Genomic DNA, 219,794 nt, shown 5'->3' with positions numbered 1-219,794 from the left:
GACTTTAAAAAGATTTAACTTAGTTTAACAAAAGTCTGTTTAGTACTTATTGACCATGAGGAAACTCAGATGATTTTTTTAAAAGATAAAGATTTAATAAGTTGATAAATCACTTAATAAAATATAGACAATAAAATATAGATTCTGACACAGAATATTAGTTTCAATTCTATTCTAAATAGCAAGGCATGTAAGAATAGATAACTACAATTCATTTAGTATTTTAAAAGCAATTTTAATTAGAAATTACATCCTACATACAGGTGTTATTCCAAGAAGTTTCATTCCGTTGGCTAGGACTGAGCGGGCAGCTCTGAAAAGATGAAGTCTGGCCTACAAAATAAATTCAAGAATGATTCAAGGTCACTTCAGTAACAGGCTAACTGTAAGTGAATAGATAAAATTGCTTTTAGAAGTAATTCTAACTTTTTTCTAATTTAAAGTAGAACAGTATCTCCAAGTGCCCTAGGGTTTCCTGTAGGCAAAGGAAGACAAATTCCTAGAATTTGTTATAGTAAGACTGGTACCCAAGGGTTGCGGAGTGGGAGTAACAGTAACACCATAAAGTATAGCTTCAGATAAGCGGAACTAATAACCCTATCACTTGATGTAGGAAAAGGTGTTTCATGGTCCAGTATGTTGGAAAGTAACATTGATTGTTACAGCCCAATTCTAATTATTACCTTGAGTGTATAAGTACACTGCTGTAGTTGAACAACAGGATGCTATTTTAGAAACATTTACAAGACTGACTCAGTAATAAGTCTGAGGATGCTAGAGATTACATTACACAGCAAAACTCAACATAACATACCCCAGCCACTTCAGGAGGACTGCTTTTTATGTGTAGTGTTTTGTGTGCCACCGCTGCAAGATGACTGAAACAGGAAAAGAATAATCATGATTAGGACCAGCTAATTTCCTGTGTAACATATAAGCTTGATATCTAATCTTACTCCCTCAACTTAGAGAAATCAAAGCCGAGAGCCACTAAAGGATATTTCCAAAGTTGGGAAGTTGAGGCTGAATTCACTGCTTTTCAATAACTGGCAAAGTGAAAAACACTAAACTCCGGTTTTAGATTTTTGGTCCTGGTTCTACTAATACCAGGTGGTATTATGATTACAGTTTCATTGTTCTTAAGATTATGATTTTATTGTTAGTTTTACAAGTATAGGGGATTCTTTTCTAATAATTAGTTTTCCCTTATTTAGGCATCCCTCAAGATGAAATGTATAACATGGTCTGGCCTGTCTCCTTCTGTACTGGGAGGAGGTGGGGTAAGACTAGTTATCAATCCACTCTGCATACACTGGCCACTCTTCTTTAAAATATTTTTTCTGTTTAGGTTATGGCAGCAAGAAGAACAGTGCCAGAAAAATGATGCTTATGACATTAGTTTCAATGATTAAATGACATTTAATAAGACTTTCTGGCTTCTTCATCTCTACATGTCTAAGTGGAAATTAAAGGAAAAAAAATCTATAAATCTGGGGAAGAAAGGTAAAAAGCATATTCAAGAAAAAAGTCCCAATAAATCTCTGATTTCAGTAAATCTTGAGTAAAAGCAAATACTTCCTTTCTTAAATAGCTTTATGAGAAGATACAACTGTTGCTATAAAACTCAACCTCTATTCAAACTTTCTAAAACAGCCACCGTGAAATTTCTATCCAAGTGTCATCTACTCGCTTTCCAATTCATTCTCTACCCTCTATCAGACAGACTTTTCTGTGCCTCTGCTTAAAACCTTTTTATGGACCCCACTGCCCTGAAAATAAGTCAGAATGCCTTAGTACACAACATACTCATTCTCCCAGAATTTCTTTTAATGTATCATGTTCTTGCTCAACTCTGGGCTTTTCTCTCCTTCTCTGCCCCCTTGCTTCTCCTGACTAACATCTACTCCTCTCCTCTGAGAAGCCTTCTCTGAGCCCTCAAGGCTGGGCTAAGTGCCCTAACATTGCCCCTCATGTCCAATCTATCCTAACACGTGCTGTACTGTGACCACCCATGATGTACCTATAGGTTCCCGTTCACTAGACTCCAGTGACCAGACCTTCAGTCACTGGATGAATGAATGAATGAATGAACATTAACTGCTAATTTGCAAAGATGAAGCAAGAATTCCTGTAACTTAAAGCATATAATTTTTTAGGCCAATGGATTTGTCTATAGGAGACCTTTAGATGAAAGAAAGGTCCTTTGTCATATCAGATGTCTTTTAATACCCCCAAATAGCAAGTTTATAACATACCTTAGAGTTAGAAGGTAACTGACAATGTGCCTGGGTTGAAGGTCTTGGGCTGACCTATAAAGCACCTCATCGAACCTAAAAGAAATATGACAGGAGTGGTTGGCAGGGGAAGGCTGGGTGCATATTACACTAAGCTAAGATCTACGATGTAAGGTTGACTTGATATCATTAATGGTAGAAGATATATGAAAAAAGACCTTGCGTAAATTTGAAGGTAAAGGCACATCTTTCTTTCTTACAAGTTCCTTGATGGCAGGTACTTTCTAAATCACCTTGAGATCCCATAGGCCTAGCCCAAAGCAAGGACTCAAATCATGGCTGTTAAATGTACGAAGCCTCTAGCCATGCTTAGGAACATAATCTAGCAAACAAGAGTCTACTCACTGCCAAGAAAACCAGGTTGGCTTATTTTTCCTCACAAATTAGCCAAATGTTAGTAAACTAACCCCTCATCCCAGGAAAGAACCACTGACCACTGTGTGGCAATCAGAGAAACAGGGCTTGTTGTTAACCCTCCATATCCCTTCCAGATATTCATCAGTCTCTCCTGACAAGTCTGGCTTCACGGATAATGCTCATGAGAGCTCAGAAGTATGGTCTCTTGCCCAGTGTATTTGAAGCTGAACTGAAACCAAGAGGCAAATGAAGGGCTTATGGTCTCAGGGATGGTGCACAAAGGCAGGGATCTTCCTTCACTTATCACAGAGGGTGAGAGGATGATCGTTTCTACACTAAAAGGTTATGCTTTTACCAGGCTTTACGTTCTCACACCATGACCTAAAGGGTGTTAGACACCTGGGCTAATTCAATGGTGATAATATTTTTTAAGCCCAAGGATTAGCCGTGAGCATGCCCTCTGTCTGCTCCCAAAGGGCAGGCAATCACTTTTTGGTCACACCTTTGGAAAAGCGCTGTCTAGAGTCACTGGCCTGTTGATTCCAGTGGTCAGCAAACTACAACAGTCATTTCATGGAGCAGAAGCAGACTTGATAATGTTAGGAAACTGTACCTGAGAAGATGCTGGAGAATGGAAACAGACTGTGGCTCTTGTAAGCAAGCAGTGTTGAAGTCATTTAGATAACCGCATCCAAAAGTCTCTTCCAAACTGTTATCACAAGTTTAAACACAACAAAGGATTAAACAACTCATCCTAGGACTCAGTTGCAAGTGATGAACATCACCTCATAACGCACAGTCTTGCTTTCCTTAATATAGTCCTAGACTCGGAAGCTACCATCATTTGACCCAATGCCTCAGTTTTTCCTAAATCTGTTTCTTCATCTGAAAACAGAGTATACTCTTTGGCAGGGTTATTCTGAGTACTAAATAAGGTAATATACATAAAAGCATTCCATTTCATAGGTGTGCAATACATAAATGTTTAAAAAACCCCACAAGATCCAAACATAATAAGAGGTCCACTGTACTTCAACTAGTTTTGAATGTGAGATGTCGGAGAAGCCCAGAAAACAGGGCCTTTGGTCTCGGAATCACTCCATCCAGACCCCACCCTGGGAAGGACAGAGCAGCCCAGTGTTTCCCTGCAGGCCCTTCTCACCTGTGGAGGCGGGCGTGTGTGTACTGCAGGAAGACTCCCGTGTCCCCGCGACTCTGGAAAACACGATCCCAGCTGAACTGATAGTCAGATAACAGGAAACCTCTGAAGTCCTAAAATGACAGAGGAAATCTTCAGCGCTGGGACTTGTCCTAGTACCAAATAAAAGGCTCTCCCGGGAAGCAGTCTTCACAGACCTGAATGATGAGGGCTGCGAGCCCCACCCTCTCTGCTGTCTCCTGGGGGTTCTCCAGCTCTCTGGTAGCTAAAATAGACAAAGGCAGCTCCTTTAACCTTGCATGAAACTGTACAGAATCCGGGACTAAAGTGGAGATAAAACCTGACAAAACCATATGCTGACAGCATCAAGAATAAACAGGTGTACAGCAGGCAATTAACTGTCCTAATGTGGGCTGATTTAACTTTGATAATGATGTTTTCAAGCCTTTGGTAAAAGGGAAGAAACACGAATTTATTTTTCTTACAAACATCCCTTGTAAGACATTAGATAGAGCTGGTACTTATTTTTCCAAAGGTGAAGGTTAAACAAAGCCATAAGGACTTGGGACTTGCTTCTGATTATGGAACACAGGAACTCTGTGCAGGCACTCCAACCGTGGAGTGACAACGCTGAAGCTGCCCAGGAAAAGAGGCTCAGGGTGTATCGATTCCCATTACTAAACTGAGTAACAGCCCAGCAGCAAGTCTAGAAGTGCTGGCACCTTGAATTAGCAAAGCTATTTGTGCCAAGGTTTATGAAAGTTCAATGGAGGGATGGTCATAATACATCACACTGCACAGGAGTCCAGCAAAACATAAAAGTGCACGTAAGTTATGCCTGTAACAACAAAAAAATGAATTCACTCTTAATAGAAGCCATGTTCTGTAGCATCCTCAATCGAATCTCATTTAGAACATCTTCCAGAAAAGTAACGTCTCCTCTTCGCGTCTTCATTCCCTGCACTATCCCAAAGGGCACGTGCTGGCACCTAAAATGGAGCAGGCACTTAGTTCACTGAAAAGGAGCTGGTGATCAAAGAATATAACAATACCCTTATAGAGAATAGTCTTAACTTCAACTCTCATAGAGAGGTTTTAAAAAATTAATAAATTGAAATATGCTGTGACGTATGCCACAGAAGATGTTAAACACACAGCTTCATTTCAAATCACTAGCATATGATTAAATTACTAGTTGCCTTTATGAGAAAAAGGAGATGGGAATTAAGAATTTTGAAAATCAAGCCACTGAGAGATGTCTAATAAAACCATTTATTAAATGTTTAAACATTATTAAATGTTTATAAGAAATTAATACAACCAGGACAAAAATTAGCACAAAGAACAAATCTGTTTTTTCTAACATCTAACACTAACATCTTGAAACAAAGAAGTGAAGTTTGAATGAAAATCTTTAACAATTTGCTACATTTTTGGACATGGCTGACCTAGCAAAACTTTAATCTTGAGCAGGCAATTAAGAACATCCAGACAGTACGGTACCTTTCTGCCCAGTCATATCCCATGATCTGCAGCATTTGGAACACTTGCTGAAAATGCTTTTTTTGCCCTTTATCTGTCTTGAGAAAAAAATGTATTTAAAATAAAAGAACACTGATAAGTTAATCTACAATAGGTTGGACATAAATCAAATTAAAATGTTTGAGTTTTGACAGACCAGAGTCACTGTCAGTGGATATGTTTTAAGTAAGCACACAAAGCGGATGCCACCAGAAGAAGGTCTAAGGTGAGTCCTCTAAAAGAGAAGGAAGTAAGAGCTGCAGCACTCCACTGAGTCAGGAGGGAATATGAAATTTAACCTTCTGAGTATTCTATCTAAATTCCTCCTCTCTCAGCTGTCATGACCTTTATCTCCAAGAAGGCCAAAGCTAAGCTCTAAAAAGATATTTAATAGCAACTTTTTTTTTCCTTCCGGGAAAGGGAGGTTGCACACAGAAAGAAAGGAAGGGAAGAGGAGACTAGAATATTACTCAGCATAAAAGGAACAAACTATTGACACATGCAATAGTTTGGGTGGATCTCAAGGGCATTCATTATGCTGAGTGAAAACAGCCAACCTCAAAATGTTACCTAATGTGGTTCCATTTATATAACATTCTCAAAGTGACAAAACGGTATGATGGAGAACAGAGCAGTGGTTGCCAGTGGTTAGGGTTGGAGGAACTCATGATTATTAAGTGGTTGCTATAAGAGAGGTTGTTTTGTGATGGAACAGTTTTGTATTCTGAATGTGGTGATGGTTACATGAATCTACACGTGATAAAATTTCATACCCCCCTCCACCGTGCCCATACACAAGCATGTGTAAAAACTGGTGAAATTTAACTAAGGTCTCTACCAATGTTAGTTTCCTGGTATAGACAAAGTATCATGGTTATGTAAGCTTTTATCTTTGGAGAAGACTGAAGGCTGCATGGAAACTCTACCATTTTGAAACTTCTGTGAGTCCTAAAATATTTAAAATAGAAAGTTATTTAAAAAAAACGCATTATAGTGACATGTACATATTTGTTACACATAACCATTCATTTGGGTAATTTTTGTTTTTTTTTTACTATGAAGCAATGTGAACTTTTTAATTTTTAAGTTTTTTTTTTTTAAACAGTGTTTGCCACCATACATACACTTAACATTGAATCCTTTCTATAGTTTGAGAAAATTATTTTTGCCTAGTTTTTCAACAAGGCATTCAATTTCTATCTTTGCAGTTTTCATGAAGTAGGGATCATAACCTTTTGTTCTTTATTGTGATTACTTACCACATAAATCATTTTATCAAAATTATACTTGTCCATTCGATCTATAGCAGCTGCAAGATCTCTGGAAAAAAACGGCCATAGATTAAGAGTTACTAAGCAGATCTGGGTAATAATTTGTTCTACCTATTTAATAGTAATGAGGCTTTTCTCATTAAGAACTACTGTTATTCCAAGCCTCAGGTATAGTACCCATGCTTATATAATCCCAGTACCATACTTTGATACAAAGTAGTAATAACAAAAACAGCTTTGGGAAAAGAATTATGAAAGTGCTGTGAAAAGATCAAAAATAAATAAAAGCTCCGGGACAAGTAGTAATAATAACTAAATAGCTCTAGGCAAGGTGTTTATAGGTAAATGTTTTATGATTTGTTAACTAAGCCTCTACTGGAAAGAATTACCTTCCTGTCACTTTTCTGCAATATACTTTCTTAAAGAACATATTTAAAACATAGGTGATATAGTATCTTCTAGCTACTCTTCCAACGTCTTGGATCATTCGAAAGCAATACTTTCTAAAGCATTTAAAAAGACCATAAATTCCTTTGACAAAAATTCCACTTACCTCTTATCTCTGGTTAAGGACAAAATACCCAGTTTGCACACAGTACAGAATATTTAAAAACAAACCATAAACTATAAAATTTTAAGTGAAAAATTTTAGGTGAAAATTATTTAAATATTGAATTTTAAAATTAGAGCTAATTAACTTGTGGAGAATATAGTTAATAACTATGTAATATCTTTGTATGGTGACATATCATAACTAGTCTCACCATGGTGATCATTTTGAATATATAGAAATACCAAATCACTATGTTGTGTAACAGGAACTAACGTAGTGTTGTAGGTCAATTATAATTCAAAACCAAACAAACTCATAGAAAAAGAGATAGGATTTGTAGAATTTCAGAGGCAAGGGATAGAGAGAGGGGGAATTGGATGAAGGTGGTCAAAAGGTACAAACTCCCAGTTATAAGATAAATAAGTACTAGGGATGTAAAGTACAAAATGATAAATAGAATTAACACTGCTGTATGTTATATATGAAAGTTAATGTTAAGAGAGTAAACCCTAAGAGTTCTCATCACAAGAAAAATTTTTTTCTATTTCTTTAGTTTTGTTATCTATATGAAACTATGGATGTTCACTAAACTTATTGTGATAATCATTTCGTGACGTATGTAAGTCAAATCATTATACACCTTACACAGTGCTGTATGTCAATTATATCTCAATAAAACTGCAAGAAAAAAAAATTAAAGCTATTTTTGCTTAACAATGCATGACACTGGGAGGATTTTGAGGATTTTTAAAGTTCCTAGATCTTTTGAAATGTTGGGGATCATCAAAATGTCATTGGTACCTACTTCAGGATCCTGATATAACAGAGCAAACGCCCCCTGCATTGTAAGCGTGGAGTCTTAACCCCTGGACCACCAGGGAAGTCCCCAGAGCATGTGTTCTGAATGGAGGCAAAAACTGTCTCGTGAGGGACAAAAAAATCTCACTCTATTTATGTATAAAGCACATATATGCATACAATACATACAGACACATCTGTGGTGTTAAAATTTCATGAGGATGGGCAAGTATAAAAAATATGGCTAAAAAGGCTCCTGAGAAGGGTTATAATTTAAAAAAAGGCTGTAAAACACTGATACAGATTATCCCAAAAACAAAGTCACAAATATACACCCCCATTATATTTTTTGATTTGAGCCAAGCACAAAACAAAGAAAAACTTTTTGATCCAAAGAAAAAGAGATGAATATAAGAAAAAGTCCTAGGTTGAGTTTGTAGAACCTGAATTTGAAAGCCAGAGAGGGCTTCCCTGGTGGTACAGTGGTTAAGAATCTGCCTGCCAATGCAGGGGATACGGATTCGAGCCCTGGCCCGGGAAGATCCTACGTGCCTCAGAGCAACTAAGCCCATGTGCCACAACTACTGAGCCTGACTCTAGAGCCTGTGAGCCACAACTACTGAGCCCTTGTGTCACAACTACTGAAGCCTGCACTCTAGAGCCCGCGAGCCACAACTACCGAGCCTGTGCTCTAGAGCCTGTGAGCCACAACTACTGAAGCCTGCGTGCCTCAAGCCCGTGCTCCACAACAGGAGAAGCCACCGCAATGAGAAGCCCACACACCGCAACGAAGAGTAGTGCCCACTCGCCGCAACTAGAGAAAGCCCGCGCGCAGCAATGAAGACCCAACACAGCCAAAAATAAATATAAATAAAATAAATAAATTAAAAAATAAAAAGCTGGAAGAAATGCCAGGTCATTTAGTTCAGGTCTCTCTTTTCACAAAGTAGGGAACCATGGCCCAGAGAGGTTAAGTGATGGTCATGGTCTCAGAACAAAAATTCAGGTCTCCAGCCTCACCCTGTGCTCGTCAGTATCCTCCTGCATTTTTCTTTGTCTGTTATAACAACTCCCTTAATTTACAACCACACACATAGCTGTATTCTATAAGGAACCCATTGAAAGGACAAACAACTACAGTTAGAGCAAGGTGAAAAATCAAACATTTCAACAAGTGGCAAAAAGATGATTCTCCCAAAGAAAAAAGGGAAAGTATAGACATTCAGGTAAATAAACAGAAAAATCTGGACCTAATGATAGCCCCCAAAAAGATACCAGATAAGGATAGTTAATAAGGATAGTTATAGAGTCTTTATGACATGGAGCCTCTATTCTGAGCAGACACATTTCTTTATTTGAGTATAGTTGACTTACAATATTGTGTTAGTTTCAGTGATTCAGTATTTTTGCAGATTATATTCCACTATAGTTTATTACAAGATAATGAGTTTAATTCCCTGTTGCTTACATGAGTAAACACATTTCTTATAACCACTACTCAAAGGTTTATTTAATCTGTCCAGCAATAATTAGCTGGCACAAAAAAAATTTTCTACTGTATATTTTTTTGTATCTAGAAAAAGAAATGTACCTCTTAAATATACAGGGTCTTCTCATTTCCTAACTCCAATTGTATGGAATTGATAAAGAGAAATGCCAAAAAGTAACAGAAAATAAGAATGATTTTTCTAAGGGACAGTAAGAGAGGCAGATGGTTGTTTAAAGTTGTTTGGGAAAAAATGATGGTAGTTAACAACAACAACAAAATATCATTAACTATGCTACAAAAGTGGTTTGTGATCCAACATAAAATTCTAGCCCGGGAGACACTAGAACCTTTTGCTAGCAGTGCTTGAGTATGGCCATGTTTGCCTGTGTGGCTTTTTTATGGTCCGGTCTTCTCCTTCCTATTAGCTTTGTCCCAGAAGTAAGTGTGCTTGATAAACCCAGTTCTTACTGATGAACAGAGACTGCTCCTTTCCACAGGGGTTGGTCATGGAGACAGATGAAAAAATATAAGCGGCATGGCCTACATCTCCCTCGGTCTATTTTACCACAGTCTGAATGAGGACTGGTACTTATATGCACATAAGATGATCTTTACAGAGTGAGGATACCACTGAGGCAACATGAGTACCTTTTAGTATACATTTTCTGTCAATATGCAATTATAAAATATTTATAGTTGGCTATGAGGTACTTCAGTTTTATAGTTTGTAGAACAATGTATTCACCTGTGGAAATCCTATGATGTTTAACTAACTGTAATCAGTTTTTCAGTTACTCTTCCGATGATATTAAACCTTTCCAGAAACTATAAATGGCCATAAATAGAAATCCAATAAAAATATTTTGAGCGATGAGAACAAAAGATTTTAGAAATCAGGATTTGGTAACAGTTTTGAGAATAAAATGATTGTCTTAGCATTAATCCTAGAACAAAGAATGTGAAGTCATGCATTCTAATGATGAGGGTCACACAAGACACACACCTGGTTGCATAGAGAGACGTCCCATCACTTCGCATTACAGTACAAATTGAGGAGGCGTCACCATTCCCTGACAGATCCACTACAGCTGTGCCTTTTCTAGAAATGCAAAAAGGTAACTCTGAAACAACATAATGAATTAAAACCATTAATAGTATAGTATCTATAACATTATCTTTGGCAAACCAGAAGCTATTTTTATTATTAAGCAGCAATAACTGGTGTAACCAACAATGAAGAAAAATAAGAAGGAATCTGACCTGGAATGAATCTATTAAGAGTAGGTATTTTGTAATTAATATTTACTTATCTTTTTAAATTCTGTACTCTGGATGAAGTACTTAAAGTCTTTAACATAACTAGTTGAAAAATGAGATATCAACTTCAGTTTAACCATGAAACATCATGTTCTTCTAATCCAAGTTACTGTAACACTCAATATTGGGATAATTTTTAACATGCAAGAAAGTACCCTTGAGTAATAAAACCATAGAATTTTGTTACTGCCTTTCCTGCCTGATGAAAAATTAGAATCTGTATATGGTGATCTAAAAATTTTCCTTAAGGACATTACTGAGGATGTTGTGAGCCACATTCTCCATGTCTTTCTTATAAGGATGACGAGCTCTTTGTTACTATGAAAAATGGCACATTTTTAAAAATTTTTATTGGACTATGGTTGCTTTACAATGTTGTGTTAGCCTCCACTGCACAACAAAATGAATCAGCCATACACATGCAGATCTCCCCTCCCTTTTGGACTCCCTCCCATTTAGGTAGAGTTCCCTATGCTATACAGTACGTTCCCATCGGTTGTCTACTTTATACATAGCATCAATAATGTATATGTGTCAATCTCAGTCCCCCAATTCCTCCCTCCCCACCCCTTCCCGCCGTGGTATCCATACATTTGTTCTCTTCATCTGTGTCTCTGTTTATACTTTGCAAATAAGATCATCTATACCATTTTTCTAGATTCCACATATATACATTATACGATATTTCCTTTTCTCTTTCTGACTTACTTCACTCTGTATGACACTCTCTAGGTCTGTCCACATCTCTACAAATGACCCCATTTCATTCCTTTTTATGGCTGAGTAATATTCCATTGTATATATGTACCATGTCTTCTTTATCCATTCCTCTGTCTATGGACATTTAGGTTGCTTCCATGTCCTGGTTATTGTAAATAGTGCTGCAATGAACATTGTGGTACATGACTCTTTTTGAATTATGGTTTTCTCAGGGTACATGCCCAGTAGTGGGATTGCTGGGTCATATGGTAGTTCTATTTTTAGTTTTTTAAGGAACCTCCATACTGTTTTCCATAGTGGCTGTATCAATTTACATTCCCACCAACAGTTTATGAGGGTTTGCCTTTCTCCACACCCTCTCCAGCATTTATTGTTTGTAGATTTTTTGATGATGGTCATTCTGATCGGTGTCAGGTGATACGTCGTTGTACTTTTGATTTGCATTTCTCTAATAATTAGTGATGTTGAGAATCTTTTCATGTGTTTGCTGGCCATCTGGAAAAATGGCATTTCTAAGCAACTGGTTTGCTTCTGTGTTACACGTGGCTAGGCTCCTATGAATGGTGCCATTTCTGTTTGGCTGACAGGAAGCTCAAAGCTAAATTAGAAATCTACCTTAAGCAAAGAAGCAGAATCCCAGTGTGTGTTACACGATGTACTAATATCATCCCTGACGTCCTATTATTTTTTCTGCCCTGCTTCTTGATTTCCTCGTTTTACTCTTTCAAAAGCTTAGGGTTGTAGTATACCTTTTTTTTAAAACTTATTTAAGACCTTTATTAACAGGTGCTTGCAGTTTGTTGACTTTTTGAAAAAATCAAGCTGTAAACTTTTATTATAAATTAAAAATGAGGTTCTTAAAAATCTCAACTCGACCAGATATGAAACAATTTAAAAACCTTTAAAGGTGTATTGAGAAAATCCAGTTTTTTTTTTTTTTTTTTAAAAAAAACACGTTTGTCATTACCAAAAGAGACGTCTTTAGGTAAAAATAATAAAACCCCCATGCTGCATAGATAACGCAGATAGTTCTGGTTATCCGGTCAACAGGCAAAAAGCAAGCACTTTAGTCTTTAGCTCCAATCTTCTGTTCATTTCTTATTGCTGGAATTTCATATTCATTTCTTCTTGCTGGATGACGAAACCGGATGATGGTAGAGATGGTAAGCCGGCATTTACTCAGCCCCGGCCTGCTCAGTCTCAGGAGCGGACGAATTCTCAGCTGGTGGATCGGCTGCTTTTGTCTCTTTACCATTTTGTGGTTTAGGGTTTTCTGGGCGCCTGCGCCTGTAATTGAAGTTGCGGCGGTAGCGACGTTGAGGTGGCTGCCGACCTGACCTTGGGTCTCATCTCCTTGATTTTCCTTATCTTCTTCACTGCCGTCCCCTCTGCGCTGTCTTTGGCGAGGAGGGCCCCTGCAGAATGGTGGTCTATAACCCCGATACACGTTCTGTCTCACTGGTCTACTTTGTTCTCCTGCACCCTGGATGTCAGCACCCTCCATCACCTCTCCCTGCACAGGACGGTGGACCGCTGTGGTCGACGCCCATAGGCTCTCCGCACGACCATAGGCTCTCGGCACGCAGTAAGGTGGGCGCCTGCGCCTGCGGTAGGGCCGGCGCTGTCGGGCCTGGCCTTCGGGGGCACTCTCGGATCCCTCCGTCTTTTCCCCCCCTCTCGCTGTTCCGGTAATTCTGCTGGAGGTGGCGTGGAGGACCCCTGCAACGCGGAGAGCGGCTGTGATGGTTACGGGCTGGTGCACGTGTACCGCCTTGCGCTGGACCCCCAGGGCCTGCAACGTCTGCTGCTCCGCACCCTCTTCTCCTTCAGTGACATGGAGCTCCGCAGCCTCTCCATCCCCTACGCCGCGAAGGCACTTCCCGGGTGCTTCTTCTTTACGGCAGTCCGGTGTACACGTACATCTTCGTTGGTGTCGTTCCTGTTGCTGAAGCCATATCTGTTTCTTACACTGAACCATTCTATGTTCCCAGAACCTTCGCTGCGATGAGCTTCTTGTCCCCGCCAGCAGGCGCCGCCGACGTGAGGCTGCCCGGGCCACCGTCCCCTGCGCTGCTGCGCGTCGTGCCGGGCTCGGTGTCGGCAGCGCTGAGGGCGGCGGCCGGGTCTCGACCGCGCTGCTCACGGCTGCGGCTCCTCCCGGGCTGTGATGGCAACCAGGCCAGCGGTGGCGGTGAGGCTGCTCGGGGCTCTCTGGGGGCCGCTCTCCGCTCCCGCTACCCATCGAACTCAGTACACCTGTTTTTATAAACTCCTTTAAATCCTTTTGGAACAGGATGGAATCTTTTTAAAAAGGCAGGGTTGAGTACAAAGAGGTCTATTTCCCTCTTCCAGTTACACCATTATCAGCTTGTGTGACCTTAGGCAGGTTACTTATACTTTCTGTGCTTGTTTCCTCATATGTAACGACAAGATAATATTCTTTCTCCCAAGCTTACCAGGATTTTGCTACGGCAGCAAGAGACAGCATGTGGGAAAGTACTCTGAAGAGCAAAAAGCACTGTAAAAAATGCCAGGAAGGCTGCACACGACCTTCTGCTGTCCCTACTGAGAGAAAACATCAATACCAACTTCAAAGCAGAATGAATAACTTTCTAAAGAATAGTAACCTGATCATACATTGTTTTCTGTAGGAGTCCTTTACTGTCCAGCAACTTTAAGACTTCTTGAGATTTTTCACGATAAAATGATTCTCCTGAATAGTCATCAAAGTGTACTCCTAGACGCTAAAAGGATTTGGAAACAAAAGAAAAAAAAGTTACGCATGTGTCCTATTATCTTACCCTAAGACAAAATACGATGTTCTACAGTCTGTCAGACAGATGGGGAAAATAAGAATGAAATCAAGTCACTCCGTGACTCAAACCTTCCTAACGGCTCCCCCACATGGTCAAGCCCTCACAGTGGTACTGTGCTGTCCAACATGGGAGTTGCTAGACACAAATGGCTATTCAAATTCAAATTAAGGAAAATTGAAGATTTACTTTCTCAGTTACGCTACTCACACTTCAAGTGCTCAATGGCCACATGTGGCTAGAGGCTACCATATTGGACAGCAGAGATCCAGAACGTTTCCACTGCAGCAGGAAGCTACACTGGACAGCCCTGGAAAATGTCCTACATCCCGCCCCACTCTACAACCTCTTCAACCTCCTCTCTTACTTTTCTTCATCTTGCTTCCTTACTCCAGCCATGTGGGATCTTTGCTGAAACTCTCTTCAGACAGCACACCTGATCCCACCCCCTCCCCTGCTTCACTTTTCTCCATACATCATCACCACCTAACAGACTGTATATGTTCTTGTTGAATTTGCACTGCCTTGAATTTGTTTAATCTGCTGTGTCCATGCTGGAGTGTAAAGTCCATGAGAAAAGAACTTATATCTCTTTTATTCACTGTTGTATTTCTCCCACCCCCAACATGTTTTTAGACAAACAAATTTATAGCCGTCACATATTATGCCTAAGGAAGCAAAAGAAGAAAAAATGATTAAGAAAAAGTGAAGGAATGATAGAAGAGAGAAAAGCCAAACTGAAATGAAGTATCAGGATGTCACTTCACATTCAGCCTGTGAAGTTCACAGGCTTTATTTTGTAGCTCTAACTTTCAGCCCAAAGAACAATATCTGAGTCCCAATTATCAACTCAGTGACAAATGACAAATCTGTTCTTAAAATATAAGCTTCAGAAGCAACCTTCCTACCCAGGAGTACCCGTCAAGAGCTGCACCACATGACAGGAGAGCTGGAGAGTGGGCGGGCACCTTGTAAATCCGAATGTACTCTTCTATGCTCAAGTCCCGAAATTTCTGCCAGAGTGCAAGTGCTTGCGTGTCGCCCAGTTCCAATCGCTGGAAGAAGTCATGTGCTGATTTTGCTACATTTTTATCGTCTGCTGCTTCTTTATTAACTTGTACATAAACCTAAAGGCACAATAGTACATTAAATGAAGTACATTACTAGTCACTGTTATCTCCAAAAAGGAAAAGAAGAAAACAAAACAATCTGGAGAATTCTCATTTAAAGGTTATACAAGTGCACTCGTCACAGAGTGTAACCTTTTTTTCTTTTCTTTTTTTTTTGCCATGGACCCTTACCTTAGTGAGCCCTAATAACCCCTTCTCAAAATGCATAAAGTAAAATACATAGGATTATAAAGGAAATAATTACATTGAAATACAATTATTCAAATTTTTAAAAATACTTGTGATAGAGTAACAGAGGAAGTGCTAAATTTCTGACTGAGGTTACTGAAAATAATATGTAATTTTTTCTTTTCATCCAAGTTCATAGACCCTTGGGTTAAGAATGCCTGGTTAGGGACTTCCCTGGTGCCGCAGTGGTTAAGAATCCACCTGCCAATGCAGGGGACACGGGTTCGAGCCCTGGTCCGGGAAGACCCCACATGCCATGGAGCAACTAAGCCTGTGCGCCACAACTACTAAGCCTGTCCTCTAGAGCCCACGAGCCACAACTACTGAGCCTGCGTGCCTAGAGCCTGTGCTCCGCAACAAGAGAAGCCACCGTGATGATAAGTCCGCGCACCCAACGAAGAGTAGCCCCCACTCGCTGCAACTAGAGAAAGCCTGTGCACGGCAACGACGACCCAACACAGCCAAAAATAAGTAAATAAATAAATTTAAAAAAAATAGGGACTTCCCTGGTGGTCCAGCAGTTAAGACTCTGCACTTCCACGGTAGGGAGTGCAGGTTCGATCCCTGGTCTGGGAACTAAGATCCGACATGCTGCACACCGCAGCCAAAAAAAAGAATGCCTGGTTTAGACTAAGCTAGCATTACTTCTAAAAAAAAAAAAAAAGTGAAATTATTGCTGCAACTTCTCTGAGAAAAGATTGAAGCTAGTAGAATGGTTCAATCTGGAAAAGAAAAGGCCACAGGGTGATTCAGCCGTTGTTTTAATGAAAAAAATTTTAAACTGTTCTCTAAATCTGCAAAGACCAGAAAAAAACAGGTGATTTAGGAAGACCTTTGGGATAGTTAGCTTAGTTATACTCCGACTTGGGTTCCTGAGAACCGTGTGGAGCACGCACTCCTGGAGTGCTTTTGCACCATCCGTCCTGGCTGGCTGAGTTCTGCCCCAACCCAATGAGAAGAGTGCAGTTGGATGGCTTGTTAAGGGCTCTTCCAGTTCTAGGATTCTGTGTTCACAGAATCATTTTCCAGTCTCTAAAATGCAAGGTTAATAAATGACATAAAAATATCAACACTACAGCTCAAGTAATACTGAAGTTATGCAATATGGACTATAAAGATTTTACTTACAAGTTGTAACTCACTTCCAGGGTGAAGCACGAACAATAAATTTACTATCCTCCTATCCAGAAAGCTATTAAAGTAGCATGAAAGTAATAAAAATTGGCAAATAAACTACCAAAAAATATGAGGCCTCTAAACTCTTACAGTAATATCAAAATATCATGGCAGCAGCATTTGGGTAGAAAAAGTGATTTTATTGCTGGAGAATACTTTAGGACAACCATAATGTGGCTTATACTCACTAGATACTACCAACAAAAGGGACAGGGCATTAAACAACTATCTCAAGCTAAAAATGTCTCACCTTTCATAGATGGCTCATGTTAATTATTGGAATGGCAGAAGTAAATAAATCAGTACTCCTAAATAAAGGTTAAAACTACCTAATCTTTTTTTTCCCCCTCTTTAAAGCATATTGTGCAGAAAAGAGTTAATATAGCAGGCCTGGAAACTGTTATCCTTAAAATGTGTTGTTTGCAAGGTTAGCCCTTGGCTGGCCTCTGGGAACTTGAATTTTGAGAATGTTCCCACCAACCTAACTGATAAGAGTGGCTCATGGTGCCTAAACTGTTCATGCAAACAATATGGTTTATGCCAAACACCTCCTTTCCTTCTGGGAGTTTGGAATTTTACTACATGCTACACAGGGGGTGCCTACATATCAACCTCCAATCGAACCTACCAGTCAGCTTCCCTGGCAGACAACATTTCACACACGCTGTCACAATTTGTTGTATGAGGAATTAAATGCATCCTGGGTGACTCCACTAGGAAAGGACTTTTGGAAGCTTGGGCCTGGTTTCCTCTGGACTTCCCCCCATGTGCCTTTTCCCTTTGCTGGTTTTGTTTTGCATTCTTTTGCTGTAATAAATCATAGCTGTGAGTACAATTATACGTTGAGTCCTGTGAGTCCTAGTGAATCCCTAACCTGGGGGTGATCTTGGGAGACCTGACACACATATCATAAAAAATTAATTTCTACATGGTCCTATGAATAAGTCAGTTAGAAAACAGAGAAAGAAGATTTTTGGTAAGGCATAGGAAAACAGAGTCACTGTAAGATAATAATCGGCAGACTTCCTGACCTTTGAATGACCTATCCATTGACAACTGTGTAACAGTCCAGCCTACAGGAGTAAAGATATATATGTGTCTACAAATGGCTTGTGATTCAAAGTTAATCTCTCCCCCCTTCCCCCATCTCTCTCTTCTCGTCTCTCTCCATCTCTCTCTCTCTCACATACACATGTGTGTGTACATGTGTGTATTCGATTTCTAAGCAAATATACAAAAAATATCCTTATTTTCAGAAGAGGAAAGGTATTAGTTTTTTAAAAAATTTTGGACCCTAAACTCAAATAGCCAAACATTCAGAAATCTAATAAGCATTCAAAATATTGATAAGAATATTTTTAGAAAAAAAAAATCACCAGAATCTTTTCCCTTTCTTAAAATTTAAAATAGAAATAATTAAAACATAACAAAAAGCCCTTCCTAATTCTTGAAGAACCCTGGCATTTCAGCAATTTGTAGTGATAAACCAAACATTACTGAAAATCAACTGATACTATCAAACAATAGAAGAGCCTTAATTAGCACTTAAGAATCTGCTTGTAAATGCACTATATAAAACTAATTGTTAACATTCATCAACGTTTTAGAAAAGAAATGCGTTTTCCTTCACAAAGTAAATTTTATACTCTGCATTTCTGACACTATAGACAGTTTTTAATCTACAGTTACCATGAACACTCTACCCTTAGAAAGTATGCATTCTGAAGACAGCTCCCTTTTGGGGTTAGATCCAGACTCAAAGGGAATAAAAAGGAAATTTTAAATTTGGATATGATAAATAAGAGAGTGTGGCTGAAGAAAAGTGTTTTTGAGGATGGAAACACAATTTTTCTTTTTAGTTACTAGAATGCAAAAGCCAGCTGTATTTCTGTTAGAGAGTAAGCTAAATGTCTGAGACTTAACTGAAATGAATATTAATCCTTCCTTTTCACTATTTCTAGATGTTGGGATTGCCAAAAAACATGACATTTTATTTCTAATTTAATTGATTAATTATAATCAGCTCTCGGGATGATCTGCCCAAATGTAAAGAAATAAGTGTGAAAAATTAAAGTAGTAGAAAATGCTCTCACTCCCTCTTATTCTTATTAAATTTGATTCTAGAATACCATTAGCCACATAGGCACAGCTGAATTTCTTGGTGCAGGGCTCTAACCCCATCCCTGGTTATTTCTGTCTTTAAAACTGAGAGTAACTGCTAAGGATGGTTAGCGTAACTTGGACACTAAAGACCCTTTTATCTGAATATTTATTTGCCCTCTATCTTAGAATGCATTTAATTTTGATCTCATTTTTAAGAAAATAACATGTATCAAATTCATGATTATAATTCAAACAAGCTCATTTTTAGTTTCATGTTTCATGTATTGATCAGAAATTTCTCTGGTTGAGACCGATTCCTGATGTTAAATGAAATATTAAAGAAATTCAAATTAATGTAATTATAATTTAATACATCAATACATCAAACAGCTAATAAAGTCAAAACTTCCTAGGTAAAAAAATAACTCATTTGAAGTAATTATTAATTACCAAATTTCTCATTAGTACATCATTATCAGCATATAAACAGCATTTTACCATCCCTTCATCTTCTTTTAATGTTTGGAATCTCCTATTTTTATCCTCTGTACATACACAATAACATCCATGATATCTTACACCTTTATCCAAGGGTGATAATTACTAACTTGTAGATCACCATGCACCCGTGCCTAATAAATACTTTCCTCATGCTGAAAGAAGTGTTTTTCATACATTTCAATAGGGTGAGATAATGACTGAGCTCTTAACATGTATTCTGGCCTTGCTCGGTATTTCCATCCTTGCTCTAAGAACACTCAGAGGGCAATGGGACACTGTAGTGCTGTCCCAGGGGAGTAGGGGTGAGGCAGAAAGGCACGTGGCTTTGCGGAAGATGGCCAAGAGCAATGGTGAAGCGGAGAAGCTGCAGGCAGAGAGGAAAGGAGAGCTGCCTAGACTGAGGAGGAGCTGAGGGAAACACTCCCGGGAGCAGGAGAAGCTGAGCAGCCCCTCAGGTGGCAGCAGGCCCTCAGAGGGCAACGGTTCACAGTGTCCCTACACAGGGAGGCTGGTCTCTGGGCCTGTGGAACTGGGCCACAGCAAGACCTCCAGGTGAAGTCTGTCAAACAAGCAGAGCTGTGTGCCTCTATGGCATCATGTAGGCTTGGGTACTGGCCTGTGAGTCAAGACCAATGTGGACTGAAGCCAAGAAAAGGCCTCCATGGCCACCCTGGGATGCACATAAGAGCCTCTGTGTGACCTGGGAGGTGGGAAATCCCTAACATTGACTTAAGCTGAGTCCCACTGCTCTCGAAAGTGATGGCTGTGTTCCAATCTAGGTTTAGAATTTAAAAGCTATTTCTTGTAGGTAAGTGTTATAATGAGTAAAATCCACACCAACCATAACAGTCATTTTTCCTGAAAAAAGTAAAGTGACCTAAACCAACAAATAACTTTTGAATTCAATTCTTTAAAAAATAAGAATTTTTAACTGCATAAATAATCCTATATATGTCTAGAATCAATTTAGTCTTGAATTACTTTAAGTTTGAGAAGTTGTTTTGAGATTCGAAAGCCAGAAAACACACGGTCTCTTGACGAATGAACACTTCCTCCACATTTTAAAAAACGGGAGCAAGTAAACATTATCACTCATCAGGTTGGTGCTTTGGTCCTGTCCTATTTTCTTTTTATTACTTCTTTTTTTTTTTTTTGCTACTGATATAGGGAAACTCATGGTGAAGTCTGTTATCTAATATTACCTAGTAATACATCATCTCTGACTTTCTATGTCTTTTTTATTAAACACCCATCACTGTGATTACCTCAAATCCTTTCAGAAAGGGGCAGGGTAAAAATAATGAAATACTATAGGGGTCATTTTGAAACTTTAAAAATGCCAGTGCTACGGTACAGGACTAATGCATATTTTATTGGCATGATATTTACCTCTTATGGCAGGCTGCTCATATTTCAGAGGAATTCTATAGTTCACAAAATCCAAATTAATATGCAACACCAATAAGTCAAGTTCTAAAACCTTCTAGGGCAAAAAAAACCCCAAAACAAAAAACCAAAAGCAGAAAAAGCAGCTGGGTTATACGTTCTTAAAGGCACAGTGTTATCAAGGTCCATTCAAGTAGTTTAAATCTAGGAGGAACCCTGAGAAATTACTTTTAAAAATTATTAAAACAGATATGAGTAAATGATGACTCCCATATGCCCATGATTTAGATTTAACACTAACTTATCATAAGAAATTACTTTTAGATACAAGTGGAAAGCCTTTTTGATAAGTATTCCAAAACTTACTACAAATGTTTTCTTTGAATCAACAGTGTGAATTTTAACAGCAAATATATTATTTAACTCATCGGCCGATTCAGGGGGGAGGAACTATTAAAAACCACTTCCCGTTTTGTGACAACAAATTAGAACAACTAAAGGAAAGGTTTCAAATGTTGGCTAACAAAAGTCCTAGGTCTATGCACAGCATGGCCAGATGTCCTGGGAAAAGAATGACTACAGGTACAGAGAAACACCAGTAATAAAGCAAAGCACAAACGTGGAAATGCAGTAGAGAAACGACTGTAGTTGTAAATATTTTCATCACAGAAAAGAAATGTTAAAACTATCATATAATATCATTTCTAATCTGGCCAAGAAACCAGAACTGGGGGGATACTGATCATGGTGCAATTTAGAGGGATGTAGGCCACGAAATCTGCTCCTGGATGGCCGAAGCCAAATTCAAAACAAATACGCCAGAAGGTTGAAACTGCCAAAACTAAACTACTAATTGTGCCCTTGGTACAGCAACTCAAGGACGAAAGAAAGGAAAATGCTTTGTAAGTAATTACAAGCAGTGGAAATGAATGGCTCAGAAAGGCATTCCATAATGCCAGCGGGGGGCGGTGCAGTGCAGTGCACAGAACACTCCGGAGCCAAACTGCCTGTGTTGGAACCTTGGGTCTGGCCCTTGGGTTCTTCATCAGTAAACTACATAATAAAATAAGTTAGATTTTTGACCAATGATAAATAGGGTGTCCTACGATAGTTAGCCCTTCCTTGGAACTATACAATAGGTTTCTTTATGCCACAACTTAAATGGAAGAGGCAAATTCATTCAAGCATTTACTGCAAGGCACAGTGTGTGAGGCTGCAGATAAAAGATCAGGAAGACAGGTCCTTCCTCTCAAAGAGCTCCAAGTATAACTCGAGAAGGAAAAGAATGGGTTCGACCAAGGTTCAGGTTTTCTGTTTAGGAACAGGGTAAAATCATTTATTAATATTTGCTTAACGCTCCAAAAAAAAAAAAAGGGAAAAAATTCCTCATTTATACTAAACGTTGTTGTTGAAAGTAATCTACAGTGACAGCTGTAATTTTAAAATGCACCTGGGTCTCCAAAAATTAGCACAAAGATAAAACAACCTAGAGGCTGCCACTTTAGGCTCTGCATTTTCTCCATCCTGCAAAGGAAGGAGGAAGAGAGCAGATAAGTACTCTTAATGGATTTCTATCTTCTATTACAAACAGCAAGGTGGGTGTATTTGACTTGCTCTCTTTTGTCTATAAATACTGCTCCCCTATGAAGCTACTAGGCAAAAGAACACTGAATGAAAGCAACAACACTGTGCCTTGAGTTTCCAGTTATTCATAAAAGTACCCCCTGCCCTTGTTCCTTCCTTTTGTGTGTCCATCAATTAACAACCTCTAACAGAGACGTCTGGTCTCCCACTTCTTATGAGTCTCAAGAGGCACGACACTGTATTAAACTGCATAGAAAGAAACATATGTTTAGGTTTCTATGGAGTTTAAGAACAAATTTTACTAAAATATTTAAAACATTATGGGCAAGAAAGATTTACAATTTACAGGATTAAATTAAAAACTTCTGAGGTTGGGTGGGTGAAAGATGAGAGTGGTAACTCTCATATGTCAAACTGTACTCTAAATTCTTAAAAATGTTCTCTCAACGGCAGAAGGTCTCCAAGTGGGTATTTGTATTTCCTGCACCGTGGGTTGTCTCTGGGGCCTGGATCTGATGAAAGGTTCACTAACCTCGTGGTAAAAAATACTTACGATTATTCAAAGTTTTAAAAAATAATACAGTAAAAATTCCAGGCAGTAAGGTGGCAGGCTTTATAGACAACCATAAAGAATTATTAATTTTTAAACTCTTGACTATCAATAAAACTCTTAATGGGAAAGAGAGAAAAAAAAAATCTTTTGGTTAATAGTATAAATCAAAATGTAGGCATTTACAGTGAGAGTGAAGGCAAAGACTTAGGAGGAAATCACAAACCTTTAAAGGTCTTTAAGAATCAGAACGTGTTTTGTTAATTTAGCTATTGATACAAAGCCAGCTGCAGGAGAAAAATAATTCAACAAAAAGGAAAATGATGAAGTGCTCTCTGTGGCTCTGGCTAGAGAAGTAAAACGTTGATTGGCAAGTGCTCTTCCTCATACACATCCTTAGTCCGATCCCTGGTATGTCACCAGCGTGGCTGACATAGTATCTGTGTTCCTTCTTGTCAGGCCCAGAAACAGCAGAGATAACAACTGGGACAATGAAAAGGAAACACATCCCTTGAGATTAATTGGACAGGAAGGGCTTTATTAATGAACTCCAGGAAGGACTGAGGACAGAAAAGCAGAGTATCCAACGGACTAAATGAGGTAGAACAGAAAGAAGTTCACATTGGGCAAAAGGCAGGAAAAGGAGCTTAAAGAAAAATGAAAAAAGGGCACACAAATTCAGAGAAACACATGTGCTTTCCCCCACATCAGAACAAGAGCAAAAAAGTATACACTCATGTCTTCTCAAGGCTAAATGAATTATACTTATTAACATGAAGAAAACTGCAGTACATAACTAATAAAAACTGAAAGAGTTCTATGCTGAATATGTTATTCTGTGTGTTTATGCTAAGAAGTTTCTATACCTGGAGAAATACTGTCCCAAATCAACTAAAATACTAGTAAAAGAAACACCTGGATTCGAAAATGAAAGGAACTCCCTAGTAAAGTATAAGCAACATTTTCAATTGTTTTGGGTCCTTGTTTTAAGGAACAGTTTTTTTTTTTTTTTTTTAAACCTCTGGGATTAAAAATATGTTACGAAGCTGCACTGTACTCTGAAAAAAAAAGCTGAAGCATTTTCGAACATTGTTTCTTGCCAACTTACTTCAAAGAGATGCTGTAAAGGATTGGACTGGAGTTTTTCTTCATAGCCAAACAGCTGGAAGCCAGTTCCCAAAAGACCTAGCACAGTAATCCATAAATGAAAAAATTATACAATCGAACAGTAGAGAACAGTCATGGCAGGGAACAGGTATAGTTCTATAAAAAGATTAACCTCTCATAATTATGCATCCTGAAAATATTGCAAAACACACACTATCACGTTCTGCTACCCCATAAACTGACACAAGTCAAATTCAATATATTGAATCATAAATTCAATATATTGAAGAGCTCACTGAAATTAATTCCACAGAAACCAAAAGACTATGAGCTCATCCAAGGCAGAGCCTGGGACTAATTTATCTTTATGCTAACGGTGCCCAAAACCTCTCTACAAGACATTAATAAAACAAGCATTTATTGAGCAGCTACTCTGTGGAAGGACATCGTGATGCCAGGCACTAGACACTCAAAATTTGTGAAAAGAAACTGATGGAAAGTGTTTTCAAAACTAACTTTTTAAACTTGTAGGTGTGAAAATAAAACAAGGTAGGATTAGCTTAGTGTTACAATATTCTTAAATAACTGAAGATAAAACTTGAAACAGCCCTGATTACTTCTCCCATTCAAGGTGACCGGGTGACATAATGCTTTGATCTGGCTGATCTGCTTTGATTTGTCTTTTATTTGCCAATTTTTTTTCTTTTAGTCTTTGATGATAAGTTCAGGGAAGGTATTAATTTCAACCTTTTTTTAAAAAATAATTGAGGTTTGTAAACTACAATGAAAATCCTTAGTATGGACTGTGAATATTTATACTCTTAAGATATTTTGCTAAAAGATGACCACAATTTTGGATCAAAAGGATAGATGCAGCCTGGGCCTAGAGTAATTACAGGTAGTGCAATTACTTTAAAAGCTAATCTGTTTCTACAACTATATCAGTTACCTAGCTTCAGATCTAAAGGAGCAATTGCCACTGGGCCTTGCTGATGTACATTCTTCTATGTAGGCTCAGCAGAAAGTGGGATGTTACTAAACACGGGGTAGACAATCTTTGGGGCTTAGACAGGAACTAGAAGGATGACTAAAACATATACCAGCACTATTCACTTTCAAGCAAAAGCAAATGGGATTATGATTCAGGGTCTTGGGAGTAGGGTGTGGAAAGAGTGTTCTGAAAAACAGAAATAGGACAAGTAAAGGCCAATTCCATTTAATATTCAACCTAATACATTTTCAAAAACTAATTCTGTACTTAGGAACTGTCTGCCAACTTTTAATAGGGGATAGGTGAACAGCCAAAATTAAAACTCTTCAACAATGATGGTTATAATGGAAATGTCGACAGATCATTAACCATAGTAGTCCTTTAGAAAAAAACCACTACAATAAAATCCTGCAGCTAAAATGTAATGAATATCATAATCACATATTTGCTAATGGCTGTGAAATGCCTGAATCGGCCAAACTGATATAAAGTGGATGCCATCTATTAAATCTGACTGTTCAGCCTAGAGTCCAAACCTCTCAGTACCCACTGTGAACTGCAGGTGGGTTTATAAAATGCAGGGCATGTTTTCTGTTCCTCCACAGTGAATAGTAAGGGCACTGTTAGGTTCAAGTTGTACCCTTTTTAGGGTCTAAAAAGGATTCTGATTAACTGAAAGGATAATATTCATAAGAGAAGGTCATGATAAACCTGTCTTTCGGAAACTGATTTCATTTCACTAGATATGGAACATAACAGTATCAGTGAACTTCAGAACTGGCACTTTACAGAAGCTTTAAAATGTTACACAGCCTTTCTTTTGGAGTAGTATTGTGAAATACTTCCCAAGACAGATTCATTCATCATTCTGAGTGCCTCTTAAGTGCCAAGCACTATGGATACAAAAATAAGTAAGACACAGCCCATGCTTTCATGGAACATTTCCCCTAGCAGAGGAGAGAAGCACACAGAAGAATACAGTAAGAGAGAAGCCTATTTGAGTAGAGCTGGGTACTAGGAACTTGGTGATGTGAGAAAGTGGGCAAGGGTGTGTCTGGCTGTCAGAGAACACTTTTCAGAGGTGACACTAGGGCTGAATCTTAAAATGCACCTGGTAGTTGCCAGAGATTTTAATAAAAAGTTCGCATTTCACATGCTACCAGTCCTTCACTACCATAGCAACTTCATTTATCTTGTCCTTCCACACCTTGATTACTGCAGTATATGAGCTAGGAATGGTTCTGAGTAAACTCATGACATTAGAGATAATCTGTGGCACTGAACTGTTTGGGTCTCACTCTTCTCTTTCTCTCTTTTCTTTTTGACCCTCACCCTCACCGCCCCCCTCCGCCACTTGTACAATTTAAGGGGAAGCCAAAGTATCCCAGTTTGTTCTTCCTTTATGCCACTGGCCCAGGGTACGACATTTCATGTAGGATGGACCAGGGAGGCTGGACTTCACTAGTTTTAAAAATGGCAGGGCTGTGGTTGAGAAGGGTGTATACCTAGGCTTACTTTTTCCCTAATACTTACTTCTACATTTAACTAACAAATGTAAGCTACTTTTCTTTAATAAAACCAAAAAAGTCTGTATTTATCAGGTCTCGTTCTGATTGTATGAAGCTTCCTCCCCGAAAACTTACTTGTATGGTGAGAATTACTCTAATAAGTAATATACAAGATTTATGCAAAAGAGCCATTAGGGGAAAAAAACAGGTAGGAGGCACTACTTCATCCAATGGAATTCTGCCTGTATTCTGTCCAGGTGACTAAGTAATGAGATATTAAAAGAAATTAAACTTAATGATATGAAAAATAAAACCTCAGATTTACTTACCAAATTGCATGCCCCAATCTCCAAGATAATTTATTCTTATTACTTGATGTCCTAAAGCTTCTTTGAGATTTGCTATAAAGTTTCCTAGTAAATCAATAAAATACACAGTTTCTCATTATCCATTTTGGTATAAGAACCATGTGCTTCTCTAATATCAAAGCATAACACTGAAAATTCTTTTGGCAAAATTTACTAACAATTTCTTTTTACTAAAACATTCATTATTGTGTTTTCATCTACGTTATGGAAAGGGAGTAAGGAATTATTTTGGAGGAGGTAGTTATTCTAAAGACTCTCACAATTTTCAACATTAATGGGGGTTAGGAACACATGTTCAAGTAATTGCGATTCCAAGTCAATTCCAAGGACAGAAAATAACAGAATCTCAGTAGTTAACAGGAAATATGTAATTTGGCTATGTCCTAAAGAACCTAGCCATACTGATTTTTCTTTTTCTAGGTAGCCCATTCCACCTTCTTTCAATCATGAAGTCCATCCTCTCATGCTGCTCCCTAACTAACAGCACATAGCAGTCCAAGGCCTCCACCTTCCTGTACTGCTGATGCTGGTTTGACATTTGACCTCTATTCCACTCTCCTTCTAGTGTGCCCTCACATACTGCAGAGGCTGGAAAGCTAAAAATAACACTCCTCAGAATCTCTGGCAGTTAGGGTTCCAGAAGTCATTTAGGTTTGGGCAATTTGATACACTTTGTACGTGATCTAGAAGGTAGAAATGAGGTGGAAAGGGAGCTACCTTTATTTTTTCTGACAAGCACAGTAGTGGAGGCTTTGTTTTTTAGTGGCATCACTACTAGAGGTCCTAGTGTCCTGTCATCTGACCTCCAAGGGAAGTGAAAGATAGGGTATAGGTGGCCTCTTTTGCTAGTCTGAATTCTAGAAGGCATGGCAGGAGTAGTGGCAGTTTCCTGACTGTGGCAGTGGCAGTGATCGCAGAAAAGGCAGAAGCTCCCTTGATGATCAAGCTCTGTGGTATACTTTTGTGAGTCATCTATGTCAGCTTAATCCAAAGCTTCTTCAGCACTCCCAACAACTTTGCAAACTATTCAATATCCCATAGTAAATTCCTTCCTGCTTTTACTAGAGTGGATCTAGTTTTCTGCAAATAACCCCTCGCCAATATGCATAGCTGACAAAGTACTGCAGCTACTTCTCCAGTTTCCCTACTTCTAGACTTTCCCAAGGTATATGGTCTCAGCAACAGGACTCACCTTTTGCAGCTGGTACTCAGACTATATTCCTATTTTTTCTTAGCACCTTAGTATCTTATAAGTCCAACTAAATGTCTGAACCTAGGCTTTTGGAATTAGACTGCCTAATTTCAAATCCTGGCTGCAATACTTACTAGCTGTGTGACTTCGGGAAAGTTACTTTTGGTATCTGAGTTTCCTCATCTATAATCGCAGTACTTAATAAACAGGGCTATTGTGAAACTAGTTGAGATAACACATGAAAACACTTAACATGGTAAGTTTCAATAATTATCTCTTCCTGATTCAAATATTTCCCTTAACAACTGTCAAACAACTATCATGTTCAACCCTATGCTTTTGACTTACTCATGTAAGACAACAGCTTTTCTTACACATTGTATTTCTTATATTCTTTTTCATCAAGTCCTGTCATTTCCTCTCTTAAAATGCTGCTTGAGAACTTTGTAACAATGAGAGCTGACTAGTGCGGTAACAATCTATGCCACAAATACTGATTTCTCCAAGTCTTTAAAGTATTCCAGTACAGAATAAATGACTTTCTTGTAAGCATGCAAAAGACAGATTTCTATACTGGAAGACAGATTACATGAGATAAACTCCAAAATCCCTTCCAATTCTAATATTATACAATTCTAACTGCAGTTTTAAGATTGGGCTGCTACACAATGTCATGCTTTAAGTAAATGGAAACCATAAGCCTATTATACACTGAAGCATTACAGCCATGAAGTACACTATAGTAATCTCTCTTTATTAGGATAGTCTTGTTTCAATTTTCAGTCTTGAAAACTCCAGTTAGTACTCACATGACTGAGACTGAGTTTCTTTTATAAAACAAATATGAACAAAAAAATTGGGAGGATGACTATCAATCCCATATAACTATTTTCATTTTGGCATCTTTCAGTCCTTCTTCATATGCATACGTATTTTTAACAAGTTAAAATCAAAACATACATACCAGTTAAACCTGGTTTCTGAGTTAATCTTTTGGTTTTGAAACAAATTCTTTTTGCCATTTCTAAACCAATTTTTTCCATTTTTTTGGTCATATTTAATTAGCATTAAGCTCATATAAATTTCAACTTCTTTGTTTTTTGTCCTTTTGTTACTTAAGCCTTAAACCATTAGACTGTATTACCAAATACAGCCCCGAAAGGCATGCTCAGTATTTTCTGTGAAACTAATGACACTTACCTATGATGGTAGAACGCAAATGTCCAACATGAAATTTTTTGGCAACATTAGGTGAACTGCAAGATAATTGCAAAAGTTTATTTTTTCTCTTCTAAGAACAAGGGTTCTAAAATGAACTAGGTTATAGCTCCATAGTTTAATACAATTGTGGACTACAGCCTTTGGTAATTTAGGGCAAAGATAGTTAAAGATTAGACATTTAGAGCAAAGATAAATTAGATCTCAGAAAGAACTGTCCTTAGTGAAATTGATCCTGTGACTCTTTTTTTTAAAGATAGTAGTCATCTTTTCTTTTTTAAATTTATTTATTTATTTTTGGCTGTGTTGGGTCTTCGTTTCTGTGCGAGGGCTTTCTCTAGTTGCGGCAAGTGGGGGCCACCCTTCATCGCGGTGCGCGGGCCTCTCACTATCGCGGCCTCTCTTGTTGCAGAGCACAGGCTCCAGACACAGAGGCTCAGCAGTTGTGGCTCACGGGCCCAGCTGCTATGCGGCATGTGGGATCTTCCCAGACCAGGGCTCGAACCCGTGTCCCCTGCATTGGCAGGCGGATTCTCAACCACTGCACCACCAGGGAAGCCCGATCCTGTGACTCTTGAGGTAGTCACATAACATACACAGAAGTGGCACACTTAGGAAGCAGATACATTTGAGGACTGATAAAAAGATGAGGAAATTCAGACATATGTTTTGATACAAACAATGTACATTATTAGAAATTAAGTTTAGTGCACTACTTCTCAATTCTTTAACTTCTTAAAAATTATTGGGGAACCCAAAGAAATTTTGCTTATATGAGTAATGTCTATCAATATTTATTGTATCAGAAATGAAAACAAAAATATAGAAATATTTATATATAAAGCTTCCCAGGATAACCAGAAATAGGATTTACCACTCCAAATTCTCAAGCAACACATTTATTACTCTTGGTGGTTGAGACGGTGTAATCAATAATTTAACAATAGCAAATGCTTCTAGAGCACACTCACTATCTGACAGGCACAGTGTGACACACTTTACATGCATTAATTCACTTAATGCTCAGAAGAGCTGTGATGTAAGGTACTCTCATCTTTTGTGATGAGGGACTTGAGATACAAAAAGGAAAAAAGATAATGAAGCAAATTTGGCAGTATCTTGAGGACTCTTGAACCTGGGTGATGAGCCTATGGGACTTAACATACCTTTCCTCTATTTTGTGTATGTTTGAAAATTTCCTAAGTTTTTCAATATTAAAAAAAGATATATTAGAGAGAAAAAGTAAATGCTTCATTTTTGTTTACAAGGTACTTTTTATCAAATTGCTGTGAATCATAGATAGCCTAAGAGAAAATGTTTCCTTAAATATGGAAAACTAAAATGTTAAAAAATTCAGCAGTGTTTCAAATAAAAAAGTCATATTATAAAAAAAAAAAAAAAAAAAAAAAAAAAAAAAAAAAAAAAAAGATATATTAACTAGTACACAGCTGGTTAAAATTGGTAAAGGGACTTCCCACAGGGGTTAAGAAACCGCCTGCCAATTCAGGGGACACGGATTCGAGTCCTGGTCCAGGAAGACCCCACATGCCACGGAGCAACTAAGCCCGTGCGCCGCAACTACTGAGCCTGAGCTCTAGAGGCCGCGCGCCACAACTACTGAAGCCGAGGCGCCTACAGCCCGTGCTCCGCAACAAGAGAAGCCACCGCAATGAGAAGCCTGCGCACTGCAACGAAGAGTAGCTCCCACTGGCCGCAACTAGAGAAAGCCCGTGTGCAGCGAAGAAGACCCAATGCACCAGAAATAAAATAAATAAATAAATTTATATTAAAAAAAAAAAAGTGGTAAAAACATAGCTTAATTTTGGTCTGTCTCCAAAGCATTGTTATCAATATTTACCCTTTTAAGGGTATTACAATTTAAAAACTTGATCCTACAGATACCTGTGCACAATTGTGAAGTCATGAAACTATGAGGATATTCATTTAATCATTATTTAGAAAGAAAGCAAATGTTCTTCAATAGGGTTAAAACAACCAGGAAACAAGAAAGATATATACAACACTGGTTTTACGAAACTAAACAACAGGACAGTGAAGGACTGTGATCCCTATAAGGAACGTCAGCCAACAGGGTGACCCTTAGGACTGCCTTACTAGCAAATTTGTGAGATGTTGCTAAAGCAGAACAATCTATACCATTAAATGTTTATATTAGAAAAGAAGAAAGGTTTCAAATCAATGACCTAAAGCTCTCCTGTAAGAAACTAGAAAGGGAGGCTCAAACCAAATCCAAAGTAAGCAGAATAAAAGAGAGTAATACAGATGAAGGTTAAAAAAAAAAAATGACAGAGAAACTGTTATATCTCCTAATCGTAGTGGTGGTGATGAGACCTGGACATCTTTGACAAAACTCATCAAATTACATGTTGAAATATGGTGAACTGTATTGTACTGTATGTAATTATACCTCAATAAAGCTGATTAAAAAAAAAAATCTCCAGACAACAGAATACTATGAAATAATAAAAATAAGCCAGCCCTGGATGTACTGATATTAAAGGAATGTAAGCTACATTGTTTAATGAAAAAAGCAAGAAGAACAGCAAATAATGTGTGTGATCTGTTTACAAATGCACAGAATATCTCTAGGTGGGTAACCAAGAAACTGGTATTGGTGAATGCCCATATGGAGAGAACTGAGAAACTAGATTAGGGAGTACACATCCTTCTCACTGAATACCCTTTTGTAATCTTTGAATTTTTAAAAACTAGGTATTTATATTATCTAATAATAAAAAAGCTTTCACATAGCTTTTGCATTGTTTTAAAAAAGTGAGTATAGTTGATTTACATTATATAAGTTCCAGGCATACAACAGTGAATCACAACTTTTAAAGATTATACTCCATTTATAGTTATTATAAAATGTTGGCTATAGTCCCTGTGCTGTACAATATATCCTTGTAGCTTATTTTATACATAGTAGTTTGTATGTCTACCTCTACCTTGCCCCTCCCTACTTCCCTCTCCCCACTGGTAACCACAAGTTTGTGCTCTATATCTGTGAGTCTGTTACTTTTTTGTTATATTCATTAGTCTATTTTTTAGGTTCCACATATAAATAATAACATACAGTATTTGTCTTTTTCGTCTGACTTATTTCACTTAGCACAATGCCCTCCAAGTCCATCCATGTTGCTGTAAATGGCAAAATTTCATTCTTTTTTATGGCTGAGTACTATTCCATTGTGTGTGTGTGTGTGTCTGCACGCACACGTGTGTCTTCTTTATCCAGTCATCTGTTGATAATACTTAGGCTGCTTCCATATCTTGCCTACTGTAAATAACACTGCTATGAACATTGGGGTGCATGTATCTTTTTGAATTAGTGTTTTCATTTTCTTCAGATGTATACCCAGGAGTGATATTGCTGGACCATATGGTAGCTCCATTTTTAGTTTTTTGAGGAACCTCCATACTGTTTTCCACAGTGGCTGCATAAATTTACGTTCTCACCAACAGTGCACGAGGTTTCCCTTTTCTCACATTTTTGCCAACATTTGTTATTTGTGGTCTTTTTGATGATACCCATTCTGAGGTGTGAGGTGATATCTCATTGTGGTTTTGATTTGCATTTCTCTGATGATTAGCCATGTTGAGCATCTTATTTTTTTTTTTTTAATAAATTTAAATATTTATTTATGGCTGCACTGGGTCTTTGTTGCTGTGCACGGGCTTTCTCTAGTTGCGGCAAGTGGGGGCTACTCTTAATTGCTGTGCGCGGGCTTCTCATTGTGGTGGCTTCTCTTGTTGCAGAGCATGGGCTCTGGGTGCACGGGCTTCAGTAGTTGTGGCTCTCAGGCTCAGTAGCTGTGGCTCACGGGCTCTAGAGCGCAGGCTCAGTAGTTGTGGCGCACAGGCTTAGTTGCTCCGTGGCATGAGGGATCTTCCAGGACCAGGGCTCGAACCCATGTCCCCTAAACTGGCAGGCAGTTCTTAACTGCTGTGCCATCAGGGAAGTCCCCCATGTTGAGCATCTTTTCATATGCCTGTTGGCCACAGCTTTTGTACTTTTTCTTTAGAATTAGAAGAACTGAGTCTATCTAGGGCTTCACAAAACCTCCCTTGAAATCATCAATTTGCCATTCTCTGGCACCACATTCCTGCTCAGAAGGGAATACAATGATATGGAAAATACAAATTCAATTCCTTTGGCAATCAAAGTAACTACTATGAATACAATTTGGACACTTTACTGAAAATTAAAAAAAAATTCTTTCATGTAATTTCCTCAATCTTGTAAGAAAAGAGATAATATTACTCTTATTTTCCATACAAGAAAAGAGACTAGAGAGATAAACTGTCCCATCTAAGATGACTGAATCAGTTACTAAGTGAAAACTGGTACCCTGATCTCCTGGACTTCCATATTACCAGAGGTCCTCAAGTTGTTTTGTTAGAACACTTCACACTGGGGAACAGCAGGGAGTGGGGAAGACTGTGTTGACGAAAGAAGAGGAAAGGCTACCACTGCTGGCTGTGCTCCTGCAGATTTGATTGGAACAAAATAGGAAAGGCTGACTCTGCAGAGAGGAGAGAGGCAACAGTAGTTAGCTTCAATTCTTACTCTACCTACCAGGTAGAGCCCAAGCCCAGGGGGGACAGTCATCTACGCTGGCACTTTATCACACTGCTCCTGGATCAGACAAAATATAGGGAAACCAACCATATATCAATATATCAGGGAGGCAGGAAAGGTTAAGGATACAGGATTCAGAATCAGCTCTGTGACTATGAGCAAGTTCCTTGACCTATCATCACCATCATCATCTCAATTTAAGGGGTAAGTTTCTTGAACACAGTGATTCTATCTCTTGCTTTGAGGGGAAAGTTGCCTGGTATATTAAAGAAACTCTGTAGTTAAAGAAATTCTCTCCTCCCACCTCTCTCATTTTCAGGACAAATTCAATAATAATGTTTTCTATCAATTTTTACCCTCTCCTCTACCTGTTTGTCTCTACTTTGAAACCACAATGATAAGCACCACAGCAACTGGAAAACTTCTAAGGGAGAAAGCAGCTATGGTCCCACAGCAATGCCAGATGGAAAATAACAGAGAGCAAAGATGGCTGCTGGGAAATGGACTCTGCTTTCATCAGCATTCAGATGCTCATTTAACTTCCAGCCTTCCTTAACTGCTTTAGAAAAAAGTTGAGAGAGGCAAATCTATAAGCAAATAAACTGCCATTCAAAAAGCCTATAGACTACAACTCAAATAGAACATGTTATTTTTAGACATAAGCATAAACAAAAAAGAGCATTATATGGGAAACACAAACTTTGGAGAAAAGCCAAAGAATCAGTGAGTAAGAAAGACTAAGGTCTTGGTATTCTGAGCTTGGCTGGGGAGAAGGGATGGTGAAGGGGAAGTGAACGTTGAGAAGAAGGCGTTAAAAGTGAGCACTGGTGGCAACTTTTCATGTTTTTGTGTTTCAAGAAACTTGTGATGGCACTATTTCAAGGGTGAATGGGTAGTAAGATATTATTCTTCTTTCCTACTGATTTTCCTTTGCTGTTGGTTAGGTAAGAGCAAGGAGTGTACAAGTACTGAAGTACCTCCCCAGAGAAGGGTATGTGTCCTGCATCACTGTAAAGACATGAATGAAAAGAATTAAAGGTGGTTACTATCCTGGAGCCCTGAGCACCTTTGTAAAGAGGTCTGGCTATTCTGCTGGAGAATGCAGAGAGAGAGATGCCTGGCCAGCCCTCAGGTGAGATGCCAGACAAGTAAATGAGCCACCCGGATTTCTAGCCCTAGTATAATGTCTAGATGACCAGAGTTGCATAAGTGACCACAGGCAAGTAAAATAATCATTAGGCTATGTCCTCCCTGTTTTCCTGGTCTACAGAGTCATGAATGTTAAAGTGGTTGTTGTTTTAAGACACTAATCAGGAGTGTGGCAAACTTTTTCTTAAAGAGCCAGATAGTAAATATTTTAGGCCATCTGGTCTCTATCTCAATTATTCAACTCTACTGTACTCAACTGCCATTAGAGTATGAAAGTAGCCACTGTGACAATATGTAAATGAATGTGCAAGCCTGTATTCCAATAAAACTTTATTTACAAAAACATGGCAGGCTGGATTTTGCCCATGGGCTAAAGTTTGCCAATCCCTGTATCAAGTTTTGTAGTGGCTTGTTATGCAAGAGATGACTGAAATGATGGCAACTTTCCTTGGGAGATGGCCTTAGTGTAGTTCCTCTCTGGGGTGAGGATGACTGCAGAAGTCCCTCTCTGTTCTTTTGATGCAACAACGTTTACACTAAACTTTAAATATCTTGATTGGAGCACACCGGTAGCGTAAGATTTATTCATAACATATATCTGCTCCATAAAAAGGTTAGCTTACTCAACAATCAGTCCTTATCATAAACAGATGAGTTTACCCAGTCTTAGAGGGCCTGCTTTTTCTAAGAACATGACTGAGTGGCAGAGACAGTACAAATGTGGAATCCATGAAACCCATTCACCTCTGATTACTCCAGGTACTAATCATAACTAAGTTTAACTAAGTTATCATCATAAATTATAATAATGAGTTAGAAAACATGAAATATTTGCCATGTCAATTTTTAAAAATCTTCCACAAAAACATATACTTAAGACAAAGGCTCTAGAAAGTTCTATCTTTCTAAGCGGGAAAACAGCTCATCGAAGCTCTTCCTTGGCTTTTAGGAAGGCAAATACAATATCTCTAATAATGTTCAAGAGCTGTCATCCTGTCAGCTGTACCCTGAAAGTGATCCCTTTTCTTTTTTGGTTACCTAAGAACAATTCATAGATTAGATGGTTTTATTGATGGCATATAAGAAAGTTATCATGAAGACTATTTAGAGGCACATTAAAATGTCAGGCTATTTCTCTGGTAATTTTAAATAATACGCATTACATGTAATGGACCTTGTGATGTTGGATTTGAACTGGTAACATCAGTAAAAATTGAGTTCCAGTAGTAATAAGCACTCCTACAGCCCAGAACTTGGCTTCTAAATACCTTCCTCACAAAAAGGAACCAGGACTTCTTGGGGGAAATGGACAATTCCAGGTCTGAGTAAGACTGGAACATCTTATGCCAAAAAGAAACGTACAGCAAGGCTTAAGGGGACATGCAAAGAGAATAAAGGAGCCTAATCTGGGATAATTTGAGTATAAAAACCAGTAATTTAAAAACAATCTTTTCCATGATCCAGCAATCCCACTTCTGGGTATATATCTAAAGGAAACAAATTATCTTGAAGAGAAATCTGTACTCTCATGTTCACTGCAGCATTATTCACAACAGCCAAGGTATGGAAACAACCTAGGTGTCCATCAGTAGATGAATGGATAAAGAAAATGTGGTATGTATACATAATGGAATATTATTCAGCCTTAAAAATGAAGGAAATTCTGTCATTTGCAACAACATGGATGAAACTGTAGGGCATTATGCTAAGTAAAATGAGCCAGACAGAGAAAGACAAATACTGCATGGTATCACTTATATGTGGGATCTAAAGACTAAAAAGTCAAACTCCCAGAAACAGAGACTGGAGAAGTGGTTTTCAGGGGCTGGAGGCTGGGGGAAATAGGGAGAGGTTGGTAAAAGGGTACAAACTTTCAGCTATAAGACAAGTAAGTTCTGAGGACCTAATGTATAACATGTTGACTATGGTTGATAACACTGTATTGTATAACTGAAATTTGCTAAGCGAGTAGAACAAATGTTCTCACACACATACACAAAAAAAGTAAATATGTGAGGTGATAGATATATTTACTAATTCAAAGGGGGAAATCCTCTCACAATGTACACATATATCAAATCATCATGCTGTACACTTTATCTTACAATTTTATTTGTCAATTCTGCCTCAATAAAGCTAAAAATATATATACATATATTACAAACACAACAAAGCTTGTTCTCTGATAATCACATTACTCTGAAATTCTTAATATGATAGTAACCATTATCTGTGCTTTAGGAGTCTACTAAAAGGAAGAACTAGATCTTCCAAAAAAAAAAACCAAAAAACCACAAAATGGTTAATACATAATTAAAAAAGAAAAACATAATAATCACTAGGTACTTTGATTAAAGTCCAAAATTTTTATTCATGGTTCAATGATCAACTCACTGTGATTTTAAGGAAATAATATAATCCAGCTGATTTTTAATTTTTCCATGTGTAATTCTGTGAGATACCAGATGATAACAGTAAAACACTCACCTGCCCAGCCAGTTGATTAACCAACACGTATGATGGGTAGGCACTCACCTGAATTCAACCACGATCTTCTTCTGGGGAAGGCCAGAAAACAGTTCACTTTTTAATCCATATTTTGAGCCATCTTCAATCACTTCTTGTAGTACTGTCTGAAAAGTAAAAGGTATGGGATTTAATGAAGAAAAAATTTGCAATTTTCTTAATTACTTTGTTACTGAGAACTAACTATTGCTAATTTGCTCATTCTAATTTATGGAACTGAGAATTTTATAGTATTGTTAGCAGTACCACCTTCTTCTATCGCTAATGCTAGTCAGAGCAGTCATAACACAGGTTAACATCTACGGGGCCTCTGTGCCCTTTTATACATCATGTCTATTCATCCTTATAGTAGCCAATGATGTAGATACTTTACAGATGAAGAAACTGAAGTTTAGAGAGGTAATTGCCAAAAGTCCCACAGCAAATAGAAACAACAAAACCAGAAGCAGCATCTAATATTTATCAAATGCATATTACGTGCCAGGCACTGTACTAAACATTTTATATGTATTATATGGTTCACAAAATTCGTACTTTATTTTTTGCTAACAGTGATGATGCATTTATTCATGTATTTACTTTTTACTGTAGGATTTTGAAATTACTGATAGATTTTTATTTACTCATACTGATTTTTGCTTCACACACAGTATTTGAAGTCCTAAAAATGTAGTTTATGATATGAAGTATTCTACTATCATAAGAGCTGGTTAAGACAGTCACTTTGGGACTTCCCTGGTGGCACAGTGGTTAAGAATCCACCTGCCAGTTCAGGGGACATGGGTTTGATCCCTGGTCCAGGAAGATCCCACATACTGCGCAGCAACTAAGCCCGTGCGCCACAACTACTGAGCCCGTGCGCCTGGAGCCCATGCTCCGCAACAAGAGAAGCCACTACAATGAGAAGCTCACGCACTGCAACAACGCAACTAGAGAAAGCCTGCATACAGCAACGAAGACCCAACGCAACCAAATACATAAATAAATAATTAAAAAAAAAAAAGACAGTCACTTAATGGAAAGGGCAGAGAAGGTAGTAGGAGGCAACAAAGCAACACTTTTAAGAAGCATCTATAGAGTGCCAGGCTCAAGTCTAGATGCTTCTTTCTTATCTTTAAGCCTCACAACCTTAAAATGGGCAAAACTTCCCATTTAATAGATGCAAGAACTAAGTGTGTATTTGCCCAGGGACAAAGAGAAAATAATATTCTCTTCACTGACACTGTGCATTAGGGCATAAAGAGAAAGGACTAATATACAGACATTAAGTACAATAGTGCCTGTCCTATATGACGGACTCATTAAATGTTTGTTACTCCAAGAACATGGGTCACAAGAAGATTGCAAGTGGGAAGGTAAATGTGAGAGGCAATTCATACTCAGATTATTCAAAGGTTAAGGCCTACCCATCCTTTTGACTTTCTATCCCTTTTTATGTTACAGATGGTAGACTCCACAAAAGGTAATAGCAGTAAGTTAGAATTCTCTTTAACAAATGACCCTTGGTTCACTGATTTCGCTGGCATAAACAAAAAAAGGCAACTTTAATAAAAGACTATCTTACATGCTCCACTTCCAAACCATTCACTGACAATTCGACCTACCTGCTAACTAGCTAGCTTTTTTCTCTACCATTTCACTGCAAGTGCTCTCAAAATCAGTATTCTAAATGCCAAACCCAATTGAACACTTAAATTGTATTTAATACATTATTTTTATGAATACATTCTTTTCATAAAATTAAAAAATTAAACAAATTAAGATAAGGCTAAAGTCTAGAGTCCCTTTTGTTCATCTTCCCTAATCCTGGTCCCTTCCTGCTTTCCCCCGGAGTAACTACTTTTCAAGCATCATTTTAGCTGATTACTACTCCCTTCTCCTTGCAACTACCCTGCTTCCTTGGTTGTAGTGACATCATTCTACTGAATTTTGCTTTCCTTTATTTCCTTTGCAGACCCGTCTTCCACTGCCTGCCCCCACTCCCTACCCTGTGCTCCTTTCTTGCTTCTAGCTCCTTACTTTAGGCTTCTCCTAGGTGTAAAGTACTAAGACTTTACTACTTACCTACCAGAATCTTGTGCTAGAATGATATAGTCAACTCAGGATTGAACATCTCTCTCAGGCACTTCAAACAGAATATACTCCTCTTCCTTCAACGTTCTTCATTTCCACGAATTTCACTCTGAACCCCCCAGCTAACCAAGTCAGAAACCTAGGAGGAGTTCCTAAGATCTACCCTTTTCCCTCAACCTCCAGAACCAATCACCTGTTACTCACCGAGCCCTGCTCATGCTATCTCCTAAATATTATAATTTTCCCCTCTGCCCTGGTTTAGACCGTCACCATCTGTCAGCTACACCACTACGAAAACAACTACAACAAAACAATAGCACCTATCTTCTTATATAATATACATATTTAATCAGGTCTATGTTCTGTTTAAAGCCTTCAATGATTCCCTACCACTTAAGAGATTTTATCAGTTTCTGGTTTTTTACTTTACATGCGTATCATTTTTACTTTTAATTTCGAGGAAATTGATTTGTTGAAAGGCACTTTGTAATATCCATAAAAATCACAAGTTAGAAGTGTTAGTTTTTTTTGATGATATATAACTATTAAAATGAAATAAATTTCATAAGTGTAAGAAATACCAAAAAATCATGTGTGCCACCTGTAGTACACATAACACACCACGGAAAATAATGACAGAGGAAAGAGCTGAAACTCTTAGCATGTAAGGACCTTCATACTGTGTAATTTCATATCCTCCCCCATGCCATCCTATGTGCAAATCATACTCAATCACCTCCTGATTTCCAGACAATGCCATGTTTTTGACTGTACTCTGTCCCAAACTGTCCCCTCTGCCTGGAATGTCTGCCCTTGTATCTCCCAAGTATATTCTTTATCTTCATCCCAATTCAAGGTTACCTCCTGTCTCCTTGAGATAGATTTACTATGAGGGAGTGGGGAAAAAAAAATTTACGTATATCTTTCTTTACACTAGGATTGCATCTTATACATGCCCTCATTATATAATTCGTCCCACTGTCTACCCATCACACATTACACTGTGATATTTTTTATGCTTTGCTTTTTTAGATCATAAGCTCCTTGAGGACAAGATACATGCCATTTTGTCTTTAGATTTCAGTAATACAGTCCCTGGCAAATAATAAGAAGGAAGTTTATTGAATTAGTGGGCACAAAGAAGAATGTCAGTGAGCTAGTAAAGTTCTCTGATATTTTAATAGAGTAAGTTAGAGGCCCATCTATTCACCAGTATGTATGTTTAAAGGTAAGCGGTACTCAGTAATGTAAATGTAGGTACATAAAGAATGTATAACCAGAAATTAAATCTTTCAAAGGTTTCACTTTTTGGAATGCTTTAGCAAATTAACGAATATTCCAATTGGCAGGTGCTTTCTGTTTATCCACCACCATTATATTTTCTGTGGATGATTTTGTCACTTTATCTAATTCTTTATTGGTCAATATATATATTTTTAATTTATTTTATATATTTATCTTTGGCTGCGTTGGGTCTTCATTGCTGTGCGTGGGCTTTCTCTAGTTGTGGCGAGCGGGGGCTACTCTTTGTTGCGGTGCACGGGCTTCTCATTGCGGTAGCTTCTCTTGTTGCGGAGCACAGGCTCTAGGTCATGTGGGCTTCAGTAGTTGCAGGACACAGGCTCAGTAGTTGTGGCTCACAGGCTCTAGAGCATAGGCTCAGTAGTTGTGGTGCATGGGCTTAGCTGCTCCACGGCATGTGGGATCTTCTGGGACCAGGGCTCGAACCCGTGTCCCCTGCATTGGCAGGCGGATTCTTAACCACTGCACCACCAGGGAAGTCCCTGGTCAGCATTTCTTGACGGCTCTCAAAAGAACTTCTAAGGAAGCTACCACTACTTGATTGGTCAGTTCCTTAGTCAATAGTTGAAAAGTGCTTAATCATTCATTCCTTCCATGTGTTCAGCTAATTGGCACTACCCATGACTTGAATGCATCCACTGCCTATTGACATAAACTCAATTAGTGAAATAATGAGCAGAGTTAGAGCCACTTAAATCAGTCTCTCTCTTTCTTTTTTTCCCCTTAAGTTTTGGTAGAGCATGCACAGTTGAATTTGGCAAATAAAAATGAATGTGTGCATGCGAAATAAAAAATTGTATTATCCACTGTGTATTTCTAAGGCACACCTAAAAAACAGGATTTTGTTTGCCTTTTTCCTATTTGGTTAAACTCATATATTCTCTTTTTTTTCTCCCCATAAACTGAATTAACTATTATTCAAAGTTAGTTTCTCCTGAAAGTCATCTATAGACTACTCCAGGTAGAAGTTTGGTACCAAAGTGACAGTTCTTCACAATGATAAGTTCTTCTAGCTTTGAAAAATGTATTATCCAGTCTCAGAGATTGGGCAGTTCCTACTACATTTAATTTCACATTTTAGCCTCCTACCTTTGATGATGATTTATATGAAGACATTATAAGCTATTATTAGTGATCCAAACCTAAGCTAACATTTAATCATCTCTGGTGCTGCCAGTGCTAGTAATTCAACTGCAATGCATGAACAGATATATTTTATGCAAGGCTAAGTTTGTACATGTGGAAACAACGATAAATTCATAATTCTCTGCTTGAGGAGTAAGTTTTGGACATAGATCATTGGCTCCATGTGAATCTCAGTAACTTTAACATGGAAAAAAAAAGTTTTATAATGGTCCTAAGAAGGGTTGAATTTTCTTGATAGGATCTGAAAACTTCAGACATGCAAATGAACATTGTTTAAGGCCTGAAAATAATGGAGCCAGGTGTAGAAGAAATTAGGCTTTGAGCAGATAAGAATTATTATTAAAAAATTATAACACAGGTACATTCAATACTCCTTTTTTCAGACTATGGGTGTTCACTGCTCTAGGATGTATCTTTACTGTGACACTGAGCAGGCTACTGTAAGCAATCTGCTTGTTCCTTTAAAGAAAGTCACACTAATATCCAGATCCTCAAAGCTACAAGGAAGGGAGGGTTTCCATGTGAGAAACAGTAGCTGGACCTCAAAGCCCTAACTCTTTCCCTCTGTTGTCAATTGAGAAGGACTTGGGAATATATTTAATAAGTGAGCTAGTGGGCATCCTTAAACAGATAAAATCTCCTAGTTAATTAATTGTAATAAAGCATGAAAATTCATGGCCATTGAAAATTTAAATTATTAACTATGCCTTGCCTCGAAATATAAACTATATTTCTTTCAGCTAAGCTGGCTGTAAAGGCAAACTCCATCTACTGTAGCACATTTTCCCATAGTAAAATTGCCTATCAAATGGCCTAAAGTTTGGAAGGCATGTTGGCAAGTTCCATTTCTCCTTCCATAAACACTGAGGCAGCAACTGGAAGAAAGAGTCACTTATTTAAAAATGGTACATTAGATTCACTGGTTTGCTAAGTTGACACGAAATGTTATCAAGAGCCCAACAAGTTGTAGACACTTTTTAAAAAGCTCAAAACAAATTTTTCTTGTCCTTGTGACAGATTTTGGTTTAACAAGTTTGTCTTGAAGTAACAGTGAAAAAAAGGTAAAAGAAAAAAGTTCAAAGATCTAGAGACAAGCATGAAACACTAACTCTCCTTCAGAAGAATTATAGGGCTGATGGGTAAATGTCTGTAAACTATATAACCTTGGGAAGAAACTATATTATTAGAAATTTTGGTTTTACAGTTATTTTCAATTCAAGACCATAGCATATACTAAGTCTGACCAATCCAACACTGGTGTGTATTTCTTTTTTTAAATTAATAGACCAAACCATGCATTATGATAAATTTTAAAGTTCAACTGAGATAAAACTCAACAAATGGTCTCATATCCAGGATGACTTGTCCTCCATGGGCTCACTCAAGGGAGACCCAATTCCTCTATGAGGTTTCCCCAACTCCCTCAGGTCATCCAGATTTTACCATCTCTGATGTTTCTAATGCTTATTGTATCAATCACTTTTTAAAAAAAATTTTGTTTTATTAAGAGAACTGTCTTATGGTTTCTCTTATATAAATTTTATGCTTCCAACAGATTATAGGCTACCAGAGAGTGAAACCAGCAGTACCTTTCTTGTATTCAATATGGAGTCCATTAATTCATTTAACCATAGTTATCTCGCACCTACTGCATGCCTGGCACTGCGATAGGAACCGGGGATGTGAGAAAAACAGATGCTATAAGCCCCAGTGGAAATTAGAGTTTAAAGAGCAATAGGCATTAATCAAATTGGGAATTCCCTGGCGGTCCAGTGGTTAGAGTTCTGCACTTCCACTGCAGGGGGCACAGGTTCGATCCTTGGTCAGGGAATTAAGATCCTGCTTGCTGCGTGGCACAGTCAGAAAAAAAAAAAAAAAAAAAAGAATAAATAAAATAAATAAAAAATTAATTAAAAAATAAAGTTATAGAAAAAAGATGTAAAATAGCAACTACAATAAGTTTTGCAAAGGAGACATATACAGTGTTATGAGCGTATATGAATGAAGGGGTAAGAAAGGCACTGCTAGGGAACATCAAGATCTGTAGGATAAGCAGATTTAACTCGGGGTGGCACTCCAGGCAGAGGGATCAGAATGTGCAAAGATTCTGAGGCAAGAGGAGGCACAATAAGTTTTAAGAACTGGAGGGAAACCACTGTAGCTGAAGCAGAGGGAATGAGTGAAGGTGCAACAGCTGCAACATAACCCATTCTTACCTTTGTTAATAGTTCTCTGTTTATTTTGAAATTTACAGTCCCTGGACCAGTGCTGATTTCACTCACCACCGTGTCACATTTTAGCTGAAAAGATAACAAATCAAGTAAAACAGGCATGTTATGAAATAGGCTTAATGAGCTTTGTAGTTCTAACCCTATCGGATTGGCTCCCAAGGGCAGCAGGTGGGTCCTCTCTCACAGTCATCGTGTCTGGACCTCGGCCTTAGCCCGTCTCCCCAGTTCCATCATTCTTTTGCATTTACATGTTTTCTTCTTTTCCAGGCTAGAATGCTACTCTCTATTCAAAATCTCTCTCTTCCTCTTTCCCATTCTCTCACTTCAAATTCTCTTTCTAACGTGGAAAAAAGGGAGCATCACTTTACCCCCACCCTATGTACCCTGACCTGCAATGAATTCTTTTTATTTCATCCGTCTTGCATGAGAGTGACAGAACATGACATTCTGTCAAGGCATCCGCTAGAACAACTCACACCCACACATAAAATGTAAATAATTTAAATGCTCGGTCTTCAATGGATACGCTTTACATTTTTAACCAACTAGATGTTCAAAGCACCTGAGATACCCATGAATCTTGAAGAAATACCTGCTGTCACTGAGGAGCCACTAGCCTTTATTTCTGAGAACTCACAGGAGGAGGAGGAAATAAATCTTATAATTAGGATAATTTTATTCCTGGTATACTTCCTGATAAAAATCTGGGGTAATTTCTGTGGTCAAATAAACATTTACTTAGCTACCAAAGCTCCTTTATCATAGTCATTCTTTAAACATTTTTTTCTATGAAAGTGACTTTCATTGTTTGGACTCTTCAGTGTGCCCATGCCCTCCTCTGTGTCACATGTAATAACCTTATTTTAAAAAAAAACTTCCCCCCAAACCTGCTTTTCTAAAGGTATCACACTAACAATTTAGACGTGGTCATTCACCACAATCCTTTCAATTCCTCTTTTAGATACGGAACCCATCAGAGAAATTAGAAATGGAAGAGGTTTGTTAAATCACCTAACCACTTCTTCTCCGCAATCATGATTCTATTTACATCTAATCATTTCTTCTCATATTTTAACGTTCATCTTCCCAGAAACTTATTTTAAAAATTGCAACCCACTGCTCTAATTTATCAAGCTTGTTCTACTAAATTCAGAAGTCCATCCAGCTTCAATCTGTAAATTTAATTAACACTTCAGTCTTCCTGTAAGTAGTTAATCAAAAAATTGAATAATGTCAGCTCAAGAGGAATGTTTTATACCTAATTTCAAAAACCATCTTAACCTTACAGTATGCAGCTAAAATAAATTTAAATTATACTTTTCAAGGTGCCTTGAACAAAAATGCTATTAAATTCATTATTATGGCTGAGATAGCCTGCAGAGATAGCTTGTAGAGTAGTTTTTTCTTTGAAATACTACATTTATTATAATGTCAAAAAGAGATAATAGTGCTAAAGTACCTTCTCTGCCAGTCTCATGGCTTGAAGTTGAATATCTGGTCTTGAATGGCCATTGTTGTGTTCCAATAGAGAATCCACAGAAAGCTGAAAGTCAGCTACTTCTCTAAAGACAGACATTGAAACAGGAAAAGGCTGTTACCTTAAAAACATTACTAGTGTAACAAACAAACAAATGAAAAAGACTAATTAGTCTGTGTTCTCTACATTGACACAATTTTATCAGAAGGAATTACACTTTCAAAATATAAAGCAATCAGAAATATCATCACCTTGTATTGATTTAGAACTTTATCTTGCATCACCTTACAAAACTCTTCCTCTTCCATTACCTAGTTGTAGCTTTATGGTATCTCTGTGGGAGAGGCAGAGCAACCACCTTATTTGATAGATGTGAAAAATGATGTCCGGCAAGTTCAATGTCTCCCCTAAAAATCCTCCTGCAACTAATAAGCAGACTCAGTAAAAAGCTCAAGTCTCTTGACTGCTTCTATCAGTACAAATCTTCTTCCACTATTCCACATGCTTCCTTCATTCAAGTCCCTTCATTGACCTTCAAGTGACCAACGCACAATTTTTAAAAAATGTTGTAATCTGAGTTTCAACATGAGAGGAAGAATATTCTTCTTAACACTGAGTAGTTCCTTAAGGAGATAGACAGTGCTGTTCTTTTCATTGGGTTGGTGATGAAACAATGCAAAAACAAAGAAACCAAGAAAGAAACACAAAGCAACCGATTAGTGAAAACAATCATTTGCTTCAGAAGAGCAGTTATCTCTAGGAAAGGATGGTAGGGAGTGGAATCAAAGAAGTATATACAGGTGGCTTCAATGGTATCTGTAATGTGTGATTTCTGAAAACAAAAATTTGGAAAAAAATTAAGACCTGACATTCAAAAGTGAGCATGAGTGTTCATTGTATTATTCGCTATAAATTTTCTGTAGCTTGAAATCTTCTAGGTGTAAAAATAATTTTAATTAATATACAAACATCCACATAATTACCAACACTGAACATCCTCTGATGTTTAATAATGAAGTAGAGAATGAGACTTTATGGGCAGGATAAGTGGGTTGAACCATTATCTGTCTAGCCCATCTGTAATGCAAAATAGAAGAGCACAAATCACTTCCTTCTTACCACTCTTGAAATTCAGGCACATGTCTAAAAAATTCTGTGTGGCTTCTGATCACATTAAAGAATCTAGTCAATAATGACCATTAAGAATTTTCCTGAGCCTTGATAAGTGACCAGGGCAGCAGAGTAGGAAGACCCTGAGCTTCCTTCCTTCCACATGCACACCAAAATTGCAGCGATTTACAGAGCAACTATCCATGAAATCCACCTGAAGACTAGGAGAAATTATCTCCTACTGCTAAGGTAGGAACCACAATGAGACTAGTAAGAGGGGCAGAGATGTGGTAGAGTCAAGACCCACAAACTGGAGGATAATTACAATTACAGAGGTTTTCTCCAAGGAGCAAAGCCCCACACTGGGCTCCCCAGCCTGGGGGTCTACACTGGGAAGATGAGCCTGTAGCATGTTGGTTTTGAAAGCCGGTGGGGCTTACTTTCAGGAGAGCCAGAGGACTGTGGGAAATATAAACTCCACTCTTAAAGGGTGCACACAAAATTTCACAAGCTCTAAGACCAGGGCAAAAGCATAACTCGAAAGGAGCATGAGTCAGACCCACTTGCAGGTCTTGGAGAGCCTCCCAAAGAGCAGGAGGCAAATGGAGCTCACCCTGGGGACAGAGACGCTGACAGCAGCCAATTTAGGGAGCTCATCCCATGAGGACGCTGGTGCAGGTACGCGCCATTTTGAAACCCTCCCTCTAGCTTATTAGTGCTGGGACCCAGCTTCATGCACCAGCCAGTCCTCACCACCCCTGGGATACCCCAGGCAGGGACCTGGCCCCACCCAGCAGTGGGCTGACACTAGCCCAGGGATCCCCAAGCTGCCAGAGGTGGTCATAGGACCCTCTTTACCCACTGGGGTGGACACTAGCCCTGGGACTCCCTGGGCCCTGCAGCAAGAGACACAGCTTCGCCCACTAGTGGGCCAGCATTAGACTCTGGATCCACTGGGACACATCCCCACCCAACAGAACGCTGACATCACCTCCAGGATAGCTTGGGCACCTCAGCCAGCCATGTCAGGATATGACCACACTCACCAGTGGGCCATCACCAGCCCTGTCAAGAATCGACCCTGCCCACCAGGAGGCCACCACCAGCCCCGGGACCACCCAACGCCATGGCCCTATCCATCAGCAAGCTAACACTAGCTCTGGGACTCTGAGCCCTGCAGCCAGCCACCCCAGGACTTAGCTCCCCACCAGAGGGCCAGCACTAGCCCCAGGACCCCCTGCAGCTCTGTAGCCAGTCGCCTTCTGAACCAGCCCTGCCCACCTGCTGGCCTGCACCAGGCCCTGGACTCCCCTGGCAACACAGCCAGCCACACCAGGACCCAGCCCTCCTGACCAGCCTGTCAGCACCAATAATTGGACACATCAGGCCAAGCAGCTAGCTGGGCAGGGACACAGCCCCACCAGCTGAAGGTCAGATGTTTCAGGATCTCCAGAGCTGCCAGCTGCCCTGGGACTTGGCCCTGCCCACCAGTGAGCAGGCACTAGCCCTGGAACCTACTGGGCCTTGGCCCAGCCCCAGTGGGCTGACACTGACACTGGGACCACTAGGGCCTCGCAGCTACAGATGCCAGGACCTGGCTCTGCCCACCAATGGGCCAGCACTAGCCCTAGGACCCATTGGGGCTCCGAAGCCAGTTGTCTAGCGACCGGGTCCTAGCCATCTATTGGTTGGTACCAGGACCAGGACTCCCCTGGCCATGAACTCCACTGCACCAGGATCTGGCCCCACCTACCAGTGACTGGCAGCCTTCACACAAGGCAGGGCCTGGCAACCCACTGTCCTACCCACAAAAGAGCCAGGCCTACTTGCATGCCCAGAGTAGTCAGCCTGCCACAATAGAAAGACCCAAAAAGCCCACACAGGGGACACCTCTAAAGCATATGACTCTAGTGACCAGAGGGGAGCGTGCTGCTAGGACCCACATGAAGTTTTCTACATAAGGTCACTTGTCTAGAATAGGAAATGTAACCAACCTACCAAATACACAGAAATAAAAACATAATTAGACAAAATGAGGTCTCAGAGAAATACATTCCAAATGAAGGAACAAGATAAAACCCCAGAAGAAGAACTGAGTTAAGAGGCGATAAGCAATCTACCCAATAAAGAGTTTAAGGTAATGATCACAAAGATGCTTGGGAGAATGGATGAACAGAGGGAGAAGTTTTAAACAAATAGAAGATATAAAGTAGAATCAAACAGAGCTAAAGCATACAACAACTGAAATAAAAATACACTACAAGAAATTAATAGGAGATTAGATGATACAGAGGACGGATCAGTGAATTGGAAGAGCAGTGGAAATTACTACTCTGTGGGCTGAAAAGGAGGGAGTGGATGATATATTTACAGCAACAAAACGGAAAAAAAAACCTACAACCAAGAATACTGTATCTAACAAGGCTTTCATTCAGATTTGAAGGAGAGATCAAAAGTTTTACAGACAAGCAAAAGCTAAGAGTTCAGCACCATGAAACTAGCTTTAAAAGAAATGTTAATGGGATGGAAGAATATTGTTAAAATGACCATACTACCCAAGGCAATCTACAGATTCAGTGCAATCCTTATCAAAATATCAATGGCATTTTCCATAGAAAAAGAATAATTCTAAAACTTGTATGGAAACACAAAAGACCCAGAATAGCCAAAATAATCTTAAGAACAACAAAGCTGAAGTATAACACTCCCTGATTTCAAACTATGCTACAAATCTACAGTAATCAAAACAGTATAGTACTGGCACAAAAAGAGACATATAGGGACTCCCCTGGTGGCGCAATGGTTAAGAATCCACCTGCCAATGCAGGGGACACGGGTTCAAGCCCTGGTCGGGGAAGATCCCACATGCTGTGGAGCAACTAAGCCTGTGCACCACAACTATTGAGCCTGTGCTCTAGAGCCTGCGAGCCACAACTACTGAAGCCCATGTGCCTAGAGCCCATGCTCCGCAACAAGAGAAGCCACCACAATGAGAAGCCTGTGCACCACAACGAAGAGTAGCCCCCACTCGCCGCAACCAGAGAAAGCATGTGCAGCAACGAAGACCCAACGCAACCAAAAATAAATAAATAAAAAACAAACAAAAAAACCAGACATATAGATCAATGGAACAGAATAGAGAGCCCAGAAATAAACCAACATTTATATGGGCAACTCATCTACAACAAAGGAGGAAAGAATATACAATCGAGAAAAGACAGCCTCTTCAATAAATGGTGCTGGGAAACTGGACATTTACATGCAAAAGAATCAAACTGTATTACTCTCTCACACCATGCACAAAAAAGAAATTCAAAATGGATTAAGGACTTAAACGTAAGACCTGAAACAATAAAACCTGTAGAGGAAAACATAGGCAGTACATTCTTTGACACTGGTCTTAATAATATTTCTTTTGCATATGTCTCCTCAGGCAAGGAAGGCAAAGCAAAAATAAACCAATGGGACCTAATCAATCTAAAAAGCTATTGCACAGCAAAGGAAACTATCACCAAAATGCAAATCACCTACTGAATGGGAGAAGATATTTGCAAACAATATATCCAACAATGGGTCAATATCCAAAATATACAAAGAAATCATACAACTCAACATCAAATAAACAAACAACCCAATTAAAAAATGGGCAGGGTTCCAGGATTGACATTTTTCCAAAGAAGACATACAGATGGCCAACAGGCACATGAAAAGTTGCTCAACATCACTAACCCTCAGGCAAATGCAGATCAAAATCACAATGAGGTATCATTCCTACCTGTCAGAATTGCTATTACCAAAAAGACAACAAACAATAAGTGTTGGCAAGGATGTGGAGAAAATGGAACCCTTATGCACTGTTGCTGGGAATGTAAATTGGTGCTGCTACTATGTAAAATAGTATGCAGATTCCTCAAAAAATTAAAACTAAGCTACCATACAGTCTATGAATTCCAAGTCTGGGTATTTATCCAAAGAAAATGGAAACACTAATTTGAAAAGATATGTATACCCCTATGTTCACTGCAGCATTATTTACTATAGCCAAGATACAGAAGGAACTTCAGTGCCCATCAATAGATGAGCAAATAAAGAAGATGTGGTATGTGTGTGTGTGTGCACACACACACACGCACCACACACTGGAATATTATTCAGCCATAAAAAGAATGCAATCTTGCCATTTGCAGCAACATGGATGGACCTAGATGGTATTCTACTAAGTGAAATAAGTCAGACAGAGAAAGACAAATACTATATGATTTCACTTAATTGCAGACTCTAAAAAACAAAACAGATGAACAAACATAACCAAACAGAAACAGAATCATAGATACAGAGAACAAACAGGTGGTTGCCAGAGGGGAAGGGTGTAGGGGGAAGAGAGAAATAGGTGAGGAAGATTAAAAGGTACAAACTTTCAGTTACAAAATAAATCAGTCACAGGTATGAAATGTACAGTGTGGGGAATACAGTCAATAATTACGCAATGCCGTTGCATGGTGACCAATGACAACTAGACTTAACATGATCATTCTGAAATGTACAGAAATCACTATGTTGTAGAACATGAACAGTGTTGTAGGTCAATTATACTTCAAAAACAAACAAACAAGCAAACAAACTAACAGACTCCTAGAAAAAGAGATCAGATTTGTGGCTACCACAGGTGGGGGTTAGGGGAAGGGGTAATTAGATGAAGGTAGTCAAAAGGTACAAACTTCCAGTTATAAGATAAATAAGTACTAGGGATATAATGTACAACATGACAAAGATAATTAACACTTGTATGTTAAGAGAGTAAATCCTGAGAGTTTTTATCACAAGGAAAAAAATTTTTTTCTCTACTTCTTTAATGTTGTCTATAGGGGATGATGGATGTTCACTAAACTTACTGCGGTCATCATTTCATGACAATATGTACGCCAAATCACTATGCTGTACATCTTAAACTCATACAGTGCTGTATGTCAATCATATCTCAATAAAACTGGGGAGGGGGGAAGGATTCTCCTGCGCCTTAATCCATTATCCAGCAGCCTAGTGTGGATTACACTTATCAACCCAAACTCATCTACTGACATTTGAGGTGTAACCGAAGACCCAAATTCAACTATTAATCAGTGTCTGTGTGCTCTTGGGCATGTTGCTTAATTTCTTTTGTAGCACAGTAAAATGGTGATGATAATGGCGCCTACTTAAGTTCTGGTAAAATAATCCTAGTTCTGATGTTAAATAAAAATGTTAATACAGCCCCAAGCCATGGGGAATTATTCTGTCTGTAGTTCTTCACTTACTGGATTGGTTGGCAAACCATTCTGTTTCTTTTCTAAGACTATTCTCTAATGATTACATAACAATTTAATTTTCTAAAGATTAACTTTAATTGTGGAAACTCATATAAGGTTTGAATATATTTATTCTTACCAAAGAACTCTGTTTAGTCAAGTATTTGTGCCAATAATGTGGGAAACTGAAGAAATTAGTCTAACAAAATGGGAATAACACAAAGATTTTAAAAAATAAAAACCATATAAAGTTAAAATAAGAGCTATAACAGCAATATTAATTGAAAATAAAGATTTGAATGTACCAAAGATTAAATAATGATTTGACATATAGCTAAGATGCTTTCTTTTTTTTTGAAATTGAAGTATAGTTGATTTACAATGTTGTGTTAATTTTTGCTGTACAGCAAATTGATTTTGTTACACATACATACATATATACATACATTCTTTCTGATATTCTTTTCCACTATGGTTTATCTCAGGATATTGAATATACTTCCCTGTGTGGGATACTTTATAAAAGGTTTAATATGACCATAAACCTACAGGATGGCTCTCAAACATCCAGGAAAACCCAAACAGGTCACATGATTTTCTACAGATGGTTTAAAAAGTTAAGAGTACGAAGTATCCAAAATTTTATTTGAGACATAAATAATAAACTAATTCAATTTAAAAATTCTCAATAAAATCAAATATTTTCAAGTAGTTCAGTGGTATAAGGACAAATTTAAAAAATCATCCTTTTAGGCCAATAATAATGATTAACACCAATTTATTAAACTAAGAATATTTAAAACACAAATTCTGAATTCGGTGCTGGGTTATTTGCTAGTATGAAAGGACCCATAGAGAAGTAAATGCTTCAGGGAGGTGAGGGTAATCAACCAGACTTGATCCCAGTGTTCCCTTTTGGGAGATTTTAATTATACACCCACCAGAAACTTTTGCTTTGTCTATTTAGTGAAGTAATTTTTTAAAAATTGAAGTACTGTATAGTTGATTTACAATATTGTGTTAGTTGCAGGTGTGCAGCAAAGTGATTCAGTTACACACACACACACAAATGTGTGTGTGTGTGTATATATATTCTTTTTCAGATTCTTTTCCACTATAGGTTATTACAAGATATTGAATATAGTTCCCGGTGCTATACAGTAAGTCCTTGTTGTTATCTATTTTATATATAGTAGTGTGTATCTGTTGATCCCAAACTCCTAATTTATCCCTCCCTCCCCCGCTTCCCCTTTGGTAATCATAAGCTTGTTTTCTGTGTCTGTGAGTGTTTGTTTTGTAAATAAGTTCATTTGCATCATTTTTTTAGATTCCACATATAAATGATATCATTTGATATTTGCCTTTCTCTGTCTGACTTACTTCACTTACTATGGTAATCTCTAGGTCCATCCATGTTGCTGCAAATGGCAATATTTCATTCTTTTTTATGGCCGAGTAATATTCTATTATGCACGTGTGCACACACGCACACACACACACACCATCTTCTTTATCCATTCCTCTGCTGATGGACACTTAGGTTGCCTCCGTGTCTTGGCTACTGCAAACAGTGCTGCTATGAACATTGGGGGGCATGTATCTTTTCGAATTACAGTTTTTGTCTTTTCCGGATATATGCCCAGGAGTGGAATTGAGTTTTTTTTTTTTTTTTTTTTTTTAACAAATCTCCATACTGTTTTCCACAGTAGCTTTACCAATTTACATTCCCACCAACAATGTAGGAGGGTTCCCTTTTCTCCACATCCTGGAGAGGCAATTCTTGAATGTGAACTATGTGAAAAGTCAGAACTGAAACAATCTAAATGTCCATCAACAGGGCAGCGTTAAGAGTAAGCCATTGTTGGGCTTCCCTGGTGGCGCAGTGGTTGAGAATCCGCCTGCCAATGCAGGGGACACGGGTTCGAGCCCTGGTCTGGGAAGATCCCACATGACGCAGAGCGGCTGGGCCCGTGAGCCACAATTGCTGAGCCTGCGCGTCTGGAGCCTGTGCTCCGCAACAAGAGAGGCCGCGATAGCGAGAGGCCCGCGCACCGCGATGAAGAGTGGCCCCCCTGCCACAACTGGAGAAAGCCCTCGCGCAGAAACGAAGACCCAACACAGCCATAAATAAAATAAATTAAAAAAAAAAAAAAAAAAAAGATGGCTAGCAGGACATCAGAGCCGTTTTTAAAAAAAAAAAAAAAAAAGAGTAAGCCATTGTTAAAAAGTGGTATTTTCAAAGAAATGATGCCAAGAGAAAGGGTTCCAAATCATACATACAGTTGTTTTATAGCTATGACTTTTTTAAGGCTGAAAGACATATTCAAAGAGAAAAGATAAAAGATATACCAAATTGCTAACATCAGTTGTCTTACTGTATGTAGTAAGAGTATTGGGGAGTTTTTCTTCTTATTCTTCTGTATTTTCCTGAATTTCCTTAAGGTTATGTTTTGCTTTCGTGACAGAAAAACTAATTAAAAAAAAATCCCTTTAAAATGACATAACATCTAGACTATGAAAAGCAGCTGTCAAAATAGTCCACTGTGAAGCAGGAGAGTGGGTAGGGGTGTAGACAACACAAAACTGGCTATGTGCTAATGATCTTGAGTGATGGGCACATAGCAGCTCACTAAACTATACCCTCTACTTTCATATCGTTTATAATTAAAAAAATAAGTTTAAAAAGCAATAGCTACTTCCCCACTACTTCTGAGAAGTTGTTGTGGTTTCAGACTGAAATCCATAGATCTGAGTAGTACTGGCTGGTAACAAAGTTACTAATTCTGTCTACTACAAGCAGTATTAAACAGGAATTTCACCACAGTTGAAAATACAGCTGGGACTTCCCTGGCAGTCCAGTGGCTAAGACTCTGCACATCCACTGCAGGGGGTGTGGCTTCAATTCCTGGTCAGGGAACTAAGATTCTGCATGTCGTGGCCAAAAAAAAAAAAAAAAAATTCAGCTGACTCTTAAACAACCGGGGGGAGTTAGGGGCACTGACCATCTGAGCAGTTGAAAATCCCAGTGTAATTTTACAGTCAGCCTTCCAAATCCACGGTTCTGTATCCACGGTTCAACCAACCATGGATCATGTAGTACCATAGTTCAGGCTAGCTGAAAAAATCCATGTATAACTGGACCCATGCAGTTTAAACCCATGTTGTTCAAGGGACAACTGTATAACTGAATTAGGAGACCTGAGCAAATGGATTCATATCACATTAAATAAACCAAATTAACAAAAATAAAATTTCTTAATTCTCCTGGCATGTTATAGCGTTTTAGAATCAAGTTAGAAATATAGAACAGTTAGGCTTTTGACTTCCCTGGTGGTGCAGTTAGTTAAGAATCCACCTGCCAATGCAGGGGACACGGGTTCGATCCCTGGTCCGGGAAGATTCCACGTGCCGTGGAGCAATTAAGCCATTGCGCCACAACTACTGAGCCTGGGCTCTAGAGCCCGCGAGCCACAACTACTGAAGCTCACATGCCTAGAGCCCGTGCTCTGCAACAAGAGAAGCCACCGCAATGAGAAGCCCGCGCACTGCAACGAAGAGTAGCCCCTGCTCACCACAAGCAGAGAAAGCCTGCGTGCAGCAATGAAGACCCAACACAGCCAAAAAAAAACCACCAAAAAACAAGAACAGTCAGGCTTTGTTTTAGTACTCTAAAGAATAACTGGGTTTATGAAGGCAAAGCTAGGGATTTCCTTTGTTGTAAACAAATTTAATATGCAGAATTTTAGACTGGTAGCCTAGAAAAATTGAGGTCCTCCCCAATATTTATTTTCTATAAACCAAAGTCCTGGTATTTCAGATAGTTAAAGTGGAGCTACCCAAAGGAACTGCAAGCAGGTAAAGAAAATCTTATTCAAAAGAGGGGCCAAGACAACAGGCGCATGGAAAGATGCTCAGCATCACTAATTATTAGGAAAATGCAAATCAAACCAATAATGAGATATCCCCTCACAAAAAGGTGAGAAATAAGTGTTGGCAAGGATGTGGAGAAAAGGGAACCCTCATATACTGTTGGTGGGAATGTAAATTGGTGCAGCCACTATGGAGATTCCGCAAAAAGTTAATAGAACCACCACATAATCCAGCTATCCTACTTCTGGGTATTTATCAAAAGAATATGAAAGCACTAATTTGAAAAGATAAAAGCACCCCTATGTTTACTGCAGCATTATTTACAATAGCCAACGCATGGAAACAACCTAAGTGTCCATAAATGAATAGATAAAGATGTGGTACATATATACAATGGAATACTACTTAGCCATAAAAAAGAAATAATGCCATTTGCAGCAACATGGATGGACCTAGAGATTATCATACTAAGTGAAAGTAAGTCAGACAGAGAAAGACAGCTATTGTATGATAGTGCTTATATGTGGAATCTAAAAAAAGGGTACAAATGAACTTATCTACAAAACAGAAATGGAGTTACAGATGTAGAGAACAAACTTATGGTTACCAGGGGTAAGGTGGGGGAGGGATAAGATTGGGATTGACATATACACACTACTATATATAAAATAGGTAACTAATAAGGACCTACTGTATAGCACAGGGAACTCTACTCAATACTCTGTAATGGCCTATATGGGAAAAGAATCTAAAAAAAGAGGGGATATATGTTTACGTATAACAGATTCACTTTGCTGTACATCTGAAACTAACACAACACTGTAAATTAACTGTACTCCAATAAAAAATTTTAAAAAAGGAGATGTGGTATATATATAAACAATGGAATACTACTCAGCCATAGAAAAAGATGAGATCTTGCCATCTGGGACAATGTGGTTGGACCTCGAGGGTATTACGCTAAATGAAATAAGTCAGACAAAGAAAGACAAATACCGTATGATTTCACTCATATGTGGAGTATAAGAAATAAAAACAAAGTAAGTGAACAAACCAAACATGCAGCTACAGAGACAGAGTGGTGGTTACCAGAGGGGAAGGGGTGGTGCGGCAGGGGGGTGGGTGAAATGGGTGAAGGGGATCAATTGTATGATGACACATGGAAACTGAAGTTTTGGTGGTGAGCACGCTATACTATTTAGAGAATGCTGTGCGCATGAAATTTATATAATGTTATAAGCCAATGTTACTTCAATTAAGAAAAAAAAAGAAACAAAAAGATGGGCCAATACAGTTCAGCTTATTAAAGGTCTTTGAAACATAAAATAAAAACTGAGACATTCCATTATGCAAAATGTCCTTTACAGATTTTATGAAATAGGTAACTGGTTTGCATCATTACATCAATTTACATATAATTATATGGCCCATCTTTTGGTCAGTGGTTGCCTCTGTTCTTGGAACTCAGTATAGATGAAGCTGTAGCAGGCCATTTTAAGATGCTCTCTTTTACAAGGACATACGTAGCCTTTCTCTTTCTTTTCCACTTATCTCTTTGTCCTATTCTGGGAAAAAGAACATTCATTCTACTCAATCTTAAAATCCTGACAAAGTTAAGGGGACAAAATACAAGGACATAATGGTATAATGATAATGGTATCATTATATCATAATGGTACAATGATACCTTAAGCTTAGGGCTTAAATGCTTACTATGTAGCTAATTTCTTGTCATTATTAATTAACTGAGAGGGTATTTTATCCAAGTATTAAAGTTTTCTAGCCAACTCGTAAACAGGTATCAATGAGAATGACCAAACTCACAAAAGATATCTCTCTGAATCCAAGAAGCAACTATAGGTTGTATGTAGTCCTAACCAGTAATTCTCTATCACTGGGGGGCCTCGAATGGAAACAAGCAAAAAACCAAAACCTGCAAAAAAAATCTAGCAGGTAAATATGGTACAATAGTATTCAAGTATTAGATAGGTGGAAAATCTCTAAGATCCCTTCAAAAACTGATTTTCTAACTACAATCTTAGTTCTTTTATTTGCTGTTACAGAATTAAATTTGAACTTCGTTCCAAATTTTTCTTAAAGACTGCCATAATTATAGTTATTAGAATAAACATCAAGACAGCATGAGAATACAAATATAATCTGCCATGTCAGTATGTAAAATACAGATTTTAATTTTATTATTTAAATCCATGGGAATAATAGGTTAAATCATATATTAAGGTTAATTTCAAGGACTATTCCATAAATTGAAGAGTAACTTTTTTTGTATACTGACAAAGCCAGTAACATTCTAGATCATTACAAATATATTATACTTAACTCTTTTCTGGAAATTGGAACTGCAGATATTGACTTGATCAAGTATTCTGGAGGAAGATCCAACACTCTTGAAAGCTAAAAATCAAAAAGAACAAACAGCACAAGATTGTTAATATATTTGTTCCAGATTCAATAGAATGCTACTCAACAATTGAAAAAAAATATTGAGACACAACACAAATGAGCTACAAATGCACTATGCAATGTGACAAAAGCCAGACTCAAAAGGCTATATAATGTATGATTCAGTTTATTTGACATTCCGGAAAACCAAAAACTGTAAGGATAAAGATTAGATCAGTGGTTGCCAGGGGTTGAGGATGAGAAAAGGGTTTGACCATAAATTGCCAAATAGAACTGTTTACCAAAAAGGATGAATTTTATATTTATAAATTTTAAAATAGATTTTAAAAACTTTTTATTTACTTATTTATCTATTTTTTACAAAAAGAGAAGGGATGAACTGCTGGGACCAAAGATAATTTGCTTTTTAATTCATTCATAAAATCTTTTTGTGTTAGGCACTGTTTTAGGAGTTGGGGATACAGCAGTGAATAAAAGAAACAAAAATCTCATGCTATTTAAATAAACAAGCAAACAAATACATAATGGGGGGAAAATCTGACCCCCAGGCTCTATCAAAAGTTTACTCACTTGTTTGTTTGTTTATTTACTTATTTATGGCTGCGTTGGGTCTTCGTTGCTGCGCGCAGGCTTTCTCTAGTTGCAGTGAGCAGGGGCTACTCCTTGTTGCGGTGCGCGGGCTTCTCACTGAGGTGACTTTGTTGCGGAGCATGGGCTCTAGGCGTGCGGGCTTCAGTAGTTGTGGCATGTAGGCTCAGTAGTTGTGACTCTCAGGCTTAGCTGCTCTGCGGCATGTGGGATCTTCCCGGACCAGGGCTCGAACCCGTGTCCCCTGCATTGGCAGGCGGATTCTTAACCACTGCGCCAACAGGGAAGTCCCTACTCACTTGTATTTTTGAAAAGCTCACTGAATGATTGTAATGCACAGTCATAGTTGTGAACTATTGCCTTCATCAGGAACTCAAATTATGCCTAATTTTTCTTTGAAACAATCCTATGACTTTCATACTATTATAGCCTTCATTTCATGAATGATGAAACTGAAGTACAGAGAATTTATGTAACTTGCTTAGGTGGAAAAGCTGGGATGTAAACACAAGCTATCTATAACCAGAACCTACCTTCAACCCCTATGTCATATCAATACCCTTTCAACAAGAAATGCATGAAAACTAAACAGTGAAAATAGCAGTACAGCCATAATGAATTTAAAACTGTCTCATCTTTCTTGCCCACTTCCTCAATCCTTACGCAGCCTCTGCAATGGACAAGTCATGGCTCATGAGAGAGAAGGGAAAGGGAGTAATGGGGTAAATAGGAAAAGTAAAGAATGTAAGAAGCAATCTTAATCTTCCTCAGAGGGGTCTGTAAGTGTTCAAAAGGAAAGGAATAAAACTAAAGTCACTATCTCCATTATTAGTAATAATATTTACCCTATTATCAAAAGAAATTGTTTGTTGAATTTCATTAACGTAAAAAAAAGGTCAAAACTTGCAGACCAGGAGCTGTCATTTACCTTTAAGATACTCTATATATTTCTGCTGATCAAGTATGTGTTGATTCTTAAATTTAAATCTCAGAGTACAGTCTTTATTCTTAAATTCTAGCCTTTAGGAACTGAATTACTGTATCCTTTACAAAAAAGCCTTTTTTTCCTTAAGATACTTTCCCAGAAGTGGATAAATACTTCCAAAGCACTTACAGAATAAAGGCTGTAACTGTTCATGTTTATATTACAAAATGTTCCTGCCAAAACAGATACATCAGTAATAAAGATTCTATTATAATTTCTCTTAAAAAAAATTCAAATTCCAGTTCCACTTTTACTGTCTATGAGCCCTTGGGAAAGTCATTTTACATCAACAAGCTTAAGCTTTCACATCTGAAAAATGGGGATAATAAATCTATTAATAATAAACTAGGGCTCTTGTGAGGACTAACAAAATTGTGTCATGTAATAAGCACGTAATAAATATTATTTCCTTCTTCCTTTAAAAGGTTTTATTTTGGGAGACTTCCCTGGCGGTCCTGTGGTTAAGACTCTGCATTTCCATTGCAGGGGGCATGGGTCAGGGAAATAAGATCCCGCATTTTGGACATAATGTCTTTCAAACTTACCCATAACCTTCTCCTATAAGACCTTCTGCCTATCTTAGATATAACTAAACTCTGCTGGAAAAAAAAAAAAAAAAAAGAATGTTGTTCACCATCCAGTTATACATGGATTAAGTCGTTAGCCACTGCAGTTTCTGACCGATAATGAACCCTGAGAAGAGTTCAGGACCAAAAACAGGATGAGGCACACTGTACTGTGGAAAAACAGGCCCCTTAGATAGTTCTATGTACATCTCAGGAAGAATTTTAATAAAACCAGATTCTTGCATCTTCCCATATCTAGAAAAGCACCAAAATCATTAACAGAGATATCCGTCCCTTGTGACTAGCTGTCATCTTTTACTGAGACGTAAGCTTGACTGCACATAATCCCCAGCCAACAATCATGATTAAACTGGCTCCTCCCCCTACCTCTTCGGAGTTTACTCAGAGCTACTGAGTGGCTGTCTCCCAGGATATAGTCATCAGTAAGGTCCCTCAATAAAGCTGAAACTGACAACTCACACCTCTTACACTGTGCATTGTTCATTCAACATAGGCCAATTTTTTAATCTTTATCTCACAAATAAGTTGTGAACTTTGGAATGTAAACATATTACCTAGGACCAACACAAAACATTCTCTGATACAAACTAAAAACTACTTAAAGTTTATTTCTTCTACCATACCTCATTTGCTCCAAAAGAGCTCTGAGGGGGCTTAAACCATAAAAATAAAATGGAGGTATAAAATTGTGCCAGCAAACTCAAGCTAAAGATAATCAGACTTCTTGGCAACCAAGGTGCAAAGGGAATCTACACAGCACTTTTTACCTCGTAAGAGATCCAGCAAGTCAGTAGGAACAAAGTTTTCCTAAAAGTAAATTCTAAGACCAAGTTATATACACATGAAGATGCGTAGACCAAAATAGAAAATACCTTCAATAGTAATTTTACAAAGGCACAGAAACATTCTTATATGATGTAAATTTAAAAAACCAAGAAGAAAGGGAGTGGGGGATAAAGGAGGAATGGGGAGTAACTGTTTAATAAGGACAGTTTCAGTTTTGCAAGATGAAAAGAGTTCTGGAGATGGTTGGTGGTGATGGTTGCATAACAATGTGAATGTACTTAATGCCACTGAACTGTACATTTTAAAATGGTTAAGATAGTAAACTTTATATTAGAGAAATACAAATCAAAAATAAAATGAGGTACCATCTCACACTGGTCAGAATGGCTATCATTAAAAACTCTACAAAACTCTAACAAATCCTGGAGAGGATGTGAAGAAAAGGGAAACTTCCTACACTGTTGGTGGGAATGTAAGTTGGTACAGCCACTATGAAGAACAGTGTAGAGGTTCCTCAGAAAACTAAAAATAGAACTACCATATGATCCAGCAATCCCCCTCCTGGGCATATATCCGGAAAAGATGAAAAGCCTAATTTGAAAAGATACATGCATCCCAATGTTCACTGCAGCACTAATCACATAGCCAAGACATGGAAGCAACCTAAAAGTCCATCGACAGATCAAGGGATAAAGAAGATGTTACATATATTCAAGGGGATACTATTCAGGCATAAAAAAGAACGAAATAATGCCATTTGCAGCAACATGTATGCAACTAGAGATTATCATACTAAGTGAGTAAGTCAAAAAGAGAAAGACAAATACCATATGATATCACTTATATGTGGAATCTAAAAACATGACACAAATGAACCTATCTACGAAACAGAAACAGACTCACGGACATAGAGAATAGAGTTGTGGTTGCCAAGGGGGAGAGGTTTGGGGAGGGATGGAGTGGGAGGCTGGGTTTAGCAGATGTAAGCTATTATATATGGAATGGATAAACAACAAGGTCCTACTGTATAGCACAGGGAACTATATTCAGTATCCTGTGATAAACCATAATGGAAAAGAATACAGAAAAAGTATATATATGTATACATGAATCACTTTGCTGTATAGCAGAAATTAACAGAACATCATAAATCAACTATACTTCAATAAGACAACAAACCATAAAAAAAGATGTTAAATTTTATGTTATGTGTATTTTCCCACAATTAAAAACAAAACCCAGAAAGACTTTGGGATTAAGTAGTGGAAACAAGTCTTCTTTACATAATCTCCCATTTCCTACCCATTATCAAAGTAAAATGAAAAGGAAGGAAGAAAGGAGAGGAGAAAGAAAGGAAGGTAGGTCATAGGCTGGTTGGTTCTCCAGCAAAAAATACACATGATAGGCAAAGCCCAAAGTTATAAACTTCAAAAGTGGTAACCAAGCAAAGATACATCAGATTCTGAGAAGAAATGGGGCAGCCCTGTTTGGCAAGGCTCCTAAGCTGAATTAACAATTCTCATTAATACCCAAATCTGGAGAGAAAACACTGAATGAATTCCATTATTTTTTTCATCTATGCCTGAGAGATGCTACAGAACTGCAGGAAAGAATGAGTAAAAGAGAGAAGTGATTTCCAGCACAAGTGAAGCTTCTAGGGCAGAATCTGAGGGCCTCCCCAATGGAAACACAATACATTCCCCAATTACAGGGAGTAAATCCTGATATTGTGCTGCATGGGCAGGAAGAATCAGAGGAGGAACTTTTATAGGAAGATGGAAAGATATCAGAACTAGCTAGCAAAAATATGCCAAGTCAGAATTCAGGAGTAACATGTACAGGTCACCACGACCTCCTGGAGAGACAAAAGAGGAGTGGAAAGCTGCAGAGTTTATATTTTTGTAATCAAAAAAGTGAGGTGAGCCAAGAACAATTCTGAAATGGAGAGTGAAGAAGTCACCCACACAATGCGGAAGCAAATATAAAGTCCTGGCAGAGCTGTCAAGCACTGGTAAATGAAAAATAGGCATGAAAAACAGACAAACAAACTGAAAAAGAGAGAGAGATACGGAGAGGGGGGGCAGGGACTGAAAGAAAAAGACAGTATGAAAGGAATGTGGCATACAGGACATCAAAGAACTCTAGAAGAAAAATATAACAATACATTCTTCATAAGGGCTTTCAGATTTGTGAATAAGCAAGAACTGAAAGATGGAAAAACAACAGAGTGAGATAAAAAAGGAGTCTAAAGATTAAATAAATTGATGATCAAACATTTATTATAGAACTATTAATTAAGAAACACAAAGAGTGTACTCAGAATTGAAAATAAAAGTATAACATATAAGGGCTAAGATAATCAGATAATACAGATTTTAAAAAACATAAAGAGATCAAAGATAAATAAAACTGGGTACAAGATAATCCAACTTTAGGATAACTGGTGTCCCTAAAATACAAAAAGCAGCACCAAAGAAGCAAGCAGACAGGAAGACAGGTACATTGGTTCTCCAGCAGCATTAAGGACAGAGACAAAGCACAAAGCCACACTCTTCAAAAAGTGATATCAAGAAAAGATACAAAAGATTCTCAAGCAGAACGGAGCACCCTTATTTAGCAGGGCTCCTACCTTAGTCTTATTTCCCAGAAGCCATAAAGATGAATGAATAAAACCCAAGAAAAATAAAAGTATTCACAGATATATATCTTGGATCCCCAAAAGCAGGGCCTGGGAAAAGGACTGTGCGCAGGTAGGTAGTTTATCTGGGAAGTGATTGCTAAGGGCAGAAGTGATATACTGGGGAGAGTGAGAGAGGAGAAAAAGTAAATACAAGATTGTGCTATCAAGTTCACTGCTATAGGCAATAGGGGCTTAATTTCTGTCTTACTTTTCAAGAGGCATACACAATGTATATCAAAAGTGTCTATCCAAAAATAGGGAGCAGGAGCTTCTATCCCCCAGTGACTGAGGGGTGTCCTTGAGGGTGTTCACTCCACCACACTTGAGCCAAATATGGGTTGGTAGCAGGCTTTTTGACAGCATGAAGTGCTGTTAACAGTAAGTGGATGGAAGCACATGTGAAACTGTTCACTTAAGTGGCAGCTAGAACCAGGTGTGACCAAGGTGATAGGAGATTGGGCATAATAGCCAATAAAAGGGAAATCCTCCCTGAAATTAAGAACGAAATCTAAATTGTATATTACTGCAATGGCACACCACTCAGCAGTAAAATGAAAGAACTGGACCTCTGTGCACCATTATGGATAAATCTTTTTTAAAATTTGAAGGAAACAAACAAAACCCCAAGTTGCAGAAGGATAATTACAGTTTGATTACTACTTATATAAAATTTAGTAACTTGCAAAAGAATACTATTTAGGGATACATTCCTAGGTAGTAAGTCACATGCACAGGCATGATAAACAAAACCTCATATGTGAGGAAAGAGAGTTTGCATCCAGGGATGGGTACCCAGGAGATTTTAATAGTGTTTGTAATAGTTTATTGCTCAAGCAGGGTGAAGGGTACATGGATACTAACAGTATTCTTCTCCATGATTAAATATTTCCTAAAAAAAAAAAAAAAAAAAAAAAAAGAAACAAATGGAATCTATAGATCAAAATAAATGACTATGTCAGGAAAACATAATACAGAAAATTCAACACTGAGACACATCCTGGTCAAGTCACTAAATTTCAAAAATAAAGCACCCAATCAAGAAAACTCCAGAGATGAAATAAATGTACTTTACTTTGTAGCCATGTTACCTAATCACAAAGATCATGATCTGGTTAAAGTAAATAATTTAGCAATGATATTGTATAGGGCAAAATTCATCTACTGGAGAAGCTGCAAACTGATTTGTTTAATTTCACTTGCTCAGTTCTTTTCTTAATTTGAGTTAGTTGCCACCATATGAAAATTGGAAAAAAATTAAAATAACATTAGATTGTTATATGACATTTGCATCTGTAGTATCAGACTTCGGAAAATCAAAAATCAGAACTAAACAATCTGGTGTTATTGCTTTATTTCTAAAAGGAAGATTTTTAATATTATTTCTAAATTTATTATTTTCATATTATTTCTAAGCATGCTAATTTTCTAGTTATCAACCCTCCTTTTGATATGTCTAGGACTATTTTATCTGAGTCATAATTTCTTAAAAAAACAAAAGTAAAGTTAAAAAAAAAAACCCCTTCTTGAAAAATCTACTTATAAAGAAATCCAGACAATTAAGCCATGTATCAGGAAAAGGATTGGTGGTAAGCAATGTATCCAATTCAAAATAAAGTGAATAAGAGATAAGTCATGCAAATACCATTAATAAACAGACTAAGTGTTACAAACTTTGAGAAAGTTACTGAAACAAATTAGGAAAGGTAGAGGAAAGTTATACCAACTATAAGAGTGCTAATGTTCTCTTCTTTCATGGCAAGGGTTGATACTGCCTAAATCTGAAACATCAAGATTTTTAAAAATTTATAATTAACATACATTATATTAGTTTCAGGTGTACAACACAGTGATGCATGAAATGATCACCAAAATAAGTGCAGTTACCATACAAAGTTACAGTATTATTGACTATATTCCTTATGTGTATGTTACATCCTGTAACTTAACATATTTTACAGCTGTAAGTTTGTACCTCTTAATTCCCTTTACCTATTTTGTCCAACCCCCTACCCGCTCCCCTCTGGTAAAAACCAGTCTGCTCTCTGTATCTATGAGTCTCTGAAACATCAAGATTTATAAAAATAAGCTCCAAATTGTGCTGTTCTTCATAATCTCTTAACTGTAGAGGACTCGTTTAGGAAACTGATCAATAATTCTTTGAATTGCACTTTGGATTCTTTTTCTTTTGTTATATTCAAGCTAAACTGTGTTTAATACTTTTTACTTAAAACTGCATTTAGGTTATGAGTACGTGAGGAATCACAATAGTATTATACTTTTAGCAGTTGCACATTTTCCATTGTAAAACTTAAAAAAATAAAAGCTTGTTACAATACAGTCCAATTTTTATAAAACGCCTATCTATTCTGTGTTCCCATCTTCGTTCTTTTTTCTGCCTGTATATCTGCAAAGAAATGTATCTAAAATAGAGGTCAATCAATGTTAGTGATGGTAACTTTATTTTTTAAATTCTTTGCACCTTTTTGTATTGTAATTCTTTACAATAAGCAGGTATTATTTTTGCAAAAATGAGAAAGATTTTTTTCTTTACCAAAGCACAACTTTATAAAAGTATCTACTGTTAAGGAATTCCTACTGAAAATTAAGCAGTATGGTTCAGATATATAGCTTTCTGTTTATTTAACTTCATGTGGGTCTATTGGGCTGCACCCTGCAGGCCTGCAAGCCTTGTTGGATGCCCAGCCTGGAGACCGAAGAAAGAGCCCACACACAGCTACAGAGACACTACTGATTTATCGGATAGAGGATCTTACACGTCTGAAGCAAAAGGTCCTGGAGCAACACCCCACTGTGTATGGTTGACGGCAGACAGGACATGGCAGCCATCTTCGCTACTTGGGAGAGGAGGAGGCTACCATTTATAGGGGGAATTGACGTCAGGTTGGCTCAACAGTTACCAGAAAAACCAGCAGCTGAGGCAGGGGGCAATCAAGTAGGCGGTTACTGATTAAGCCCTATAATTAAGAGGATTGGGTAGTTATGTGAGTGAAGCAGGGACTGGTCAGCAGGGAATATACAGACAGCAAGGGAACAGCCATCTTGAATGGCCTGATCATACAGGTGCTAAAGCTTTCACCTAGGGTAATGGATAATAATAACGTCCCCAACACCAGAACGCCTCTGAGGTGGTGGTGGTGTGGAGAGGGGCTTCAAAATACCCCATCCTCAGAACTCTAACAGATAATATAATGACTAATGAATACTGCATGCATACAATACAAACACAATTCTAAGTACCCTATTTATATTAATTCATTGAACCTTAATGACAAGCCTATAAGGAGCTAAATAATTTTCCACATTTTACAGATGAAGTACAGTGAACTTACACACCTATCAGAGAAGCTGGATTTAAACCCACGTGTCTTCTGTTCTTAATCACTATACCAGTGGTTCTCACATTTTGCTGCACATGGGAATGACCCAGGGATCTTTAGAAAACACCGATGTCTGGCTTCCACATGCAAATATGCTGTCTAATTAATACAGGGTATGACCTGGGCAACAGATGTTAAAAAGTTCTGGGGGTTGACTCTAATGTGAGGTAGAGCGTGGGGACCACTGAGCTACACCTTTCTGCTTCCTGGTCGTCCTTGGCTAGTGGTTATCAAGCCCGGATGAACACCAAAATCCCGATAAGGTTGCGAACTTCAAGGCCCCCACCCAACCCCAGCCCAAGGGGCCTGGGCTTAGGTATTTTTTTCAATGCTTCTCAGGTGATTCCAGTCTCAAGTAGACAAAGCTTGAGAAGCACTGCAGAGGGAGACACCAGCTGCCTTCCACTTTAACAATCAGTGCCCAAACTAGTGAGGGATTTTAATTAATTCGAGGAGTACCTTTCAAATGGGGTGGGCGCACACACACACACAAAGAAACAAAGAAAAAGGAACCACTGTCAAATGTCAGAGAGCGTGGTTTTTAATTCACCTACAGTCTCACAGGTTCAGAACTATTCTGGAAATAATAGGACTTGTCTCTGAGGTTGAACTTAGTGTTTTCTCTGGTGAAAATGTGACCTATGAGTTTCCTTAGCTACAGATTTCGTTTTTCCCCTTTAGGTAAAGGTGTTTCTCCTGGCGACAGGTGAAACAAGAGCCTATCGATAACTATCTACCTGAGGCCTCAGATTAGTGAAGGAAAATATTTTTACAGAATGTGCTAAAAGTTTACTCAGTTGAAAATAAAAATAATAAAAGAAGACTAAGGCTCAAAACTTTAGAGCTAAAAACAGAGGAATAAAATCCACAAAACAGGGGACTTCCCTGGTGGTGCACTGGTTAAGAATCTGCCTGCCAACAATGCAGAGGACACAGTTCAATCCCTGGTCCAGGGAGATCCCACATGCCGTGGAGCAACTAAGCCCGTGCACCACAACTACTGAGCCTGCGCTCTAGAGCCCACAAGCCACAACTACCGAGCCTGCATGCCACAACTAACGAAGCCCACGTGCCTAGAGCCCGTGGCTCCGCAACAAGAGAAGCCACCGCAATGAGAAGCCCACGCACCGCAAGGAAGAGTAGCCCCCGCTCGCTGCAACTAGAGAAAGCCCACGCAGTCAAAAATAAATAAATAAAATTTATATTAAAAAAAAACCCCACAAAACATTAGTCACAGTCCTTGAGAAATAAACTGAATAACTTCCAACTGAATGAAGAGGAAATCTGAGGTTGAAAGCAGAAGCACTTCTTAAAGGGAGTATCAAAAGTGAAAATATACATATGCCAGATCTGGGTTGGGAACCTAAGACCAGAGATTCTCATGTATAATATAATAATGACTAATATGTATTGAGTGCTCACAATGTACCAGGTACAATTCTAAGCCTTGGATTTGACAACCTGAAGTCAAAGATTCTAATGTAATAGAATCTTTGGCTCCTAGGGTAGCCAGCATGAGAGAGCCATTAATTAATCAGCTTGTGGGCAGTTCTCAACCATTTCTTCCCCTGGCACACAGGCACACATAAGTCTTATGCTTAGTACTCAGGTACTGAACACAAAGCCAAAAAATATCCTATCAGTCTGGCTCTAGATAGGCTCTAAATTCATTTAGGAGCTAAGCTTGCCAGGTTCAAGATCAAAATCTCCAATAACCACATAAAAACCCTAATTTTGCAGATGAAAAAGAGATCCTTATGCTTTAGCAACCAAACATGTAGGTGGCAGAACTGATATCTTATGAAAATTAGTTCTGTATTTTATAACACAGTCTACAAGGCAATTAGTTTTAAAATTCTTGAAAGATTATCACTCTTTTAGATCTTAAATTACTTAATCTGTCAATTACCCCTGGTTATTCCTCAGTTCTGACTCTCTAATATAACCAGGTCAGCTGTGGATGTTTGCCACCAAGAGCCAATGCACGAGTACTCCCACATCTGCAGAGATATTCTTCAGGTCTGAATTAGCTCAAAGACTCAAGCAGTAAGCAAACGAGGTATCACCGGAAACTTCAGGGTTCAGAAAAGAACTTCCCAAATGATTTGATGGGCAAGTCATTCGCAATTATTTATAATGAAAGAAATTTAGCATGGCTCTTACAGAACTTGTGGTTTGAAGCAGAACTGAATGCTAGTGGGCCTGTGAGAATAGGTTAGAAGCAAAGCACACACCTAGATAATTCAGTCAGTTACTGTAGCTCATCTGAACGTGGATGAGTAATCTTCCCAACGTAACCAGTTCTAAGCTGAAATATTTATATTGGGAAGATATTTCAGCTTAGGACTGGATGACAACAACTGGACAAGTTTAACTGCTCCTTGAAGTCACACCAGAGATCTGACAACAAAACTCCTCAGCAGTCAAGGAGACCTCTCCTCTATTCACAGTTAGCAGTGTTATCTCCTCTATCAAGTTATGTAGATATAAATTAATAAGGAGGGGAACTTAAGGCCCTTAAAATGTAACAATTACATAACAACGAAATGCAGTTTGTGAGCTTATGCTGGAAAAAAAGGCTATTGAAAAACATCAACAAAACTAGAATGGATTGTAAACTAGATAAAAGTGAATCAGTGTGACTACCCAAAGCAATCTACAGTTTCAGGGCAATCCCTATCAAACTACCAATGACATTTTTCACAGAACTAGAACAAAAAATTGCACAATTTGTATGGAAACACAAAAGACCCCGAATAGCCAAAGCAATCTTGAGAAAGAAAAACACTGGAGGAATCAGACTCCTGGACTTCAGACTATACTACAAAGCTACAGTAATCAAGACAATATGGTACTGGCACAAAAACAGAAATAGAGATCAATGGAACAGGATAGAAAGCCCAGAGATAAACCCACACACATATGGTCACCTTATCTTTGATAAAGGAGGCAAGAGTATACAATGGAGAAAAGACAGCCTCTTCAATAAGTGGTGCTGGGAAAACTGGACAGCTACATGTAAAAGAATGAAATTAGAACGCTCCCTAACACCATACACAAAAATAAACTCAAAATGGATTAAAGACCTACATGTAAGGCCAGACACTATAAAATTCTTAGAGGAAAACATAGGAAGAACACTCTATGACATAAATCACAGCAAGATCCTTTTTGACCCACCTCTTAGAGAAATGGAAATAAAAACAAAAATAAACAAATGGGACCTAATGAAACTTAAAAACTTTTGCACAAGACGGGAATAAAGACACAGACCTACTAAAGAATGGACTTGAGGATATGGGGAGGGGGTGGGGTGAGATGTGACAGGGTAAGAGAGTGTCATGGACATATATACACTACCAAATGTAAAATAGATAGCTAGTGGGAAGCAGCCACATAGCACAGGGAGATCAGCTCGGTGCTTTGTGACCACCTAGAGGGGTGGGATGGGGAGGGTGGGAGGGAGGGAGATGCAAGAGGGAAGAGATATGGGAACATATTGTATGTGTATAACTGATTCACTTTGTTATAAAGCAGAAGCTAACACACCAAAAAAAAAAAAAAAAAAACTTTTGCACAGCAAAGGAAACCGTAAACAAGACAGAAAGACAACCCTCAGAATGGGAGAAAATATTTGCAAATGAAGCAACTGACAAAGGATTAATCTCCAAAATTTACAAGCAGCTCATGCAGCTCAATATCAAAAAAACAAACAACCCAATCCAAAAATGGGCAGAAGACCTAAACAGACATTTCTCCAAAGAAGATATACAGATTGCCAACAAACACATGAAAAGATGCTCAACATCACTAATCATTAGAGAAGTGCAAATCAAAACTACATTGAGGTATCACCTCACACCAGTCAGAATGGCCATCATCAAAAAATCTACAAACAATAAATGCTGGAGAGGGTGTGGAGAAAAGGGAACCCTCTTGCACTGTTGGTGGGAATGTAAATTGATACAGCCACTATGGAGAACAGTATGGAGGTTCCTTATAAAACTAAAAATAGAACTACCATATGACCCAGCAATCCCACTACTGAGCATATACCCTGAGAAAACCATAATTCAAAAAGAGTCACGTACCACAATGTTCATTGCAGCACTATTTACAATAGCCAGGACATGGAAACAACCTAAGTGTCCATCGACAGATGAATGGATAAAGAAGATGTGGCATATATATACAATGGAATGTTACTCAGCCATAAAAAGAAACGAAATTGAGTTATTTGTAGTGAGGTGGATGGACCTAGAGTCTGTCATACAGAGTGAAGTAAGTCAGAAAGAGAAAAATAAATACCGTATGCTAACACATATATATAGAATCTAAAAAAAAAAAAAAAAGGTTCTGATGAACCTAGGGGCAGGACAGGAATAAAGACACAGACGTAGAGAATGGACTTGAGGACGGGGGGGAGCGGGGGGGAGAGGGTAAGCTAGGAAGAAGTGAGAGAGTAGCACTGACATATATATGCTACCAAATGTAAAATAGCTAGCTAGGAGGAAGCAGCTGCATAGCACAGGGAGATCAGCTCGGTGCTCTGCGACCACCTAGAGGGGTGGGATAAGGAGGGTGGGAGGGAGACACAAGAGGGAGGGGATATGGGGATATACGTATGCATATAGCTGATTCACTTTGTTATACAGCAGCAACTAACACAACACTATAAAGCAATTATACTCCAATAAAGATGTTAAAAAGAAAAGACAAACAAAAAGTGTATCAGTGTGATATGAATGTAGTAGCTGTATTGTGGTTATATAACGTAAGCCTTGTTCTTAGGAAGTAAACAATTAGGCATTAGTAGGTTACGGAGCATGATTTATGAAACCCACCCTCAAGTGATACAGGAAAACAGATTATACAGATATAGAGAGAAAGATGAAGCAAATGTGGTAAAATGTTAATCGGTGAATCTGGATAAGGGTATATGGAGTTCCTCTGTACTACTCTCATGACTTTTCTCTAAGTTTGAAAATACTTCAAAATTAAAAGGAATTAAAATCAACCAGCTGAATTTATTCTAAGCTTAACATCAAAACCTAAATGAAAAGGAAGTGAGACAGGGAAACAAATCTACACTCTGTCATTATGTTTTTGAGCCAGAGATAGTGCTGAACATTTTACAAAAGTCATTCTACAGAATCCAAAGAATTTCGATTTTGAGTCAGACAGTTGGGTTGGTTAATCACTGAACTCCACAATTTTGTAGCTCTGTGACTTTAGATTCTTTTCATCTTCTTGAGTCTCAGGGTCCTCCTCTGTAAAATGGAGATAATGCTACCAAGAGCACAAGATGATTGAGATGATTAAGTGAGATGATAATATCAAGTACTGCACACCTTATCTGCATAGCACTGTGCTAAGGGTTGGGAGAGAAATCTCTATGGGACTCTTAAGTTTCTGCATGTCTTGTAAGCAAAGCCCAAACTGCTCTTTGTTCTGGACTATGTTTCCAAGGAGGTTTATATAACAAACAGCTTTGTGAGACAGAAATAGTGTCCCACATCAGAACAAAGGGGAACATGCCTGCTGCCATTATAAAGGTCTCAGGGTCCTCTCCTATATAACACACACACTGCCTGTGCAGGTATCATCTGACCCTCTTCACCGTGCCCTGTGGGAAGAAGAGGAGCTTGGGGAACCCACACAAGAAAACGTTGATACTCTGGCTACTACTTTTTCTGGGAATAATAAAATAATAAAAGCCTTTTATTTCGCCCAGGGCTCTCATATTTTCTGCCACCATCCATGAACTATGGTTGACTAACTTATAGGATAAAATCACAAACCCCTCACAGTTCTTAACACTAAGCACTTTCTGTTAATATTACCTCATTAAACCTGATCAATAGCCCTGTAAAGTTCAGCATAATGCTGCATGGTACAAGTAAGGTATTCCACAAATAGTTACTATTTTTTTTTTAATCAGTCATCAATTTTATACGTATCACTGTATACATGTCAATCCCAATCGTCCAATAGTTACTATTATCTTCTTCAGTATCATCATCATCATTAATCCTTGCAATAATCCTGTAAATGAGAAATCAATACCATTATCTGATAGCTGATGGGTTAATTAAAAGCTGCCAAGAGTAAGTCAGTCACATTCGTGAAGGGGCTGGAATTTGAATTCTTTCCACCATGTCATCTCACAGCTTTAAAATTATGAACTCATTTGGTGAAGCTGCAAGCTTTATATTATATCCCAACAGCTATGTTTCAGGCACTTCGCTGATCTGGGGAAATAACAGTGAATAAAATATGCTCTCTGTCTTCGTGAAGCTTATAGAGGAAATATACACCAAAACAAGTAACACAAGACCAAATAATCGTTAACTCTTATAAGTGTTATGGCAGAAGCAAACAAGGGACTGAGATAGAGGATAACTGGAGGACACAGTTTCCAAACTATAGGTTGTCAGTTGGGAAGAAATTCAGTGAGTCCCAACCAGCATTTTTTGGAAAAATGAAGCAGCACAGAATAGAAAAGAATGCACACACATTATAAAGTACTGTTCTGTGAAACTTCCATCTGGCATAGGAAGTCACGGTATAAAATCATTTCCTTTAGGCACAGGGAATAATCTATGCAATGGAAATGTAATGGCAATGGAAAGAACTTGCTATGTTGGAAAACCAGAAAATTAGTGTGGCTACCATCCTACAGAAAGAAGGGATAGAGTGGCATGAATTGAGGTTGGAAAGAAAGATGTTAAGGTTCTGGCAGTGAGTTTGTGTAGTTTTAAACAGATAAGTGATATGATCTGATTTACATTCTAGAAGTCACTTTTGTTGCTATAAGGAGAATGGATTGGAGAGAGGGCAAGAAAGGAAACAGAAAGACCCATCAGAATGCTGGTGTTAGCAGCTGATGTAGGTGATAATGGTAGCTTGGCTTGGGGTGTGGGAATGAAGAGACAGCAGAGATGGAAAAGAGTGGATGAATTCAAGGTGTTACTCTGAAGACAGAATCAGTAGAACTTGCTGAAGTGAGCATCAGAGGTATACTCTAAACAGTCAGTCATACCCAAATATTGTGGTTCCATGCACATGCCATGCTCTACCATGTCAGTGTCTATGCACATGCTCTTCTTGAAATACCCTATCCCCACCAAGCTCTCACTCTACTCACTCAGTACACTTCCACACATCCTCTCCTCAGGATTGAGCCCCAACATAGCCTTCTCTGACACTAAGAAGCTGTCTTCTCCATATTCCCTTAGCACTTCACAAACGCTTCTAACATAGTGGTTACAGACTGCATTGCAATTACCTGTTTATACAGCTGTTTCTCAAGTTACTCTGGAGCCATGCCAGGGCAGAAACTATATTCCATTCACTTTCAACCTGGGGACTGATAGTGCTTAGAAAACTTTAGACTCAAAGAACCAGAGAAATGGCAACATAAAAAAATCCCAGCTTTGTCACTGGTTTTGAAGATGGAAAAATGAGGCCGTGAGCCAGTGTAGGAGTGGCCAAGATGACTGAGTAGGAAGACACTGACCTCACCTCCTCCCAGGGGCACACCAAAATTACAACTATTTACAGAGCAACTAGTGATGACAAAGACCCAAAGACTAGCAGAAAATGTCTTCTTACAATTAAAGACATAAAAAAGGAACCACAACTAGATGGGTCGGAGGGGTGGAGAACAGTATAGGCAAGACCCATACCCCGAGATGGGCAACCCACAAAAGGGAGGAAAATTACAACAGCAGAGGTTCTCCCAAAGGAGCCAGGGGTCTGAGCCCCACATCAGGCTCCCCAGCCTGGAGGTCCTACACAAGGAAGACAAGTTCTCAGAACATTTGGCTTTGAAGGGTAGTGGGGCTTACTTTCAGGAGAGCCAGAGGGCTATAGCAAACAGACTCCGCTCTTAAAGGGCACACACAAAATCTCATACACTCTGAGACCTGGCAGAAGCAGTAATTTGAAAGGAGCAAGAATAAATAAATAAGCTGATGTCAAACTAAAAAACTTTTGCACAGCAAAGGAAACTACCAACAAAATGAAAAAGCCCACCTACTGAACGAGAGAAGATACTTGCAAATGATACATCTGACAAGGGGTTAACATCCAAAATATACAAAGAACTAATCAAACTCAACATCAAAAAAAAAAAACAAACAAACCCCCAAGCCCCAAAAAACAAAAAAACCCAACAACCCAATTAAAAAATGGGTAGAGGACCTGAACAGACATTTTCCCAAGATATACAGATGGCCAACTGGCACATGAAAAGATGCTCAACATCACTAATCATCAGGCACATGCAGATCAAAACAACGAGATATCAATTCACACCTGTCAGAATGGCTATTATCAAAAGACAACAAATAAAAAGTGTCGGTGAGGATGTGGATAAAAGGGAACACTTGTGCACTAATGTTGGGAATGTAAATTGGTGAAGCCACCATGTAAAATAGTTTGGAGATTTCTCAAAAAGTTAAAAATAGAACTACCATACAACCTATGAATTCCACTTCTAGGTATATATCCAAAGAAAATAAAAACACTAATTCAGAAAGACATATGCACCCCTGTGTTCATTATAGCATTATTTACTATAGTCAAGGTATGGAAGCAATGTCAGTGCCCATCAATAGATGCATGGATAAAGAAGATGTGGTGTAGGTATACCATGGACTAATATTCAGCTATAAAAAAAAAAAAAAGGAGTCTTACCATCAGTGACAACATGGATGGATCTAGAGGATATTATGCTATGTAACATAAGTCACACAGAGAAAGGGAAATACAAATGAACAACCATAACCAAACAGGAACAGAGTTATAGCTACAAAGAACAATTGGTTGCTGGTGGGGAAGTGCTGGAGGGAGGAGAGAAATAGGTGAAGGAGATTAAAAAAAAACTGTAGATTCATTAATCAAAATTTGCTGAATAAATGTACCCTTTCGTGTAATACATTCCTTCACTCCTAAACTAGGTAAGGACCCTCATTCACAGAGGTATGTATTACACAATTTTTATTTTATTTATTTTTATCCTTGTTTCAGATCATCTCTTTTTTTAATTAATTAATTAATTTTGGGGGCTGAGTTGGGTCTTCATTGCTGTGCACGGGCTTTCTCTAGTTGCGGTGAGCGGGGGCTACTCTTTGTTGCTGTGCGCAGGCTTCTCATTGCGGTGGCTTCTCTTGTTGTGGCGCACGGGCTCTAGGTGTGTGGGCTTCGGTAGTTGTGGCATGCGGGCTCAGCAGTTGTGGCTCGCAGGCTCTAGAGTGCAAGCTCAGCAGTTGTGGTGCACAGGTCTAGTTGCTCTGTGGCATGTGGGATCTTCCCGGACCAGGGATCGAACCTGTGTCCCCTGCATTGGCAGGTGGATTCCTAACCACTGTACCACCACGGAAGTCCCAGATCATCTCTTGATGACCTTTTGTTTGGGGAAATATACATTTACTTGGTTTATGTTGTCAGACAACTCTATTACATTCTGTTTAATGATCAGATCGTGCTCCTTGCCTTCACAAACTAAACAGCATAGTGTATAAGAAGGAGCCGATTTTGAAGTTAGATCTCTGTTCATAAACCAACTCTTCAATTTATTGACCAGGAGATGTGGGTAGCTTATTTAATCTCTCTAGATCTCAATTTGCTCAACTGTATCATAAGGTTAATACTTCTCTGTTTTAGGGTTGTCCCAGGGCTTAAATGTGAAAGTGAGGTAATTAGCACAAATATACTCAATACATATTAATTCCTGTTTCTCCAACTTGCTTTCTTTACAAGGAAGAATATAGCCTTTGCAAAACTAAACACAAATTGTTTCTGGTCATGGCACTATCTTCACCTAAGGGCTTTGAATGGAAACCACCTCACACACACAAAGCTTGGACACTGAGGTCTAAAACTACCTACGCTGGACATAGTTTACTGTCCACATTAACATGACTTTATTATTTCTTTGTCTTAATTAGCATAATTTTACTCTTCTGGGAGACTCCTGCCCAAATAGCTAGATTGTTCACTACAGGAACTTTCTGAAAAATCTATCAATTCTGCAATATAAAGAAAGCATCAACAGTTTATGTCCTAAGAGTCCTTGCTCTTTCCATCAATCTTTTTTTCTTTTTGGCACCGTGCGGCATGTGGGATCTCAGTTCCCCGACCAGGGATCGAACCCGTGCCCTCTGCAGTGGAAGCGAGGAGTCCTAACCACTGGACCTCCAGGGAATTCCCCCATCAATCTTAAAACTGTTAAGATCAGTATCCAATCCTCCTCAAGCCATCTCCTCCACTTCCCTGTCCTCTCACCCTCTGCCACTGAAAGACCAGCCTTAAACCATACTTCAAATGCCTTCCCAGTGAGAGACACTACCAAAGCTCTGTTGTGTTAGCCCAGTAAGCCATGAACCCAGCTTTTTCTTATCAAATGGTCCATTGGTGATACTTGGGAAGCTGGCACTGGACAGGGCAGTACTGTTGCAGCAAAAGCAGAAATGAAGTTTTCCCTCTCCTGAGAACAAGGAAAATAAAGGGAACAGTGAACAGGCTAGAGAAGAAACATAACCTGGCCTGAAAGAGTTAATCATTCCTAGTTTTTTTTTGTTTTTTTTTTTAACTGTTACTAATCTGTAGTGTCTGTAACTAGATTTGTACTTCACAAAGCTAACCCATTACTCTTTAACACTATGTGAATTACATCCTGGACTCCCTTGTAGCAAATCACCCTTGTAGCATTTGCATTTCAGAAAAGAGGTCACAGGCCGATAACCCACAGACAAACGGACCCAATTACGGGGCTGCCTGATGCCAGCTGTGACTATTTTGAAATAATGCAGGAAGAAGAAGAATGCAGGACCTTGACTACTTTGATCCTTATCTTACACCCCCGGACTGCTGCGAGCCCCACATATAAAATCTTCTCCGATTCCCGAAGGAGAGGGGGACAAAGTTCTTGAGGCGCTAGCCTGCTGTGTTTTCCCTTCTGCCTGGCAGAAAAATAAAGCCATCTCTCTCTTCCTCCAAAATCTGTCTCCGTATTTCTGTTCGGTGTCGGCGCACAGGGGAGCCGATATTTCGGCAACAGTACATCTCCAAGCATAAAGTCAAGACAGAGGGATTTCCAGAAATACTGTAAAAATGAACTAAATTAAATATATATTATATGCCAGACAAAGTATGTCCACTAATGTGTCCATTAAAAGGAAATGGGTTTGTCAAAACTACAACAGAAAGTTTTGTTGAAAAACTGCATAGTTGGCGGACGCGTTTTAAAAATTATTTCTGATGAAATCTAATGTTCCAGTGTTTTATTCCCATCCTCATTACAGAGCTGTTCAAATACTGAAACCGAGTCCCTCTGCCAAGTTTATGATTAACCTCTCTATCCAAAACGTTATTCCCTTTCTTGTCTAACACCTGTTCGCCTCAAGACTGAGGAGGAGTATCAAAGAAAAGGGGGAACTGAAACCGAGCAGGACCCTGCGGGGCCCTCCTAGGTACAAAAGACTTTGTTTCCTTGTTTCTTATTTGTAGGAAAAAGGCTTAGCCCCCTAGACCTTCCCCGAGTTCCAAAGGGCAGATTCAAACAGTTACTCATCAGAAAAGTGAGGGCAGACAGAAACAAAGGAAAAGCAGTAAAACAACAGAGCAGCGAAAAAGCGGAATCCTAGTACCCCCTCAGGGGATACACATAACAGTATACTGTATCTTGGAGTTCTTCTACTGGAACTAAGGCCCCAACCCAGGTGGAGGATGGTAACTAGTAGCTAAGAACCCAGTCTGGTCAGAACCTAGGGAATGAGATGTTGATCTTTTCTGACCCAGGTGACTTCTACTAAAGCCTGTACTCTCAACCCCTGCCCCAATTCTATATTGAATTCACCTCTGCTCAAGCCCCTTCATGAATATGCACATACCTTGAGCTTAAAACTTCCCCAATTTTGCAACCTGGGGAGATACTGCTTCGGGAAATATCCCCCCTCGCCCGTCCCCCTCCCCTTCTCCTTACTTGCTGCAAGTAATAAATCCTTCCTTCTCCAGGTCTTTGGTTTGGTTGTGTCTTTTGCCCCCATGCTCACCAAGAGGCAAACCCAGTTCTCCGGTAACAATATGCCTCAGAATCAAGAAAAACAGGGTCTCATGTTATCTTTGGAGTTACCAAAAATAATGCTAGGACAGGCAGCGAAAATGACTGGAAGAGAAATGACCAGTTTTTAAACTAGATCCTTTCAAATGAAAATTCAGATCCATCATCAACTTCACTAAGCGTATGGAGCACTAATTTCTAAAGGGTCTAATCATGCATGGCCCACTGACTTGCCACCCAGGTAAAGCACACTGAGCTGCCAGGCGGTAAGCCGTGAGAGACGCAACATGTGCCTCTCAAGGTTTACTTTTCACCCTGAGAAACTGATCTGGGCCGCAAGCTCGACTCTCGACTGGGTTTGCCTCGGCGGCTCAAGCAGCTCCAAAGAAGGGGAAGGAGGCAGCAGAAATAAAAACAGGGTATCCGCGGAACCCGCCCTCCCGATGACTGGGGACTGGCCCGTAGCGGAGTTCGGGGGGCGGGGGCCCTCTTTATGCCAGTTCCCGGGCCCGTACCTGACAGGCGATAGACCTGCGGAAGCCGCACGCCATGTCTGTCTCCACGAAGCCGGTCCCAGCTGGATGGTGTTGCGCTTCGCCCCGCCCTCCTCTGCACGCCCCGCCTCCGCGCGCCGGAAGCCCGCCCCGGAAGGTGCTGCCAGCCAATCAAGGAGCCGCGTGGCCCACAACTAACCTCTGCCCCGTTGCCGCGAGGGAGCGCGGGAAATCCCGGGTGCAGCTGGAATTTCGCAGGTGGTGAGGACCATGGCCACCTCTTCGGTGTCCAAGGTATGTGGGGGCGGGCGCCCACTGGGACTCCACAGCTACCTCATTCCCTTGTGAAGAAGGGATGAAGCGGAGGTTACGTAGACCTCGTTGTACCGGCTCGAGGGGAGGAGATGGCGGGCCGAGCTGAGGCGTCTTGGCTCCACGTCCAGTGGAGGCCAGCTTTGCTTGGGGAGCGAAAACGCCGATCTGCCTTAGTGTTCTTTCTGCCTCGGAGGAACTTTAAGTTCTGGTTTGTGGAGGTCGGATGCCCCGAGGATGTGTCCCAGTCTCCCCTCCTTTTTCCTTCTCATGTATATTTATTGTGAGCCAAAGGCTCTGTTAGGTACCGAGATACAAGTGGTAAACAAAATAAAAACAGATATTTCCATCATTACCGAAAATTCTATTAGACAGTGCTGTTACAGACCAAGTAAAGTAAGACCTTTAGTAATATTAGGAGTACGGCCGGAAGCCCCTGAAAGTTAAGCTATCTGATAAAGCTGAGAATGCAGATAAGTTGCAAAGACATTTGTCCCGGTGTTGAAACAGTAAATTAATGAAGAAGGCTGTACCATGGATTTAGTTTTAATTTTGATTAAAATTACATTAAAATAAAATGATGAGACTCAGTGCCTTCCAAGACTACATATCCAGGAGGAACTACGAGCCATAGGATTTAAGCGTATTGAAGACTGACCGACTGTGATGTTAGGTGCAAATGCCAGAAGAGCTTAACTGCTAGTATTTTTTTATGAGGGTTGGTACTGTTTTTGTTTTGTCCTGGTTATAAAGTTCCATAGGTTTTCAGTGGTCTGTCCCTTAATCCTTTTTGTTGCATAAGCCTTTCTTATTTTTGTGTATCTTGCAGAATTGTGAGAGGTTTGTTTTTTTGTTTTTGTTTTTTTCAGGAAAACATTTATGACAACAGAAATGCTTGTATTGAGATGATGATGGAGACCTTACATAAATAAGAATCTTTAAGGATTATTTCATTGGTTCATGGAACTGTCAGCTTACTATTTTTTCCCCTGTCTAAACTTTCCTTGTCATATTTTTTGGCTCTTGGTTCTCCTCCTAATTTCTTCCATCTCCAACACCATCACTTGATCAGTAGTGAAAAGTGGATAACGATATTACTCCCGCTGCCATACATCGGGATCCATTCCCAGCACTCTTCATGTCTCACTCCTTCATAGCTCCTCTTGATGCTCCTGAATTACAGGTGGCTATAGAAAGGAGGCAGTGACAAGCTTGTCATGGCACCAAATGATTTTTCTAAAAAAATTTCTGTGTTTTAAGTAGTTCCATTAGTTGCAGATACAAGAATGTAAGGCACAATTCTTATTTTGGACCCTGTAATCCAAATGACCAGTTTATATTTGTACAGCAGTCTTTAGGTCTATCCTGAGATGACTTTTTCTAGCTATATTTCTTTCATTCTTTCATTTTCCATAGAAATGGGAATCTAAGAAGCTGTCCACGATGTATGGCTTTAGAATTGGTAGAACAAATGTGGGGCCAGCAGCTTATGGCCTGTGTATCACTAATCAAATAATAACATGAGACTAAATGTAGTTAGGAAATTACCAGAAAAATTATTTGGCAAGCATTGGTCCATTATGTATACTGATTGCCTAATGTATGTGTTAACACTATCCTAAACATTGGGGAAACAATTATGAATTAAATGCGGTCTGTACTCTGAAGGTGCTTACAAGCTACTTGGGGAGGGACTTCCCTGGTGGTCCAGTGGTTAAGACTCCACGCTTCCACTGCAGGGGGCACGGGTTTGATCCCTGGTCGGGCAACTAAGATCCCGCATGTGCCACACACACACAAAAAAGATGATAAAATATATATATGTGTGTGTATATATATATATATATATGTATAAAACAACTACTTGGGGAGACAGCTCCATAAATAACTATCATACATAGTAAGAGTGACTTAAAACAAAGCGAAATAAAGATATTCAAGTACTGTGAGATATTAGGGGAAAGAATAATTCTGACTAGAGAATTAGAGAAGGTTTCCCAAAGCAGGTGAATTTGAGTTGAACTTTAATGGACAAATGAATAAGAATTTATCTGATGAAGAAAGGTATGTAAGGTGAGTCAGTAGCCAGAACTGTCTGTGTCCTGTCAAGGTTCTAGATACTTGGAATTTAATTTAATAATAAATACTTCTTTTGAGATGAGAGGGCATCAGTATTTTTAATCATCTTGATTTTCATCTAATGTATAGTACTAATGTTCTTTCTTCACTAGGTTTCATAAAAATGGAACCTTTCTGGGTTTAAATTTCATCAGCTTTTATTTTCTTTGTCTGTCTCTTAGATTAGGTCCCAAAGAGCAAAATCAAAGATGAGCTTCCCATGGGAAGGAGGAGAAAGAAGTGGTTAGTCCCCTTGTTGTTTGAGAATTTTCCTTCTGTAATTCAGGTTGAAGAAAGATGATTTCTTAGCACTTTAAAGAAATGCCTTAAAAAGAAAAAAATCTGCTTATCCATAAAATACTAGGTTAATCAGATATGTCTGCTTCTTGGCTGCTTTGACTTTATGCTTTTTTTCTGTCTTTCTTTTTTATAGGGTTGTTTTGTGTTTAAGCCAAACTTCAAGAAGAGAAAGATCTCTGTGCCAATAGGTAAGATGTCTTAATATCAGATTTGTTAGTTTTCCTCCCCCAAGTCTTGAACTAACCTCTTACTGAATTAGTAATTCTCCCCTAAGCTTGCTTTACTTACCATGTTGTTATAGCAGTTATATTCCAAGGCATAGGACAAAGCGATAAGGGGCACTCCCCAGGGCTCTAATCTAAAAGGGAATCCAAATGTACCATCAAAAGGCAATTCGAAATTTCCTTCAAAGGGTATGTCACCATTCTTTAAAAGAGATTGTCTTAAAAATCTCAGTGATTTCTTGGGATGAGGTAGGGAGTATTGACTGCAGAAGGGCAGAGGGACCTTTTGTTTTTTTGGCTGCGTTGGATCTTAGTTGAGGCATGCGGGATCTTTGGTGTGCGAGATCTTCGTTGTGGCGCACGGGCTTCTCTCTCGTTGTGGCGTGTGGGTTTTCTCTCTAGTTGTGGCGCGTGGGCTCCGGAGTGTGTGGGCTCTGTAGTTTGTGGCATGCGGGCTCTCATTGAGGTGTGCAGGCTCAGTAGTTGTGGCGCGTGGGCTTAGTTGCTCCATGGCATGTGGGAATCTTAGTTCCCCGACCAGGGATTGAACCCGTGTCCCCTGCATTGGAAGGCAGATTCTTTACCACTGGACCACCAGGGAAGTCCCAAGAGGGACTTTTGGAGTGATGGGAATGTTCTCTGGACAGAGGATGGTTATGTGAGTGTATACCTTTGTTAGGACATATCAAACTGTTAAAATGGGCATATTTTATATTTGTAAGTTATATTGCAATAAAATTAAATTATTTATAAAAAATATTGTCTTCACGTTCTTTACTTATCTCCAGATATCTGTTTAGTGATCAAGTTAAGAAGACTTGACTACTTCAAACAAATCAAGATGTTATTATCAGTCAGAAAATGTTTATTGTACTGGTTCTCAATGGGGCCTGCAGATTAGAATCACTTGGGGAACTTTTTAAAAAAAAACTTGTTTTTTTTTTTTTTTTGATGTAATTGTAGATTCACATGCAGTTGTAAGAAAGAGTGTAGAGAGTTCCCTTGAACCCTCACCCAGTTATCCCCAGTGGTAATGTATTGCATGACTATAGTACAGTATCACAACCAGCAAACTGACAGTGGGACAATCCATCGACCTTATTCCGATTTCAACTTGGAGAGTTTCTTAAGAACACGAATGCCCAAACCGCAGCCCAGACCAACTGAATCAGTATCTTTGGGAATGGGACCCAGGTGTTGGTATTTTTTAAAAGCTCCTCTCAGGCATGTTGAGTATTTACACTCACTATTCAGCACTGTGAAGATTAATTCGGATGGAAAAATTATGATGTGCAATTAAGCATATTCATTCACACTCATTTTTAAATTTTGAATTAAAAAAGAAAAACTGGACTATACTATTGTTTGACTAAGGAAATAAACAGCTCCAATATATAGAATTGGATTTTTCTGGGCTTCCCTGGTGGCACAGTGGTTGAGAATCTGCCTGCTACTGCAGGGGACATGGGTTCGAGCCCTGGTCTGGGAAGATCCCACATACCAAGGAGTAACTAGGCCCGTGAGCCACAAATTACTGAGCCTGTGCGTCTGGAGCCTGTGCTCTGCAACAAGAGAGGCCGCGACAGTGAGAGGCCAGCGCACCGCGATGAAGAGTGGCCCCCGCTTGCCGCAACTAGAGAAAGCCCTCGCACAGAAACGAAGACCCAACACAGCCAAAAAAAAATAAATAAATAAATTTAAATTGTTTAAAAAAAAAAAAAAAAAAGAATTGGATTTTTCTAAATCATCTCATGATGTAGACCTTTAAGTTGTTAATTCTTCAGTTTGAGACCAGCTAGGTAAAGTACCTGTGCTCAGGGAGCAAATAATAAAATAATGGTCCATATTGAGGGCAATAGAGGGTAGAAAGTATGACTTAAAATAAGAATGCAGTTTCTCATTAACAGGAGAATAAACAGTGGTGTTGAACTTTACACTCATAGATTTAGTCTCAAAAAAACCTGAAGCTTTCTATATTCCTTGCCCTCCTCACCTCCCCAAATAAAAAGTGACAGTGATGGACTTGGAAATAGTGAACGAAGAAGAGCTACATTATAAATTATTTTGTTTTTAAGTGATTGACTTATCAACATATTTCTTTAATGTTGGAGATTGCTAAACTTAACTAGAAATAGTTCATTTTCAGAGAAAAATTCAAGACTTGTTCCCCTGTTATCCATGAAGGATACATAGCATGAAATGACATATGATATCATGAGCAATGTCATTATAACTAATAAAAGCACTAACATTTATTGAGTGTTTTTTATGTGCCAGACAATTTTAAGCACTTTATATGTGTTAAGCTATGAAGAAAGTAGTATTATTATCTCCATTAAAGTATATCAGGATATTCAGATGTAGAAAGAACTTTCTCAGTGATAGTGCTAGCAGGTGGCAGAGCTGGGATTTGAAACCAAGCTGTCTGATCCCAGAGCCTAAGGTCTAACCACTACCTAATACTGTTTCTCATAATACAAGGCAAGTTTTTGCTTAGAACTTTTTGTATTGAATTTCAGCTATAATTTATTAAGATTTGTGAGTCAATGACAATTAGAAAGAAAGTTCCTTAACATGGAAGAGAATTTCTGTTCCAAACTATCAGTTAACAAAACTTGTTGGGAGGATACTAGCAGCATCTCAGTGAAATCAGGAAAAAATGTGTACTTTCACAATTATTATTTAATACCATGAAAGTTCTAGCTGTTGCAATAAAATACCTAGCAGTAAACAACAAAAAATATGAAGGAAAGTAGAAAACTATAAGGCATGTAAACTATTTGATTAAAAAAAGAGAATTGTAGTGTTTTGGGATGTGAATTTTTTGAAACGTATTTAAAAATGTCATTTCTCCCCAAATCAATCTACAGATTTTATTTTATCCAGTCAAACACCAGGGTAATTAATTTTGAGAAGTGACAAAATTAATTTGGCAGAATGTCTTAAATTTTTTTTTTTTAATTATTTAATTTATTTATTTATTTATTTAGGGCTGTGTTGGGTCTTCGCTGCTGCGCACGGGCTTTCTCTAGTTGCAGCGAGCGGGGGCTACTCTTCGTTGTGGTGCGCGGGCTTCTCATTGCACTGGCTCCTCTTGTTGCGGAGCACAGGCTCTAGGCGCGTGGGCTTCAGTAGTTGTGGCACGCGGGCTCAGCAGTTGTGGCTCGCAGGCTCTAGAGCGCAGGCTCAGCTGTGGCGCATGGGCTTAGTTGCTCTGCGGCATGTGGGATCTTCCCGGACCAGGGCTCGAACCTATGTCTCCTGCATTGGCAGGCGGATTCTTAACTGCTGTGCCATCAGGGAAGCCCTTAAATTTTTTTGAAAGAGAAAAATGTTTGGTGGAGCTGGGAGGAAGCTCTGGATCTGTTTGATGTTAGAATGCACTTCAAAGCTCTAACAGTTACAGGAGTTCAGGACTGCCATGGGAGTAGAACTGGATTCAGTAGAACAAAAGAAGTTCAAAAACAGTTTCAAGTGCATATGTAAGTATTCAGACAATAAGGGCATCTGATATGGGTGGGAGAAAGGGTGGGTTATTCAATAAGTGCACCTCTTTCAAACTGAAAGTTATAACCCAAGTGTGAGTCATGAAATCAGTTTAGTGGATCTTGATAGTTTTAAAAAACAGAAGAGAAAACATTTGCTGTCACATGATAATGAGAAGTATTGTTTTATGGGGTTTCTGTTTTTGTTTTTCTTAGATTCATGTGTATTGGATTATGATGTAAAATGTGTTCCTTAATACGGATCATGGTTTAAAAAGTTTGAAAACGGACTTCCCTGGTGGCGCAGTGGTTGAGACTGTGCCTGCCAATGCAGGGGACATGGGTTCGAGCCCTGGTCTGGGAACATCCCACATGCCACGGAGCAACTGGGCCCGTGAGCTACAACTACTGAGCCTGCGCGTCTGGAGCCTGTGCTCTGCAACAAGAGAGGCCGCGATAGTGAGAGGCCCGCGCACCGCGATGAAGAGTGGCCCCCGCTCGCCGTAACTAGAGAAAGCCCTTGCACAGAAACGAAGACCCAACACAGCCATAAATAAATAAATAAATAAAAATTTAAAAAAAAAGTTTGAAAACCATTGCAATAAATAGTGTGTTGATAAATGGCTAATCATTTAGAGGAAGCCATTCAAGAATGATATAAAATACAGACTAAATAAAAGGCTGCACTAAACTATTTCAGCTAAACAAAGAATAAGAATAGTAGTAATAAGAATCATTTAATAAAGGAGAGTTAAAAGCAAATATGTGAAGCAAAGTATACAGAGCCTTAGCATAAGAGCAAATAATGAAAATACGTTAATATTAAATGTATATACCTCAAACCAAAACCATTAAATAAAAACTGTTAGAAGTTCAAAAGTAAATGATAGAAATACAATCGAAAAATTAAAAAGATTTTCAAACTTACAGATACCATTAATATAGTAAAAATATAAGATATATAAATAAAATTAAATATAAAGGATATTGAATGTTACCTATCCCCAAATATATATATTTTTGATACTTGTAAAAAAAATTCAACCCCATCACTTACTTTGCACAGAGATTTTCTAACTATTATTATGTAAAAAAGAAACTGACTTATTTCCTTCTGTGTTTTTAGAGGACTATTTTAATAAAGGGAAAAATGAGTCTGAGGACAGTAAGCTTCGCTTTGAAACTTACCAGTTGATATGGCAGCAGATGAAATCTGAAACTGAGGTGAATACTTTTTTTTAATAGCTTAACATTTCTTTAATATCATAAATCTAATATTCCTTCCCATTTTCTTCTACCAGTTTATAAGAGTGTTGATGAAATATATGTAATCTTGGTTAAGCGTAATCTGTATACCCTAAAAAAAAAAAACAAACCCTTATGTTTCAAGTATTAAGCATAGCTTCAGGTATTGCAACATATGTTTATAATTATCGCTGCTAATGCACAGGCCCTTTACATGTCCTCACAGCTTTCAAATGGTGGCACTCCTTTAATTATCCATTCAGTTACACAAGTAAGAAATCAAGCTATTTGTAAACCACTTCATTCCCTCATCCTCATATTCAGTTACCATGTTCTTTATATTTCAGCCCTGAAAAGTTTCTCCACTGTAGCAGATTTGTAGATGTAGGGCCAACATTTTGAGGGAACTTGTTTTGTTCGACCAACACAGGATTGTGTTTCCTGTTTTTTTAATGCCTTTGGAGTGTTACGCACTTTCCAGTTTGTTTCTGCTTCCCACCACTCTCTACTGCTTTACACCTGGTGGCTTTGCTCCTTCATGTATTCCTTGGAAAGCTTGAAGCAATTTGGGTTTGTGATTTCTAGTTTAGGAAACCTAAATGGTCATAATAGATTGTCATGGTCTCCTCTTAACTGATGTCCCTGCCTCTGATGTCACACCCTTCTGGTCTGTCATTAGTCCCTATGCCACCATTGGCCACATCCCATCAGGCAGATCCAGGCTACAGGGGTTTTCCAGCCCCACTACCAGTACAGCCCTTCCAGTCCCCTCTTAATCTGGTCTTCACAGTGCTGCCAGATGAACCCTTCTTAACCTTGATTTAATCATGCCTCTGCTCCAAATCCCTTTAATGCTTCTCCCCACAGTACAAAATCTAAACCCTTTAACATCAAATATATATTTCCTTGGTATAGTCCCTTGAGTATTTGTCCAGCCTCATTCCTGGCCACTTCTCATGTTCTTATTCTTAGCTATATCTGTGGTTCCCCAGGTGTTTTGTGCTTTCTTCCTTGATTGCCTCCTCCACTCCCCATTCCTTCTTAACTTTCTTTCGTCCACCATCACCTCCTGCATCACTTGCTCTAATTCTTTTGCTCAAATATATCACCTGCTCAGCTTAAGGTGGATGATCCTACTCTTTGTTCCTATATTATCATAGCACTCTGTGCAATGTATTTCAATTTAATTCTAAGTGTTCTAGCTCAATTTTTTCACTTTTTTTAGGGAACAGACTCTTTCATTTGTAAGGTGGTTAGTAAGTGTTTGTTGAATGAATAAATTAGATTCTTTCAGGAGGGAATTCAAAGCACTGTTCACTGGAGATTTAAGGAAAAACAATTTTTAATTTCATCTATCTTATAATTATTTTACATGTGATCTTTGGAATTGAAATCATGACAGTTTTCTTTCCCAAACTTGGAAGGATGTATCAGATTACTGCTAAAAATAATTCATAAAGTTTTGTGGTTTTTTTGTAGCGACTACAAGAGGAATTAAATAAAAACCTGTTTGACAGTCTAATTGAATTTCTGCAGAAGTCTCATTCTGGGTTCCAGAAGAATTCAAGAGACTGGGGCTGTCAAATAAAACTCAGAGAAATTCCAACTGCTGCTCTTGTTCTAGGTACATATGTGTCTGTTTGTTTTTTGTAATAGTGGTTTTGTTGTTGAGAATAGTGGGAAATACCTGTTCTGATAAACTTGTTTTGTCTTTTTCATTTACAGAATTAAACCAATTAAAGTTTGCATACTTCCAAAACCAATAAAATTTCCTTATACTGACCATACATCTGTAAATTAAAAGAAATTGATCTAGGGTTAGTTAGTACCCTCCTCACTTTTTTGTCAGAAAAATGAAGGGGAAATACAGTTGTGTTACTCTTTCTTCCTTAGTTATTTGAATCTGAGATTTGAATTCAGTAATAAAGAAACTACCAGTATGTTGATAGATACGATTTTTATACTTTATCATATCTTCAATGAAATTACTCTATGACCTTAATTTATTTCCCTGTGCTTATTTTTTCAATCTTGGATTGTTTTGTAATGTTGTATTAATATTAATGGTGTGAAGGGGGTTTGGATGAACTATATATAAGTTGCTTTCAGATTGCAGATTGTAAACTTTTTAGGTACTTAAGTATCCATCATTAATATCCCATTTTAATCAAACATCTGGATTGCACGATAATGGAAAAAATTTCTTTGGAATATTAGCAAATTTTCTTCATTCCTTCTGAAAGGAAAGTTGGATTTATTTGGATTCCAAACATACTCTTCATTGTATTTCCAATTTGTTGTTTATTCAAGGTTTTTATACTAGTGAGCTCTGAGATAAGAAATTAATTCTGTTGTTTAATACTGCCTCTAATACTGTTCATTACCTAAATCTTACTCCTGATATTCAGGGCAATACTTCTCAAACCTTAATGACCTACAGATACCTACAGATAACCTCCAGGGGATCTTAGTAAACACAGATTTTCGTTAATAGGTCTAGGGTGGGGCTGGAAACTGCATTTCTAACAGGCTTCCAGGTAATGCCCATATTGCCAATCCCAGTATCCCTCTGAGTAACAAGACTCCAGGGAATGATTTTTATAATGCTGTGGACCAGCTTTTCAGTGCAGCCTGCCACTTAATTTCAAATCCCTTCCATTTATGGATGAGAAACTGAGGCCCAGTGATGGCTGGCTTGTACTGTTGGGTGCTTTGTTTCTCTCCCGCCAGGTTACAGCAATTGGAAGTAGAGTGGGGGAAACACAGTCAAGAGGGAGGATTGTTGTGAGATAACTGTTTAAATCCCTTCTCTGCCTGCTGTCATAAGGAGAAAAGAAGCTAATGGAAATCATAAGTTTCAAAGTCAGTGGTCTGAGGAGAACATTTTTCCAGTTGAAGACATTGTTGATTATCTTGTTTTCAATAGACAAATACATTGTTTTAAGGAACATAGTGTTAAATAGCTAATAAAGTCTGTCAGTGAAAGACAAGAGAAGCCAGTGTTTTATTAAACTCCCAAATTTGTTCAGTGATGCAGTACAGTATTACATTCCTAGACCGTAATGCATGCTAAATACCATTTTGATATCTGTACTCAAAGAATACTTATACAGTTACACAGTTATACATTTTCTGTTTTCAAAAAGGTATATATGTCCATTTTAAAATAGCCGGCCTGCATTTTTATTTGTCTCCTAGAAAAAAAATTTGCTTACTGGTGGTCTGGATGATTCTGAACCTTTTCTTTTCCTTCCAAGCACTTGAAGTTTTTTTTTTTGTTGAATATTTGAATTTTATTTTATTTTTTTATACAGCAGGTTCTTATTAGTTATCCATTTTATACATATTAGTGTATATATGTCAATCCCAATCTCCCAATTCATCACACCACCACCCCCTCCCTACCACTTTCTCCCCTTGGTGTCCATATGTTTGTTCTCTACATCTGTGTCTCTTATTTCTGCCCTGCAAACTGGTTCATCTGTCCCATTTTTCTAGGTTCCACATATATGCGTTAAAATACGACATTCCAAGCAGTTGAAGTTTTATAGTACCAAGTCTCAAGCAGTTTCAAGATGTCTGCCGCTGGCACCAAAGCAGTTTCTAAGCACCAAAGCACTTTCTAGAAGTCACAGACTGTGACATTAGGGAAGGTATCAGTGAATAGAATTTTTTCCAAAGTAGTGGGGAAATTTCCACTCAACTCTGATACCTGCATGCAGAGCACTAAAACTGGTTTGTGGAAATGAGAACCAGGGATTCAGTAAATACTTAAAGGACTTAAAGTTTTAATTTGTTTTTAGACTCTTCCCCTAGTATACACTTACCTTTTGTATTTACTACTAAGATCATTAATAGAATTGATATTAATGATTGGATTCTCCTCAGTTGTTAAGTCAGGGTCACAGTAAGGCCCTTGTTTTTGAATGATTATTTTAAAGTGCTCTTTATGAATTTGAAATTGCTTTTAAAATGTTTTCAAGGGTCAACTACACATCCCCAGTAGTTTTTTTAAAGAAAATTTGTGCTAAATACCTTTTCTGATAAGTATAGTGCGTGCCTCTATATGTATCTGTTTTTAATAGAGAGCTCTTCATTTATGCAGTATGTTTTCTTAGTTTCTATTATTAATCATGTTTTTAAAATATTTTATGAATTCACTTGACATGTTAAATAGCTTTTCTTGTTGTTAAATTATTAATGATAAAAATGATGGTGTAATATTGATTTATTATCCCATAGGTGTGAATGTAACAGATCATGATTTAACATTCAGAAGTCTAACAGAAGTCCTTCAGAATAATGTTACTCCATATGTAGTTTCATTGCAAGCTAAAGATTGTCCAGGTGAAGTATAAATGCTATAACAACCTTGATGAGATGTTACATATCTCTTCCGTCCTTCCGTCTCTCTAGCTTTCTTTATCCTTTTTTATTTGCGGGAGGAGCATGGCACTACATTTTTGGCAGGACGAGGTTTAGTGCCTCCGGCGTAATCTTGACTATTGTAGGACTCTGTGCCGCTTTAGTTTATTCTGGCCCCACCCCTACCAATCAGCTTCACCTACAGTAACAGTCCAGGCACTCACAAGATATGTTCCTGAACCCAGTAAAATTTTAATAAGTTGGAAGGTTTGGGACAGGGAGTTGAGAATTGAGGACTGAGGAGCTCTTATTTAGCCCAACAGAGAAGAGACTACATACATAGGCTCATATATACAGCCTCAAATCATCTTATTATCCCACTTTGAAAGGCCACCGTGGTAAAAAACAGTCCATTGCCAGAGTTAATCTTGGGTATCTGGAGCCATTAAATCATAAAGGATGTGGACAGTAATAGAGTAAAATGTGCTTAGATTTGGGCTGATACAAGGGCTTTAAGTGCTTATATTTATGTTCATATTCATAAACAGTTTGGAATTAAGTAAAAGCCCTTAGGGCATCTTTAAAAATGACTATAAGGAAGAGTTGTAATCAGTAGAATAACTTATGTAAATAACACTGTTGATCTCTTCTTAGGGGTCTTAAAAACCTTTTGCTGTCCAGTGTAATTTAAATACATATTATTCCTAATATAATTTACAGTTTTCATGCTTGCACATTTGCTTAGGTAACACTTTTATTACAGACAATAAACATAAACTTTGGCCTAGTGTTAGTCTGAATTAATGAAATTAAAATATTAGGGAGAGGATACTAATGAACCTCAATAGTTAATATGTTAAATGTTACGTTAGGTTAAGTGTAGAAAAACACATTCTACCCAAATAGTGTAATATATTGATCAAGAAGTTTCAGGTGTTTTAGATGTGTTTTAAGGGGACATGCTTTCTTATGTTTTATATTCTGCAGATATGAAACATTTTTTGCAAAAGCTGGCCTCACAGTTGATGGACTGCAACGTAGACATCCAATCCAAAGAGAAAGAAAGTGTTCAGGTCACCCAGAAAAAGATATATTATTCAATGGATTCTCTTTCCACTTGGTATATGAATGTCACACAGGTAAATGTAAACTGACAATTTTTTGCCAGGAAATTGGCATATGATTGAAGAGGTCTGGAATTATAGTAAACATAGTACTGTTTTGTTCTAATAAGGATATGTTTATGCAGCACTAGCTGTTAATTTAATAGAAGCTACTTATTTTTCCTAAGGCTACTAGAATTTAGAAATTTTCTTTTATCAGTATGTAGCCTAATTCCTGGGAGGTGTTTAGGTTCTTAAAAGGCCATTTTATTTGTGGGAGAATGTCATCTAATGACAAAACAGCATCAGGAATTTGTTCTGCTGCAGATTCTATCTCTGTGACAATGTCTTTGTCTTTAATATATTATCTTTTAGGTTCAGTATTTACTTTTGTGCAGTAGAACCATGCTTTCAGTACCCACTGTTGACTTAGTTTGATGAGGAATGGTCATACACACACACACACACACACACACACACACACACACACACATATAATATATATGTAAATCTCCTTTGTTCCATGTTTAGAATTCTTGAGGAATAAATGCTCTGTAAGTAAAGTATGTTTAACAAGCAGATACATAAATAGAAGTCTCATTCTACCATGACAGTCTCTGGTGAAACTAAATAACCTAGATGATTCATGGATAACTGCACCATAAAACCACAGCCTTAGTTTATGATGCTGTGTAGCCAGATAGTATGGGAAAAGTTACTGTGGTGACATTTTCTGCAGAACGTATTTGCTGAAGTCATCATAAGTGAAGTTTATTTTGCTTTATATAGGGATTAAACTGGGTCTAATGCTTACCATAATATCTTAATTTAATCCACAGTTTTAGATTTTTCTAGAAATCAAATACTGCCTGCAATTTAGATCAGAAATCTTTAAAAGATTGGGATTGGATCAGATGACATTTAAGATGCTTTTCAACTTGAAATTTCGTAATAGTAGAGCAGCATGTAGTGTTATTCATTACAGTTTTTAATTAAAAATACTGGTTCTCACTCTAAAGCAAAGCAAAATATAACATTGTACTAACAGAAAATCAATTTTGTAGAAAATACTCTCTTCTCCCCATGCTTTTCCTGTCATTTTCTCAGATAGCAGAAAAATATAAATATTTCATATGAGTTATAGATTTTACTGAACTTTTTTCTTCTTGGTTATTATTCCCATGTCAGACACAGAAAGATTCTGCTAATAACTGTTGGAATGAATTTCTCTTTATCATGTGGGAGAAATAAAAGAAACAATGTTACTGTGAAATATGATGGAAGATATATCAACTTGTGGCATTATAACATTGTTTGGGTAGTAAAGTTTACTTTTAACTTCTTTCCACAATGGCTTAAAAGAAGACCGACCCAAAAATACCGAGAAAAAAGAGGACGCCTTCTAGCCAATGGCAGTCTCCTCCTGTTGTGCTTATCTTAAAGGATATGGAAAGCTTCACCACAAAAGTACTCCAAGACTTTATAATTATCAGCAGGTAGATGGCATATCTTCTGGCTTTTTTCTCAAAATTCTTCTTATTAAGAAAACATACAACTTTAATCAAAAAGCAACCTTTTGCAGAGAAAATGAGTAGCAGTTTAACCCTCATTTTAATACTAGTGGATTGAAACCAGGATGATTTCAAATTCCTTATAAAATTGAATGTTTGAACACCTCCTGTACGATTTTCATTTGCTTTTTGATCCAAAAATGAGAATCAGAAGTTAACCAGTTTTTAATTAGAACGATAAGGCAGTATAAAGTGTAGTTTCTCTCACCAAAGTTGTCTGTTTCTTACTTGCCCACTAGATGGATAAACTACTCCAGGTTGAGATACTTTTGTCATGTCTTATTTTCTGATACCTGTCCACCCTTAGAAGCTCTGAGTTACATATGGCTCTACTGAGCAAGAATGTTTTTTTAAATAACATTATTTTATATGGTATTTCTTTTTATTTATTTATTTATTTATTTATTTTTGGCTGCGTTGGGTCTTCGTTGCTGCGCACGGGCTTTCTCTAGTTGCGGTGAGCAGGGGCTGCTCTTCGTTGTGGTGCGCGGGCTTCTCATTGCGGTGGCTTGTTGCGGAGCATGGGCTCTAGGCGCACGGGCTTCAGTAGTTGTGGCACGCGGGCTCAGTAGTTGTGGCTCACAGGCTCTAGAGCGCAGGCTCAGTAGTTGTGGCGCACGGGTTCAGTTGCTCCGCGGCATGTGGGATCTTCCCGGACCAGGGATCGAACCCGTGTCCTCTGCGTTAGCAGGCGGATTCTTAACCACTGCGCCACCAGGGAAGTCCTATATGGTATTTCTAATGAGAAACTACTTTTATGATCTTATTGGATCTTCAAGGCAATCCTGTGAGACTTGGAATTGAAGTAAATAACCCTATTTTTTATAAATTTTATTTATTTATTTATTTATTTTTAGCTGTGTTGGGTCTCCGTTGCAGTGCATGGGCTTCTCATTGCGGTGGCTTCTGTTTTTGCGGAGCACGGGCTCTAGGTGCGCAGGCTTCAGTAGTTGCAGCACGCGGGCTCGGTAGTTGTGGCTCATGGGCTCTAGAGTACAGGCTCGGTAGTTGTGGCTCACGGACTTAGTTGCTCCACGGCATGTGGGATCTTCCCAGGCCAGGGATCGAACCCGTGTCCCCTGCGTTGGCAGGCAGATTCTCAACCAGTATGCCACCAGGGAAGCCCTAAATAACCCTATTAAAAAACCCCGTGACATGCTTTTCCCATGGTACATTTTTTACAATATAAATTAATTTGGTTTCTTCTGTATGTTAACTTGCTTAATAGTTACGGCTACATTTGCCTAAAGCTGTATTGTGTGATAATCTACTAATAATAATTCCTACTTTGATACTCTTTTTTTCCCCATTTGAAACTAAGATTTCCAGATCCTAAGACTTTTCTTAATGCTAACACTGAACTGATTAACATGCTGAAAAAAATGCACAATACAGAATAGTGACAGAAAAGCTGTGCTTTTTTGGAACGCAGACTTGTGACTACTTTTACCATCAAAAGTAAGAAAGAAGAACTTAAACAGTAAGATAGTTCAAATACTTCAGTACTATGAAAGTAGAACTGCATACAGCTAGAATACTGAAAAGCAATAGCTAATAGGAGGGAACAAGCAAAATTATCAGCTACGATACAGAGGGCTCTGACCTATAATAGCCCTCAGGGATATTGATGTTTTACTCTGTGGAAGTCATTTATGTTCATATTGGTAATGCTAAGAATAAATCATGTTCAATAAGTTTGAGTTAAGACTGTGGGGAAAGAATGTAATATTTTTTTAATGATGTCCATTAAAAATATCTTACCTATTTGTAAGAAAAGTTTTCTAAAGCTTAGCTGTTATGGTGGGGTGACATAGTGTCTGTTAGAAATGTACATAAATAGAATAAGTTACTTTGAAAATTAGTGAGCTTCATGTTACTGAACTCTTAAAGCATAGTCTAGATGTCTGACTGTGAGGAAGACTGTAGGTACGGCTCAAACTTTGGGCGAGAGGATGAATAGCATCTAATGCCTTTTCTAACACTTGATTTTGTATAACCTTAGAGGGAAGCACTTGATCTCTCTGGACCACTATGTTCTTATTGCTAAAATGAGAGGATCTATTAATAGATTGATTTCAGAGCTAGAATGTCTGGGAAATAACCATTTCTGTGTTACTGTAACAGAAGAAAATGAGTGACCTAAAAATTTTTATTATTTAGTATGATCTTCCTTAGCAGTGTCTTGTAAAGTAGGCCTTAAAATAAAGGTGGTCTTATTTTAAACTATGGTGTATTGAAATATATTTGCTAAAGACATTCCACTTTTGCATCTTCCTTTGAAAACTAGTCAGCATCTACATGAATTTCCACTAATACTCATTTTTGGAATCGCCACGTCTCCTATTGTCGTCCATCGGTTGCTTCCTCATGCAGTATCATCTCTATTGTGTATAGAACTATTCCAGTCTTTGTCTTGCAAGGAGCACCTGACTACAGTACTTGATAAGGTAAAAAGAAAAAATTTTACCAGTGAAATAGGATGAAAAGAAAACTGCCATGGACAGTTTATAAATATAAATGTTAGTGATAAATTTCTCAGTATGATATTGTATATATTCCTTCACATATTTTACTATTTTTATTTAATCATTTTCTCATGTATAGTATTGCCTCTTCACTTAAAATATAAGCTTTATGAAAAGAACGATCATATCTTTCTATATCTACCTACCTATTTATCTATCAACCAGTCATTACTCAATAGAAACTTAAAGGTTTTTAAGATAAATTTTTACAGAATTTAATGACTTCCTAGTAACAATAACAATGTTTTCACACTTACATTTTATATTAAATGATTTGAAGTTTTTCATGGACTCTTTCCTGTCATGCTGCTCGTGACAAAAAGTAAATACCAACGCCTTCCCAGACCTTACCTCTATGTTTCTACGTAAGTGGAAATACTGTTCTTTAGTATTGACCTTCCGTGAACTGTTGCTAAACTCACCTCCTTGAAGATGTCCTTTGTGCTGCTGTGTAAGGTAAACTAACGACCACCTTCCATTTATTTAGTAACCACTTCTGCATTTTTTTCCCTTAAAGGTGGTAGCCACTGACTTTAGGGAAATTTTTTCCAGCTACAGTACTTAAAGTTGCTAGGTTGTTTCCAAATTCCGTTGGCCTTCTATCACTCTGTTTCTGTTTGAAAAGCCTAGTATGACTTTTTGTTTTCAGATGTAAAATCTTCAGTGTAGGCCATTGAAAATTAGCTGAATAATGCAAATTCACCTATTTAATATTTTTTAAATAGACACCTGTTAATTTGGGTTTCTCATTCAACAGTACATAATGTGTTGTTACTCTTCGTTAATGTGCATCAATATGGATGAAAAAGAAATCTAATAACAAGAATTGCCAAAGCCTACGGCTTCTTCAGTGGCTTCTGTTGGGAGAAAAGCGTTTATATAGATGATATTTTTTAATAGAATTTTTTAAAATTAGGAATTGAATGAAGGATGATGGACATCTGTGATTCTGAAGATATAGTATGAATAGCTTCTTTAGTTGTTGTTACTGTTGTATAAGTTTATTTAAAATTTTGGTTGATATCTGACCTAAAAAAATCTAGCTACTAGTATAGCTTTCATAGGTACTGTGTTTTGGTGTCATTCGTTGCCTCATTATTTATGCTTGATGTTTATGAAGAGGGACGACTAACCAGGAATATGTCCTGCCTCCCTTTTCTCTTTCAGCTACTTCTTACAACTCAATTTCCATTTAAACTAAGTGAAAAAGTGTTGCAGGTTCTGACCAACATCTTTTTGTATCATGATTTCTCAATCCAAAACTTTATAAAAGGACTTCAGGTAAGAAGACACTAATGGGTTTGAAAATTCACAAGCTGATTCTAAATAATTTGCATGTTATTTCAGACTGACTTTTTAGTGTGATAATGGGCATTTTAAATGGCAAAATCTGAATAAGTAAGTTCAAGTTATATTATTCTAGATTCTATGATTCCTTTGTTACCTTGCAGCAAAATGTAGAGAATACGTTAATTAGAACATCAAAAATGGAAAAAGACCTCTCCATTCCAGTGATTCTTAACCATTTGGGGGTGAGGAGGAAGGGACCTTTATTTTTGAGAATCTGATGAATGCTAATGGGCTTTCTACCTAGGAAATGCTATATATAAGGGGTCAGCAAACTTTTTCTCTAAAGGGCTAGATATTAAATATTTTTGGCTTTGCATGCTACATGTGGTCTCTGTTGAATGTCTTGTTCTTTTTTTAAAATAACCCTCTATAAAGGTATAAAAATAATTTGTAGTTCCTGGGCCATACAAAAATAGGCTATGGGCTCTAGTTTGCTGTGCCCTGCACATATGTGTGTGTGTTCATTTATATTTATTCCTATATATTGTGAATGAATTTTCGCTAAAGTTTCATAAATTTCAAGAAGAAAATTCATAAACTTAGCTTCATAACACCTAATCTAAAAAAGGACTCCATTCTCCAGTTGTTTCAAAGTTGATAGTATTTCCTTCTTTCGGCAACAACCTAAAATACCTTAGCAAAGTATAGTCGTGAACACATGCCGGTTTTCAGGTTCATGAAAACCTATGTATTAGTAACCTTCAGTACAAAAGTGCAATATGATAATACCTCATGTTTGTGTAGTGCCTTGAAGATTATAAATTATTTCTCATACGTGTTCTTCCTCTACATTAAAAACTATAGTATTTTATTACATAAGAGTATTAGCTCTTATGGCTAATATGTGTCGTTTTTTTCAACTTAGACTTTTTAAAAAGAGTATTTTAAAGCAAGAAAATATTATTTACCTTAGCAATATGTGAAATTAAATGAAATTGAGATGTAACTTTCTAATTTATTTCTCATTCATTTCATTTTACTCATTTTATTTGCTCATGAGTGTTTATCACGGGTCTACTGTAAGTCAAGCACTAAGCTGAGCCCTGGAGATACAGAGGACAAAGAAATCTCTGTCTTCAAATTGCTTATTTAGTGAAGCAGGCAGAAGAGTAGAATGGCAGTTACAGTTCTGAGTAGTCAGTGCTGTTAAAGAAACATGCCCGGGGTTCCATAGGAGAACGGAAGTGTATCCTAAGGAACAGGAGCTAGCTGGGTCAAAATTGGAAAGGCCACAGTAGAGGGAGAGAGCTCTGTTAGAGGGCTACTGCAGTTACCTAGATAAGATACAACAAGGGCGAAACAGGTAGTGATAGTGGGACTAGGGAGAAGGAAACAGATTTGAAGATGAGATAGAATCTTGGTACTCGGTGGATGATAGGGTGTGTAAGAGAGGAGCATCTTACAGACACACAGGTTCTAGCTTGGCAGATAGTTTGGAGGTTGGTACCCTTTATTAAGTGTACATGTTAAAATAAAGAGCCAGTTTGTCAGAAAAGGATGAGTTTCTTTTTATGTATGGTAAATTTAGGGCATGTGGGATATAAAGATTTGGTACCCAGGAGAAAGATCTGGACTAGAAATATTTAGGATTTATCATTAAAAGGTGGTGGTTGAAGCTGTGTAATGAGGATGAAGTCACCTAGAGGAGTGAGGAAAGGACCAAGAGTAGAGCCCTAAGGCAAGCTGACTGTATGAGTGAGCAATAGAAAAGGAGACTAAAAACAATAAGGAAAACCAACAGAAGGGAGAGATCACTGAAGTTAAGGGAAAAGAAAATATAAACTGTAGGCTCAAATACCATTGAGAAAGTCAGTGAAGAAAAGCATATTAACCAGATTACTTAATCTTTCTGTTTCTCAGTTTTCTCATCTGTAAAATGAAGGGATCTGATTAGATGACTTTATAGGTTCCTGATAATTTTTTTATGCTAGGCATTTTACTAAGTATTAACATTGCTTCATTAATATGTATTATTCTCAGTTTTGCACTTGGAGAAACAGGCTTAGGTTAAGTAGCTTGGCCAAGGTCACACAGCTAATGAGTGGCAGAGTCTTTAGACCCCATTTGTCTAGTTTTCCTAATCATCAGTGGGAAATATGTGTAAGTTTTTACTTCTGTAGAAGATGCAGTAGGGCATATAATCATTCGGTATATGTTTGAGTCCTTCCCTTATTAGGTGGATGTGTTAACCAACTTGTTAATTGACCCAAATATTGGGAACACACTTGGACCAAATAGTTAGGTATTACTGGGTTCTTGTCCTATCTATAGCTCTACTGTAACTCATGTGACTTAGTCCCATTCCTCCTCCCCAGCAAGTCAGTTATCGTGTTTGGTTTTTACTTTTCTCATGTTTAAAAAGTAGTGTTAACATTGGAATAAATATTATCACATTAATATAATTGGAAATATATAAGTAAGAAATAAGATCATGTTGATATGTGCAAAAATACTTTAGCACTTGGCATGAACAGTTGCTTTCTATTTTGTACTTGTTTCTAAGTTAGGCTGGCCCTTTGCCTTATAGCCTTATTTTGGAGGATGGACTATTTTGGACTATTTTGGAGGATTTCCTCTTGCCTTGGATATCTGGTCTTCAGCTCTACAGGTTCAGAAATTCATTATCAGTTTACCCAGGAAGGATCAAGCTCAAATACCTTAAGACTGATATATAAGCTAGCATATTAATTTATTAATTTGTGATGCGGAATGCTATTTTCCAGGGACCAGGATGTGTTTTGTCCACTATCTAGGGAACTGTCTCTTTGGTACAAGGTATCTGGAAAAACCAAACTGGTCATGAGAAGCTTGCTTAGATTCAGAGCTTTTAACATGTGGATAGTCTTGTAAAATATATCTTATAAGTTATGGTAGGATCTGGAAAATCAATCACCCTTGTACTGCAGAGACCACAGCATTCTAGACTGGAATACATGTATCTACCAGATACTGTACCATCTTTTCCTCCATGAAATAAAACTGAATTTAAAAAGATACATTTTCTTTGGACGTCCCTCTTTTTTCATATTGTTTTTTATGAGTAGGCAAAATTTCTGCTATTGTAGCATTTTTATTTATTTAGCAGACCAGTTTTTACACTGATTCTAGATTGGTATTTTCTTATGAGTATTTGAGCATCCGTTAGGCTATTAGGTCACACCGCAGTCACATCCCCACGACATTTACTGTTACTGTAAGTGAGTTGCTCCTGCAGATAGCTAAGTTATTTATATTAGTTTCTTTTAGTTTCTACTTCAGACATTACAATTTTCTGACCTTGTTGACAAAATTGGAGTCTTAAAATATTCAAAGTATATAGCCATTTGTGCATTATTTGCATTGCTATTGTGACATTATTAAATATATTAGTGCCATAAATATTTTTGCTGTTTAAAAAAAAACCTTAAAATTGAGCAAACATAGGGCAAAAGAGTTACTGTTAAAATACAGCAAATATATTTAATTTTAACATTTCTTTCAGCTTTCTCTATTAGAACATTTCTATTCCCAGCCCCTCAGTGTTCTGTGCTGTAATCTCCCAGAAGCCAAGAGAAGAATAAATTTTTTATCAGATAATCAATGTGAAAACATCCGACGTCTTCCATCGTTTAGGAGGTAAAAAGAGAAGTACATATTTAACACATCTTATAAAAGAGTTTGGGGCAAAATAAGGGATCTCAGACCCAGTTATTTTTGTAGTGGGTAGAGGGAAAAATAACTTCTTTGTTTAGAGCAAAATAAAACACTTTTGTTTTTAATTGAGACATTTCTTTGTTGGATTTGAACACTTGGCATAAAGAAAAATATTTTTACAAGGGGACATAATTTGCAGGTTCTCCGGAGTTACGTTTTATAAATAACATTTCCTATTTCTGGAGTTTATGGCTTTTGTTTATTATTAGACCCCTAGACTGTGAAATGCAGCTGATTTAAGGAGTTAAAAATTACCGTAAACCATGACTGTCATCTTGAACTTACGTTTGAGAAGAAATAAAAGAATGTGGCCACCAATCTACGTAGTTCTTTTTTTCCATATACTATTCAAATATTTAGAATTCTAATTTTCTCTTTTTGTGTATGGGATGGTAAAAATTTTAGGTACGTGGAAAAGCAAGCTTCAGAAAAGCAAGTTGCACTGTTGACCAATGAGAGATTTTTGAAGGTAGGAATATGGATATATTCGTTTCAGTGTTATTCTCTTTTTTCTTCATGGAAAAGAACACGCACATAAAATTTATTGAGTTAATTTTATTTAAAAAAATTTGTACATCCTAATATGCTTTGCACAATGAAGTATTGGATCTTGATAATTGTATAGGAATGTGACTATTAAAGGTGACACAAAACTTCAGTTCTAAAAGGAAGACTTTTTTCTTTAATCAAGTAATAAAACTGGAACATGAGGTTTCTCCTGTGGTCTGTTTTGAAAACACTTGCAGATTTCAGCTTTCTTTCCACACAGCAGTTTTGGAATCTGTAGGCGGTCTCATTTTAGTGTTCTTGTAAAGGCTGTCATAAATAAAAACACATAGAAGCCATGCAGCTTAGAGACCCACTGCTAAGTGGGTATTGATTTGATTTGAAAAAAATGTCATTACATATTGATAATATAGTGCCAGGAAAGAAGTAATGAGCTTAGAAAATGATGAGTTAGCCATACAACATAGGGAATATCAAAAGAGGGAGTTTTTTTTTTCTTTCTAAAATAAATAATACTTGGACATGATACATGATTCAAAAGGCAAAGTTAATATACAGTGAAAAGACTCCGTTCCACCTTTGTTCTCCAACTACCCACTTACCCTCCCTGGATTCAGCCAGTGTTACTAGTTTCTTACGTATTATTCTAGAGATATTCTCTACAAGTAATTATATATATTTTGGGGATTTACTCCTCTGTCTTACAGAAGGTAAGTATATATACTATTCTGTACCTTGTTTTGTTTTGCACTTAATCTTGGAAGTCATTTTATATCAGTACTAAAGAGTGGCATTGTATTATTATTTTTTTAGATTACCTTTTTTTGTTGTGGTATAGTTGATATACAATATTGTATAAGTTTCAGGTGTACACCATACAGTGATTCACAATTTTTAAAGGCTATACTCCGTTTATAGTTATTATAAAATATTGGCTGTATTCCCTGTGTTGTACAATATATCCTTGTAGCTTATTTATTTTATACATAGTAGTTTGTACCTCTTAATCCCCTACCCCTGTCCTGCCCCTACCCCCTACCCTTACCCTACTGGTAACCGTATCTGTGAGTCTGTTTCTTTTTTGTTATATTCACGAGTTTGTTTTATTTTTTAGATTCTACATGTAAGTGATATCATACAGTATTTGTCTTTGTCAGACATATTTCACTCAGCATAATACCCTCCAAGTCGATCCATGTTGTTGCAAGTGGTAAAATTTCATTCTTTCTTATGGCTGAGTAGTATTCCCACTGTATATATATTCACCACATCTTCTTTATCCAGTCATCTGTTGATGGACACTTAGGTGCCAATATATTGGCAATTGTAAATAATGCTGCTATGAACATTGGGTGCATGTATCTTTTCAAATTAGTGTTTTTGGGTTTTTCCGATATATATCCAGGAGTGGAATTGCTGGGTCATCTGGTAGTTCTATTTTTAGTTTTTTGAGAACCCTCCATACTGCTTTCCACAGTGGCTGCACCAATTTACATTCCCACCAGCAGTGTACGAGAGGGTTAGCTTTTCTCCACATCCTTGCCAACATTTGTTATTTGTGTTCTTTTTGATGATAGACGTTCTGATAGGTGTGAGGTGATATCTCATTGTGGTTTTGATTTTCATTTTCTGGATGATTAGCAATGTTGAGCGTCTTTGCATGTACCTGTTGGCTACCTGCATTTCCTCTTTGGAAAAGTGTCTATTCAGTTCTGCCCATTTTTTAAGTTGTTTGTTTTTTGAAGTTGAGTTATGTGAGCTGTTTATATATGCTGGATATTAATCCCTTATCAATAATATAATTTGCAAATATTTACTCCCATTCAGTAAGTTGTCTTTTAATTTTGTTGATGGTTTCCTTTGCTGTGCAAAAGATTTTAAGTTTAATTAGGTCCCATTTGTTTATTTTTGCTTTTGTTTCCTTTGCCTTAGGAGACAGATCCAAACAAATATTGCTGTGAATTGTCAGAGTGTTCTGCCTACGTTTTCTTCTAGGCGTTTTATGGGTTTCAGTCTTACATTTAGGTCTTTAATCCATTTTGAGTTTATTTTTGTATGTGGTGTTATAGAATGTTCTAATTTTATTCTTTTACATGTAGTTGTAAGAGTGGCATCATATTTTATTGAATGAATTTACCTTCATTTATTTAACAAGTCCCTTACAATTAGAATGCATAATGTCACACTTATTTTCATACTCTTTATAACTTTTTAAGGAAAAAGTTATTAGAAAATTGTAATAAAATTAAGATGAGATTGAAGTTAAGCCCTAGTGCTCTGTGGGTTTTACTGATACAAACTATTTTCAAATTTTGAATAAAAGAGTATTAGTTCCTAGTGGGCATGTGTTCTATATAGGTAAATACTAATTTACCTCCTTTTTTTTCTTTTTAATAAATTTATTTATTTTTGGCTGCATTGGGTCTTCATTGCTGCATGCAATGAATTATGACATACATAATTACAGTGGGGAATGGCTTTTTTTAAACGTTATTTCTGAGGCAGAATCCACACTGAGCCATAATATGTAATCACTTCTAGATTGGGTTTAATAATCATTTTAATAATCTTTGTAATCTTTTCAGAGCAGTATAGGAAGTCTTCAAACCCTAATATAGGTTATTTCAGTAGAGAAGAAACTTAAGAACCAGTGGGAAAGGATGTGTACATGTTTATTGAGTTTTTCAAGATTAGGTAGATTAGCTCTGTGCTGAGTCAGCTAGTTGCCAAGTGCATTTCCTGCTAGAACTTTCTGTCAAGAGTATTTTCAGAAGCCAGGAATAGATTTTTTTAAAAATTATTTTATTTATTTATTTTTGGCTGTGTTGGGTCTTCATTGCTGTGCAGGCTTTCTCTAGTTGCGGTGAGCGGGGGCTACTCTTCGTTGGGTGCATGGGCTTCTCATTGCGGTGGCTTCTCGTCACAGAGCATGGGCTCTAGGCGCGCGGGCTTCAGTAGTTGTGGTGCGCGGGCTTCAGTAGTTGTGGCGCGTGGGCTCTAGAGCGCAGGCTCAGTAGTTGTGGCGCACGGGCTTAGTTGCTCCGTGTCATGTGGGATCTTCTTGGAACAGGGCTCGAACTCGTGTCCCCTGCATTGGCAGGCAGATTCTTAACCACTGTGCCACCAGGGAGGTCCTAAGGAGTAGATTTTTAAAGAGTACCTTTAACCGTTGAGATAACAAAGGGAGAGAATGTCTAGGCTGGTCTGTTACAGAAATAGCCTGACATTTAGCTTTGCTTTTCAGTAACTTTTTGTGTATTTTCTAAGCATTAATTTATACTGTGCTTGTACTTGTTGCACTTATCAGCCCTGTTTGTTATTATCCTTGCTGTATTCATTTTGGGATCGCATATTTAATCATTTAGAGGCATATTTTCTTGAGACTTACATAGTAAGAAATATGAAGGAGCACAAAGATTTGTACCCTTAACCTGAAAAAGTCGTCTGCAGGCTACCTGGTAAATTCAAAAGACAGAAGATATCTGTGAAAAAAATTAATCAGTATGTCTGTTGATTTTTCTGGTTTAGAGCAAAAGTATCTTTGACTATTTTATTCTTATAATGCTTTTCTTTTTCTCTTTTTATAGTTTTGTTTTAAAATACATGATAATTTTATGTGTATTTTTCTACAATAAAAAAAATTTTTAAAACTCCATATGATAATCAATAATATGGTACTGCATGACACAGGGGAAGATCCTGATCTTGACCTCAGAAATCTTGCGTTTGAACTCTAGCTGCTCATCAGTGATGTATACTTAAGGAAATCACTTACCCTATTTAAGCCTCAATTTCCTTAGCTCTGAAATTGGATGATAATTTCTTAGTATGGTTTCCTCATAGGATTAGTGATAATCAAAGTCTGTTCAGCAAGTGAGAGTGAGTTAAAAACAAATAAAACAATAAAACTTATAAATGTAAATCATATTGTTACTATATATTTTTCACTGATAAAAATTAAGATCAATATAAATATACTGTTTTATATATTCTATAACATACATACTATATATAATACTCTGTTATACAGTCATATAGATTATATAGTTATATAGACTTACCTACTGTTAGAATTGATCATTTTGTGCCCATTTTCTACATTCAGATTTCTAAGACATAGACCTCATAGTGTTATTGAGAGAAATTTATACTCTTTATATCAAGATTGTTTCTGCCCTAAAAGTCTGGTTTGCTTTCTACTCTGATAAACTAAACGAGTGATTCTCAGACCTTAGCATACATCAGAATCACTTGGAGGACTTGTTAAAACAGAGATATCTGGGCTCCATCCCCAGAGTTTCTGATTTTGTAGTCCTGTGCTGGGCCCTAGGAATTTGCATTTCTAGCAAGGTCCCAGATAATGCTGATGCTGCTGGTCTGGTGACCATTCTTTAAGAACCACTGAATTAGACTGACTCCCTAGAAGGAAACATTATTTATTGTTTCCCTTACCCTGTTTTCTTAAGTGTAGAAGTAAGCTACTAAATTCCAACCTAAACAAATGATTCATCTCAATTATCTTCTGACTGGAATCAAGATGTAAAAAAAAAAACCAAAAAAGACAAAAAAAAACTTCAACTCCCTTAAAATTATGGACCCTTAGTTTCATAGATACTGCTTCAAAATTGTGTACCAGCTTTGTATTTCGTAAACTTAAGGAATGAATTTTTTAAATGTACTTGTAAGTTTAAAAATTTAGCTAACCCAATCATGTACATTTGTAGAAGATTCACTAAGAAGTTCAAACTAAGATGGGACCTTAGAATCTTTACTCTTTCATCATACAGCTGATGAAAGAGTAAAGATTCTGTGCATTTTCTCATTTCTGAGTAGTCTGTCCTTGAACAGTTGTACAGTGCAGCTGGGTACAATGGCCAGAACATGTACTCTGATAATCAACAATCAAGTTCTTCTAAGTTTAAGCAGAATAAGGTTGCTCAAGCTCCCATTAATTCAAACTTCAGATAACTCAGTAGCTTTCAAAGCCTGTAATAGAAGTTTAACCAAATAATCTTTAAAGTTCCTTTTGGCTCTAGAATGCTAAGATTGTATTTACTTGTTCATTAAACAGATTAATAATATTTTTTTCTGACTGCTTAAATCATTTAGATTCCTCATTAACATTTCATTTTAGTGCGTAAGTTTAATTGAAATTAAATTTGGTAAAATATTATGGTAAACAGCTGTAGGTTTTAAGTGAAATAGGAATAGTGACTAGATATATTTTTACCATGTTTTTGCCCCATAGTATTGCTTTAGTAATCAAGCTTTCTTTTTTTTTAACTTAAATCTTTAATTTATGAAACTATATTTCATGAGAAATTGAGCTGTCAAAAGTGCCTTAAACAGGACTTTCAAATTCACCATAATTACAGAGATACAATTTTTACTCTTGGCTTGTGCCTGAAATTTTGTTTCAAGTCAGGTATTAAGGAGAGCTTTGAAGAAGATTTTGGCGTCATATCACATTTGCGTAACTGTTATCATTATCCTATAATAAAAAAACCCCTAGTTCTTGAAATACTGGAAAGATTTTTTTTTTTGGCTGTGCCAGGTCTTAGTTGCAGCATGTGGGATCTTTTAGTTGTGGCATGTGGGATCTAGTTCCCTGACCAGGGGTGAGCCTGGGCCCCCTGCATTGGGACCGTGGAGTCTTAACCACTGGGCCACCAGGCAAGTCCCTGGAAAGATTTTTAATAGTGAAAAATTCTCTTCCTTTCCATGAGCAACTGTTTTGGGTGGGGGGGAGAATATTAACAGCTTTTCCCAATTAGTGGTTTTTATGCGTTGTCCGAATACCATATCTAAGATTAGGCCCATTTTAATCTTGTGCTCTCTACACCGACCACATTCTATATTACTAGTAGTGATTTGCTATTCATGTTGGTCCGGTCTTGCCAAGAAATTACATTATCCTCAGTGTATTTAATGAGTGACTAATTCCAAGTACTTCATCTAAGAAAATCAATTTATGTATTTTTATTCAAATCTTACTTAAAACTATGTTGCATGTTCTCAGCCCTTAAAGGGTTAAACTTCATGGTATGTAGAAAACTTAGATTCAGTCTCTTGCAGGTGACAGTTGAAGTTTTATTATTCTGACTTTTAATGTTTCATGCCACTATGCCTATGTGCCCAACTAGATTTTAACTCCATTGAGACTGGGAAGTAAGAGAACGTCTTAGAGTTGTAATATATTACTATTATGAAGATAATCTGATTCAGCATGCTGATTTTACAAGTGAGGAACTGCAGCCAAGAGAAAGGAAGTGAAATATCTGAAATCACAGAGCAAGTTAGTGGTAGGGCAAGGACTTCTGGTCACCATTTAGTTATGCTTATCATGAGCTTGTTGCAGACCTGCCTTTCACCTTTGCCCATGCCTCTTCTTTCTGTTTCTTTTGGCAGAACCAAAGGGCAGAAGGAAGGGGGAAATCTATTAGAAAGAATAATAAAAGGAAAAGAGAAGGAAAAAAGAAAACCACTGCAAACAAACTACTACCAAACGTGATCAAACAAGCTAGGCATTATTAGCCTGGTAGTGTCTGAGGAATTGACACTTTAAATCCAAACCCTTCATCACGTGCTTCTGATGTAAATGCCGGGGTAGGAGTAAGGAGGACAAAAGCCTGAGACAGATGAGAGGACTGGCACTCACGCCACTCAAGAGCTGGGAGAAAATGGTGGTTTGCTGTTCTCTAGGTAGCTGCCATGTGATCGGGGAAACACTGTCAGCCAAAATTTCTCTCTAATGAGAAAAATAACACTGAGTTCTGTCAAGATGATAAATAAGAAAATGCTGTGTTCTTGGACAGCTGATGCGTTTTCATCCAAAAATTCAATGTTTGTTTTACCAGCTTTTAATGATCTGAAAGGAATAAATTGCAGAAATTTAGTCACTTTTACATACTTTCGTGTAATCTTCTTGAGATCACTCTTCACCCCATGCATACAATTCTAGACACGAAAGTGATAATAAATACTGTGGAAATAAGAAAAATAAATGCAGAAACTAAGCATCATGGCAAATGTAATTCTACTCAAGTTTTCTTTACCTATATATATATTTAAGTTTTACACAGTCATTGGCTTCTCCAAAAAAAAGTAACTAGATCAGTAATGATAGAGGCCTTGTCATATAAGTAAACAATACGTGAATGATTTTTGAATGAATGACAGAATTGATGTGATTGGAGATGGCTGATTTAAAAGGGTGTATTACACGTTGACTGGCAACTGACAGCTTGCTATAAATGTGATTTTTTAGGTCCACAGTGGTTTTTGTTTTTAATCTGAGGCAACATTTACAAATTGAGGTATTTTACATCATAAATTCAGACTTCTGTCTTCTTTTGAAAAATTATTTAAGTCTGGCCCACAGCCAGCAAGACAAAAGCGGTTGCTTTTATTTAGGAGAGAGACTGTGTTGGCCTCCATTCATTCCTGCACTTCCTCATTCAACAAGTATTTTTTGAGTGACTGCTGTATGCCAGGTATTAATCTAGTAAAGGACTGAACAAAACAGTCAAAACCCTCTGCCTTCGTGGAGCTTATCTGTTACCAAGATGAGTAGGTAAAATATCTATGTTAGTGACAATTGCTAAGGTGAAAACAGTTAAAGAAAGGGAATATGGACGGTGTGCATAGGGAGTGGGATTGAAATTTTAAATAAGAGCCTCACCAAGAAGGTGACTTTTTAATAAAGAGGAAGTTGTAGAGCTTGCCATGCAGGAATCTGTAGGAAGAGAGTTCCAAGCAGAGCAACAGTAAGTGGAAAAGACCTGAGGTTGGAGCATGTCTGGAGCGTTTGAGGACGAGCAAGGAGGTTGTTTCTGCTCTGTTTTTCTTTTTTTTTATTTATTTATTTATTTTTATTTTTTTTTTAATTTATGGCTGTGTTGGGTCTTCGTTTCTGTGCGAGGGCTTCCTCTAGTTGTGGCAAGCGGGGGCCACTCTTCATTGCGGCGCGGTGCGCGGGCCTCTCACTATCGCGGCCTCTCTTGTTGCGGAGCACAGGCTCCAGACGCGCAGGCTCAGTCGTTGTGGCTCACGGGCCTAGTTGCTCCGCGGCATGTGGGATCTTCCCAGACCAGGGCTCGAACCTGTGTCCCCTGCAATGGCAGGCAGATTCTCAACCACTGCGCCACCAGGGAAGCCCTGCTCTGTTTTTCTTACAGCACACTGTTCCTGTATCTGTTTCAAAGATCAGTAGAGACCAAGAGGGCTTCATGTTTCAAGAACAGAAGAAAACATATCTCTTTGGGAAATAATAAATATTTCTAGACAGTGTATCTCTGTTGAAAAGGACCATCCTAAACACAATTATGAAATAAAACAGTGGCAGCTATGACTAGGGTACAGAAAGGATGCTGAGGAAAAGTTTAATGCATGGAAAACAGGAGTACTGTTTGAACAGGCTTTGCTTTTGCATGAGCATAGTGTGATGCTGCTGTAATGTGTTTATTAAGTGGGAAATTTTCTCATACATCAAAACCAGACTTAAGTTTATGAAAAAGTGTTCCTAAAGTGCATTAGGATTGTTGCCCTGCATAGATAAAGGCATTTGCAGATAGGTATCTCAGTAAGACAAAGAACTTAGAGAACAGGTTACGTGAAAAAGTTAAATTAGTCATTTGTGATGTTTTCTGCTGCAGCTGATAAGCACACAGATATAAATAACAGTGGAATCTTTCTTATATGGAGATTAGGTTCTAAAGTCAGCACATAAAGCAAAGATTTGGGATGGTCAAAATTACTCTTGAAAATCTCTTAGAAAGATATCACAGATCTTCTCTCAGTTAAGTTCCACGTAGCCGGTTTTATTTCCAATGTTGGAACCAGAACCCCATTTCCTCACATGAAATAGTCTGCCATGTTATAGGAACAAAACCAAACAAAATGTTTTTTAAATGCTAGCATTCCACTTAGCACGGGGATGTGATCCACAGTGGGAAGTGTGAAGAGACCAAGACCATCTGGGAGAAAACATGTTCGTATCCCTCCTCTCACACTTATTCCAGGGCATATAGTTCCTTGAGCGTGTAACATTGCCCATACCATGTCAAGTATTTCTTTTCTCTCCACATACAAGTAAATTCAGTGAAGATGGCATTCATTTCTACTGTATCACCTAGTTATATGTATTTACAGTTACTCCACAAAGCAAAAGTAATAGGTAGTGCATGAAGCAGCAAGAAGTATGATTATTATTCAATAATAGATTCCTTTTTCTCCAGAATATTGCCCCTGTTTAAAAGCTGTTTAATCACACATCAAGGCAAACAGTTAGTGGCTTTATGCAGTCTCTGTCATAGCTTACAGTGAAAATAGAATTAAAGTATACCTTGCCAGTGGTGGTTAAAATACCCTTTGTTATGATAGGAGACCTAGATTTTTGTACTTCCAACTAACTCAGATACTGGTGGGAAAACATTTTGATACTAAAAGCTTTTCTTTCATTTGCCCTATGCTTTCAGGTAATGGACCATAGATTGCTGACCAAGGAATTGATTTCTGAGTTAGAGTTTAGGAAAATATATCAGATTTGTTGGTTTATATATGTTGGATTTGCTTGAATTTATTGATATCTGAGGTATTATTTTCTGCATGGTTGACCACTGAAAATAATGGGTATCTGCAAGATATTACTGAAAAAAAAGACAGCTCAGTAGTTAAAGTCCTTTATTTGACTTCTCATTGGAGAAAAAAATTTGAAGACCATGCCACAGATCATAATCCTCTTAAGAAAATGTTACAGAAATAAGCAGTGATAAAAGTATTTGAGGACTGAAAAATGCTTGACAGGATGTAGTGTTTTAAAATCGTTTCTAAACCATTTCAGAAGGTTCTAGAAAACATAATCACTTCCAACCACCCCCCCCCGCCCCCAAGAAAAACCTTTTGAAACTGATTTGTGAGCTTAGTCATCCCATAGGTTTCTTAAGACACTATCTCCCATATCATACTTGTTGGATTCTAAATTATAAAGCTTGTTGGCTTCACATTCCTCTTTTTCACTTTTTTTTCCCCTTAGTTGGTAAAGTGACTAAACCAGTATTGGAGATTCCCAGAAAAAAACAGGGGTTTACACCTGCAGTATTTCTTCTACAGTCTCTCCTTCTTCCCTTTCAAACACAACTTTACCAGGACTTTAAGAAAAGCATACATACATCTTAAGCGGAACCTCAGCAACCGTTAATTACACTGGTAGTGGGCGCTCTGGTGATCTCCTCACCCTTCTGATGCCAGTGAGGTAGAGGGTGATGGGCATACCTTGCTGTGGTACACACCAGGTGACTAGCATGGGCAGGCATCCAGCGGGCGCTCTTTTGCACACTTGTATTTTGGGGAGCCAAGTTATTGTGGCAGTGCTGTAGATAGGAGGAAATTAAATTACAATATTAATTTCGGTGTGTGTGAAATATTGCCAGACTTGACACTAAATACAAAATATCCAGCCTTTATCCTAGATTTTGTGTGCATTAAAAATTCTCAGAATTAAGGTTAATTTGTAATTCTGAACCTTTTCTCATCAGTTTTCTGGAAATTTTATATATATATATATATATATATATATATATATATATATATATATATATATATATATATACCCATGAATTAGATTTTAGTATTTTATTCTTTTAATTGCTGGCTTACATATTTGTAATGTATTCTATGATTTTTTTTTTTTTAGGAGGAAACACAGTCATTACTAGAAAACCTGCATGTTTACCATACAAATTACTTCCTGGTTTTGAGATGTCTTCATCAGTTCACCTCTTCTCTTCCCAAGTACCCACTGGGTCGACAGGTAACCAGAACTTACTCATTTGGAATCTACGAAGTAGGAATATTAGTGGTTTTTTGCTTTGAGTTTGGTAGCATTCAGGCATCAGAATTTGAAATGGATCCAAATCTTGCAGTGAGTATGCAATCTAAATCCATTCCAGCTGTACACTTTACTCGTTATTGAAACAGTATTTTTTGTCTGATGGCCACAACTAGAAACAGCCACATGAATCCAAGTGGTGTTGCTTTCTCTCCAATGTACATGTGCTAAGGCATTTAAACTTTTTTTCTTTAACATTTCTTTGTCACTTATACTGAGAGAGCTGATCCTCTGCTTTAGTGAAATGGAAAAAGGAATCTGTTTGAGACCATTTAATGGTTAACCTTGCATTACACCCAGAGCTAAAGGGAGGCAGTTTAAGAATTTGCTCCTTGCAAAATTATGCTCTGCTGGCCTTCGTGTCATAGCATAAACCTGTGAACCACCTGTCAAGTGAATGCAATGGAAGAATTCTGTATTCCTAAATCTATGCATCCTTAACTCAAAGGTTTAGAGAACAAATATAAATACATAAGAATGACTTGTTTGTAAGACATTTTCTGCCATTAAACCTTTTTAGTAATCACATCATCATTTTAATAATTTTCTTATTGCAAAGTGACCGGTGATATCAGCCAATCCCAATATGGTTTCATTTTGCTTTCATGTGAATGGTGTTTTATGTAAATGCCTGATCCATGTGATATATGCCAAGTCTGTTGTCATCTACAGAAAGTGGCTGTTTTTAATAACATTATTTTTTTTGGCTTGACCATTTATGATTTTTCCAAACGTAGTGTGCAAACTTAGGAGATCACTTTTGATTCCTCACAAGTGTGCTATTCACTTCCAGATCAGAGAGCTGTACTGCACGTGTTTAGAAAAGAACATACTGGATTCAGAGGAGTATGCATCGGCTTTGCAGCTGCTGAGGTAGTTTGTTTTTTTCCTTTTTTGTCTGCTCTAAGCCTGCCAATAAGTAACACCTGCCTCCAGAACTCTGCCTGCCAAGGAGTTTCATAAGTAGCCATGTTGTAGCTAATATTTGTATATGTCTTGAATTTATGTTGGTAGCTTATAGTGTTTTTAATGTAGCAACCATCCATTTCTTTGCTGGTTTTACCTTGTTTTTGAACTTCTGATTTTTTAAGTAAAATGCGTGTTTCTTTAGTGAAATATTGACACGACACAGGGAGAACTTAGGTATGGATCATTTCCATCCAGCCAGCTTGCTGTCATGGTAGGGAAGGTGGTCATGGAAAGCAAGCTCACATGGCCCTGACCTGGCTGGGCAGAGGAGCAGCATCACTGGGTGAAGTGCATCCTGTGAAGGAGGCCACGGCTGACCTTGATGAGGAGCAGCTACCAGTGGGCAGTGGCCCTGATGCCTTCTCCCACCTGAGCTGGCTCTATCCACATTCATTTAATATTGGCTAAGTCATAAATTATTTGTCTAATATTGTATGAATAAATAAGGTATCTTGGTGTTATCAGATATCAAAGATCACTTATTATCCCTGACAGATTTACCTTTTAAAGTTATAATTATTTGTTTTCCTTGGCTTTACTTCTTATATGTATGGTGACTTCTTAGTCTTTCATAAAAATAATGACCACTTGGATAGTGAGAAAAGGGAAATCAAGTGGAGTTAAGTTTCTGAACACAGTCTTATAATTTTCTTCAGTGGATATCAATGCTTATATGAAAATATCATAAAGAAGTCTGAGAACTGAATATTTATTAAGTCTTGGCTTCCCCTGGGCCCACAAGAAAAGAACAGATGGGCACAGTAGGAGGAAAATTCACATTAAAAGCACTTTAAGTCCGGAGACTTAATAATACAAATGTTAGTAATCTAGCAGGTGCAGCTTAAGATAGGAAACTAATTTTATGCTATCTGGAAAAATAACTCCTCATGGAAACTAGATTGCCACTGAAAAGCTATGTTTTATTTCATTTTTTTAAATGCCAATAACAGATTTCTATGTATTTATATACTTCAACTAGAATGTTTCTGAGACTTCTTTTGTTTTCTATTCAAGTCAACATACTTATCTCAAACACCCAGTTGATTCTTGCTGGGTTTCCTCTTTAACCTTCGTGATTAGTAATTGCCTTCCTTTTCCAGTTGGGTATTTCCAAATTTGTAGATTTCTTTGTCAGGGAGGGACTTGTTCTTCTCCTTCTGCATCTCCCTGGCACTGGCAATCTTGGGGTTCAAGTCAGGGGTCAAGAATGCCAGTTCCAAATTAGGGTAAGGTAATGTGAGCAATAATAGTAATGGTATGCACTGTTGAACAGTAGTAACCAGGGTTTATGAAGGCTTGCTGTGTGCCACGCTGTGTTGGGCACTTTCAGTGCATTTTCCTGAGTAGTACTGAGTCTAATACTCAGTGCACATTTGTGGCAGACACTGTTAGCCACACTTTACAGCTGAGGAACCTGAAGCATAGATAGGGTTTAAGTGATTTGCCTGAGATCTCATAGTTGTTGATGGAACTAGGATTCTAATCCAGGTCTGACTTCAAAGCTGTCATACTTTCCACTGTACTTTGCTAAGCTCTAAAATAGGGATGTGGGGATCTGAGTAAAGCAGAAACAATGAACAGAAAGCAAAGTTTCAGTCATTTTGCTAAGCTGAGGTCAGAAACATAGGAATATTAAAAACACTAAGGATCAAATATACAATAGCTGCTACAGCAAGGGCAGGCAAGAGTCTGGGAACTACAAGAGAGAAAGGAATCTGGCAACCTCCAAACTGGAATTCTTCTTTTCCCCTTTGTACAGATTAGATGTGGAGAAAAAGTCAGGGACACTCATCAGTTTAGGCATTCTAAGTAGGAAACATCTGAAATTTAGGAAACCAGACATTCTTGTCATCTGTCGTCAAATAATTGAAGTCATAAGAGAAAATAAGGTTAAAATGATCATTGAATGTTACTTTGGAAAGAAAAACTAAGGTACTGTTAGAAACGTAGTCTAATAACATTTCTAATTTGAACTTTTTGTTAAGTACTTTAATAGCAATATTTCTCTTGAAGAATCCATTTTATCTGGAAACTGACATGTTTAAATAACCATAGATCTACTTGTTGAAATATTTTTTGACCATTAAAAAGTACTTAATTCCTATCATTTGTGTGGAACCACAAAAGACCCTGAAGAACCAAAACAGTTTCGAGGAAGAACACAGGTGGAGGCATCATGCTTCCTGATTTCAGACTACATTACAGAGCTATAGTAATCAAAACAGTATGATATTGGCATGAAAACAGACACATAGATGAATGGAACAGAATAGAGGACCCAGAAGTAAACCCATGTTTACATGGGCAATTAATTTATGACACAGGAGCCAAGAATATACAATGGGGAAAGGACAGTCTTCAATAAATGGTGTTGGGAAAACTGGACCACTATATTCCACCATACATAAAAATCAACTCAAAATGGATTAAAGACTTGAACACAGAGTTGAAATCATAAAACTAGAAGAAAACATAAGTGGTAAGCTCCTTGACATTGGTCTTGGCAGTGGTTTTTTGGCTTTGACACCAAAAGCAAAGGCAAAAAAGCAAAAGTAAACAAGTGGGACTACATCAAACTAAAAAGCTTCTGCACAGTTAAGGAAACCATCAACAAAATGAAAAGGCATCCTACAGAATGGGAGAAAATATTTGTAAATCATATATCTGATGAGGGGTTAATATCTAAATTATATAGCGAACTCATGCAACACAATAGAAAAAAAAATCTGATGAAAAAATGAGCAGAGGATATGAATAGACATTTCTCCAAAGAGGACATACAGATGGCCAACAGGTACATGAAAAGGTGCTAAACATCATTAATCATCAAGGAAATGCAAATCAAAACCACAATAAGATATTGCCTGTTAGAATGGCTATCATCAAAAAGACAAGAAATAACAAGTGTTGGATTTCCCTGGTGGCGCAGTGGTTAAGAATCTGCCTGCCAATGCAGGGGGCACGGGTTCAAGCCCTGGTCCGGGAAGATCCCACATGCCGCGGAGCAACTAAGCCCGTGCACCACAGCTACTGAGCCTGCGCTCTAGGGTGTGCGAGCCACAGCTACTGAGCCCACGTGCTGCAACTACTGAAGCCCGCGTGCCTAGAGCCCAAGCTCCGAAACGAGAAGCTACTGCAGTGAAAAGCCCATGCACCACAACGAAGAGAAGCCCTCACTCGCCACAACTAGAGAAAGCCCGTGCGCAGCAACGAAGACCCAACAACGAAGACCCAACACAGGCAAAAATAAATAAATAAATAAATTTATTTAAAACAAACAAAAAAACAAGTGTTGATGAGGGTGTGGAGAAAAGGGAACCCTTGTACCCAGTTGGTCAGAATGTAAATTGGTGCAGCCACTATGGAAGACAGTGTGGAGGTTCCTCAAAAAATTAAAAATAGAGCTACTTTATGACCCGGCAATCCCACTTCGGGGTATTTATCAGAAGGAAACAAAAGCACTAACTCAAAAGGATATCTGTACCCCTGTGTTTATTACAACATTGTTTACAATAGCCAACACATGGAATCAACCTAAGTGTCCATCAGTGGGTGAATGGATAAGGAAGATGTGTGTGTGTGTGTGTGTGTGTGTGTGTGTATGTGTGTGTGTATTATTCAGAAATAAAAAGAAGGAAATCCTGCCATAACACCGAACTCATAGACACAGAGGACAGATTGGTGGTTGCCAGAGGTGGGGGGGTTGCAAAATTGGTGGTGGTCAAAAGGTACAGACTTCCAGTTGTAAAATAAAGAAACCCTGGGAATGTAATGTACAGCAGGGTGACTATAGTCAATAATATTGTATCGTGTATTTGAGAGTTGCTAAGAAAGTAGATCTTAAAAGTTCTCATCAAAAGAAAAAAAATTGTAACTACATGAGTTGACAGGTGTTAACTAGACTTATTGTGGAGATCATTTCACAAAATATACATATATTGAATTGTATACCAGTAACTAATGTGTTATATGTCAATTATATCTCAATTAAGAAATACTTACAAGGAACTTGTAATAATGTTGAAAAATGTCAAGTATTCATGAGTGGAAAAAGACCTATAGAATTTTATATCACAGTTATTTTAAAATGTAGGCAGCAGACACTGATGTGTGGAGAGCATGCATTTTTTTTTTTAACTTTTTTTTTTTTTTGGCTGTGTCAGGTCTTCATTGCGGCATGCGGGCTCTTTCTGTTGCGGCATGCGGGCTTCTCTCTAGCTGTGGTGTGCGGGTTTTCTCTCTCTACTTGTGGCACATGGGTTCCAGGGTACTTGGGCTCTGTAGTTGTGGCGTGTGGGTTCCAGAGCGTGTGGGCTTTGTAGTTTGCCTCACGCAGGCTCTCTAGTTGAGGCACGTGGGCTCAGTAGTTGTGGCGTGTGGGCTCAGTTGCACCATGGCATGAGAGCATGCATTTATAATATGTCATAATCTGACATGAGTACAATGGTTCTGCATGTCTTCCATAACCTTTCCTCTCTCAGTCAACTCTTGGAGCATGAAGACCACATTCTTTTACAGGATATGAGTTGGTTAATTTTCACTCAACTGTGTGTCTTTAAATAAGGGTATGTTTAAGTTAAAACACCATTTGGGAACAGAAAGTGGTAAAAATTATGCTAACTGAGCATTGAGCTGGGTGAGTGGCTTTTCCTGGTCAGGTATGAAAGACATTAAGAGGAAGAATTTACCTTTCTATTGGAGAAAATTTCTAGACAGCCACCTAAAAATCCAACACTAGACAAAGAATTTTTAAAATTCGAAAAAACATGCTTCAGTAATAAGGTTTTATGGGTTGACATAAATCATAAAGTCCTCAACTTATAGGCCCATGAGAGCTCAGCTGGACTGAAGCACACTGCCCTCTGCCAGCAGTACCAGTGGAGCGCCACAGCAATGGTTCTTAGATTGGGGGTAATGAAAAGTCTGCCCCTCTTCTTAGGAGAACTAACTGTGCCCCCCACCCCGTCAACTGAAAATCCCTCATCTAGAGTTATCCCATTGTTTTTCCCCAATAAGGAAACCAAAGCCAGAACCGTTGAGTGACTTTTCTGCAGTTGGCAGAGCTGGAATTTAAATCCGAATCTTCAAAGTTCAGTCAGTTTTTCAGCCCTATTCCAATTATTCGAGAGGTAGTATAATAAGAAATTTATATGGGTTTTTGGCCAGTAGTCCATGATGAGAGCGTACCCAAAATTTTAAAATGGGGCAGCAGAGCAAGCTTCTGTGGCCTCACACCCCCTCCCCTCTGGACACTAGTCATCTTGGCACAGTGTGCAGGCATGTACATGAAAGGAGCCACAGTGTCTAGTCTGCTTATCCCAAGTGCAACCTTATGAGCTTGCCATAGAAACACATTTGTAAATTGAAGTTGAGTGATAGCTGAGGGAATTTACTTTAGGCTGAAAGAGATTATTCTAATTTCTGAATAAGGCTTTTGAGTTAAACAGTAATATATTAGCAGGTCAGCTCAGCTTTCATTGAGTTAAAAAAACATGACTCAAGTAATAATATTAACATTTGATCACTTTAGCTTAGTTCAAAGAAGCTAGAGATTTAGAGTCTAAATAATGCATTGTTTCCTGACTTTGCAGATCAAATTTTGATGATATTTAAAGATCTTGTTATGAAAAATGATGCAGCTCCACAGTATATGAGGTGCTTCCTAAATAGCAATAATCTAACTTTTGATGATCAAGATTTATCCATGCGGAAGCTATATGAGACTGCACCACTAAAATATGATTTCTTTTAGAACAGGGATTGCTAATCCTGAATTTGCATCATATCAGGCCCTCCACAATTTTTTGTGTGCTGGTGGTAAAATCAAACAGCTGAATTGTTGAAGCTCATTTTAAAGCAGAAGATGCTGAGTGGCACTGTTTTTGGAGTAATGGTTTTCAGACTTTAGTGTACATAAGAATCAGTTGAGGTATTAAACATGTAGATTTCTACCCTCCCCCCAAAGATTCTGAATCTGACTGCTGGGCACTTGGGTGTGGTGGTCAGCAGGAATCTGCATTTAAGAAGCACTTCAGCACATTTGGACAGGTGGTCCAGGGACCACACTTTGAGAAACGCTGTTGTAGACAATAAAGGGGAATAAAAATGGAGTACAAAAAATTGAGGGAAAAAAATGAAGCCATCAAAGAAAAAGAAACTGATGGCTTTAGGCAGTTGATCTCAAATTAGTTCCAAAACTAGACTAAGGTATTCCACTGCTAATAGTGAACAATGGTTTTTATCTCAATAAACAGAAACAAGATCTGCATTTGTATTTTGTTTTTCTTTATTAAAAATTTAGTGTGTACTGCCACTTTTCTGCTAGTAAAATGAACAGGTAGCTAAGAAATATTAATTTAAAAAAATCAGAAATTGCTGATCAAACTGAGTTTGACAACTTTATTTCTTCTGAACTCAGGGTTGTACTTTTGTAGTACATCAATAAAATAGGTATATATTTTATGTTGCTAAAGTTGTCTCTAACCATATGGTAGAGTTAACTTGATTCATTTTGACGTACTGAAAAGAACATGGTGTTCCACAAAGGGCCCCGTGACTTCCAGGTGCTCCCCTACATGAGCCAATTTGAAAATAGAGAAATTATTCTTCACATTAGGTCATGAAATTATTTTTCAGTGCATGGCCATTGCCTTGTTCATCCATTAAAAAAATGTTTTTTTAATACTTGGTATGTGGAGTCACTGACTGATGACAAAGATGACACAGTGTGGGTCCTTACCCACACTGAATTTTGGCCAAGTGGGAGATTAAGGTGGATAAGTAGACAGGCAGGTAGAATACAGAGTAATAAGTGCTGTGCTGGGTGAGGTCTAGGGCACTAAGGAACTAATAGACTGGACAATTAACCTCTGTTTGGGAGGTCGAGCAGTTTCTTGGAGGAAGTGGTGTCTAATATGAAATATCAAGGTTAAAAGGAATTATGCATATTTTTGGTTTCTGTTTCACTTGTTAGGATCATATGTGATTACTTTGTTGTATTGTCTTGGAAGAAGACAATCTCTGAATGTTTTTTTTGTAAGCCTTTTTGTTTTGCTTTCTTCTAGTCTTTATTGATATATTTGCAGGTTTGAGTCTTTGAATATTTGAATATTTTTTGAAGCTGTTTTATACTGGTAGTATCTGTTTAGAACTTGAGAACTCATTATTCGGAAGATCTTTGCATTAGCCGTGGATTGGCCAGTTTCTCCTTCTAGCCCGTTCTCAATCAGACGTTTATATAATCAGTACTTAACCAGAAATTGTTGCCTTTCTGCATGATGAAGCAGAACACGCATTGCCCTGCAGGATGATTGCTTTTAAATGGTTGCTAAATGATTCTCTTTCTGTCTTAGTTAAGGAAACTTTTTTTAAAAATAACAACCTATAAAGCTTTCAACACATGAAGTATCACAGTCTGTTTTGAACCATTTATGCAAAAGTGATATAATCACTTAATCAAGTTGGTTAAAGGTAAATAGCTTTTTCAGCATTAATGAGACGTGTCTTAGATGCGTTTGTTTTTCCTTTCTCTTTAAAGTAGTCCAGTGTGCTGGCTTTCAAACTTTTAGACTTTGATACAGTTTGTTCTCTGTATCTGCAGGTTCCACATCCATGGATTCAACCAATCATAGATTGAAAATATTAAAAAAAAAAAAAAATTCCAAGAAGTTCTAAAAAGCAGAAAAAAAAGCGTGTGAATTTGCTACGCACTGGCAACTATTTACATAGTATTTATATTGTATTTGCAATTATGTGCATAGCATTTACACTGTATTAGATATTATAAGTAATCTAGAGATGATTTAAAGTATCTGGGAGGATATGCATAGGTTATGTGCAAATATTATGCCATTTAATATAAGGGACTTGAGCATCCTCGGATATTTGTATCTTCAGGGGTCCTGGAACCGATCCCGCATAGATACCGAGGGACAACTGTATTTACTTTTCAATTTTATTCTACTTCTTTTAAAGTAAATGCTAGATGGAATCCACCAAAATTTGAAAACATTGTCACACTATCTCCAGTTTCTCTCCTCTCATTCTCTCTTTAGCTGATTTGGTTTTTCCACTCTAGCAGTATACTTCGATCAAGGTCACCAGTGACCCTCATGTTGCTAAATGTTTCTAATGATCAATTCTGTCTTCATTTGCATTAACCTATTATCAGCATCTAACACAGTTCATCACTGCTTCCTTAATGACTTCTAGGGCCTAGAGTCTCTTGGTTTTCCTCTTACCTCAGTGCACGCTCCTCCCCCTCAGTCTTCTTTGGTAATTTCTCTTCTCCCTGACATCCTAACATTACAGTGCCCCAGGGCTTAATCAAGAGCCCACACTTTTCTCCTGAGTGCCAGACTCTTATGTCCATCTACCTGTTTACACCTCAACTTGGATATCTGATACACAGCTCATGGTTAACATGTTCAAAATTGAATGCCTGATCTTCCCCTGAATCCTAGAATCTTCCTGCAGTCTCCCTATCCTTCCAATTGTTCAAAGCCAAAAACTTGGGTTCTGCCTTCAAAATATTTCAAGAACCAAACCTCTTCTTGCCACCTTCCCTCACTGGTACCACCATTGTCCAAGGCACCGTCACCTCTCATCTGGATTATTGCCATCACCTCCTAACTGGCTTCCTTGCTTCCACGTATGCTCCCTTACAGGTTTTTCTCAAAATAGCAGTCAAAATAATCCTTTTAAAATATGTCAGATAATGTCACTCCTTTGCTCAAAACTCCCGTTTTCACTCAGGGTAAAACCACCGTCTATACAATGACCATACATGATCTAGCCCTTCATTCCTTCTCTCTGATTTCATTGCCTACCACTCGGTCTCGACTTCCACTTATGTAACCTCAGCCTCCTTGTTTTTTTTGAATAGGCCAGACATACACCCACCGTAGGGCCTTTGCATGCATTGTTTTCTCTCAGGAAAAGCTCTTCTCCTACATTCTTATATGGCTCTCTTACCTCCTTCACATGTTTGATCAAATGTCATCTTCTCAATGAGGCCTAATAACTTTTAAAATTGAAACCTACCTGCCCTCAAACCCTCCCCTCTAACTGCTCAATATTTTTCCATAATACCAATTTTTAACATATATATAGTAATATAAGATAGTGTTTGTTATCTCTGCACCACCCCCCAGCCCAGCTAGAATGTCAGTTTCATGAGGACAGGGTTTTTTGATTCACTGAGGTGTATCTTAAATGCCCAGAACCATGCCTGGTATTAGTAAGTATTCAGTAGATGTTTATTGAATGACTGACTGAATGAATGAATGAATGGTTTCTTGACTAAATAATGGTTGAAACCCATTTTGAAAACCCAATTTGAAAAATGCTGGTCTGGTGGCTAGACTCAATCCTAATTTTCTTTTTTTTGGCTGCATTCAGTCTTCGTTGCTGCTCATGGGCTTTCTCTAGTTGAGGCGAGTGGGGGCTACTCTTCCTTGCGGTGCGTGGGCTTCTCATTGCGGTGGCTTCTCTTGTTGTGGAGCACGGGCTCTAGGCATGCAGGCTCCACCAGTTGTGGCACATGGGCTCAGTAGTTGCAGCTCGCGGGCTCTAGAGCGCAGGCTTCGCAGCATGTGGGATCTTCCCGGGCCAGGGCTCGAACCCGTGTCCCCTCCATTGGCAGGTGGATTCTTAACCACTGTGCCACCAGGAAAGTCCCTCAATCCTTAATTTTCTATTTGGGCTGCTATATGTAACAGACTTTGGGGGGATAAAGTTAATTTTTATTTTTTAGTCATTTTTAGTTAATTTTGTTCAATTAGGTGTGGTTTGTCCAAAGTGCTTGCTGGAGTCACTCTAACAGTAATCTAAATGAAAACATAACAGTACTTTTCTGACATTACCCCTTGTGTTATATAACTTTGAAAGCTAGTCATCCACTGTTGGCAGTTTGTACTTCAAGATTTTTTTTTTCAGGCACAAACATATATTAAATCATACTATACAGTGTTCCACAATTTGCATTTTTTTTGTTTTCTGGATTTGTCTGATTGATTTTTGTCATGGTAGTTATTTGTTTTGCTCCTAATATTCTACCATGGACATTGTGTCTTGAGATGCACTATAAGATCATTGGTAAGAGCACGGGTGCCCAGCCAGACTGGGTTCAAATCCCAGCTTTGCCAACCAGACTCTGGGCAAGTTACTTGAGTCTTTTGTGCCTCTGTTTTCTCATCTCTTAACATGGGAATAATAATAGTATCTCATCATACAGTGTTGTGGAGATCAAATGACGCCTGGTATACATACCTGTGTGTAGAAATATTAGCTGTCATCACTTGTATTACTTCATTATTTATCCCCACCATGTAGTATCCCTTGTTTTGAAAGTGTAACACTTTATTTAATTAGTCCCTTGTTTGATATATGTTTAGGTTGTTTCTAATTCTCTGTTGTTACAAACAGTAATCACCGAGGGTGAGTTTGTGTTTGCACGTTAGTATATTTATTTCCACAAAATAAATACATAGACTTTCTGAGTCTAAAATATAAACACTATTGTACACTTGCACCAACAATGTATCAATATTTATTTCCCTGTACTCTTGCTGATGCGCTGGATGTTATCAGACTTAAATAGTTTTCTTTCTTTCTTCTAGTAGTTCTTGATTGATGGACTGGTTCTTTCCCCTCCCCAACATTTTTATTCTTTCTGAAATATATTGAGGTAATGATCTGTTTTTTTCAAACTAGTTATTTCCAATACTCCACGTCTTTTCCCCACTGATTTGAAGTGGTACCTTTGTGTCATGTACCAAATTCTCATATGTACCTTGATCTCTTTCTAGACTCTTATTTCCTTCTATCGTCCTGTCTATTCCTATACAAAGTAAAATCTGATTTTAATCACTGTAGCGTATACCTTTTGATATATTAATAGTCCCACTCACTACATACACTCAAGTATACACACTTTGTTCCTCTGTTTTAGGAACAATTATTTTTCCAGATTAATTTCAGAGTGATTTTTTTGGGGCTTTTAAAAAATGCCCACTGGAATTTTGTTTCAAAAAGTGTTAAATTTTGGATTAATTTGGAGTGAATTTATATCTTTACAGTATTGAGAGTTAGAACTTAAAATGTCTATTCAGGGCTTTCATTTTTTTGCTATGTCTTACACGTTTGTCATAATATTCTATAGTTTTTGTTGCCATTTTGAACATGCTCTTTTTTCCATAGTTTAATGTTAAGATATTGATTACATGTAAATGTAAGGTATTGACGTGTGTGTACATGTACACACACATATGTATTTGCCTTATATGTACCCACCCTTTTACACTCTTTAATACTTCTGTAGCTTTCTTAGACTTCCTAACCTTACCGTTGTATCCTGTGCAAAATAATAAATTTCATCTCCCTTTCTGATGTTTGTACCACTTGCTTCTTTTTTCTTGTTGTAGAATAGATTCTAGAATGATGCTGAATAATAGTGATGATAGCAGGCATCTGTGTTAGTTCTTTGTGTAAATATATATAATTTAATTGAAAATTTTTAATTAATGACTTTATTGGGTTGTTCACATTATTTGCCCTAATCAGCCTTACTTCAAGTCTTGCTTTATATTAAACCTGAGAGTACTTGGGAACGTATATGGTCTTTTGTTACTCTGGAAACAATAAGAACATAGTCTTTGGCTAAGAATAAAAAGAGTAATAACTGTCTGAATCCCTGGAAGTTTATACCTGAGATGAAAGAGCTACCCCTTCCAATCAAATGCCACATTAAACATTATGACTAGTAAAGTTAGATTTCAAAATTATATGACATGATGCCATTTTCTATTGCATCCTGAAAATGAATAATAGGCTGGGCTTTGCCCTCCTCACTATTCAATTCTGTAAGCTGCAAAGAGATGTGAGGTGTGGCTGCCTGTGGCCTGGGGAGCTGGTCCTCAGGGGGCTGCTCTTGCGGGTTAGACCTCCTCTGGCGTTTCCTCAGCCTCTGCCCTTACAGCAAGCCAGTGCCCGGGATACCTTGGAGCCTGGAAATGCTGATCTAGGCTGAGTAGGGCTAAAGTTCGGGTATGACAGATTGTTCAACCGTATGTGACTTTGAGTTAACTCTCTTCTCTTAATAGTTTGACTCCATCTGGGCAATAGAAAGCCAGAAATTTTAAATAATCTCAAATGTAATCAAGAATTAAATGTGTTGGCTTGGTTGTCTTTGACCTGTTTGTTAGCTGCCTTTCATTCACAGATAAAGATTACACTTTGGATAATTATTTCATTGTTGTAGAAAGAGGAAGAGAAGATTTTATATTCTTAAAACTAGGGAAGAGTTTACGTTTTGTCCACCCCTGCCAGTTTCTATATTTATTGGTTGTATGAGTGTTTTCTTCGTTTGTTTTTGTTCTGGGTTTTTTTTTGTTTTTTTTTTTTTGGTTTGGGTTTAAATTTTAGTTGAAGTAACCAGCTTAATTTTGAGGTAATCATAGTCTACTTAGCTTCATTTTTTTTCCCTGAGTAATAATAGTATTTTCCCCAAATTTTTTACTATGAAAAATGTCAAACATAAGATAGTTTTCTTACAGAATGACCCATATTCTGGGTTTGGCTGATTGTTTTCTTTCATGATTAATGTAAGAACTTTTAATCATTGTACTTTCATCTGTTACTGAATATGATCTTAGGGGAGAGATCCTATAAGTAATGACCCTGAAAACAGGATCTTAAATTTAGAATATCTGTGTTCATTCTCCATGTCTAACAAAGATTTCCTCTGTGGCCTTGAAGGAATTACACAATCATTCTACCTATGCTATGTAGAACAAGCAGAATTGCCTACTAGTTTTAAAGTTCAGTGGATTTACTGATTGGTGTTAACAAAGCCCATAGAAGACATAAAGCCTAGCTAAAATAATAAAGAAATCACTGATAATACTTTTTTGGTCATTTCAAACAAGGTTTCATTTAGCATGAGTGTTATATCCTCAGCAGACGTTTCTTGTCTCTTATTTACCTTTAGATCTGAAGGAAAGGGAAACTAACCTTAAATGCCTGCTGTGTGGTAAGCACTGTGCTAGAGTCTTCATTCAAATGCATCTTCTTATTGAATTCTTAAGCTTCCATCTGCCTTGTGAAATAGGTCAGTTCCTATTTCCATTTTACAGGCAAGGAAGCCAAAGATCAAAGATGTTTAGTGAAGTGTTCTATATTACAAACATAGTAAGTGCCAGAGCCAGGCCATGAACCCAGATTGTAAACTTTCCAAGTTGAGCTTTATCATGAGAACTCTTCTGAATACTTCTGAATATCACATACATTGAGGAAAGTCTCCCCCAAAAAAGTTGGTAGCTACCAATGAAGCATTTTACACCATCTTCTTCTGACCAGAAACATTTAAAATGTAGACAGTGTTTTTTAAGTATATGAATTTTCCAGTTATATTACATCTCCTGTCACTGATTCTGTTCTAGGATGTTGGCAAAGGATGAACTGATGGCCATGCTTCAGAAATGTTTCAAGGTTTTTAAGTCCCCTTCTGAAAAGCAGCTTGGCAACACAGCAAAGAGAATAGAGGAGTTCCTGGCCCAGTTTCAGAGCCTCGATGGTGAGAATATAATAGCTGGCCAATTCTACTGGCTATGACAGTCATTTAACTATAAAATAACATGGAAAACCCCACGTTCTGATGTGTTGAGAGATGAAGAGGTAACGTAGTTTGTGATCAGTCAGTATACCAAGCCTCAGAATAGCACAACGTGACAACCACAACTAAGCCAAATGGTTCTCTTCCAGATTTGGTTTAAACAATGAAAACTATCAAATGGGCAGGAAAAAAATTTCTTTCTCCAGATGGACAGTTTTGAGGACTTACCTTAGGGGAGAAAACAAAAAGGGCAGCAAAAAGAAATCAAAAAGATTGGAGAGAGTAGCAGGGCATCATAATTAAGGACTCCTTTTAGATGTTTTTCTTAAGCATTTCATCAGGTTCTTTATAGATTTCAAAAACACTGCATAAATTATTTGTAAGCCTGAAAATTAATAGCTGTGAACTGCTTTCACAGCAGTGAGGCTCATTGGTATGCTGATTACCAAAATATGCATGAGGTTTGCTTTAATCAGGTTTACAAAGCTTGAATCTTTCAGTCCTCAATGAACTGCGGCAGCCTGGCATTCCTCAGTGCTGGAGGGCACAGTTTCCTTTACCTTGCATGACCTGCACAGGATTCGTTATGTTTGTGGAACGCTGGGTGCCCGCTTGTGCACAGGTAGCCTGTTCAGCACTCTCATGCTCCAGGACTTCTTTGGTCTGAGGGGGCTCCGTGGATTGATACTGATGTTTAACTTTTCATGGGCTCATCCCTTGCTCTGTTTCTAGCACCAACGTATAGTATTCTTTCAGTAAAACAAGCAAAATGACTGTGCACTTCTTAATTTCCCCTATTTAGGGAAATTTTTAATGGGGTCTGGGGAAAAGAGGCAACTTGGTGTATAAGCACACGGATCGAACCATGGCATGGTGAAAACATTGCACTTGGAATGTCCGTATCAATCTTTTCTGTGTTTGGCAAGTGTCCCTTTGTCTTTAAATCCTTTGGATTTAGGAAACTACTTTTGCTGAACCCCTCCCTCTCTCTCCATAGCTGCAGCACTAGGCCCCATGAGTGCTGAGCCAGTGCAAGATGAAAGAGCCAGCCTGCTTGACTGGAGGGGCATAAGCGTGAGGAAGTGCCACCCCATGGTACCAGGGGCTCCCTCCAGATCACGTGCAGGCATTATTGCTCTGTGGTGCATTTGCAGGACAAGTGAGCCGAACCATTTTCAAATCATAAACATTTTAAAGGGCTGGAAATTGGTATCATAGAGATTATTGAGTCCAGCTGCAACAGAAACTAAAGCCCAGGAAGAGGAAGGAGCTTGCCTGAGATCTCATAGCTAGCTAGGGTAGTACCCAGCCTGGAGCCCACCTCTTTTTAATCACCAGCTCATTGTTTTTTTCTCACCGATTCACAGTCGCCACCTAATTAGGGTCACTGGGACAGTGAGGGGCCGCCCTTAAGGATATAAACAGGGTAAAAGACTTAGAAGAATATAAGATAAATTAGGTAAATTTCAATCTTTTACAAAATCGGACTCAGGGATTTTTGTAAAATGAAACTGCAGATATTATAATAATTTTAATTAGATTTCATGTAACATAAGCTAGTGAACAAATCCTGTGATGTGCTAATATTAAATAAAGGAACGCAGCTTTTAGAAATGGGAAGGTTGGTAATTAAGATGATTAACAGTCTGAAGAATAAAGAATTTTGTAAGTTGAAGCAAAACCAGTGTCTTGAATAAATGTACTTTTCTATTTTCAAAAGTGGCACATTATTAATAATAAAGTGAAATTAACCCCACCCTCCCATATTGGACAAGCATACAGTTTGACTGTATGCTATCTCTAGTTCCTTGACAGTTATTACACATTACAGTTTAGGTTTAAAATTACATTTGGAGGGTTAAGTAGGTCAGAGTGTCATATCAGATTTATTTTTAAGGCTCTGCTACATGTTAATGAAATGGGACAGAGAATTTATTAGATATTTTAACCTTAAATCATATCTTTCTTTAACCAAGATTTATCAATAGCTAAAAAGAAATTTATTCTTCGAGAACAAGGCAGATTCTCCGGCTGCATCTTCCTGTCTTAGGTTTGGCCAAATAAGCCATGTGAGTGTGAGGTTCCTAAAACCTGCCCTGCGCCAGGGAGAGGCTGTTAGAACCTCATGTTCTCTGGAAACACAACTACACCTTTTACCAGATACGTTTTTCTGTTTCCTTTGCTAAAGAACCATGATGCAGTTTGTATTTCAGTAAATTATTTCAAAACTTTTATGCACTACCCACTTCAGACTTAAATAGCATGTCAAATATAGTGAACGGGAAGATCCAGGCCAAGTTTACCAGGGTGTAGGTTTGTATTGTTTACATCAATCATGGCATAATCAAAGGGCCATAATTTAAGTTTGTTCGTTTTTTAAAAGCTATTTATAACAGCACAAAGATTTGGAGATTTTTTTTTCTGTTGGTTTGAGGGGATTTGTGTGTATTTTGTTTTGTTCTCACTGTTGGTCACATTTTTAAAATTCAGTAGTTGGTTTCTTTGAAGACCTCTCTGCAGCATAACTTATGTAATATTTATTGACCTTCAGCTTCTGGAAGAAATCATTTATGTGATGGAACCTTGATCCCCTGCCACATTAAAAAAAAAAAAAATAGATGAAATTTTATTTCCCTTGGAGTAGTAGAAATGTTTGTTCTCTTAAATGGATTTACCCAAGCTGCTGTATGTTGGTTTTGTATTAAAAGCAGAAGCCAAAGAAGAAGAAGATACTTCTGAGTCACAGTCAAAGGGACTTCAGAAGACAGACCTCTATCATCTTCAGAAGGTCAGATCACTTCCTTATCCTTCCAGCCACATCCCTTGATGCTCCTGTGTGCTCTAGATTAGCTCTGCCTGTATGTTTTTGTTTTCATTTTTAAACCACAACTAGGAACAAAGCAGACTTTGTAACTCACTTATAAATTGAACATCCTGTTTATTCCACTGCTATCCTCATTCTCCGTGTAGAAGTCGGTGGAAACTGTTCCGATAGCCTCAGAGAGAAAGAGAATTAACTAGTAATAAGGGAAAATGGGAACCTGGTTGCAAAAAGGAATCTGATGATTTATCTGATGTATTTGTTTGTCAGTTTGATCAAATTGAGAGGTTCAGAAGAGACTCTTTAGTTTTAGATACTTTTCTTGATTTTTTTAAAGAAATGCATATTGAGTATAGAGCGGAAATTGAGCCACAGTGTGTCTAGTATAGCCTTTTTCAGATAGTTCTAACTTTAGCAGACTTTGTAACTCACAAAGGATCTTGGTTGTCAAAGTAAAGAACCTTCTGTAAACCATGATACCAAGTTATGATAAACGTAGAATAAAATATCAATCTAAGCAAAACAAAGCATGTGGAATCTATTCTGTTAGCATGGCAAAGAGCAAGCGTTTTCTCTTCTTCTTGGAAGTCCTTTTCTCAAATGAATTAATGGGTTGTGGCTCGGGAGCACTCTGCCCTATAACTTAGTAACGACGTAAACTGCCCTTCTCCTCTTTCCCTGAAAAGTCACTTGGTATTTTTTGAAGCAAAATATCTAGGAGGAGAGATTCTTCCCAGTCCTGAAAAATAAGAGATAAACACAACCCCTTTTGATCTGGTTCTTTCTCTGTACATTCTGTCGTATGGAAAGGGCATCAGCTGCCTCTGCCTGAGCAACAGAGCTGCCCTCTGAGGGGCTTTCTGTCTCAGAATCACCAGAAAAGGTATGTTCTTCCATCCATAGTCATTACTGGAAATGAAGGAGTTAAGAAGAACAAGTAAGAGGCAGACCAAGTTTGAAGTCCTCAGAGAACAACTTGTGAGCTTCATCGACAGTCTGGTGAGGTGAGTCCGTTGTTGCTCTCCAGAGCTAAAAATCAGGCTATTTGCCCAAATCGCACTGGTGTGACAGCTGTCCGCAGCCAGTCCGGGACACTTCTGGATTAGGCTTTTTGCTCCCCGAGGCCCTCCGTCCAGCACAGACTTGTAACTTCTATTCCTTTCCCATCCTTATTAAGGTGGCTCAGCAGATGGCTTGGTTCTTTCTTTTACTGCCAGTTCAAGAACGCAGGTTTAAATTTGATCTAGTTCTTTAGGCCTGGGCGGGGGTGGGGATGGAAACAGAACAGGAAACAGAAAAGTGAGTGTTTTCCCCCTAGTAGCAGAGTGTTTGCATTACACTTAATCCTTGCTCTGTCTTTGCTCAGAGTATGCTGGATCTGGGCCAAACCCAGAAAACAGCCCAGCCCAGCTGTAATACCCTATTTTATCCTGAGTGAAGGGTTTCTAATTCTGAGGGATACCAGTGCAACTCAGGATCATGGCAGCACAGACGCATGGTGAGCAGGGCACTCAGAGTCAGTCTAGAAGTCCACCAGTCCTACCTGTATTTTAAGGTGATTGCTTTCTTGGGAAACCCAGATCATTCTGATATTTGGATTTCCCAAAAGCCAGCTCTGTGTAGCTCTTTAAAATCACATACCTAACCTGCAGGTGGGACATGCCATATAGGAAAAAAATGAGAGGTCTGAAAAATAAAATGATTTAATAGTTAAATAGGGAAAAAACTGTTCTTTGTCATTGCTTATTCTGTTTTTTAATGGCAGTTGAAACTCAGCAGCAGGCTAGGCACTGACTAGAATCAAGTACTAAAAAAAAAAAGCAGCTCAGTTATTGAAGACAAAGAGTGGTTTTCTGATAAATTGCCTGTCCTTCTTGAAAATGAGGAGTTCCATTTTCCAGGACAGTTTTGGGGCAGAGTCATTTTTCCTGGTCGCTGGGGGAGAAATTACTGATGTCAGGACAGGGGTTGAAACAGTCAACCAAGTATGATAAGAAGAAGGTTAAAGTGAGAGAAATGGGTCACATAAAAGTGACCTACTGGCTAGAAATGACCTTGGAAAACTCAGAGAATTAACCTTGCCCTACTGGGCCTTCCTGTTCTTGTAGTTTCTAGCCTCAAGTTCCTGGTTTTTCCCTTTTACCAAGTTGTGACCATTGTAGTTGCTAAAAATGATTTTACAGTGTAATTTGGCATAATTTATAGGTCAAATGTCATGTTCCTTTCTGCATTCCCACAAATCCCAAATTGTAGGCTCTGAAACCAACCAACCATTTCCCTTTTATGATCTTTGACCTAATATGCCTGACTTTTCACCTTCCTGAGCAGTTATTGCAATAAAGCTGGGTGGGCATGATTGAAATGCGTTGTATTGTGAAATCACAAAAATTTCCATGCCAGGATTTACTATCTTTACCAAGATTGAGTATCCCATCAGGGAAAAGATTATGACTGTAGCATGTTAGAGCTAAATGGGACCTGAGGAATCATGTGGCAGCTAAAGCCCAGAGAGAGGCTATGACTTTTGGAAAGTCACATAGTTAGTCCCAGTCTGCTGACATCTTTCAGAAGGCCCGCTCTCTCTCCCCGCACTGTCCCCAAAGACCACACCACAGATGTCTGAACAGAGCTTGGAGTTCTGGAGAAAAGAAGTCCTTGAAAGATAACTATAAGCAACCGACTCCAGGAAGTAGAGTTCCCCGTACACCATGAGCAGCTCTTGCTGAAACTACTGAGAAATGAGAATAAGTTGCCACTTTCTAAGTTACTGTTTTCACCAAAATACAAGCTTCAACTTTGTAGCCCTTGTGGATACTAAGTGGTCCTACCAGCTCCCCCAGACCACCGGCTCTTCTGCTTGTGGACTCCGCTCTGAGTCTAAACTGAGCATCATGCAGAGCTCCGGTGCCAGACTCACTGCTGATGTCCGCGCCAGCCTCCAGATTTGGAGTTGGATAAAAATTCTAATATATGATGATGTTTTGTCAGTATTTTTCAACTAACATAGCCCAGTGGAAACAAAATACAGGTAAGTATTTAGACTCTGGAGGTTCTTTGAGGATATCTAACAAGGACTTTTACCTTGAGAATTATGTGAATCTCTGAAAATTAAATAAAGATGTTAAAAAGGGAGAGGAGGACAAATATGAGACAAAACTTTTTCTGAAACTGACTCTTATCTGGTTGCCTTGTTAGATTTCCAGTCCTTATTACAGAGCAAGGACTGCAATGTGATCTTTTAATGACCATTATGTATAATGATTGGGGAGAAAACAGCCTGAGGTTGGGATAGGAAAAGTTTATGCTCAGAAATTACAAATGGGTAGCCGGCCATCCAGGGAGGCGGCTGGCATCACAGAAACCATTCCTGAGACTACAGCTAAATAGCTTAATCTCGAGTCAGATGTTAGCAGTACTTGAGGTATAGAATGCTGGTTCTTAGGGCCAAGTCAGAATCATAATGCTCTTTGCACACGGGCTTTATTCCAATGACTCTGAAGAAGGATCAGCATCTGGAAGCTAAATGAGCAGGGGGCCAGGAGCTCTTGAGGCGGGCAGGACGGAGATGGTGGGGAGTGAGGGACACGGCTCATGCCCTCTCTGCGTCCTCTCTTCCTCAGAGCCAGACCACACGGGTGGAGCAGGTGTGGGGGGATTTTTCTCGGCCCTGGTATCCTCTCCAGGAGGGAAGAAAGCCAGGACACCAGGAAGCAGAGTAATTTCCCCAGTGGCTGGGCTGAGGGAGCTGCTTGGTTCTGCCTGCACGGGTGGGAAAGGGAGCTGATACAAATCTGTCATGTGACCAAAATACTTTAGGCCCAGGACTAACTAAGCCCCAGAAATCTTTATGAAGGCATGTGCGTTAACTGCTTTAATCAAGTTAGTGACTTATTAATCTGTCTTTGGGTTATGGGTGCCAGAGCTTCTCCCTTCCAGTTTGCTACCCTCTAGGCCACCCAGGAACCACGGCCGTCACGGCTCATACCAGCTGATAGGCTCATTATAAAGCATTTTTAATGCTTTATTTTTTAAGTTCAGATTTCATTAAAATTGGTTTATTATCTAGCTCATAAATAAGACAGAAGAATCCCAAGTTACAGTGGTATTTTTTTAATAATTGAAATTTTAATGATAAATGATTTCCTTGTTTTTAATATTCTGAAGCTGAAATTTAGCCTTTTCTGCCTATAAAGTAAGGAGGAAGTCTAACACATAAAAAACTTTACCTATATTACTTCTATGAGAGAGATTTCTGTGATCAAAAAAGAATTTCCTGAACTCTTAATTCCAGGTCTGAGGCCTGTGTCTGACACTGCCAGGAGTTGAATGTTTGCTATGATAAGGACTATGGATACCTCTGTTTCCTAAGTAATTTAAGAAAGTATTCATTTATACTTTAAGAAATTCTACCTTAAATATTTTGAGCAAAGTGGGAAGCAGGCACATAGCATAGGAATATCGGCTCGGTGCTTTGTCACCACCTGGAGGGGTGGGATAGGGAGGTTGGGAGGGAGACGCAAGAGGGAAGAGATATGGGGACATATGTATACGTATAGCTGATTCACTTTGTATTAAAGCAGAAACTAACACACCATTGTAAAACAATTATACTCCAATAAAGACGTTTAAAAAAAAAAAAGATTTTGAGCAGAAATGTAATTTATATACATTTGTTCCTAGAAATCTAAATCAGAACTAAAATACAGTTTCTTGTACACCAGAGAGTCAAAGTTTTAAACAATATTACATGGAGAGGTAGAATTCTGAGTGCAGCTGCACTGGATTTGATATTTGGTTGGTTTTGGCTATTGTTGCTCAGTCCTCTACAGAGGACTGACAAAAGTGGTTTATTGAAAATAGACCTGTGCTTACCTAAAAGCTGATACCTGACTTTGGTGGTTTCAGAGAATACCTCGTGCTTCCAGAGACACAGCCTCTGCATGAGGTGCTGTACTTCAGTGCTGCCCACACCCTTCGCCAGCGCCTGAACGCCGCCCCGCGGATCGCCCTCCATACCGCGCTCAACAACCCGTATCATTACCTCAAGGTAAGAAGTGGTCCTTTCTCTATTTAGTTCACACTCCAGGCTTTATGTATCACAAAAATATTGTAAATTTGCAGTTCTAATGAGTAGGGAACTAGCGGCTCAGGGTTGCACCTCTTTCAGATATTTTTAAAAATTCTTTAGATTTTTAGAGGGCTTTTTCTAAGCCAATGAACTAACACTGCCAACTTTTGATCATGCGTAATTGTCTTCTCCTTCATGTGATAAAACCAGATCGTAGGCACTAGGACTTGAGAATAATGCTACTACTCTTGAAAATAAAGGAAAGGTTTCTTACAGACATAACAGCAGATAATAGGTCAAACCATATGGCCCAGTGAAATTACTTAAAAGATCCAAATGATTGTTTCTGATGCAAGAAAAAAAAAAAAAAAAAAAAGGAATTTAATCTTGGATTTTAAACCAAAGAAAGATCTGCTCTGAGATTATCTCCAGAGCTGAGTATAGAGGACAGCCAGCAATATGCCAGGGATAAAACTGCTAAACTCCAGACACATTTGCCAGTTCCAAGTTGTTCTTTAAACGGAGAGTTCAAGACAGTTCAGAATTTTTAAAACTAACTTTCTTATGACCAGGTAACGTGATCATTTTAAACAGCTCAGTAAGCTATATTTCAGTTATATACAAAGTAATTTCTTGATAATTTGCTAAGTTAATATTAAATTGTTAATTTGTTAATAAGTTATCAACTCAGTTAAACACCTAGAAATCTTGCAACAGAGGATACTTAAGAAGTGACTCCATAAAACCTATGAAGAGAGTTCCGATGTATTGGTTTCCTGTCCAAAATGGCACACAAACATGCTAAGCCTTACAAGAGAATACTGAGTAGGAAGATGTAAATCAGTGATTTTTCAATGATGGTGGTAGTGGGGTACTTGAATAATTTCATATTTAAGGCACAAAATATCAATTATTTTTATTATATAAACCACAAATTAAAACTCTTTACATAATCTTTTTGGCTAGTAGTAAGTCACAGAAGAGAACTGGTGCGATTTCAGCAGTTTGGGGAAGGATATAATTCCCATGTGTATGTTTGAGAGAGATTTTGTTTCTTAATAAGAACCATCATTTTCACATAGGTTGAAAAAACACTGATGGTTTTGTAGAGGTTAGGATCTGCAGTGTTGACAGTAGTCTTCTTTGAGAGATAACTTATATCCCTGGTAGTGGTGTGTTGGTATTTATTAATACAGTATAGTAATTGCTAGAATTCATGTAATTACAAATGTTGGAAGTGGCATTTTATTGAAAATCCACAAAATTCCATAAGCTTTTATGGAAACCAGAAATGCATTAAAGTCTCAATAATGAATAATGTATGATTAAAATGAAAAAAATTAATAATTTATGATGAAAATGAAGAATATGCTTGTCTTCTGATCCTGGCTGTATTCATCTAGTGATTAGGAGCTAGAGGGATTTTGACCAAGACCTCATCCTAAACAACCAGCTAACTATTGGAGAGTAGGTGCAACTCACAAAATAAAGGAAACCAAAGACTCCACTTATTGGCTTACTAAGTTCAGGTTAGCAGGTTAATTAATGTCTGATTTTGTTCCTCATCATTTCTGAAAGGTAGTTATCTTAGTTTACTGTTATTTTTAGAATGAAGCACTGAGAAGTGAAGAAGGTTGTATTCCAAATGTCGCCCCAGACATCTGCATAGCATATAAACTGCACCTGGAGTGCAGCAGGCTAATCAACCTTGTGGACTGGTCGGAGGTAGGTCAGGGGGAAAGAGCAAGCTGTCTATGTGTCTAACCATCCATGACAACTTTCCTGGAATGTTTTTGTACTTTTGGTACTTTGAAACTCATCTCTTATTTTTTCAGTGCCCTGTCTTTGGTTTGGAAAGCATTATAAATCACCTGGCAAGTTTCTCCAGAAAAGCAGCTAAATGCTCAACAGTCCCACACAAACCCCTGCACTCTGATCCCACACCTTCAACCAAGCCAATTCTGCATCCATGCCAGGTCAAAATAAGTACCTTTTAGTATGTTTAGCAAAAGCTGAACAGTTTAGGTCAGTTCCGTTATTCCACAGAATAAAGAAGTACATTATTAACTAGCATTTCCCTTATTGCGTAAAAGAAAAGAAAATATTGGAATAACTACACAAAAGTTAACTCTGTTAAAGGCCCTATTTGACAAATGTCACCATTTAAAAATATGCATAATTGGCTGCTTCCAAGAAAAATAGGCATTTTCCTGGGAGATGGAGGTTGGAGTAGAGGATACAGGGCATCCTTTGCTTTTCAACTTTGAATAGTTTTGCTTCCTGTTTTTCTCTGCACATTTCTTAGTTCTCTGAAATATAAGATTATTCAGAAACCATTCCATTATCTTTTAATTTTTTTTTTCTTATGCAGAGAGCACAATACTTTATTTATTTTTAATAGATCTTTATTGGAGCGTAATTGCTTCACAGTACTGTGTTAGTTTCTGTTGTACAACAAAGTGAATCAGCTATACGTATACATATATCCCCATATCTCCTCTCTCTTGTGTCTCCCTCCCACCCTCCCTATCCCACCCCTCTAGGTGGTCACAGAGCACAGAGCTGATCTCCCTGTGCTATGCGGCTGCTTCCCACTAGCTATCTTACATTTGGTAGCGTATATATGTCCATGCCACTCTCTCACTTCGTCCCAGCTTACCCTTCCCCATCCCCGTGTCCTCAAGTCTATTCTCTACATCTGTGTCTTTATTCCTGTCCTGCCGCTAGGTTCTTCAGAACCATTGTTTTTTTTTTAGATTCCATATATACGTGTTAGCATATGGTATTTGTTTTCCTCTTTCTGACTTCACTCTGTGTGACAGACTCTAGGTCCACCCACCTCACTACAAATAACTCAATTTCGTTTCTTTTTATGGCTGAGTAATATTCCATTGTATATATATGCCACATCTTCTTTATCCATTCATCTGTCGATGGACACTTAGGTTGCTTCCATGTCCTGGCTATGGTAAATAGTGCTGCAGTGAACATTGTGGTACGAGACTCTTTTTGAATTATGGTTTTCTCAGGGTATATGCCCAGTAGTGGGATTGCTGGGTCGTATGGTAGTTCTATTTTTAGTTTTTTAAGGAACCTCCATACTGTTCTCCATTGTGGCTGTATCAATTTACATTCCCACCAACAGTGCAAGAGGGTTCCCTTTTCTCCACACCCTCTCCAGCATTTATTGTTTGTAGATTTTTTGATGATGGCCATTCTGACTGGTGTGAGGTGATACCTCATTGTAGTTTTGATTTGCATTTCTCTAATAATTAGTGATGTTGAGCATCTTTTCATGTGCCTCTTGGCCATCTGTATGTCTTCTTTGGTGAAATGTCTATTTAGGTCTTCCACCCATTTTTTAATTGGATTGTTTGTTTTTTTGATATTGAGCTCCATGAGCTGTTTGTATATTTTGGAGATTAATCCTTTGTCTGTTGTTTCATTTGCAAATATTTTCTCCCATTCTGAGGGTTGTCTTTTTGTCTTGTTTATGGTTTCCTTTTCTGTGCAAAAGCTTTTAAGTTTCATTAGGTCCCATTTGTTTATTTTTGTTTTTATTTCCATTACTCTAGGAGGTGGGTCAAAAAAGACCTTGCTGTGGTTTATGTCAAAGAGTGTTTTTCCTATATTTTCCTCTAAGAGTTTTATAGTGTCTGGTCTTACATTTAGGTCTTTAATCCATTTGGAGTTTATTTTTGTGTATGGTGTTAGGGAGTGTTCTAATTTCATTCTTTTACATGTAGCTGTCCAGTTTTCCTAGCACCACTTATTGAAGAGGCTGTCTTCAGCCTCTTGTATGTTCTTGCCTCCTTTGTCGTAAATTAGGTGACCATATGTGGGTGGGTTTACCTCTGGGCTTTCTATCCTGTACCATTGATCTATATTTCTGTTTTTGTGTACTTATTTATAGTGATCATCAATGTAGTTTTGAGACTCTGAAATTTGGTATAATTTTTAAAAATGTATCAACTACCAGCAGCAGCAGTGCTTGACCTGGCTTAAATACAGAGCCATCAAGTGCAATAAAAGATGTTTGGCAGTGGCAGAGATTTTTATCCTCTTTTGTCCTATCTCTCAAAAGGCCTTTGCAACAGTTGTGACAGCTGCTGAAAAAATGGATGCAAATTCTGTAACCTCAGAAGAAAGGAATGAAATTATCCAGTATCCTTTAAAATCAATTCTACAGTGTGCAAGTAAGCATACAGAATAGTTTATAGTTTCTCCAGATCTATATTAGAGATTTAACCATACCATCCCAGAGTAACTTGTTTCTAAATACTTATTCCAAATTTAAAATGGCCCAAATCTAAACTATTTGGTCTAAAAACTTATATAAAGGTCATGTTCCAAAATTCACCAAAAATGGTCATTATTGAATTCTCTATTTTTCTGAGGTTATTAATATACTTTAAGAAGTTGGCAGGGAAGCAGTTTTCATACTCTGTGAAAAATGAGAACCAGACAAGTGTTACACACTTTTCCATTCGTGTCTTATTGACAGTAGAGTCTAATTACATTTAATGTTTTCCAGTTAGGGTTTTAGTTTAATTTAGTAGTATGTATTCAGTTTACTAAATAATGTTTTAACATTGAGATTTTAACTCTTTTTTGTCAGAAGTACACGGTGAATTTCCTTAGCTATAGCCTCCAGTGCTCGGTTTATTAGAGCTGTTTCTGAACTAGAACTTTTAGGATTTATAAAGCCTACCAAACAGAAGACTGACCATGTGGCAAGGCTAACATGGGGAGGCTGCTAGAAAGCAAATGAGTGAAGCCAGAAAGATAGCATTTAGCTTAAGAAAAAGGAGACCAATCATATTTACACACCGGTAGAGGAAGATTGCTTGGGAAGAAGAATAATGTGTAATCCCTGTGTGATGTTTAAACAGAAAAGTAGACTGTTAATCCCTATCAGGAATGTATCAAAGCACCTTTGGAGTACTTTAGAATCCAACAAGTAACATGCTAACATTGCAAGTAGAACCTCTCTCAGAGTATCACCGCAATTTTCAGTCATTAAGAAATTACGAATAAATTGTTCTTGAACATACATAATGTATAAATGTAGTAAATTCCTTTGTCTAGGAGTATCTATTAATATGCATTTGATTTAATAGTACTTATTCCTGCTCCCCCAGTTTCTTGCACTGGCATTCCTCACTTTAGTAAATTATGTAATAAGATGAACATTCTAGAGGTTTCTCCTAGTGACTACAGAGGTTCTAAAACTGCCTCTGCTGCCCCATTTCCTTTAGTCTTACAACTTAAAATTAAGTCCCAAGTTGTTTGGCTTTATGCTTAAAGGCAGTAAATATTCTACTTAAGGATGACCCGTCATGGAGTCTTAGAGCCTCTAAGGCCTTTACAAATCACATCAACCTTTTAAGACTCAGGTGAAATGACATCTGAATCTCTTCCATGACAAGAACTCATCAAGACAATGAAACAAAGAGACCTCAAGTTCATTATTTAATATTCTATTTCCAAGAGAATTCTGGGATGTGTCTTTAAGTATACTCACTAACATACCAAAATTACCATGCAAATATGACCAGGAGAAAAAAAGTCCAAATTCAGTGAAGACTGTTTTAGTTGCAAACCTTAGAACTGTGTACTTGCAGGTCTTTTTGTGTGTGTGTGCTTTGAGGACAAATTTAATGTATAACTGTTTTAAAATTTAATATAAACAAACTTAATATATAACTTAAACTTCATTAATTCTGGAGTGTAAAGGAGGTATTTTGAGTATAAAGGGCATCTTAGCCCTCTGGCAACAGGGTGGGCCGAGATGACATTAATGGATAAATGCTCCGTTCCCCACTTCCCGCTCCAAAAACTAAAAGTGCTAGATGAAATATACTCCAAAACAAATTGTCAGAATGTTGCCAGGGTTAAAAAGAAAGGTAAATCCCAAGGTACCAGAAATAATTGCAAGCCAGAGCAGAAAGTGTCTAGCCCTACAAAGCTTTGAGACAATTACCAGAGTAGCATTAGTTCAGATAGATTAAAAGTCTTATTGTCTTCATCTAAAAGATGCCAGGATTTCTTATTCAGCAGAATTTAAAAACATGTACATATGCACAAAGGGCTGTCAACTTGGAAAGTAAGGAATTTATGATATGTAAACACAAACACCACCACCAATAAGGAAGAAACTGGACAAATAAGAGGCTTTTGACACCTTGGAATCCATGTGTTAAAGGCAGAGCCTCTGTCTTCTAGGGGTCCCTGAATGAGGGCATGGAGCAGAGCCTCTGCCAGTGCTCATGATCAGAGCAGAGAATAGATTTCTACCGTGTGAAGTTTTCCACGATTTATCTTAACAGCAGCTAGGTCACTGTTTTTTCTCAATATTCTCTAGCCATTCCCCTCCAATCAGAGGTGCCCTCGATCATGTGTTTCATTTTTGACTATGGTTGGTAAAATCTAGGGAAAGAATGTGTGAATGATTTTAAGGATTTTCCACCTATTGTCTAAGTGAGGCAATCAGCAATACTCCATGTCTGATTAACGTGAAGACACCGTCAGTATCTACAATGCAATTTCCTCAGCTTTCAAATGGTGCAGATGAGCGTCAGATAAAATTGTGTTTAGAAACCATTCCTTTTGACAAAATGCTTACACTGTAAGGTACAGAGGAACTGGCCTCACACAGACCCAGCAGATTTACGTCAGTCTGAGGCACTTGAGGGCTCTGAGCCCTGCTTCCTTTTTCTTTTGCTAGGCACTTAGTTGAATTCAGCTTATCTAAATGCATGTCAGGCACTGAACCACTTTGATTTTTCTTACTATCTACTTAAAGATTAGGTAAGGGAGTAGCAGGACGGAAACTGTTTTGTAAATATTCAAAAAGCTGTAAAATTGAAACGTGAAGCTCATTTGTGGTAGCCATTAATGGAGCACAAAACCCTCAAGCCAGCCTATAAAGTGTCAGCTTAATTATGTCCATTCCTTAATACTGTAAAAACTTACAAATGGGATATTCTGATGCGCTAAATCTTGCATTTAACGAAATACTAATCTGAAATGTTTGAAAATTTCAAACTGTTGAAGTAGTTTGAAATTTTTTCACAAAGTATTTATTGAGCGCATACCATGTGCCAGGCACTGTTGCGGGCACTTGTGATACTTCAGTGAGCACAGATCTTTGCCCTCATGCCATTCTAGCAAAGGGAGTACAACGATTAATTATATAGTATATTACAGAAAAAACAAAACAAAAAAAAACAAACAGCAAAAAGAAGCAGGACATCATGCTGCAATTTTAAACAGTGGTCAGAACAGGCCTGAGATGATGTTTGAATAAAAAGATTTAGCCATGAAGTTTTATGGAAGAAGTGCATCGTACACAGAGAACAGCAATAACAGAGGTCCTAAGGGCAGTATGCAAGCTGCACTGGAGGAACAGCAAAGGTGGCCAGTGTGGGACACGCAGTGAGCAAGAGGGAAACTCAAAACTGAGTGGGGTGGGGTGGAGGGCAGGTAAGTTACGGCCCTGTAGACCACTGTAAAGTCCTTAACGTCTATAGGTGGGAAGCCATCTAGGTAAGACTTAGACCTTTAAGGGATCACTGACTGCTATGAGAATAGACTGGAATAGGTGAGGAGACGCAAATAAGGCAAAACAAAGACCAACTTGGAGGTCACTGAAATCATCCAAGCAAGACACAAATGTCAATGAGAGTAATAGTAGATGGTGAGATTTTAGATGGATCCAAGATCGGGTGAAGGATGTGAGGAATTCAGGGCTGTTTTTTGGCTGAGAAACTTCTGAATGGAGATGCCATTAGCTGAGGAGAAGTTTAAGAGGCAAAAACAAGGAGTTTGGTTTTGGACGGACGTCTTCAGACCTCTCATTATATATCCAGGTGGAAAGGTCACACAGGGATGCGAATATAACCATCTTTAGGATTAGATGAGATCACCAAAGTGAGTATGAGCAGAGGGGGCAAGGAGCCCAAGGTCAAACTCTGGTTATGTTTTAAAGTTCAGAGACAGGAAGACTGGGCCAGCAGCCAGTAATGGGAGGAGAATCAGGCAAGTGTGGTTAGTACCTTGCAAGCCAACTGAACAAAGTGTTTTAAGGTCAAATGTTGATTAGATTTAGCAATGTGGAATATAGGTGACTGAGTGGTTGAATAGTGAAGACTAAGCCTGGTAGCCATCACCTACCAGATGACCTAACAAGTGTCTAAACTTATCACTAGTCCATACTTATCACACAGCGCCATACTTTGTGTGATACACTGCAGAGATCATAGCATCCTCTTATACAAAAGGTTTAACCTGAAACTAATAAATGCTTTAGACCTAACTTCCAGTTTACAGTAAGTGCAAAGGGATAGAAAAGTTTAAATTAATGACATTGATTAATTAATGACAAAGAAACATTCAACAAAACAGGCCTAGTTGTTCCAGAAAGTCAGAATCTTGATTGAATCCTGCTTTAGCGAGAAAGCTGCAAAAGACATTTTGAGGACAAATGGGAAAATCTGAATATGGACTAGATGTTAAATTAGGGAAGCATTACTTGAAGTGGGATAATGTTACTGAAGTTATGTAGGAGAAACCCCTTGTTCTTAGATGCATCATGTATACGTTCTTTGAAGCAGTTAAAAATATAAAGCAAATAAAATAAAAATACAAAGCATATAAAGCAAATATGGCAAAATAATTGTTCCCTTTAAGTGGATCGTTGGACCAATCTTTCAGCTTTTATGTTTTGATTTTTTTTCCTAATAAAAAAATTTGGTGACAAAAGGAGGGGGGGAGGAGAAGATTGGAAATTTAGAAAATTTTTGAGTTCTGCTTTTAAAGGTTATAGAACAGAAAAATAGGTAACAGCTAGAGAGGGATTATAAGATCAAAAGACTTAACAGCATGTTTATTATCCTTATGGGAATGATCTAGTACAGAGAAAGGAAATGGAGGCAGGAGAGGACTGCTGGCCCTGTCTTTGAATGAGCTAATGCTCCTCACCTAGGGCAGAGGCAGGAGCAGAGAATTGCTGGAGCCCTACCAATGAGTAGACAAGGACAAGCTCATTAGGTGCTTGAGCAGGATATTCACTTATTAACACCGATTACTGTAATAATTGTGAAGTAAGGGAGTAAAGAGAACCCTAACAAGGCAAATATTGTATAGTCATTTCCAACCCTAGCTGCTTGGATCAGCGGGGGAGCATATTTAAACAGATTCCAAGTCTTCCCTCCCCACTTCTTTAGTCTTCTAAAGCAGTCTCTGTGGGTAGAACCTGGGAAAGCACCCCAGTTAATACTGCTCATGCAATCAGTGTCTCATTTGGAAACCATTTTCTGTAGGGATATAAGGTCTTGCCATAGGCCAAAGATAGCTTTGATATTTTTAAACCTAGAATCTTTATTTTTTTCAGATTGCCTGTGCCTGTTTTTCCTAATACAAACTATACCTGGTGATGTGCCTTGTTAATAGTGACTTACTGAACACATTACAGTAACCTGAGTACAGCAGCACACCAGCACTGCCTTTTACTGTAAAAGAATAAGATGACTGTTAGCACACTAAATTCTGTACTTACTTACTTACTAGAAGCAGTTTCAGGGCTCTTTGGGAACTCAAAGTGCGGCTGGTGATTTGCACTAATCACCACCTACTGGGTCCATCTAAATCTTGGATTAACTAAGTCCAAGAAGTTACCCGCATTTTTTATTTTCTGAAATTACCTCACACACTACTTAAAATCAGTAAGGAGCCTATGAGCTAGGACATTTTGCTAAGGTGGACAGCAGAAACTTGGCTGTGGAGGAAATTTTTTTCTTGATCAAAGCTGAATCTAGAATGAAAACATATTACTTGTGGCTCCATTCAGATTGCCAGCACTGATTTCCTTTTAGCATATCTTGCCCTCTAAATATAAAAACCAGCTCTTTTATAAATTTAAATCTACATAAAAATTCACACATGCTTATTATATAAAAGAATGTTCGTCATTTTGGGGTGAGAAGGGATAAAGCATGTTTACAGTTGCTCTGCCCTCCTCCTCCACGTCTTAACTTACTGCTTGCATTCTAAAATGCTGTCCCACTATACCAGCGGTTCTCGGCTGGGGACTGTTTTCTTCCCCCACCCCGGACATCTGTCAGTATCTGGAGGCACATTTTTTTGGTTGTCACAACTGGGGGAGGGTGCTATTGGCATCTAGTGGTTGAGGCCAGAAATGCTGCTGAACCTCCTACAACACACAAGTCTCCCCACAACAAAGAACCAATCTGGCCCAAATTGTCAGCAATGCTGAGGTTGAGAATGAGTCCATTAAAACCAAGTAGAATTATCCACCCTACTTAAGGTCACCCTGCACTATACCAATGTTTCTCAGGCACTTAATGGGCATATGAATTACCTGGGGATCTTGTGAAAGCCCTATACCACTTTTTGGCCTTGTTTTAAAGAAAGAATTGGTGAAATACAATCACTAAAGTTAAAAAGGGGAAAAAATTCTTTTTGTGTATTCCACTAATTAGGTCAATTATAAATGTTTATGTCCCAGTATATTTATGACCTAATTAGTAGAAACATGTTAATAGAATTTAACAAAAGAATTCACTTAAGTATTTTTGCTCACTTCATTATAGGAAAGCTGTGTTTGGAAAGCATGTATGGAAAGGGAATTAGATGTGCTGAATTATGCTTTCATATAATGTCCTTTAAAAAAGGTAAAAATTCTTGGGCTTCCCTGGTGGCGCAGTGGTTGAGAGTCTGCCTGCCAGTGCAGGGGACACGGGTTCGAGCCCTGGTCTGGGAAGATCCCACATGCCACGGAGCAACTAGGCCCGTGAGCCACAGCTGCTGAGCCTGCGCGTCTGGAGCTTGTGCTCCGCAACAAGACAGGCCGCGATAGTGAGAGGCCCGCGCATCGCGATGAAGAGTGGCCCCTGCTTGCCGCAACTAGAGAAAGCCCTCGCACAGAAACGAAGACCCAACACAGCCATAAATAAATTAAAAAATAAATAAAAAGTAAAAATTCTACAGTTGTTAAAACTGACCTATATTATTTAACCTATCATGCAGTCAGAAGAGAAACACTTTGGAGTCAGAACTCAGTTTGTGAAAATAGCACTCAAATCTTAGATTATTTGGTATGTGAAAAGACTGATTTTGAAATCTTATTAACTTCACTGATCCCTGGACAATGCTTACATTTAAAACACTGGCTTTATTCAAATACTACCCATCTGTACATTAAAAACAAGCAGATTAGAAGTAAATGTTTTATTCTTCCAACTAAATTCCAGTACTACAAGGGCAGTAAAACAATGATACACTGGGAAAAAAATGCAGCCATAAACATTTGTTAAAAAGACTGATAGAATAAATAAAAACTACCCAAAAAGGGTGGGGGGGAATCATATAAACCCATTCTGAAACCCCAAGAAGTCCTGGAGTACAGAAATGCCCTCCTCCTTCACTATTTCACAGGAAGCACTGAAGGCTATTTGCTTAATAATGTCCTGGGATTACACTCTACATTATTAATAACTGGTTACAGCTTGGTTGTAGTGCACAATTAAAATCACACTAACTTCATCTGAATTGTCATTCTACAGTTTTATTTACACAACCAGTGAAGGGCATGTTCTTAGAATACCAGCTTTAATCCTTTCCAAACATTAATATAAGAAGCCAAATTGTAATGATACAGCAAATGAGGCCACTGGCATTAATACAGGTAGCAAAGGTCCACATCCGGGTGGTACTGACATCAAGGAAATTTCCAAAACCGGTTGCTGCCTAGGAGTGGTTGCCACTGATGAAAGCTTGAAACAACCTGTATTCACAGGGGGTGTTGGCATTGCTGCATGTCATAACTGGGACCTCTTGCAACAACTCAACAAGGAACAAGGCAGCCCACAAATGCAGAAAACATGATTCATGAAACATCTAAAGGGAGAAAAAAGGAAAATTAGTGCTAAGTTCAGGTCAAAATTTAAACACATGCCAAATCTTCATCCCTAATGTATTTGCCCCTAGGTATTTAAGTAACCAAAAGTAAGCCTTAGTAAAGTTTTGCTGCCTATTTCTCTCCAAACTTTTTCTCCATGATTTTCTGTTAAAGTCTCTTCTTGGGTATGAAGATAATTATAATAAACTATAATTATAACAAACGTCTTGTCCATAAAAGACTGTCTTGTTTTTGGTTTAAAGATGAAATACTTACAACTAGCAGGCTGTTCTCCATATCGTCGCATTATTTGATCATGCGTGAACTTCACAAATGCATCATATTGTTCTATAAATAAAGATAAACATCAATTACATGATTTGCAAAAATGCCCTCTTCTCTAATATATTAGAGCTACACAAACTGAAAAGTCCAATATATATAGTGAGACAATTCTAAGCTGGCACTTAATCAGACACAAAACCTCAGTAATAATAGCTTATCAAATGGAAAGAGCATGGAGCTTAGGAAACCTACATTTGTTCAAATCACACAACCTCACATATAGGCTGGGTGGGGCTTATTTCTTAACCTATTAAATTTAAAGGGCTTGAAATAAAAAGATATCTTTCTCCTCTGAAAGTTATTATAAGTGGTCTGTGAATGGCAACTTACTGCAATGAGGGGAAACAGGACAACAAAAGCGTAGCAAAATATATGATACATCCATACATCCAAAATATATGATACATCCACCTGTAACCTAATCAGGTGCCACAGAAAAAAGATGTTACATAACTAAGCAAATTCTCTTACCTATATTAGCACCTTGACTGATTTAACTCCTTAATCAAGAAGTTTACAATATCAATATCCAGTAAAAATCTGTGGCTTAAAAATCCGGGGGGAAATTCTGATTAAGTTACCATACATAATATATTTACTACACTTAAATTACCAAATTTTATGGGAAAAAAATAGTTTTTGGGATAATTTAAAGAAGACCGCAGCAGCTTGATACTCTAAAATTAGGTACACAGTGCCAGTTAGATTACTTAAAGTGTCCAGAACTGATGGCAAAATTATCATGAAAGATACAAAGTCAAAAAACCCACAACCAAATTGAGCTAAGTAAACAGCCAAAGCACAGGGTATACCAAAAGAAAAATCTAGTTCCCTAATACTGCTGCTGATCTCCATGGCTAACATACTACTTCTTAAGGTCACTAAGGAGGACCGTGAGCTACAGGTAAGTTCATTTCCTTTCTTGAATTGAAATTCTCTGGTTCTTAGAAAATACCCTGTACCCGTGTATAGAAAGGGTAATTTAACTGATGTGAAGTGTATGTGGGAAAGAATGCATTTCTTAGGATGAGTTTCTGGGAGACTCTAAAACTCATCTCATACCTGCAAGTTTTGTGTTCAATATTTCTTCATACTCTTCTCGAACTTTCTCTTCACGCTCTTTCAATAAACGTTCACAGATCATCCCAACCTGCCGTAGAGTGAATAAGGGCTGTTCTTTTTTTAATGGTGAGGAGGTTGCTGATGGAGTCCCTATGTACAACATGAACAACAACAAAAACCGCACCAGATTTAGAGCCGTCACAGAAAGCATCATCTAACTGAGGAGGTTTCACTTGGATATTTTCAATGCCCATATATCAATAAAAGCATTTTTCTATCAGTTTTTAGCACAGCATCTCCTTAGTCTTAAAACAGGTTTAATCCTATCAGCTTATGGCTTTGGAAGAACACAGCAAGATGTATGCCATCAAATATAAGGGGGAAAAAAGTGTGAAGATGAGTGGAGACAATGTGACAAGATACAAAACTTAATTTTTTGTTTTTAAATTAATGATATTAGCTAGAAGAGACTTTATAAAAAGAAATACTGAGAATATATCCCTAATATTCAACATTAAATTTCACGGTTCAGCATCCTTAAATATTATTAATGTAGCAGCCACTTAGTAGATAGATTTCTTCAGAATGCATTCCTCTTAAAAGTATTACTTAAGGCACTTTGATTTTCCAAAAACATTCCTCTTTTCTTGAAAAGAACATCTAAAATTAATCTTTGCGAACTCAGGATTATGATAGTCATCCACGGTAACACTGCTGCAAGTATTCTAGACACATATAAATACACACATTTGCTATCAATTGTTTGTCCTGTTTATCTGCCCCAATTCCTCTTTTCACTTGCTCCTTATAACTTGCATGGCTGGGACCAGTATGTCCAAAAAAAAAAAAAATGTTTTTTTGTGCTGTGTCTACCAACAAGCTGTAACAGAATACCAGAATCCTTGTATTCTGGTATATAAGAATAAAGTATACCAGCTTCAGTCCACAGCTACTAAAAAGTAAGGCTCTATCTTTATTCACTTTCAAATTCGCAGCTTTGTTAGTTGAGACTGCCAGTTCACTGATCTTGTAAGAAGTAACGTGATGAATTATGATGGGCTGGGTTCCCGCTGAGGGTAGAGTCTTGTCTTACCCTCACCTCCCCTTACCAAGTTTCACCCACTTATACCTGGCCCACCAAATTGGCAGTTCTGAACAATTTCATGTTTCCTTATCTAATTTTATTTGACTGTTTTATAGCCTGTGAATGTTTGTTTTCTTATTCTGCCTGGTTTTCCTATCCCTGCTGGGAGGGAAGGGAAGGCAAGGCAAGCAGGCAACTACTGTCACACAAAAAACTATTTTTGCTGAGAACTTTACTAAAGTAAGAACCATTTTTGATGGCTCTTCTTTAGTAAGAAGTTTTACTTTCCCTTCACTTCAAACAGCCCTGAGTTTTACATCTTAAATTTTAAAAAGTGTATTTGCAAACTATTCTCTCCAACAAGAGGCAGGGAAAAAACCGATATAGGATCAAAATTATCAACCTTTAGGGACTATCCTAAAACAAAAGTATGTGAGGGTATATGTTCAGGGACATTTTTGTAAATACTGTAATAGCAGAAATTCTATCTATCATTATTAAATAATTATGGGAAATCCATAAAATGGCATCGTATTCAGCCATGGCAAGGTACATCTATACCTAATAGAGAAACATGTGGCAATATCTTTTTTTTTTTTTTTTAAATGGAGGCTACAAATCATAGCATTTATGGGGAAGTCCACTTAGGAGATACTATATACAGGTGGTTGCCTTTGAGTCATGAGAATCCAGGTGGCTATTACTTACTTTTTTACCATATTTTTAAGAGATCATGAATAATTCGTATAAATGTTTTTTTTTTTAATCAAGGGGAGAAATAGGAGCTTGATGACTGAAGGCAACTTGTATTACTTTTTCCCATAATAAGTGAAAGGAAATGTTACTTAGTAAGTCTGTTATTACCTGGTGAAGCTGGTCCGCTGAGGAGAAATGCCTGTGGCTGTGCATCAGAAGTACAACATGGATCTGTCTGTTGGAAACTAGTTTCTAAATGTCTTCTCTTCTGCATGCGCTTATACTCTTGTTTTATGTTGTACAGAATTTGTTCTAAAAGAAAAAAGTCAAAATTTGGCAAAATATAAACTTTCAAGTTAAAAAAAAATAGGTTGGGTTCTACCAAAAATATTCTCTTCAAATAATATCTAGAAAACTTATGTTCTGGGAGGAATTAGTTTCAGCATAATGGGGACACTCATTCAGAAATAGCACATACACACCACCTGGAATCCAGCTATTCTACAACACCATTCTTTCTCAGCACTGACTAGTAAAAAATAAGGTTTTCATTCAACGTAAAGATAAGGGAGTCTGTGAACTGAAACACGTATTTAACTCAGATTCTGAAGAGTACCAAACTCAAAGGTCATTTATTCACCACACACATAACTATTAAACTAACAGGTTTTTCTAAGACCATAAATAATTAGAAGCAGGAAGGACTATGTAAATACAGTCACACACCAGTGAGAAGTGACAGTAGCAGGTCAGCAAAATGACAGAGTAGATGTGAACTAAAAAATCATCATACATTAAGTGGCCATAGCCATTAATATTAAGCTCAACAGAATTGATGAATATTACAGCATTAGCAGCAAAGTACTGTTCTGAATCTTTGGGGTAAAAACCCATGTAAAGTGATTGGTACGTAACAGATACTCAATTAAGAACCACTACACCACAGGTGCCATTATCTTCAACCAAACCAGGAATAAAAAAGTATAAGGAACATATCCTTTAGGCCAGTATGATACATTTTAGAAGATTTCTAATTCAAAATAGTTATCATTTAGCCTCTCCAGAAAATCCCTCCCTGAGGTTTCCACTCCCCTCCAAACACTTTCTCACCACCACCATAGTTCCTAAATTAATAGGTTATCCACATGAAAACTACATCCCAAGAAGTTTATTAATCCCAATCCAAAACAGAAATAACAGGCAATAAAATGTTTCATAAATATAATGGAGTATAATTTTAACAATTCAATGATGCAATTTCAAAATGAACTGAAACTCAATTGAAGGCTAAAAATTTATGTAAGATGAAAACAATCCTTTTTAAAAAATTTAATACTAGAGGTTTTTTTTTGTTTTTGTTTTTCAGGTATATACTTCTCATCTCTCTTTTCACTTTATTTCCCAGTAAGGACTTTTAGGGCTTTTGAGAGATAAGACTGAGGGGACATCAATCAGTCCCGTAAGAATTTAGATTCTGCCAGTTTCATTATTGTATTGATAATTAGAAATCAATTAAAAAATAAAAACAAGCTGCAAAAGATATATCCAGTGAAGATTCCATTTATGTAAATGTTGTGTGTAAACAAATCTGTTTACATACACATGAATGCGAACTCACACACTGGAATAACTAACCTCAGGATGGTTGTGTGAATGTATTTAATATTTTTCAGAATGTTAACATTTGTTTATATTAAACATGGTCATGTTCACTCCTTTTCCATTTATGTGAAATTGTTTATAATTTAAAAACAAAGTTACCAGTGTGAAATAAAAGGCTGTCTATTGAACAGTTAAGCACCTTGATAGAAACAGGCTTCCTAAGATTCACAGGTGACCAATAAAACTAGTGCAACATTCTATACCAACCAGGTCAGGCACACATATCCTCATTTTTCTTAAATAACAACTCTTTCAGTAGCGATATTCTAAAAGGTTTCTAAAGTAATGATGTTTCGATCTCATAGCAAGCTTCACTCATTTATCATTTTATGTTCAAAGCTACCATCATCCTCATCAAAAGTGTCATTCAAAGCATCCTAAAGTTTATTCACAACCAAAGAGTTCAAATATACTAGCACAAAGTAACTTAATCTTAACCTCTTTTGTGTGACTTATTCTTTGATCACCACACAGATTATTCTTCCTTTTGCTTCACAAAATCAAAGTACAACTAAGATGTACCAAAAGAACAGTTGTAACAGACTCAATTTGTTCATTTGAAAGTCTCAAACAAGATCTAGCCTAGGATTAACATAACGTAGCTTTATAAAATCGCCATACCATCTAATACTTAATAAGAGACATCATTACAAGCACAGGAACTGTAAGGCATAACTTACAAATGAATTCACCAATTTAAATGTAGTTTGATGAGTTCTGACAAGTGCATACATAGTCCTGGAACCACCACAACCACAATAATGAACTTTATCACCCCCCAAAAGTTCTCTCATATTCCTATTCACCACCTTTACCAACACCACTGCTACTTATCCGCTGTCATTATAGTTTTGTCTTTTCTAAAAGAGTGTAGATTTTTGCCTTCTTTCACTTAGCAAAATGCTTTTGAGATTCATACATGATGTTGCATCAAACCGTAATTCCTTTTTATTAATTAGTATTCCATTGTGTATACATCACAACTTAACTGTTCTCCTTTTAGTGGACATTTGGATTGTTTCCAATTGGGGGCTATTATGAATATTCAAGTACAAGTCTATAGGTGGACAAATTTTCATTTCTCTTAAGTAAATACCTAGGAGTGGAACTGGATGGCCTGATTATATGGTAAGTGCATAGCTCTACTTTGTAAGAAACTGCCAAACCATTTTCCAGAGTAACTGTACATTTTGCATTCCCACCAGCAATGTATGAGTTCCAGCTTCTCCACATCTTTGCCAACACTTGATTACTGTCAGAGCTGAAGAATTTCGAATGCTACTGCACTGCTTTTTATATCTATTATGATACAACTATGTCATCTAAGCCTCACTGTGCCCTCAGATGCCCTAATACTGGTAACATGTGATCAACAACGTTATGAAGTGAATGGTCCAATTTAACGTGACCAAAACCCTCAATGTTCAAAGCAGCAAAAAGCTAACTACAAGCTTCAAGTTCACGTTATCTTGGTTCAGAGGTATATGCAGTTTTGAAGCTAATAACCAAGAAATCTCCCCAAATTCAATATTCCACAATTCACATTTTAAGCTCAACTTACATATTTGGCCAACTTTAGTTGCTTCCATGCCAGGTGGATAAAGGCCTTCCAGACATCAATAAAGTACCTATGTCTACTTAGTCTTAAACTACTTAAATCTAGCCATCTCTTATCAAACTAGAATGTGACATTTTATTCCAAGTACACGTAACTTCTGACATGGTGTTGCCAAAAAAATTTACCAGTCCATTAAAGAAAGTCAAATAAAGCTTCACTAACATTATCAGTTTTAATCATGCAGACTTCATATTTGGCTTATGAAGCAAAGATTAAATTTGCAGCAAATCACTTGGAGCAAAATATGGAGTTATTTTCACGACAATCTATACTACAAATGGTTGTGGTATATCCCTTTTCAAAATCCTTAAAACTACATCACCCTTGTACTATAAGGTCAATCCCTGAACAACATGGGGATTTGGGGTGCAGACTCTTCCGCAGTTGAAAATCCACATTAACTTGTAGTTGGCCCCTGTATCCAAGAGTACGGTTCCTCCACGTCGGCGGGGTTCCACATCCTTGGATTTAACCACCTTTGGATGGTGAAGTACTATAGTATTTACTATTGACCTGTCAGTTCAAGCCCACACTGTTCAAAGGTTAACTGTAAAATACTTGTAAGAGTTTCTTGCACTGTACTAGGTTAAGTGCAGGTCAGAATTAGCAAATTTATGACTAATGACATTTGCATTCTCAAATCAGTAAATACCATTGAGAATGCTAATAAAATTCTCCTCCGTAATAGGCAGACTGTCAGTGAGCCAGCACTTATTCCTTTGGAATATTAAAAAATACATATAAACAAAAAAACCTAGGTAAATGTGAAAAGAAAAGAAAGGCCTGGCCTGAGGCAATAAAGCCTGTTTACTCATCTTTGTTGCCAATGATTACTTGAAAAACCCTGGTCACAAAGAACAAGGTCAACAATATAAGCAGGGAAAAGTTGATGGGATAAAAAAAATAACTGAGTTGATAATGGTAAGAGAAACAGCATCAAGATGGGACTGAGAGCAAAGGGAAAATGGAATTAAAAGCAACCAGAAATGTGTTTAAAGGAGAACCACAAAATGGGGGGTGGGGGTGAGGGTTTGTCAAGTATCTCTCTAGAGTCCATAACCATAAGATGTCTAAAACTTGGTGATATGTGAAACTAAACTTTTTGCTCCAGACTTGTATGGATGGACTTCCTGTTTTCCTACTGACATAATTACTAGATCAAACAGTAAGGCTTCGTTAACAGTTTTAAGTTTAGTTGTGTAAAACCCCTTTATTATCACCTAATATGCTAATTTCTCTATGGAGTACCTTTGAAAACAAACAAGGTAAAAGCCTGCTAAGGCAGGGGACACGGGTTCAAGCCCTGGTCTGGGAAGATCCCACATGCCGCGGAGCAACTAGGCCCGTGAGCCACAACTACTGAGCCTGCGCGTCTGGAGCCGGTGCCCCGCAGCAGGAGGGGCCGCGATAGTGAGAGGCCCGCGCACCGCGATGAAGAGTGGCCCCCACTTGCCGCAACTAGAGAAAGCCCTCGCGCGAAACGAAGACCCAACACAGCCAGAAATAAAAAATAAATATAAAAAAATAAATGATCGCTTCTGTGAAAGTTGCTTCGTATTTAAAAAAAAAAAAAAAAACAAGGTAAAAGTTCATCCAGACAGATTTAACTCAAACAATGGGATTAAAAATGAAATATATCTTGAAAGCCTGTCAGTGCTAGGGAGGAACACAAATAAAATGAAAAATCTGTACACAATTAAGTACAGAAAACCTGCAGTAGCCATTAAGACCTAAAACGGAAACTGTTCCAAATAAAATAACAGACCAAATCTAGAGCTCAGAACTACACAGACATTGCCATGTCTACTTTATAAATTAAAACACAGAATTCAGAGTTGCTATGGAGACCCATCTTTGTAATTCAGCTATTCTCCCAGATCATCTGATCAGAAACTAACACAGTTCTTATGGACTCCTTGAGGGAAACTTAAGGACAATGTTCTTATCCAGCCAAGAGCTATCTAACTAAAAAGAATGAGCTGATGCCATTTTAAATTTACTTCAAAATTATTGCTATGTCAAAGGAACCTGGAACCAAATTTTTAACACAAGATTGTTAAGTTGTATCTACAGTTTTAACTTCTATTTGGATTACCATGAATCCTAGTAAGCATAATATAGCTACACACAATTATATAAACACTAGGATATTGGCTACAGTATTTTAAAAGCAACTGGCTGAGATTCTAAATTTACATTACATAATATTTTACTGTATAAGAGGCATTCATTTATCTCCTACAAGAGGAGAAATAACTATAATTACCTACAGGTCAAATTCTATTATTTCACTGGAACTACAGTAGCCAATGATTACTTACTTGAAATAAATGGCTCAATTTATTAAAATCCTTCAGGTTGAAGTATAAATTACAAAATAACTGCGCAGTGGGAGTCACTAATGCAAGGAGTCCAACAACGCTCAATCAGCAGGTAGCTCCTCCCTGATATCCAAGAAGTTTCATACCTCTATATTTTATATTACACTAGATTCTAAAGGGATATATGTTAACCATGCTGCTTTTGTTGTTTACTTCTTTACTATCTGCAAATGTCTTCTCAAATAGCTTACAAGCTAGGAAAACACCAAGTAATAAGAACAAAAAAAAAGAAGTAAATGGTGAAGAGAAGGGGGAAACTGAACCATCCAAAATCCAAAACCCAAATATGCAAGCTACAGAAAACATTCAGTGCCAAGGCAAGTTTCAGCTTCTATTCCAATTAACCATGGGCCATCAAAACAAGGTAAGGTTTGGAAGGACAGAGAGCAGACTCCTTGAGGAGGACTGTAGGGCAGCACAATCAAGCTAAAGAACAAACCCTAACACACATTAGGACACCCAAAACACACATATGCACATAAATATCGAGATATAGCACACCTGGAAACCAGTGGCTGCAAACTGATGATTTAGGAGCTAAATGGAACCCAAAGACATGTCTGGCCTGAATACTTTCTTTTTAAAACAATGTGGCCAACATTTAAAAGTTGGGTGATTTTACATTAAAAGTCAGATTTTTGGCTACTGCTGTTGGGGGGGAGTGGTGAGGAGGTATTGGACTATGTGGCAAAATTCAGCTGAAGAGCGGCTGCTACCTTTTGGGCTTAAGTTCTCAAGTGCTTCTAAAGCTTTGCACACGCAAACCACCTGGGGATTTTGTTAAAATGAAGAATATGAGGGACGGAGACTGAGTTAGGCATTTCTATTGAGTTTCCAGGTGATACTGCAGGCCAGGAGCAAGATTGGAATTCACAAGTCCTCACCTCATTCACTCATTTTTATTACTTGCCTGAACTATGGGCATTTAAATTTCTATCCCCTGCTTAAAATAGTAACTCCTCTACTGTGGCAATTAAAAAAAAAAGTGCTTGGTTTATGTATTATTGGACATGCCACGAAATGGAGGGGAAGAGAAGGAAAGCAGAGATTATTACAAGTACCAAAATATTAAGGATGATCTAATTCATTTTGCCACTCTCACCTGGATGGCTTTTGTCGTTCGGAGACAGACATACCACTCCCCCAAGCAGGAAAATATTCTGTAAATATTCTGTAAATCAATTTAAACTTGGACCTACTTAAAGAGATTCATTACATGACAGTAACATACATATATTGATTCATTTATATGAATTTTATATTCATTATGTGATTGAAAGTAGACAAATGCATTTGCTTTTCCACTCTGTCTGCTTTAAAAAGAGCAAGTAAGACTGTCTCTCACGCCAGAAGACACTGATTGGAAACCTACAGACATCTTTTGTTTATCCCATGTATTTTGTAACTTAGTTGTGAATACTTAAAAGTCAACAGATTTCGAGAAAATTCTGACTTCTGGGCAAAGAAAGCCTTCTGGGAAGGTATGACAATAAAAAGTCTAAACTTCCCATGGCTGGACCTGAGAGGAACGGCCTGAACTAAAGATATAAATTAGAAAGTCACCTGTAGGAAGTCAGGAGCATGCATGTGATCACTCAGGGAGCTATTAAGCTAGACAGGAATGGAGCTGAACCTAGAACTAAAGAACTCCTAAGTTTATGGCCAGATGAAGACAAAAAGCAGCTTGAGAAGCAGCTGGAGAAGTGGAAGAAAACAGTGCTATCGCAGAAGGTTAAAATACAAAAGGTATTTCAAAAAGAAGGGAGTGTCAGCAGTGCGAATGCTGTAATAAGAAAGGTCAAACAAGATGAGGATTGATTGTGTGCCATGCAAGTCATCAGTGGCTTGACAAGAGCTGTCTGAGATACAAATATACTAGGAGTAAGTTGAGAGCCAAAGAAATGGAAGCAAGTAGACTACCTGAAAGCTCTTTGAATTTGGTTTTGAAGTGGAGAAATCTGGATGACTGCTGGAGGAAAATGAGGATGCTTCATTTACTTTATAATGAGAAGCCTGACCATATTTAAAGCCAAAAGCAAAGATCTGGTTGAGAGATAAAAATCAGAGGATAAGGTTCCTTTGGAGAGAAGTGGGATCCTTCCCTCACTATCTCATTTAATCTTCCTCAATGATACAAAAAAAACATAGGCACAAACATTGGTAGTGTTGGTACTGGGAAAAATGAAGAAGCTACCATTTGATGGCCTCTATTTTTTCTGTGAAGTAAAAGGCATGGTTATTCACTGAAAAATGGCACGACTGATGGACAATGTAAAAAGTCCTGTTTGAAGTTGCCCTACTGTAACTATCTCCAGCACTCAGGGACAAGAAATGCTCTTAATTCTCACAACATCCCTAGGAGGCAGATACTACTATAATCACGTGCGTAATTTTACAGATGAGGAAAATGAGGCTTTGCTTCAATGTCTTCTGAAAGGTCATACAGCTGAAAGAAGGTAAACCCAAGCCTGATCTCAGGACCTAACCTCTTAACATCTACTACCCTCTCCAGTATTAGTACACCTAGCCAATATTCCGCTAAGTACCTGAAATTAAAATGTATCACAATGAGGAGAGCGAATTCTTAAAAAGCAGGATGTCAGTTAGAATAGAGGGATCCACTGCCATGTATTATATTAATACTTCATACACTGAAACGTCAAACTCTATGACTGTTAAGAAGGTAGTGACCAAAATGGAGCATAATTCTCATTTACCTAGAGCCCTGCAATTGCAATCACTGGCTGTTAACAAAATAATTATAAGAAATTTTCATGTTATATCCGGGTACTTATAAAAAGGATGCTTCAAGTGTCTCTAAACAGCCCCTGCTGAGGACAGGCATCTATAACTAACCAGAATGTTTTATTGGTGTTTCCAAAGTTAGGAATCACTCTAAATTGGTAGGTCGGCATTACCACACACACAGGACTGATTACAAGACCAGCTTCTGATAATGTACTATTTCACCTTGGGCCATGGATCAGGTTCCCCTGTTCTGTCACAACCACCTAAAACCTCCTACACTTTTAACCAATTATACTGCTTAGACAAGTTTTTCTTCCAGAGAATTATGTATCAGCACTAGGAACAAGGCAATCTTCTGTAACAAAAGGCAAAGTTCAAGGAAAGTAATGTTTGAAAAGTTGGCTTTCTGCAATCCTTCAAATTCTACTCCACATTCTATTCTTCAATTGCTACATCAGTTCAATGATACTATTTTTTTTTTTTTAAAGAAACAAAAGAAAGAAAATCAACTCTTCCAGGTCCCTCCCTCCAAACTTCCTCCCTTTAGTTTGATCTTTAGACGGAGTTTTCTAAGAATTAACATTAATGGAAATGAAGATAAATGCTAATAAACCAAAGTCAGAATGCACACCACAGACTAGAACACTTTCAGAAACAGCCAATACATAAACTTCAATAGTAAAAGTGTGACTTAATTAAGTAAACCAATTTCAATGCTTAGGCTGCCAAAGGTGAAAATAATGCTAATGTGGACAACTGTCCACAAAGAATTAAAATAGGTATTTTGATAAAGCATAAAGTTTATGGTATTTTTATTCAAGTTTAGCTGGCTTTAAAAAGTTATCAGCAGTGGCAGCTCTGTCAGTCCCTGGACAGACTTTGTCTTTTCTTTGCCTAACCAGCATAGAATCTGGAACTCAAACTTATGAGGTTCATAAAAGCTTGAACAAGTGACTTCTAGAGGAAGTATTTAGATTTTTTAATAATGCTGAGAAAATCCAGATACATGAATAGATGTAGAAATTAAAAACTAAGTCAAACTCAAAGGTTGTATTACTGAAAAAAATCACAGTAATAAAAGGTCACATTTTAATAAAATCAGAATGTTGCAAAGCATTTATACTTCAGGATGATCTGCCTATGACATTTGTGACAGATAAAAATTAATGACTTACGATTTGTAAAGGGAGGAAGAAAGTTATACTCCAAGACAAACTACAAGCATATTCTGAGCTGTTTTTCTAGCGTTGGAAAGATAAAAACCACTACCACTACCCAAAAAAACCTATCATCACAAGAAAGATTACACAATCTGGCATAATGCAAAATTTTGATCAAAAGGCTGAAAATAAATATCAAAGCTGACAACTTGACATACAGTAGATTTTTAATTTACCTGCAAGCATTCTCTCCCTGCTCAATTATAACTGCAGTATCTTCTCATGCAAAAAAAATTGTTTTAACTTAAATCATTCAATCCCTTTAGAAATGAAAGCTCAGAACTTCATATTACAAAATATTTTCTCCTAAAAATCACATAAAATCTTTAAAAATGTAATTCTTCGAACCAGCAAATCTCTGAAAATGGTAAAATCCTTGTAAATGGGCTATTTCAAATACTGAAACGCACATAACCATGTTTATCACTGTCCAGAAAGATGAGGGAATACTGAGAAGTAGACTTCAAGCACCTCAAAAAAGTATTGTTCAAAGTCTTAAACTAAATAAATGCTGTATTTCTTGTTACTACTCATTTGTTTGAGTCACAATTAAAAAAATATACATGTTGTCACATATTGTGGCTTTGTCACAAAACAATCTAAAAAGAAAAAGTGGTACAGAAGGAGGAGTAGAAATGAAATTGTATTTTTTTCCTTAAACTTCCGAGTCTCTAAGAACCTTGGGAGATGCCAAGGCTTGATTAATTCAACAAATACATTCAATTAATATTTTAAAACTTTATTTGTGGTAAGACATTAACTAAGAGGGAAAGGATGGCAGATAAGAATACCTCTGGGGTTATTTTCAAACTCTACAAGTCCCATCTATCCCCTCAAAATCCAGGGGACATTCCTTTTAACTAACGGTCTTTGCTACAAGACTGCCACTGATGCATCACATTTCTCAGGTGTTTAGAAAGTTGTAAAACATTGGTAAGCTGAGTTCTAGAATCCTTATGCTCAGCAGTAAAATTGAAGACGAATCTCTTAAACTAGATTCATTTGTGAAAACCTCTTTACCATCTGCAGATGGTTCATATAGGCTTGAACAAGTATTCCACCCTTGTAGGTAGTCTTCTCAAAGGCAAGAAATTCACTGTGGTTTCACATATGCATAGAGAACAACATTCTGTGAGTCAACAGTACTAGCACAGTGTTAATGCAAAGACTGCAAGGACCATTAAGTTGCTGGTTAATTCACTTATGAGTACTTGAAAAGACCCAACCCCAGTACCATTCATTATCTTGTTTCATGAACCAACTATCCAAGAGGTCCAAACTTAACCTATGCTATCATTACTGCATTCTTCTTTAAATGGAAGATGAATCAAAGGTTTCTTTTCAAAGAGGAAAAATAACACAAAACTGGGCAATTCCAATGAATCTCTTATTCTCAACCTTTCAAAACAAAAGCATTTCTATCACTGTCTTCCTGGGTCTATCTAAACACATAGGAAAGACCTATCTGAATAATACCCAATATATTCTCTTTCCTATAAAGCCCTTCAAGAAAACTGAAAAAATTTATTATTCTCCTTTACATCTTAGTGTACGTCTCTGTAGCAACCATGGTGGCTAGGAGCATTTTCACCTAAAGAGAGCTAACAACCCTGTCCTCTGATCTAGCCATGTTTACCCAATGTGTTTCTGTGTTCAAGATAGGCTTTCATTTTCCTACTTTCAAAACAAAACAGCTCAATAATGAATACAACTGCATGCTGCTTTTAATGGCTATAAATGTACATGATTATTAAATGCATAAGTCATACAACTATTAAATAAATACAGCTACATATGCAGTCCTAAATAAAATATCAGGTTTAAAGTACAAAGACCATTAAAAACAGTTTATTTGCCAAATCCACTGAGAAACTAGAAGCAACTTAACAGCTGTCTAAATAACCACAAAATATTAAAACCACTTCTGGCTCAATATAAATGACATCTGAAATGAAATGTTGCCTCCTCCAACAGACATCTCATTTGTTTGTGTAGAACCATTTATACTTCATTTAAGCCAGCTGGTGTCTCCATTTGCAGGCATGTATCAATGTCCACAAAACAATCTAAGTTCCTGTAAACCCTTCCCCATTCACAAGCTGCAATTTCCATTCTTGATGGCAAGTTTCCAGCAAATACAATGAGTTTTTACAAAGGAATTTAACTCTTCATCCAACTCAATTCCTAAGGCAGACTAGAGCAATGGTAACAAGTCAAACAATGTATATAAAGGTGCCTAGCAAACTCACAAATAGGTTGAGTCCATAGAGGGATCACTTCACTCAACCACTCATTCATTCACTACACAATTATCAATAACAATGTCTTGGATTTGACTGACAAGTATAATATTTTGGTTTTATTAAAATAATTTTGTTCTTGGGAATGTCACGATAATCTTTTGGCTAAATGATAATATTCTGAGATGTTTCAAAAACCAATCGACAAGGATAGAACACTCTGAATCTGTTTTCAACTAACTTGCCAGGATGAGTACTAATGAAGCTAGGAGAGGCATTCATTTTCCCAACCACAGCCAATGGTTCCCCTCCCACACACCTTCAGTTATCATTCACTTTTCCTTTTCCACATTCAGGGGTTATTACAGACCTCACTGCTGACACCCTCAACCAGGGTTGGGCAAACTTTTTCTGAAAAGGACCAGACAGTAAATATCTGAGCTTTGGGAAAATACAGTCTCTGTCACAATTACTCGACCCCGCTATTGTAGCCTGCAAGGGACATGGACAATACTTTAAAAAAAAAAAAAAAAGAATGAGCATGGCTGTGTTCCAATAAAATTTATTTGCCAGCTCTTTCATTTTTCCTGGTATTAAGTTGCACTAGTTTGAAAAATATTGATTTAAATAACAGTCATCAAGTCAAACTTTGGAATAACCTTCCTGGGATGACTAAAACAAAAACAAAAACAAAAAACAAAGCTAGGGTTTAAAACAGATGTCCTAGTTCCTGAAACTACTAGTAAAGCCTCAACATGACTTCAACTACATATCAGAAAACACTATATACATATCCAGAAAACACTATATACATATCCAGAGAACAATGATAAAATCATGATAAATTGTGCACATGCTCTGAAAAATAATTCACTTCAGTAGTCTAGTTGTATATTGTTTAAATTATATTTGAACTCACAGAAGTGAAAACAAAGAGCTTCCATAGAGCCCCAGTCAATCTCAATTTGGTAAGTTGCTTTCCGTTCCCAATCCCAGCTACTTATTTCTGCTAAGGACACATGGGCATTCACTCTTGTAAAAGTTTAGGAATCACCACTTTTAAAATAGGAATCTAAAAATTAGGTATTTGAGGAAATTATTTCCAAGTTAGATGACATGAAAACTGGGAAGCTCTTTGATACCTGCACGACACTGCAGCTCCCATTATGACACCATGATTACAAGAACCATTACAGGAGCATGCCCAAAACTGGCCATGTAAACACAAGGCTAAATTAAATTACATGTAAAGTGTCATTCAAAATCATAGTTAAAAAGGTAAATTCTAGCAATTCAAAAGTTATGCAATTTTAACTGCTTTTCTCTAGCTGAAATAGCTAAAAAAAACTTTTCACAGACTCAATAAATATCAGGGTGTGGTTTTAGAGTTAGGATATGATCAAACTTCAAGTAGATGTCAAAAACACCTTGAAAAACAAAACAGCAATATTTTGGAAAATGTGAATTTGAATCAGCAGGCTTAAACGATTCCAATAATTCCAGTCATTTTACTATTATAGTCCACTTAACTGAAATGTAAGATAATGTGCAGCCAACTGCATTAGCCAATACTTCAAATACATCAATGAAATGACAAATTTGCAAAGGATCACAATTCTTTCTGAATTAATTCCCTTTAAAGTGAGAACAAATATAGCCCCTAGCTGACCTACCTTATATGCTCAAGACTATTTTAGCATTTAGATATACTTTAACTCCCAAACCTAACAATGTATTAATTCACACCCCCCCCCATGAAATTTACTGCTGGTTAGCTAGAGCTATTTTTAAGTGGCCTTATGAAGTACAGACTCCACAGTATCATTTCAACTTTCAATGACAGCATTTCACTAAAAAGACAAACTCTAAAAATAATGTTAACCACCAGGAGCTCATTCTTGACACTGTTTCAATAGCAAAAAATGGTAGCCTAGGCATTTGAGGTTCTCCCCATATATTTGGGGAAGGATATTTTAAAAATCTGACCTGAAAAAAAACCAAAACTAAGTCAATTCCAGATGGAAGTTACCAAATGCAGGTAAATACTGCCCACAGATTTTTTTTTTAAGCTAACGATAAAGAAACATGTAAATCAAATTATGAAAAGGCTTTGTCTACAGATCATGTTATTACCAAAGGCTCACACACACGAAACCTTTGCTGGCTACACACACAAAGGAAACATTTACACTACCAGTCCACAAAAACCTATCTTAAGACTGTGCCAGGAGCACACAAGGACTTTTAAAGTACAGAAAAAAATGGACACACACATGCAGTACAAAGCAGCCAAAAGGCAGTTCCCCACAGTCACTTTCAGGAAATGTCTCAAGATGAAAAGCAAAAATAGTCTGAAGTCCCTTGGAATCTTGGGTTGATTTATTATTCCCAAGGCCTGGGCTTTTTCGCCCAACAGAGTTTGTCGGGCAGAAATAAAGCACTTCCAACTAAAAGCAACTACTCAGCCCCGATTTTCAATACAATTTGCTTTTCATTAAAAGTTCGAGTTTCTCAAGGTCTAGACGTATAGTGCGATCAGATTACGGCACTCGGGAAGAGCAGTTTCTTTGTTGTTGACCCTGCTAGGGAAACAGGTCTTGACTCAGCCCAAGTGGCGTTCTTGTGGGTGATTAATGACAGGCCTAGATCTCGCCCCAGTGACATCCCTCCCCACCCCCTCCGTACTAAAATCAGCCAAGTCTGAAAGGGAGGAGGGGCTGCCGCCTCGCCTCCAACCACCCAGTCCCAGACTTGATAGGTGCAACCAATCGATGCCGGGGAGACAGCCACCGAGAGTCGGGTGAACGCGTGACCCTTCGCTTGCCTAGATTTCCGTGTAGCACCCTCTCTGATCATTTCCGCTTGGGCTCTCCAAACTACGGAAACGCTCAATTCTGGTCCCTCGGCGCAAAGAAAAGGACCTTCCTCTTCCCCACAATACCCGGCGAGGCACGGCCCCTACCCCCCCGCTCCCGACTCCCCCCCCCCAAGCCGTTCCCATTGTGTCTCCGAGGCTGGAGGAGCTCGTGAATAGGACTGTGGTCGTGGTCGCCCGAGGGCTCCGCTAAGCCCGGGGGCCGGTCCGGCAGTCCAGTCCCTCGGACGCGGCCCGGGCACCCGACCCCCGTCCTCTCGCCCCCTCCCCCCACAGCGGCCGCGGGGCCGAGTCCCACCTGTGGTGAGGCGGGAGGAGACGTCGCCGAAGGGAGATGGCTCCATTCGGAGATACTTCTGCGGCGAGGCGGCGGCGGCCGAGAAGGAGGCGGCGGTGGCCGCGGCGGCCGACAACGGGGAGGCGGCGGCCGAGGTGGGCGCCGACAATGGCGCACATCGCCTCCGCTTCGGGGACGCCGGGCTCAGCAGCGGGTCGAAATCCAGAGTCCGTTTCAGAGTGGCTCCGCACGCCATGGCTGGGGCGCCGGGCTCGTGTTGGGTCGGGGAGGGGAGGACGAGGGAAGGGGGGGCAGAGCGGGGCCCCGAAAAGAGCCTAACCGACCGGCTCAAGAGCGGAAAGGCGGGTGGCGAAGCGCCGGCAAGGGGAGCAGAGCCGCCGCCGCCGCTGCTGCCTCCGCGGCAGGGGCAGTGGCCCGGGCCGGCCGGGGCGAGGGCGGGAGGGGCGGTGGCGGCGGCTCACGCCAGCCGCGTCGGGGGTGGGGGGGGCTCTTCCGCCTCCTCAGGCGCGGCTCCCCCGGGAGAGGCTCCGGCCGCCCCCGCCGTCCGTTCGGGCTTTGCGCCGCGCCTGAGGCGCTCCTGCGCGGAGACCGGCTCCCTCAGAAGTCGAAACCAGCCCCGTGAGGTGTGAGGCTGCAACGCGGCTCCTAAGACGCCCGAGCAGCGTCAGAAGCTAGAGAGCGTCGGTCGATGCGGCGGGATTGAGAGGTGGCGGTGGCGGCGGCGGCGGCAGGAGCGCCACCGAACACGTCCAGCCGCTTCCCCCTCCACTGTACGACTCTTCCACCCGCCGCCGGCCCCAATATGGCGTCAATAACAACGCCGCCGATTCAAATCCTGCGGCCTCAGGGCGCGTGCGCCTGGGCTGCTGGCCACCCTCGTGGTGCATTCTTGGGAGTTGTAGTTTTTCACTGTCGGGAGGAATCGGCGTGAAAAGCGGTTAGGGAGGAGTCACGGAAACTACGACTCCCGTCATTCAAGGCGCGCGATTCCGAGTTCCGGATTGGAATTTAAATCCCTCTACACAGCTTGTGTAAAAGGAAGAGAGCGAAAGAGAAAAAAGAAAAGGCTCAGAGAGAGTGGGAGAAAAGAAAGCCAACCAGTGGGGAAAGCAGGCTCAAAAAAAATCTTTAAAATTCAGGACATAGTTGTCCTGGTACCGCTCCCACAGTGATTTAACAACCGGGAAATAGAAAACTAAGCCAACCTAGCAGTTCAAGACTGACTAATTTCGGTAATAAGAGTGCCAAAAACAAAACCTGTCTCAACGACGGGCTAGGAAATGATAAGATTTTGGAACCTATTTAGGACTGCAAGAGAGAACAACAGTAATAGTATCAGGTTACAGGAACCTTGATTGAACTCCGTGCTTTGCCCTTCCCAGGAAGCTGCTTGCATCCACCTACTAAACTCTGCAAAGCAAGGTTTACCCTGTAAATGAATAGGATTTGAACGACGTACAGAACCAGATAGTTTTGCTTTGGATAAAAAGTTGGTGAGATCAGAAATTGCACTATCTCTGTTGAGTATTGGTGTATATCTTGTGAACGGTAAAAATTAAATCCAAAGACACGATGAAATGTCTGGAGAGTAGATATTGGACCCATTTTGTAAGCAGAGAAAAAAAGTTTTTTTCTAAAAGTTATACTTCTAATCAGGTACCTATAATAAAAATCAAATACAGGATTAATAAAGTGATTTATGTGAAAAACTGTCATTGGTCCTTTGCCTACGGAAGCTATCACCAGTCCAATACAAAACTAGTTATCTATGTGAATGCCATATTATCAAATGATCATGAGTATCAAATATTGGCTTTCAATGCTTATTTATTCCTGTCATTTATTCAATAACTAAAAGATGTACTATTTTGTACCATTTTGTCTATTATTCTTCACACCATTTTTGGACAGTAGTTTAATATATTCTTGTTTTATAGAACTGTTCAACTCTTCAAAGATCAGCAGTGCTGATCACACTGCCTGTGTCAACAACTAAGTTGTGCTAATTTTAACATATTATACTGTTCAGAAAGTATCTTTGGAAAAAGATCAGCATTTAATGAAACAGCAGGTGAACTATGACACCTAATAGGTAAATTTTTACTAAATTCTGAACACTCCATGAAATCTATGATATGGTGAAAATAACAGACCATACATATTTTATGTAAATGAGTAGGAAAAGCTAGGTTGACCAATGGAAAACAAGCAACAAAGCATTTATATTCCTGGTAAATATTTTCTGAAATTAAGATTTAACCTTAAATTATAGAGCTTACTTTGGAAAAGGAATGTTATGAGTCGAATTGTGTCTCCTCAAAATTTATATGTTGAAGTGCTAATCTCAGGTATCTCAGAATATGACCATATTTGGAAATAGGATCACTTCAGATGTAATTAGTTAAGATCAGGTCATACTGGAATAGGGTGGGCCCCTAATCCAATATGACTGGTATCCTTACAAAAAGGGGAAATTTGGACACAGATGGGTAGAACACCATGTGCACATGAAGGCAGAAACGTAGGTGATGCATCTACAAACCAAAGAAAGCCAAAGATTGCCAGCAAGCCATCAGAAGCTAGGAGAGAGGCACGGAACAGACCCTTCTTCACAGTCTTCAGAAGGAACTAACCCTGCTGATATCTTGATCTCAGTGTTCTAGTCTCCAGACAGTGAGACAATAAAATTCTATTGTTTAAGCCACCCAGTTTGTGATACTCTGATATTAGGAAATTAATAAAGGGGTGGTGGTTATTTGAGTTACACCCAGTTGCCTGGAAAATGAGGAAAGAGTTGTGTGTAAATGTGGCAGGAGATAGCTGGTAAACTTGACATTCTAGTCATAGTAACTGCCCTTGCAGTCATCGCTGCACTGCATATCTGCAAAAGGCTCTCTGTTATGATTAAACAGTGACAGGGCTGGGGCAGCCTTCCTTTCTACCAGTGGCTCAGGAGCCTGCTAAGAAGCTTACAGGAACAAGAGGAACACTCTCCAATTCACCTCTGTGTCTTCGCCCAGGTTCTCTTCCATACTTGTTGCCTGACTACTTTAAGACTCAACCTTCCTGGAACATGTCAAGGCTGAATTTGTTTTATAGATTCACAGAAAAAGAGACACCTATCTGCATATCTTCATCATTACCCTTCCCACATTGTAATACTGTAATTCTCTGCTCATGACTCTGCCTCTGCCACCACTGTATTAGCTCCTTGCCAATAGTCTAGTACCTTGCACACTTCAACGAATACCCATTGAATGTTTCTCAAACATTTTTCAATCACCCTATTCTCCCAGTAGTCCACAATATACTTGTCCCTTGAGATAGATACCTACTAAAATATAACAGCAACCCTTTTAGGGTAGAAGAAAACTGTTGAAGGAAAAAAAAAACCCTAAAAAAATTTCTTAGACTAAAATTAAAAATAAAAATAATACTTGAAAGGCCATAAATCTTAACATCACCTTAAGTCTTCACAAGTTTAGAAATGAATTTTTATTCACTTCTAGAGGCAAGGAGAACTATATTTAACACATTAATAAGTTGAATCAGGCCACATGAATCTAAATATATAGTACAGCTAAAGGCTCCAGTGACCCACACAGGCCAGAATTGCTCTTGTTGGGACTAAAAGGCCTATAACAAGTTTTAAAGGCTTGAAATATTTAGAATAGTTTTGTGACAATCCAGCAAGTATTTTCTGATTTGTACAATCTCTGAAGAAAATCAAACTGCTTTACTAAGATGCTGGTCTTTGCTTGGTATTAGACTTTTCTAACACCTCCCAAAATATTCCCCAGGATCTGATTCTGATGAGTCATTCTTTGACTAAAGCCATTAAAAGTATACATCACTGGATGACACAAAAATCTCATCATCTTGAGCCTGAAGATCGTCTTTGTACCATAAATCATTTTCAAACAATTTTTCTGATGTCAAATAAAGGTAAATGCAAATATGCAAGGTGGGGAGAGGTGTTTGCTGACTTTGCATGTTGAGTTTGAGTAATCGGTAGGTTCAGCATTAAGAATAGCCATTCTAATTCAGGAGTCACTTCAAATCTATATTCAGAGCAAGCATTGCTGAGGGCAAAAAAAAAAAAAAGTTTAATCATTGTGTAAATGAGCGCAGTAGGGAAGAATAGACATTGTAATTCCTTCCACATAACATGTTGCAGGCTTGCTGGAGTCTCTGATAAGCACTGTATCTGGAATACTAGATACTATTTTTCATTGGCCCTTTTGAACTTTGGTTTCATTATTTTACTTGTGGTCATTATTTTGAGTTGATTGGATAGACCATAGAGTCATCAAAACCATTTATCTGTGCATGATTTCTAGAGGTCACCTAGTCTAGTCCCCAGCCTCGAGGTATGGTTACCAGTGAACCACTCAAGCCAAATCAGTGTCTATCTGACTCTTTCTAAAGAATTTTCAGAAACAGCATCCAAAATCCTGTTGTGCAGGCAACTGCAAATTCTCTTATATTTAGCTTTAACCTCCTCTCCATCAGAGGCTGATTTCGACTTGTATAGTACTCTTTAAAGAACAATGCACTCTAGGAAATAAGCATGATTCACTTATCCTGAGGGACTTGGAGAGAAACCACAGGATAGTCTCTGGACAGTCAAAATAATTTTTTATGAAGGCCTTTTCAAAAAAATTTGCATACTTTTCTCAAGTATGTGCCCTCAAGGACCTGTATCCTTACAGAAACTGTTTACTCTTTACAGAGAAGCCAACCATGTTTAGGGATCTTATTTCTCAGCCCAAACCAATTAGAAGAATCAAGAAGAGGGAAAAGGGAATTGAAGATGCTATATATATGCTGACTACAACAACCAATACAATCATTGGCGAGCAAAGAAAGAGACTGTAAAAAATAACTACAGAATTCAAAAAGCACAACAGCCTTGAACCACTGAAGTGTCAGGACAATCAGCCCAATGACACCTGAGGCATTACTGTATTATTACATCACCATATAATAAGGGTAGGGTTGCCAGATTAACAAATAAAAATATAAGATCCCAGTTCAATTTGAATTTTATAAACAAGGAATAATTTGTTAGTACAAGTATGTCTCAAACATTGCCTGTGTTTATCTGAAATTCAAGTTTTACTGGGTATCCAGTATTTTTATCTGGCAACCCTAAATAAGACAGGGACCCCAAAGTCATAAGCAAACTGTGCTTAGTATATAGCTCAAAAACTGTGTAACTAATACGATATTAGAAAACTTTTCATCAATAGTATTTAAGATTAAGAAAATCAAAACTTTCAGTTGTCTGGAAAGTTAATTAATGTGATATACTTTGAACCATGCATGTTCTATTCTTTGCAGAGTGCCAGGCATAAAATAAAGACTTAACATTGGATGAGGAGTGAAAAGCTTAACACACCATCTCCCCATTGGAGAGCCCTGAAGGTTGTCCCTAGCCCCACCTGATTGTATAGTTTTAGAGTTCCTTCACACCTTCTCCTGCAGGTGTCAGTTCTGTTGTCTTGCTTGAGTCCAAGCCTGACTCAGAGGTGGTGTCACTGTCCGTGTCGGGCTCCCGTGCCCTCTTGTGCCTGTTTTCCTGGGCTTCCGTGATGCCACTGTGAACCTTCCCTGATGTGGCTTTTCAAGAGAATGAGATGATGCCTACACTTCCCTGATATTTTGGGCTTCCTCGGCAAGCCCATTGATATACGGGGCAGTCAGGTGTGTGGTGTAAAGGAAATGAAGAAACAGGCCCCACTCTTCCTCCCAGGAGCAGCTTTTCCAACCCCACACACTGATAACAAGCATCAATCTGGGACCAATGATTGGTCACTTGCAGCCCTCCTGGCCTACATCAAGGGCTTCACTGGATGCCCAAGAAACTGCTAGATTTCATCTGAAAGTTGTGTCCCACAGTTAGTTATTCTTTGTGGTCTGATTAGTCCAAGAAATCATCCCCATGTGAAAGGAGATAGTCTGCACTCTTATCAGGATTTGCCCCTGAGCAGTGGAACACGGAGTGGGTCTGTGGGAACCAGATGAACAAGACATGGTTCCCACCCTTGAAGAAGCTTACTTCCTACTTTATATGATTGTCTGAAGATACTTTTACAAGAATCCCCTTTATCATAATTATTTGAAAAATAAAATATAATTTTATGGAAATAATGTCATCTCAGTGATCATCTGAAAATTAAAAGCCCATACATCCCAAAACGGTGCCTAGCACATAGTAAACCCTTAGTGAGTGATGGCTGTTTTCATCGTGCTAAGTCAAACTACAAAATTTCCCCAAGCTGGAAGTAGTGAAAGAATATAGAGTATTTTCTTGTCCATTATTCTGCACAGAGGCCAATCACAGCTGCTGGGGTCTAGTTTCTGAGACAACCTCTCCCCTCTCCTCCATCCCCTGCCACTAGGAAGGAACTAGACAAGATCTAGTTTCCAAATTGGTGTTGTTGAGTTACAGGGTGTACCTCACTTTAATCTCACTTAGAAACGTGAGTTAGAGCCTAGGTTGGCAATATTTGGAGGAATAAAAGTATTATTTACAGGGATCCCACGATCCCTTGGCCCAGGTGCTTTCTCAGTTCATCCTAAATAAAAATTCAAGGCAGTAGTGTTAATCCCATTTTACTCTTGAACCTGTGGCTCATGCCTAAGGTCACACTGTCTTAAATGGGTCAGAGCTGGGACCATCACCCAAGTGTGTGTGAGATCCCAAAGGTGTGTTCTTGTACTCCACACTGTTGACTTGGGCAGTGAAGAAACCTGGAGAGAAAGAGATGGATTAATTTAAATTTTACAAAGCATCATAATGGAAATAAGTAGCAAGTGGTCAATCAAAAAAAAGTGTTCTTTTTAAAAACAGTGTGAGCATATGTTCCAGAAGACACAGAAGAATGTATCCTATGACTGCTTCACTGTGTTTTGTTTCCCCATGGAATCTGATCCTTGAGTACCAAGCTTTGAGATGATTGATTGTTGTGGTATCATGTTTCTGTTCTAAGGCAATTGTGAGACCCCAGGGAGTATTATGGAATCACGTGTGGCCTACATGACTTATTTTCCTTTCCTAAGAAGATCTTTCATCGTGTCTCCAAAACAGCTAGCTACAGATCCCTAAAAATCATTCCTAAATAATATTAACCACATCTTCTACTTCATTTGCTAAGAAGCAGCTAAATAGAAGTTCAGGTTCCTTTCATTCCTCTTGGTTGCTTGCTGCTTAAAATGTGGCCCAAGGATGAGAAGTTTTGGCGTCACCTGGGCACACACCTGGAGCTACTACTGCATGAAAATCTGCATTTTAACAAGCTCCCCCAGGTGATTCATGGGCACATTAAATTTGAGAAGCTCTGCTCTAGTTCACTTAGCTTCTCCCTGGCAGGTGTGCTATAAAACACTATGCCATGGTCCTCAGGTGTGTGCCGGACCCTCCATGAAGCCACAGTGAAACTAAGATAAATAAGACATGGCCCCTGTGATAGAGAGAAAGCAGAATAAAAGAAGGGGGTCCAGGCAATCTAAAAATGCTCACCTGGATCAATGAAAATTCCTAGATCTAAGTGTCTTTCTGCTCTGTGAAAGAATGGAGTTCAGAATGGCTTTCAATGGAGATAACACACTTGAAGGCTGTGGTTGCTTTTCAAGAGATTATAATCCAGGAAAGTAGTAAGAAGAAAAGCAAAAGGTGCATACATCTCCCATGCGGCTAAACTGTTCCTTCTGTCCTCAGTAACCAGCCCTCTACAGCACTCCAGCAGAGATGTAAGACTGCTAAGCTTCTTAGAATCTACTCACTTAAACGTTTATTGAGTGATTTCCATACGCCCATCTCAGTGCCAGCTGCTCCAGTTACAGGTGAAAACTATGTGATCCCAACACTCATGGAGCTCATAGGTGTGTGTAGACAATTATTACCCAAGTCTGTGACTGTGAACGAAGGCTGTGGCTTGCAGTTTGAGAGGAAAGGACTAATTCTGTTCCAGTTTTCTTTCCTCTGTACATTTGATAACATTACTTTCATGGCCTGAGCGTTCCCCTCAAGCATTTTTTAGCACCTGAGATGCAAGTGTATGAGTAGGAGACAGCTACTTTCTTCAGGAGTGGAAATGGTCTTGATAAAAAACTGAAGCATCATCTATCATCCAACAATATTTCTCCTAAAATTAGGTAACTCATCATTCTAGCGCTGTGTTTCCTATCAGTGCTACTCAAAGTGTGGTCTGTGGGTTTGTTCCCAGCCACAACAAGATAAGCATAGAAATCGACAATGATGGCTTAGAAACTTCTAGAGCAATTCGACATTGTCACAACATGCAAGGGCATCACCAGAGGACCAGTCTCGTCGAACAGGGTGCTATAGATTGGATGTTTGTCCCCCCTCACCACACACACAAAATTCAAATGTTAAAACCTAATTCCCAGTGTGACGGTATTTGGAGGTGAGGCCTTTGGGACGTGGTTAGGTCATGAGGGTGGAGCCCTCATGAACGGGATTAGTGCTGTTATAAAAGAGACGTAGAGAGCTCCCTTGCCTCTCCCACCATGTGAGGACCCAGAGAGAAGGCAGTGTCTATGAAATAGAAGCAAACCCTCTACTGGTGCCTTGATCTTGGACTTCCCGGCCTCCAGAACTGTAAGAAATAAATGTTTGTTGTTGTTAAGCCTCCCAGCTTATGGTATTTTGTTATAGCAGCCTGAACAAACTAAGATACAGGGTATAGTTCAGGCATTGAACTGGAATGTCTGAGTCACATGTGACACAACTTCTTACTAGCCATCCCAATACATCCATGATATCTTAAGGTTAATTTGTCAACTGTAACCCCAAAGTGTATAAAATCCAGAATTCATCTTGTTCACTTGTTTAGCAAAGATAATTTAAATTTAACTATAACTTTAAGAGATCAGTTTTGGAACTGACTACTGATGAAGGATTGAAAATGAATGTTGAATATACAACATCATGTGCTTCATTTTAGATAAAAGTAGAAGATGAATATCCAGAGCTTGCAGAAATGGCTTTAAATTCTCTTTTTCCTTTCTCATCTACCTACCTCTGTGAGACTGGTTTCTCTACTATGAATGTTATTAAAACAAACATAGAAACTGTTTAGATATACACCATCCCCTCTTTGTAGCGCTTTCATCTATTTAGCCTAGATTAGATAAATTAACAAGCAAAAAGCAAGCTCACCTATCACATGAAAAACTTTAAATAATAATATACAAAATGTTTGTTTCAAGTACGCATATCAGCATTTAACGTGGAGAATTGCTGTTTCCCTCCTAACTTTTTGTTTCATCACAAATGTGGAATGACAAGAAAGTACCGAAGCAAAGCTATTAATTGCCTGTATTCAGGCTTTCAATGAACAGCGGACACATTTCTGCAGTTTACTTTTTCCTATGCATTGTTCTCTGATTATTGAAATATATGTCTATTGAATCTTATAAAATATATGGGCTTGTATTTTATATCTTCTCTTTTTTATTTCCTTTTTCTAATAATTCTTTTTTTGTTCTATATCCAAACGTATTGGTCCACCTGGATTGCAGGGGAAAATCTGGTCCTTCATTTCAGAGAGTTTGAGAAAAACTTCTCTATAGTAACCTGCATGTTAATGATTACTGTCAAACCCAACTCATGAAAAAGAAAGAACGCTATTAACCCGTATATATATAGTGTTGGCTACCTGCCAGGCATGTCCCATGTGCTTTACAAGTATTAACTCATGTGCTCTTACGTTATGAATTAGGTACTATTGTATCATTGTATTACTGTTGAGAATACTGAGGCACAGAGATGTTGAGTCCCTTGCTCAAGGTCACACAGCTCTAAAGCAGGGCCTAGTTCCAGAGTCTGAGCTCTAATCCACAGAAGAGATGTAACACAGGTGTCGTAGTCATAGCCCTCCACCAAATAACTATGAGCTTACGTGAATCATTTAACTCATGAGGGAAAGGAAAAGGGAGAATTAGAAAAGATAACAAAAGCTGCAATGGAGAGTACTTCCCAGGTGCCAGGCATTGAGCTAAGTGCTTTCCATGCATGATCACAGTGTCTCCTGAGGGTGAGGTGCTGTAGGAAATGGTTTAGGTAGTAGGGGAGATGACTTAGTGGTGTATGGGCAAGGCAGAAATCAAACTGCATCACATGATGAGAAAGCCATTCTTTCTTCAAGCCTCTGACTCCTTCTGCCCACATCTGGTCGAGTCTCTTTGGTGCAGGTCTTAAATGACTTTCTTACATTGGCTTATTTCCTTTTGTTCCAAAAGGAGAGCAGGCCGGAGCTGAACAATTTCTCTGTCAACAAGATCACTTTTTATTTTCACTGCACCTTCGATTTAGGGCAAGTAGTTCCCTGTTTATGATAAGGACATAAAATTTCCTTTCAAAATGTATTTAAGTTTCAAACAGGAGCTATAGAAAAATACAAAGAGGATAATAATATAGTTCTTACATGGACTTGGAAAAAAATATGATGAATGAAGTTTGGAAAATACTTTGTTATCTTTCAACAACCTGGTAAGGTAGGTATGATTGTTCTCCATTCATAGGTAGGAGACCTGAGGTTTGGAAAAGTTCAGAAACCTTCCAAAGGCTACTCTGTAGGAAGGTGAGGAGTTGGCATTCAAACCTGGAAGTGTCTGCCTCCCAAACTGCCTCTTTTACATGGCAATCATGCTGGTTTCCTCAAGGACTGTCACTCAGAGCCCTCTGATTGTCCTTCGTGTCTAAATCAGCAGTTCTCACTGCGTGCGCCTTTCTGGTAGTCCTCCAGAAAGGTCCTCCTCTGGGTACTTTCATCGTAATCCTATGATGTTGTTCATCTCTTTCACTCTTGTTTGCTCATGAGTGTATAGGGAAGTTTTCCAGAGGCTACATGACATGTGCTATCACGACACACTGAATGCAGAAGCAGATATGAGAATCTGGCTGCCTTCAGTTAAACCAGAAATTAAAAAGGTTGACGAAAAAGTAAATAATGCCATTCTTCTCATGGAATCTTTTTCATTTGTTGGCTTGTTTTAGAAAATACGGTTATTTTTAAAAATGTGATTTATGTTGACATGTGATGGGTTTATTGTTATTTTTAAGTAAATAAATTTTACACATTTATCCATCTTAATTTTGAGTACATTAAACATCAATATGTGTAGCCATAGAAACAAGTTCTTTGGGGTCATCAAGAGTTGTATAAAGGAGTCTTAAGATGGAAAATATGTGATGGGATAATATTTTTTAATATTAATGGAACTTTTTTCTCCCAATATTTCCACCCTTCCTTTCCTCCCCTTTCCCTTTAAATAGGTAGCCCCTGTGATTCACTGCTTCAGGGGAGGGACATTACCGAATGGAAAGCAGAAATAGGGTCTAGCTTTTGTGTTTCCCAAAAGCCTAAACCTAATAGGGAAGTTATGCTCGGTGCTTTGAAATAGGAATAGCAAAATACAGCAAGCAGGGCTTCCCTGGTGGTGCAGTAGGTAAGAATCCGCCTGCCAATGCAGGGGACATGGGTTCGAGCCCTGGCCCGGGAAGATCCCACATGCCGCGGAGCAACTAAGCCCATGCACCACCACTACTGAGCCTGCGCTCTAGAGGCCGGGAGCCACAACTACTGAGCCTGCATGCCACAGCTACTGAAGTCCGCGTGCCTAGAGCCCGTGCTCCGCAACAAGAGAAGCCACTGCAATGAGAAGCCCACGCACCGCAACGAAGACCCAAAGCAGCCAAAAAAAAAAAAAAAAAAAAAAATACAGCAAGTGCCACCGAGAAAAAATATAGCAATGTTGAGAAAGGGCAGTTTTCCCAGGGCTAGAAAAATATTTCTCACCTCTTGAGGGTGGGTGTGGGGAGGAACAAAGACAGAAGAGAGATTAGGAGAACAGAAAGGAGAAGACTGGGCTGAAGGGGCCAGGAAGGCAGAAACTAGGCACTGCTCAGCCACAGTGGAGCATCTTCCATTGTCCTGGAGCCACGTGGGACCTGGGAAGTGTCACTGCCTGAATCCAGTGTCTTTGAGAGCCAGCTCCCCCCCCTCCACCCCCATGACGGTCCGCAGGAGTGACACATTCTGATTCACCCAACCTGGTCACCCACACCCTGAAAACATCCCTGGAACATCAGAAGCCCAAGGGGGGGGCGTGGTTGGGGCCCTGGCTGCCTGGAGGGGTAGTGGTTGTGGGGATGAGAGGTAACAGCTCTGGACCCTGTAATTGGAAGTTCAGATTGGAATCAGCTGCAGATCGCCCTGAGCTGGGGGAGCAGTTTTTACAAATATTAGGAGCATCACACATACCTGTTGGCAGATAAGCAAATAAGGGACCGTGTGGTATTCTAGCAGAAGCTGCAAACCGATTGCAGTGTCCTCGGGTTCAGCCCACAGGTAAGTATTCTTGGTCCAGTACAGGGCATCTGCTTGGTTGGTTGGCTGGTTTTCATTAGATGCTCTTGGGAGGAGCCCATGAGCCATCCAGGGCCCACTGTCCTTTCTCCCAGCCAGCCCCTGCACCCATCCACATTCCCTGCCTGGCCCCGAGGACACCTGACGTTTCTGAGCCCTGCAATACAGAGTGGGTGATCTATAGTAGGACTCCCCAAGATGAAACCCTGAAACTACACAGAATCATGAGCCTCTGCATTTTTCTGAGGAGAGCGTCTTAGCTTTCATCAGCTCCACAGAGGATTCTCTGACACCTGTGTTGGAATCCTGGTCGCTGTTCACTGGCTGTGTGACCTTGAGCATGTCACTTAACCTGTCTGTGCCTCCGTTTCCTCATCTGTGAAATGGGGTGTTAATAGTATCTAACTCAGGGCTGATGTGAGGATAAATGAGCTAATACTACATATAAAGCGTTTGGAATGGCAAACCCTTCAGAGCTGTTGGCTGTCATTATTACAGGGGAGGTAGACCATGGGGGCGGGGGGGTAGGGGGTAGAAATCCTGTGTCAGAGAGGCCAGCCTAGAGCAGAGAGGTGATTGAGGGCACCTTTGGTGACCCCAGCCCATCTTCAGGATGTAGCCTGTGCAGCCCTCAGAACCCATTCATTCAGCAGACAGTCCAGCACACTGGAAACCAACAAGTCTTCTCCGCACGTGACCAAAAAGGCTGCTGGCAGCTGGAATATGTGTGCCTCTTGTCCTGGGAAAGATAAGTATCTGCAGGTGGCAGTCAGAGGGGCCCGGAGCCACGATCTCGGAGACCACGGTTCTGCCCTGGAGACCAATGCCGCTTTAGTTCTAGGCCCGAGACACCACGCTGGGCAGCCCAGGGAGCAGAAAGCATAACAGCGTCCGTCAGCAACTGGAATCCTGCTCCACCACTTTCTAGCTGAGTGATCTTGAGCAACTTACTGTAAACCTCCCTAAGCCATAGTTTCCTCTTTTGAGAAATTGAGCAATAATAGATCCACTTTGCCAATTCAATGACGTAACATAAGCAAGACACTTAGCAAGTACATAGCAAGTGCTCAGGAAATGGAGCCATGGCTCTGGCAAGGTGTACAGTACTGAGGCAGGGCTCACGGGGGTCCAGGGGTCTAATCGGATGGGACTCCTTGAGGAACAAATCAAAAGACCACTACAGCGAAGACATATTTGACCCATTTGGGGGTCATTTTTTGCTTCAGCTTCTCTTTAAGCTTGGGCATTTCTTAGGGCTCCTTTGGGCTTCTTAGGAACCATGAAAGGGGGAAATGAAGATGAGAATATTCTTTCAAAATTAACTCCTCCCCCCACCCAATATTCCCATGGTGAAGAATTTGTGGCACTGTTATATTCACAGAAGTCCATTCCAACCAGCTTAAGAAGACAGAGCTTTCTCACAGGCTTGGAGGACAGGAAGTCCTCAAGGCCACAGGCCCTCACCTCTGCTTCCAGGGAATGCCTGCTTCTTTCCTTTCTCTCTGCAGGTCTGCTTTCTCTTCTTGACGATGTGACCAGAATGGCTGACCCAGCCCAGCTTTGCCTCATTTTGTAGTTTAAATGCAGCAGATTAGATGTTCCCTGTTCTGAAATCCAAGTTCCCAGGAGAGGAAATTTCTTGGCCAGCTCCTGTAACATACTTGGACCTGCTGCTGTCAACCAAAAGTATGTATATATGGGGTGGGAGGGGGAGGAAACAGGAGTGGTACAGACACACAGGTTCAACCAGTTCATAAAAGAAGAAGATCAAATGGCTAAGGAACACCCACCTGAAAAGATACTCATCTTTGCTAAAATTCAAAGAAATGCAGATTAGCCAATAATGTGAAGTGCTCATTTTTTTCTTTTTGGACATCACATTGGCAATAATGAAAAATAAAGATAATTGCAGGAAACTTGTTAAAAGTATAAATGATATGACTTTTCTGGTTTGTTATTGAGCATTAGGTTGTCATATTTTAAATGTACATAAGATTTCACCCAGAACTTTTAGTTGTAGGAAATTATCCTAAAGAAATAATTAAAACATGCAAAGGCATATATGTATATAGATGTTTATTGCAATACTTTTAATATTTAAGAAAAACTTAGAGGATCATAGACACCCTTCAGTGGAGGGTAAAGATTATGGTACAAAGGAATACTACTGAGAGGCCATTATAAAAGATGAGATAGATTCATATGTAAGATGTACACGACAAGCTATTTAAAGTAAAAAAAAAAAGCAAACCACGAAAAAGAGTAAATAATGTGATTCCATTTTTGTCAAACATGCAGTATATAGTACATACTGTACATACTATCTTAGAAATATTTATGCATACACTCTATATGTATTTGCCTGTGTATATGCATATACATAATATATAACAATTACACAGCATATGTTGTATAACAGTTACATATTGTATATACACACATTTATAGATATCTGTAAGGATAGATATAAAACTAATAATTTTGGCCATCCCTGGGAATAAATAGAATTATGGAAAGTTTTCACTTCTTGCTTTCTCCATTTTTATATTATTGAACTTTTTAAAAACAAGGTTGAATTATTTTTATAACTGGATGAAAAAAACTAGTAAGAGATTCCATTTCTGGGGGAAAAGAGAGTACAGATTTTATATATAAAAGAGAAACATTTGCTATTTTAAAATTAAAGGACAACAAAAATCCATTTTCCCAGTGGCAGATAGGCATAGGAGGTGGCAAGAGCTTTCTAGGGTGGAAAGGAGAAAAGTCAGTTTCTCCTGGTACCACAGAGTACATTAGGGCTGTCCTACTGGAAGAATCTGGCTAACCCACAACCCAAAGGGCCTTCCCCCTTCTGCTGTAGATGAATGAATGAACTTAACTGAATTGAACACTTCAGCTCAAATCTAGAGATAATATGTTTATATAATTACATATGAAAAGAGGAGGCAGGTAGTAGATGATGAGAGTTGAGGTATGCAGCCAAGTGAGGGGTTGGATATAGAAAGAGCTAGAAGCCAACCTGGGAAAAGTGAAGGTGGCCTGGTTCAATTCCAGAGATGGGTTTGTGTGGGTGCTTGGGGCCTTTTTAAAGGAAATGGAATAGGTGGGGGAATTGAAACTCTCACTGGGATTATTATTATTTTTTAAGTGTTTCCCTTCGTAGCCTTCCTTTCTTGATAGAAACATGCTAAATATTAAAAAATCCCCCCAAAAAAGAAAAAAATCAATAAAAGGTCCCATTGTGCAGAGGGGGGAGGGATAAATTAGAAGTTTGGAATTAATATATATACACTATTATATTAAAATAAATAACCAACAAGGACCTACTGTATAGTACAGGGAACTATACTCAATATCTTGTAATAACCTGTTATGGAGAGAATATAAAAAAAGAATATATATATATATATATATATATATATATATATACACATATATATATCTGAATCACTTTGCTGTACACCAGAAACTAATACAACATTGTAAGTCAACTATATTTCAATAAAAAAATTTTTTTAATCCAACAGAAAAAATAAACAAAAATAAAAGAGTCCATTGTAATTTCTTTTAATACCATAGTGGATTTCAATGGGGGAATAAATTAATCTTGCTGTGTAGGTCACTTTACAAGAATGCCTCAGGTTCACACAGGAGAGTTGTATTAATTTGGCATAGATAGAAAGCAATTTCAATTAGCACAGTCTTTTGTCTTTGCAGTAGGCAGTTCACCAATAAGACATTTTAGAGCATTGTTCACCAACAACATTAGAAGTGAGTGAATTTCACCATATTACTTTTTCAGACCTCTAACACCTTGGCAGGCAGACTCTTGTAGAATAAGACCTGTTTCTCCTTTTCTTTTAGAATTCCACTCTAAGCAAGAAACATTTGCTTAATGCCTACCTAGGGACTTCAACATTGCTAGTGCATATAATGGCCTTCCAAAAATGTTTACGGTAATGGGAATTTGGGGGATAATATACCACTGGCCATACTGCCAAGACAGCTATTTGAATGATTGTTCATATAAAACCTGCCAAATCGCTGATATTAGCATTTGTCATTCCTTGCATTATGAGATTCTGAAGATGAAAATAATAACTGGAGACAGACAGCAAGAACTGGCAGGTCATCTTGCTCAGCTCCCTCAGGTTAGATAGGAGGAAATGAGTCTCTGAGAGAGCAGGGTGTTGTCTAGTTTCATGACTAAGAATTGGCAGAGATTTTTTTGTTGTTGTTCCGAATCCTATGCTCTTTTTTATTATCACTTGGCATGCTGCTCTCAGACCCAAGTCTGTCTCAGAAATGCCAAACATTCTCTTCTCCCTACCCACATTGCACCTTGGAGACTCTGCCCCACTCATCACCCTGGGAGGGTTACACTACCTACCATGTGACTGTGCCCCACCAGTCTCAGTGACTGACCCAGGGATAGATATCTGACCTCAGCTGGACTGAGCAGATACCCTCCCAAGAATTTGGAATAGGGATAGAGAGGCTGAGTCATTGAGCTGTGCAGAGCCAAGCTGCAAGGTCATGGCCAGCTGGTCTGTCACAGCAGCCACAAACCTCATACTAGTGAGTGAGGGGAAGCTGAGAAATCATGAGTCAGCAGAAAAAGTCCATCTGCAGAAGGATGGAGCAGATGTCCCAAGACAAACAGAGACACCATGTACCTGCAAAGGTAGAGGAGAGACAGAGGGAGAAAAAAAATCTGCATAATCCCCTTTTGGTCCCATAATGCCCAGCTTTATCTCCTGCACTGTTATTGTAACCCTGTAATAAACTCTGCCTTTCAGTCAATCCTCTTTTGATTTGAGCTAAGGGGAATTCTGTTCTTTGCATCTAAATTTTTCCTAAGACACTCCAATTCATAGTGAATAAATTTTTGGGTGAAAAGACTGCTCTGTTTTTTATGAAGATTATGGAAATTGAAGTCTTATCTCAAAACCCACAACAGAATGATTGGTTTTCTGCATTCTCTTCCCTAATTATCCAGACCCTGGAGACCAAGCTTTCCAGGTGAATAATTTCCAGAATTTCTGATGGGAGTTAGCCCAACTTTGGGTCTTCCCTCAAAGTATGCTAGAGTTATTCTGTCCAGAGATAGAGATCTTACTGGGGTAGCTGCCACTTTGGGAATATATGCCAGGACTTCCTAGAGTATTTCCATTGATAGTTTCTAAGGCTTGAGCTTGCTTTCTCATAAAAGCTCTGTTCCTTTGGATGTACTTGTGGCTTAACATTGACCCAGCTGGGAGGTGGCCATATCCATGAGAAGTTCAGGTACTATTCCTGTGTTCATTTCAAATAATGGAAAGAGCCTTTTGAAAAATTCTACTTACTCTTCTAAAATTCTTAGAACTAATCTAAGTATAAAATTATGGAGAAATGATTGAGTAAATTAGGGTTCATCAGCTGATGGACTACTATACAGATATTTAAAACAGGGTAACTACCAAGATTAAACACCATGGAAAGATATTTATGATACACCATGGAAAGATATTTATGATTCAGCAAATAAGGGAAAAGAGCAGAATCCAAAGTTATAAGTATTGACCATGTGAAAATAGGTTCACGAAAAAGACATGTTTCTTGATAGTTCTCAGCAAGGTAATTGAGATGGCCCCAGCCAATCTCTAGATCTTGGTATGCAGGATAAAAATCTATTGGGCATCTGCCTTAGATGATTTTGGATGAGTCTTAGGAAAATGGAACAATTAGGGGATTTCTCAGCAGTACCACTGCCAGTTTTCCCTGGGCACTTATATCAGTGTTTATTTGAATGACTTCAATGAGGGTATTTTACTTACCCTAACTCAGAGGCTCATGATTTGAGAGATCGACAGAGGATTCAACATATTATAGTCTTATTTTGCAGAAATTATTGGGTGGGATTTTTCTGTGAGTAAATGGGGCAGTAGAAATCTCTGCTTACCACTACTTTCCACCCCGACTTTGCCATTTGGCATCTGTCCACCTGTCTTTATTTTAACTATCCCAGCTTATGGTTCATAAAAGATCATAAAGCAATATTATGCCCACAGATTGAGCCCCGCAAATAGCATTCACAAATCTCTCCTCTAGAAAATATTACCAAAAATGCCTCAGAATTCTATACTTACAAAATTCCCTTTGCTTTTTTGGTCTGTGTTATGATTTGGGGGGGAAACGGTTTTGCTCTTGTATAGTGAATTCCTATAACCTTTTCCAAATTCATCAAAGGGTAAAGAAAGGAAAGACTGGTGCATGTGAGGAGGAACATCCAGCCATGTTCCGAGGGAAAGATTTCACCAGCTGCCAAAGTGGCCCAAAAGAATTTAAAGGGAAGAGACATTCCAAGGAAGGCATAAGCCCTCTAGTTGAATTCATGCTAAAGATGCGCTCTAGTGAGATCTGACTGTTGAAAAAGTATCTTAGGGTCTCAGTATTCCTCTTACTTCTAGCTGAATCCTAGAGAAGAAAGGAGGCTTATTTTGAGGATGTGGTAGGAAGGAAGGCAAGCTACATGAGAAGGGATAGCAGGAGATGTAGGGAGAAACTTTACTCAAGATGTACGTGGGGATAGTTTGACTTCCAAGGAGAAGTGATTCTTTCATCAGTGCCTGTTTCCATCACTGCAATGCAGTATCTACCCTCTCATAATTTCTGACAGCCAATATTTCCAAACATCTGCAGGGATATATACAAATACTCATTTAAAATATTGAACCATGCATAAATTAAACATCATGTTTTAATGTATATGAAATATAGTAACATTTTAGCAGTGGTTATATTGAAAGTGTAGAGTGAAAAAGAGAGGTAATGAGGGAAGAAGATACTGAATACATCCAATTATTTTTGTAGGGTATAAAACGTCTCATAGCACATGTATGGTTAACCTGAAACCTTAAAGCATGTTAATTATAAAGCTCAAGTAGTTCTGAGATAAGATATGATTTTGGTTTAGTCCATAAAATAAACTTTGAGTCTGGGAGCCAAGAAAGGATTTTCTCAGATATTGTGTTTTCTTTTTCATTTTTCTTATTTTTATCAAAAAAGTATAAGGATAAAGTACAAAATGTATGAAAGATGAGAACTTTCTTTTGTCTTTCTGATGACAGAAAGGTGAGTCATTTGCTCAACCACCAGCCCAGAAATTTTCTCTCATGCATCGTCGAACAAAAAGCCTCAGCCGGGCACCCCTCCAGCTGGTAAGAGGATCTCTGAGTCGCATGATGCAAAGGGGAGGGGCTGAACCTGCAGCCCTCCGTCTCCCCTCCCTCTGGTTTCTGGCAGCCTTTCTGCACACAGATCATCCTCTACCATGATTCTGCACGCAAGTTTCCAGTGCTATTCCCCTCGGCCCACTCCCATTTGGGTCAGAACCCTGAGCCTCTGTAGAGATGCAAAAGCAGGCAGGTCTGCCTCAGCCTCACTATGACACAAAGGAATACGACCTTTAGGTTTCCCTGGGAATGGTTCGTGTGGTTGGCTGAGCCTCAAGATCAAGGTCATCAGTGTGATTCCTGGAAAGAGATGCAGAGTCGTTGTCTCTAGTCTGGGCCAGGTGCCTCGAATCCTAAAATTTTAGGATAGGCAGTGTATGCTGTGGTTCTTGAGAAGGACCAGGCAGGTGAGGAAGTTTGCAATGATGCATGTCAACACTTCCACTAGGGAGACATGTGAAGGCGTGTGTCCTTAGCTGTGTCACCTAGCTTAGCTGGGTCACCTGAACAAAAGCAGTTCAGCAGCACGAGTATTAGAAATCAGACAAGGCCCAGGGCAGGACAGCCCATGCTCCTCTCCAGGAGTCCAGTCCCAGTCACTTTTCCTTGCAGAGGGGGCAGGAAAGTCCTCTCTACTGTGAATTTCCATCGTGATAACTACACATTTGGAAAGGAATTCAGATGAAGGAAACTCTGCGGCTTCCTTGGTGAAGTAAACCAGTATGGGCCAGAAAAAGGTAAGTAGCCAGTGTCAGAGTAGGAACCCTACTTCCTGTCTCCTCTCCTGAATCATCGTGTAATGAGCTTCTGATATGCAGAAAGCCCTGAAGAAATGCAGCAGAGAAGGAAGTGAATAAGCCAACTGCATTGCCTCCAAGCCCAAGGAACACCCTGCTTTGGGGATAAAATTGCAACTCTCATGCCAACAGTTCAGGCAAGGGCACCTACACAAATAATGCTTGGAATTCAATGGAAGAACAGCCCAAAGAGATCTTGTAGTCATTTTTTTGTATTGCCCTCTAAGATTGCCCTTTTGCTTGGTTTGTTTGCTTGCTTGGTTTTGCTCAGGTGATGAGAGGAGGGAATAAATTACCCACTTTCTGGTTCTGAGTAGCATCTGTTTAGATGACACAGAGGGACGTCATCCAGGTAAAAGAGGGTGTGGAACCCTGCTACCTCACACCTCCTTCCTGAGTAAATGAAAAGCCAAGGGCTACCATAGAAAGTAATTTTTGTCCAGCTCTTGGGGGGAGGGAAGTATTTTCACACTCAGAATGTCACACTCCAAATTTTAACCTAGAGCTGTTTCCTGCTCTTACTCATAAAGTGATTCACAAGGTTTTGGTAGCTTTAGCGTCTTCAGAATGGAGGAACCAGCAGGCCAGTGGCCACCTGATGGAATTACACAACATGGCTTATTTTGGAGGAAAGGGAAGTCAGGGTGAGGATCATTTATTTCATCAGCCTCGTGATCACAAAAGTTATCCAGGCTAAAAACAGTCTTTAACCACTCTGCCATTTATACTTCTCCCCCTAGCTTCCAAATTCTCATACTTAAATTCTCTTCTTGTGAAAACTACTTTTGACTTAAAAATTCTTCCGTCTGTCCTTACTTTTCTATCACTTTTTCTCCTCATTTAATCCTTTCCATTATCCAATAATAGAAATAGGAGAGCATAAGGAGTTGAGGAGGTTTCCTAACTCAACCTCAAACCAAGTAGTAAGAAGAAAAATGGAAGACGCTCTTACCCCAGTTTCTTGGCTGTAATTAAGAAACCAGCCTGTGGCCAAATCCAATCAGTTAAATGAAGAAAGCTGTAGGTTGGCCATGTGCAGTTACCACCAGACTGAGGTCATGATGACACTAGTATGGAGGTTTGACAAAGGAGACCCAAAGATCAAGAATTTCAGGATCTGATTTTTAAAAATTCTTTTTAATTAAAAAAATTTAAAAAATTTTTTTCAGGATCTGACAGTAAGCCCTAGGAAGACACTTGATCTGGTGAAATAGCTAATGCTTAGGAGGTTACTGTGTGCTGAGCACTGTTCCAATCACTTTATGCATGTTAACTTATTCCATGCTCTCAATAAGGCTACCAGGTATTTACCATTATTATCCCCATTTTGCAAATGAAGGAAACGGAGGCACAAAATGGTGCCTGTGGTGGATGTGGAGAGGCACTGTCCTTCGAAGGATTTTCTCCCTGGCTGCCTTCACCTGTCAGTGCCTTTAGGCTCTGCCTCAGCTATTTGGCCTGAGGTCATAACCTTCCCAGGGCAGCCTGCATTGGACAGAGGGACAAAGTATAAAGACCCAGCCATTGCCCCAAGAATTATCCCAAGATGGAACAATTCTGATGGGTAATAGTCACAACAGAGCTCCCTGCTTGGTTGGTAGAAGATTTTATGAGCCTGTATCACATTTTAACTTCCGCCTCAACAAGGGTGACTAGCCATCCCAGTTTGCCCAGGACTGTCCTGGTTTTAGCACGGAAAGTTCTGTGTGCCAAGAAGCTCTCATACCAGGCAAACCAGATGGTTGGTTGCTTCGGACCAATCCTGCTTCCTTCCCCTTCCTTCTAAATATATTGATCCCTAATAATGATTTTGCACCGCAAACTCCACCTCAGTGTCTGCTTCCTGAGAAACCCACATGAACAGTGACCTGATCACATCACAGGCAACGGACCTTCCGGCATCAGACTGTGTGTTCCTAATCTCCAAGCTTCTGGAGATTATAAAAGTTGTTCTGGTAACTTGAATGGTGTACTCAACAGAGAACAGAGGAAGATTCTCCAGGCTCCATACAGCCCAGGTGAAATACTTCTCAACAAGAATGAAAGTAGTTCATGTTCTTCAATATGCCAGGCAATGAGCTCAAAGTGCTTTGTCTGTGAAGGAGGTACCTATCAATATCCTTATTTTACAAATGAAAAAGCTGAGGCTTAGAGAATTTACTTGCCCTAGGATTTTAACCTAAGCACTCTGCTTCTAAATTAGAAGTTTAGATAAACCTGAGTAGCTTAGCATTATAGAATGGAGAGAATTTTTTTGGAGTAGAGGTATAGAGTGGGTTCAGTGAAGAGTCTACATTAAAAAAAAAAAAAAGACCCAGAAACATGGCAAGAGGTTACAATCCAAGTTATTAAAAAAGCTGAAAGGGTTTAAGAACAGGGATGTTAAATATTCAGATGTAAGTTGTTTATGTTGCAGTGAAGTAAACCTCTGTCGCTCTCTTCATCTTCTCGAACTTTCCCAAATCTTCAGTGAAGTTTAGCACAGAAGAATCACACATTCAGTATGTGTGTAAACCACAAAGGGGCTGCCTGAGCAGAGAACAGGGACTAGTAGAGGCAAGAAATCAGAGATAGAGGGGCCATGAGGCAGCCCTCTCCAAATTCCTCTCATCCCCACCTGCCACCAGGCCTGGAGGAATTTGCAGAAATATTCAGGAGGTTATTAGATTTTCCACAGGCCTGGAAAGAGATTTGAGTCTAATTTGTTTATATCTTTAGGGCTAGGGAGATTCCAGATGACAGCTGAGATGCACATGCATGACAAGAGGTTTATGAAGATAAATCAAAATGATAAAGGCAGCTATCTGGGAGAGGCAAGTAAGAAACTCAGTAATTTGTATTTTCTTTTTGGTGCTTTTTCTGGATTTTCAAGATTCCTGCAATAAATTCGTGTTAATTCTGTAATCTGAGAAAAGAGCAATAAATGATCAGTGTCTATTTCTCCTGTGTTCCTATATAGACTCTTCTGTCTCTTGGGTGTGCCTAGTCTCTAAAAAGAAACAGATGAAACAAACACACAAAAAAACCACGCCACTGATGCATGCAGAGGTATTTCATATAGTTACAGAAATAGAGTCTACATATTGTGTGAGGCCTCATAACCTTCGTGTGAGAGCATCCAAAATGTTTTAGGTCAATATCATGGGTCTAGGAAGAGAGGGTCTTTAAGATTTTAAGCCCTACAGTCATTAAAAAAAAAAAGGAGAGTTATGATTGTGACGTATTTCAATGTCATTGCTCAAGCAAGTGACCAACATTCAGACCAAGAACAGAAACAAAATTAAAAACAAGTTTCCTTGCTTCTTTTGAATAACACAGGTGGTAGTAAAGAATGAAACGGATAATTAAAACATAAGTGTTTTGTTCCCCTATTCATCAGAAGGGTTTAATAGAAAAAACAAAGGCACGGTTTAGTATTTGGAAATAGTTTAAATACTCTGGGGTGCAGAGGGATGCAAGATCCAGGATGTCATATCTTGGACATATCATCTTTGACTTGCTAATTTCCACACGTGGGCAGAGAGTGGTTGAAAAATGAATACTCTTTGTTTTTTTAGAAAATGAAGAGATCCTGAGCAAATGCATGGGAATTTTAAAGTGTATTTATAAAGAGAGAGGAGATTCTGTAAGCCTTTAGATCCATGTCCTTTTTTTTTTTTTTGCTTGTGACGCATGGCTTGAGGGATCTTAGTTCCCCAACCAGGGATTGAACCTATGCCCTTGGCAGTGAGAGTGCAGAGTCCTAACCACTGGACCACCAGGGAATTCCCAAGATCCATGTCCTCTTGACTGACAAGTCAAAATGTATTTTCTCTCATCCATGACATCAAAGCCTGAACCTGACCATCAAGCTTTGCTTTCTTCTGCTGAGATGGTACTTATTGCCCAGTAGCTGCTTCTGTTTCTACTCCTGAGTCACTGGGCAAGATTTACTTCTAGGGTCCAACTTATAAACAAACATATCTAAATTTCATATTGATTTTAAGATTTCTCTACTGCTAGTAAGGACTTGAGAATTGTGAGGATATAAATGTTATCACTTATAGTCAACTCTAGAACTGAAAGAACTTTCAAGTAAACTAACCAGATGCATGTGACATCCATTTACAGTAATGACAGCAATAAAGTTAGTGAGTAAGATATGAAATTAAAAGGAAAAGTTTGTGACTAGGTGATATACTGTTTTAAAGTTTTTGTATGATGTTAAAAAACTTGTTTCTCTGGTTTAGATCCTGGTTTAGAAGCTAGCTGTAAAAGACATTTGGGGATAATTGGGGGAAAATTTGAACATGGACTGCATGTTAGGTGATATTAAGGAATTAATCTTAATTTTATTCAGTGAGATAATCTTATATTCGCTCTGAAGGAAAATGTTCTAACTTTTTAGTGATGTGTGCTGAAATATTTGTAGGTAGGATGTCACTATGTCTCTAATTTGCTTTAAAAACTTCAACATAAAAAGTAAAGTGAGTTAGAAAAAATTAAAATTTGTTTCCTGCTCTCTGTTTACATTTTTATTCATGATTTTTTCTTCTCAAGACATCTCTCCTTCTTGTATTCTTATTTGTTTATGGTTATTATTTTTATTATAAAAGTAAGATAACAATATTATAAAAATTGAAAAATTCATAATCCCACCTGCCCATCCCAAATATCATTAGGAGGTGTATTTTCTTTCAATTCTTTCCCAAATTATATTGTGTTTTTTACTTTGATCAGAGTGTGTGTATGATTCAGTCTCCTATGTTTTTGCCCTTAACATTGTATCTTGGGTCTTGTTTCTTGGAAATTGTCTTAAATTTCCAAACATATATCCTTTCAGTGCTACTAAAGGACAAGGTATTTTTTAACTTCCCTACAACCCATGCCTGTCCCTACTGTCTGTCTCCTGGCCAGTCAAGCCCAGGTGGCCATTTGCTGAACATATGTGGGTTGCCTCATGGCCAGTGCGACACAGCTGGAATGGACACAGAAGTGAGTCATTGCACGAGGAAGTCTGGGCTCCTCCCTCACACCCCACACATAGCAGAGAGGTAGCCTTCAGGTCTCCTGCAAAACGGGGAAAAGTCTGTTGCATATTTGCATGGGGCCAAAGGACGACTCCACAGATGACGCCAGTTATAAGGGGGAAAACAGAGCTTTACAATGGTGAAATCTGGGGTCACCACTCAAACCCTGTGACCAACTTCAGCATCACCAGTTGGGGCACACTAGACATTATGTACCTCTTGATATGGTGCAATAAGTAGTACACGTCTTTATCTGTGAAGTAGTGCTGCCAAAAGGCTTACATCTCATGAAAACTTCTGTATCTGCATTTCAGTTTACAGGAAATCCAGGGGATTAGAAAAAACACGTTAAGTGATACCACGAGGAAACAATCACACAAATCTAGAAGTTTGGACATCGTACAAAACAACTGGCCCAGACTTCTCAACAAGCCAAAGTCATGTAAAGAAAGAAGGAGGGGGAAAGGGGTCTGTTTTATATTAAAAGAGACTTGAAATCCATAACAGCAAAATGCAATGTGTGTTCCTTGTTTGGATCCTGATTTGAATAAACCAGATATAAAAGAAAGTTGGGGGCTTCCCTGGTGGCGCAGTGGTTGAGAATCTGCCTGCCAATGCAGGGGACACGGGTTCGAGCCCTGGTCTGGGAAGATCCCACATGCCGCGGAGCAACTGGGCCCGTGAGCCACAACTACTGAGCCTGCGCGTCTGGAGCCTGTGCTCCGCAACAAGAGAGGCCGCGACAGTGAGAGGCCCGCGCACCGCGATGAAGAGTGGCCCCCGCTCGCCGCAACTAGAGAAAGCCCTCGCACAGAAACGAAGACCCAACACAGCCATAAATAAATAAATTAATTAATTAAAAAAAAAAAAAAAAAGAAAGTTGGGGGAAAGCTGGGTATTAGACGGTAATAGAAATTATTGAAAATTTGTTAAATTTGTTACATAGGAGAATGTTTTTATTTACTGGAGATTGTATGTTCATTGTACTATTCTTTTTTCTTTTCAATATATTTATTAAGTATAGTTGATTTATAATATTGTGTTAGTTTCAGGTGTACAGCATAGAGATTCATTTTTGTTTGTTTGTTTGCTTTTGGCAAATTATATTCCACTATAGGTTATTACAAAATATTGGGTGTAGTTCCCTGTATTATAAAATAAATCCTTGTTGCTTATCTATTTCATATATAGCAGTTTGTATCTGTCAATCCCATACTCCTAATTTGTCCCTCCTCCCCTCATCTTTGGTAACCATAATTTTTTCTCTATGAGTCTGTTTCTGTATTGTATATACATTCATTTGTATTATTTTTAGATTCTACACATAAATGATATCATATAGTATTTGTCTATCTTATTTCAGTAAGCATAATAGTCTCTAGGTCCATCCATGTTGCTGCAAATGGCAATATTTCATTCTTCTTATGGCTGAGTAATATTCCATTATAATATATATACCACATATTCTTAAGCCAGTCATCTGTTGATGTGTACTTGAGCTGCTTCCGTGTCCTGGCTATTGTAGATAATGCTGCTATGAACACTGGGTACATGTATCTTTTTGAATTAGAGTTTTTACCCAGGAGTGGAATTACTGGATCATATGGTAGTTCTGTTTTTAGCTTTTTAAGGAAACTCCATACTGTTTCCCATAGTGGCTGTACCTTTTCCATGTATTTTAAATATTTCATCATTAAAAAGGTCTTCTGCGAATGGAGTGGAGGCAGGGGAAGGGTTATTCTTTCACTAGGAGCGGGATGGGGTGTTTCTATTATTTTCTGTTATAATAAATGAGTTACTGTTCAAGACATGAGAGATGAGATAATCAAATAATATAAAGTTACACAAAATTAAACAGACTGTATTTTGTGTTGTAGAGTTTAATTTCATTTGCTTCTCTCTGAGATGGGGATAACACAGGCAAACAGTCTTAAAATAGGAATACCTAATATGAAGTCTCTACTGCACAGGAGGAGAGAGAAGATAACTGTAATACATATTTATTCAGGACCTACCACGTGCTGGGCACCATGCCGAGTGTTGGAGATACTAGAGAGAGGCCAGTGTGGGGCTTCCCTGGTGGCGCAGTGGTTGAGAATCCGCCTCCCAATGCAGGGGACACGGGTTCGAGCCCTGGTCCGGGAAGAGCCCACATGCCGCGGAGCAACTAAGCCCGTGTGCCACAACTACTGAGCCTGTGCTCTAGAACCCGCGAGCCACAACTACTGAAGCCCGCGTGCCTAGAGCCCGTGCTCCGCAACAAGAGAAGCCAGCACAATGAGGAGCCCGTGCACCGCAACAAAGAGTAGCCCCTGCTCGTCGCAACTAGAGAAAGCCCGGGCACAGTGAGGAAGACCCAACGCAGCCAAAAATAAATAAATAAATTTAAAAAAAAAAAGGCCAGTGTGGTCCCTGCCACAGTGGAATGTACTCTCTGGAGGGGAAGACAGACAAAAACATGCAAACAGACAAACAACATAACAGGAGCAATTCCTCTCGTGGGGGAAACGAACAAGGGCTGCAAAAGAGAACAACAAGGGTGATGGTCAGGAAAGGGGTCTCCTGGAGGCACACTCAGGCTGAGTCCTATGAGACGATGACTCAGTCAGAGAACGGGGAAGAGGAGCGTAATCTAGGTGGAGGGACCTGTGTGTGCAAAGGCCCTCATGGAGGAAAGGAACGGAAGAAAACCAGTGTGACGTAGACGTGGTGAGCAAAGGGCACTGTGGTGAGCTGGAGAAATGGCTTTTAGACCACGGCAAGGACTTTAGATTTTTTTCCTAAGTGTGATGGGAAGCCATATTCAATAGTATTCCTGTATTTAAAAATATCTCATTTTGCAGAAGATTTAAGGAAATTGCTAACACACTAAAAGCTTAGGAACCACATGTTCCATACTCCAGCCACACTCAGTATAACCACTCACTATAACACTTTCAGTTCTTCTAATTGGATGCCTCCCACCTGCCAGTATGGCCAACTGATACTCATTTGGTGCATTAGGAATCTATTGCTGGATAACAACTTACCCCAAAATGTAGTGACTTCAACCAGTAATGAATATGTATTATCTCACAGTTTCTGGGTCAGGAGTTCAAGAGTGGCTTAGCTGTCTGATCTGGTTTGGGGGTGTCTCATGCAGTTTCAGTCAAGATGTTGGCTGAAGTCATTGGACATCTTTGTTGGGACTGGAGGAGCCACTGCCAAGATGGCGCCCTCACACTGCTGTTGTCAGGAGGCCTGGCTTTCCTGCCATGTGGTCCTCTTCATAAGCCTGCATGAGCATCCCCATGACATGGCAGCTGACTCCTCTCAAGTGAGTGATCCAAGTAAGAGAGTAAGGAGGAAATCACAGTGCTCTTGATATCCTAGTCTTGGAAGCAACACACACTGTCACTTCTGCCTCCTTAAGAGATGAGTCATTAGGTCCAGCCCACACTCAAGGGGAGGGGAATTAAGTCCCACCTCTTGAAAGGAGGTGTCTCCAAAAATTTGTGGACATATTTTAAAACCACCACATTCAGTGACAACTCAAGTGTCATCCTCTGTGTGAAGCCTGCCTTGATTTTCCTGAGCAGAGCTGGTCCCTCTCTTCTCTCAGTTTTCAGAGCATTTCATTTCTGTCTCTTAGAGCTCTAGCCTTGTTTATGGAAATCTGTTTAACAAGTCTATCTTTCTCACTAGCCTGGAAGCTCCGTCAGGCCAAGGGAACATGTCTTCTTGATCATCTGCATCCTCAATATGCTAATTAATGAAATTTTCAGACCATCCCAGGACACTACCATCCACCACTCCTGAGACAGGGTTTTTAAAAGACTCCTTCATACTTGGTGTTTTTCTTGCCTCTCTTTTCTCTTGATTTACTCTTTGTATTATATTTAGACATATCCTCTCTACTAGATGATAAACTCCAAAAATAAGACTTAGTCATCTCTCTTTTTAAATTCCTCATGGCACCACAGGCATTGCTCTGTATTATAATAATAAATGTCTTTTTAAAAGAATTAAACAAGAGAGGGCCCTGTACAGTTAAAAACTCTTTCCAGCTTCTTTGGTAATTGGAATATCTCCGGACTACCCCAGGTCTATGTAAACTCTAGAAAAGAAAAATGCCTTCAGTTCATAATGCATGAAACATTCTGTTGCAGAAGAACTCTGAAGCACAAGTGCTCTTCTGTTCTGTTCGCTTCCTTATCGTTTGGGAGAATCAAGATCTAACACTGTGAGGCTCTCCTTAGCATTCAGCGGAAAGAAAGTGAGATCTTTTTATCTTCTCTCCAAACATGAAAAGCCATATTCCCTCCCATAGTTACAAAGTATCATACTGTCCTTGGTCTAGTTTATAGAATGTTATCAATTCAGGTAGGCAGTTTTATCTAGATTAAGTTAGAAGCCCAGATGGCCTTGGTTCTGATGATTAGGAATCTTGTGACATCCCGAGAAGTCTTCTGGGACAGATTTCTTTGTGTTTAGAAGAAATGGTTGGACCACCTCTGAGCCTGTGACAGGCCCAGGCTGGGGGCAGCGGGAGAAGAGGGGAGAAGAGGTGAACAGAGGATGGAACATGCCCTGCCCCTCTGCCCTGCTTCTCCTTGACAGGGAAGTTCTTTCTCATGGTTCCTCATTAAAGAATCAAGATTACTGCACATTAAAACTAAAGAAAAATTAATGGAAGAGCCTTCAGCAAAATAGTCAGTGCAGCATATTAAAGGGTCACTTTCTTCTCAAAAGGAAAAAGTAAATGCATATCATTTCTTTTCTGTCTCTGACCTGTAAAGACAGAACGGCCTTGATAGGACAAAAGTGCCTGCTTTTACGGGACTCTCCTATTTCTCAAAAGATGATCTTGGATAAGATGTAAGCCCAAAGCATGTTATACGGCACACAACAGATTCTCAGACAGTGGTGACCGCGCTGATGGTTATAATGCTGATGCTGGTTGGGTTCTCTGATACTGTGACAACTAAGCTGTCATAAAATTTCTGGACAGTTTCTCCAGCAGGAGGGAAAATAGGTCCTGAAGGAAGAGTCAGAGAATCTGAACTTCACTGGGTGGAATTTATTTGGCCTTGACACATTCACATTTGGCATGTCTCAGTTAAACAGCACAGTAAACTTGAAAGAATGAACTAGGCTTTTAAAGATGTTTGAAAGAAGTGCATCCTGGGAAACCTCTCCTCCCCAGGGGAGCATGGCAGGAGGCCTCTTGAGGAAGAAACACCTCCACCCTTCTTAAGGAGGATAGAAGATAGAGGGTGTTTGTTTCACAGAGGAGTTGACAGCCAAATTACTGTTTTCTTTGTTAAACCGATTTCTGAAACATGTTACTACCTTGCCTGACTGTTGCCTGAAAGGGTGGAGGGGCAGAGAATAAAACTGCAAATTGCTGGTTAGTTAACCAATATTTGAGTTTTGACAAATCCCGAATTCATGCTAAAGTTATATTTAATTTCAAATTTAACGTGAAATCTGGAAAATCTAAAATCTCAGTGACAAGGAATCAAAGATAAATGTGTTTAAAATTCAATGCAGAAAGATTAGGAGTTTAAAAAGAAAATCATTTCAGTTAATACACAGTCTCCCCTTTGGTTCTCTTTTCTAAGTCAACTGAAAATGTTTAATCACGTGCCTTTAATTAAAGTTCTGTACCCATGGAGAAGCACAAAGCGGAGTTTGTTTCACTTAGACAAGAGTATCTAATGGTCCGTTGCTAGAAAATTGATATTTAATAACATACATTTCTAACAGAGACTCCCATTTTGTTTCACGTTGTGGAAAAACTTAACCTTGCTGAGGGGAAAATAACCTTAAACATCACTTCCTTTTTTTTTTTTTTTTTGTCTTTTAGTTTTTATCTCATTCACAATAATTATTATTGGTGTATTAACTTAGCTTGAGCATATTAAACATAATTGTCTGGGTGGGATAAGCACCCTGAGATTTATTTGCGAAGAAGCACCGACTAATTTCACCAACCACCCCCAGACCAACCAGGAGAATTCACATAGGCACCGTGTGACTTACCAGATGCTGCACTAGGAATACAGAGGAGAGAAGAGGACTGTGTCCTGGGAGAAGGCAGGCTGGGCTGGCTGCCAGGACCCTCCGTTCTAGACCACCCCTGCTGGGAAAAATCAGTGTAAACCAGGGCAGGCCATTACCCCCTATGGTCTCCATTTCCTTCTCTAGACCTTGAGTGGGTTGACTAGATGGCTCATAAGATGAAGCTAATTTGTAATGTCTTGCACATCTGTACATGGCAAGGTTCCATGATGTCCAATGTGATGTAGAGCACGGGGGCGAGTCTGGGAGCAAGTCCAGGGCAAGACAATCTTGGCTCAGAGTGACTCTCAGGTGAGTGAGTCACTGCCCCATTCTTCATCGATTAAATGTGGATGATTATGAGCCCCATGACACAGGACTGTTGTGAGTCCTGAATGTGGTAATGCACCTAAAGCCCTTAGAATAGAGTCTGGTGTAAATGGCAGCTGACATTTGGTTTAAAAAATACTTCCCTTTCCAGATGGGTTCAGTGTTTTCGCCTGGTCACCACCCCCAACTGTCTGGAGTGTCCATATGTCCTCTGTGAATATTTCGTGACTTTTATTATTCCCGTGGAAGTGTTTGATGGATGTTCTGCATGACTATTAGAGCTCTAATTTTCAAGCTGTGAAAAAAAAAAAAGTGAAACTTATTAGGGAAAAATGCCTTAAGCTTTAAATACCGCTAATGTTCTTTGGTTTTAATCTCATGTACAGTGACTGCTGTTTAATGCCTCTGCATGGCATTAAGTACCAGGATCTGAAGATTAAGTATCAGGATCTCAAGGGCAGTATTAGAAACGCTGCTCCCACGGTTTTTACAAGTCATTAGACCTTGACTAGACCCCAACTCAAAGGCATTTATTCATGCACTCATTCACTCACTCACAAGCTTTTATTGAGCACTTACTATGTGTCAGTCACTGGACCAGAGAAATAATACACAGTTTCTCCTTTAGAAGAGCTGAGAGCCTATGGGGAAGACAAATGAACAAATTTATAAATTACCAAGTGGTAAGTACTGTTTCAAGAACATGAACAAAATGCTGTCAGAGCCCAGAGGACCAAGCAACTGATTGTGGCTGGAGGAGTCAAGAAGTGACAACCGAGCAAGGAAAGCCTTTGTGCGTGATTGTGCGTGTGTTTGTCTGTCTGAGCGTTACAGGGAGGGGCAGACCAAAGGCATTGTGAAAGGGGTTCAGGGCCTTTGGGAGGCACAATCTACATCTCTGGGAAATAATTAGCTTCTTTTTAAAGTGGTAGGAGAGAGATAGGGAACAAACTCATATAAAATCCCAGCTACTTCCAGGGCTGAGAGCATTTATATCAGGTATCCTGATGGCAAAGGGAATAGCACTATGGATACTTAAGTGTTAAATCTGGAACTCAAAAGCAGGTGCATAATGATTTTGAGAATCCCCCCCCGAAACAACCTGGTATAGCCACAAAGGAGCTAAATTTATTCTAAAATGTATGTAGTATGGAATGCATCCACAATTCCCCAAAAGCCTTTTTTTTGAGGCAGGCTTGTGAGTGAGGAAAGAATATAGATGTTAGAATACAAAAGATAAATGGAAGGATTTTAGAATCTCACAAAATCAGTACAATGAACATTCATATACCTACCAGCTAGATTCAACCATCATTAACAATTTTCCTCTTCACCATATTTGAGTCACGTATAGATATGTCTGTGTGTGTGTGTATACGTATTTTGGAATCACTTTAAAGAAAATTACCAACATCAAGATATTTTATACTGAAATACTCTGCACACATGCACACGTGTCCCCCAAATAAGGACATTTTCCTACTTACCCGAACACCAGCATCACATCTAACAGAATAAATTACCTAATTTCTAATACTGAACCAGTATTTATTTTCCCCTGGTTGTCCCCAATGATCTTTTATAGCTCTTTTTTTTTAAACAAGACAAATATTTGTTTTTAATGGGTGGCATAAGATTTTTGGACTCCTTGGAGAGACATGGACAAGTCTAATTTCTACTTTAAACTGTATTTTGCACTCTGCCAGATTTCTCTGAAGCCTGAAATATCACTTAGGCTTGTGTAAGTATACATAAATGCTCAAGTGAAATGGAATTAATCTGCCAAGGAAAGCTAAAGAAAAGAGCTGGGATTTAGAAAACTGTGACATTCTAAGAATCTCGGCCCTTCAGGCTGAGTCTCTCCAAAAGATTGATCTGCTTTTTCCTAACAGAGAGCCCTTGAGAGATTAAATTGATGGTAGAGCAAAAATGCTAACAGACGATACTCAACTTTTCTTCTTGACACACCACGGTGAACTTGGGTATTTTAGTCAGATGTTAGGAAAATTTTTAAAAGTGAAGCAAGAACCTTCTGACTGCGTTTCAAAATCATCTTTTCACACCTCTCCTCATCATCTCACGCCACCCAGGATTCAATCAGTGCTGCCACAAGGCCTGCCAGGCTCTGTGCCCCAGACGCAAGATATCCTCCAAGGTGTGTGGTCTGAAGATGCTCTGACTCACGGCACAATGAAAAATGTTCATTTCTACCAGGAGAACTGAAGCTACGGTTGGAGGGAGAAGACCTCATTACAGTATAAGAAAAGGATTTGGGACCCAAGTGTGGACACGGGGGTTGGGGAGAGTGTAGGGTGTGATGAATTGGGAGATTGGGATTGACATATGTGCACTGCCCTGTGTAAAATAGATAGCTAGTGGGAACATGCTGTGTAGCGCAGGGAGCTCAGCTCGGTGCTCTGTGGTGACCTAGATGGGTGGGATGAGGGGTGGGTGGGAGGGAGGGGATATATGTATACATAGAGCTGATTCACTTCAGTGTGCAGTAGAATCTAACACAACATTGTAAAGCAACTATACCCCAATTAAAAAAAAAAAAAAGAATTTGGGACCAAAGGATATACATTTAAAACGTTTTGAAATGATCTCCAATTTACAGAAATGTTATAAGTACAGTACAAAGAATTTTGTTTCAGAACTATAAGAGAGTAATCCCCTAATACTTTATTCTCTTACGTAACCTCAATACAGCTACCAAAATTAGGGAATTAACCCTAATACGTTACGACCATCTAACACTCAGATCCCATACAAGTTTCACCAAATTCCTTTATAGCAGAAAAAGTTCAGTTTGGAATCCCACGTTGCCTTTAGTTGCCATGTCCCTGTAATCTCCAATCTGGAAGGATCCCTCAGTCTCCACTTGACTTTTGTGATCTTAAAAAATTTGAGAACTCTACACCAGTTGTTTTGTAGAATGTCCCTCAGTTTGGTTTTGTCAGGTGTTTCCTCATGATTAGATTAAGATTACAGGAATATTACAGGAGTAATGATGTGGTCTTCTCATTGCATCCCATTGGGTGGCACGATTTTGACTTGTCCCATTAGTGATAATAGTCACTCTGATATTTTGATTAAGGTGTTACCTGCCCAGTTGCTTTGATGTAAAGCTACTCTTTTCCCTTTTGTAACTATTTAGTATTTTGTGAGGCGGTATTTTGTAATGATGTAAAAGTCCCGATCCTAATCAAACTCTAAATTCATTCATTTATTAATTTATGTCCTTAAGGCTTGTGTTTCCATTTTAGTCATCTTATAATCTGTTACTATCATTATTTATTCTGATGCTCAGATTTTCCTGGATTTGTCCAACGGCAGTCCCTTCAAGCTGACTGCTGTGTCCTTTTGACAAAGCCCCACCATTCGAGCACTTCCTTCTTTCTGAAACAATTTATGTTCCAAATTTACCTGTACTTTCCAGGCTCCAGCCCTGAATCAGCCATTTCTCCAGGAGCCTTTGTTCCTTTTAGTGGAGAATGGTATTTATAAGCTAGGCGTGCTCCTTGTTACTGGGGATCTGTTCCCAGGCTCTCTCACTGGACAGAACTAACCAATATACATGTGAACTACTTTCCTATTGCTGCTATAACAAATTAGCACACACATAGTAGCTTAAGACAACACAGATTTATTATCTTACAGCTCTGGAGGTCAGAAGTCCTAAAATCAAGGTGTCAGCAGAGCTATATTCCTTCTGGACGCTCTAGAAGAGTATTCATTTCCTTGCCTTTCCAGCTTCTAGAAGAAGCTCCCTGCATTCCTTAGCTTGTGGCCTCTTCCTCACAAATGTCAAATGGCCAGCAGCACAGCATCTTCAAATCTCTCTCTCTTTCTCTCCTACCTCTGCTTCTGTCATCACATCTCTGACCGACCCTCCTGCCTTCCAATATAATCACAAGGACCATTGTGATTATATTGGGCCCACCCAGATAACCCAGGATAATCTTCCCGTCTCAGGATATTTAACTTAATAATATCTGCAAAGTCCCTTTTGCCCTGTAAGGTAACACATTCACAGGTTTGGGGCATTAAGATGTAGACATCTGGGGAGTCCATTATTCTACCTTCCACAGTATGTAGGTGGGTATAAACACATTTATTTCTGTATCTATATAAATATATTGGAAACCATGAGTTCACCTGGATCCCTTCGATTCCGATCTCACAACTCCAGAGTTCATTCCTCTGTTTCAATATTTGCAACTCTCTTCACCAACAGTAAGAAACCTGGCTCCCCTTGTCCCTAATAAGTCACTCATTGGATTTATCACCTCTGTGTAACCAGTCTCTTATTTCACTTCCGTCCCCTTACCCCTGGAGGAATGTCCTCCCGCTCTGCCTGCACTCTGATATGTTACATTTGGCTGCCCTTCCCCGGGGACGCCCTCCTCACCCGACGTGGACTCTGCCACCCCAAGCCGGCCTGCCCCCCCCGCCGGAGCATCCTCAGCAGCCCCCCTATGGGGACACCCTTCTCGCCCTACTGGGGTTCCAGCAGTCACCTCTGACCACCTCTTAGGTCCCGTGCTCTGCCCCACCTAATGATTTTAGGAGCCAATTGTTGCGAGGGGGAAGAAGAAAAGTCCAAATGGCACACTTCTAGGAAGGAGAAAGGGCACTGAAACCCTGATCCAAACAAGGGTGGGAAATGTGGAATGCTGTTGAGGGGGAGGGGAGCAGGAATGAGGTAGAAGGACACAAACAATTGGGGACTTGAGGCCTGAGAAATACGGGATGCAGGAATGCGCCTCTGTTCTTGGGCCTCTTTGCATCTCTGAGGAGTCGACTCATATTTTTCTGGGCCGAGAAGGCTGCCACCAGCCTGGAGCCGCATCAAACCACTTTTTATTAAAAAAAAAAAAAAAACCCACCCTTTGGCTCCTGATGTTTTTTATGCTGATTAAGAACACTGACTTGGCTACGTGAACAAGAGAGGTGATTGTTGCCCTCTCTCTTGAAGCAGAAGAGGCTTTTGATCAAGTTGAGTGGGAGTTGATGTTTGAGGTACTTTAAAAAATGAAATTGGGAGATAAGCTTATGAACTGAATTTGAGCTTCATTCCAAGCTCATTGAATAGAAATGTTTCAGATCCTTTTAATCTGGAAAAAGCCCATCGCAATCGCCCTTTTCATCCCTTGTTTTACTTTAAGATAAAGCTCCTTCTCAAATTGCTTGTCATTTATCTACCTACTGAGAAGCGCACTTCAAAAATAAACTCTGAAGCTTACAGATGTATGTGTTTCTTTCTTTCTGAGGGGATGGGCACCTTGGCTCAGCTGCCTTCTCTCTTCACCCCCGGCACCCGGAGCAAGGATGCTGTCTGCAGTAACTACGGAGGACCAGTTTCTCGGAGACCATCTGGGGTCACGCTTGGCTTCATGGGGCTGAGGGTTGGTTGCAGAGAAAGAAAGAGCTTGTGGGTACTAACCTCAGTTTCTCCCCTGGCTTCTCAGTGACTTCAGGCGAGTTGTTTCGTTCCCACGTATTTGGTCTGCTCCTTCCGCCATATGAAACGAATGATACCCCTCGTCCACTTATCTCACAGGGATGTCGTCAGGGCTGATTAATGCACAGGGCGGTCACACATTGCATACATGCGATGAGCTAAGAAAAGTGAGACCATGAGCCCAGAGACCTCTTCCAGTTAGGGGTGATCTTTGCCTTCAGGAATGAGTGATGTTTATGGTGTTAGTAATTTTTGGCCATTTCTCTGTTTGTCTTATTAGTTCAACTCATGCTATCATTAATTATATACATAATAATACGCTTGGCTCAGCACAGATGAAGTCATCCACTTCAGTATTTTTAGTGTACTTCCTATGTACCTGGCACTTTCTGTACTAGAATCAAAAACCTAAGGAAAAAGCAAATCATGCGAAGGTCAAAAAATGTGAAATCTTTATGAGCAAATTCATGTTTATGTTTCTACTGTTCCCTCTGAAGATTTATTTGTTTGAACAGAGGCTCCTCTTTTTTTATCACAAAACTTATCTGAGGGAAGCTGAGCTTCAGTTTCCTGAGTATTTGTGAAACACACAGCTTAGTGTTTTAAAAGGAAAGACTCCCCATTAGCCAATTTCTCAGAGAACTGACAATCCCCCTAAAGACATGGTGTTCCACCTAATTTCCACATAGCTGTTCCCTGCTAAAAAGGGCATTAACCCAAATTAGGCCTGCCCCTTTGCAGTGCCAAGCAGGTAGTAAAATTGAATACCATCAGTATATCCTCAACATAGGGAAGTTAAGCCAGACTGGGCATGAACTGAAAACTAAACAAAAAATGATTATCTCATCCTCCTGAAAAATTCTCACCATGCACATGTGGAAAGAACCGCTTCCCTCCCGCCTCCGCATGCAGATGGCCGCTGCCTTCAATGACATGACCTTTGAACAGGCAGCAGCAGGAAAGCCTTGTGCTTTCCTATCCACCAGAGCTGACATCTAAGTTCCAAATGCCAAGGGAAAAATAAAAAAAACACAAAATAATACAACACAGAGTGGGATAGAAGGGTTTGGCAACTTTGCTTCCAGTTGCTGTCTTTGGCTCTGAGTAGGGCTTCTGGCTGGCCACTGTTGCAAAACTTTTGGACTATTTTTGACAGACTGAACAGGCCACATGAAATGTCTATTATTACTTCAATCTTGGCTGGCTCTAGCGCACAGCGCCAGCTGCCTTCTGTCCCTCGCCCTGCAGCCTCTGATTACTGGGCTTATAGCTCCCACACACGGAGACCCCCCCCCCAGAGGCTGTCTGAGCATCACTACCTCTTAGGGGTGAGACCACCCCCAGTTAAGGTCTTCTCGACACTGTAGCTGCTGATGTTTCTGGAGGAGAATGAAGCCCAGCCTGATTTTTCTTTTCTAAAACTGTCCTAACTGTGTCAAAATCTAAGGTACCAACAAGCCCTTAAGTCGGAAGCCAGATAAAATTCTCCAGGATTGCAACGTTTAAGATGCACGTGTATTTCTAATATGTATTTGAGAACCAGGGACATTGTTATCAGTTCTCTAAGCAACTCCCACATGGAGAGCTTGGTTTTGCTCCCCAAATCCTATTTTCTCCTTCTTGGTTAAGGAGGAAGGATGAAGCAGTTTAAAGGACCTCCATGTGATTTAAAAAGAATCCATGAAACTTCAAGTGTTTAAAAGTAATAACTCTCCTATCTTTACATGTGTAACCTCAGCTCTGAAAAAAGTCCAGAAGCCTGTGGTCTGACCTGTTGTTGTTGACATTCCCTGGCCTCCTACACAAGAGGAAAGACATATCCATTTCTCTGGACTTTGGACCATTTGAAGACCACTCTGTGGTGTGTAAAAAGGCTGGGATTGACCGCTTTCTAGTTTTATTAGGAATCCTGAGCTTTAGGAAAATGGAATTTTAGCCAGGGGGGGCAGCTTTGCTTTTGTAATGGATTTTTGTTTCTTCGAGCTCAAGTCCCATTGCCTTGGGAACCATTAAAAATGGAAGAATGATGATGAGACAGGGAACATCTTTATACAGATTGGTTGGTAGAAAAATTGAGCCAAGAAAGAGCCAGGGTGGTAGTGGTCTGACTTTGCCACTGATCCACTTGTTCAGTGAGCTGAGCCCACTCTTCATTGCTTCACACCTCAGTTTCTCTCCCTGTAAAGTCAGGATGCTGACCTTCGTGGCACCGGCAGAAAGGCAGGAGGGTTGAGACCACAGGCTCTGGAGGCAGATGCCCTGTCTCAGTTCTAACTCCATCATTTCTAAGTGTGCGACTTTGGACAAGTTACTTGACACACCTCTGTGCCTCAGTTTCCTCAGCTATAAAATGGGGATAAATATAGTATTCACTTCTTAGGACTGTTGTGAGGTATACGTGTCACGATACAGGTAAAATACCTGCCCAATCAGCAGGCATTTTTTTTTTTTTTAATTGAGGTGTAGTTGTTTTACAATGTTGTGTTAGTTTCTACTGTATAGCGAAGTGGAGTTCCCTGTGCTATACAGCAGGTTCTTATTAGTTATCTATTTTATATATATTAGTGTATATATGTCAATCCCTATCACCCAATTCATCCCCCCTGCTTTCCCCCCTTGGTGTCCATACGTTTGTTCTCTACATCTGTGTCTCTGTTTCTCCCTTGCAAACCGGTTCATATGTACCATTTTTCTAGATTCCACATATATGTGTTAATATATGATATTTGTTTTTCTCTTTCTGACTTACTTCACTCTGTATGACAGTTCTAGGTCCATCCACATCTCTACAAATGACCCAATTTCATTCCTTTTTATGGCTGAGTAATATTCCATTGTATATATGTACCACATCTTCTTTATCCATTCATCTGTTGATGGGTGTTTAGGTTGCTTCCATGACCTGGCCATTGTAAATAGTGCACATTGTAAATAATGAACACTGGGGTGCGTGTGTCTTTTTGAATTATAGTTTTCTCTGGGTATATGCCCAGTAGTGGGATTGCTGGGTCATATAGTAATTCAGTTTTTTTTAAGTTTTTTTTTTAAAGGAAACTTGATACTGTTCTCCATAGTGGCTGTATCAATTTACATTTCCACCAACAGTGCAAGAAGGTTCCCCTTTCTCCACACCCTCTCCAGCATTTGTTGTTTGTAGATTTTCTAATGATGCCCATTCTAACCAGTGTGAGCTGATACCTCATTGTAGTTTTGATTTGCGTTTCTGTAATAATTAGTGATGTTGAGCAGCTTTTCATGTGTCCCTTGGCCATCTGTTGTCTTCATTGGAGAAATGTTTATTTAGGTCTTCTGCCCATTTTTGGATTGGGTTGTTTGTTTTTTTAATATTGAGCTGCATGGGCTGTTTATATATTTTGGAGATCAATCCTTTGTCTGTTGATTCATTTGAAAATATTTTCTCCCATTCTGAGGGTTGTCTTTTCGTCTTGTTTATAGTTTCCTTTGCTGTGCAAAAGCTTTTAAGTTTCATTAGGTCCCATTCGTTTATTTTTGTTTTCATTTCTATTACTCTAGGAGGTGGGTCAAAAAAGATCTTGCTCTGATTTATGTCAAAGAGTGTTCTTCCTATGTTTCCTCTAAGAGTTTTATAGTGTTCAGTCTCACATTTAGGTCTTTAATCCATTTTGAGTTTATTTTTGTGTATGGCGTTAAGGAGTGTTCTAATTTCATTCTTTTACATGCAGCTGTCCAGTTTTCCCATCACCACTTATTGAAAAGACTGTCTTTTCTCCATTGTATATCCTTGCCTCCTTTGTCATAGATTAGTTGACCATAGGTGCGTGGGTTTATCTCTGGGCTTTCTTTCCTGTTCCATTGATCTATGTTTCTGTTTTTGTGCCAGTACCATATTGTCTTGATTACTGTAGCTTTGTAGTATAGTGTGAAGTCAGGGAGTCTGATTCCTCAAGCTCCTTTGTTTCCCTCAAGACTGCTTTGGCTATTGGGGTCTTTTGTGTCTCCATATAAATTTTAAGATATTTTGTTCTAGTTCTGTAAAAAATGCCATTGGTAATTTGAGAGGGGTTGCATTGAATCTGTAGATTGCTTTGGGTAGTACAGTCATTTTCACAATATTGATTCTTCCAATCCAAGAACATGGCATATCTCTCCATCTGTTTGTGTCATCTTTGACTTCTTTCATCAGTGTCTTATAGTTTTCTGAGTATAGGTCTTTTACCTCCTTAGGTAGGTTTATTCCTAGATATTTTATTCTTTTTGTTGCAATGGTGAATGGGATTGTTTCCTTAATTTCTCTTTCTGATTTTTCGTTGTTAGAGTATAGGAATGCAAGAGATTTCTGTGCATTAATTTTGTATCCTGCAACTTTATCAAATTCATTGATTAGCTCTAGTAGTTTTCTGGTGGCATCTTTAGGTTTATCTATGTATAGTATCATGTCATCTGCAAACAGTGACAGTTTTACTTCTTCTTTTCCAATTTGTATTCCTTTTATTTCTTTTTATTCTCTGATGGCTAGGACTTCCAAAACTATGTTGAATAATAGTGGTGAGAGTGGACATCTTTGTCTTGTTCCTGATCTTAGAGGAAATGCTTTCAGGTTTTCACCATTGAGAATGATGTTTGCTGTGGGTTTGTCGTATATGGCTTTTATTATGGTGACTTAGGTTCCCTCTATGTCCACTTTCTGGAGAGTTTTTTTTTTTTATCATAAATGGTGTTGAATTTTGTCAAAAGCTTTTTCTGCATCTATTGAGATGATCATATGGTTTTTATTCTTCAGTTTGTTAATATGGTGTATCACATTGATTGATTTTTGTATATTGAAAAATCCTTGCATCCCTGGGATAAATCCCACTTGATCATGGTGTATGATCCATTCAATATATTGTTGGATTCTGTTTGCTAGTATTTTGTTGAGGATTTTTGCATCTATATCCATCAGTGATATTGGTCTGTAATTTTATTTTTTTGTAGTATCTTTGTCTGGTTTTGGTATCAGGGTGATGGTGGCCTCGTAGAATGAGTTTGGGAGTGTTCCTTCCTCTGCAATTTTTTAGTAGAGTTTGAGAAGGATGGGTGTTAGCTCTTCTCTAAATGTTTGATAGAATTCACCTGTGAAGCCATCTGGACCTGGACTTTTGTTTGTTGGAAGATTTTTAATCACAGTTTCAATTTCATTACTTATGATCGGTCTGTTCATATTTTCTGTTTCTTCCTGGTTCAGTCTTGGAAGGTTATACCTTTCTAAGAATTTGTCCATTTCTTCCAAGTTGTCCATTTTACTGGCATAGAGTTGCTTGTAGTAGTCTCTTATGATGCTTTGTATTTCTCCAAACACATAAATATGATGCTTTGTATTTCTGTCCACTATAATTTCTCCTTTTTCATTTCTAATTTTATTGATTTGAGTCCTCTCCCTCTTTTTCTTGATGCGTCTGGCTAAAGGTTTATCAATTTTGTTTATCTTCTCAAAGATCCAGCTTTTAGTTTTGTTGATCTTTGCTATTGTTTCTTTGTTTCTATTTCATTTATTTCTACTCTGACCATTATGATTTCTTTCCTTCTACTAACTTTGGATTTTGTTTGTTCTTCTTTCTCTAGTTCCTTTAGGTGTAAGGTTAGATTGTTTATTTGAGATTTTTCTTGTTTTTGAGGTAGGCTTGTATTGCTATAAACTTCCCTCTTAGAACTGCTTTTGCTGCATCCTATAGGTTTTGGATCATCGTGTTTCCATTGTCATTTGTCTCTAGGTATTTTTTGATTTCCTCTTTGATTTCTTCAGTGATTTCTTGGTTATTTAGTAACGTATTGTTTAGCCTCCATGTGTTTGTGTTTTTTTATGTTTTTTTCCCTGTAATCGATTTCTAATCTCATAGCATTGTGGTCGGAAAAGATGCTTGTTATGATTTCAATTTTCTTAAATTTACCAAGGCTTGATTTGTGACCCAAGATGTGATCTATCCTGGAGAATGTTCCGTGTGCACTTGAGAAGAAAGTGTAATCTGCTGTGTTTGGATGGAAACTCCTATAAATATCAATTAAATCTATCTGGTCTACTGTGTCATTTAAAGCTTGTGTTTCTTTACTAATTTTCTGTCTGGATGTTCTGCCCGTTGGGGTAAGTGAGGTGTTAAAGTCCCCCACTAGTATTGTGTTACCGTCGATTCCCTCTTTTACAGCAGTTAGCATTTGCCTTACGTATTGAGGTGCTCCTATGTTGGGTGAATGCATATTTATAATTGTTATATCTGCTTCTTGGATTGATCCCTTGATCATTATGTAGTGTCCTTCCTTGTCTCTTGTAACATTCTTTATTTTAAAGTCTATTTTATGTGATATGAGTATTGCTACTCCAGCTTTCTTTTCATTTCCATTTGCATGGAATATTTTTTTCCATCCCCTCACTTTCAGTCTGTATGTGTCCCTAGGTCTGAAGTGGGTCTCTTGTAGACAGCATGTAAATGGGTCTTGTTTTTGTATCCATTCAGTGAGCCTGTGTCTTTTGGTTGGAGCATTTAATCCATTCACATTTAAGGTGATTATCAATATGTATCTTCCTATTACCATTTTCTTAATTGTTTTGGGTTTGTTTTTGTAGGTCCTTTTCTTCTCTTGTGTTTCCCACTTAGAGAAGTTCCTTTAGCATTTGTTTTAAAGCTGGTTTGGTGGTGCTGAATTCTCTTAGCTTTTGCTTGTCTGTAAAGCTTTTGATTTCTCCGTCGAATCTGAATGAGATCCTTGCCGGGTAGAGTAATCTTGGTTGTAGGTTCTTCCCTTTCATCACTTTAAATATACTGTGCCACTCCTTCTGGCTTGTAGAGTTTCTGCTGAGAAATCAGCTGTTAACCTTATGGGAGTTCCCGTGTATGTTATTTGTTGTTTTTCCCTTGTTGCTTTTAATAATTTTTCTTTGTCTTTGATTTTTGTCAATTTGATTACTACTTGTCTTGGTGTGTTTCTCCTTGGATTTATCCTGCCTGGGACTCTCTGTGATTCCTGGAACTGGGTGGCTATTTCCTTTCCCATGTTAGGGAATTTTTGACTATAATCTCTTCAAATATTTTCTCGTGTCCTTTCTCTCTCTCTTCTCCTTCTAGGACCCCTATTATGCGAATGTTGGTGCGTTCAATGTTGTCCCAGAGGTCTCTTAGGCTGTCTTCATTTCTTTTCATTCTTTTTTCTTTATTCTGTTCTGTGGCAGTGAATTCCACCATTTTGTTTTCCAGGTCACTTATCCATTTTTCTACCTCAGTTATTCTGCTCTTGATTCCTTCTAGCATATTTTCATTTCAGTTATTGTATTGTTCATCTCTGTTTGTTTGTTCTTTAATTCTTCTAGGTGCTTGTTCTTTAATTCTTTTAGGTCTTTGTTAATCATTTCTTGCATCTTCTCGATCTTTGCCTCCATTCTTTTTCCAAGGTCCTGGATCATCTTCATTATCATTATTCTGAATTCTTTTTCTGGAAGGTTGCCTATCTCCACTTCATTTAGCTGCTGTTCTGGGGTTTTATCTTGTTCCTTCATCTGATACATAGTCCTCTGCCTTTTCATTTTGTCTGTCTTTCTGTGAATGTGGTTTTCATTCCACAGACTGCAGGATTGTAGTTCTTCTTGCTTCTGCTGTCTGCCCTCTCCTGGATGAGGCTATCTAAGAGGCTTGTGCAAGCTTTCTGATTGGAGGGACTGTTGGCGGATAGTGCTGGGTGTTGCTCTCTACGTATCTTTTTCTACAGCTCGAAATCAAGGTACCTGTTGTAATTACCAGCACATAATGGAGAGCTTAGTTGAAATGACATCACAGTACAATTTATTGTTAGTGAACCACTTAGGTGTCTTCTGGATCATTTTTTTTAAAAAAAAACTTTATTTATTTATTTATTTATGGCTGTGTTGGGTCTTTGTTTCTGTGCGAGGGCTTTCTCTAGTTGCGGCAAGTGGGGGCCACTCTTCATCGCGGTGCGCGGGCCTCTCACTATCACGGCCTCTCTTGTTGCGGAGCACAGGCTCCAGACGCGCAGGCTCAGCAGTTGTGGCTCACGGGCCTAGTCGCTCTGCGGCATGTGGGATCTTCCCAGACCAGGGCTTGAACCCGTGTCCCCTGCATTGGCAGGCAGATTCTCAACCACTGCACCACCAGGGAAGCCTGGATCATTTTTAAGAAAAAAAATAACCCTTTCTTGTTCAGTGTGGTGCAACAGGGGAATGCAGTCTTTCTAGCTAAAAAAGTCTTAGTTGAGGTTTATCAGCTGTGTGAACTTGAATAAGTTCCTGCTAGAATATAAGTTCCATTAGCTTGGGTTCACTGATAAAGCCGCCTGTAGTAGGCACTCAGTAAGTACTTGCTAAGTGAATGAAGTCATTTATGTTTCTGAACCTTGATTTCCTCATATGAAAGAGGGAAATGTAATACTTCAAAACTTTTTCATGGAGATTGTGGATGATGTATTGTAAAATACCTGAGCAGAGAAGACAGTCTGATTAGAGAGAACCTTGGAGTAACTTCAGTGGTATTGTTGTCTCCAGGCATGATTTGTTTCTCTCTCTCTCTTTCAAGTTTTATATTTTGGCTTACTTTTACCAGTTTGCTCATGAACCTTTTATCCCTCTCTCCTAGTACCACCTTCAGGTAGATTTTAGCTCTACTGCAGGCAATTCTTCATTTAAAACTATCAACCAGAAAGTAGGACCCTACCACATATGCTACCACTGGGCAACCTCTTAATGATGGGCTAAAAGAATATTTATGTATAAATGTAGTGTGTTGCTCTTTGGGGGACTTTTAGCTCATCTGAAAAAATGCTTTTGAACAAACAAGATCCTTCAGCCATGTCCTTTTATTTCCATGACTGCCTCTCCCCATAGTTTCTGTTTTCTGCTCGTAATAAGTTGTTCTCAGTTCTTGAATAAACCATATTCTTTCTCAATCTCTAGCCTTCACATGTCTGTTTCCTCTGCCAAGATTTTCCATGACCCCACCCTGTCCTTTAGGTCTCACTTTATATGTCATATCCTCAAGGGTGCCTTTTCTAGTCTCTCATCATATGATCCCATAAGATCTGTTCTTCCTCTCATAATACTAATCACACCTGTCATTACTTCATGACTTTTCTAACTGTACTGTGAGCCTCAGGATGGCAGAATCTGCTTTGTTTACCATTACATCCCCAGTAACTGGCACAAAGTAAACACTCTGAAATTTTTGTTGAATTGAAATTGAACAAGTTAACCAATGCCTCAAAAAGATTTCAGCACTGGGGTGGAGGGGTGGATCTCAAAATATAGTGGTAATATTTTCTCAAACAAAAGACAAAAAATTATGTCAGATAAAGGATTTTGTTTTTGATTTGTTAAATTGTTTATATGAAAATTCTCATAGACCTGAATATTAAAGACTTCAGTTATATATTTAATAATTTGCCTTTATCAAAAAGATTAAAATTACTTGACATTTTGATGATCAAGAAATATCTGGTATGAATGCTTCTTACACCTAAAGTAATCTGGAGTTCAATAAAAGAAAAGCCCATGTCATGGGTTAATATTTTTAAAACACTAACTGACATGTTGTTCATTCTGGTAATTCCTAGTTGTTCCATGATGCCTCACAGCCCTTGATTCTAGAGCCAAATAGCATGAGTTCAAATCCAGTTTCCACCACTTAGTTCTTATTGATTTTAGGCAAATTACTTAAACTCTGTATACTACATTTTCTTTGTCTCTAAACTGGGATAGTAATAGTACCTGTGTAAAAGGATTATTTTGAAGATTAACTGAGATAATACATGTGAATTATTAGACTGATGCTTGGCACATGGTTCTCAATAAATATTATATTATCATCAACATCACAGTTGAAAACAAAATAGTCATTGCTTAGCTTTGCATTTTAAAATACTTTAAAAATATGTAATAGAGTGACATAAGCAAAAATGGCAGAGCCAGGACCTCCAAAAATTACATGAAAGCAGCAAGAAAACCAGCAAAAGACAGAATTAACTTTTTTTTGGAACTCTAGAAATTAATCAAAGGCTTGCAGCCCTCCAGGGAGCATTTATTAAATAAAATAGCTGACTCTCAATAAAAATAGCAAGCTTTGTGGCATTTTAACATGCCCCACTGTCCAGCTCCATGGTAGCCTGAAAACCAAGGGCCTGCAATCAAGAGGAAAACCAGCAGCGTGGTAGCCACTGAAGAAGGCAGAATGGGGTTGCAGTTCCTTTAAAGGCTCATTCCCAGAGAACTGTCATTATTTGACCTGTATGATGGCTCTCTGTAAGACTCATTTCAAGGCTATCTTTATTTAACTTTAACTTGGAACTTGTTCACTGCCTCTGCAAAGTGTCCTTTCCCCTGGAACGAGGTGGGTTTTTTTTTTTTTTTCCATTTTTTAAAAAACCTTTTTATTTTATATTGGAGTATAGCTGATTAACAAGGTTGTGATAGCTTCAGGTGCACAGCAAAGCGACTCAGCCATACATATATATGTATCCATTCTCCCCCAAACTCCCCTCCCATTCAGGCTGTCATATAACATTGAGCAGAGTTCCCTGTGCTATACGGTAGGTCCTTGTTGGTTATCCATTTTAAATATAGCAGTGTGTTTACAATAACCAGAACATGGAAGCAACCTAAGTGTCCATCGACAGATGAATGGATAAAGAAGATGTGGCACATATATACAATGGAATATTACCCAGCCATAAAACGAAACGAAATTGAGTTATTTGTAGTGAGGTGGATGGACCTAGAGTCTGTCATACAGAGTGAAGTAAGTCAGAAAGAGAAAAACAATGGGGGCTTCCCTGGTGGCGCAGTGGTTGAGAATCTGCCTGCCAGTGCAGGGGGCACGGGTTCGAGCCTTGGTCTGGGAAGATCCCACATGCCGCGGAGCAACTGGGCCCGTGAGCCACAACTGCTGAGCCTGCGTGTCCAGAGCCTGTGCTCCGCAACAAGAGAGGCCGCAATAGTGAGAGGCCCGCGCACAGCAATGAAGAGTGACCCCCACTTGCCGCAACTGGAGAGAGCCCTCGCACAGAAACGAAGACCCAACACAGCCATAAATAAATAAATAAATAAATAAATAAATAAATAATTAAATAGTCGCTTCTATTAAAAAAAAAAAAAAGAAAGAGAAAAAGAAATACCGTATGCTAACACATATATATGGGGCAGGACAGGAATAAAAACGCAGACATAGAGAATGGACTTGAGGACACAGGGAGGGTGAAGGGTAAGCTGGGACGAAGTGAGAGAGTGGCATGGACATATATACACTACCAAATGTAAAATAGTTTTTGGGAAGCAGCCGCATAGCACAGGGAGATCAGCTCGGTGCTTTGTGTCCACCTAGAGGGGTGGGATAAGGAGGTTGGTAGGGAGAAGCAAGAGGGAGGAGATATGGGCATATATGTATATGTATAGTTGATTCACTTTGTTATACAGCAGAAGCTAATATACCATTGTAAAGCAATTATACTCCAATAAAGATGTTAAAAAAAAAAATATATATATATATATAGCAGTGTGTACCTGTCAATCCCAAACTCCCTGACTATCCCTTCCCCCCATCCATCCCCCCTGGTAACCATAAGTTGGAATGAGGTGTTTGTTGAAAAAATTTAGAGGCAATTATTTAACTTTGTGGCTGCCTGAGGCAGTGGATAACTGAAAAGCTTTAAAGGAAAAACTGAGGAGTGAGATGGCTACATGGGCTTTGAAAAACTCTGACATACTCCTGGGAATTTAGAAGGCCATGTGCATGTGTAGGGCTCTGTGCATGCCAAGACCTGTGTATATGTTCAGGAAAGACCTGAGAAAGTCTTAAGCTCTCACCACTGACTGACCTTGAGGCTCTACAGAAAGTAAGCACTAAGGCAAAATTGTCAGCTTCCTGGCTAAATATGGAAGGCATGCCCCAACGCACACAGAACCCTTCACCAAAGCCTGGGAAACTTATTGGTTCTAGGTATTTAAGTTTTCAGATGTCTAATCACTAGCTGACCACTAAGATAAATGAGCAGAGACTTCAGTAGCTACACATGAAAATAATATAGACTTTCGATATTCGTTCAGAAATGTCACTAAATAAACAACAGAGACCCTGGCAGCATTTGGTTTCTAGAGTTGCCACATTATATTATTTTAAATGTCTAGTTTTCAGCAAAAATTCTAGACTTTCAAAGAAAAAAACCATATTACCCACATATAGAGCAAAAAATCAATAGAAACTATCTCTGAAAAACTCAGACATTGGACTTACTTGAGAAAAACTTTAAGTCAGCTATTTTAAATATGTTCAGAGAACTACTGAGAATCAAATCTAAAGAACTAAAGGAAAGTAGGAGAATGACATTTCACCAAGCAGAAAATATCAATACAGAGACAGAAATTATAAAGAATGAAATAGAAGTTTTGGATTTTAAAAGTATAATAACTGAAATGAAAAATTTGGTAGAGGGACTCAACAACAGATTTGAGCAGCTAGAAGAAAAGAATCCTCAAACTTGGAGATACGTCAATTGAATTATCCAGTGTGGGGAACAGAAAGAAAAAAAAGAATGAGAAAAATGATCAGAGCCTCAGAACCCTGTGGGACATCATCAAGTATACATATTTATCATGGAAATCCCAGAAGGAGAGGAGAGAGAAAGGAACAGAAAGAATACTTGATGAAATCTCTGAAAACTCTCCAAATTTAATGACAAATCTACAGAGGTGATAGCCTGAGAACTAAAGAGCTTTTGGTTTGCAAGGTCCAGGATTTGGGGGAAGAAAAGTCTATTTTTATTTAGGGCATACCATTTACACAGGATATAAGGAAGCATGCATAATGATGTCAGATGCCAGACAGAGAGAAGATAAGACCCCTTTCTGGTCTAGGTGGAGGAGCTCAGAACATTTGAAGAGGAATATTAGAGCTGAGATGTTAGTGCGGGGCTTTGACTTTACACCCTCTCTCTCAAGGTAAAAATTCTGGTTGAATGTGGATGGAAATCTCAGACAAGTCTAGGGATTCCTCAATCCATCTGGAGCTCTGGGAAGTGTGCCCTAGACCAATCTTTGGGTCACAATAGGGAAGAAAAGGAAGTGCAGTATGTTTAGGGGGAGAGGATGTGAAAAAGTTGGTTTGCTTATCCTTTCCCTGTCTATATCCTTCAGTCCATGGGGCTGGAACAGATCTGTTGATAATTTTTCATGTCTTAGTGGGATCCTGAATGAGGTTCATAACTGAGAGTGGGTGTGTCTGTCAGAGAGTCACAATGGTGTAGAACAAGGGGACCCAGAGTAGAGGTCAAGGGAGAACAGTCCTGCAAAGGGATGGGATGAAAGATGTGGCTAAGTGTCAGAGGATCTGCAGTGCCATTGACAGCTGGTGTGAGAGAGACCACCATGTCCCCAGGCTGTCCTGGAGCACCAAAGTGCCAAAGATTACTCCAGCCTGACTTTGGCCATGATCACAGTGGAAACAGATGTTACGGCCCAAGACTTGGTGAAACAAGCCACACTTCAGGAAGGCCAGTGAGGACAGACATGACACATGGACCAATGTCCTTCCTCTGATGCTAAAATGATATGTAATCCCCCCCCAGAACTTAGATTATTCTGGGAAGAAGAGGAGAAAGGAAGAGAATCTTAAAAGACTACATTTTAAGATGGAAATGACTCAAGTCTCTAGAATTGGCACAACTAAGTGTTCTGCTCTCCAAGGAGATGGGATCATGAGAGCTAAATTTAATTTCAGCCGTAGACAAAGAAAATTATATCCCTGCACATCTGGACTCTTGTACTGTGAAAATGTATTCTCACCATACCTATTTAGATTACTCCTCATTTAATTCCAAATTACATGTATTTTGTGTTATATATGCATTTAATTGTGTAAATTACATACTCCGCAAAGAAAGAGAATTTTTTTTTTTTGGTTAATTAATTAATTAATTTATTTATTTATTTTTGGCTGTGTTGGGTCTTCATTTCTGTGCGAGGCCTTTTTCTAGTTGCGGCAAGCGGGGGCCGCTCTTCATCGCGGTGCGCAGGCCTTTCACCGTCGCGGCCTCTCGTTGCGGGGCACAGGCTCCAGACGCGCAGGCTCAGTAGTTGTGGCTCACGGGACCAGTTGCTCCGCGGCATGTGGGATCTTCCCAGACTAGGGCTCGAACCCGTGTCCCCTGCATTGGCAGGCAGACTCTCAACCACTGGGCCACTAGGGAAGCCCGAGAAATATTTTTTGATCAGCTTGTGAGGGTCCACCCACCATTCCACTCAGTGAGCATATGTCCCTGACTGAATGTGAGCTGAGCCCTGATCAATACCCAAGGTCTTTGCATAGCGTGAAAACCTCGCCAAACTGAACGTGATTCTATTGCTGAAGATACTTAACTTTTAAAATCGTAAATGCTAGTTCATAATTTCATCTGGTGCTCAACTCAAAAGACAACAATCTGTTGTAGCATTGGAATAAACACTGTCTCTGTGGAATTTACTGAGAGAGTGTAATGGTGTCCAACATGGAGCCTTCCTAAGGGATTGTCAAGGGGAATTTACCTACATGTGCTTTTCTCTGTATGTGTTAACATTTGAACCTATCCACGAGGTAAGGTAAGACTTCATTGTAGATTCAAGTTTTTGGCTGAATATTCCGAGAACAGCTCAAGACACACTGCCTTTAAACAGCTTACAGTGGCTTTATGTTTGTAGGTTAATTTTTTTTTAATAACTTCCCAGATCAAGTTAAATTAATATTTATTTACCTTTCTCAAAGTGTTGGGATGATCACCCTAAATTAAGTTCAAATGCGGTATATTGATATCTTCTTGTAACAAAGCACTAATGTGTGAGGAAAAAGATTGCCTTGTGGATTTAGTTTCATATATACTGGGGTCTCTCAAAGATGAACAAACATTTGGAGGCAACTGGAATTCCATGCTGAGTTAAAGCATTCAGCTGGCTAAGCACAGTTGCCAAGGCCTTGGGCAATGATCCTGAAATGGGGGCCATTGCAAGTGGGGCCTTGTTTCTAAGTCTGAACAGACTATAGAGTATACCTGGGCATTTTCCCCTCTTCTATTGGTCGAAAAGTCAAAAAAGGGAACTCAGCATTGACCTTTTGTGGGGAGGTATTTAGGAAGTCTTTGTTTAAAACTGAATTTTTATTTTTTAAAAAAAGTAAGTACATGTACATAGTTTTAAAAGTACAGTAATATTACTGAATTCCATCTCTCCTCATCTCCTAATTCCTTTTTCTAAGAAGTAAAAACTTTCAAACACCTTCAAAAATAGATAAAGAAGCTACCAGTTTTCTGGTATTTATTTATGTATTTCTGAATAATACTGTTATTACTTTTTTCAGCTTTAGATCTTATCTATAGACTTCCTACTATGAAAATGAAGACTGATTGATGGTTTCTTACCACCCATTCCACCCCATTATGCACATGGGACCTATAGAGAGCCACAGGTGTGGAGAGGTCATGAGACCTTGGTCTCCTATGTTCTGTAGGCCAAGGAACAGAGCTGCTGCCCAAATGCCACAGCCTAGAGGTGAGGGTTGGGGTAAGGGTGAAATCAATATTTCAACCTCTCCTGCCCTCTTATTTCTTGTGTAAACACTGATAACAGTGGGAGACATCTCACTGGTTGAATCCAACCAGAAGCCAGAGGACAAATAATATCAATGGGGATGATGGCATTCCAGAATGGTAGAGGTTAGATGGTGGTACCTGACTGTGTGAGGAAAAAGGGCACTTAACCTTCAAGGACCCAAGCCTGGGTCCTGCAGTCTACAGAGGTTGGCTACCTGAATCCAAGAGAGAGCAGAAAAAAATCTAGCACATATGATTTTTTGTTTTCCCTGAAGATAATGATTGCCTCACTTTTTGTTGTTGTTTGTTTGCAAAGTTTTCTATTGTACTGTTGAAACAAAAAATGATATTTTTGTCTTGATTGCAATAAGACTAAGAACTTTTCATCCAGAGACAATCCAGAAACAACAGGGTCTGTCTGGTTCTGGTCCCCCAAATAATATAACCTTGAATATTTCTTGTAAACCCGGACTCCCTAACAAAAACAATTTTGTCCCTGATTTTTACTATATGGACGTCTAAAGATAAGCCATGACCTTTGCGAATGAGATAATGATGT

The 219,794-nt window shown here is 38.7% G+C and overlaps 3 protein-coding genes and 1 pseudogene across 16 annotated transcripts; 1 reads left to right on the top strand and 3 right to left on the bottom strand.

The window, feature by feature from the left end:
* Nucleotides 1-214: 214 nt before the first annotated feature.
* RARS2 (arginyl-tRNA synthetase 2, mitochondrial) lies at nucleotides 215-80,249 on the bottom strand. 8 transcript variants are annotated; one of them, XM_082473975.1, is made up of 22 exons: nucleotides 80,134-80,207; nucleotides 59,098-59,359; nucleotides 58,445-58,518; nucleotides 46,090-46,172; nucleotides 45,821-45,923; nucleotides 44,347-44,430; nucleotides 37,619-37,716; nucleotides 29,317-29,372; nucleotides 26,886-26,969; nucleotides 24,059-24,135; nucleotides 15,261-15,419; nucleotides 14,117-14,223; nucleotides 10,446-10,541; nucleotides 6,591-6,651; nucleotides 5,314-5,390; nucleotides 4,675-4,799; nucleotides 4,008-4,075; nucleotides 3,814-3,923; nucleotides 3,265-3,360; nucleotides 2,256-2,330; nucleotides 815-878; nucleotides 215-333 (listed from the first exon to the last, which is right to left on the bottom strand). In XM_082473975.1, the coding sequence occupies exons 5-22, from the start codon at nucleotides 45,836-45,838 to the stop codon at nucleotides 247-249; spliced, it is 1,542 nt and encodes a 513-aa protein (XP_082330101.1). In that variant the 5' UTR covers nucleotides 45,839-45,923; nucleotides 46,090-46,172; nucleotides 58,445-58,518; nucleotides 59,098-59,359; nucleotides 80,134-80,207; the 3' UTR covers nucleotides 215-246. The 8 variants fall into 8 exon arrangements, with proteins under 8 accessions (XP_082330101.1, XP_082330098.1, XP_082330097.1 ...); XM_082473972.1 differs by lacking the exon at nucleotides 46,090-46,172; XM_082473971.1 differs by lacking the exons at nucleotides 46,090-46,172; nucleotides 59,098-59,359 and adding an exon at nucleotides 73,550-73,596 and having other exon boundaries at nucleotides 80,134-80,179.
* LOC309666561 (Y-box-binding protein 1 pseudogene) lies at nucleotides 12,428-14,058 on the bottom strand (annotated as a pseudogene). The gene is made up of 2 exons: nucleotides 13,936-14,058; nucleotides 12,428-13,713 (listed from the first exon to the last, which is right to left on the bottom strand). The product of its transcript is annotated as a Y-box-binding protein 1 pseudogene (transcript).
* Nucleotides 80,250-80,284: 35 nt separating the features above from the next.
* ORC3 (origin recognition complex subunit 3) lies at nucleotides 80,285-147,094 on the top strand. 6 transcript variants are annotated; one of them, XM_082473950.1, is made up of 21 exons: nucleotides 80,331-80,406; nucleotides 82,976-83,030; nucleotides 86,467-86,548; nucleotides 87,678-87,775; nucleotides 89,276-89,420; nucleotides 92,039-92,143; nucleotides 93,149-93,300; nucleotides 94,627-94,760; nucleotides 97,123-97,282; nucleotides 98,528-98,641; nucleotides 102,192-102,325; nucleotides 102,809-102,872; nucleotides 113,604-113,720; nucleotides 114,592-114,671; nucleotides 128,207-128,340; nucleotides 131,091-131,167; nucleotides 132,104-132,204; nucleotides 136,106-136,247; nucleotides 137,877-137,993; nucleotides 140,353-140,432; nucleotides 140,923-141,369. In XM_082473950.1, exons 4-21 carry the CDS (start codon nucleotides 87,758-87,760, stop codon nucleotides 141,026-141,028), a joined length of 1,980 nt encoding a protein of 659 aa, XP_082330076.1. In that variant the 5' UTR covers nucleotides 80,331-80,406; nucleotides 82,976-83,030; nucleotides 86,467-86,548; nucleotides 87,678-87,757; the 3' UTR covers nucleotides 141,029-141,369. The 6 variants fall into 6 exon arrangements, with proteins under 6 accessions (XP_082330074.1, XP_082330072.1, XP_082330073.1 ...); XM_082473948.1 differs by lacking the exons at nucleotides 86,467-86,548; nucleotides 140,923-141,369 and adding an exon at nucleotides 145,663-147,094 and having other exon boundaries at nucleotides 80,285-80,406; nucleotides 131,088-131,167; nucleotides 140,353-140,464; XM_082473946.1 differs by lacking the exon at nucleotides 86,467-86,548 and having other exon boundaries at nucleotides 80,285-80,406; nucleotides 94,630-94,760; nucleotides 131,088-131,167.
* A 745-nt stretch (nucleotides 147,095-147,839) lies between these two features.
* On the bottom strand, nucleotides 147,840-167,234 carry AKIRIN2 (akirin 2). Its single transcript, XM_082474010.1, has 5 exons — nucleotides 166,418-167,234; nucleotides 151,544-151,687; nucleotides 149,596-149,745; nucleotides 148,465-148,536; nucleotides 147,840-148,187 (listed from the first exon to the last, which is right to left on the bottom strand). The coding sequence occupies exons 1-5, from the start codon at nucleotides 166,650-166,652 to the stop codon at nucleotides 148,177-148,179; spliced, it is 612 nt and encodes a 203-aa protein (XP_082330136.1). The 5' UTR covers nucleotides 166,653-167,234; the 3' UTR covers nucleotides 147,840-148,176.
* Between the last annotated feature and the right edge of the window lie 52,560 nt (nucleotides 167,235-219,794).

The sequence above is a fragment of the Balaenoptera physalus genome (assembly GCF_965194825.1).
Source record: "Balaenoptera physalus genome assembly, chromosome: 9".
Classification (NCBI taxonomy): Eukaryota; Metazoa; Chordata; class Mammalia; order Artiodactyla; family Balaenopteridae; genus Balaenoptera; species Balaenoptera physalus.
Note: the sequence above shows the minus strand (reverse complement) of the source record. Positions and strands in the feature narration are given on the sequence as shown.

Excerpts from the sequence above, each read along its gene's own strand:
- RARS2 (XM_082473978.1), bottom strand. The coding sequence starts at position 80,169 with ATGGCGTGCGGCTTCCGCAGGTCTATCGCCTGTCAG. Across the intron at positions 4,800-5,313 it reads GGATATGACTGGGCAGAAAG|GTGCCAGCACGTGCCCTTTG; the intron begins GTACCGTACTGT and ends GCTCCATTTTAG. Across the intron at positions 2,331-3,264 it reads ATTCTCCAGCATCTTCTCAG|GTTCGATGAGGTGCTTTATA; the intron begins GTACAGTTTCCT and ends TATTTCTTTTAG.
- ORC3 (XM_082473945.1), top strand. The coding sequence starts at position 80,383 with ATGGCCACCTCTTCGGTGTCCAAG. Across the intron at positions 94,761-97,122 it reads GACTTTATAATTATCAGCAG|TCAGCATCTACATGAATTTC; the intron begins GTAGATGGCATA and ends TTTGAAAACTAG. Across the intron at positions 113,721-114,591 it reads AGTACCCACTGGGTCGACAG|ATCAGAGAGCTGTACTGCAC; the intron begins GTAACCAGAACT and ends ATTCACTTCCAG.
- AKIRIN2 (XM_082474010.1), bottom strand. The coding sequence starts at position 166,652 with ATGGCGTGCGGAGCCACTCTGAAACGGACTCTGGATTTCGACCCGCTG. Across the intron at positions 149,746-151,543 it reads CAGCGGACCAGCTTCACCAG|GGACTCCATCAGCAACCTCC; the intron begins GTAATAACAGAC and ends TGTTGTACATAG. Across the intron at positions 148,537-149,595 it reads ATTGAACACAAAACTTGCAG|AACAATATGATGCATTTGTG; the intron begins GTATGAGATGAG and ends CTTTATTTATAG.